This window comes from Heteronotia binoei, chromosome 3 (assembly GCF_032191835.1).
Source record: "Heteronotia binoei isolate CCM8104 ecotype False Entrance Well chromosome 3, APGP_CSIRO_Hbin_v1, whole genome shotgun sequence".
In the NCBI taxonomy this organism is placed as follows: Eukaryota; Metazoa; Chordata; class Lepidosauria; order Squamata; family Gekkonidae; genus Heteronotia; species Heteronotia binoei.
The window spans coordinates 106,473,815-106,762,172 of record NC_083225.1 but is presented as its reverse complement, the minus strand read 5'-3'; the positions used below and the strand labels follow the sequence as shown (position 1 = coordinate 106,762,172).

General features: G+C 43.7%; 2 protein-coding genes across 2 annotated transcripts; both read right to left on the bottom strand.

Annotated features, from left to right (window-relative positions):
* Positions 1-66,360: 66,360 nt before the first annotated feature.
* On the bottom strand, positions 66,361-78,275 carry ADAMTS1 (ADAM metallopeptidase with thrombospondin type 1 motif 1). The gene is made up of 9 exons (XM_060234375.1): positions 77,329-78,275; positions 74,003-74,349; positions 73,049-73,181; positions 72,078-72,245; positions 70,389-70,666; positions 69,960-70,146; positions 69,698-69,873; positions 67,770-67,945; positions 66,361-67,572 (listed from the first exon to the last, which is right to left on the bottom strand). Exons 1-9 carry the CDS (start codon positions 77,897-77,899, stop codon positions 66,831-66,833), a joined length of 2,778 nt encoding a protein of 925 aa, XP_060090358.1. The 5' UTR covers positions 77,900-78,275; the 3' UTR covers positions 66,361-66,830.
* Positions 78,276-126,814: 48,539 nt separating this feature from the next.
* Positions 126,815-254,912, bottom strand: ADAMTS5 (ADAM metallopeptidase with thrombospondin type 1 motif 5). The gene is made up of 8 exons (XM_060234374.1): positions 253,283-254,912; positions 222,680-222,812; positions 181,651-181,818; positions 159,844-160,127; positions 156,651-156,834; positions 144,679-144,854; positions 137,225-137,400; positions 126,815-128,109 (listed from the first exon to the last, which is right to left on the bottom strand). Exons 1-8 carry the CDS (start codon positions 254,333-254,335, stop codon positions 127,539-127,541), a joined length of 2,745 nt encoding a protein of 914 aa, XP_060090357.1. The 5' UTR covers positions 254,336-254,912; the 3' UTR covers positions 126,815-127,538.
* Between the last annotated feature and the right edge of the window lie 33,446 nt (positions 254,913-288,358).

Below are 288,358 nucleotides of genomic sequence, written 5' to 3'. Positions count from 1 at the left end.
TCAGATGAGATTGCCCTTTTCCAAACATTTCTGTAACAAAAATGATCCATGGTTTGATATGTGTGACAGTATGTAACATTCAGTAGGCTCACAATGCATAGAAGAAATCTAGATTTGCTCACATTCTGAATTGTTGTATAAAATGCAACACCTATCTGACAGATTAAAGCTCAGACAAGATTTGATTTAAAGTTAAGATTTTTGACTGCAACAGTCTTTTAAAAATAAAATCTGATAATTTTCACCTGTACCATAAAAGTGCTAATGTTGATAGTAATCATTATAAGTAATTGAATAGTGACATTTGAGTCTGAGTATAGAATGCCACCTAATGACCATGAGTAGCAGTGCAACTTTTAATATCTGAGTAAACCCATTTTTGAAAATCCATATTATATATGGGATGGTTGGGACTTTTTTCTGTGATGCAACTCACTGGCACTGAGTATTGGCATCTGTATTGGGGTCCTTCCAAGTCATTATACTCATGTGCCATCCTGCCCAACTCAGCCAAATAGGGATCTGAAAAGGAAAGGAGGGGGGATTGGCGGGAATTAGAGCAAAGTGAAGTTGAAGAAACAAACTAGTGCAAAAGGAAATGGAATCTTTAATAATTATACAACCCCTATGCATTTCATATGCAGCTTCATCAGGGGGATCTAATGAAATAATAAAAATAGGACATTTGTCTCTTCATCTTCATTTGTCTCAATGATTACAAGGAATCACAGCAACCTTATAAACCACTAATGCTACTTGTTTCTCATTCCTACATAGTATTCCAGTTTCCTGAGTTAGTTTCTTCAATTACAGGTCTCAGATACACTATTTTGCATCCTGTGAGATTAAATTCAAGCAGTGAATTTAGTGGCTGGCTGGAACCAACAGAAGTGGCCCCTCCTCTGATGATGCAAGTGCTTGATACACAAATCAGTCCCTGTATTGGCCTCTTACATGGAGGGTTGCCAGGTCTTCCCTGGCTACTAGTGGGGTATGGGGGCAAGGTTGCCAGATCCAGGTTGAGAAACTCCTTGGAGATTTGGGGATGGAGCCCGGGGAGGACAGAGACCTCAGTGGGGTACAATGTTATGCAGAGCATCCATTTTCTCCAGGGGCATTAATCTCTATTGTCTGGAGATGAGATGTACTTCTGGAGACTCCCTGGAGGTTGGCATCCCTACCATAAAAAGTGTCCCCTATGTAAGAAGGACTAAAGCACAAATCCTGGGTCAAAAATGGAATCTCATTTGTCTGTTTTATGCACAAATTCCAGCATGGCACAAGAAATGTTTGATAAGAGAGAGATGAAAAGGAGACAAACATAACAAGAAAGTACAGAAAATAAAACTGGGAATTCAAGACAACACTACAAGTCAGAGAGTGATTGCAGTAACATCCCAGCATATTGTAGTGTGTAGTTGGCTTACTATTTTAGTCAAATGTCCAATTCTAAATTATTCCAAATTGTGGTCCTCTCACATGGCTAACCCAGAGTAAGCCTAGAGTAAACCTAGCCAGAGGGGGTCCCGAAATAAGTCCAGAAGGTGTGGATAAATGGAGGGAATGGGGGGATAAATGGGGAGAAGAGCTGGGATTAAAAGGGAAGGAATCACTGACAGTATAAGGGTGCAATGGCGAATTAGGATACGCACCACTATTTCACAAAACTTACAATATTTTATGTTCCTGGCACGTCATGTTTGTCTAATGTATCCAATTACATAACCAATTTCATTAGAGAGATAGCACTTCAAAATTTGCAAAGCATTTATTTTGTTCTTCTTTCACCATACAGTTATTCAAGAAGCATCATCTTATATGGCAGTAGAGTTGCCAACCTCAGGGTGGGGGATGGGGAATGGACATCCCCGAAGATTACATCTGATCTCTGGATGACAGAGATTAGTTTCTCTGGAGAAAATGCCTACTTTGGAGGGGGGGCTTTATGGCATTGTAGATCCCCTTTGCAAAACACACACTCCCAAGGCTCTACTCCCAAATCTCCAGGTATTCCTCAACCCTATATAGCAGAGAGTTTACTTGTATGACAGAGTGCTCGTGAATGCTGCTGGGTATGATCTTTCATGATTCACTGCCAACTTCTTCAGATACAGCTACAATGTGAGTCCATCTGTTCTCTATATTAGAAAGTGGAGTGATTTCAGATGCAGAATGACATTAGCAGGCAATGCCATTTGGCATCTGAAATCACTCCACTTTCCAATATATAGAACAGATGGACTCACATTCTAGTTGTATCTGAAGAAGTCGGCAGTGAATTATGAAAGATCACACCCTGCCACAAATTTTGTTAGTCTTTAAAGTTATATTGGACTCTTGCTCTTTTCTACTGGTACAGACTAACATGGTTACCCATCTTGATAAATGCTGCTGTCTTCTTATTTCCAATGTGGTGGTAAGCTAGGAAGTTAAAAGCAACCATTCTAACAATTAGAAGACAATGGGAATAGAAATCTGCCTTACTTATCATACACTTCATATTCATGAATAGTCGTTGTTATTGTCAACTGTTGAAATGCCTAATAAGTGGATTTTCAGTTGAGAACATTGTACTCCCCCAAGTGTTTTCCAGCTCCTTTGTTGTAATATGTCTCATACATACCAATATAAGGGCCTTCCAGAACAACTTTCTCCAAATCTTGGGAAAAACAAAAGGAAAGAGAAATGATGAGAGAGATTGGATTTATACTCTGGCCTTCACTCAGAGTCTCAGAACAGTTCATAATCTCCTTTCCCTTCTTCTCCCCACAACAGACAGCCTGTGTGTTAGGTAAGGCTGAGATAGAGAACTGCTCTTGAGAAAACAGCTCTACTGAGAACTTGTGGCTGATCCAAGATCACGCCAGCAGCTGCATGTGAAGGAGTGAGGAATCAAACCTGTTTTTTTTTTTTCCAGCTTAGAATCCATGCACTTAACCACACCAAGCGGGCTCTCAGGAACTCTACAGCACTGTATAGTACAAAACCCTTTTATCTGATTCAAATGAATGTGACAAAGCAACTACAGAAAATGAGTCCCATCTAACAAATAAAATGAGTATCTAGAGCTGACTTTGGATATTTTTGTACTCTATACTTTAGGGTGGATCCCACAAAATATTTCTGTTGCCCAAAATCTTTCCATTGCCATAGACTCACTGCTGTCTATTTGTGCTAAGTGATTACGTATATCCTTACTCTCTTTTTTTGTGTGAGAACAAGGTGTAGCAAAAAAAAAGGTACAAGGTTTTTCTTCCAATACAATTTAAAAACAACATGAAATAAAATCATTTTGTAAACTATTTATTGTACGTTACATTTAGACTTGCTGTTTCCTTCCTTGAAGCATGCAGACTGCTATACTCAGCCTCAGTTGCCCACTATGATGGACAGGAGAAGATTACACCAATACCAATAAGAACCCCTTTTTCCTGGATCCTATAGAGTGTGCCATGGGTTATATGGCTTGATGAGAACATGGAAGTCAAATGAAACAAAAACATACATTTATTTAATGCTTTCCCATTATAATCAAATAGATGACACAGTTAACAGAGCTGGGAGGTACTTTATGCTTATTGGTTAAAATGTCTATGCTTTCAATATCTCAACAATAACAAGGCAATACTTAACACTTTACTGTTTATGTATTGGAATAGCACCCAAACCCTACTCTACCTAAATAATACACAATGGCTGCTAACAGACCAGCACTTTGAGCTGACTGTTTTCTTTGACCTAATGATTAAGCAATCCAGTGTATATAAAAGAAAAAAGAACTAATGAAAGAAATCCACTTTGCCTCACACCTCCTAAAGTTTGAAGATGTATCTTTTAGTATTAAAAGGCATGTGAGGCCTGGATCAGGAGACAAAGACCTGGATCCGGGCTTGTGACACCTTTCCTCAAGAAACTGAGGCGAGGGAGAAAAGATGACCAGAAAATTGCCTAAATAATAGCACTCTGTGGTCTTTACCATGGAGATTAGAGGAAATTCCTAGAGTACCATGTCTTTCCCAAACTCCCCTCTCCCTGGGCACCACCCTCAATATCTCCACATATTTGCCAAGGCAATGCTGGCAACCCTAGTTTCATGGTTTCATATACACATTATTTATTTTGTTAAAAATGATATTAAAGCACTATGTATTGCTGAAACACTACATAATCTTTTTCTGCTTCTTCTTAGAGATGTGAAGGCCCAGAAAAAAACCAGAAAAATTCAGGAAAAAACTTTTTTTCCTGTTTTTTTTCCTGAAGCCTTTTTTGTTTTTTTCAAAAAAAATGGAAAAATTGAAAAAAAGTAAATGAAAAAAATGATTATGGAACATTTTATTTTAACATGATGAATAAAATATTTTAAGACAAGGTGTTCAAATATTTTCCAAATCATTTCTAAAAAATATGTATGGTATCAGATTGTTCTAATTTCTGTGCACTGAGGACAAAATGTCATGCCCATTCATGCCTAGGTCATGCCCAGTCATTGAAACTTAGTCCTACACTCCCTTCTATACACTTCCTCCCTTTTCAATTATTTTTATGAGAATGAGTTTTTTATGTTTATTTAATATTGTGGAGAGAAAATATGAATAATTGTTACTTCTAGATTTTTAAAAATTGTTTTATGGAGGGTTTTTTGTCTGTTCCACATAAACTAGTAAACAGTTCAGGAGATTGTTGCTCCATTTGTCACAATTCTAAATAAATTGTAAATAAAAGTAAATTCTATTTGTAATAATTGCTTGGATACACTATATTTTTAATATGCTAGTTATGATAATTTCATGCCAAATAAAATTGTCCATAGTCATATTTTATGTTCCTAAAGTAACAGAATGACTTTCAATTTGGAAAACAAAAAAGAAGTGCTAATGTAGCATTTTTTTCAGTTTTTCTGAAAATGTACGGTTTTTTTTAAAAAAAAATTGGTAAAAACCTGAGTTTTTTTCCAAGCTTCAAAATTTCCAGAAATTTTACATCTTTACTTCTTCTACATGCTCCTGCTTTTGTGTTCAGTAAAGGTACAAGGTAAATTTATATAGATTTATTACTGATTTACCTTCTAAATATTGATTGTGATATGAAGTTTTTGTGAAGCTATTGCATTGCTTCTGGCACATGGATCCAGGGCAGTCAAGAAGGGTATACCATTTTTTAAAAACAGGGGTTTATCTTAACTTTGTTCTATATTGGTACACGTTTGTATATGTGTGTACAAATAAAAAATCACAAATGTATTTATTTATTTTATTGGGCTTTTAGCCCTCCCTCCCCTCAGCAGGCTTAAGGCGGGTTATAACATTCTTAAAACATACAAAGATTTTAAAATACAATACAATTCATAAAAGACAATTACAGTCAGTGTTCCCTCTAAGCTGAGTTAGTGTGAGTTAGTTCACTGTTTTTTAGCCTCCGGCTCACACATTTTTGTCTTAACTCAGGATGGACAGCCCCAGAGCAAACTAATTTATGTAGCAGCCAAATTGCTCACTCACAACTTTAATGACAGTAGTTCACAAAGTAGAATTTTTGCTCACAAGACTCCACAGCTTAGAGGGAGTATTGGTTACAGTACAATAAAAAGGTAAAAAATACATAAAAATAATACATAAAAATCCTTAAGAGGCTCCAGGTAAACAATTTAACAGATTAGATGAAGTTACAAATTATGTGTAGTTGCAAATTGAAACAGAACAAGGCAAGTGGGTGGGTGGGTGACGAAGCAGCTCTGGTGGTCTATAGATGCTGATAGGCAGAGTTAAGCAGAGCACAGTGGAGTAGGGGAGGTCATTGTAGATGGATTGCCGCTACCTCGACTATAGCCCTGGTGGAACATCTCCATTTTACAGGCCCTATAGAACTGCATTAGATTCTGCAGGGCTCAGATCTTACTAGGGAGGGTGTTTCACCAGGAGGGTTGTCAGCATCCAGGTGGGGCCTGGAGATCTCCCACTTTTACAAGTGATCTCCAGCTGGCAGAGATCAGCTCATCTGGAGAAAATGGCTCTTTGAAGGGTGCACTCTATGGCATTGTACCGTGCTGAGGCTCCTCCCCTCCCCAAACCCTGTCATCTTTTGGATCCATTCCCAAAGTCTCCAGGTAGTTTCCAACCCAGACCTGGCAACCCTATCCACCAGGCTGGTGCCAGAGCTGAAAAGGCTTGGATCAGAGTCATTTGGGGGACCTAGGTGGAATTGTTACCTATGGCCCATGGTGGCTCTTGACAACCCTGAGTGGAACTGCTTTAAATACATTTTCCTTTCCTTTCACACATTGCTGGATCCATCTCTAAATCTTTAAATAATCCCCTGTCCTCTCAAACCCTTGGGTTTATTGGATCCTTTTCTTTCCAGCCCTCATTCAACGCTTCCCTTTTGTTTAATGCCCAACTCTCCTTTTTGCCTTTGCTGTAGCAGCAGGGCCTTTTTCTTTTCTTTGCCCCTATGGTTGCTGAGCAGTAAACATTTGTATCAAGTACACACATTGCATTATAACTGCTTGATACTTCAAGTGCATGCGCTACATTACATCTGCTGTGGTCACAAAAATTTCTTCTACATATACAATTCTGCAGTAGATGATTGCCAAGGATTTCCTAGGGTGTGCCACACTTGGAGCACATGGGGTTTCACTGATGCATTTAGAAAGCAATGACTCTTAACTTTCCAAGCTATTCCTTAATCATGGTATCTGTGCACTTTTTAAAATATAGAAGGAAATAATTAATGTGTCTCAGCTTAACACTATCTTGGCTTATGATAAAAAGAAAGATGTTCTAATATTTGCTATCGCTGAAATCAACAGTTGCATCCTAGTTAATGTGCTGGCATCACATCAGCTAGTTGATATCTTTAATGCACATAGGATGAAGAACTGTATCTTCTTCAGTAGTTTTTTTCAAGCCTGAATTTAGTCTTCATAAGTACTGTTTTTATATCATGCTATATGGAATTCAGTAACTGATGGCAGCAGAAGATTGTAAAAATCAATGGCATAACAGAACTGGATACAATCATGGAAGGGATGGTTATCAGTAGTTATTAGCAACAACAATACAAAAAAGACCTCTGGTGGGGGAACTCTGGGGATTGGAAACCCTAGTAGCAACTACTGTCTTTTTAGTGTAGTGTAGCAGTTAGCGCTTCAGAGCAGGGTCTGAGCGACCCATGTTTGAATTCCCATATTGCTTTGGAAACTCAGTATGTGATTTCAAATCAGTCACATACTTTCAGCCTAACCTACCTCACAGGGTTGTTATGTAGATAAAAAGGTAAGGGGAATAATGTAAGTTGCTTTGGTCCCCACTGTGGAGAAACATGGAATATAAATGAAGTAAATACATAATAAATTTAGCTGAAGATGGCAGGAAGATAACAGGTAGGTTGGTGAACAGCTGAGAATGTGAGAATGAGACAAAGAAAGTGGAGAGGATATGGGGGTTGCCCAGGGGAGGGAAAAGAGAAAATAGTATGGGGATGGTAATAGTGGGGAAAGTGAGGTGCCACCCCACAAGTCTTTGAGGGCTCCTACCCATGTAAGTAGGCCTAGCATGGTGGTCAGCACCACACAGTTGGACCAGTGTTCCTTGGTAGAGGCTACTTGGGAGGATGGATCTTAACAGAGAAGCACAGATAAAAGGTAGATTGGTTGTTGCGCTGGAAACTCTTTTGATTTAATTTCAACCCATTGCTTCTGGTCCTATCTTCCAGGGCCACAGAAAACAATTCCACACCATCCTCAGAAAAAGGGAGGCTTGATGTGTGCTGGGCAGTGGCCAGTCTATTCGGGGCACCTAATTGGATGCCCATATCTGGCCAATGAGCAGACCTGGCCCTGGTTACCTGATTGGGTTTCCAGGTAACAATGGGAAAAGGGAGAGGCTCCAGGGTGAGGATATTGGGGTGGAAGTGATTAACAAGCTATCCAAACTTATCTAAAGGTGACAATAGAGGGCCAAATTGTTACCTAAGGTGACACCTGATCTAAACAAAGAACTTTGGCTCTAGGTGAAGATGTTCTTCCTCTTCTTTGCTTCTATACTGGCACCATCTTTTGTCTTTGGTTCCGTTGGACAAAAGCTTAGGCAGTCTGGCAGGATCCATGCTTAAGATAAGCTTGATTGCCTTATGCAAAAGTAACAGCTGTTGAGTATGTGAGCCTCTCGCTTCTCTGTCATGGAGTCTGGCACTGCAGGAAGATGGTTGCTGATGATGTTAGCCTACCAACATGGCTTTTGCAATTGAGGCTGAAAACTGCTTGCCCGGACAGTTCCTGGCGGCGCAACTTCTTCCACTACAACGGCCAAGATGGTGCACGCATGGAGCAACTGGAAACCCATCAGTACTTCTGATTAGCACACTTCCAGAGATATAGAGTGCTGTTGTAACATTAAGGCTGTTAGTACTCACATAAGTCTCTTATAAACTGGTAGATAAAACCCACGTTTCACAGCAGATGTATGTAAGTTGAATCTCCAGGCACCCTGGCAACCAAATGGGTGATTACGATGTCCATATATAACTGAAATTAGGGGTCTCTCACTCACAGAACTTTTTGTCCCAGTGTACATCACCTTACATTTACCAACACTGAACTTCATTTGCCTCAATGTTACGCACACATCCAATTGTGGAGATCATGCTGGAGCTCTTCACAGTCATCCTTAGTTTTCACCATTCTGAATGATTTTGTGTCATTTTGTGTCATCTGCAAACTTGGCCTCTACACTACTCACCCCTAGCTCCAGATCATTTATGAAAAAATTATATAATACCAGCCCCAATACTGATCCTTGTGTGTCCCCACTGCTTACTTCCCTCCATTGTGAGAGCAATTCATTTATTCCTACTCTTTGCTTCCTGTTATTTGACCAATTTTCAATCCATAGCAGAGCCCGTCTTATCCCATGACTGCTAAGTTTACTCAGAAATCTTTGGTGATGTACCTTGTCAAAAGCCTTTTGAAAATCCAAGTGTATAATGTCTGCATGCTTGTTCATGTTCTCAAAGAACTCCAAATGGTTGGTGATCCAGGACTTCCCATTGCAGAAACCATGCTGGCTTTCTCTCAGCAGGCTTTGTTCTTCTGTGTATATAATTTGCCTGGTACAGATGTTAGGCCAGCTGGCCTGTAATTTCCTGGTTCCCCTCTGGATCCCTTTTTAAAAATAAGTGTAATATTTGCTACTCTCTAGTCATAGAATCATAGGATCATAGAGTTGGAAGGGATCTCTAGGGTCATTTAGTCCAACCTCCTGCACAATGCAGGAAACTCACAAACACCTCCCCCTAAATTCACAGGATCTTCATCGCTGTCAGATGGTCATCTAACCTCTGTTTAAAAACCTCCATGGAAGGAGAGCCCACCACCTCCCAAGGAAGCCTGTTCCACTGAGGAATTGCTCTAACGGTCAGGAAATTCTTGCATTGGTAGGGCAATTCCCAAATGGAGTGTTGAACATACTCTTCACGCCTTAATAGATGTACTTCTAACATCCAACTTTCTTGCACATTTTTTGTCTTATAATGTCTTTAGTTTCTGTATTCTTAATAATATTTTTCGTTATTCCTAGGCATTTCATTTTCTTTTCTAATAGTTGGTTCTCATTGGCTATAATATTTATCTACATGGATAAGCCCAAGTAGAGTAGATCCTCCTTCAGATTCTAAAACCTTACTTTGAAGAACAAAGCAAGAGTCAAGTATACCTTTAAGACCAACAAAGTTTTATTCAGAATGTAAGCTTTTGTGTACTCTAAGCACACTCCATCAGACAATAGTTTTATTAGACTGCTGTTATGCTTTTTTAATGTTTTAACTGTGTAAAATGTTTAAATTTAATATTTTTATGCTAGATTTTATATGCTGTAAGCCGCCCTGAGCCACTTTGGTGGGAAGGGCGGGATATAAATCATAAATAAACTAAAAAAAAAAAAACTAAACTAAACTAATGTTGAGCCAGAAACTCTTTTGATTTAATTTCAACCCATTGCTTCTGGTCCTATCTTCCAGGGCCACAGAAAACAATTCCACACCATCCTCTATATGACAGACCTTCAAGTACTTGAAGATGGTGATCATATCACCTCTCAGTCGCCTCCTCTCCAGGCTAAACATCCCCAGATCCTTCAACCTTTCCTCATAGGACTTGGTCTCCAGACCCCTCACCATCTTCGTCACCCTCCTCTGGACCCGTTTGAGCTTGTCTATATCCTTGTTAAAATGTGGTGCCCAAAACTGAACACAATACTCCAGGTAAGGTCTTATCAGAGCAGAGTAAAGCGATACCATCACATCATCTGGACACTATACCTCTGTTGATACAGCCCAAAATTGCATTTGCCTTTTTAGCCACCGCATCAGACTGTTAACTCATGTTCAGCGTATGATCCACTAAGAACCCTAGATCCTTTTCGCACATACTACTGTTAAGACATGTCTCCCCCATCCTATAACCATGCATTGGATTTTTCCTACTTAAATGCAGAACTTTACATTTATCCTTGTTAAAATTCATTTTATTAGTTTTAACCCAATTTTCCAGCCTGTCAAGGTCATCCTGTATCCTGTTTCTGTCTTCTTCTGTGTTTGCAACCCCTCCTAATTTAGTATCATCTGCAAATTTAATAAGCATTCCCTCTATTCCTGTTGACTCATGTTCAGCATATTATCTACTAAGACCCTGAGATTCTTTCTTCACATACTACTGCTAAGACAAGTCTCCACCATCCTATAGCCATACATTGGATTTAAATGCAGAACTTTACATTTATTCCTATTAAAATTCATTTTATTGATTTTAGCCCAGTTTTCCAGCCTGTCAGGGTCATCCTGTATCTTGTTTCTGTCTTCTACTTTATTTGCAACCCCTCCCAATTTAGTATCATCAGAAAACTTAATAAGCATTCCCTCTATTCCCCCATCCAAATCATTGATAAAGATGTTGAACAAAAGAGGTCCCAGGACAGATCCTTGAGGCACTTCACTTGTCACTCCTCTCCAAGAGGATGGGGAACCATTTACAAGCACTCTTTGGGTGCGATCTGTCAACCAGTGACAGATCCACCTAACGGTAACAGGATCCAAACCACATTTTACCAGCTTGTCAACAAGGATAGTATGTGGAACCTTATCAAAAGCCTTACTGAAATCCAGATAAATGATGTCTACAGCATTCCCCTGATCCAGCAAGGTGGTCACTCTCAAAAAAAGAGATCAGGTTAGTCTGACATGACTTGTTCTTGAGAAAAACATGCTGGCACTTAGTAATCACATCCATTCTTTCTAAATGTTCCAGGACCAAGTGTCTGATGATTTGTTCTGAAACTTTTCCAGGTATAGACATCAAAATACAGGCGCCGTGTCAGTTAAACGCCAGCCAGAAGAGGACAGTCTTGCAGGCCCTATGGAACTGCGTGAGGTCCTGCAAGACGCTCACTTCCTTTGGCAGTTGATTACACCAGCAGGGGGCTGCAATCGAGAAGGCCCTGTCTCTGGTTGATTTTAATTTGCCCCTTTTCGGCACGGGAATTACTAATAGATTTTGTGATCCCGATCTGAGTACCCTCTGGGGAACATGTGGGGAGAGACAGTCCCTAAGATCTAATCAAAGTTTTACATATTTATTTTATATAACATTTTTTGGCACTTGGCTCTTTTAAATGGCTAGTATTGATTGTTGGATGGGAGCCTGGTGTTTGTTGCTGCTGAAATTATTAGATGAGAAATTATAGTTAATTATTAACCTATGACTTTGCATCATTTTCAAGCCTCCTAATTGGATGTGTCTTGGAGAAAATTATTTTGAATTCTTTTGGCAATTTTGGGAGTTTATAAACTTTTGAAAATGTTTAGGTTGGAAAATGGTGTTGTGCTATAGGGTTGACTTGTTGGATGTAACAGAATAGACTCCATCTTGTGTTTGCTTTAGTTTAGGTTGTTTAGTTAAAATGGCCACTCACCCTGGGAAGTAGGGCAAAACTCCAGGGTAGGCCTACAAATCCCAAATGCCTCTATAGCCAAAAAGTGCGCAAAAGCCAGGGGGTGGAGTCAGAAGATATAAATGCTTCAGCCAGCTTGGGATCGGAGAGTCATCCTGCAACCCACAGAGAGGCCAGGAGGCTCTTGCTGCAGATTGCCCACAGGCAGAGAGAGACCTTGGGGATCAGGGAAGCCAGTAGTTGGAAGGGATCTGCGAAGGAACCCAGAACTACCTGTAGAAGGCAGGAGGCCAGGCTGCAGGTTGGTAACGGAACCGCATCCTGAGGAAAAATAAGTATTGGGATCAGTTAAGGACAGAGGAACTGCATTTTGTCTTATTTTATTTGTGCCCGGTGGTGTTTTCCTTTCTGTGTTTGATTTAAAGTGCCTTTTTGTGTTTAAAATCCTGTAATTTGTAACTTGTAAATAGTCAATAAAATCTTTGTTCTTTGTTTAAAACCCCAATCTGGTGCTCTGTAAAAGAATAAAAGAACCCTGTGGAGGAGAGTGTTAAAGCTGCAGTACTGCAGTCTTAAACTCTGCTCATGACCTGAGTTCAATCCCCAGAAGAAGCTGGGTTTTTGAGTAGCCGGCTCGAGGTTGACTTAGTCTTCCATCCTTGCTTGCTGGGGGGGGGGGAACTGTAGATGACTGGGGAAGGCAATGGCAAACCACCCCATAAAAAGTCTGTCATGAAAACGTTGTGAAAGCAGGGGTCTGTACGCATGCGTTAACCAAGCCGGCTGTTTGCTCGTCCTCCCCTTCGGATTGGAATTTTAAACAGCTCCAAAGAATGTAAATAGCCTTTTGGCAAGACTATTTGAAGAACGAGCTTACTTATGAAGGTCTGAAGAACATAAGAATTCCTTTCTGGGGTCCCAGAGGGTAAGATAACAACTTTTACTATCAAATTAACGAGGCAATGCCCAGGTTAATTACTCAGTGGCCGCGCGTAACTCCTGAAAAAAAATCAACATGTCGAAGACGATTAAAGAATTATCTGAACAAATTACAGCTTTCCAGGCTTTAATGATGTCGTCCCAGGACCAGATAAGATCTGAAATTAAATCACTCAGAGATGTATTTTCAGAGTTGACGGCAGAGCTAAAGGACACACGGAACATCGCAATTTCGGCTAATGAACTTGCCTTATCTAACAAACAGAAAATACTCCAGCTGAACTCACAATTAACAGAGCTCTCTGACCATAATAGAAGAGTGAATTTGATCCTGGGTGGAATTTCAGAGGAAATAAATAATAAACTCCTAGAAGGAACTCTTATAGACTGGATGGGTGAGCAAGGAGTTACTCTGCAATCTCAGGATATTGAGAGAGCTCATAGACTGCAAAGGAGACAAGATGGGGGTGCCCCAAGGGAAGTCATAATTAAATTTTCAACGGAAAAGACTCAGCAGATAGTTTTCAAGACTTTGAAAAAAAGGAAAGACCTCTCTTTTAGAGGAAGGAAAGTTTGGGTGAGAGAAGACTTCTGCCAGGAAACCATTAGAAAGAGAAGGCTAATGAGACCCTTTGGGCCAAAACTATATGACAATAAGATTAAATTATCTTGGGGGTACCCCTCCTCAATAATTATTTTTAAAGATGAAAAAAGGCTGGTGGCCCGCAACCCTAAGGAAGCAAGAGGTCTCCTCACTCGCCTGGGCATCGCCACAGACGACCTGAGAGACCCGAGAGAGGAAGAAGTAGAAGAAACAGTGGAGCTTGATGTGGACCCAGGAGAAGGAGGCTCAAGTAGACAAGAGAAAAGGCCAAGAACGGACTACTAAAGGGAAGTATAAAACATTTCGAGCTAAATTTAGCTAGAAGCTAGAAGGGGAGGGCGGGGTGCGTACCCCCTGGAAGGTGGGAGACAGGATGATGGTCTCATCCAGAAAGTTGTCTGTCCCACAGGGGAAGGGAATGGGGGGTGGGTTTTCAGTTAGAAGTATAGTAAAATACCCTCAGCCATTAGGGCCCAAGTTTGTTACAAACAAAGAGAATGGATAGATCTTTAAGAGTCCTTTCACTGAATGTGAATGGTCTAACATCAAATCTTAAGAGATTCAGAGTAATTAAAATGGCTAAAGAACAAAGAATAGATCTGTTGTGCCTACAGGAAACGCACAAAAAAAATAAATGATAGAAAACCATTGATAAAAGATTTGAGGTGGCAGGTTTTAGCAGAAGCAAGAGGGTCTTCCAAAGCTAGAGGCGTGGCTACATTGATTCATAAGGATATTAAGGTGGAGAACATGGAAAAATTAGTAGATAAGGAAGGTAGATACCTGTTAGTTAAGTTTAAGCTGGAAGCCATAAAAATCACTATAGTAAATGTTTATGCACCAAATAAAAGACAAAGGAAATTCTTAAACTTGGTTTTTAAGAAGATACAACAGTTTTCAGAGGGCGAACTAATTGTAGTGGGCGATTTAAATACGGACATAACCAAGAACAATAGTATTAAGCTAAGAGATTGGGGCTTGAAGGACGCTCATGAGTTTACCAACACGAGACCCAGCCCGACACATATCTCTTGTAGATATAAAACAGCATCCTGCTTAGATTATATAATTTTGGAAAAAAATAATAATATGGTGGTTAAAGAGATCAAGACCCATCCAATTTTGATTTCTGACCATGCCCCTCTAGGTATTGAATTAGAACTAAATCTTCCCCCGACAAATAGACCTTGGAGGTATAACAACCTGGTGATGGCAAAAGAAGAGGATAGGGAATACTTAATGACACAGTTAAAATTATATTTTAAGGAAAATAGAGGAACTGTGCCAACTAATATATTATGGGACGCTGCTAAAGCGGTAATAAGGGGCCATTTGGTTAGGAAGGAAAAAGACATAAAAAGAGAATGGTATAAAAAAAGGCAAACAAAACTTAATGAATTGGAGGAGTTACAAAAAGAAATAATGGGAAAGTGTAATCCTAGTTTACAGATTAGAATTAAAGAGATTCAAAAACAGTTGGAGGCCCTAGATATGGCAACAATGTGGAAAAAGGAAATAATGGTTAGGAACGACTTCCAGAGGAATAGCATCAATACTGCAAAAAGGTTAGCTAATTATTTGAAAGTTAAAAGGGCAAAACAATCAATTAGAAGTATTAAAATTAATAATAATACAAATCAAAACTCTAAGGAAATCACTAAGGCATTTGAAGACTTCTATAAACAATTATATATGAAAAAGAATATAACGGAGGTGTGGGACGCACCTAAGTTAATCATAGAGGAGGAAGCAAAAGCCTCACTGGGTGCTGAGATTACACTCCAAGAGATAAAGGAAGTAATAAAAGCGCTCAAAAAAGGTAAATCACCAGGGCTGGATGGCTTTACTTCTGATTTTTATAAAGAAATGGTAGAAATTATAGCACCTGAATTGCAGGTAGTTTTTAACGAAGTTTTGGAAGGAAAGAAAGCCCTAGATTCATGGAAGGAAACAGAAATAATTTTGATATTAAAGCCCCAGAAAGATCCGGAAGAAGTAGGTTCGTATAGGCCCATTAGTTTACTTAATCAAGATTATAAGATCTTTGCTAAGGTTTTAGCAAATAGACTTAAGAGAGTTATCCCGTCAATCATAAAAGGGGACCAATACGGTTTTATTGAGGGTAGATCTATTGCCCATCCTATTAGAAATATCTTAAATGTACTGCACCATGCCCAAAAGAAAAAAATAGCTCTGTTAAAGTTGGATGTTTATAAAGCCTTTGATACTCTCTCACATGAATTCTTGTGGCAATTATTAAAGAGGATAGGTTTAGAGGAACGGTTCTTACACGCTATACAGGAAATATACAACGGAGGTAAGGCCAAAGTTAGAGTCAACACTGTCCACTCACAAGCGTTTCCAATTCAAGGGGGGGTAAGACAAGGCTGTCTACTATCCCCGCACATATTTATAATAGCTATAGAGCAATTAGCAGAGTGAATTAGGAATGCGGGGAGAATAAAGGGGTATAAGTCAGGTAATGAAGAAATGAAAATTAATTTATTTGCGGATGATATTATAGTAATTATGTCTAACCCAAAAGACGGAGTTAAAGAGATTAAGATAATTTTAGATGATTTTGAAAAGTGTTCAGGGCTCGGAGTGAATATGGCAAAATCAGAAATTCTATACCTTAATGTTAATAGAGAGGAAAAACAGGAAATAAATAGGATTACGAATATAGGAATGGGAGCCAAGAGACTTAAATATCTAGGGATAGTCCTGCAAAAAAATATGGACAAAATGATAAAGGAGAACTATGGTAAAATATGGAAGAAAATAGAGAGAGATATGAATAAATGGAATCATAAAATACTAGGGATATCAACTAGAATAAGATCTCTTAAAATGTTCTTGATACCAAAGTTAATGTATTTATTCCAAACGTTGCCTTTAGGTTTGAGGAAAAATCAAATTGAACAATGGAATAAAGCAATCAAAATGTGGATTTTTAACAATAAAAACTGTAGGTTTCATAAGAGAATTCTATACAACCTTAAATCAGAATTAGGCTGGAAAATCCCAGATTTAAGTAAATATTATGAGGCCTTCCAACTAAGAGCGTTACTTGATCTGAGTGAGGATAAGGTACAGAAGTGGATTAATTTTGAGAATGCGGTCAACAGTGGTATTGGAAGATTTGGAATTTTTTCCACGGTGTCGACAAAAGACCTAAAATTAGCTATAGGGCCCAGAAGAGTAGCATTAGAAACCTGGATGAAATGGTACCCACAGTGGCTAGGAAAGGTTTCAAGGTGGAGCCCCCTAGAAGCTATTGTTAAGGAGGTGCATGCTATAAAATGGTGGGAAAGGCTTAAAAACAAAGGCTATTTTAGAGTGGACGATATGTTTAGGGGTGGTAAACTAAAACCCTTACAGGAAATTACAGAAGATTTAGGGAATCAATACTGGTTAAACATAGCAGGCTTGCATAAGAGAGTTAAGAAGATCAGTGAAAAGGGAGCGCTCTGGTTAGACGCTCCAATGGAAGAGATATATAAAGTAATGGCCAAACAAAGGAAGGGTCTAGTGGGGTTACTATACAGGAAAATGATTTCAAATAAAGATAAAATAATAGTACATTTACAAAAGATTTGGAGTCATGAAGGTCAGTTAACAGAGAGGTTGGCTGGGAAAATCTTGGAAGGACTAGAAAGGATTAAAGTAATCAAATTTAAAGAACTGGAATATAAATTTTTCACAAAATGGTACAAAACTCCCGCTCAAATAGCCAATATATTCCCAGGAGTGAGTTCCAAGTGCTGGCATTGCAAACAATTTAAGGGTTGGTTTGCACATATGTGGTGGGAGTGTGAAGAGGTTAAACCCTTTTGGGGGGAAATTACTCAATTTATTAGAAAAGTTTGCAATGTACCATTAACCATTGGCTTTAATATGATGTTGTTAACCACAATAGGAAATCCGGCACTAAGTAGACCCACTCAAAACCTTGTCAAGGCAATGATACTAGCGGGGAAGGCGGTCATCGCTTTGGGGTGGAAAGATAAAAGTAAATGGTCAATAGAAATCTGGCACAGCTATTTGTTTGATTACATACAGTCTGACATCGTGGCAACAATCAATAAGGATTCCACGTGGGAAGATAAAGTCAAGGAAATCGAGACCAGATGGAACCCTTATTTAGAGTGGATCTCAGGAGAAACAAGGAAGGACATTCAGTGGAAGATCAAGACTTTGTGCCCTTGGCTGAGGGGAAAAGACTAAGAGAAGATGGGGAGGGTTGGTGGGGGGGGAAGGGTTATTTGTAATTTCAACATTCATATGTTGTAATGCCCAATTCTACTAGAGTCAATAAAATATAAAAATATTTATTTTAAAAAAAAGAAAGAAAAGAAAACGTTGTGAAAGCAACGTCACCCCAAAGTCAGAAACGACTGGTGCTTGCACAGGGGACCTTTCCTTTTCCTGCTGCTTTGACCATGGAGTCTCCCCCGCTCTGCCTACTACCAGTGCCATAAGAAGGGTCCTGCGAGGGAAAAAGCCCAAAAATGTGCAGATGCCAACCCTTCGGGAGAAACCCAAAGTTAGGGGGTTTTATCTCCAAACTCCAGGAGTCAGCCAGAGGGATCTCACTTTCCCTCAAGAAAGGCATAGGGAAGTCAGTGAGTGGTGGCAGCTACTGAAGAGTGATAGAAGCCTCCCAAGGAGGTGGGAAGGCAAAGCGGGGCTTATGACTAGGGGTGTGCATTCGGTTCAGCCGAACTGAATCAACTGCCGAATCACCCCTGATTCGGATGTATACGGAATCGCATACAACCGATTCCAATTGGGGCCCATTATGCAGGAGCTGAGTATAGCTCCCCGTATACTTCCGTATAAATATTCGAAAGTATACGGAAGTCAATGCAAAAGGTGGGAAAGGGGCTTCTGCAGCCTCAGGGGAGCTGTTTGTCTCCTTTCCCACCTCTCTCATAGCCTCCCTGGGATCAGGGAGGGGGGGAGGGGGAAGAGGAGCCCCAGCAGCCAATCCAAAGCATGCATTTGCAAAATGCATTGCAAATGCATGCTTTGAAGGGCTTTTGTGTAGCTGATCCTCCAGCCATCAGCAACAATGCTGTTCTTTTGTCTGTGTGTGAGCGAGATTGTGCTGTGCTGGCCCTTGGCCTTAGGCAGCTGCTGCTGCTCAGCCTTACCAGACTTGCTTGGAGCAAGAGAAGCCGTCTAAAAGGTAAGACAGTCTTGGGGTTCTTGTTTTTATTTTAGTTGGTAAAAGGACTTTTTAAGACTCAGAGTCCCTTTACTTGTCCAGATTTGGGTGGTGGGTACTAGCTTATTTGGGGTTAGGGGGTTCTGCTGGGGTGGTGTGGGGGTTTTGCCAATTTGCCCATATCTTATTTTAGTGAGAGGACTTTTAAAAGTGCAGTGTCCTTTTACTTTTCCTGATTTGGGTGGCTTGGATTTATTGGGGTTAGGGTGAAGGTTTTTTTTGGGGGGAGGGGTTGGCAAAGTTCCTGTATTGTTAAAAGTTAAGTTTTTTACTGTTTTAAAAGGATTCTGTGTTTGATTTGTTGCTGCTGTGTTGTGCTGCTGTTCCTTTTCTCTTCTGGTTCTGGTGCTGTTTGGCCTAATTTTCGTTGTTTAAAAGGCCACTTTTCTAACAGTTGAGTTTCTTGGCCTTCTCCTGTTGTCCCTTTTCCTGGTTCTGGTTTGGGGGGGGGCAGCTGGCACCTGGGTGAGAGATCCAGAACCAGCAGGCTTGTGCATGACCAGCTCTCCCCATGTTGTTTGGGGCAGGGCTGGAGAGCTGGCATCTGTAGATTGTGTGTTCTGTGGCAGGGAAGCTGGCACCTGGGTGAGAGACCCAGAACCAGCAGGCTTGTTGTGTTTGGCCAGCTCTCCCCGTGTTGTTTGGGGCAGGGCTGGAAAGCTATCATCTGGGTTTGCTGCAGCCAGGTCTGCAGAGCAGACCTTGAGCAGATTGTGTTTTGTTGGCAACTGGGTTTATATTGTTTCCAGGCCTGCAGGGTTCATAGAGTAGATAGAGGGATGTAGTGCATTTGGGTCCCATAGAGATTATCTGGTGTGAAGTTAGGTGTGGCTTTGGTTGCCCCAAGAATTGGACCCCCTGGTCCAATTTTTTTTTTTTTTTGCCTTGTGAGTTTTGTGTGGGACAGTGCCCTGAAGCTGCACAGCAGTTTGGGGGGCTCCCCTCAAAATCTCCTTCTCCCCAGAGCCACTTTTCCCACGACAATTACAGTGAGGCAGTGGCTCTAATTGGTTTTTTCTCACCATTGGGAGCAGTGTTACTTTTGGGGTGCCCACAGATGGGTGCAGTCTTTTTGGGCCAGGGGGGTTTCATGCTGGGGAGTCCCCTGAAGCTGCCCTGTAGTTTTGGGGCCTCTCCCTCAAACTCCTCTCTGGCCAGAGCCACTTTCCCCACAGTAATTATAGTGGAGGAAGTGGCTAATTGGGTTTTCCCCATCATTGTTGGCAATGGGCCTTTCGGGGAGCCCAAAGACAGGGACCCCCTGGCCCAATCTTTTTGGGACTTGGGGGTTTTGTAGGGGAGAGTCCCCTGCAGGTTCCCTGCAGTTTTAGGGGCTCTCCCTCAAACCCCCTGCCCCCCAGTAGCCTCTAATTATGCCCTATGTTGCCATTGGTTTCAATGGCCTATAGCGTATAATGGTGGAATAGGGGCACCCTCTTTGGGTGCCCCTGGAATGGGACCCCCTGGCCCAATTGGGAGAGCCAGTTTGGTGTAGTGGTTAAGTGTGTGGACTCTTATCTGGGAGAACCGGGTTTGATTCCCCACTCCTCCACTTGCACCTGCTGGAATGGCCTTGGGTCAGCCATAGCTCTGGCAGAGGTTGTCCTTGGAAGGGCAGCTGCTGGGAGAGCCCTCTCCAGCCCCACCCACCTCACAGGGTGTTTGTTGTGGGGGAGGAAGGTAAAGGAGATTGTGAGCCGCTCTGAGACTCTTCGGAGTGGAGGGCGGGATATAAATCCAATATCTTCTTCTTCTTCTTCTTCAATCTTTTTGGGACTTGGAGGGGTTTGTAGGGGAGAGTCCCCTGCAGGTTCTCTGCAAATTTGGGGGCTCTCCCTCAAACCCCCTCCCATCCAGGCAGCTTCAAATATATCCTATTTGCCATTGATTTCAATGGCCGATAGGGTATAATGGGGCCGTATATTCGGAAATAGCTGCGCATCTACCGTATATGCGGCTATTCCAACTACAGAATTCAGAAATATACGGGATTCTGAATTCCCCCCCCCCTCCCCGTATACTTCCAAATCCGTGTACTTCCGAATTTTTTCTTTTTTGCACATCCCTACTTATGACCCGCAAACTGGCAACTCAGTAAAGAGTTGGGGTTTTTTAAAGAATAACATTACAACTTCATTTTCCTAAAAATCAATGCTTATTCCACAAAAGGTTTACACAAAGTTCAGTTATTGCAAAAGTTTTTCAGTGTTAATTTTAACATTTATGCATTTTTTCCAATCACTATAGTATTTAACAATAACATCTTATGTCCTTTAGAGGAGAAATTGTGAATTGCAGAATTTTAAACACCTGTCCTCATTCTTGGCTTTACTCAGTTTTGTTTATAGCACCCTTCCATTTTCTTCTAGTCATGTGGGTGGGGAATTAGGAGGGGCCTCACAAGTGGAGTAGCCTAGAGCTTCTCTGCATCTAAATCCAGCCCTGGCCAAGCCTCTCTTCCTCCCCCCTCCTGGTCCTCTCAGAAAGGAAGGAAGGAAGGAAGGACCAAGAGCTTCCTTTGCCCAGTTCCCTGAATCCCATGGTAGAGATACAAAGAAAGCACCTTTAGTACCAACAGATACTAATGTTTTAAGCATGTTTTAAGGGGTTTTTTAAATTAATTTTGTTTGTCTGTGTCCTTTATTATATTTTGCTACTTAATCTTAAATAGGTATTCACATGACCTGACCCGACATGGCCCGGCCCAACCTGACATGGCCCGGCCTAACAAGGTCTCATTTATATCAGATCCAGCCCTCATTAACAAACAAGTTTGACACCCCTGCTCTAAAACCTCTCTCACACACATAAATTCTGGATTACACATAGATGAGGCTATCACAGTCACCACCTTTCTGGTCTTTTAAAATATGGAAAGAGACATGAACATTTCATACCTGTAAGGAAAAGCCCCCTACTTTTCATACACATGGACATCGTGATCACCAGTATGGTTGCCAGGGTGCTTGGAGTTTTGACTCACACACATCTGCTCTAAGAAGTGGACTTTGCCCACGGTTGCTAAGGCTTATGTGGATACTATAAGCCTCAGCTTTGTAGCAGCATTCTACATCTCTGGATGGGTGTTAGCCAGAACTACAGACGAGCTTCCAGCTGTTCCTTGTGTGACCAGTCTTGGCCGCTGCAGTGGAAGAAGCCACACCACCATGAACTGTACAGTGGAAGAAGCCACACCACCATGAACTGTACACCATGAACTGTAAACAATTTCCAGCCTGTTTCCATGAACCAAAGACTAACACCACCAGAATCCATCTTGTTTTCCTGACTCCATATCCAACAGCTGCTTCAACTTCTGCATAAGGCAATCAAGCATATCTTAGGCGTGGATCCTGCCAGACCACTCAAGGCTTTGTCCAACAGAACTCAGGACAAAGACTGGTGCCAGGAAGAAGACTAAAGAAGAGGAAGACCATCTTCAGCCAGAGCCAAGTTTCTTTGTGTAAACCAGGTGTTACCTAGGCAATGATTTGTCTCTCTATTGTCACCCTTTTAGATAAGTTTAATAGTCTTAAGCATCTCCCCACCCAGTAATCTCTCCCATTCTTCTCCCCAACTGTCATTTTGGAGCCTCCCCCTGGTCCATTTCAACCTGGAAGTTTAACCAGGTACCCCTGGACCAAGCTTGTTCATTGGTCAGTCATGGGCACCCAATTAGGTGCCACCAATTAACTTGCTATTGGCTACTGCAGAAGTCCAGCCCTTATGGTCACTGCAGAGCCTCCCCTTTTCTGAGGTCATGTACCAGCTGACCACCTGTCATCCACCCCTAAGGGCTCAAGGTAGTCTTTATAACCTGTGACACAGCTCCCCACATGTGTGGATCTAGCAGTACCCCAGTTCCGCTGTCTAGATCCATCCCCGATTCTGGCCACAGTTTTGGGTCCATTTCCCCCGTCCTCTTACGTCGCCATTGGAGCCTGCTTGAAGACTACAATCGGTAATTATCACCCTGTTTGTCTACCCAAGTGTTGTCTCTCTCTCTATTTTTCCTAGGACTGTATGTATGTTTTATGAGTGTTTTATCTTGTATGGAAGCCTATAGTTTTCTTAATAAATTTTAATTGTTTTTACTTAATTAGAGTCCCTAATATTTTAAGCATCACTCTCTGGACGTGTTAATCCTGTATACACAGGTAAAACAATCCTGAGTGAGCCAAGTGCCCACCTGACAATTCCCCAACCTTGTTTTGAGGGCATTTTGGCTTACATACCTCAGGTCCTCTCTCTCGTGCACAGATATCAGCAGACAGGGTAGTCCAACCTCTTTATTAATAGGCCCTCACTCAAACATTTCACTGAGTTACTGGGGTTGGGGGCTCATACACTGTTCCATTTAACCCTGCCATCATTTATTCATATCCTAAAACATATACAGACTGATATCTTCACTGATGAGTCCCCCCCCCCACTAAGGCCCATAGATGTAAGCAGGGCTCATGTTGTAGCAGGAGCTCCTTTACATATTAGGCCACATCCCTCTGATGTAGCCAATCCTCTAAGAGCTTACAGTAGGCTCTGCAATAAGAGCCCTGTAAGCTCTTGGAGGATTGGCTACATCAGTGGGGTGTAGCCTAATATGCAAAGGAGCTCCTGCTACAAAATGATCCCTGGATGTAAACAAACAAAGTGTTAATTTTTATTTATGGTTTGAAAACACTGAAGAAAGTAAGATAGATGTTACATCATTTCATTTCCAATTTAACTTTTGATCTGTTTCTCTATTCCAAAAATTGGGATCCTATGGGTGTTTTTACACTGACAGTTTGTGACTCTCTATCACTGCATTGGAAACTCACCTTTTACTGTTTTTCATCATTGCTGCCCGAAGAATCTACATTTGTTTCGGTAAGATGAGTTCTGGTGCTGCTGCTACAATGTTTTTTCTCAAAACTAGTTTTGATGCGGTCATTTCTCTAAAGGTGTTTCAAACTTGTATTGTAAAAGTTTTCATGCATTTTAAAAGCCTCCTCCAAAAGCCACTAAGTGGAGTAATTTGCATGAGATCTGACAGCTCTTGATATTTTTACATATCATTGCTTGCCTCATCTTGTAATTCAAATTTGTATTGTTTTTGCAGTGTTGACACGATTTCCAAGCAATCGTATACATTTAACTAAGCATTGGTATTCTGTCTGCCCTCTGATCAGAGACACCCCCCGCCTCAAATTGAAACTGTGGCAGGCAATTTGAAGACTCTAAAACTCTGGCTCAAACTGAATGTAAAAACACCCTTTGTTACAAATTGACTGTTTTCATCCAGCTGTAGGGTGTTTTTACATTTAAATGCAAAAACAATACAAATTTAAATTACAAGATGAGGCAAGCAATGATATGTAAAAATTTCAAGTGCTATCAGTTCTCATGCAAATTACTACACCTTGTGGCTTTTGGAAGAGTCTTTTAAAACGCATGAAAACTTCTACAATACAAGTTTGAAATGCCTGTAGTGAAATGACCGGATCAAAACTAGTTTCGATAAAAATGTTGTAGCAGCAGCACCGGAACTCATCTCAGCGAAACAAATGTAGATGCTTCGGGCAGCAATGATGCAAAACAGTTGTGAGAACGTTAGGTAATGTAAAAGGTGAGTTTCCAATGCGGTTATAGTCATAAACTGTCAGTGTAAAAACACCCGTAAACTCTAAGCTGATATTTGCTTCAGCTTCACTCAATCAAACATCTTCTTTTCTCTCTATACTCTCTTGCTGCCAATTCCCAACAGCTCTGTTAACTGCTGTTTTCCCTCTCCCCAATATTCCATCAGCTCTCATTGTTCACTATTAGGGAAGCTTTTCACACTTACCATTCAAAACCGAAAGGAAATAGTTATTGTGTCATCAGGGAATAATCCGGTACAGGGATGGAAGTTTCAGACAAGTGATTTTCTTCCTGGTAGGGTTCTATCTCTGAAGCGAGCCATTTCACACGCACCTGCTTTTCTCTCACTTCCAGGAATGCCAGTGGTTTTTGCTAGCCAGAACATGATCTCTGCAATTTTTCTTTTTTAGAACTTTGGTCTAAGAGCACTATAGGAGACAATGGGCCCATAGGAGCTAATGGAGTTCATTCTGTCGTATGGGCCCATAGGGTAGTGCACTCCATTGTTTCCTATGGGCCCATAAGACAGAATGGGGCAACTAGGCACTGCTGCATCTCACTGGAGCCCAGCCATCCCAGTGGTGGTGCTATTGCACTGTTTTGATATTTCGTTATTGCACTATAGCACTCTTAGACCAATATTAAAAAAAGAAATTGTGGAGATCGCACACCTGCTGGCAAAAAAAAGGGTGCAAAAACCATCAGTGCTCCTGAAAGTGCTACAGGGCATCTCACAGCCTGCCATAGCAATTCAGATCCAGGAGGAGAAATTGAAAACCACATGGAAGTAGTCTTCAATAATGACATTTCAGGCATGCCTCACTACTGGGATAGCTCCGGTATAGTCTGAAAAGGTAAAAATATTCTGGTAGCAGCCAGTTGCTATAACAGGTCTGTCTGAAATGACAGAAGAAACCCATTACTGGGCAGTAACTGGCCAGCTGTCATTCCAGAATACTTAGGCTTAGGCTGTGAAAAAGAAAAAGAGGTGAGACCTAAGCTGTTTAACACAAGTGCAAAAAGCTTTGCTGTAATCTATGTAATCTATGAAACAAAAGCTGATTTTCTTCTAAAATTCTCTCGTATTATTTTCTTCTGAAATTCCCTGGTATGATTTTCTTCTGAAATTCTCTGATATGATTTTCTTCTGAAATTCTATTGGGCTTGTCTGAAAAAGAACTTTTGAGGATTCCGTCATCTCATGCTGAATTGGTGGTGCCTTGTTTTTTCATAAGGGAACAGGCTCACGATACGGATAAATTTATTCATATCCCTCCATCTTCTAAAACTGGGAAGACTGATTCATCCCCATGGCTCTCTCAAATTGCAGCCATGTCTGTTTCAGCAACGTATCAGGAATGTTATGCATGCCATATGCTATGTTGCTATGTCATTCTGTTGCTGCTGTGAGACATAATAACCTACTCAACTCAAAAACCTTGACTTGACCTTCCCCTCATGACAGAAATGTGTGCACTGCCTGCATCCCTTTTGAAATTGGCAACACTTATTCTCTAGCTGTATTGTGGCTTCATTGGTCATTCAAGGCTAAGAATTTCAGAAGAACCAGTGTGAAGACCCCGAGGGGAAAAGATGAGGCGAAGATCACAGAAGGAAAAGTCGTGAGTCATTGCTTTATAAATGCCAGGTGCTTATTCTGCTACCATGCCAGGCTCTTAATAAATCAGGCCATATTGAAACAGTAGCTGCAGCCAAAGCTGAACCAGCTGAAACAGTACAGTTAGAGAGCATGTCTGTTCCAAAAAGAAAATTCCTGGGATGCCTACTGTTAAAAGTTTCCACAGCATCAATAGCAGACCTCAAGAAAAGGCAGACACCTGCTGAGGGGGGAAAAGGGGAGTGCTGATGCTTGACCTCAGTAAAACTGTAGGATCCTATAGTAAATGGAGGAGAGGAAAATAGCCTTAAGTTTACTTGTACTAAAAGATAAAAGAAAAGAACATGAAATCCCAGAAGCACAGGTTTTTCTATTCTTCTTGTTCATGTTCTCCAGGTTGAAGTTTTATGCATACATGTACAACACAGCAGGGACAAAACACTGATCCACAGCTTACATAGTGAGTGTCTACTTCCTGTTGACAACCCGTTTCCCCACTTCAGAAGGGCAGTGCCAATTTGCTACCTAAGAATGAGCAAGAACCAGGCCACCTTCTGAATTATTTAAGCAGTCAGTCAGCTTTTTAACAAATGCTTCCCTAGTAAGTTCTGCTTTCAAATGCCTAGTTTTGCTGTCACATAGAATGTTAGTTTGTGCTTTTTCTAATGCAGATGGCAAGCATCCATTAATATGCAAGCAGTTCCACACCACCATTAACAATGATCAGAGATCGAAAAGTGACATAAAACATCACAGCAGTATTATTTACACACCAGCAACTCTAGCAGCAACTCATGCTCTCATATGTCAATGTCAGGTAATGACCATAGTAACAAAATAGGAAATATGCCAGTTGAAATGCTGGAATACTCTTTCTGCTTCTGTAGCACTTGCTGTCCTTTTAGAACATCATAGAGATTAACATCATGACACTGGTGATGTGACTGTCCACACACAGTGCCACAGGGAAAATGTCTCTGTAGGCAACTATTCCCCTTGCAAAAGCCAACATAGTAATGGAAGACCATATGTGTTGCATATCAAAAACCCTATGTTCAAACCATGGTCATGTCTGGCCAAAAGGATGTGGGACATTTCTCTGGAGAACTGTTTCTGTTGAAGAAGCAGAGAGGGTATTACAGAGGGCTGCCAACTTTGGGTTGGGAAATTCCTGAAGATTTGGAGGTGTAGCTTGGGAGAGGCTTGGGAGAATGTGGGACGGGGACCTCAGTGCGGTACAAAACCATAGATCCCACCCACCCCCCTTAAAACAGACATTTTTTCCAGGTGAACTATCTGTGGTCTGAAGAACAATTGTAATTCTGAAGGTCTTCAGAATCCATCTGGAGGCTTGCATACTTAGTTTTATGCAAGATGGGATTGTAACAGAAAAGACTGATTCTTTGGAAGTTAATTTTGTCTTCATGTGAAATGGAACATGAAGCACAGCCTTTTTGGTATTATGCATTTAATTTAGAAAATGTATATGCCGTCTTTCCAGAGATGTGCTTGAGGACAATAGGAGAAAAACAGCATTAAAATCATTAACATTAACAAAACAAACCCACTGGGGAGATTTACACAGGAGCAGGCACAACCTATTGAAGTCTAAGCCCACAGAGATCAGAGCTATAGTCAATCTAGTCCAGCATTCCGTTTCCCACAGTGGCCAGCCAGATGCCACAGAATACCCATAACTACAAAACCAGAGGCCAAAATCTGTGGATATTGTTTTCCTCCATTGAGACAGCTGTCATTCCAAAATATGTGGTCTTGGAACATAAGTTTCCATCTAGCCATCCATGAACTTGTCTAGTCCCTTTTTCAAGCTGCACCCAACACTTCATGCTGTGGCAGTTTCACAAGTGAATTAACCACTATGTGAATAATTACTGACCTGAATCTACTGTTGATCAACTTTTGTGGACATGGGAGAAGGCAAGAATGTTTTATCAACATTTTTATAGAGGGGCATTCATTATTTTTGTCCTTTTTTTTTTTTGGTAGTTAACTTTGTTCTTTTCTCCATTAGAATAAGCAACAACTTTTTTTCCTACAACTGTTTACTCTTTTTAGCCATTCTCCAAAGAAAATCTTAATTTGATGAGTGGAGCAATGGGCACTATAGATAGAGAGATAAAGACTTGCTGAAGGTTGGCTGTTGGATAAACTAAGCTTCCTAGTCCAACTGTTTTTCCATTAGATTACACACTGGCTCTGAACGGTAATATATTATTTCTGTAATAGTATTTCAGTTGAGGTTTGTTGATTTGGATTCCCATTCTCATTGCTTCCCTGATGTTATTAATAAAGCTTATTATAAAAGGATATGAAAAACAAAGAATTCTTAAGTGCTATCTTCTTGGCTATCTTTACCATTTCCTAAACCTTCTGATGATAATGCTATCCAGGAATAGCCTTCAAGGCTATTAATAGTTATGTGAGGCCATTTCTTAAAATGGAGCCATCTATTTGGGGTTTCCTAGGTCACTTTCCTATTTAGTCCCTGTTGACCCTTGCAATTCAGAGAGTTCAGCTGTGAAGTCAAAGGTTGTCGGATCAAAGATCATCCTGAAACCTTGACCTCTCTCACAATGGTGTTCAGAACTGCCTGGTAAATTTCCTCTGGGCTTTGTTTGGCAGGCATGAGGCCAGCTTGGGAAGTAGCCTTTCTCACAGATGTTGCATATAAAAGAAGCTATTTATGAGTGGAAGTTAGACATGCAGATTGCAATTAGAATAGGTCAGAGGTTTTTTTAGCACATAACACAGGAACTGTTGTTCTTCTAAAGCAATAAATCCTGATAGCTAAACTTGAAGATATGTTTATATCCAGAGATTACATTCTTCAGTTTCACCTGGCAGTGTAATGCATCTAGTCCTCATTTGTGATATAGTGTCTGGGAAGACTCCAGCTGTGAGCTTGCTGAAGACTCTGTTTTCAGGATGACCAGCAGCCTGGTTAATATGCTAGTTACAATTTACTGCATTGTAATTAATTTCCTCACATTTATGATTCAACTATAACCAATTGTGTTACTGCTTTGTGGTTTAGGATTTGTTTTGCTTTGGTCCCAGGTTCTAGCACACCAATTTCCATACACGTCATAGCAGTGTACTCTTCCCAATCAAAGTGAATTTATGCAATATACTTTTCTGATTAGGAATTCAGTTTTGCATATAATGAACACATGAAGCTGCCTTATACTGAATAAGACCACTGGACATTGTCCAATATAGTTTTGTCTACTCAGACTGGCAGTGGCTCTCCAGGGTTTTAGGCAGAAATCTTTCATATCACCTAATACGTGATCCTTTTAACTGGAGATGCCAGAGATGGAACCTGGGACCTTCTGCATACCAAGCAGATGCTCTGCCACTGAGCCTCAGCCTCTGCCCAACTAGAAATCTTGCACAAGTGGAAACACAAGAAAACAACAGTGGCAGCCACTTGGACAAAATCAGACTTACTGTTTTCTCTCTTGCATTTCTGCTTCACAAGATATTGTGCAACCAAGTTCTGGGCACTATAATATATAGGGAACAAAGTTTTAGATGCTGCATGAGATTTTGCACAAATGGAACTGCACTATTCATTTATTTTTGTGCTTGCACATTGCTATCCTTAGTGTCTGTATTTGGATACATTTTGAGGGCAACATACACCCGACTGGCCTTTAGGATTGGGTAATACTTCATTGGAATTGATAGGTCAGTTGCATGATAATGTAGACCAGGGGTGGCTAAACTTGCTTAATGTAAGAGCTGCAAAGAATAAATATCAGATGTTTGAGAGCCACAATACATGAACAAATACCACACACACACACACACACACACACATTTTAATTAAAATTCTTAACACCAGATTCATTAGCTTAGCCAGCAGCTTCCTTCCCTTACATGTTCACTTTTCTCCATTGGCTCTTGTGCTCTCTTTCCCTGCTCTAGGTGTCCAGATGACCTCTGTGATGGAGAAGAACTTGCAAACCTGCCTATTTCCTCCTCTTTCCTCGCTTCACACACGGTGGAAGTAGTTGCCTACCTATTGGTCAACACTCAGAGGCTGCCTGAGGTCCTGATGCTATGCACACTTACTTGAGAGTAAGCCTCAACTTCTGGGAGTTGCACAATATGTGTGAAAGAGCTGCATGTCACTCCTGAACCACAGTTTGGCCACCCCTGATGTAGACAATTAATTTGTGGTGACCCAAACCTATTTTGAAATATAGACTTATATAAAACCCAGTTTCTTTTTTTATTATTGTGAGGGGTTTTGAAAGACAAGGAATAACAGTTTATGACCATATTGCATCTAAATGGATATTGGGATTGAGAAGTACATTAAAATGTTTCATAAAATGTGGTTTAAATGATTTGTTATGACATCCCTCTTTTTTTTGTAATTAAAATTTTAATAGGATGTCTGGGGAGGGCAATTTTCCTGCAAACATGCAAAGGTCAGGCAGGCGCATACATCAACTAATGGGGGATAGTCCCCATGTTGAATGAACTTTATGATTTGTGATGGTCCAACACATATTTGGGAGCGCAATATCTCATGCATTTATCTCATGTATTTATAAAACAGTGGTTTTAGGGATAGCTAATGTGTATGTAGGTATCCAAAAGTATGTGTAGCAGCACCATACATCAGCTCAACAGGGATCATCTCCATGATGTGGCTAGAGGTGGTTGAGGGCCCATTTTGAGACACAGATATATCACCATAATTAATGCTCCACCTGTACCTTTAATCAATTTATCTGCTTTTCAAGTGTGGCCCCTATCTGTAGATATCAACATTTGTGCATTGGTGCCATGGAACAGATTTTCCTGCAGACTTTGGGGACTGCTCAAGTTTGCAGAAAAATCTGAAAATGAAAAAAAAAATTGTTCTGCCCAGCCCGGGTGAGGACTGCGCGAGGGGGACCCCCCGATGCCTGCCAGCCATTCCCCCCCCCCGTCGCCGCTCCGAGAGCCTCCCACGCCTTCCCAAGCCCTGTGGCAGCCCCACCACTCACCTGGGCTGACGGAGTGCCGACAGCCGCCCGAGCAACGCCCCACAGCCAACGTGCTCGTCTCCGGGTCCGAGGAGCCTGGCCGGAGCGAGACGTCAGGGAGCAGAAGGGAGAAGCCAAGCCCAGTGCCAGGCAAAGAGGAGGAGAGTCGCCTGACCCGTGGTGGCGAGAGACGCCACACCCCAGCATGCTGCAGAGGTCTAGGACGCCCGAGGCACGCCCAGGCAGCCCAGCCCCGGCACGCCTCTCCCGGGCATCTGGGGCTTTGAAGGGGGAAGGAGCCAGGGAGGGGCGGAACACAGGAAAGGGAAGGACTGGGACGGGAGGATAAAAGGGAGGGAGGCAGGAGGTCAGGGAGGAAGCTGGCTGGTGCTTATTGAGGCTGCCTCGCGCAAGAGAGTGACAGGAGCCGCTGCACAGCCAGGAGGAGAACGGGGGCTGTGGTGAAGTAACCTGGCTCCCACCCCTGTTTCTGAGACCTCCAGGGAACGCCCACAGAGTGCCCGAGGGGAGTCGCCCGGGATAGAGGGGCGACGGCAGCACCAGGAGACCAAGAGGGGCGCCCGGGGTGCGACAAAAATACATTAGGGGTTTAAATTCCCCCCCCCCCCAAAAAAAGGTGTAGTCTGCAAATGTGCAGACAACAAACATATTTCCACCAAGTGATGGTGGTGACAGGGATAGCTCAAGTGGCCCTGGCAACAAATGTGGCATTGGGGGAACTGCAGAGAGCCAGCAGCAGAGGGCAGGAGACACACTGGGTTTGTTGACAGTTGTAGGCAGTGTTTGGAGGGGAAGCAACTGTAACCCCAGTATTGGCAGTGATGGGGGAAGAGAAGATGCAGTGGGGCAAAGCTGAGAGATGCACCAGGCCTGCTGGAGTTGTGAGTGATGGAGGGAGCCTGGGGGGCTGGGGAACAACAGTGGGCCTGGTAGCAGAAGAACCATGGATAGCCCCATGAGTATTGTGGGTCACTACTTGTTACATATGGATACTAATAACATCCATTTCTGTGGTTGCCATAAATTGGTTGCAACTTGATAGCACTTACATATGTACTAATAACAGCAAAGAGTTAACTGAGAACCAGTTTCAGCCTTTTATTTGGATCCTGGGTGAGAAGGGATTTTGTGGTTGAGTATCTTCTGTTAAGTAGAGTTAGAAACATAAGCAGGCCTACTCAAAAGCAAACCCCATCTTATCCATTGGGGCTTACTTCCAGGCAACTGCCCTTAGGATTTCAGCCATAGGACTTTGACACTGAGGACAAACTAAGACAAATTTTTAACTTAGAACAATTGGGATGTCTTCCTTTATTCTGAATTAGGTACTGTGTATTGCTGTTTATATAGATTATGCAATAGGAAGAATCTATCCTGAAATTTGTGGCTGGGACACTGAGCAGTCGTCACACAGAGGCTGTTACAGGCAGTCTCTGAAAACATGCAAGTGATGATGTGTAGACAATTATAAATATAATCAAGAAAATTTGTTCAGACCTATGAATCAGTTATTTCATAAATTAACTGTTACATAACATTTATATTTTCTTCTCTTCAGTGCTCATATGCACATTTACTTTTATTTGATCAAAAACAGATGCATCAAAATACCGCACAGTAAGAGGGAAAAGAGGGAAATTGTTAGGATACTTCTTGCTTGGCTGTAACCAGGAAGTGCTGTGTACAAGACAGACAGAGCACTTCTAAACAGAATTAAACCCTTTTAAGCCCATGGACTTCATTGAATTTAGAAGGGGGCAGAGCAGAGTTGAGTTCAGTGTCACTTTTTAGACCAACAATGTTTTATTCTGGGTATAAGCTTTTGTGTGCATGCACAGTTCAGATGGGGGTAACTCTCTTTAGGACAACATTGTAATTCTACTGCCTTAGCTTAGGCTTTAATAAAAAAAATGACTTGGACTTCCAAGCTTTTAAAACATGCACTCAAACAAATCTTAGGATAGTAACATTTATACACCATGGTTCAATAGAGAACATTATTATGAGACATTAATGTCTTCTACATTCAGAAATACCATGCCTTTTTGTTATTGAATCTGTTTCCATGACCTACTGTATGAACCACAGGAAAGTCTACTATTTAATAGTCTGGTTTATGACACCATGTGCTGAGCTTATGTTTTGACACATACACTATCTATAGAGGCAATGGTGAAATGTGCAGACTTTCATGTACTAATTTCAACCAGACATTTGGCATAATGAAGAAAAAGCTGGATTTCTTCATAAACGTTAGCTGAGTCTAACATTCAAAACCAGCATTTTAAGAATGTATCACAGGAACCTTCTAATGTCAATTTCTACTTGTCAAGATATATTGCAACAAAGGTGCCTTAAACATTTTTAAATAATTAAATTTAAATAAAGAATTCACTTTTAGGTGCCTGTCACTTTCAGCTTCATTCGGAGCTACTGTCTGTGAAAGAAAATACTCCATAACCAATATTTTGTTATTAGAAAATAAGGGAGATGCTTGTTTTTTCTTGTTTGTAATCATTGAAGGCCAAACTAGAGTTGAGAGCAAAACAGCTCCAGTCACTTAGAAATAAGTGTGAGTACATTTCCAATTTCAAAAGGGTAATGAGTGTGTAGGTGAGAAGAGATTGCAATTTACCTCACCACAGACCCTCTCCTCATTCTCATTTCTCTCAGTTGGCATACAAGAGAAAAGTTCTTGGGGGAGATGCTGGATGAGCTAAGCCATGGGGAGGGGGGGGAGGCACACCTCGTATGTACAGTTCTTTGACTTTGAAAATCAAACCTATCCTTCCTATCTTTCATTTACTGGGACAGTTTTATGCTTTGGTGTACAGAGTTATCGTTTTAGTTTGGTCCAAAATGTATCAAGGGCAGGGATGTCCGCAATTCTATTTTTTTTCTTTCCATCAATTAAAAAAACTTAGTAGAACCTATTGTTATGCTAGTGGTTTTAATTATTTGGCAATTATAAAAAGGTAAAGGTAGCCTCCGTGCAAGCACCAGTCGTTTTCGACTCTGGGGTGACATTGCTTTCACAACGTTTTCACGGCAGGCTTTTTACGGAGTGGTTTGCAATTGCCTTCCTCAGTCATCTACGCTTTCCCCCCAGCAAGCTGGGTACTCATTTTACTGACCTTGGAAGGATGGAAGGCTGAGTCAACCTGGAGCCGGCTACCTGAACCAGCTTCCGCTGGGATTGAACTCAGGTTGTGAGCAGAGAGCTTGGACTGCAGTACTGCAGCTTTACTACTCTGCGCCACGGGGCTCTTATTTGGCGATTATAACCATCTGTAAACTTTCTCTAATGCCCAATAATGATAAAATTCTTGAGGATTGTATTCTCCTACCTAATTTCAGACATATGTGAGACAACATTCCTGTCTTATAGGCAACTAAAGTTTTCATGTGTCAAGCAGGCTTAGTAAAGCAGGTAGCATGGCGGATAATCACAAGGATGAAGAACTGAGTTACATCCAGAATGTGCCAGCAGAATGACAGGGAAAAAATTCAGGTGATAGATGACTAGTTTATTAGCATACAAAGCTCCTATGTATTTTGCTGTGCAGGTTCCCTCAGGGGGGATCAGAGAATTCACCTAGTGCTGGACCTGTCCACAGCCAAATGTCTTGAGAAAGTGGTTAGGGCCAAGTGGGCTCCTGTTCAGTGCTTGTTTAATTTACTCACATTCTTTTTCCCCAGTGTATTTTTTTAAATGATTCCTTGCACTTGGGATTCCTGTGTGTGAGTGTGTATGTGTTGCTTTGCATCGCATACTGGCCATTTTGTGGTTGCACTCACCACCTTGTGCCAGAATTCCAAAGGTGCCCACAGGTTCAAAAAAGGTTAGGGACTGCCTGCCTGTCTAATATAATCCCATCAGCAGGCTGCACATTTAGAAGAAACAATGCCATTTATGTCTTGGGGAAGAGGATATCACACAGCCCTTCTGTCTGCAGTGTTATGCTGGGGTGCATTTCCCTCTGGGATATTCCAACTAGGGATGAACATGAACTGAAAAAAAGCGGTTCAGTTTCTTAGTTTATGCTGAATTCTGATCTGAACTGAACCTGAATCAAAAATTGTCTCTGATGAACTGAACCAGTTGGTAAGTTCAGGATGAGAGAAAATGCTCCCATCAGGATCATTGAGATCTCCAGCTGACATTTCCACCTGCTCACCAAGTTTGGTGAAGATTGGACTTGAGGACTTTTAGTTACAGCTCCCTCCCCCAAAGAAGGTGCTGCTTTTTAGGGAAACACCATCAAGTGTGGGATCTGGACCACAAAACAGATGGGACACACCCTGTGCAAGCTAGAGGAATCAAACTCTTAGTGGATCTCCCAAAGATGGACACCCCTCTCCTCCTCCAGAAGCAGGAAGGAGGGAACTATTAATGGCATTGTTGGATGTCACCATGTTCCTGGCTGGGCCCACCCTTTTTCCACTGACCAGATGACTACAGGGACAACTCCCCCACCCTGCCTAGGGCTGAGAGCCACTTGGCTCCCTCTGCATGTAAGTTGAGGGCAGGGAGAGCTAATCTTCCAGCCCTGCCCAGGTCCACCACTGGACCCATCCTGCTAGCAATCAGACTGTCCCTGAAGATCGGTAGTTGGCATCTTTCATAAATTAATCATGATATCATACAAGACATTGCTTGACCCAAAGGTGACCTTAAGTGCCAGTCAGAAAACCAGCCTGGGAAACTATTTGGAAGTGGCTCAAAAGGCTGATTTGCAAAACATTCCTCTCCCATCCCAAAGGTAATGCATACTTTATAACAATGGATTGCTTGGAGAAAACAATCATGTACTTTACATTAACCTAATTCATTCCCAAACCTGCTTCCCCTAGGCACATTTACTCTGTTAGCATATCCATAACATCTGAAAAGTATTTCCCATCCTGTACATTGAGGGTTGTTGATACATATTGCTTGTTCATATGCTTGCTTTGGGAGGGCTATCAAGCCCTGACTAATTCTTTGCTCTCCCTCCGGGACTCAGGAGAGCCACCAAACATTTGTTTCAGTTCCTGAGAACACATCAAACCATTTGTTCTTGGGACAAACCTGTCATAGTGCCTTAGGATACATCTCTCCCCCCCCCCCACATTCCATATAAATACATGCAATCATTCCCATTGTGTGTGTGCGTGTTTCCTCGGTGTCAACCACATACCAAGCACTGGTCAAATGCAATTTTGGGCTGTATCGACAGAAGTATAGTGTCCAGATCACGTGATGGTATTGCTTTACTCTGCTCTGGTAAGACCTCACCTGAAGTGTTGTATTCAGTTTTGGGCACTACATTTTAAGAAGGATATAGACAAGCTCGAACGGGTCCAGAAGAGGGTGACAAAGATGGTGAGGGGTCTGGAGACCAAGTCCTATGAGGAAAGGTTGAAGGATCTGGGGATGTTTAGCCTGGAGAGGAGGAGGCTGAGAGGTGATATGATCACCATCTTCAAGTACTTGAAGGGCTGTCATATAGAGGATGGTGTGGAATTGTTTTCTGTAGCCTCGGAAGGTAGCACCAGAACCAATGGGTTGAAATTAAATCAAAAGAGTTTCTGGCTCAACATTAGGAAGAACTTCCTGACGGTTAGAGCGATTCCTCAGTGGAAGAGGCTTCCTCAGGAGGTGGTGGGCTCTCCTTCCATGGAGGTTTTTAAACAGAGGCTAGATGGCTAGATGGCCATTTGACAGTGAAGAAGATCCTGTGAATTTAGGGGGAGGTATTCGTAAGTTTCCTGCATTGTGCAGGGGGTTGGGCTGGATGACCCTGGAGGCCCCTTCCAACTCTATGATTCTATGATTTTCTCTTCTGCAGACTTGAATCTTCTAGACTGGTGAATATCGCCTATCTTAAAATACTGTTTTCCTGCAACTTCCTTTTATTTCTTGGTTATCTCTTGTTTGTACATTTTACAGTATGAATTGTTTGTACGTTTTTATCTTTTAGTATTTTTCTATAAAAACTCTACTAGTTGAACATCAGCTTGGTTTATTCTGAGATTGCTTTTGGGAAGGATTTTGTTATACAAAGGTGCAGATCCTGAATTACCTACCTCTCACTCTGATAAATCTCCCCAAATCAATTTACTTATTAGGCCATTTGGGGTAATGCTCACAAGGTGGCTACAGGGAATGACCAACCCTGCCTCCCTGCTGGGGTCCAGGAGCCACTTGTACAGTCACTAGCTGTGTCACCCCAGGTCCACCATCGCTCTGCAGGCAATGTGGCTTAGGGTTGTCAAGTCCAATTTAAGAAATATCTGGGGACTTTGGGGGTGGAGCCAGGAGACTTTGGGTGTGGAGCCAGGAGACATTGGGGGTGGAGCCAAGATCAAGGCTCTGGCCATCACGTTTAAAGGGACGGCACACCTTTTCAATGCCTTTCTTCCATAGGAAATAATGGAGGATAGGGGCACCTTCTTTTGGGGCTCATAGAATTGGACCCCCTGGTCCAATCTTTTTGAAACTTGGAAGGGGGTATTTTGGGGAGAGGCACTAGATGCTATACCAAAAATTTGGTGTTTCTACCTCAAAAAACAGCCCCACCAGAGCCCCAGATACCTGCGGATCAATTCTCCATTATTTTCTATGAGAATAAATCTCCCTAGGGAATAATAGAGTTCCCAGCAGACATTTCCCTCCCCTCCCCCCGCTTTCTGATAACCCTGAAGCGGGGGGAGGGCCTCCAAACTAGGGGATCCCCTGCCCCCACCTGGGGATTGGCAACCCTAATGTGGCTGCAGGGCAGGGCCAACCCTCCTGCCCTGCCCAGGCCTGGGAGCCACTTACACAACTAGGGTTGCCAAGTCCAATTCAAGAAATATCTGGGGACTTTGGGGATGGAGCCAGGAGACTTTGTGGATGGAGCCAGGAGACATTGGGGGCAGAGCCAGGAGCAAGGGTGTGACAAGCATAATTGAACTCCAAGGGAGTTCTGGCCATCACATTTAAAGGGACAGCACACCTTTTAGAATGCCTTCCTTCCATAGAAAATAATGGATAGGGGCACCTTCTTTTGGGGCTCATAGAATTGGACCCCCTGGTCCAATCCTTTTGAAACTTGGGAGGTATTTTGGGGAGAGGCACTAGATGCTATACTGCAAATTTGGCGCCTCTACCTCAAAAAACAGCCCCCCCCCAGAGCCCCTGACACCCGCTGATCAATTCCCCATCATTCTCTATGGGAATCATTCCTGGAGTTGCATAATGGCTGTGGGGGTGGAGCTTCCCCCGCCGACCAGCTGGCTGGGGGAGGGGGGAAGCCTTTAAAACCAGGGGATCCCCCGCTGGGACCTGGGGATTGGGAAGCCTATACACAATAGGTGGCTGTGTCTCTGTGGGCCCTCCCTCCGCAGGCAAGGCAATTGCAGGTCAGAGCCAACCCTCCTGCCAGGCCCAGGAGCTAGCCACACAGCATGTGGCTGACTCCCTGGGCCTATCCTCCCTCTGCAGGCAGGTAATTACAGGGCAGGGCCAACCCTCCCACCCTGCCCAGGCTCGGGAGCCACCCACACAGCAGATGGTTTTATCTCTTGGGCCCATCCTCTCTCCACTGTCACAGTGACTAGAGGGCATGGCCAATCCTCCTGCCCTCGCCCAGGAGTCAGCTGCAGAGCAGGTGGCTGACTCTGCAAGCCCACCTTCCCTTCACAAAAAAGGTGACCACAGGGCAAGGCCAACCATCTCACCCTGCCCAGGCTTGGGAGCTACCCACTGTGCTGCTGTGTTTTTCCCAGGCCCACCTCAACTGTCACATTGATTGCAGGGCAAGGCCAACCCTGCTCCTGCCCTGCTGCCAGCAAAGCCAAAATAACAATTAGGCCAAGTAGGCACTGGCCTATGGGCCCCCATGTGTTTAGGGGCCCCGGGCTGGCTTCCCCCCACCCCGATTTCCCCCCTGCTTGCAGCTCTCCCAGCTTGCATGAGCAGCCAGCGACTCAGCTGCCCTTTGCCAGACTTGCCTGGTGTGGCTGCTGCTGCCATTGTCACCAAGTTTGCCTCTCTCTGCCTCTCCCCCATAGCTTAGTAAAAGGGGCTTTTAAGAAGGTGCCTGCAGGCTGCAGCAGGGGCTGTGGGCGGTGGGCACTCAGACTCTGAGATAATTTGCGAGGAGGCCCCAAGATTTTGACTGCCTAGGGGCCTCCACAAGGCTTAATCTGACACTGGCTGTCAGGGGCCAGGCCAGGAGTGGTGTCACTTCTGGGCCAACTCCAAATAAGAGGATGAAAGTGGTGGCTTAGAGACAAAGAAGGGGGGAAAGAAATGGAAAGACCACCACAACTCCAGAACTTGGCCTGGGATGGGAAAAGCCTTGGCCACAGTAGTCATCATCCTCTATTCTTAATGGTGGGTGAGTGAGAGTCTGACTCAAAGGCCTACCCACAGCCCAGGAACAGGGTGAGAGAACTCACATTCAGAAAAAGTGGCCCAGGCTCACACCTGCTGCTGCCCACCAACATTCTACTCCTAGAAAAAGTTGGCCAATGACTGTGCACTGTCATCTTTTTTTGCCAGTGGGGTAAGTAAAAGGGATAGCTCTAGAGGACTCTCTGGAGCCAGAGAAGAAACACTGTGTGATAATGAAGACCTGCTAACCAGTTGTCTTGTGGAGTTGGCCATGCACTGGACTCACCTTGCTCGTGGTGCAAATGCAAGGGGATGGCTGGTGGAGAATTGCTGGTGGAGGAACAGTCCCACTCCCATACCCAGCTTCCCAGACATGAGTTTTCTCAAGTCACACCCCACCCTTGGTGAAGGACCATAAGAATAGTTAGATTCAAAGACTCAGAAATATTACTGAATGCCATTTTTTATTATTCATTTTTGGCATAATAACAGTATTACTGAGCTTCTTGTTTGGGTTTTAATTAGTTAACAGCTCAATGATATTCGTAATAGCATGTTTACTATAAATTGCTTTCAGTGTTCATATCCCTTTTTAGATCTGTGGTAGTGCTGTTGTAGGGAGGAGGATTTCTTTTTCTGAAATTCACTTTTTAAAATATAGCTATTGATTCTTCACATTCTCTTTTTTCTCTTTTAGAAGAGGGATTTCACTTTCATTTTTCTTAAATTTCTCTTTCTGAACAGAATAACCCCCCCTTTTTTAACATCAGTCCTTGCAGCTACACACCACAGAGTGGTTCAGTTACATACCATAGAGTGGTGCTCTAATAAGAGGACATGAGAGTTTGTGAAGACATTGCCTTCTTAGAGCATCCACAGAGTGAAATTCTGAAATTTTACAGAACCTCCCCTCCTTCTTCAAATGTCCTTTGATTGAAAAGGAATTGATTAGGAACTGACTCCAAATTCCTAAAAAAGGAGAGGGGGAATTGTTGGGTTCCAATGAGAAAATGGGTAAAAAGAAATTAAGAGACTTTGTCCTAACAAACTCAATCTGTAGTAATCTTGTGTAGTAATCTTGTGTAGTGGTTAGAGTTTGGGACTAGAATCTGGGATACCCACATTCAAATTTCCACTCTGCTAGGTAGCCTTCAGTCAGTCACACACTCTCCATATAAGTTACCTCACAGTAGGGTTGCCAGATCATAATGTCAACCGGTTTTTGGGGCAATGCCCCTTCTTCCAGATACCAATTACCAGGCGGAGACATGTTGTTCAGAGAAAAGCAGCTTTATTTTCACTTCTGCAGAAAGTGGAGAGAAAGACAAGCAAAGGAACGCCTTTCTCTGCCAATTTGGCCAAGCCCCCGCCTTTTAAACAGTTCCCGACGTCACTTATTTCCTATCTTGCTCTGTGGCTGTTTGCCATTGGTCAAAGCTTACAGTCTACCTCGACCGACCGTCAGGTGAGGGCTTTAGCCATATAAGGTAAAAGTTACAAATATCTCCGCCCAGCAACACTTCCTCTTGCCAGAACTTGTAACTTCTTTATCTATATGCTTAGCTAGAATGGTACTCAGTTAGCACAACCGACTCCATATTGTGAACTTTACTAACCTTGTGATTCTGCATTTCAAACAAACACTAACCACTGAAGGGTGACAGATAATCACTCACAAACATCTGCAGGTGCCCTTTGATGTTTCCAGTTCTGACACCTCTTATCTATGCAGTAACAGTGCGCATGACTCAACTGAGTATACAGCTCTAAAACTAATTTTGCCCTAGAGGCTAATTATTTGTACCATATTTTACCCTACTCTTCATGCTAAATATCACAGATTTATAACAGTTTGGCTTGCTTAGTTCATGAAAAACATTTCCCCAGAAAAAAGGTTACTTATGCTGGCTAGAAAGGTATGAAGAGCAGGAAACAATAACTTGCAGCCAGCAGGGGGATTCTGAGTCCTTTCTGATGTTGCTGACATGGCGGGGGGGGGGGAACGATACTCTAGTTTTTGGGCAAAACTCTATTGTTTGTAGCCAATTTTGCCATAGAGTTTTATCCAAAAGCTAGAGCATCACTGTGCAACATCATATTGCCTTTAGGACCAGTTGGGGTGGGATTTCCCCCTGGCCAGCTGACCAGTGATGGAAAAGTGCCCCACAAAAACAGGGGTTCTGGGGTCTGGCAACTCTACCTCACAGGGTTGTTGTGGGGATTTAATGGAGGAGGGGAAAATGTTGTAAGTTGTAAGTGACTTTGGATTCCCATTGGGGAGAAAAGTGGGGTATACATGAAGGCATCAAGAAAATCCAGTAGCTTGGCAGAATTTAATATGCTTTCTCGTTCATGTTCCTAGAAAACATTAGCTATTGATTTTAAAAATAGGGTTTCCATAAGACAAGAATTAATAGCACCAAGTTCCTTAATGCTGGCATTTTTTACACATTCATTGTTTCACATTGTAATAATACGACACACTCATTGTCCTATAAAAGTGCTACAATTATTGCTGTCCCAACACACTTAAATCAACCAGAATTTAATAAAGTATATTCATTTGAACACGAAGCAAATGTCCCATGTTTTTCCTTTCCATTTGTCAATGTTTATACTTTATTTTGACATTAATAGCTGTGGTTCAGTAAACAAATTAAATATGACTCTATAGTCCTCTTTTTAACATTGTCATTTACGTAACAGAACATCACAAAGAAGCAAATAGATGGTAACAATAGAAATGTTTATTTTCTCAGTTTCAATAAAGATTTCCAAAATATGGGACAGAACAAGAAGTCCAACGTTGTCTATTATACAATCTTCATCATATGTTATAGCTAGAATTTATATTTATTGCCTCAATTTGCGTAAGTCATATTTACCCCATGTCATATTTAAATACAAGTCATATTTAACCCAAATATATAATTTGATTGTAACAGCATCATGAACTTTAGTTGCTTGTAAGTGAGCTGGATTAATTACTGTCTTTGTATATTTACCTTGGAATACCTTTGGAAGATGATAAAAGTAATGTTTGTGGCTTTGTATGAATCTCTGCAATTTATAGCTTGACTAACAGAAATTTGTTCTACTGTGTTTTCTACAGCTTTTATTGTGAGATCATCTGGGATGAATTTTGAATCTTGGAAGTTCATCATTGATGTAAATTAATTAACTTCCTCTGCTCAGCATGGTTTATTTATTTGCAGATTAGTGACAAGGATGGTTCATAACAAATTTTGAAATGGAAGGAAAATTCAACTTTAATTACAACAGTTCCCCCCCCAACCCTGGTTTGCCACAAGCCATTTTTTTATGATGTCTTTAATTACAGTTGCATTATATGGCTGCTCCTCATTATTACTGAGGTTTGCCATCACAGAGATGGTGGGTTGCAAGCTATAATCCATTTTCATGGTTAATATCAGTGGTGTTGCCTGAACAAATGGGTCATGCCCACAGGCCACAAACCTTAAATCATTTACTATACAACTGCCCTACTGAAGCTGACAGGAGTGTTCTGTAATAAATAAGTTTTAATTTTTCAGTGAGGCAAAGCTAGCAGATAGAAGGTGCTCTTTGTTAAGAAGGTTGAATATTCAAAATAGTGTTAAGTCTGAAAAGCGGTTTATTAATATCCTTTTAGGCCATATGTTTGCTTTATGATTGTTTATGCCCTGGCTTTTTAGAACAAATTTGACTTGTTTTTATTGATCTGTATTTGTTTATTTATTCCATTGGCTTGGCTTGTTTTGTTGACTTTGTTTTACTGTGTGATTTGTTTTTTGATTTTTTTTAATTTACTTGATTGATTTTACCCAGGTACCTTTCTAAATGAAGACATAAAACAACAGCATAGATTTAAATAGTTTATTTAAATGACCTGTCTACATAATAACTGATTGAAATATGCAGACTATTTAAAGAGGTGAGCTGTGCTAAGCAGCCTTAACATGACTGCCATTATTTGATCAAATCCACTCCTGCTCTGACCTTGGCCAGATTGTATTAGCTTCTTTATCTTTAAAGTAAAGTAAAGCACCAGTTGTTTTTGATTCTGGGGTGAAGTTGCTTTCACAATGTTTTCACGGCAGACTTTTTACGGGGTGGTTTGCCATTGCCTTCCCCAGTCATCTACACTTTCCCCCCAGCACGCTGGGTAGTCATTTTACTGACCTAGGAAGATGGAAGGCTGAGTCAACCGGGAGCCAGCTACCTGAACCAGCTTCTGCTGGGATCAAACTCAGGTCGTGTACAGAGGGCCATGACTGCAGTACTGTAGCTTTATCACTCTGTGCCACGGGGCTCTTATCTTTATCTTTACCTGCACATATAATGTGCTGAGAGAGGACACCCATCATCACCCTCCTCTGACATACCTTAATCCATACCCAGGTTTAGGCTCAGTACCAAAAGTGCTGATAGGGTTGCCAAGTCTAATTCAGAAAATAGCTGGGGACTTTGGGGGTGGAGCCAGGAGACTTTCACATTCCCAGAATAAATAAATAAGAACACAGCAGTGCAGTTCCCCTGAATACAGTCTTCATTTCATTGTTCCCCAGCAACTGCATGTCCTCTCTCTCTCTCTCTCTCTCTCTCATACACACACACAGAGGGAGAGAGCAGCCAAAATAAACAGTTTGCAATTCCACACTTTTGTGATCTTACTGGGGCAATTTACTCACAGGAACTGGTGAATGTAACTATCTGCTGTATATTCAAAAAGGCTGCCTGAGAACCAGGTTCCTTCAACAAGTTGAAGCATATGTTCCTTGTTGAAAAAGAACTGTTTGAATTAGTGGTTCCAAATATAGAACACTGTTTGTTGTGAAAACAGCCTCTGAAGAAACTAAAGTGAAACACCTAGAATATCCAGGATCAGTGTTAGACTGTTTTCATTGCAATCCATTGAGACCTTCTGTTGTTTATGGACCTATGTACGGTGTCCTAGTGGAGACAAGGTACCCACTTCACTGATTTGTATATCTATATTCACTGATTCATATGTGTGTGTGTTTTGAAGATTCTCAGTGGACTTGGTTTGGAACTGTTTTGTATACCTGCAGGTAGATAGATGGTCAACAGGTGTATCATTTTGTAATTTTGTGATATATGTTTGAATTTGTATAAACACTTTTATAGACACCTTGTTGTCTGTTGTAAATGTTCATTGTTGAATGTCCCTCTGATCAGGCTTCAGCTTCCCTAGCAAATGTAGCTATCTTGGAGCAGGGTGATGTTGCCAACACATTCTCTTTCTGCTCAGCAAATTTGGTGAGAAGAGGACCTTCTTATATATTGAATTAATGAAGTTCCTACTGGCTTACATTCTCACCTCCTCAAGACCTGCCTAGTCAGGTTTGTTGCTTCTGACTAGGTTGGGCTGCTGATGCTAACACTGAGCTGCCTGTTGACATGTTTCAGCTTCTTTTCCTTTCCTGTTGGCCTCAGCTGTGGTGGGAATGGTTTCTTCAGTGATTCAGTCAGAGAGGACTGCTGTCCTTGCAGGCCAGCTCATTAATTCATTATTTTTTTTTATTAAGAAGCACAGTGTGTATATCCTTTTCAGTCAGTAGGACAGAATTGCAGATGAAGTTTTAGCAATCATATATAAGAAAGAGTTCCTGTGAACTGCAGCAGCTATTCATTATGAAACAAACTACCGTATATAATTGTAAAACTATTTAAAAGCTAGTGCACATAATATATTAGGCCAGTTTCGCACTAGACCTTTAATCCTGGTTTAACCCTGTCCCCAAACTGACATTCTACACTACAATCAGAAAAACCAACTCTATGATTTTAGTGTAGAATTTTAGCTTGGGGACAGGGCTAGACCAGGATTAAAAGTCTTGTGCGAAATTGGTTTCACTGTGGTCTACAGGCCAAACTAATGTGATACAGTAGATATGTGAGGGTCTCCTAACTTGATTTATTTACTTATTTCAAATGTTTTACTTGAACACAGCTAGAGTAGGAGGAAATTTTGGATTTGATTGGAGTAGTGTCAGAAGGGAGGGGTGCTTAGCCATGATATCCATGTGGATTAGAAAACAGAAAAAAATTGTCTGCTGGGAAAGATTAAACACTTCTTCTCTTTATTCTCCAAATCACAGTCCCCTCTATGACTGCATTTTGGTTTTAAAAAAAAGATTTGTTCCAGGCCTACCTGTCTAATTTGTCCCTGGCAGAATGTATACAGTGAGGATACTTATTCTGTCCAAGTGAGTAAAACTTATGTGGTGACCCTGAACAGTCCTGTTCTTTGCTTCAGATTCTAAGAATCAATTTAATACACTGCAAAGGAACAAAGCTTAATTGAAAATGAATGCACTGGTAAACTAGGGAATGCCAAGTGTGACGAAAATGACTAAAATTTCTTACAGGCATTGGCAAAAGGGAGAGTTATATAACTGCCCTGATGCAAATGGTTGCAATTGTGAATTTTGATACCTTTTAAGGGAAAAGGGGGAGTATCAAAGGATTGTGTAAGAACCATTAAAGCACTTTTACTTGGAGCCCATCTGTCTTCATTTGCTTTGTGTATGGCATGAATTTCATGCTGTTTTGCTACATTTATAGCGATGCAAAAAAATTGATTAAATCAAGCAAATAAATTAATAAACTTGCACAAGATCATGACCTATTATATATAAATATAGATATGGCACAGGGGCTTACCAGCAGATGGAAGTATTGAATCCAGGAGGTGAGAACAGCACAAATCCAGAGATCACCTGAGTACACACTCTTGCTGCCATGACATTAACTGTAGCTGCCATTGGCCATGCACATGCCAAACTACGTCATATCCCAGTATAACCTCTTGCAAAATTATGACAAAATTAGGGCAGGACATGTGTAGAAGAGGGACAGTAACTGAGAATGGGTGATGATGGGAATGGGGAACAGTTGGCAAAAAAGGAGTGGAAAGGGCTTTCCTTACAAGAAGTTCAGGCAGGAGAGAAAGGATAGACACCATACCAAGTCTTTTGGCCAGGTGTGTTGTGTTAGAGTTGCTAGAACATCAGACCTTTCCACAGTATGCATCAGTCACATTAATGTACTCAAAAAGGACTAGATAATGGTTTGAATTCAGTTAATGACAGCTATAGAATGCCACTGGTAACCCAGTCCACAGCAACATCATTGGTTGTGGCAGAATAATGTTGCTGCAATAGGAAAATCATTCTGGTTCAGTGTGACAATGCTGCAAGAATAAGACAGTGAATATAAAATGTTGCTCAATGGCTTCAGTGAAGGAAAAGGGACTCCAGCTGATTAAAGGTGCAAGCAAAGAATGTTATATGACAAAACTTACAAGTAGAAAGGTACTGCTGAAAAGCATGACTATCGTGATCTAGCTTTAGTTGCCCCCCTCCCCCAGTCGGAATGAAGAGGCTGACACAGTGTGTTAGATAAACCAGGCCGCTTTATTGGAAACAAACTTGAGCAAACTAGAACGACAAGGAGTATGGCCTAACAGGACAAGCCCTGGGGTCAGCCCCATGACCCCACCTTGTCCTGGGAGGGCGAGCCACCCTGCCCCCAGCACAAGCCCAGTATTCTGGCTGGTGCTGAGCAGCCAGCCCCAAAGCCCGCCTCCACCTAGGCTAGCATCAATCCCTCTGGAAAGATCCGCCCTGGTGAGGCTTTGCCATGATCTGCACTCCCCACATTGAGCCATACAGCCCGTCTGCAGTTCATACAGACCACCCGCACCAACTGGTGCTGAGCCATAGGTACTCCCCTAAAAAACACTGTGGCCAATACCTTATCCTGCCTAGCGACCAAACTAACAAAACTCCTTCCAAGCTTCCTAACACTACAAAGCAGTACAAGCTAGGCAAAAAACAACTCCATATAGGCCACAGTGTTTTGTGAAGATGAAAAAAGTTCCTACCTGGTCCCTAATAAGGCTACCAGTAATCAACCTGTACTGCCAAGGGCAGGTGGGTGGGCAGAGAGCCGAGAAGCAACTGCGTGCTTCTAGGCGGGGCTGGGGCTTTTATAGCCCTGACGCCATGCCCAGAGCCAGCTCCCAGATACCCGGGACGAGCGGTAAGCCTTCCCTCCTTCTGGGCCGGCAACTGATGGTCCCCAGCCTATCACTGGCGATGCCAGCTTGGCTAGGAGGCGCCGATTTCCCAAGAGTATGCAACCTTCTTTGCTCTTTCGGGATCCTGAAAATCCTAGTTTGCATTTATTACAGAATTAGAGTTCTAGGCCTCATGATATAAGATAAAGGTTTGAAAATAGAATGGTTTATGTAGGAAATATGCAAGTACAATGCTGGGTCCTTTAAAGCCTAACTTCAACAGACTCAAAAAGGCATAACTGTGTTTAAGATTGCACTGGTTATGAAAATGGCTTTCAAACTTAAGACAAAAAATAGTCAAAGCTAAGTGAAGTCATTCAAATGATTAGATTGTCCCATGCATTAACTACATGTATAATATTCCCAACTTCATGTACCTTTGGTGTGAGTTTCATCGCTGATTAGATTTCCCACTTTCAGTGGAGTGCTGAAGGAGAGAAATGAGTTAACCTTCAAAACCAGTATTGTTCTAGGCTGAGGAATGAATAATAAAAAAAAGATATCAATACATGTCACTTGAACACTGTGAATCACTTTATCAGGGTTTCTCATGGCACATAAAACCCTATGCACATGTAGTTTGCATACAAGTAGAGACTGCATGAATATAGAGCAGAGGTGTCAGATTAATTTGTTATGAGGACCAGATCTGACATAAATGTCACTTTGTTGGGCTGGGCCAAATGTGCCATAAAATTAGGGTTGCCAATCCCTAGGTGGGGGCAGGGGGTCCCCTGGTTTGGAGGCCCTCCCCCCACTTCAGGGTCATCAGAAAGCAGGAGAGGGGGGAAATGTCTGCTGAGCATTCCATTATTCCCTATGGAAACCAATTTCCATAGGGTATAATGGAGAATTGATCCACAGGTATCTGGAGCTCTGGGGGGCCTGTTTTTTGAGGTAGAAGCACCATATTTTCAGCATAGCATTCAGGATCTTTCCTCAAAATACTCTCCAAGTTTCAAAAGGATTGGACTGGGGGGTCCAATTCTATGAGCCTCCAAAGAAGGTGCCCCTATCCTTCATTATTTCCAACAGAGGGAAGGCATTTAAAAGATGTGCAGTCCCTTTAAATTTGATGGCCAGAACTCCCTTTGGAGTTCAATAATGTTTGTCACAACCTTGCTCCTGGCTCCACCCCCAGTGTCTCATGGCTCCACCAGATATTTCTTTAATTCAACTTGGCAACCCTACATAAAATGTAATATGAGATACCAGAAATGTAAACTTTTAAAAGGTGGTTTCAGATGCTGAATGGCAATAGCAGGTGACTATAGCAGGCTTGATTGGATTAGGTGTGATATGCAGAGGGGTAGTAGGCATGGAGATACAAGCACTGGTAATCAGGCTGGAAACCTAGGTCTCATTTCCAGCCATGAGGATTCAGTCCAGGAGGACATAAGATTGACACTAGAAACCACAACATTCAATTGCTGACCTAAGAGTACAAAGGAATTTCAAGCGGAGATTAGAAAGAGAGACTGTTGAATTGCAATTGATAATGAAGCTCAAGACAATGCATTCCCCTGGACTGAACTGAGAGGTGGTTTTCCTGTCTCATTACCAATATGGGCTATTATTATTTGACATCTGAAATCAAAGATATAATGACCAATCCAAGTGTTCTAATTCCCAATCAGGGTCTTTTTGGAAGAAAATAAATCCAGACAGAAACAGATAAATTAATTAAAAAACAACAACACAACTTTTCAGAATAAACAAAAATATTTTCCCAATGTACATTGTGCTTTTCAGAACAATCCATCCATTTAGACACCCTCCCTCTCTCCCACCCACCTACCTGCCTCCCTCCCTCCGAAGAAGTGTCCTTGCACACAAAAGCTTATGCCTGGAATAAAATGTTGCTGGTCTTGAAGCTCTTTCCTCCACCTCTCTTCCTCCCCAAAAGAGGAGGAGCAGTCCTGGAGGAGAAAGTAGAAGCTGTGTATGTATGTGCACATGTGTGTGTGTGAGAGTGTCTTTGTATCTCTCCCCCATGAAGCAGAAAGCAGCCATTGAGCTCTCTGTATGCCTGTGTGTTAGAGAGAGGGATAGAGAAGGAGGGGGAGGGGATGGAGGCAAAGAACCATTGTGGGGGCTGGGGAAAAAGCAAGCTATAATGTGGCTGTAGCAGCAGCTTGGGGGGGGGGGGGCGGGGAGCAGGAGAAAGAAGTTGCTTGGTGGGTGGATTTGAGCCCTGCACAAGATGGATCTGGCCTATGGGCCACATGTTTGACATTCCTAGATAGAGGATGTTGCTTACAAATACAGTTCTGTTCTCTCTCATATGCATGATCACTATACATGCTTAGGTGGTCTGCTCTGTAAAGCATGAATCAGAAAATTTAGGTAGTATCTTCTTCTGTATGTATTCTACCGTACCAGCCATCAAAAATGGCCATGCTCTTATTTCATGGCATTTGAAAATAAGATCCATACATATGATAATATGGACTTTTAAAAGCAGAAGCACCTACCGTAGTTTTCCTACCAATGGAAGCCCACCATATATGTTTGAAGCTTTCAGGAAGATGACTAAGGTTTGGGGGGGTTTTGGGTTTTTTTAATTTTTAGATCTCTAGGTATAGTGGGTTGACTTTTATCTTCGTTGCATTTAAGATATTCAAGAGTTAGTTTGAAATAATTTGTATTGTAAGCCTCCTTGAGCTTGGGTCAGCTATGAGGTACACTTTAAATATGAAAATAAATAAACACCATAATAAAGGAAATATGGCATGAATGCTTTTCCTGCCATGAATGGAACAAAAGCAACATGCGCAGAGGAAAATATAATTTCTGAAGCAGCTCTTAGCCATACTCATTGCTTAATCCATCTTCCTTCACAGCAGAACATTCTTTTTTCCTAGCTCAACCAGACAACTTGAAATGATTTAGAAGACACAAGGCCAGCATAGCTACGTTCTTTGTATGCAAACACTGGAGTACTAGAGAGCAAAACAGGAAACTGAGCGGAGACTTCGAAAAGAAACTGTCTGGAAAAGATGGAATCAATATGCTTTTATGTCATGTATGTACACCATTCTTTGTCAAAAGAGAGTAATAATTCATCATAGGCAGAATCTTATTTGAAATGCCTTTCCCCCTTCCTTTCTAACCACAGTGGCCCTCCTCACTGCTCATTCTACAAATAATGCTGAGTAGATTTTCTGTCACTGGATATTGTCACTGTTTTTCTTTTTTATAGAAAAGATACAATGGTGAGCTTATAAAACCAATTGAATCACTAAATCAGTCAAAGCATGAACACAAGCTTAAAGTTAGTATCTAATCTGTGCACTTGCTTTTGCATTAACTTGAAGAGGGCATTCTATTTCTAAATCAAGGCTGTGCCATGTGCCAGTGTAACTTCTTTTTCCACAACAGAAGCCTTTGGTTAGACAAGGTTCTGTTCAATAGAAGTAGGGAAAAGAGACTGAAAGTAATAAAGAGGAAACAGAAGATGTAGCATATGTAGCTCATCAGGACGCTGTAGCCTTCATTAAGGCAAATAGCATCCCCTGGGACTTTGGGTCAGGAAAATGGAGCAGAAGGAAGGTTGAAGCCTCTTTTCCCTTCATGCCATGATCCCAATACAACTGGGCCCCCACATGTTTGGGAAGTGAGTTTGCATCAGGGCACTAGTCATAACTGATAATGTGACCGACATTTTAAGTCAGGCTGGGGAACTCAACATGACACATTTCAAAAATCTTAACCTGTAAATTGGCCATTATCTACCATTCTACACCATTTTGTTCATTTTTGTGGTATAGGTTTGAACTTCATTATGGCCTAATTAAAAGGAGGACAATTCACAACTCCTCACTGTCAAAATAGTTGCACAGAGGAGAAAAATAGCCACAAACTTGATAGGAAGGGATTGTATAACTTCAATCATCTCCTGGTTTTTAATTGTAGATTTTCTGTCTAAACCACCTTGATTTTTCATGTTGGAAAAGAAAGACAGGATAGAAACATTAATGAAAAATAAATAACACATATTTTGATTGCTGGTCTAGAACCCACACTGTCTGATATTGTATTAAGAGCTGTCCATTTGCAATCAAATACAAAATAAATTTTACTATCAGAGCCCATGTGTATTATTTTCTAAAGATTGTTATGGCTGCTGTCTGACTTTCTTTTGTTAGACTGATGCCTTGCTATTTGTTCAGGATGGTAAAGCAGGCACTTGAGACGAACAAAATAATTCCAGCATAACTTTTGCAAGTCAGAGCCCACTTCATTAGCTGCATAATGTGCACATCCACAAAGCCACTGAATTTATATTAAAGGCTTCAAACAACAAGGCAGGTGTGGGGAAAGATGATGTTACAAAAATAAGCCTATTTAAAACATAATCCCATCAAAAGAATAATGAATCCCCTCAGAGTGGGTGAGGCCCAGTCCCTGCTGTTGATAGACAAGTAAAGACAGATTAATGTGAAATATGATCCAGGACAGTGCAGGACAAAACATGCAAAATTTAACTCATTACAAAGTTGAAGGTGGATATACCTGGTATCAGAACCTATAGATTAAGAAATCTAAAGTGCTTATTATCAGGGTCCTTTTGCACAAACTGAATAATATACTTCCAATCCACTTTCAGGAAACGTTGCAACTGGATTTTACCATGTTAGGGTTGCCAAGTCCAATTCAAGAAATATCTGGGGACTTTGGGGGTGGAGCCAGGAGACTTTGGGGGTGGAGCCAGGAGACATTGGGGTGGAGCCAAGATCAAGGTTGTGACAAGCATAATTGAACTCCAAAGGGAGTTCTGGCCATCACATTTAAAGGGACGGCACACCTTTTCAATGCCTTCCTTCCATAGGAAATAATGAAGGATAGGGGCATCTTCTTTTGGGGCTCATAGAATTGGACCCCCTGGTCCAATCTTTTTGAAACTTGGGGGGTATTTTGGGGAGAGGCACTAGATGCTATGCTGAAAATTTGGTGTTTCTACCCCCAAAAACACCCCCCCCAGAGCCCCAGATACCCGTGGATCAATTCTCCATGATTTTCTATGGGAATAAATCTCCATAGGGAATAACAGAGTTTCCAGCAGACATTTCCCTCCCCTCCCCCCGCTTTCTGACAACTCTGGAGCGGGGGGAGGGTCTCCAAACCGGGGGATCCCCTGCCCCCACCTGGGGATTGGCAACCCTATGTGAAATGGCAAAATCCACTTCCAAACTATTGCTAAATTGCCTTGAAAATTAACAAAAGAGCATCAGTGTTGAACTTCTTGATAAATTATGTCAGCAATTTTGCCTTGGATTCTCCCCAATGAATTTTTTAAAAATGAATAATGACTTTTAGGGCCAAACTACATGATACCTTTTAAAAATAAGTGGGATCTGGATTCCTGGGACCTAACTTACTTCCACTTATACAGCAAGGGATGCCAGTCAGTTACTGGGAGTGGCAGGAACATGGGAAAGGACAGGAACATGGGTGGGAGGGGGGAGAGAGTGTCATATCGTTATGCCATTTCCAAGCTGAAACCAGAAGTGACATCATACCCCTGTAGGATTCAGCATAAACTCTATGGTTTTATCTTAAAATTTCCACTGAATTTTGAGATTCTACTTCTGACTTCGCACCATCAATGCAATGGCAGTTTCCCCCATGCCAGTCTATTGAATGGTAGTGGGTGCTCAAGGACTGCTGGTAAGTGCTCTCCCATTATAGTAGGAGACCTGGCAGCCTACACATAGGAGATATAGAGAATAGTATTTTAAAAATTTATAGTGTGCCCAATTTAACTCAGGACCACAGACTGGAGAAAGGAAGGAAGCTGAAACAATCTCAAGGGGAGAGTTATTTGACCCATTTTAGAGCGGCATGTGCACAGAATACTGGATACAGCTCCAAAGTGAGGCAAATGACTCCCACATGGGGCTGTTTCTACTTGAGAAAATGGTGTGTGGTGAGCTCAGAGCTCCAAAACAGCCCTCTGTAAGTATTTTTCTTGGAAGACAGGATTTCACTCCCTGCTTCGCTACTTAATGTTTGGTGTGAAAAAAGCAAACAGTGTTTGCTTCATCCTGTCATTGGGGCAAACTGAGAACTACACAAGTGCAATACTCAACATTTTTTAAACCCCTCTGTCCTTTTAAGGATGCATGAGGGAAGTAATATTTTTCTGTATATTGGGCAGCTCCCTTTTTGGGTTGCTTAACTCTATTTTCATTATCCACATGGGATTAGACACTTTATTCCTACAAAGTACAAGTTGGAAACGAAAACTGAACTTGACTGAGATAGCAAAATCCCAGCCATTCCCTAAAATCTCCCCCTCCCCCAGGATTCTATGCATTCTCTGGCACTTGAGCAGGGCAATTTCTTCTGTCTCCCCTTTCCTGTAGCTGCTTTCAACATTCTGTTCCTTCTGGAGGGCACATGTGTAAAAACTGAAAGTGCCACAATCCATCACCAAAACAGAATGCAGTGTCCTAAACTCCATAAAGATGTAAATGGTTACTAGTGCCTGGTATCCTGTAATTATGTGGCATCCTGAAACTAATTTCAAGTAACTTGAATCAATCCTTTTTTCTGAAAAGAATCATCTAACATCTGCTACCCCTGTCTCTAATATATTAGCTTGTAGGCACTTATTATAGTAGAGAATGTAAACTAGAAATAGAAATACTAGACCTAACATTGTTTTGTATCTGTGTATATCTTTATAAACTGAAAGGACCTATGAAGTAAATCATTAATCTTCTCAAATTCTACCTTCTAAAACATGAAAGGTTGCTTTAAAATTGTACTCGAGTGCATTTTTTATAAGTCTACCTTTTTCTATGTAGATTCTTTGCTCTACATAGTCACTAAAATCTGTTCTTTTGCACCACTCTTGCAAAGTAAAGAAGCAATAAAGCTGATGAATCTGGTCTCCTAGCCAATTATTTATCTTCAACTATGCATGATTATATGGTGACCTTTGAAACAACCCTAAGGTTAAAAAGATTAACCTCAAGATCACAAATTAAATGACTCGATGTTATAATATATGTGTGGGAAAACCAGACAGTTTGAGCCATGAGGGCAAATTTGAGTTCTCAGCAGCTGCATCCCAAGTCAAAGAAGCTTTGGTGGTATAGAACAGCATTTCCTTAACCAGTCATAAGCCTGTGAAAATGAGTCCCAGGCTTTTGCAGCTTTATTTCTTTGTGCATGCTCTTTCTTTAAAGCGGGTCACTATACCAAGTAGATTTGGACTTGTGGTATCAAAAAAAGTTGAGAACTACTGGTATAGAAAATTACTACAGTAGTTTTTATTCTCTTTATCAAGGCAGTTGTCATAAAGAGAGAACCTCTAGGGGTGCAATTGCATAAGCGGTTTGGCTCAACACAGCCACCTCTCCCTTCCAGATTAAATAGGTATGATCATAAGCACACATCTGGCTTCCATGCACCATTGGTCCTTACCTCATGCTAAAATGATTCCCATGGATTAAATAGCCATTAGCAAATTCCAGTGGCTTCCCTGGCGAAGTGCATGTTTCCAGCCATCCAATCACCTCAGTGTGCCATGGAAATGAATAAGCAGTGTGATTGTTCCACTACATTTCTAGCACATCCTTTTTCTTCAACCCCACTCTGAGTTGCTCTTCTGCACCCTCATAGAATGTGGCCAGGACTGTATGAGAACTTGTCTGCTTCTGGGCACACATAGTGGGAATTTGAAGGGGGAAAAAACACAACTCAGACGCAGGTCTGTGTTTGTGGTGCATTACCCACAGGCCCACAGTGCTATGATGCCGGGTTATGGGGTGCTTTGGGACAGACATAAATTGTCCCAAACTCAAGCAGCTTATTAAAGCCTAGATCCTGCCACGACAACCTGCCCATCTGACCACACCCAATGTCTTCCCATGGTAAAAACCATTTTTTATGACATGCCAGCCCCTTTGGTGAGCTGTCTGAAGAAGGATATTCCGAAAAGAGGATGGAAGCAGCAGTCCATTTGCAGTCATACCTGTTTTGGGAAGCAGTCATATCTATTTTGGAATTTCTTGGACCTTGTGTAGCTCTAGAAACAGAGAACATTGTACAATTTTTTGTAAAACAATTTTTTTTTAATACTACTGAGTATTGTTTAGCATAACGTTGTTTTGATACGTGCATTACTAAAAACCCTCACGGAGTGTTCTATATTTATTTGCCTATCTATACCCGTGAGCTCTCTAACTTGACATACTCATGTTGAGAGTTATGGCACAAACTGGTATATTAGCCTTTAAAGCCAAGGACAAAGATGTTATTTTGGCAGACTTAAAGGACATTCAAGATGAGTCAGAAAAAGATACTAAACAAAACTGGGGGCATCTTACTTTTTTAAAGAAGAACTTTATCAGAACTCAGTCTCGTGCTACCTTCTTAAGTAAATATTGCAAGTCAAATATGATACCTAAGGGTTTAAGGATTTTTAAACCTCCAGCCGTGTTTAAGAATGATAGCTTCAAGTCAGACTGGGCACCTATACTAAATAAATGTTCTGAGGATCTGATGCTGTCGGTTATAAAAAAGTACAACGAGGTGGGTTCCACTTTAAAACTGGACATAGATTTGGCTATTACTTCCCTAAGAGAACAATGTCCCCTAAGCACATTTGATAATAAAATAAGAGAAATGGAAAAATAACTGAATGAGTTTGAAGCCAAATTAAGATCAAATAAACTTTGGAAATACAATAGGGACTCTAGGGACTATGCTAATGGTAATATACACAGTATACATGGTGGTTTTCCTCTCCCACTCCAAAAAGAGTCTTGTGGGCTAATCCTTTCAAACCTATTCAGATACAGATACATTGGGGGAGGAAACCAGTTCCTCAGGGGAAGATAGGAATTATAGTAGCATACTCAGACCTAGACACAACAGAAGAACAATAGGGAGTCAGGAAAAGCAAGTAGGATCCAGTCATTTTTTTTTCATCACAGAGTCGACCTCCACCCCCGGGAGGCATCGGATAGAGTGATTAATTTTTCAAGTAGACTAACTTCAGAGGTAGAATGCCAAGCATTAAATAAAGACCTCTCCCTTGTATCAACTCCAATCTATTGTCAATTTCAAACTTGTGTTGATAGCCGCCCTGAGCCACTTGTGGGAAGGGCGGGATATAAATCTTAAATAAATAAAAAATAAATAAATCTGTAAAAAGTTTTTTTGGTTTTGTTACCATTGAAAAATCTGATACTAGATGGCAGTGCCTCCAGTTCTGTCAGTCTGATGCATTTAAAAGTCTTAAGTTTGGTTAAATAATTCTTGTATAAATGGTTGTTAAAAAGTTCTAAGTTAATTCAGGATCCTTAAAAGTTTGCTGTGCTACAAGCTGTAAGTTAATTCAGGATCTTTGTAAAACAGTAGTCTCATTCCAGTATACTCCTAAATCAATTGAATACACCTGTTAAGTTTCATAAACTTGACTCTTTGGATTCTTTGTCTGGCTCTTTCAAGAAAGGTCCAGAGCAAATGGGAGTGTGAGCGAGATCCATTAGAAACACAGAACACAGCCAATTGAGATAACTTAGTGAGTATACATGGGAGTACCTTGAATAAGACTCAAGAAAATATGTATCTAAAATATTGTTTAAAGTATTGTTTAATCAGTTTTTTATGACATGCCAGCCCCTTTGGTGAGCTGTCTGAAGGTGAATATTCTGAAAAGAGGATGGAAGCAGCAGTCTGTTTGCAGCCACACCTCTTTTGGGAAGCAGTCACATCTATTTTGGAATTTCTTGGACCTTGTGTAGCTCTACAAATAGAGAGAGAACATTGTTCAATTTTCTGTAAAAAAAAATTTTTTTAATACTACTGAATGTTGTTTAGTATAAAATTGTTTTGGTACATACATTAGTAAAAACCCTCACGGAGTGTTCTGTATTTATTTGCCTATGGCAAGAACCCTGAAAACTGACAATGACCCTTTAAGCTTCTATTAAAAAGACAGAACTTTTTTTCTCCAGGCTACTGGCAACTCTACCTGATTCTGACCTAAGAAACAGTTAACTATGCCTTTTCTTAGATCATTCCAAAAAAAGCCCAAGATAAATTCCACAATCTGTAAATCGCCCTAGAATTTATCACATCGCAATAATGAGTTGGGTCTGTGTAGGGGAGAAGCACTTTTGTTCGTTCCCCCCTAAACTATACCTGGGGGTTCACCAACCACCCTTTCAGTAGTGGTGGGCATTTTGGGTTCTAGTGGGTGGGAGATTAAGGAAGATGCATTTGCACAGGCTGAAATCCTACCATTTGTGGAAATTGTAGATGAGTTTCAAGTCCCACAAGAATAGACTTCTGGATGGGTAGTCAGAAAATTGTGGATAGGTAGACAGAACTGGACACAGATCTGTTTTCTTTTCCAGGTGTAGCCTTATGTTCTTTATAAATGTGCTCCATGGGACACCATGTACTCTGAGCTTCTTAGAGAAATGGCAGATTAGCAATGTAAGGTTTTTTTAATGGGCAAAAATTTGGATATTTAGACAATGCCAAATTTTATCAAACAAGTTAAAACAAGGGTGTCAAACATGCAGTTTGGGGGCAAAATTAGGCCCCCAGAGGGCTCCTAGCAGACCTCCAAGCAACCGGCTGTCATCTGCTTCCTTCTCCCTATATCTTGCTTCCTTATGCATAGCAGCTTGCTTTGCAAGACTTGCTCAATTGCACAGGAGCTACAGAGCAAAACCTCTATTTTTTCCATTGGCTGAGGCTCCTCTTGAGGAGAAGGGAAGGAAGGAGAGTTTGCTTTGCCAGGCTCTCTCAATCACACAACAGAGCTACTGAGCCAAGCCTCTCTTCCTTCTGTTGTCTGAGGCTTCTCCCCACCCCCCACCCCCCAGTCTCCTGGGGAATGAAGGAAAGAGCCAGAGCTTCCTTTGCCCAGTTCCGTGGATCCCAAGGGAGAAATACAAAGAAAGCATCTTTAAGACCAGTGAGTGCTAACATTTTAAACATACTTTATTTTTAAAAAATATATAGATTTGTGTTTGTCTGTGTTCTTTATAAAATTTATATCTCTGCTACCTAATCTTAAATAGGTACATGCATGGCCTGGCCCGACATGGCTCGGCCCAACCCAGTATGACCCGACCCAACAAGGTCTCATTTATGTCAGATATGGCCCTCATAAAAAATGAGTTTGACCCCCCTGAGTTAAAATGTATGTCTCTGATCAGAGGGCAGACGGAATATCAGTGTTTAGTTAAATGTATAGGATTGCTTGGAAATCGTGTCAACACTGCAAAAACAATACAAATTTAAATTATAAGACAAGGCAAGCAATGTAAAAATTTCAAGTACTGTCAGTTCTCATGCAAATTACTGCACCTTGTGGCTTTTGGAGGAGTCTTTTAAAACACATGAAAACTTCTACAATACAAGTTTGAAACGCCTGTAGAGAAATGACCGGATCAAAACTAGTTTTGAGAAAAACGTAGCAGCAGCGCCAGAACTCATCACACCAACACAAATGTAGATGCTTTGGGCAGCAACGATGCAAAACAGTTGTGAGAACGTTAAGTAATATAAAAGGTGAGTTTCCAGTGCTGTGATAGAGAGTCACAAACTGTCAGTGTAAAAACACCCAAAGACTATGGGTGTTTTCGCACTCACGTTTTACTGGCGCCACGACCCTCCTGACGCCGGCGAATCTGCATGGATTTCGCAACAGAAGCGCCGGCGCTCCCAGAAGCACCGGCGCTTTCCGTCGCTAAGCCAGCGCAAACGTTTTCCTGCATCTTTGCGATTTCCGTTTGCGCTGGCTTAGCGACGGAAGTAGCCGGCGCTTCTGGGAGCGCCGGAGCTTCTGGTGCGAAATTCATGCAGATTCGCCGGCGTCAGGATGGTCGTGGCGCCAGTAAAACGTGAGTGCGAAAACGGCCTAAATGTTAACTAAAAGCCAGAAAGGGGGCGAGAGTGATGCTTCTGCAAAAAAACTTCCTTTGTATTTGTTTGCCGAAGGGTTTTTAATTAATAGTATCTGAAATAGCAGGTAACAGTTTATTATCTACAACAAAAATCCTGTCATCCTCTTAAATTATGCAGCTGCATACTGATCTGGGTGGCTCTAATTTAAGCTACATCAGCATTTCCATCATAAAAACTGTTGAGGAGAAAGAGGATGGTATAGTTAGTATTTACTACTGCAGTTGGCTCAACCCAATACTGCGTCTTGAAAAACTTTAAACATCATTTTAGATTTTTAAAAAATCAAGGTAGAACCATTTTCACTTTCTAAGATAGTGATTCTTTTTTAGTTGGATGTCATTTTAATGTGTAAACAATATACTTTGGCTTAATGAAACACTAGCTTGTGTGCAAATCTTGTGTATGCTGAATGGAAGGAATGAAGAGACTGAGATGCCAGTGTGCTTCACTTCCACATGTTCAGCTGAAGGTTTATATATATAGCCCATCGTGCATTCAAGCTGGGCTTTTTTTATGGGGAATGCCCTGGAATGGAGTTCCAGAACCTCTTCATGGAAACAAAGTTCTAAAAAAAAAAGTCTGAAAGTTCATGAGGGGCACTGGGAGAGTATGACAGTCTTTGATACAACAAAGTATGTTAAAACATGGTTGCCTCAAGATCATCATTCAATGTTAGGCACCAAAAGCAAGATCTGAAAAAGTCCAGAGGAAGTTGGTGAATAGAGGTAAGTCTGTAGCATGTGAAAATAATATTGCTTCAAATAATCTCATGTGTTTCATGCAACACCTACACAGGTAAAATATTTTCAGTTTTGTTGCATCATGATTAAACTGGTCCATAGTTAGATGCATCCCTTCACTGAAGAGGCAGTTTGTAGCTCTTGCTGTTCCAGATTCACAGACTTACATCAAATGCTTGGGCATATCCAAAGGAATTTTTGACTTGTTCTCTCACAATAACAAGACCTCTTGTTCTTTATCACAAACTTTTTCTGAAAGTCAGTTTCAAAAGTAATGTCATCCTGTGTGGAGGAGCAGAGGATGCTACTGGAAAACCTCTTATGCATATGAAAGTAAGTGAACACTTTATACCCCAGCCACTTTGTGAACCTGATAAAGTTGTGTGTCAAGTGTGAAGAAATGCATTTTTGGGTAGAGGTATGACCTGAGTAAAACCTTTGTTTCACAAAGGTTTCCATTGATAGTTCATTAAAAAAAAATAGTTTGTGTATAAATGTAATCAAATGAGGAGATTAATCAATAATGCAATTGTTATGTCTTCACACAGGGTGTCCACTGCAGTGGTACCTTCATTACTACTACTATTCCAGAAGGAGGGGGAGGTAGTGGTAGCAGGGGGCTTGGGCACATGTGATTGAAGGTTAAGCTACATGGTATATTTGTTTACAAGTGTCTCTGGGTTCACTGCTTTGATCAGTCACATATCAGCTCCCAAAGGCCAAGAGAAAACATTGTTTTAAAGCCACAGAAGCTGACTTTTTTCTGAAGAAGGGCTGCATGGGAGGAGTAGGGGTTCTGTTAATTCCTCAGTCTTTGTCCTGATCCTAAAAAGGGGGAAGTTTTTTGCATAAATTTGGAGCTGTACATTGAGAAGCCTGAGCACTCACAGCTCAACACAGACTCCTCCATATAAATTCCTTCTTTGAATCTTTGGTGACTGGCTGGAAGCACTCACCTCTTGATCCCTTGCAAGGATCCGATTGAAAGGGAGACATACCACTGCATGGAAAATTCAGAGAATTAAAGAAAAACAAGATACAGTACAGTTCTGATGGTAATCTCCCAAACAAAAAAACAGCATGCATTTTTTCCAGGAATGTTTTTTGTAATGCTTAGGAAACCCAGACTTCTGATACCATTGGAAAATCACTGGGTGTGTTGTCAAGTTGCAGTCAGCTTATGACGACTCCAGCACTTTGTGTATGGGTTTGTTCAGATACAAATTTAGGGATGATCTTTTAAGATGAAATCCTGATTACGCTTATTCGAGTATATGGCCCATTAAAATCAGATGATTTCATGTAGCTGCAATGGCCCTTGGCAAAATCCAAAAAACTATACTTGTGTACTACCCTTCATTAGAACTAGCCAAAATAAGACAACACAGGCTTCCAAGTTTCCCCAAAGTCTTTATCGGTTGAAAAGCAGATTACACACAGAATGCTTACAATAAAGGCATTAGATGGCTTTTCAGTGGTAATTATTTCTAAAAATACACGTTTAGGATTAGGGAATATGGGTGACATTCCAACACCCAAGGAAACATTGGAAATATGAAAAATAATGTTAGGTCCTTCTGTAGACTGAGACTGTACAGATTAAAACGAGGGATGCAGAAAATATTAGGCATTTTTCTTGATGTTGAAACTTAAGAGTTAAGTTCCAAAATGATTTGCAATGTGACTGGACTTTTGAACTTAATAATAATGTATTGGGAAAAGCTCCTTTTCCCCTCCCATCTGGCCTACAAGGTGGTGAAGTCTTACTGCATAACATACAGTATTGTGATGATAGAATGGAAAAGGGGAAAATGTTGTAAGCTACTTCAGGCTACTCTTGGGGAGAAAAATGGGGTATAAATAGGCTTCCCAGTCCCCAGGTCCCAGCGGGGGATTTCCCATTTTTACAGGCTTCCCCCTTGCCCCCAGCTAGCTGGCCAGTGGGGGAAGCCCCGCCCCCACAGTCACCATGTAGTTTTAGAGCTCCTGCAAGTCCGTTTTTAAAATATGTGCCTTTAAGGCTGAGCAGGAAGCAGGAAACAGGAAGGGCTTCATGGGAAAGGATCAGTAACAGTTTCGTCGGAGAACGGCCTCTCCCTTTGTTTTGCTTTTGTTTTCAGATCAAGCAAAGTTCTGCAGGAACAAGACCCAGTAAGTATTTGTGTGTGAGAGAGAGGGAGGGGGCAGAGGACTCCCTGGTTTGGAGGCCCTCTCCCCACTTTAGAAAGCATGGGGGGGAGGGAAATGTCTACTGGGCACTCTATTATTCCCTATGGAGAACGATTCCCATAGGGAATAATGGGGAATTGATCCGTAGGTATTGGGGGCTCTGGGGGGGCTATTTTTTTTAGGTAGAGGCACCAAACTTTTAATATAGCATCTAGTGCCTCTCCCCAAAATACCCTCCAAGTTTCAAAACAATTGGACCAGGGGGTCCAATTCTATGAGCCCCAAAGGATGGTGCCCCTATCCTTCATTATTTCCTATGGAAGAAAGGCATTTAAAAAGGTGTGCTGTCCCTTTAAATGTGATGGGCAGAACTCCCTTGGAGTTCAATTATGCTTGTCACACCCTTGTTCCTGGCTCCACCCCCAATGTCTCCTGGCTCTGCCCCAAAGTCCCCAGATATTTCTTGAATTGGATTTGGCAACCCTAGTTATACACATAAATCTATTTAAAGTAAACACATAAATCTATTTAAAGATTGGAAAGAAAATTAAAGGTTTTAGCTGATGGTCTAATAAAAAAGATGCGTTTTAAGGAGAGAAGTGGCATCACATGCATGTCAAGAGATAAAATTCTCTGCCTAGGAAGGCAACATAAGACTCAGAAGAGAAAGAGTCCTCTGTTCAGTTGAAAGTGACTGAGCTGGCAATAAAGAGAGCAATCTTAAGCAGGTATGTTCAGAAGCAAGTCCCATTTTATTCAGTGGTGCATACTCCCAGACAGGGCTTTCCTTGTAGAAAAAGTCCAGCAGGAACTCATTTGCATATTAGAGGTCACACCTGCTGACATCATCATTGTTTCACACAGGACTTTTTATAGAATAAGCCCAGCAGTAACTCATTTGCATATTAGGCCACACACCCTGACACCAAGCCTGCTGAAACTGCGTTCCTGTGCATTCCTGCTCAAAAAAAGCCCTGCTCCCAGAAAAGTATTAATATTTCAGCCCAAAAGATAGGGTCAATGGCCAAAAAAAGCAATCAATACATATCTTTAAGAAGTTTGTGCAGGGCAAGCAATACATATCTTTAAGAAGTTTGTGCTGGGAACAGAAGGGGATGGGAAACCACTGAAGGTTTCTGAGGACAATTGTGATGTGGATGTTTCAATTTTGGGCTGAGTTGGGAGGACACATATGAGAAGGAAGTGAGAAAAGGGTTACATCAGCCATGGCAAGGGATTAGCAGGCCTAGTCAGGCTTAAACATATTGAATATCTATGGCACAGATCAACAGTAAATAAAAACAATATACTGCTCTATGACAGCTTCGAGGAATACAAGAGCTTCAATAGACAGGTAAATCTCTGACTTGGGCCCCCCAACTAATTGTCATTATGTGACACTACAGTGCTGGCTAATTGCTAATAAAGGCTTCACAAAATACAGCCTCATAAACAATGAAAGCTGAAAATGCTGAAGTGTATTACCTCAGCAGGCTTATATGAAATTGCACTTTATTTCAGGAAGGATTTTTGCATTTATACCTATCTGCGTCAAGAACCGCCATCCATAAGACTACCTAAACTGGCAGAACCAGCGCCATAACAGCTCTATCGCTGCCAGATATACTCATATATATTTAGTCTAATGAAAATCATGTATTTTAATTTAACTGACTGGTTTTTATGTTTAATTTTAATTGTTAAATTTAAAGTTTTATTATTTATGTTAATGTGTAAGTTGTTGTTAGCCGCCCTGAGCCGCCTAGGCGGGGAGGGCGGGATAGAAATAAAAGTTATTATTATTATTATTATTATTCTGGGTTGCCAAGCTGGGTTGTGTATCTTATTGGATGTGGTCCAGCTGGAACTATGCAGGGACTCATCCTGACACAAAAGATTATGCTGCTTCATATTGCAAATAAATAAAACCGTAAATTTAAAAAAATGAAGGGAAAACGTGTGCAGAGAATATTTTGGCAAACATAAAGAGCTGACCTTATACAAAGTACTACACTTTCCTTTGGGGGGGGGGGCATTATCCTCAGTTGCAAGGATGGCATCTGTAGTGGTCAGGATCAAGTATTTTTAGAGCCCAGAGCATGGCAAGGAGTTGGGCCTGCTACTATGTTCCTTGATAGTTCTTATATCTTTTTTGGCTGCTGCAGTCTATAATGCATTTGTACTTCTGGTATTTGTCCCTTCTTTATTCATTTTGAACCAGGCATATTTCCCTGGCTGATGTAAGCAAACATGGAAGATTCACTCTTTACCACAGGTTTGGGTCTAGTTTAGCTCTTAAGCCCTAGTAATTGGTCATATTCACAAGAATTCCCACACAGAAAACATACACTGTGCAGCTGTAAGTGTTTAAATTAGGCACAAGTAATTTGGTCATAAATTCTGCATGTTGTAACATTATATGCCTGCAGAAGAAATGATGCATCATTAAAAGATTAATTTAAACGCTGTGAACCTATATAGTTTCTGACAAACTGCATTTTTAAATCTTTGATTGTTCAAAAGCTGTTGGCAGAATAACAGCTAAAGAGACTGAAACTAGTTTCTAACAAGCAACTACTTAGAAGCTATTCCATTCACCAAGTAATTCATGTAACAGCTCACCACACAGCTCTGGTGACTTCCAACAGGGTAAGCTCTGGTGTGGTGGTAAGATTTACATGGAATACAGCCTTATGTAAATGACTTTCCATCCATGCAGTTGTATTTCAAGGGGACATAAATGCTTTTTGGTACCTATGAAGCTCCCACATCCAAAGCAATACCAATACAATGAGAACCTGTGCTATATGAGTCATTGAGCTTCAGTTACTCATACCAAGGTGAAATAGAGGGCTGGACTGCAATGAATTGGCCATGCTGACTGCGGCTGATGAGAGTTGTAGGCAAAAAACCTCTGGAGAGCTACCGTTGGCCACCCCTGTTCCAGATAATGGCCTGCACTGCAAAGTGTGTACACTGAGGAAGGTGGAAAACAGACTCCACCAAGTCTTGGGCTGATCCTCTGCCTGTGATCATTGTGCAACTGCTGTGTCCTTTGCAACGTTATACAACAGCTATTGCCTTCTTTTAATATACACATGAATAAAGGGGAAATAAACCACTCTGTTTCCAAAATTCATAGTGTTTATTATTTCTAATATCATATTATATTGCATAAATACTCTATCCTTGTTAAATGCCTTTTTTTTTTAAAAAAGTGATAACTTAGAAGATCACATTAGACAAGAAATATAAAAATAAATAGGTTCAATATATGCATTTATTACCAATTACAGCCCTTCACAGAAGGGAGAGAATATAAATACTTTTAAAGTATGTATCATCTATAGTTATATTTACTATATACATATGGAGAGCCATATTCTCAGAGTCTATGGACTGGCACAAACTTTTAAATACACATGTATTGGCAGATTGCTGTGGATGGACCTGCTATCCCTCAGCTTAGTCTTCCCTGTCCTACAAGTGATCTGAGCAATGTAAAAACATTAGGTGCCATGTATTAGAGACTTCCTGTTCATGATGGAATTGTATCTGAAGCAGATCACATGCAAGTGTGCTACTGTTGACCTGTATACTGTAAGCTGTATCTTAAAGAGGTCAGACCATTACCTTAATTAAAATGGCAGCACAATATGACTAAATTCCACCAAGAAACTTGATTACAATATACTCAAAAGGCAAATATATACTCCCAAGATAAAATTAATTTCACTTAAATATTTTGGAGCAATGGGGTGTTAACTGCAGATAGAAAAAAGAAAGGATCCTATCCAATTCAAGAAGAATGCAATGCGTTGTTGGAACTGTTATGATTCCAGTTCTGCAGGCTGACTGCAAAGGGGAGAAAGTCACCACAGTAAAATAAAAAAGACTTTAAAACTGCACTACATTCTGGTTATCAAGAGACTTAATAAACAACCCTTTTTGTACTTGCTTATTTACAGGCAGAGAATATGGCTTTGTGTTTATAAAAAAATTCTGTAAAATAATAGCAGCCATGAACAAATATAGTTGAAGGTTCTTTTCAAATACTGAGGGTTCAGTTGTTTGTTTTGCTCTTTGTGAGGTAGGCAAGACCTGACCAATTATTAAGCTTAGACAAAAAATGGTCATTCTCATTCCCAACTTTGAAGAAAAAATATTTTTTTCAGTACTGCAACACAACTCCAGGGGGGAAAAAAGATGAAATCACTAAAACATTGAAATGTTTGTTTAAACTTGCTTTGGCCACTGACTATGTTTTGTTTAACTTGTAACAGACTTAAAAGAGGAAATTGTAATGCCTCAGGGCTTTAGTGCTGAAGATGAAATAGCTAGCGACATTAGTTTGCTGTTTTATCAGGTTTTCAGTTGATAGAATCCTCTCTGTCCAACATTATTTGCACTGCCCCATCTCAGTAAATTCCCAGTGGAGAATTCTGCAATGAAAATTACACAATTGCTACCTTTCACCCTCCTTTTCAGTGCTTTGGTCTGAAACTTACACCATTAGCTTTCTCAACCTGTTATGGCTTAGTTGCAGTTTGTAACATTGCAAAAGTCTATTAAATGTTTAGGCTTCTTTAAGAGGTCACAGCTTTCATTTGACAATATGATACCATCAAATGAAACACATTTTAATGATCTCTTCTTGAAACCTTTCCCACATGTCTTAGAACATGGTGACCAGTCTCCTAACTGCCACCGTGGGCATGGAGTGTCTGCACACGGCCGGATGTCAATTGGCTTCAGTTCTCTTGCGCAGTCTGCTGAAGGCTGTCCACTGAGGTCTCTACATTCCACAGATCTCCTCTGCCATCCAGTTCCACATGACTTTGAACATTCTCTCCATTCTTCGATAACCCATTCAGATACAATTGTTTCTTTGATTGCATTGAAAGATTCTGTCTTTTTATTAGAAGGCTTCTCAGGCCCAGACTGTACTGGTTTCTTCACAAAGTATGTATATTTTATTTTAGGGCGTGGCAAGTCACCTACAGTAAGGACTTGTATTGTTAAAGGTTCCCTCAGTGGACTGAAACTGCGGATTCTTTCCAAAGAGGCCGATGAGCCGCTGTACCTCAAAACATTGCCTTTATGACTGATGTCTTGCTCTAATGTTGATAGTGTGTAGTCACCATTGAGAATATAGGTGCCATCAGCAGCTTTAATAGCTAGGAAGCTACCATCCTGTCTTGTGCCCCTGTGATTCCGTTGTTTAATGTCTATGTTTGTTGCCCCAGCAGGAATCACAAGAATATCATGGTAACCACGGCTGCAGGGGGAGAAAAAGCCAGAAGGTAAGCGTTCTGTATTTCCTTCTTATCTTAGGAATTGCATCAATTACAAGAATTTAGATGACATATATATTTTAAGCTCCAAGACTGCAGGTCCCTATATAATTAAAGTCAGTTTTTATTAACAGCTGATTATACCTGCTGTATAATCCTAATAAAAAAGATACTTACATACCTGGAACTAGAAAGCATGCCTGATACTTTCTTGCATGTAGAACCATTGCCTCCACAGACACCACATTTATCAAACTTCTTATTGGAGCCAATGATGCGATCACATCCAGCTTTTACACATTGCCCTTGGACACAGACTGAAGTAGTATCTGGACTACATAATGTTCCATCTATCACCTTTTAAAAAAAATCCAGGAAAGCCATAATTAGAAAATGTATATCTGTATGGATAAAAGGGCATGATGTTACTGGGCATGATGTCACAATGTTTTCAGATTTACGAGCATGTTGAACTACCTCAGTAAAAGAAACACAGAAGTGTGTTTAACTTTGAGTCCACTTGCATACCATACCATACCAAACCTTTAATGGCATAATAGATTCAGATAAAAATACACAGAATATAAAAATTTAAACATTGGAGATAAAATCAAAATAAAACCGAGCTTACAGATACATTCAAACATGGTCAGAATTAAATTTAAGGATGTCAGCCAGAAATTTTGCCACAGCCTCACTAACCACCCCCTCAGTATCACTCAATAAATAATAACAGGGTGGCAGAATAGACAAATCTGGAGAAAAAGAAAGCTTGCCAAATAAATCTTTACGGAGGTTATGGTAAAAAGAACAATCAAGCAATATATGCTGGATTGAGTCAGGGGTATTCGCTCCACAGGAGCAAAGTCTGTCGGCTAAAGGGACTCGCTGATATCTCCCTTGTAAAACTTTGGAGGGAAACGCGTTTAGTCTGGCCAACATAAATGCCCTGCGATGACTTGGAGTGGTTAGGTCTGATAGATAATTGGGCATTTTGCCACAAAAAGCATAAAGACCTAAGGAAGCTGGAGAGCAAGTATAAGGGAGAGTTGGCCGTAATTTCGTTTCCTCCAATTCCCACAGTCTCAGTTTAATACATCTGAAGATATATGACTCTTCAGAGGTAGAAAAATCATCTACCTCTAACCCCAATTGATTGAGTTTAGACAGAAGCACTGCTGTCCAGGACGAAATATATGGGTCTCTTTTCATACAATCAAGAAGGCTGTTGGGATCTGTTCTAAAATGAACAGTAAAATACTTCAACAGAGCAAAATCCAACAAGGAGTATAATTCTGTTCAGAATTGCACTGTTGAAGTATTTTACTGTAAATAGGCACAAAGTTAAGCACAAATGGGGTTTTTTGTAATTATTTTTAGAATCTAGCAAATAAACAAATGAAAATAATAAGCCATATAACATAAATGACCAGGTCATCTGGCCCAGCAACCATTGCTAGTAAACACTACCACCAACTTCTCTGGCTGAGCAATAGGAAATTTAATTTGAGTGCAAATTCATGTCATCCTACCAGTTTATAGCTGTCCCATATGTCCAAGTGGCAGTAGAAAAAAAGGTTCAGGAATGTAGGAGAGATAATTAAAAACTCATAATTACCCAGTGGTCATAGATAACAAACTATTTTTAAAAGTTATTTTTCTCATACACTGAGTGCGATGCATGCATAGAAACAGTCCAGATGGTGAGGTACACATAGAAGCGTGGGAGCCATGTTTGCAAAAGGTTGCTATATAACAGATTCTTGGATCCCTCCATCTAGAGTCTGCATATGTAGTTCCTGACTCAGACTCTAGGACCATAGGCACAGCTAGATTTAATAAAATTTAAAGGAAGTGGGATCAGAAATAGAAGCAGAATGAATATATAGTGCAAACAAAGAGTGGAATGATGTAAGCGACTCTGGATCCCACTGAAGTAAAGGCAGAAATTGTGAAGGAAATGAACAAAAGTAATATGAAAATGAATAAAATAAGTAGTCATTTGAATAAAATGTTTATTTTCATATGAGAACCGCCTTCTTTAATCATCCCCAGGAGTGGTAACATTTAGTGCCTTGAAGATTTTTATATAAGCAAGCACACACTTACCTTTGGCTGAAGAACAAAGAAATAGCCAGTGCCTTTTGCAAGGCAAATAAGCTTGCATCTGTCTTTGGGCGAGACGCCAGCAAACTTGGGTGTCCATTCCACTGCAGGTCCACTCCCAAAATGAGATTTGGAAATATCATTGTGAGTTTCACACTGTTCCTCCCTGAAGGTTTTGCCTGCACACAGGAAACACATTTATTGGGCACTAGAAACCAATTTTCTATTTTACAACATTCCATTTTAAACAGTAATTGCAACTTACCATTGCTGTCTGGGCAGTCTTCAATGTTACAAGATCTGTACTGCACCCGTTTCCCTTCACAGTATTTTCCTCCATTCTTTGGAACTGGATTGTCACACTCTCTCACGGAATACTGGACTCCACCACCACATGTCCTTGAACACTCTCCCCACTGTCCCCATGGTCCCCAACCTCCATGGACAGGCATCTACATTTTGAAAAACCAAGACAAACCTTGCATGTTAAAATATTTTGAAAATGCTTGGTTACACTGGAGGTGGGGAATGAGTTAATTGTAAATATTTAGATTTACGAACGTTAAACATGCCTAGACAGAATATCTCACATTTTCTGGATCAGAACTCTCAGCTTTTACACATACAATTATTATTCCATAAAACTATTACATATATAGCAATATTCAATGCTCAACTAAAAAAAAATACTTACATCATAATGCTTCCTGTCTACACACTTGCCATTCACACACCACTTCTCCTCTCCACAGCTGGTACCATCTGCCCAAGGAAAATGTTTGGTTTGGCATACAAGCAATCCTCCAGAGGTTCCAGTACACCACAAGGTTGTACATGTGCTGGCTGTATCAGGGCAATGTTTGGATTCCTCTCCAAAGGTGAACTGGCACTGCCTATTGGCATCATACACTGTTCCAGGTAGGTCAGAAGGGAGCTGTATAGGCTTGTGAGGTTTGTCCAGCAAACACTCACCTGAAAAAGGATGGAGGAAAACTGATAAGAAATTAGATTTCCTTTCCTTTAAACAAGATCTAACCACAGAATACATTGTTTTTGGGTCCCTAGGTCCCTTCAGATGAGTGCAGGGAGGTACTACATAAAACCAAGTATTCCCAGGACCAAAGGAGCCAAGTCCAATCAGGACTGTTGCAAGCAAGGAGAGGAAGCCTAAGACCCAGCCCCTGCACCATTTTCCCAACTGGAAATGGCCATTTCAGGTTTGCAAATAGTTGTGAAGGCAAGGTTCTCAGGCGCAGTAGCCCTGATCTGAATTTTATCCAAGAACTCTCTGTGCCTATCTGCTTGATAGGGCCCAAGTATATCTGGGAAATAAGTACTGTGTAGAATAGACAGTACAGTATGGACCAGCAGAAAACAAAAGACCTGGATTTTGGATCTGTTCACCAACAAATTTATTGAGAAGCTTGGACAAGTCCTCTCAACCTCATATCCACTTAACAAAACAACTATAACAGTCACCAACCTCAGACGTTGTTGAGAAATTACTGACACAATGTTTAAAACCTGGCTCTTTAGAAAAGGTATTAAAAGTAATGAAAACAATGTTGCATTATATTGATAACTATTTGTTACTGCTATCTATCCTCCATTTCCCTAGCCCTTTCCCATATCCCTTTACCCTAAAAGAAATGTTTATAAAGCAAAAGTAATGAAAAAAGATATATGTTTTAGGCCAGAAGAACCCCAGAGAATATATATGACTAACTTCTGGGTGTGATCCTATGCATGTTTACTATCAGTCTATTTAAGTGCTAACGCTGTGAAGTGATACAGTGTGAACATTAAAAAAAAAGTCGAAGTTTAGCATTCATTATCACCCAAATGCTTTCAGAAAGAGGGGTGTGAATGTATCACATCTATCCTATGCTTTGTACTCTGAAACTTGCATTCAAGGGTAGATTGATATAGGAGGCTCCATTTATCTATCATGGCTAACTGTAGTTTGATACAAACATAGGCCAACAAAAGTCCCTAGAAAACATTCTCCCTTTACTATGTGAATTACCTATCTGTGTGCTGGCATATATCACTGATACAATATTTAAATTTATTAAGCCATGCAGGTGGAGCCTGGTTGTCTGGTACTTCCCAGTGAATCAATTACATGCCAGAAGATGGCAGTATGGTAGGAAAGACTAATATGAACAGACGCAGCTGCCATTGTCAGATCATTCAAACAAACATTCTTCCAGCCATGCAGGAGCTGCCATGAATAAGCAGCTCCTGTGCAGTCAGGGGAGCAACTGAAAGATACCTGACAACAACTTCATGCTAGAATTTCCCATCATGAAGGGCTATGCAGAGTTATTTTTAGTACAGTGGAAAACAAAGAGTTAAATGCTTACAATGAAGTACATCTTACCATGACCATTGTCCAAAAATGTAGTAATCATGTAAGCGCTGCATGGAGACCAAGGCTGGCTTCGATCCAAATTTGAAAGCATAGATGCCATCATATGGTAATCCCTGCTTATGCCATTAATACTGGCACACTGTTTTGCATCATCATGTGGCATATTAAATACATGGCCTTTAAAACAAAGTCAGGAAGATGCCATGTCAGCTATATACATCTACTTACATCATTTATTGCACTCATTCTTAGATATTTGTATTGATGCAGGTATTACTACAGCAAAATAATAATATTCTGGAAAAATATCTTGAGATACATACTTCACTTAGCCCCAACCAAATTTTATGATAAGGTAGAAAGAGCAGCCTGATAACAGCTAAGGTTGTCAATTGCCTGGAGGGGGGGAGAGGCCCTGTGTCTTTAATAGGAGATAAATGGGATGCTACTTCCATGTCATTGAAAAGTTTCTTTTACCCATTTCCAATCTTTAAGCCTCTATTAAAGTTAGAGGGCGTTTTTTTCTCCAGGCCTGCTGTCAACTCTAGTAACAGCAGTTATCAAAATATAAACAGAACTAAAATCTAAGTTTGTATCTTGGCTTATTTACTATTTAAAGATTTTTGCCTCTGCAGCCAAAGTGCAATTTGAATTTCCAATACTTACTGAGCCCCAGTTATATCACGTCAAATAGATGAGCAGGAATTCCAAACAGCACTCCTTGGTTAGAAGAATGTATCGTAACTAAGACTACTCCCTTCTATGGGTGCACTGATTTTATTTCAATAGGATTTACAGTTATATGGTGTTGTTTAAAACTGTAGAATCTATACACACCCTCAAGAAAAACTAAGCTATGGTACCTGGGAAAATCCATGTTTGTTTAAACATTTATTTACTTATTTATTGATTAATATATATACAAGGTATGTTTTCAAAATGAACTGGCTTGCCACAGATGTCCTTTGGATCATACTCACCCAGCTCATGAGTGGCTGTAAAGGCAGCTTGCAAGCCATCATCTTCTATGACAGAGCAACTGCGGTTTGGATCACAAACTGTTCCCACGTCAGCCATCCCAAGAGTATCACATGTCTTGGCACCACAGAGATCCTAAGGGGAGGAGGAGAAAGAGTTGTTTTCATTATGTCATATCTTAACCTTGGCAGAAAAAAATATTACTTTGGCAGTGTGCCTTTCTTTATGGAAAGAGCATTAATGCTCAGTATTTGAACAGTTATAAAGACAATTCTCTCTCTCTACCTCTCTGGAAGATATACAACAATTTATACAAAGGAAATGTTTCAGAGGGTAACCAAGTTGGTCTTCAGTAGAAAGGCTTGATTTGAGTGCAGTAGCACCTTAGAGGCTAACAAGATTCGGGGGGGGGGGGGGAGGGTACAAGCTTTGACTTTCAAAAGCTCATAGACCTAAAATCTTATTGGTCCCTAAGGCGCAAAGGAATACTATTTTCTTTTTTGTGCAAATTATTACAGTCAGGCTGCATAATATTGATAGAGTAACACAACGTCCATACAAAATCTTTCTGCAGGAACCATTTTTAGTTACACATATTTTTAAATCAATTTTCTTCAGCTTCAGTTGACTATACAGTTGTGCTGCTATGGAGAGCCATGTGGAACATCTTAGGAAGACCAGTATGAATTTAGCTGTCTCTTGGCCATGAACCAAACAAGGCTCCAAAATCAAACTATCAGCAGTAGGTATGCTGAAACGCTTTTTAGTTTTCACTACAAAAAGTGACCTCACAATAAAAAACCAGTTGCATCACAGACATACCTCTCAAAGTCTGAATCTTAGCAAGAATTTCTACAGAACTGCAAATAAATATTTTTAGCACAACTGCAGCAAAAGTTAAGGGTGCATTTTCTGGAATCTGTAAAATGCAGACCTTGCTCCTTCTTGTTCCTTACCCGTCTGGTGAAAAGAATTGCAGTGTCATAGTGCTCAGCATGCCGGTCACTGGGAGGATTGTGCTGCTTTTGCCAATTGCAGAAATTTCTTAAGGTGAGGGCAGCATTTGAGGATATTTCAGGTCCTTTCTGCTCATCATAGATGACCATTATTTTCACCACCATCAGGCTGATGGAGTTCCTGATGCTAGGGTGCTTGTACAACTTGGCTGCCACAGACATGAGTGTCATGAGATAGTGTTTCAGTCCACTGCCATGAAACTCTGCCATGGACTGGTCTGCTACCAGTAAGGTTTCCACATACCGAGGGCTTGACACAAATCTTTTTTTTCTTGTACTTCCATGTCCTATACATTAAAAAAATAAAGTCTTACTAAAAGCCAATCTGGAATTTCTTTGATGTAACAGTTTTGAGCATTACCAAACAACAATATTACCAATGGCATTTAAGATATTAGTGAAGAGACAACATCATTATTAATAACAAAAGAGCATCAAATGGGAGCTCAACAACATTTTTTTGTTTTTTGCTGCTCTGTCTTCTGAAACTTCAGATGTATTTAACATATTGAAAAGTCTGCAACTCTCATATTGCTTACTCTAAATTTTTTCCACTGAAGGCATGGATCCATGTATGTCAGATATAGCCACAATGCCCTTAAAGGGGCATTGTACACAAGGAGTGGGGTATTCCATGCTGTTCTCAGAACTAGTACATCTCTATGATTCTGAAAGAAGTCATGTTTGATTAGGGAACAGGATTCCTTGGGCACAGAAGGTTCATTTGCCTGTTGATGTCAGCGAGCAGAACTCTCCCTGAACCCTGTCCAGCATGGCAAGGAAACAAGGAATTATCTTCCCTGTGTAAGTCTCTCCTTTGCTAACTCATGGAAAAGTATTGATTCTCTTCACTGGTGTCCACCTTCCTACAGCAAACAGACAGACAGAAAACAGTTATGTTTTTGAAGTAATCAGAGCACTGGGGGGGGGGGGGATTTTAGGGTCCAGGTGGGAGTGGGGTTTCCTGAAAACAAATTTTATGTATGATTTTCAAGCACCTGGTTGCATTTATGGCCCAGTTGTTCCCATGACCTCATGGCACCACCTTCTCTTCCTCAGATAGTGTGTCCCCTTGTCTTACTCCCCTGCCTTTCCTGCCACCTTTTCATTTGCTGCAGGAGTCATATTCACCAGACTTCATTCGCAGCCCTTCTTGGACTGGAACTTTCTTCTTCTTCAGTACACCTATGCCCAAGGTATGGCTATGGCTATTCTTTTCTATGAAGAATCAAACTGCACAGTAATTATCAGAATTATCAGATCAATAAATATGTTTTTTAAAACATTTCAACAGCATGTAGTTAGATATAAATTGAGTCTGAGTCACTATTGACTTTGCCAGTGCAATGTTTGTGGAAAGGTCCTAGGCAATGTTAATTAATGAAAGCAGCAACAGTTATTAATGTGTTTCTACTCAGTATTTTAAAATAATGGCTACTTATTTGGGGGTATTGTTTAAAGTTTCAGAAAACATAGAAGTGTCAGATTGCAATCATAAACAGAGTTGCACTCTTCTATTGAAGTTAGCAGGCTTAGAAAAGAGTAACACTACTTAGGATTCTCAGTGCAGCTGAAAACGGTTTCATTCACTGCTGTACATAAAGTGCACCTAGGCCCCCATCCATAATTTAAAGCCCAAGAATGCAGAGTAGTTGGGAGTAAGCAACATAAAGTCAGTAAGACTTCTGAATAACCATGCAAAGGTTCTGGTTCTTAGTTAGCATCCTATGGACATTTAGTAGGACTTGCAGTGTCCCACTAAAACCTACATGAATAGGTCTAGTAAAGGTATCTGCTACTAAATTGCTGATATATAATTTCCTTGAAAATGCATTTCAACAGAATATGCATGTCCCACTCTCATCAGTGGAACTTTCCTAGTAAACATGCATGAAGATTGTAATCCCAGTCTTAGGTCCAAGGCTCTACTGTTATAAAAAAAAGCAGATCAAATTGCATTCAAGACACCAGTTCTAAGCATGTTTGCTTAGATGCACATTCCACTGGGTTTAACAGCATCAACTCCTTGGTGTCTAGGACTGCAGCACAACTGTCATTGAACTTGCACATCCATCTTCTGAACACTGTATTGAATCAAGGCTGAAATCCAAGAGCAGGACCCTATTAAATTCAGTGAAACTTACAAATATGCATAGAATCAGACCGTCCATTCCATTAATTTTAATGAAAATGGTTTTCATTTAAGGTGTACTCCTCACATTCTTCCACATCATTCTCTCAGAGTAGATCACACTACTTTGATGTAAGAGATGTTGAGGATTTTTTTTTTAGGATCTTATCACCTGCCATCTTGATCCACTGGACATCCTTAGTGCTTTGGGGGTGGGGTTGTGGGGGGTATACTTGACTTGAACTTCAAACCACTTTTTACACCACAAGAGGTGGAAGTCATACAAGGCATTTTTCATACACAGGACTTTTCTTGAGCCCCTTCTTCATGTACTGCTGCTTTAAGGGCCCACTTGGGCTACTGTTGTGCAGATGGGCACAAGATTGCATCAGGAATCTTGAAAACTCTTTTCTGAGAGGCAATGGCTATACTTTACACAATTACTCCAGGGCAGTCCATTAAGATCTCCCCATTATAGGCAGAGTGCTGGAAATTATTTTGGAAACAGTGTTCATTGCAACCAGCATGACTTGCTTCCAAAAAAATGTATCTGCAATCAGTGTTCCCTCTAAGCTGAGTTAGTGTGAGTTAGCACACAGGTTTTTAGCCTCTGGCTCACATTTTTGTCTTAGCTTAGGTAAAATGGCCTCAGAGTAAACTAATCTATGCAGTAGCCCACAACTTGAATGCCAGTAGCTCATAAAATAGAATTTTTGCTCACAAGACTCCACAACTTAGAGGGAGAAAGCGTTGCCTACAATCAAAAACTAAAAGGTGCGTTTGGAAACTATTATCCGAACAACTGCTGCTTGCCAACTGTTAGTTTTTGGCTTTGGTTTGTTTTTAAGGGAGACACCACGATGCAAACAGGAAGCCACAAAAATTAGCTCCAATTCATTGTGTTGTGTGATTTTTTTTTTGGGGGGGGGGGAGATGGCAGCTTTTACAGTGACCAATTGCAAGAAATCAAAAAGAGCTTTCTACTTCAGACCTTACAAAAAAAAAGTTCAGCGGAGCGCATGCGCACTACGCTGCGCCCCACTGACGTTCTGAAGCTGAACTCCTTACTTGCCAGATAAGGGCAGCATAGAGGAGTCAAAACGCGCGAGGGGCTAGCGGCGGCAGGGTTCCTTACCTGAGCGCATTACGTGTTGCGGCTGCTGAACGTCTACGAACACGGGGAAGCTGCTGTCCGTCACCCCACACTTAGTGTCGCCGCCCTGGTGGGGATTCGTCTGCAGCCGGCGCCGCAAGACGTGAAGCTGGCGCCTCCCTCCTCCTTGTGGGAGCGTGACATCAACAGGCTGGATGAGGTACTCTACTCCCCGCAAATAGAAAGCGCCCCGGATCCCTCCGCAGAGGCTGAGCGCGGCAGCAGAGACAGGATCCTCGTTGACAGTCCCAGCGTAGAAACAAGTGGACAAGTCAGCGTCTCCAGGCTGCTCGGGCGCCTCCCCCGTGTGGGGGCGGCTGCCCACGTACTGCAGCGTCAAGTCCGGCGCCAAAAAGCTGCTATCGGGTTGCAGTTGCAAGCTGAAGTGCTGGCCAAAGGCGGTCAGGCGGTAGAGCCGCTCCTCGGCCGGGTGCTGCTCGGTCGAGTCCAGCCTCTCAGGCACCACCAGTTCTTCCTCGGTCAGCGGGCTGCCCCGAGCGGCCAGGCAGAGGAGCAGGGCTCTCAGCGCCAGGCGTGCTGCCGCCCCTTTCATGCTGAACTCTCCGTCCGAGAGGGAAGGCGGCACAAATACCGACTCCGCGAGGCTCGGGCTCCCGCCGCACCTCGCAGGGCAGGAGCGCTCAGCTGAGCACAGGCCTCTCAGCAGGACTGAGCTTTCGCCTGGATGGCTCGCAGTCGCAGCCTGGAGGGGAAGAGCTCGCTTGCTGAGGCGCCCCAGTGCAAATTTGCAGAGGCGAAGCACCGGCTGCCCAGGCTCCTGAGAAGCGAGCGCCTCGGCTGTTCGGCCTGAATGCGAGAGCCGGGCTAGCCCGCGCTTCCTTTTATTGTAGTCGTGCGGGGACCCACTGCCCCCCTTCTGGTAGGCGGGGACCCCCTGGACAAGCTTTGAGTGCTCGGCGAGCGTAACTCGTGGCGGCTACGGCTGCTGTATGCCTGCCTCCAGCCTTGAGAGCCGCCACACCCTCCAGCGGAGGGAAGGGAAGGGAGGGGAGGGGAGACGAGCCCGGGCGGAGAGAGAGAAAGATACCTGCTCCGGAGCTCTGCGCATAACACACATGGAGCTGCTGCTCCAACGCGCCCCAGCCAATAAAAGCAGCCGAGTCGCGCTCCATTTCTCCAGCTTCTTGCCCCCTTTCCAGCTGCTCAGGTTTTCCACGTAGGAGGTGCCTGCTGCGGTTGTTCAGAGGCTCAAGGCGAGGATTCCCAGAGGAGGAGACGGAGGGCAAAAGTTTCCTTGAATCCCTTCCCCCCGAGCAGATGTCTGTCCCTGCCAAAGCCTCTTCTTCCCGCCCCCGGCTGTTCCACGGTCTTGTTGAGGACAGTGTTTCAAAAGGGCGAGAGTGGGAAAGCGCAACCTCCTTTACACAGGATACAGCTTTTTCTTTCATTGTGGTGGGCTAAATAGTAGGCTCAAGTTACCGGGCTCCTACACTAACCTGCTGCAAGATCCTGAACTGGGCTCTTGCACAGAGCAGCAAGTCATGGGAGAGCTATTGATTTGGGTTTGGAACAAGTGAGTTTTTGTATGCTAGATATCTTATGTTCAAATGAATGCCAGTTGTCACCATTTACCATTAAAAACACCAGCATATGAGAAGAAAAATATCCTGTAGATCAGATCTGAATGTGTTCTTAGTTTACACCTTCAAAGGGGCAATTATGATTCTGAGTTTATTTGGACCCAGAATTATTTATTTTTCCTTGCTACTTGGTTTACAGACAAACAGAAGATAATGTGGAACACTAGAATCAACAAGATTATTAAAAAGTCTCTAGTTGCAGGATGGGGCATCTTCTGAACTTTACGAATGTGGCTTCATTTTAAGAACAAGCTTTTGTATAGCCTGCACCCTTTCACAATTCACATTAATACAACAATCTGTTGTGCATATGTATTTCTGGGAAGTTATATTCCTTTTAAATCACTTAAACAGGCACATTTGTGTAGGTGCTGCCAATCAGTCCCTTTTAAAATCCCAAATAAACTTTAGCGGTACAGCTAATCCACTTAATTCTTTATATGCAGCACTTTTGAGATGTGCATTATTTCAACTGTCTGTTCTGCACATTTCCTGTCTCTCCCACCTCATTTAAGATAGGCCTCTTGTAGAGAGACCCAGGGCAAAGAACAAATACGCACGTGCCTTGGATAAACAGCTCCTGTGCTTATTGGTGGGTCTCCAGTAATACTTCTGAATCCAAAGTCTCCTATTGCGTCATGTGCACAGAAGGTTAAACTTCAGAAGGCCAAATGAAAGAAACAGTAAATTAAGTTCTTTCTTGGCATTTGGCTTTTTCTCAATGACAATATTTCAGCACTGCCATCTGGTTCTGATACTTGTGCCTTAGATCTAAGGGCCATGCTAGCCCATAGCAATTTTTTTTGAAGTGTCATGCATATACATGTGGACACTTGCTATATACAAGAAGTGTTTTGAATATCTTGTATTGGTAGTTTTAGTAAAACATTGTTTCAGGCAGAGCAGCATAAAGCCGTAAGATGTCATCTTTTAAACCTGTTATTTACTTACATTTTTTTTGCACAGGTACCTTACCACTTCAGTATCTTGCTGTGTCCCAGTGTAACACTTTTCAGCATGGGCCAGAGAATTAATAATTTCCTCTCAGTTGAAGTAAACAGCAATACCAGAGGCTAAGAAAAAACAGAGTTATTTCATATATTTATGTATGTCAGAATCAAGGCTTTTTTCCTGCTGGAGCCCACAAGAGCAGAGCTCTGCCTGGGTTGGCCAGGGCTCTGGCTGGCCTGACCCACCATGCAGCAGCCAAGTGCTCCCGGGCCAGGCGGTATGGCCTAATATGCAAATGAGCTCCTGCTGGCTTTTTCTACCAAAAAAGCACTGGTCAGAATAGATTCTTAGAAGCTTTTCCAGAACAAAAGCTATAATGGAAACTATTGCAGTGCAATTTGCAAATGTATTTTTCTCTTCCCTAGAAATCAGTAAAATAGTACTACATGAAAACGAAGTCTAGGAAAAATAAAACAGCAAGCTTATTTCAAATTGGCATGGCACTTTCCTTTCACTTGAAACTATCAATAAAACAGTTTTGGTTTGGCATATATGTGTTTCATGATTTTGTTTTTTAAAAAACAGTCTCATTACAGTTTTTAAATTATCAAACTGTGTTGCCGTTACATTAATTGTTACAGTAATATTTATATTGCAATAGTCACTCCAAAGGTCATGAAAATGCCAAAATATTTTGAATGTACCCCACTTCTGTGTAAGCTTACTTTCATATCTGCCTGTCGTATCAGTTTATGTTGCTAAACCATATTGTTTTAATGCTATGTGATGTAACTTCAATACTATCACTCTCTGATGTTTAGTTTTGAAAGATACAGACCACCTTAATTTTTGTTTCCAACATGGAAATCCTAATAGTTTCTCCACCAGATGGCACTCTCCTATTAAAAATAAAGATATTTCCTCATAACTACCTGACCTGGTAATACAGGAATTGTAAGATATTTTCTGTTGGCGGCATTAACATTTTATTATTATACTCAGTATTTTATTTCTAGAACAACTAATAGTAATGTTGTCTTGTTTGGTGTCTGAGGAATCTTTTTCAGAAACTAGACATAATTCAGTAGCATTTTTCTCCTAGATGCAATTTTTGCTCTTTTAAATTAGGCAAAAATAGAGCACAGTCAGAAAGTATAATCATTTGGCATACATTAAATTTTGATTAGTTAATCACATTATTTGTGTCAGAGTAACATGACAGATGATTTTTTCATATATATATATATATAAAGAGAGAGAGAGAGAGAGAGAGTGTTACAGTGTGGCAAGTTTTCCACTGCAAAAATAGTTTATAAATTTTCTATATTTGGTAAACTAGATCTTGCTGTTGTCTTTGAACCAAGTCATTGGCTTAGAGATGGGACTGTGGCTCAGTGCCAGAATGTACTTTGTTATGCAGAAGATCCCATGTTGCATCCACAGAATCTCCAATTAAAAGGATCCATTCGTAAATGATGCAAAAAACTTCCACTTGAGCTTCTAGAGACCTGGTGCCAGTCAGAATAAACAAATCAGATCTTGACAGACAAGAGTCTGACTCAATGTAAAGCTGCTTCACATGTTCAGATGTAACAATGTATCATGGCTTAGTTTGTCATGAAAAAGCCTTGAGGTTGTACACTGAAGCAGCAAACACTGGTTTGCTCATGCTCTGCAGTTCAAGAACAAACCAATCTGCAGTCCATGCAGCCAGGTTTGTGAATGAGCCCATATAGCACCAAACCACAGAAAGAAATGTCAAAATAATGATTCAAGTGTCATTTCATTTCTTAATTTGGTAATTTGTTGTGTTGAAGCTTAACATTGCAGCTGTTTTTTAAGATGTGTAAGGAAAGATAAACGGAAATGAGTGAGAGTGAAAAGAGTTTTATCAACCAGCAGATGGCCTACTTATATCAAGTAAACTCTCATCTCGGTGAACAGCTATTTAAAAACAGTAACCTAGATTTGCCATGCATTTGAAATGTGAGTTTCTGTGTACGAGCATGGGGAGTTATTTGCTAAATACTACATAATTAATTGAATAATGAAGCAAACTGAAATGTTGTTTCTGAGCCATATGACATTACTGATAATCTCTCTCTCGGCTTGACTTTGCGAACGAAGATTTAAGAAGGGTGCAGTAGTCCACCTCTGTTGCAGGCTTGCTGGTGGCTGACAAGACCAATGCGGGACAGGCAAATCCGGCTACAGTGGCTGTAGGGGAAAGTCTGATTTGGGGTTGGTGCTGTAGCAGTGCGATTCTTCCTCAATCTCCCTTTGTCCTCAAGACCAGCTATGCGTGCGTTCTCAAAGGAAGAGACAGCCTGGTGGATGGTGTGCCTCCATGCTTTGCGATCTGAGGCTAGGTCAGACCACTGGTGATGGTTAATGCAACAGGTACCAAGGGATTTCTTCAAGGAGTCCTTGTACCTCTTCTTTGGTGCCCCTCTATTTCGATGGCCGGTGGAAAGTTCGCCATACAGAGCAATCTTGGGAAGGCGGTGGTTTTCTATCCTAGAAATATGCCTTGCCCAGCGCAGCTGCGTCTTCAACAGCAGTGCCTCGATGCTTGTAACCTCCGCCTGCTTGAAGACTTCAGTGTTGGTCACAAAGTCACTCCAGTGGATGTTGAGGATGGTTCGAAGGCAGCGCTGATGAAAGCGCTCAAGAAGTCGCAGGTGATGACGGTATAAAACCCACGATTCGGAGCTGTAGATGAGGGTTGTCATCACAACCGCTTTGTAAACATTGATCTTTGTGCCTTTTTTCAGATGCTTGTTGCTCCACACTCTTTTGTGCAGTCGGCCAAATGCACGGTTTGCCTTTGCCAGCCTGTTGTCAATCTCCTTGTCGATCTTGGCATCTGAGGAGATGATGCACCCCAGGTAGCTGAACTGCTGGACTATCTTCAGAACTGATTCACCAGCAGTGATGCAGGGAGGGTGATAATCTTCCTGGGGTGCAGGCTGGTGGAGAACTTCTGTCTTCTTCAGACTAACTTCTAGGCCGAATAGCTTGGCAGCCTCTGCAAAGCAGGACGTCATATGCTGCAGAGCTGATACCGAGTGGGAGACGAGTGCAGCATCATCAGCAAATAGTAGCTCTCGGATAAGTTTTTGCATTGTCCTGGAGTGAGCCTTTAGTCACCTCAGGTTGAACAGGCTGCCATCGGTGCGATAGCGGATGTAGACACCATCGTCATCATCTAAATCTGCTGCGGCTCTTTGAAGCATCATGCTAAAGAAGATCTTAAAGAGAGTTGGAGCGAGAACGCAGCCTTGCTTTACTGATAATACATCTGAGAAAATCTCCTTCAGTATATATCTGCCATATCTTGGATGTAGCATCATGTTCAGAAAGATGATTACATATGGAAATCTACATACAGAAACAGATTACTGTTATTTAGTTGGATTAATATATTTTTTGTAGTGTTGCTCATTGAAGATTATCAGCGACATTAATTTCTAATGTACTTCATTGTCCAAGTTGATATCACTGCTACTGTCCATAACCAACGAGTTGCTGAGGGACAACATAAAAATAATATACCGAATCCATTTAAAATACATTACTGTATCATAACAATACTAAAAATGTGATAAAATCCAGTAAAGAGAGAAATTGTCAGGAAGATTTCTTTTTAAAAAATATTCCCAGTAATACAACCATGGTAAAAATCACCAAAAGATTACAGGGATCTTATTTCTGGCATAAAATACTAAAGGTTTTCAGCATTAGGTAGATAGTATATATATATTTGCAAACTATTATAATGAATTCTTTCATTAGATTTAATTTTTTAGTGTATGCTTCACAAAATACAGTGGAAATACCAAAAATGGCCCACAGAAGCAAAATCATTCTTGTTGGCTGAAAAAAGTTTAAATGTGTTGGTTGCCTTTCTGAATGTGGTTTCACATATACAAAATTGGGCGTGAATTATAGGGATATAAATATGTACCCTGGCATGCTGAAGTCTATCTTAAGAACCATATTTAGCAGAGAGCACTGATATGGAAGGTAGGCAAAAACCTGTTGCACAAGAGATCACATATAAGAAGTCTGTTGAATAGAAGTTTTTGTACTTTTAATGGTGTGAGAGATTGTGTGAAGACTTGCAAAGCTCTTATGAAAGCAGAAGAATATTGTTGGATTTAGTTTCAATTTTCTTGCCCAACGTTCCAGTATGAAGTGTAAAACAGCTTTTCCAAGAGTCAAAGGACTTTCCTCATATGGAAACTGGCTACTTTCCTGAGAAACATTTGATCAACTATTAGTTGTTATATTTTCAATTGGAGAGGTTCCAGTTTTACTAATTGTTCTTAGAATGCCAAGGAGACAACCTGCTGCCAGCCAGCAAAATATTCTACATAGTAGGATGCTGACAAATATTACAGCCTGAAAAATTCTCTGACCCCATTTATTTTGGGGGGAGTTTTTATGTCTGGTCTGATGAAGAGCTATGCAGAACTGTAAATTTTTAACACAATAGCTCAGTGCATGAAACAGCTCTATGCATTCATTAAATACTCAGGGAGAGAGAGCAGGAGAAGACATGCTGGTTTTTCCCTCTGACTGGTTTACTGGAAGAATTGGCCATGTAGACTCTCAGTCTATGTGATCAGTGATGCTGGTGTTGTAACACCACTGTTCAGAGAGACATAGGCTGAGGTCAGACGCACATAAACTGACGAGATGGGCATGGATGAAAGCCAGATGCATGTCGGATTTTATGCGGTTGTCCAAACATCAGCATCTGGCAATGGTCGTTGGCTTGTTCATGTCCCGAACTGCCACGACTGAGACACGGACTTTTTTTGATAGTACATTAAATCCGGAATAAGAATGCTTCTGATGACTCCTGCGTGTACTTTCTATGTTTGAACGCTCCATTGTAGCCGACTCGTCGCAAGCGCACATCTGCTTCCCTGCGAGAGCCCACTCCAAATTATATCATTGTGCCAGCAATTGTTGACTAAGCCTTCCAACCTTCCGAGGTCGGTAAAATGTGTACCCAGCTTGCTGGGGGGGGGGCAGTATAGATGACTGGGGAAGGCAATGGCAAACCACCCCATGGAAACTTTGTGAAAGCAGTGTCACCCCAGAGTCGAAAACGACTGATGCTTGCACAGAGGACCTTTCCTAAATGGGCTGGGGGAGGCAGATCGCCCACCTTTGCTGTCTCCCTGCCAGGGGAGGAAGATGATCCACCTTTGCCGTCTCCCCGCCAGGCGGAGAGACAGCAAAGAGAGTTGCCATGGTCCCCCGCATTTAAACACCACAGCGGGGTATTTAAATGGGGGGGGGAGGAAGATCACCCACCTTTGCTGTCTCCCCGCTAGGCGAAGAGACAGCAAAGAGAGTTGCCGTGTTCCCCCCATTTAAACACCACGGTGGGGTGTTTAAATGGGGAGGAGGAAGATCACCCACCTTTGCTGTCTCCCCGCCAGGCAGAGAGACAGCAAAGAGAGTTGCCATGCTCCCCCCCATTCAAACACCACATTGGGGTGTTTAAGCGGAGGGGGGAGGAAGATCACCCACCTTTGCTGTCTCCCTGCCAGGTGGAGAGACAGCAAAGAGAGTTGCCATGCTCCCCCCCCCATTTAAACACCACGGTGGGGTGTTTAAATGGGGGGCGGGGAGGAAGATCACCCACCTTTGCTGTATCCCTGCCAGGCGGAGAGACAGCAAAGAGAGCTCCTGGGCTTCCCCTTCCTTTTTGGGTGTTTAAATGGGGGGGGGGAGCAGATCGCCCACCTTTTCTGGCACTTTTTTTTTTTTTTTAAAGCCAAGCACATTATCCCACATACTGCGCTTGCGAGAGTGTGGAATGCCATCTCAAAAAATGAGGTCCGGTTGAGACCTCTGATCAACCAGCGACGGGACCAACGCTGCTTAGAACTGAAGGATGGAGGGATGTCTGATCAGGAAATTCATTGTAAAAAAGCTGCGGGGTATAATAGCAACGGGTTAGGGATGAATTTAATGGTGAGTGTGACCGCGACCATAGACTTCTCCCAGCCACTTCCTCTGCACAGTTACCCCTACAGGTTACCAGAGAAATGCACAAAGGTGAGTGCCAGCACACTCCTGCTCTGCCTTCTGACAATATGTGGTGCTGTTTTGTCCATTGGGCTTTTACAATATTACTTTGGTTAGTCACCAAGAAAGATAGGATATAAATAAATAAATAGATTCATAAAAGGCATTGCATGGCTTTTGTTGGGTTTCCCAACATGTAAGACTGAGTTTCTGATAAGTATACATTTGGATCCAATTAATAATTTAATATAAAAAGCACTTGAAAATAATAAGATATGATCATAGTGTAAACATATTTCAGAAAGACCAGAGGTTCCCAAACTTATTTGGCCTAGTGCCCCCTTTTCAGAAAAAAAAATATTACTTAGCGCCCCGCTGGAAATCTACCTACAAGAAGTGGACTAAAAGATTCAGTGACATATTTGCACAGAGGGTAAACAAAGATGTTGTAAAGAAGACACTTAGAAGCTTGAAATTCTAAAAATATTTTATAAAATCAACCTTAATAATATTTGCATACACAGAATTTTTGAAATTTCTTTATAATTATTATCCTACCCTCCCTGTAATTGGCCTCAGGGCAGGTAACAGCAGTTGAAATATAATATACAATGCACCACTTCCATCATACAGAACAATGCAACAAAACCAATGAAGATAAAATATGCATGTAGCAGTAAACAGAAAAATAGGCAGTCTAAGTTCAATTCACCAATTAGTTCTGGCTTGCAAAATTTTGTGGTCAGTTAAGTCCTACAACTCAGTCTTGCTCATCCTTCACAGAGAAGGGCCATGCTCTGTTCATTCTCTTTCAAATAGATTCAGTTCCAACAAACTGGCAGCCCTGCAGTCTCCAACTTAAAAGATATACAAACAGAAAATTGAGATAACAAAAGATAATATTAAAATAAAAATAGGGTATAATGGAGAATTGATCCATGGGTATCTGGGGCTCTGGGAGGGCTGTTTTTTGAGGTTGAGGCACCAAATGTTCAGCATAGTATCCAGTGCCATTACTCAAAACAACAAGTTTTAAAACAGACGGACCAGGGGGTCCATTTCTATGAGGCCCCAAAGAAGGAGCCCCTATCCTTCATTGTTTCAAATGGAAGGAAGGCGCCCGGGGCTCTCAGCTTGCCTGCTGGCTGGTGAGATCATGCCACATGGGAAGGGGGAGTAGGTGCCTACTCTAGGTGCCTACCCTGCCTACTCCCATGTGCTGACCCTGCAGAAGACATTATTGTGTCTGGGGCATTGCAGTTGGCTGAAATCAACAGAAGCAACCACCTGGTAACCAGAGGACTGTAAGAAGTTTGAAGCTCTGCAGAAAACCTTGTGAGGAGAAAACTGCAGGTTGGAACTCTTCAGAGAAGTTTGTGCAATTGCCTCAGTGCTTCCACTGTCCTGACTTGAACTGTATTGCTGAGAGAGAAACTGCACGCAACCTTGAGAAGCTGCTAGCTGTAGCAAATATTGGCTAGGATAGGCTAGTAAGGTTTTTTTTGTTTTTGTGCTTGTCTATACACCTCTATTTTTTTATTCTGTTTTGTAAATAAACTGCATCCTTCTTATATTTTAACTGGAAGGAGTTTTGGTCCTCATTACTAGTCTAATTGGGTGAATTTGCACTAAGTAGCAGACAAAAAGAAACCCTCTATTTTTGTTAATGGGATTTTTTCTCTAAATTAGAAAATCTGGATACCTCCTAGAAATGTGATGTTTTGACACCTACCGCCCTCTTCTAATCTCCCTTTATGCTTTCACTACCCCCTTATTTTTATTCACTGCCCCCAGATTGCACCCAAGGCTACTACCGCGCCCTTGAATCGTTCCAGCACCCCCCAGGGGGCAATATCACCCACTTTGGGAAGCATTGAGATAGACCATGAAGAGTGAGGTCTATAAGAGAGACTGAGAACTCAGATAATATCAAGCACTAATCCACAGACAAATAGTATAGCTAATAGCTATAGCTACAGTGTAAGTTTCTTAAATGTAAGCTTCCCAAGGGAGAAACACATCTATTTCTTCCTATCTGCAAAAAGAATCCCCAGTCAAAGATTTGAGCCAGTATGTAAATAGATAATGAACAGCTGATTTGGACTCAACTGTTAGTGTAATGTGTGCAGGAAGGCCTTCTGAGTATCAGGGATCTAACAAAAGAAGTACAAAAGAGAGACTGGTACAGGGTTGTGGAAATGATTACAAATAAATTATAATCATAGAACTGATTACAAAAAGCTTTTGCAGTTGGATACAAAAATTATGATAAATTTTCAATCCATGCATTAAGGTTAAAATGCAGCATACCATGCATAACTAGGGTGACCATAATGTCTGAAGGCCAGCCAGGGACACTGGGGGGGGGGGGTGCGTGCGCGCGAAGCGCGCGCGCCGCCGGAAACAGGAAGTGACGTCACTTCCGGTGACGTCACTTCCGGTGATGTCATGCCACCACCGGAAACAGGAAGTGGCATCACTTCCTGTGACATCATTTCCCCCGCGTCACCTGCCGGAAACAGGAAGTGACTTCACAGCACTTCCTGTGACGTCCCCAAAAATCCCCCAAATATCACCGCCGGAAACACGCCGAAGCAGCCTGTCACTAATAACACCGGTCAAGATGCAGGACAGGAACCTGGAAGTGACCGACAGGCTGCTTCAGCGTGCCGCTGCGCCGGCCCCCTGGGCCCCACAATGATGGGACCGATGCCACAGGGACGGGCTCGAAACACTCTATAACCCCTCAAAAGAACAGCAGTCTAGCTCGCTTCCCCCGAGCCCTGCCGCCATAAGCCTCAAGGGGGCTCATTTTGCGGCATCTCCCGGCGGGAGGGTGGCACCCGCACGGGACACATATCAAATGAAAGAGGGGGCGCAGGGCTATCAGAAACAGCCGGCGGAGGGAGTCGGGAGACCACTCCACTGGGGGATCCACACCCCGAAAGTGATGAAGGTGGCGCAGATAGAGCCAACAGAGCCAACAGGACAAAATAAATAGGCTGCATTATGCAGCACAGTTGAGAAAGTGCCTTATCCCATATACTGATGAAGTAAATACAGGATCTGAGAACAAAATTGCACTAGAAGACACAAACACAAAGCTCCCTTACACTGAATCAGTGCTTGGGTCCACCAAAGTCAGTATTGTCACATAAGAGAAGCCCTGTTGGATCAGGCCAGTGGCCCCTCCAGTCCAACACTCTGCGTCACATAATAACATAAGAGAAGCCCTGTTGGATCAGGCCAGTGGCCCATCCAGTCCAACACTCTGCATCACATAACAACATAAGAGAAGCCCTGTTGGATCAGGCCAGTGGCCCATCCAGTCCAACACTCTGCATCACATAACAACATAAGAGAAGCCCTGTTGGATCAGGCCAGTGGCCCATCCAGTCCAACACTCTGCGTCACATAACAACATAAGAGAAGCCCTGTTGGATCAGGCCAGTGGCCCATCCAGTCCAACACTCTGCATCACATAACAACATAAGAGAAGCCCTGTTGGATCAGGCCAGTGGCCCATCCAGTCCAACACTCTGCGTCACATAAGAACATAAGAGAAGCCCTGTTGGATCAGGCCAGTGGCCCATCCAGTCCAACACTCTGCGTCACATAAGAACATAAGAGAAGCCCTGTTGGATCAGGCCAGTGGCCCATCCAGTCCAACACTCTGCATCACATAAGAACATAAGAGAAGCCCTGTTGGATCAGGCCAGTGGCCCATCCAGTCCAACACTCTGCGTCACATAAGAACATAAGAGAAGCCCTGTTGGATCAGGCCAGTGGCCCATCCAGTCCAACACTCTGCATCACATAACAACATAAGGAGGGAGGGAGGGAAGGAAGGAAGGAAGGGAGAAAGGGAGGAAGGGAAGAAGGGAAGAAAGGAAGAAGGGAGGGAGGGAAGGAAGGAAGGGAGGGAAGGGAGGGAGGAAGGAAGGAAGGGAGGGAAGGAAGGAAGGAAGGAAGGAAGGAAGGAAGGAAGGAAGGAAGGAAGGAAGGAAGGAAGGAAGGAAGGAAGGAAGGAAGGAAGGAAGGAAGGAGGGAAGGAAGGAAGGGGGAGGGAGGGAGGGAAGGAAGGAAGGAAGGGGGAGGGAGGGAGGGAGGGAGGGAGGGAAGGAAGGAAGGGGGGAGGGAGGGAAGGAAGGAAGGAAGAAAGGAAGGGAGGAGGGAGGGAAGGAAGGAAGGCAAGGGAGGGAAGGAAGGAAGAAAGGAAGGGAGGGAGGAGGGAGGGAAGGAAGGAAGGGAAGGGAGTGAGGGAAGGGAAGAAAGGAAGAAAGGGAGGAGGGAGGGAAGGAAGGAAGGAAGGGAAGGGAGTGAGGGAAGGAAGGAAGGAAGGAAGTAAGAAAGGAAGGAAGGAAGGGAGGAGGGAGGGAAGAAAGGAAGGCCGCCCCCCCCGCTTTCGGCCCCCTTACCTTATTCCAGGGCGGCGGATCCAGCGGCGGCGGCGGCGGGGAGTCCTCCGGCGGCGGCCTCGCGGCGAGGGAGGGAGGGAGCTGCCGGGGCTGGCCTCTGGAGGCCTCCAGGGACCAGCGCCGGGCCTCTCCGCTACCGGCGCTGGCCTCTGGAGGCCTCCAGGGACCAGCGCCGGCTGCTCCGCGGCTTCCCCGCGGCCTCCGCTGGTCCCTGGAGGCCCTCCAGAGACTCTGGAGGGCCTCCGGGGACCAGCGGAGGCCGCAGGGAAGCCTTCGCTGGCCGGCGCTGGTCCCCGAAGGCCTTCCAGAGGCTCTGGAAGGCCTTCCGGGACCAGCGCCGGGTGCCCCGCGGCTTCCCCGCCGCCTCCGCTGGTCCCTGGAGGCCCTCCAGAGACTCTGGAGGGCCTCCAGGGACCAGCGGAGGCCGCGGGGAAGCCTTCGCTGGCCGGCGCTGGTCCCCGAAGGCCTTCCAGAGCCTCTGGAAGGCCTTCCGGGACCAGCGCCGGGTGCCCCGCGGCTTCCCCGCGGCCTCCGCTGGTCCCTGGAGGCCCTCCAGAGACTCTGGAGGGCCTCCAGGGACCAGCGGAGGCCGCGGGGAAGCCATCGCTGGCCGGCGCTGGTCCCCGAAGGCCTTCCAGAGGCTCTGGAAGGCCTTCCGGGACCAGCGCCGGGTGCCCCGCGGCTTCCCCGCGGCCTCCGCTAGTCCCTGGAGGCCCTCCAGAGACTCTGGAGGGCCTCCAGGGACCAGCGGAGGCCGCGGGGAAGCCTTCGCTGGCCGGCGCTGGTCCCCGAAGGCCTTCCAGAGCCTCTGGAAGGCCTTCCGGGACCAGCGCCGGGTGCCCCGCGGCTTCCCCGCGGCCTCCGCTGGTCCCTGGAGGCCCTCCAGAGACTCTGGAGGGCCTCCAGGGACCAGCGGAGGCCGCGGGGAAGCCTTCGCTGGCCGGCGCTGGTCCCCGAAGGCCTTCCAGAGGCTCTGGAAGGCCTTCCGGGACCAGCGCCGGGTGCCCCGCGGCCTCTCCGCGGCCTCCGCTGGTCGCTGGAGGCCCTCCAGAGTCTCTGGAGGGCTTCCAGCGACCAGCGGAGGCCACGGAGAGGCCTCCACCACTGCCGCCGGGCCCCGCGCGCGGGCGGGGAAGGCGGGGAGTGAGGGTGGGAGCGTCCCTGCGCGTGCGCAGGGGCCCTGCGCAGGCGCAGGGACGCTCCCTCCCTCACTCCCCGCCTTCCCCGCCCGCGCCCGCGGCCCACCGGCTCCGGGGCTGCCTAAACCGGGACCTTTAATGGTCCCGGTATAGGCAGCCCGGGATCCGGGATTGGGTGGCCAGATCCGGGAATGTCCCGGGAGACCAGGACGGTCTGGCCACCCTATGCATAACTATCATCAATATATCTAATTTTCATCATGACCCCATCAATATATAAATGCGGAGACTAATGCTATGTATAGAAGACAGAGCTTTCTGCAAACCAGAAAACCAGATCTGAATTCTTTTTTTTTAAAGTGTATTGGGAGTTAAACTCCCTTAAGTAACAGAAGTGACTCTTGAAGCTTTAAGAAATGAATGCCCTCTCTGTGGCCATTGCAGCTGTTGCTAGGCAACCATAACAGCAATACAAACTTTCAAGCCTTGGTTTCTATCAGTAAAAGGGGGGGGGAACCCTTTCGAGGCTGTATTGGCCTTTGAAGGAGGACTTATTATGGTCAGGCCCACCAACAGCTACCATGTGACTTAACTTGGACCTAGTTGTTTGCTGCTGTTCAGCTGCAGCCACCACACAAAAGCCAGTATTATACAGTGGTTAGAGCAGGGATGTTGGACTCATTTGGCCAGATTTGACACAAATGGGACTTTGTGGGGCCAAGCCATGCATGTCATAAAATATAATGTCAGGTGGTGGAGATATAAACTTTACAAAGGATGCAAATAAACACAATTAAATATATTATTTAACTTAAAATATAAACTCTTCTGATACTTTGTTTGAAATGAAAAGGTGGAGAAATAGTGGGATTTGGCAATGCAATTTTTAAAATAAAACATCAAGAAAAAGCATAAGGATCATAACAGAAACTAAAAAAAAAAAAACTAAAGTTATAAAAAGCTCTAAGCCTAGGAAAATGTGAAATGGGTGGGCATTACAAGCTTCTCCACCTGCCCCAGGTCTACTCAGATTGGCAATGGCTCTCCAGTATAGTATCCCACTTTGGCTGTGGGTTCCTAGGTTAGTACTCACTAGGCACTGGTTCTCAGGTCCATTCAGCAGAGACAAGCTAGGTCAAAGCATTAGCCATCTATCTGCAAGGAGCTTCAACTGGCCATTAATTACAACAATGAAACTGCTTAATCTCCACTCCATTGAAATACATTGCAGCACATACAAAGCTGTCTATCTGGGTGCAGAGACCTTTATGGAAAATCTATTCTATGTTTTCTTTGCAGCTTTGAAAACCCAGAGGAGCTTCCAGCTGAAGCAGGCAAAGACAAGGGAGAAGGAGTTGGGAATGTCATCGGCAGCCTCAGAGTTTCAAAGGGTGAGGACAGGAGGGGGGGGGGAATTGCCACAGGCCTGATTGAAGCCCTGGGCAGGCCAGGTGTGGCCACAGGCTGGGAGTTTGATAGCCTTGGGTTAGAGTTTCAGACTAGGAGCTGGGAAACCTGACTTCAAATCCAAACTGTTCTATAGAATTTTATTGGGTGACCTTAAGCCAATCGCATACTCTCAGCCTAAACTAGTGAGGGTAAAATGGAGAGGAAGAGAATGCTGTAACCTGCTTCCATTGTGTAGAAAGGTGGGCTTTAACTATAGTGAATAAATAATATAGTCAAAGATAAGTGACAAAGAAGTAAAGGAAGCAGGGAAAGTGAGGAAATAGGGGATGCAGTAAAGCGGGTGTGTGTGTGTGTGTGAAGGAAATAGTGTAGGGAGAGGAATACAGGGGACAATTAGGTGCCCCCTACAAGCCATACCATGCAACTGGGCCTGTCCTGGCATCCAGTACCATGAAACAGCCAGAGGTGTGCAGAATTTTCCAGGGAGAAGCTGCCAAAGGATGGAAAGAGTGGAAAGAGAGAAAGCTGAAGATAAGGGAGCAGATAAAGCTAGCTAGCTGGGTGGGAAGGAGAGAAGAAGGAAGCGAAAGGGGAGAATGTATAGAAGCTTTCAGGGAAAGGAAAGAGCAAATAGTAGGAGAGGGGAAAATAAGGTGCCCCTCTGCAATTCCTTGCATGACTGGTTTTCCACATGTATGCCTCCCAGAAACATCTTGTGACAAGTACTTCCAGTGGCATACCTATGTTACCCAAATTGACTGTCTCTTATTTAATTGGGGAAATTAGCTTAATTGGAGACACAGTGAGACAGGATAAGTGGGAATCTCCGCCTATGTATGCCAGTATCTTTCCATTAGAAAACTCTCAAACTAGGCAGATGTTCAACTGGAAAGATTTTTTATTAAATAAAGAAATAAACAAATACAAGAGCTAACAAAGAAGAAAATCAAGGAGGAAAGAAAGTTTTTTTGGGGGGGGGGGCGGGGAGAGTAATATATTTAGCAATCTTGCAGAAGTCTTGGAAGCAGCAGATAAAACAACCAGTATTTCATGGGGGTGGGGGAGAAGAAAGCCCACAGAGCTCCACACATACAGAGCTATGAAGCTGAGTGCCTACATTTATAGGAAAATTGTTTGCTGGGGCTGAGTGACTGCCCTCAAATAAATGTTTTGGAGAGACTTTGATGGCTCTTCCTGAGTTGCACTCTAACTGTAAATATTACTTGGTGTCTCTTTGATCACAAGATGAGAAACTTATTCGGGTTGTTAATCGTTGCTAAACTGGGGAAAACAGGTCAGGAAGAGGCAAGTGCATTGAATTCAATGAGGCAATGACAGATCTCTTCTATCATTGCTGATTTGTCCCTCATATATGAATTGCAATATGAAAAAGAACCCTCTCTAATGGGCTGCCCATACTGTTTCTGAATATATACGAGTTACAACTTCAATAATTTTAAATATTTTTGGATCTGAAATAAAACAATCAAAACAACGTCCTCCCCCGCCCCCCCCCCCCCCCACTTTTTAGACTAACTTACTACTGGCAGTTGGAGGCAGGTGAATGATGCCAGTTCTAGAACATGCTGCCTGAAAGGTTGTGTTAATTTATAGGATAACAGGACCTGAACTTTAAATGCCTATCATTAATGTGAAGAGAAAGAAAGAGAGGTTTTTCATAGCTTTCATGTCAGGTACATACATTACGGTAAAGCGGTTGTTGAATTTACACCAAAATAATACCTGTACAGATTTCTCTCTCTTTCTCTCCCCCCACCCCCCGCCTTCTTGTTCTGATGTAAAAAATAATCAGGATTAAGCTTCAGTTTGTTAGCCTGTATCTACTCCAATTTAGGTTTTCTACAGCCTCCCTGGAATCAGCTGGAAGTGTGAGATAGAGTGGAGTGAACATATGAACCTGCCTTATACTGAATCAGACCTCTGGTCCATCAAAGTCAGTATTGTCTTCTCAGACTGGCAGCGGCTCTCCAGGGTCTCAAGCTGAGGTTTTTCACACCTATTTGCCTGGACCCTTTTTTGGAGATGCCAGGGATTGAACCTGGGACCTTCTGCTTCCCAAGCAGATGCTCTACCACTGAGCCACCGTCCTTCCCCAGTGTGATCTGTATATTGATGACAATGCAGTTCAGATCTCCTGATGACCTCATTCAGTGGTTTCTTGTAGATATTAAAGAATATACAACACAAGATGGAATACTGTGGGACCCAATAGGCCAAAAGTCTTCTTAATAAGGATTGGGTACAAACCGCACCCAGAGCAAAATCTGTGCAAAATTTGGGTTGGTCCGGGGTCCAGGAAGTGATGTTTGTTGAAGCACATGCTCTATGGACATTCCCTTGTTCCCAGAGGCAACATTTGAGATAGGTATGTTAACTTTGGTATCCAAAACATTTTAGCGCTTCTTATTCTAGAAGATAACCCTAATGTTTTATTTTTCCATCTTTTCATGTCTCTCTCAATTTTTTTCCATATTTTATCATAGTTATCCTTTATCATTTTATCAATATTTTTATGCAGAACTATACCTAAATATTTAAATTTCTTAACCCCCAATCCTATTTTCGTAGACCTATTTATCTCATGCCTTTCTTTTCTGTTAACATTAAAATAAATAATTTCTGATTTTGCCAAATTGACCCCTAGCCCTGAACACTTTTCAAAGTCTTCTAGGATAATCTTAATCTCTTTAACACCCTCTTTAGGGTTAGTCATAATTACAATAATATCATCTGCAAAAAGGTTAAGCTTCATCTCTTCATTACCTATTTATAGCCCTCAATTCTACCCAAATTTTTAATCCGTTCCACAAGTTGTTCCATTGCTATTATAAATAAGAGAGGAGATAGAGGACAACCCTGTCTTACTCCTCCTTGTATAGGAAATGCTTGTGTATGGTTATTATTTACTCTTACTTTTGCATTTCCTCCTTTATAGATCTCCTGAAATGCCTGTAAGAAACTTTTCCCTATTCCAGTTTTCCTCAATATTTGCCATAAAAATTCGTGAGATAGAGTATCAAAAGCTTTATAAATATCCAGTTTTAGTAACCCTATTTTTCCTTCTGACCATGATATAGGACATTGAGTATATTTCTAATGGGGTGTGTGATGTTTCTACCCTTAATAAACCCATATTGGTCCCCTTTAATGATTGTTGGAGTGACCTTCTGAAGTCTATTAGCCAATATTTTTACAAAGATCTTATAGTCTTGGTTTAATAGGCTTATTGGTCTATATGATCCTACCTCTTCCGGGTCCTTTTGAGGTTTTAGAATTAATATTATTTCTGATTCCCTCCACGTATCTGGGGCATTCTTTCCTCCCAACACTTCATTGAAAACTGCTTGCATTTCAGGTGCAATAATTTCAATCATTTCTTTATAGAATTCACCTGTAATGCCATCTAGCCCTGGTGATTTGCCTTTTTTAAAATCTTTTATTACATCCTTTATTTCCTGTACTGAAATATCGCCTTCTAATGCTTCGATCCTCTCTTTCTCCAAAGAAAGACTAATTGACTCCTGGAACACCTTTATGGGTTTTTCCTTATACAAATTTTTATAAAAATTCTCAAAGGCCTTAATAATTTCCTTAGGGCTTTGTGTTGAGTTTTTGTTAATTTTTATACTTCTAACCTTCTGTTTTGCTTTTTTAATCTTCAAATAATTCGCCAGTCTTTTCGCCATATTAATACTATTCCTCTGAAAATCATTCCTTGCCATAGTTTCCTTTTTCCATATTGTAGTTATGTCTAATGCCTCGCTCTATGGATATTCCCTGACCTTTGGGGCAGTCTGGGTGGTCTGGGAAAGGGAAATATCTTCTGGAAAACTCTGCATTGAGAGAGCAAACTCCCAGGTGACTGTGGGGGTCAAATTCTCTCCAGCCTTGAAAACACCAATTAGGGCTCTCCAAAGCTTGACAGACACTGCTGACTGCCAATTAGAGAGCTTCCATTCAGCTCTATGGGACCTGAATACTATATAAGGAGTGGGCACAGCCCCTTGTTCCTTTGTTGGGGGTTTGCAGCAAGTAGGAGAGGATCAATATTGTCTCTGTGAATTTGTTATTAATAGCATGTGGCAGGGGAGGGAAGGGGATTGCTTTGCTCTTCACTCTGCTTGCGCCACAGCACCCAGTCTTTCTGTTCACATTGACCAACGGGGCTTTGCTTGTGGGTTCCTCTGAAGAGGACCCATATATCTACACTCCCTCTCCTTTTGTTGGTCAGCTTTCTGGGCTTTGTGTGTTTGTTGGACCAGGGCTCTGTGTACCACACCTAGCCAGGGACTTAGATTGCTTCTGCTGTGGTTGGCTTATGTTACTTCTAGCTCTCTCTCCGCTGGGGTCTTTGGGTGTTTGTGGGTCAGGGCTCTTATTCCATAGCCTCACCACTCATGCGGGGTGGTGGGACATAGCTGGTGGGTGCTTTGTCTGATGGCTCACACATTTACACACCCCACTGCACCCTTCTTTTGGATCTTCTGGTTCTCTCTTTGCTGGGGACTCCCGTCTGTGGGTCAGGGCTTTGATTCAACAGCCTCTCCACTCATGCTGGGCAGTAGGGCATAAAGAACAAAATCATGATGCTCAGTGTTGAAACTGACAAGACTAATGGGACTACCAAGCAAAAGGTTAAATAATCTCAAAAGTGCTTCTGTAGAATATGAAATTATATTGGGAGGACAGCACTGGTAAACCTAGGCAGTATAATAAAAAAATAGACACATCACCTGCCAACAAAAGTCAGTATAGTCAAAGTGATGGTGTTTCCAGTAGTAATGTATGGCTGGGAGAGCTGAACCATAAGGAAGGCCAAGTGCAGAAGAATAGATGCTTTCGAGTTGTGGTGCTGGAGAAGAATCTTGAGAGTCCCTTGGACTGCAAGAAGATCCAATCAGTCAGTCCTAAGGGAAATCAACCCTGACTGTTCCCTGGAAGGTCAGATGCTGAAGATGAAGCTCAAATACTTTGGTCACCAAATGAGAAGGGAGTACTCACTGGAGAAGATCATGGCTGGATCTAGGGGAGGGCAGAGGGGTAGAGTTGCCCCAGGTGCTGTGAGGGGGGGGGGCGGCAGCAGCACCACAAGTCACATGATGCTCTCCTCTTGTACTCGCCTGCCTTTCCCAGCTCTCCTTGCAAGCTGCGCTCTTTCCCCTCCTCTCCTGATGGCTGCCTTTCTCCCCTCTCCTCTCCTGCCCAGGGTTGGATTTAGGGAGGGAACAGTTGCTCCTAGCACTGTGAAGGGTATGTGTGTATGTGGCAATACATGATGTGACATAGATTGTCAGGGGGGGGGTTCCTTTTCTGCCTGCAGCACCGCCCATTACCCATGAGGCTTGAAGCTCCCCAGCACTGTGTGCTGGCTTGGTGGTGCTGCTATATGGGAGCACAAGGAGGAACTGCCTGCCTGGCTCCACCCCCTAAGGCGTCCTCCTTTTTCGTGGGCTGCAGGGAAAGCAGCAGGCAGCCTAGGAGCAGAGTAGCACATGCTCCCCACTGCTACTGCCAATGCTGCCAGACAGAAAACCGGCCACTTTCCTCTTCCTCCCTCCTGCTCTAGCTAGGGTGCCCGTGCTGCTGCCCCCCCCCCCGCGCCATTGAGGGCAAGACAGCTGCTGTGTCCACAAAGCATATGCTGCAGAGGCTGGGCGCCGGCAGGGTGCCCTCCCTATCCTCCAAAAACAGGAGATTGTGGTGGGCCGGGTGGGCTGATATGTGCTGTCTCCACCTGTGCCCAATCTGGAGATGCAAGTATGTGGAGGGGGGGAATCACCTACTTCTTAGGGTGGCTGCCTCCATTAACTCCTGCCCCTGTAGTGTACGGCGTTCGCAGAACGCAGCCAGTTCATAATGGCCACGACAGCAGAATGACATCAGTCCACCCCAGCCGCGGAGGTAACTGAGAAATATCCAGGTGCCTCCGCGCTGGGCGCAACGATCCGCCAATCACAGCTTGTGGCGGGAAATACGGCTGGTCGGCATTGGACCGGCCAGCAGGAAGAATAGTCCGGCTACTGTATATATGCGGGATCCGGCCCGCGTGCTCGCTCTCTTCCATCTTGTACTGTACCAGGAATAAACTATGTTGCCCTACGCTCATCTCCAAGTCTGGTACTTTACAGTGGCGACGAAGGTGGGATTCTAGCCACGTCGGCTACGACGGAGATCTTGGGCAACGAACGACCGGTCACGACCGCCGCCGCCACCATGGCCAACCAGGGCGGAATCACCGGCTACCTCGAGACCTTCGACCCTGCAAATCCAGAGGGCTGGGAGTCCTACTCGGAACGGGTCGAGTTCTACCTCCGGGCCAACAAGGTCACCGACGCCGGAGCAAAGAGGGATGTTCTCCTGAGCGTCTGCGGGCCAGCCACGTTCGAGATCGCTAAGGGTCTCTCGGCGCCCGCCCGCCTGGCGGAGAAATCCTACGAGGAGATCATCAGGCTCCTCACGGGCCACTTCTTGCCGCAGCCCTCACGGGTGGCTCGCAGATTCCTGTTCCACAAAAAGGACCAGACCGCTGGAGAATCAGCCGCGGACTACTTGGCGGCCCTCCGCAAACTCGCCGGGAACTGCAACTTTCCCCAGCTGGAGGAAACCCTGGCCGACCGATTCACGTGGGGCCTCCGCGACGAAAGGCTCCAGCAGAAGCTCTTCGCCAAAGAAGAGCTCACCCTCCAGGGCGCCTTCAGCGAGGCGGTAGCGTGGGAGAGGACCGCCAGGACGTTTCCCCGGGCCAAGACCGAGACCGCCCACCATGAGGAGCTGGACCCCGAGCACCCGGACGAGGGAGAAGCCTTCCAGACGCGCCGCGCCGCAGGACCCGCCGCCCGAGCTCCACAGCGCCCCCGAGCCCACGAACGGCCGAGTCAGCGCACCAGCGAAAGGGCTAAATGCGCCAGCTGCGGCGACCCCCACGATCGGCGGGACTGCCAGTACCGGACCTGGGACTGCAGGAGCTGCGGGAAGACCGGCCACATAGCGCGGGCTTGCCGAGCCAAGCCCCACCGCCTGCGACCGACCGCACACCACGAGGCCGCAGAGTCCCACTCCACGGCCTCCACCTCACTTCAGGTATTGAACTTGCCCCTGACCACCCCCAACAAGATAACGATGGCGGTCCTCATAGACGGGGCCCCCTGCACCATGGAAGTGGACTCAGGCTCCTCCATCTCCATAATTGCGGAGGAGACCCTGAGAAGGCTACGCCCCGGCCAGGGGCTGCAGCTGCGACCAGCAAATTTCATATTGCGGGACTTCCAGCAAAACCCGGTCCAAATAGCGGGGTGGGCACGGGTGCAGGTGGAGCGGGGGTCCTTCAGAGGCCCCCTAGACATCCTGGTGGTCAAGCGGCCGCTTACCACCCTGTTGGGTCTTGCATGGTTTGGCCCCTTGGGAATCCGAATAGAGGTGGCGCGCACGGCCACAGCAGGAGGGTTCGGGGAGGTATGCGGAGAGTTCCCCGACGTATTTGATGGGTCGCTGGGTAGTTACAAGGGCCCGGCCATCTCCCTACCGCTCGACCCGACGATCAGACCGATCCGGCTCAAGGCAAGGAGGGTCCCCTTCGCCTTGAAGCCCAAGATCGAGGCAGAGTTGGACCGCCTAGTAGCCCAAGGGGTCCTGGAGCCAGTAGATTACGCCATGTGGGAGACCCCCATAGTGACCCCGGTCAAACCAAATGGGGACGTGCGGATATGTGCAGATTACAAGTGCACAATTAACAAAGCGCTCCAAGACAACCCATACCCGGTGCCAGTAGTCAGCCACGTCCTGGCAGCCCTGGCGGGGTCAAAGATTTTTGGGAAGCTGGACCTGGCACAAGCCTACCAGCAGCTCCCGGTGGACGCTAAAACGGCCGAGGCACAGACGATAGTTACCCACAGGGGGGCGTTCAGGGTTAACCGGTTGCAGTTTGGGGTCAGCGTGGCTCCGGGGATCTTCCAGAGTATAATGGATGCTCTCCTTAAAGGGATCCCCGGAGTCCAGCCGTTTTTCGACGATGTTTTAATCGCCGCCCTGGACCCTGAAGAATTCCGCAACCGCCTGCGAGAGGTGCTCCGCCGTTTTCAAGCCGCTGGACTAAAAGTTAAAAGGGAGAAGTGCATGCTGGGGGTGCCACGGGTGGAGTTCCTGGGATTCGCAGTAGACGCGGAGGGAATCCACCCGACCGAGGAAAAGACTCGAGCCATTGTTCAAGCCCCTGCCCCCACGTGTAAAGCGGAGCTACAGAGCTTCTTGGGGGTCCTCAATTTCTACCACACGTTCATACCCCACAAGGCGGCCCTTGCCGAACCCCTACACCGATTACTGGACAAAAAAGCTCCATGGGTGTGGGAGAAGAAGCAAGCCGCCGCCTTCCAGGCAGTTAAGGACGTCCTGGTCTCCAACGCGGTGCTGCACCACTTCGACGAGCGCCTCCCGGTCATCCTGGCATGCGATGCATCGCCGTACGGGGTGGGCGCTGTCTTGGGACACCAGTTACCGGATGGCCGGGAGGTCCCGGTCGCATACTACTCACGCACCCTGACTTCAGCAGAACGGAACTATGCACAAATCGACAAGGAGGCCCTGGCCATAGTAGCGGGGGTCCATAAATTCAACGATTATCTGTACGGGCGCCGGTTCACAATAGCGACGGACCATAAGCCGCTTTTGGGTCTATTGGCCCCGGACCGCCAAACTCCCCAAATCCTGTCCCAGAGGGTGTTGAGGTGGAATCAATTCCTCAACTCGTACACCTACACGCTGGTACACAGGGCGGGCAAGGCAATGGGTCACGCGGACGCTCTCAGCCGGTTGCCGCTCCCTGACACAGGCCCCGATCCAGCCCCAGCACACCAGGTTATGTCGATCGAGTCACTCCCGGAGCAGCCCCTCCACGCGGCAGAGGTGGCTAGAGCCACCGGAAAAAACAAAACCCTAGCAAGGGTGCTCGACTGGGTGGTGAGGGGGTGGCCAGAGGGGAACATGGGGGAAGAGTTCAAACCCTATAAAATGCGAAGGGAGGAACTCGCAGCCCACAAAGGGTGCCTACTATGGGGGAGCAGGGTAGTGGTCCCCCCCCTCCACAGAAACGGGTCTTGGAATCACTCCACGAAACACACCCAGGCATAGTGAGAATGAAGGCCCTGGCCAGGAGCTACGTATGGTGGCCGGGGATGGACGGGGAGATAGAGAACTGGGTCCGGAGATGCAGCACATGCCAGGAGTCGCGGCCGGACCCACCCAGCGCCCCAGCTACACGGTGGGAGACCACAAGGAAACCGTGGTCCCGGCTCCACATTGATTTTGCCGGGCCGTTCCAGGGACAGATCTTCCTAATCATTGTAGATGCATACACAAAATGGTTAGAGGTCATCCCCGTAGGGTCTACCTCGTCAGCAGCAGCCATTAGAGCTTTACGCAGGGTCCTGTGCACCCACGGTATTCCGGACACCATAGTCTCGGACAACGGGGCAGCGTTCACATCGGGGGACTTCCAGGCGTTCCTCCAGAGGTACCTCATTAGACACATCCGGTCAGCTCCCTTCCACCCGGCCACCAACAGCCAGGCCAAGCGGATGGTCCGAACAACAAAAGAGGCCCTGGGCAGAATAGTGCAAGGTGATTGGGACCACCGGCTAGCCGCGTTCCTCTTCGACAACCGGGTCATTCCAAACCCAGTCACCGGGGTCAGCCCAGCCGAGCTTCTCATGGGACGCAAGCTCACCACAAGGTTAGATCGGCTAAACCCCGACAGAGCCCCCGACGTGCGAGGGTCCCCGGAGGTCAGAGACGCGGCTAGGGGGTTCTTCGTGGGGGACCCAGTGTTCGCCCGGAACTACGCTTCAGGCCCAGAGTGGGTAGCCGGGCGGGTACTACGGGTCGTGGGTTCTCGCCACTACGAGGTATCCACCGAGGGGGGCCAGATCCTACACCGGCACATCGACCAGTTACGCCGCCAGACTCTCCCAGAGATACCCACGGAAATGAGGGAGGCAGGGTCCGAGGGGGACCCAACAACACCGGCACCACAGCCACACACACCGGCAGAGGCGAACCAACCCTCGGACCCCGACCCACAACCCACCAACGCTCAACCCCCGGGGGAAAACCCAGACGCGGAAGTGGCCCCGGCACCACAAGCAACTCCTAGGCGTTCAACACGGGAGCGCCGACCTCCCGCCTACCTCCAGGACTATGTCACTAACTAAGGGGGGAGGAGTGTAGTGTACGGCGTTCGCAGAACGCAGCCAGTTCATAATGGCCACGACAGCAGAATGACATCAGTCCACCCCAGCCGCGGAGGTAACTGAGAAATATCCAGGTGCCTCCGCGCTGGGCGCAACGATCCACCAATCACAGCTTGTGGCGGGAAATACGGCTGGTCGGCATTGGACCGGCCAGCAGGAAGAATAGTCCGGCTACTGTATATATGCGGGATCCGGCCCGCGTGCTCGCTCTCTTCCATCTTGTACTGTACCAGGAATAAACTATGTTGCCCTACGCTCGTCTCCAAGTCTGGTACTTTACAGCCCCCTCCCCCAAAGCAGCAAGAAACCAACTCCCAAGGCAGCAACCCGAAGTCAAAGAAAGCCTCAAGGGGGCTGAGAAATTGCCATGGCCATGCCCACCCCGTTTTTGCTCCAGGCTCTTGGTTCCTGGCTGGGGCTTCTTGGCTTGGCTCACGGTCTCAAGTTGTCCGGTGCGGCAAAATGAGGACTCTCTTTCACCCTGCTGGTTACAAAAATGGAAGTGGAGTAATAACTCTTCCAGGTTAGTTAATAAGGAATGTGCTTGTGCATAAGTGGTTGCTTAGGGTTGCCAACATTGGGCTAGAAATTTCCTGGAAATTTGGGGGCATAGCCTGGAGGCCAGAATTTAGGGAAGGACCTCTATGGGGTATAAGGCTATACAGTCCACCCTCCAAAGCAGCCATTCCCTCCACAGGAACTCAACTCTGTAATCTGGGGATCAGTTGAAATTTCTGGAGATCTTTATGCCCCAGAGAGAGAGAAAGAAAAAAGCTTCCTTAAGATCCAGGGATTCCCACACCCCCTTTTGGGTTATTTTGTTTGGGGTTTTTTTGCCTTCCTCTGGGCAGTGAGGGAAGGGCATAGTAGTGAATTCCCTGCATTGTGTAGGGGGTTGAACTAGATGACACTTTGGGTTCCTTCTACCTCTTATGTTTTTGTGGAAATAGTTCACTGATGTCAGTGGGAATTACTTCCAAGGAGAACCTGGAAATCTAACAGACGTGTTCTGAACATTGTTGGTCTTCTATGAATGTATTGTAAAGATTGGGTTCCAGTGATAAATAAGCTGGATGAAATGTCTTGATATCTAGAACGTATGTCTTTGGAAGGGCTTCCTTTAGTTCTTTGAACTAAATATTGGAATATTGTTATTCCTTTGTGATTGGAAAGACTGTTTTTGAACTGTCTTCTGTGAATGTCTTTTTGCTACACGCTCTTGTCTATTTGAAGTTGTATGTGCAAGCTTTGTCAGAACACCACTGACCTCTACATTATACTGTCTTGTTTACAATTGATGGTGACCTTGGTCTATGGCAACAATTGAATAAGTTGACTTAAAAAAATTAATTGTACTCTTTTTTATCCCCTGTTCTTTCCGCCAAGTAAATATATTCTACTGAAGCCAGAAATGGCTGGGATTGCAATTCAGAAGCATGATTGTGTTTAAGTATGGATGTGAAAGGTGACTCCACAAGATTATTCAAAGTGATTTATGTGTAAAACTTTTCTGTTGAGAAAGAAAATGAAGGATGGTTGTCTCACTTGGTCTCACAATTATTTTAAAAATAGTGATTTCAAGTTGGTTTCTTTGGTTTTGTGTGTGTGTGTGTGCACACCTGTAAGTCATGATGACAATTCTTCTGTTTTCAAAAATTGGTTATCAGTGTGGGAGGGGCAGCAGTTAGCCTTGCCTAGGGCAGCAGATAATCTGGCAGATATCAGGTCACCTGGAGAAAATGGCCATTTGGGAAGGTGGGTGCTATGGCATCAGACCCCACTGAAGTCCCTCCCAAATATAAGGGGGTGCCATTTTTTACTTTTGCCCCCCCCCTCAAAAATATGTTGATGTGGCCCTGGAGAAGACCCTGATGCTGGGAAAGACAGAAGGCAAAAGAAGAAGGGGATGGCAAAAGCTGAGATGGCTGGACAGAATTACCAATGTTAACTAACATGAATTTGAGCGGACTTTGGAGTTTGGTGGAAGACAGGAGGGCCTGGCATGACTTGGTCTATGGGGTCATAAAGCGTTAGTTTTGACTGTGCAACTGAACAACAACAAAAACAACATCATAATGAAATCCAATTTTAATCACAATAATGTTATATTCTTTTCTGTATACTTGTAAATTCCTAATAACATCAATAGTCAATTCCTGATACCATCAATAGTCACAATGTGAACCATGCCAAATGCTTTAAGTCCACCAAATATATTCTCAGGCACTAGTGTCAACTGATACATTCAATAACAAAAATGTGCATTAAAAAGCACCCAATAGTCAATGGTGTGCACGCAGGCACTACAAAAAGATACAAGATGCAATTGTTCTACCAACACATATAAGTACATGAATACTCCAAAATGACACTGGACTAAGAAGAAGAAATTGGATTTATATCCCGCCCTATACTCTGAATCTCAGAGTCTCAAAGCGGTCACAATTTTCTTTACCTTCCCCCCTCATAACAGACACTGTGTGAGGTGGGTGGGGCTGAGAGAGCTCTTACAGCAGCTGCCCTTTCAAGGACAAGTCCTATGAAAGCTATGGTAGACCCAAGGCCATTCCAGCAGCTGCAGGTGGAGGAGTGGGGAATCAAACCCCGTTCTCCCAGATAAGAGTCTGCACACTTAACCACTACACCAAACTAGTTCCCAGATAAGAGTCCGCACACTTAACCACTACACCAAACTGGCTCTAACAAGGTTCACAATTATTATATCTCAAATGCTAAGTAAATCCGTAGTGCCTTGAAGCAAATAGTTAAATGACTTGGGTTATAATATCCTCATTGCAATTGATAATGACATTGAGCTTGGAAACACTAGCCATCTTCCCACCAAGTTTTTTCATTAAATCATCAAAGTTCTCACTACAAACCAGCTTCCAAAACTGCTCACACATTGTGACTTATTAACTAAGTACCTTTCCTAAACATTCCAGAGCAGGGGTGGCCCAAGTGTGTGGCTCAGAAGTCACATGTGGCTTTTTCACACAGTGTGTGGTTTCAAAGCCCTCATTGCCCTGTTGGAGAAGGCATTTGTCTCTTTAAATCACTTCGCCAAGCCAGCCAGCAGCTTGGATAAGGCATTTAAAATTAAAGTTGCTTTCTTTCTACCTCTCCCTCCCTCCCCCATCTATTTGCTTCCCTCCCTCCCTTCCTTCCCTCCTCCCTCCCTTCATTCCTTCCATCTTCCCTCCCTCCCTTCCTTCCTGTCTTGCAACTCTCAAACATTTGATGTTTATTCTATGTGGCTCTTACGTTAAGCAAGTTTGGGCACCCCTGCTCCAGAGGAACACTTTGTCCATGGGGCTCTTGCAGGACATGAGGGTTGTTTTTTTTTTTTTGCAGTGCCACAACAGCAGTTGATTAAACTGCAGTGATTAGATGGCAGTGATTCGGGGGGGGGGGGGGTGTGTGTGAAATATTTCCACACCATTCCCAGTGACACCTATGTTTAGAGGGGCAAGGACACCGAACACCTATCCCTCCAGCATTCTCCAGAGGCACTTCTAGTGGGTTCACCCCAGTGTGTTGGCACTGGAGGAAAGTGTGATGGCTGGTGGGAGGTGGAAAAATCCCACTTCCTCTCAGCAGGGAGGAGTAGGAGTGGAACAGCAGGAGGCTTCACAAAGAAAATCTCAGAGTCAGGGCACAGAGTCAAAGCTGGCCAACTCTCTGGGAGGCCATACCCCCAAGTGTGACACTGCCAGGAAAAGGGAGACAGTGACCAAGGAAGCAGTCACTTGCCTCATTGGCAAGATGATTGCCATGGATAGCCAACCCTTTCCCTTCATGGAGGACATGGTCTTCCACCAGCTGCTCCACCACCTGACTTCCTGGTACCTCATCCCCTCAAGGAGGACCATGAACCAGTGAGTCTTACCTGCTATGCACCACCTCATAGTGGCACTGGTCTCCACAGTCCAAATGCTTGCTTTATGGTAGACCTCTGGAGTGTCTGGATGCATGGCTACTTCTCCCTCACTATCCACTGATAGTATCTGGAGGAATTGCGGACTGTCAGGCCCATGCTCCAGGAGGAGACAGTTCTGTCACCTGGCTACAAGATGGTTCTGCTTCACATACAGGAGATGGATACAGAACACATGATGGCAAACATCTCTTTCATAATCCAGGGTAGCCTGAGGGAGTGGTTGAGCAGCACAAACATCACCAATGGTTATATAGTCATGAACGCCGGTGCCAACATGCATGTGGCCGTGAGGGCTCAAGAGCATCTGCTGGGTGCATGTGCTCTGCCTGGTGGTGAGGGATACTTTGGGACTTGGGTTTGGGAATGTTAAGTTCACCTGGGATGCTGCCACCCTAGAGCTGAGGTCAATGCTCAAGAGCTGCCAGTGCCTGGCCAACCTCTTCTTGTATAGCATCAAGTCTTTTGTCGGAAAAGCAAGGGTAAGGAGGAATGGTTTTCTTCCATTACATTATATTTAAAGAAGTGTGTGCGCACATGAAAGGTCATATCTTGAATAAAGCTTTGTTGGTCCTAAAGGTGCCACTGGACTCTAACTTTATTACTTGCATTAATGTATTTTGATTCCACTGCATGCAGTATGCCAGTGTAACCCCCCTCACCCCCCCCCCAAAAAAAATGAACTGTGGCCATGGTTCTTTAAACAGCCCTACAAAATAGTTGTCCATTATTTATGTCTGTGGAGATGGCATTCTTACAGTCACAAGATTACAGCTAAATTAATTTGTTATGCATTGGTCAAAATAATGTTTCACTAAACTTTTGGCCAAATGTATACGCTGAAATGGTTGCTGGAAAGTAAAGGAGGGGGGAAATGTCCATCAAATACTACTGATAGATAGAAGATGCTGTGAAGTCACAGCTAACTTAGGCAATGCCTAATCAGGTTTTCAAGGCAAGAGATGTTCAGGTGTTCACCATTGCTTCCCTCTGCATTGCAATTCTGGACTTCCTTGGTGGTCTGGTCTCCCATCTAAATACTAACTAGGGCTGACCCTGCTTCACTTACGAGATCTGGTGAGATTGTGGGCCATCCACATCAGGGCAAATAGGAATTTGCTAATTATTTTCCTAATTCCTATTATTCCTATTTGCCTGCAGTCCAAGCTCTGCTCAAGACCTGAGTTCGATCCCGGTAGAAGCTGGGTTCAGGTAGCCAGCTCATGGTTGACTCAGCCTTCCATCCCTCTGAGGTCAGTAAAATGAGTACCCAGCTTGTTTGAGGGTAAAGTGTAAATGACTGGGGAAGCCAATGGCAAACCACCCTGTAAAAAGTCTGCCATGTTGTGAAAGCAATGAGTCGGAAACAACTGGTGCTTGCACAGGGGATTGCCTTTGCCTTTGTAATAATTTTCATGTTTATGCAAGATTTGTTTACAACTGGGAATTGAAAAAAGAGCATTGATAGGACTTACTTGAAGGAATCATAATTGCACTAAGTAAGGGAGGTACTTAGCATCCGCAGGCAGGATACCATAAAATGCTTCTGTTTTCTGAAGGTAAATATTTGGAAAGATTAGGACCAGGAATACAATTGCAAGGGAGGAAGACCCGTTTGTACCATGCATAGATCTGGGTTGTAGTAGGTTAATGATCAGTCGCTTTCTGTCATTCAAACAATGCCATCGAAAGGAAGGAGGGGCATCCACATGGGGAAGGGTTCTGACTCAGTGGCAGAGCATCTGCTTGGCATACAGAAGGCCTCAGATTCAGTCTGGCATTTCCAGTTAAAAGGACCAGGTACTAGAACAGGGGTGACCAAACTTGCTTAATGTAAGAGCCACATAGAATACAGTCAGATGTTTGAGAGCATCAAGACATGAAGTCAGATGTTTGAGAGTGGAAGGAAAAAAAGAAAGTAGATGAAGAGAAAGGAAGGAGGGAGAGTTGGAAAGAAAGCAAGTTTTAAATGCATTCTCCATGCTGCTGGCTGGCTTGGCTTGGAGAAATGATTTAAAGAGACAAATGCCTTCTTCAAACTGGCTGACGGGGCAGTTGGGTCTTTGAGAGCCACATCATATGTGTGAAAGAGCCACGTGGCTCCTGAGCCACAGTTTGGCCACCCCTGTACTGGGAGATGTAAAAGACCTCTTACCTGAGACAATGGAGAGCTGCTGCCAGTTTGAGAAGTAGACAATACTAACTTTGATGGACATGGTCTGATTCCTTATAAGGCAGTTTCATGTGTGTTCATTAACTATAACCTTAGTATCACAAAACAACTTTTTTTGTTGTAGAAGGCATTTTGTGGCCATTTTGCCTCAATTCACAAAGAAAACCTTGGTTTGTAAACAGAATGTAGTCTATGCTCTTTAAAATCTCTGACACCAGCTTTTATATTTACAAATAACTATATAAAAAGAACTGAAAATGTTCCCATCTCCTTTGTTCCTGTGTGACACGCAATATTTAAGATCTTAATAGAACATACTATGTATTTTTGGTTTTTAAAAATTTTGGACCTTGTCAGTGTTGCTTTCTTTTACCCAAGTGTCAAGTATATATTTACTGATGATTTCATTCTTAGCTTTATCAGATCTAATTATTTACTGAGGGGTTAACAAAGTGTTACATATCTGGGGTGTGAATTTGGGACTGAGAAGCAAAAGGATGCAGTGGATACTTAATTGATCATGGTACCCTAATGGATCCAGTTTTAGAGCTGGGACTGGGAGGCATTGTTCTGAGGTGGATTTAGTCCTGCCTTGAAGGAAAGTTTCAGATCGCTGCTCTCCCTCTTGATCTCTGGTCTAGGGTCTTCCGCAAGGTTCCATGCTTTTTGACACCTATGTAAAGCTTCTGGAAGACATCATCAGAAGATCTGGGCTTAGTTGCCACAAATATATAGATTTATTTATAAGTTATTTTTAAATTTATTATTGGATTATAAATTACCCATTCCTGCTATAGCAGGGCTCTTGGCAATGTACAACAGAGGTAAAAACATCAAATATAAATAAACAATTTAAATAACAATTATTTAATAATTATTTAATTATTAACAATTTAACAATTTAAATAACAATTATTACAATTGCAGATTGCCAACCACTTCATGAGCAAGAGAAAGAAGGGCAAGATGAATGTGGAGAGCAGAAGAGGGTGCCAACCAAGATGGTAACTGTCACTGTCCTCAACCAAAAGCCTGGCAGAACATCTCTGCCTAACAAGCCCTGTGGAATTATGACAGATCCTACAGGGCCCTGATAAGAGAACTTTAGAACATAAGAGAAGCCATGTTGGATCAGGCCCATCCAGTCCAATACTCTGTCACACAGTGGCCAAAAAACCAGAAGCCATCAGGAGGTCCATTAGTGGGGCCAGGACATTAGACGCCCTTTGACTGTTGTCCCCCCAAACACCAAGAATACAGACCCCTCTGACTCAGCCTTGGATAGCATAAATGATTTTGAAGGGGCAACCCTTCCACCTGAAATGTACTCACTAGAGATAGCTTCGGGGAGAGACATAGGTCTGTGGGATGAGCCAGTCCAATTCAGGCAGATATGGTCACTGGATTCAGCCTTTGGGAGGGTGTCCTTCAGTTCCACAGCAGCCAAAATGCTAGAGGTCAGTGGGTCCAAGGCACAGGGTCCAGGCATAATCCCATGACTGGGAGACTGGCTAAGTTTCATGGTAGGCGATGCATTGGAATGGGAAGAGGAGCTCCCAGAGGCTGGAGAAAGTGGACGCAGTTCTACCGGAGATTGTAAACTTGGTGTGTTGAACATCTGGGCCCCACCAGAGCCCTCCGACTGAGTTCTGCTAATATCCAGAGAGAGAGGCTGAATTTGCCTACCACCAGCCTCAAGCGTTGAGTGGTGAGACCCATCAGGTTGTGACCGAATGTGGGAAGAGTCAAAGAGGGTGTCGGGTCTAGTCCCACAAGGAACATTCCCTCCACTGTACACAGTGTTGATAGAGCTGCTAGATCCTTCAGGCTGGTACCTAACAGTTCCATCTGAGCTGAGCTGGTTGGGGAATAACCCAGGTGTTACCAGTCCCACAATACTGCTCCGAGGTGACACAGGCTGAGACCTGACAGGGGAAGACGGGCCTTGGTCCAGGTTGCCATGGTGACTCGGCTCCATCTTGTGGAGGCTGCCCGGCTCCCCAGCCTGAGAGGCTGCTCTGGTCCTGGGCAGCCCGTTTGTGGCGGCTGCTGGGCGGTGGTGGCAGCGGTGCGGGCTCCATCCTTTCTTCCTTTCTTCCCTGCTCTGTGTATTTGGAATGGGCTAACAAACTGAAAATTAATCCAGAGAAAATGGAAATGCTACTGGTAGGGGAAGTTTGGACCTAGGAAATGGGATATCCTGTTCTGGATGAGGTTACACTTCCTTGAAAGCGCAGGTTTGTAGCTTGGGGATGCTCCTGTGTATTTGGTCATGTACCATAATAAAGCAAATTGATTGACTGATTGACCATCACTGCCCCAGACAGAGACTTCCATCTATACCTTGTAGCTAATAGCCACTGATGGACCTCTGCTCCATATGTTTATCCAATACCCTCTTGAAGCCATCTATGCCACCATTTCCTGTGGCAGTGAACTCCATGTGTATTCGGCAGATGGTATTCACCAGAGAGTTCCACCGAGTTGGGGCTAGGACCAAAAAAGCCCTGGCTGTGGTTGAGGACAGCAGGATATCCTTGGGGCCGAGGACCACCAGCAGATTGCTATCCAAGGAATGCAGCTTTTTCTCAGGGACATAACAGAGGTGACAGCTATATCTTGCACATCCAGCTAATCTCAGAGAGGCTTTGGAGGTTGTGAACAGGCACCTGGAGGCGGTTTTGGAATGAGCTAACAAACTGAAAATTAATCCAGACAAAATGGAAATGCTACTGGTAGGGAAAGTTTGAACCTAGGATATGGGATATCCTGTTCTGGATGAGGTTACACTTCCTTGAAAAGCGCAGGTTTGTAGCTTGGGGATGCTCCTGGTTCCAGACCTCCTGTTGGATTAGTTGGCAGTGGTGGCCAGGGGTGTCTTTTACCAGCTTTGGCTGGGGAGCTAATTGTGGTTCTTCCTGGGGGAGGGACATTGCCATTGTAATACTTTGTTTTAAATGCCTTGGTAATATCTAGATTAGATTACTGCAGTGCAGTTTGACATGGGGCTGCCCTTGAAGACTGTCTAGTAGCTACAACTGGTACAGAATTCTGTGGTCACAATGTTGACTGGAGTGGATCATAGGACCAGTCTTGGACTATCTACACTTTGCTCCCAATTTGCATCCAGGCCCAATTCAAGTTTCTATTGACCTTTAAAGCCCCATATGGTTTGGGACCAGCATACCTTAACAATCTCTTTGTCCTGTATGAAGCTACCCAAACACACTAATCATCTTTGGAGACCCTCCTTTGGGTGCCCCTGACATCTGAGACTAGACAGAGGCAACCCAAGAAAGGGCCTTCTTAGCTGTAGTGTCAACACTTTGAAGTTCCCTCCCCAAGGAGATTTGTCTGTCTCCCTCTATAAGTGTTTCTTCAAGTTGGTGAAGGCCTTCCTTCCTTCCTTCCTTCCTTCCTTCCTTCCTTCCTTCCTTCCTTCCTTCCTTCCTTCCTTCCTTCCTTCCTTCCTTCCTTCCTTCCTCATACCCCCAATAACTGTTACCACTCATCTTCACTGGTTTTAGTGTTATGTGTGGTTATATGTTGTTACTGGATTATGTTGTATTTATTTTGTTTTAAATGTTATGTTTGCTACCCTGAGAATCCCATTTGAGTGGAAAGGCACCATAGAAATGTTTTAAATACGTAAATAATCTTTCCCCTACATGTTTCCAGCTTGAACCCTTCCTTCCACATTATTTTTCCACTACTGGAGTCCAAATGTGTTCTGACCATCACAAACACATTTGGAACCCTGTAGTTGGGAAAAGTACAGTTTGCATGTATGTTCTATTTGGCATAAGGAAGACGCATATATTGTTTCTACACCCTAAATTTTCCCCTTCAAAAGCAGGTTTTTTCTATTTGTTAAAAAAGCTTCTGAATTTTCTTACATAAATTTGTGTGTAATGTTAGCTATGTGCTAGAGGAATATTAACACACAAGAAATGAACGAATGCCCAAAGTATTCAGTTCAGATTTAAACACACACACACACATATTGATGTTTAACCAATGATTTCTTGCATGCATGAAGAGATTGAGGTTTGTAAAGAAAACACCCACAATTTCACCTCCTTCTTTTGAAAGGAAGAGACTAAATTTACATCTCTCTGTTTTGGAATCTGACTGTTCGTCTTGTTGGTATTTCCTTTCAAAATCTTTTCATAGCTTAGATTCCTATCAAAGGAAGCTGTATTCACAGGTATAGATAATATATGGAGATTGAAACAAGACTCTCAGCAGCTGCTCATGTCTCCTTTTCCCTCACAGTAAGTATGGCAAGAACAGGGCTGAAACTAAAAAGGCTAATACATGCTTCAAATGAAATGTTGGCTAGAAAGCAACGGGATGGGTGGTAGATCTTATTTTGCCACATAAATAGAACTGGGAGTTGGGAAAGCATTCCGTTCAGCCCACATTGCAAAGGTGTAGTCCTATTATTTCTGGACAAAATATGAAAGTGCTTTGAGCTGTGTTCATCAGGGAAATAAGAGAACTAACAGTCCTCCAAAGTTTTTGGTGCTATATGTAACAAAATAATTGTGTGGTCTGTCTCTGTAACTGTGCATAGCTGAAAGTAGTCAAACAAGACAGATTGTACTATTTAAAAGAAGGATGACGCTCAGTGTAAGTGAAACACACCCACCCACTATTATACCCAAGTTAGTTGGATTTGAGTTGCTGGATCAATGTATGAATTAAAAGTCTGTGGATTACATATTTGAGACAGCTTTCTGGAACAACCTAAATAGGGTTCACTGAAATTATCTTATAGTAAACTCAACATGTAACATAGCACAAGAGAGATCAGCTGCGATGTCACTTTCTGAAGAGGGCCCAGAGTGACATCATGGGGTCAAAAACACTTTGTGGATTCCACCAGTCTTTACAAAGTTGTGCAAAGATTAAAGTTTTGGACTAGGATCTGGAAGACCTACATTTGAATAATCAACATTCCATGGAAGTTCACTGAGTGAATCTGAGCCAGTCACACATTCTCAGCTTGTCACGTTCTGGGACCTCACAGAGCTGTTATGAAGATAAAATGGAAGAGTGAGTGATGTAAGCTGCTTTGGGTCCTCATTGGGAAGAAAGGTGGAATAGAAAGAAAACAAATAAATATGGTAACAAGATCTCTAGAGTAGTAATGATGCTGTATGTTGCTTCCAGTCAGGCACCCAGAAGTGATGCCATAGCACCTGTATTGTTATTCTCTCCCCCTTTAACTCACTGCTCCATCAAGCAAGTATAGGGGATAGAGAGTAGGAGAGAGCAACTGGTAAGATGTGGTGCTATTGCAGTAATTCACCTTTAGGTCTTCCTGCCCAGACTGATGTGTGAATCTCCTCTCTTTGTGGAAACTGCTGTCAAGTTGCAGCTGACTTAACGATGACCCAGGTTTTCAAGACAAGAAATGAACAGAGATGGTTTGCCATTGACTGACTCTGCATAACAACCTCAGACTTCCTTCATGGCTTCACATCCAATTACTAATGAGAACCAAACTTGCTTAGCTTCCAAGATCTGAAGAGATCTGGTGAGCTGGGTAATCCAGGTCAGTGCAAATCTCTTCTAGGTTGATTGAAATGTGAGTATTCCTACATGCTTAAAATATATATATTATTAAGACAAAGCATTAGATATTTACATTTATATCTCACACTTCTTTTGTTATATTCCTCAAAGTGGCATGTACAGGATTTCCAGATCACACATTCAGACAGTGAATGTGTCAAGAATTTTTCTGTTTCTTTTCTTCATCGTATGCTTTCAGAGACAAACTCTGGGACATTTCCCACAAGCAGAGTTGCCAGACCTCAGTTGGGGAATTCCTGGAAATTTTGGAAGTGGAACTTGGAGGAAATGGGATTTGGGGAGTGTAACGCTACAGAAGGCGATCCACGGGTCTGTAGCGATCGCCATGCTGTATAATAGCTTTTGCTCAAGACACAACAGGGAGGGGAGAGACTTCAGCAATGTATAATGCAATAGAGAACAACTTCCAAAGCATCCATGGGAACTGATCTCTGTTGTCTGGAGACTAGTAATAATTCTGAAAGATCTCCAGCCAGCACCTGGAGGTTGACAAGCCTACCTGCAAGTTATGTTGATGGATTATTTTGTACAAGACTAATGTGGAAATCAGCATCATATGTAGACATCCCTGACTCTAAATGATACAAATTCTTGTTTATCACTGCACTTGAGGAGGTACATTAGGTATACAATCCAGTTAAGCAAAATAATACCCAACTAGAACTAAACTCACAACCAATGTTCCCTCTAAGATAAAGAGTCTTGTGAGCAAAAATTCTACTTTGTGAGCTACTGGCATTAAAACGTGAGCTACTGGCATTGTGAGCTTCCGCATAAATTATTATGGTCTGGGGTCATCCTTCCTGAGCTAAAACAAAAATATGTGAGCTGGAGGCTAAAAATTTGTGAGCTAGTTCATGATAGCTTAGAGGGTATACTGCTCACAACCTTTTGGAACTTAACTTCTTGCCCTCATCTTCACATGCAATACAACAGTCCATCTATATTAATTTAATTAAGATTCAAGGTTGGATCCAAGCAAGCCTTTTCACTGACAGAATGACTTGTCTGTGGAATGTGAGTTATTCACTTCCTCCCAATCTACTGCACCCCCAAATGAACCCTGAAATTGCTGTTTCTTTAGGTCCCCTGTATTATAGGAGCATCATTTTAGATTATTTTGGACTGCAGTGGAAATGGGAAGTTAAAATATTGAATACTGCAGATGGAAATCCTTCCATTCATGGAAATAGTCTGTTGGATCAAAGTCATTGTGCCAACAATACAAAAGGCATACCTTTATAAAAGATGGATCTTTATAAATGTTGTTGCTTTCTTTAATAGAACTTATGGATTTTGTATTTTGCCTCAAGGTAATTTGCCTCATATATTAAAACTGAATATAAAAGTACTCTTGTAAATAGATTAGAGAGCCCCGTGGAGCAGAGTGGCAAAGCTGCAGTACTGCAGTCCTAAGCTCTGCTCATGACCTGAGTTCGATCCCGACGGAAGCTGGGTTTCAGGTAGCCGGCTCAAAGTTGACTCAGCCTTCCATCCTTCTGAGGTCGGTAAAATGAGTACCCAGCTTGCTGGGGGCAAAGTGTAGATGACTGGGGAAGGAAATGGCAAACCACCCCATAAAAAGTCTGCTGTGAAAACGCTGTGAAAGCAACGTCACCTCGGAGTTGGAAACGACTGATGCTTGCACAGGGGACTGCCTTTACCTTTTAAATAGATTAAAGCATTAACTAGTGTTGCCAGCCTTCAGGTGGTGCCTGGAGATCTCCCACTTTTACAACTGATATCCAGGTGGCAGAGATCAGTTCCCCTGAAGAAAATGGCTGCTTTGAAGAATAAACTGTATGGCATTGTACCATGCTGAGGGGCCCCTCCTCTCACCAAACACTGCCCTATCCTGGATCCACTCCCAAAGTGTCTGTGTATTTTCCAACACAGACATGGCAACACTAATTAAGACATATTTCTAAAATTGGGTGGTATGTTCCCAAGTTTTAGAAAATACAAGATTTCTTCCATACTCATATTTGCTAAATCATGAAATGTATTCTTGTGAAATTTAGTTAAATTACTTGAAGAATAACCATATTCTGAAACTTCAGGAAGCTGAGTGGAAAAGCAAACAGTCTGGGATTTCATTTAGTCCATTGTTTCTATGAGACAAATTTCAATGGGTAAAAATTATATGCATCTTCTTCCCACAGCTGTCAGTCCCCCAGTGGTTCCTAGAAAGATGTGACATTGCTTTGGGGGGTTTCCCAGAAGTAATGTCACACCATCACTAACCTCTGCCACCCGTGACCCTACTCTTTTCCATCTTCCGCTGGTTGCCAGAGTAGGCCTGGCAACCTGACTACTTCTTGCTCTTTTCTAAGTAAGAAACAGGAAGGCATAAATGTGCAGATGTAAACAGAAACCATGTCAACAGTTTACAGCAGAAAAGAAAGTGGCAAATATCATTTACAGAAGCTATTCAGGCCTATTTGACACAGTTTATTACTTAAACTGAAGCCACAAAATCAAGATTACAGTGGGTCACTTATACATAGGTCATAGTAGTTTTACAGAACAAGACATTGGCCTTTAATGTATCATGGCACAGTACAAATCTCATACAATGAAGTTCAAATAAATTTTTTGTAAACTGGCTGACACAGTAGTGTTCTCCTATGTTAATTCCATTTGATAAGGCATTTTTCCTAAATAAAAAAAGTTAGTGATACACACTTCAGTTTCCTAAGGTGTATTTATATTGTCTGATAAATGTATACAACTGTAGTGCAAGGCATTACAGAGCACATTGGCTGCAAAAATATGTAATAAAATGTTTCATATAGGAGCAGGTAATGCAAAAATCAGTTTCGGGTGGTATCAACAGCAGTGTATGGAAAATACTGGAGAACATTGCACCATAATACTTAGCACCATTGTTTTTCTTAGCTTGAGTTCAGTTCAGTTTTGCTGACTGTGTTGGCAGAATAATGGAGGAACTTATAAGAGGACATTGGACTATGTTCAGGTCCACCAAAAGGGTTCATAATCAGACATATATTCAAAGTTCCCCACTGGAAATTCAATATTCAAGCACATAGGGCCTCCTGTTCATATTGAAACTGAAGCATTTGGGGGAGAGAGGGGTTGTGCCTTTTCCATGTATGTTTTTATCAACTTGAAATGTTCCCATTTTGTCCCAGGGGATAGACATGCATTGATGGGGGTACACATAGATTTCCCCAGTGGGGCAAATAGCACCTCCAATCCAATCAGGAAAATAGCTTGGGAAAGCATAAGCCCTCTCTCCCCATGTGTTTCATTGTCCTGATCTGAATCAGATCCCCACATGACTAGACTTAATTTCTAGTGGAGAACCTTGTGGTAGACCTGGACACACTGTGAGGAAAAAATTGGTAAAATCGGTAAAAAACTTCAGATTAAAGAAGCAAAGAGAGTGAAGATGTATGACCTGGCTGGATAGTGTTGTGGGAAGGTGTGCATGTGCAGTTTGGGAAAAGATTCTACTGTAGAATGATTAACCAGTTGAAAACATTGCTGAGAGCATTAGAGAATTTCTTTTGCCAGAGATTGTAAAGAAAAATTTTTGAAGCTGCTGCACAGAACTGGCTGGTCCTGCGGGATGTGTGTCAGACCTCAAGTGCAAAATGTGAGCCAGTACCACTCCAGTGTACCAGCAGGAGGGAAAACCTGATTTCATGTCCCAGTGTGTAAGCACATAGACCCTTCTGCTTCTGTCTAGAACAGCCACAAACTACTGCAGCTCATAGACTGTATGGTGGACATAACAGAGGCCAACCATTTCTGTTTTAATTCAACACGTAGGGTTGCCAAGTCCCCTGTGGGCTCCAGCGGGGGACTTATGGTACCTATTGTACCATAGAGTTTTCCCTCCCAAATTGCTAGAGTGTCCAAGAAAAACATAGTTTCCCCGGAAATGCCTAGAGTGGCCAGTGAGCAATGTTGCCAGTGTGATGATGTCACTTCCAGGTGACATCATTGCTCTGGCAACCTAAGGGGAGGTTCCTCCTGCCGGCTCAATGTGAGTTGGTGGATTGGGAATCTCCAGGGCAGGAGAACCCCTTCCCGACCTGGGGGCTTGGCAGCTCTTCAACAAATCTTACCAGGACACCAGGATTGAATCTACTGCCCAAAGATGCTAAAAACAACAAAAAAGGGTTCTATTCTTATGCTCAGAGTAAGAAAAAGAGCAAGGACATGGTAGGCCCATTGCGAGGGCAGGAAATTGAAATTGTAACAGGTAATGAAGAGAGGGCAGAAGAGAGAGCCCAGCAGGAACTCAAGGATCTGTCCTGAGACCTGTTTTGTTCAACATCTTTAGAAATGATTTGGATGAAAGAATAGAAGGAATGCTTATTAAATTTGCCAATGATACTAAATCGGGAGGTGTTGCAAATACAGTAGAAGACAGAAACAGGATACAGGATGACCTTGACAGGCTGGAATACTTGGCTAAAACCAATAAAATGAATTTTAACAGGGATAAATGTAAAGTTCTGCATTTAGGTAGGAAAAATCCAATGCATGGTTATAGGATGGGAGAGACTTGTCTTAGCAGCAGTATGTGGGAAAAGGATCTCGGGGTCTTAGTGGATCATACACTGAACATGAGTCAACAGTGTGATGTGGTGGTTAAAAAGGCAAATGCATTTTTGGGCTGTATCAGCAGAAGTATAGTGTCCAGACCACATTAAGTGATGACATCTCTTTACTCTGCTTTGGTAAGACCTCACCTGGAGTATTGTGTTCAGTTTTGCGCACCGCATTTTAAGGATATAGACAAGCTGGAACAGGTCCAGAAGAGGGCGACGAAGACGGTGAGGCATCTGGAGGCATATGAAGGAAGGCTGAAGGAGCTGGGCATGTTTAGCCTGGAGAGGAGGTGACTGAGAGGTGATATGATCACCATCTTCAAGTACTTGAAGGGCTGTCATATAGAGGATGGTGCAGAATTGTTTTCTGTGGTCCCAGAAGGAAGCACCAGAACCAATGGGTTGAAATTAAATCAAAAGAGTTTCTGGCTCAACATTAGGAAGAACTTCCTGATCGTTAGAGCAATTCCTCAGTGGAACAGGCTTCCTTGGGAGGTGGTGGGCTCTCCTTCCTTGGAGGTTTTTAAACAGAGGCTAGATGGCCATTTGACAGCAATGAAGATTCTGTGAATTTAGGGGGAGGTATTTGTGAGATTCCTTCATTGTGCGGGGGGTTGGACTTGATGACCTTGGAGGTCCCTTCCACCTTTATGATTCTATGATTCTATGGAAATTTCAGTCTTTTTCTCTCTCAGCATCCTTGATGTCAGATTTAAAATATGTATCATATATTAGAATTTCCCCAAACACTGACATTTGGTAAGTTTAATAAGACAATTGTTCTGTCTTTTTAAAAATGAGTTTTGCTGTTTAGTGCTGTTATGTTTACAGTACAAAATATATAAAATTTTACATGGTGAATTGTACAATGCATTTTTCATTATAATATGCCCTTCCCACACAATTATAAAGTTTATTCTGGATATAGATTGATGTAGAAGACGTTATACCTGCACACAATGCATGAGATACACTTGCTTACCCATATATATATATATATATATATATATATATATATATATATATATATATATATATATATATATATATATATATATATATATATATATATATATATATATATATATTTATTTATTTATTTATAAATACAAAGGAAATAATTATATACATTTATGTATATATCTAATTATTCAGTTGTGTATAAATCTCTTCAGATGGTGGTGGGTGGAAATTGCAATGGAGTCACAGCTTATATGAAAACCATAGGTTTTTCAAAGTATGACAGGTTCAGAGGTGGTTTACCATTGCTTGCATCTGTGTAGCAACCTTGGACTTACTTGCTGATCTCTCATTCAAACACTAACCAGGACTGACCTTGCTTAGCTTCTGAGATCTGATAAGATCTGGTTAGGCTGAGCCATCCAGGTCAGGGTGTTCCACAGGTATCCACACACAATTATTCAGTATTCCAACACTTAGTGTAAACATGTAAGAATAGATTTTAAGAGAAATAATTTTCTTTTTGATGTTTCAGCTTCAATTCAGAGTTATAAATCAGGAAAATGAAAGTTAGCAATTCTACAAAACTAGCAAAAGTTTGACATTCCAGAGAGGTGTTATATTTCAGGATTTCTATATTCAAAACTGCAGTTTTAGTCTCAGTGGTCAACATAAGACTTTCTCTACTTTATATATTGTTCCCCTGACTCCAGTGTAATAGACGTAAGAATTTATTTCTGAATTACAGACAGGGCTTTCTTTGTAGAAAAGCCCAGCAGGAACTCATTTGCATATTAGGCCACACTCCCTGCTCTCACCATTGTTTCACACAGGGCCTTAGAAGCTATTTGTGAATACTAGAATGCTAAGATTTTGCAATAGGTGTAAAAGACAAATTAAAATTTGAACATGGGAGGAAAGGCTCACAACCCCCTTTCTTGACAATGCCGTGTACTGGAGAAAATACATTGATATTTTAGTCAACATAAATAAATTAGAGTCCTTTGCTTTTAAATTTCATTAATATGAGGAAAACTGAAATGCTTGTTTTGTAGAAAGTTGTCACTAAAATGATCTGTGAAGAATTCTTCACAGCATTAAGACACTGAGTTTTCCTTATATGTCCACTGGTATTTAATGCCCAATCCTGCTGCCAGTTAATCCAGTTTCTTCAGCTTTATCACAATGTATACGCATAACAGCTTTGGCACAGAGGTCTCATGTCTTGTGGCCAGTCTTTAAAAAACTTTGAACATTTAAAATGTCTGAAGCCATTAGGAGTTAGTTGGAACAAAGAGAATGGAGCAACAGGTTGACACAGAAGTGACTCAAGGGTCCTTAGTTAGAATATTTCAGAATAGAATATGGTTTGTTCTGCTTGTGGCAATCCTCAGTCTGATGTCAGATTTGCACCACTGATAATTTATTTAAATCAGGGTCCCCAGATTACTGCAGAGTAAGTGGCACAGATGGTGGAGAATTTACAAACCAACATATGAGAGCTCAGTTCCTAAATGCCTTGTTAATGTTTTATGTAGTTTCAGTATTTGGAGTTCAGTAGCAGTATCTGATCCAGAATTCCATGTTTGAAATCTGGTAGCTCTCATCTTGGAACCTCAAGAGTAATCTAGAAACATCAGAAGTATATTTATGTGTTACATTACTCTTTAAAATGTTTGCAAAGGTATACTCCTATTGAGTCCAAAATCCAAAGGCTTGCTTTTTCTGTGTATGAAGTGATTTGAGAACTGTGAATTCCAATTCCAATTCTATTCCCAGCCTCCTTGAAATCACAGCAATGAAGATGTATCATTAGGTTCTAGCCAACAATACAGTGAGATAAGACTCATCACCTAGTTGTGGTACCATTCTTAGTCTACCCAATGGCAGCTTTTCTGCCCATGGTGTTTGTCTTAACGCCACTACAAATGGCTTCAGAGTGAGCAGGCTGCAATCAGGAATACAACTTTTGCTGATGCAAATAAATCAAAGTTGTCTTAGATATTTTAATGACAGGAAACTGCCCAAGTGCTGAATAGTATGGAAAAATTTGCAATCCTAAGGACACTTTCCTAGTAGTAAACCCCACATAACAGACCAAAGTACAATTCTGAATAGCCCTGCTTAGGTTTAGGTGGGTAGCTGTGCTTAAGGTTACAATGCACATGTAGGTCAAACCACACTTAGCCCCCCACTCATTTTTAAAGAGTTTGGTAGATTGTCAGCTGTTAATATCTGTGTGAACCATAGTGGAAAGAGAGCAATTGATCCCAAGCAGCTCTACTCAAAATCCTACTCACTTATATTCAATAGGGCTTACTACTGTAACAGTGTTCCTAGGATGGCACTGACAGGCTGATACCAAATGGCCGGTTCAGGGTGGCTTGAAGCTACCCCAAAGAGAACCAGCCAGAAGTAGAGCACCCTGGAGCTTCCTGCTGGTGCTCAGAAAAGGGGTGGACCATTGGCGTGCAGGGAGTATCTGGAACGCTCTCTTGTCCCATCGGCGGCTCCCTGGGCACTCTCTGGGCGCCTCCTGGCATTCTGGACGGCCGGGGAGGTGCCTCAGAAGTGCCCCAGTGAAAAGGTACCACTTTGCAAGTGGTGCCTTTTCAAGCCGGCTCCCGGTTGGGATGGGGCTGGGGCGGGGCGGGGATGCCAGGCAGATGTGTGCATGTGGACGTGCTTTTTTGATCCACCTGCCTCCTGTCCCTGGGGCGGCTTTAAACACCCATCTGGTATCGCCCATAGTGTCCTATAGTTTCCATTCCAGCAATAACTATGCTGCCTAAAGTAGCATTGTAAGAAAGCCGCAGATGACATGACCATCCACCATAGACACAATAATGAAGTGACTTATATAAGAATACTCTTAGAAGTGTTTAAAATCTCTGATTACACCCTATAAACATAGGTAGAAGTTTTGTGGATGTATTGCAAAGTAGGTTTGTTTTAAAGAATGGGGAAAATATAGTTGAAAATATGTGTAAATATAAAGATACATACATATTTATGTATGCATGTGCTTTCCTGTATCTTTATAGATGTGACACAGCCACACTTCCATACACCCAAATATCTTTATTCATCCTAGATTTCATACTCACACGTGCATGCACCACATTCACATACACACACATTCCATAATAAAAATCAAATGAAAAACAATATAAAAGCAACCAGTGCTGTGCATTGGTAAGTTCACATAGTACTTTCCATTCATATATGGCATAAATTAAGAGAGAAAAAGAGAGAAGAACGAGAAAGAAATTATAGCAAAACATTTTAAATATAGAAGAATTTCCACAATTGGCATTCCATGTTAAATAAGAATAAATAAATTCATTACATCCATTCACATATGAATTTGTAAAAACAATAAATTATTTATTTTTCAGTGCTGTGTTGCTTTTTTACTTTTTATGCCTTTAGAATTTAATTTATATATATTTTTACATCTGTGATCATCCACTCCCCCCCCCCCCCTGGGATAAACTGTTTCCACAGGACAATAATTATCTCAGACCACGCTGAACAGATCTTGGTTGTAATCTTCAAACCACTTATTTTCAGTGTGCCTTCTTGATTACAAGGAGAACAAGCAGTTTTGGGATTACAGGTTGGCTTTATAGTATAAACAATGTCAGAAAACCAGCTTTTATTGCTAGGGCTAATGGGAATGGCTCCTCCCCCATCTAGAGATGCTCAGAATCATACTTCCAGTTGTAACTTGCACATTCAATTCAGTTAGTAGAATATTCTGATAGTTTATAAGTAACCCAGCAGAGAATTAGATGACCAGAAAGAAAATCCTTGGGACCGGCCTGTCTCAAAAATAGACAGAAATTATAAAGTACCATAATTGGTACTAATTTCACTTTAGGTGAGCGCACAAACCAATATGGCCAGAACTAGAAAAGTAACAGAAATACAAGTACTGGATGGAGGGTACAGAAAGGACCAGAACACGTAGAGACCTTCATTTTGCCTTGTGTTTGGTTCTTACCAAAGCTACCTTTGATTTGTACATCATACCAGTTCCACAACCATGCTACAATTATGAAACTACAAAATTAATATTTTTTCATGCTTTCATTTGAGTTTTAGCTAATTTACACCTGATGTGGCATTTAGACCTTCATGTATGCAATCTCTGCATTTAGCCTTGACTTCAGCTGCTTCTCCTTTTTCAGTTCTCTTTTTCTTTTACTTATCATGTTCTACCTACTACATACTCCCCTCCTCCCCGATCATGTTTTGTCAAAAGCCGTTCAGACTGTTGTGGAGGGAAACTGATCCACTGCTAACCCCATGTATTTTAAGCACCTTATCATCTCTTCACAGATAATTGGTAGAGACAAACTGAAATGAGGAAACTAAGCATATTATGCCAAATATGTGTAAAATGAAAAAAATGGCATAATTTTGGAGGCTAGTCCCACTGACTTTTTTTAACCTCAATGCTCCGATTCCCTTTTCTGTTGGGAGCCAAATAAAGGCCTTCACTTTTTCTCCACAAGAAAATGAAATTCCTTTTTTAAAAGCACATAAAATGGTGTTTGGTGTTTGGTGTTTTTTTCTTGGAATTGCTACAGAAATACAAGACAGTTGCTACTTTGCTACAGAAATACAAGACAGTTGCTACTTAATCTGTGTATACTAAACTGATAGTTCTCTCAATTCCATCAACACAGATGGAATGATCCCCTAGCAAACAGATCCAAGAACGTGATCCAAGAGCTGGGGTGTTTTCTGGTAACCAAACACTGTTAAATTAACCACATTGCTTAGGTTCAACTGAATTTGACTGTAAGCACTCAAGGTATGTCTATATGGAACTAATGGAATTCCAAGTCTTGTTACTGGAAAGTTGCCACCACAGTACAAGGGTCTTCATGGTATGACAGAAGATCAGCTGTGTGCAAACAAAATTTTTTTTGAACAATATGTTAATTTAAAAAGTTGTCCTAGTAGCAAAGCTTCTGCCTGAAGTTATACATAACTTCACTCCCTGACATTTTGTGGTTGGCTCCTGTGGCAGCCATTTTATGGTTGGTGCTACCCACTGTGACAGTTATTTTGTGGTTGTTTCTGCCTCCTGCATCAGCCATTTTTTAGTTGTGCACACCACCCTGTGTCAGAATTCCAAAGGTGCCCACAGGCTCAAAATGTTTGTTGGCCCCTGATATAGATTTCACCAACTAAAATCAAATGGAAATTCAAGAAGTTATAATTATCTGTACTTATATAGCTTCACTATATGTGTAAGGCACTGAGGAGAGGTGCAACCTATTTTAATTTATATTATAAACCCATATATAATATTTTATCTATAATACAAAAATATGATGCACGAGTTAATTTATCTAGACTTCCTGTGAGGTATTTATCAAATATTTTTCTAAAATGGAAAGTTCCTTTGTCTGTTATCTGAAGGGAAAATCCTTTTGCTCTGTGGCAGCACTAACTATGACAATGACATCTTGATGTAGCTTCAGGGCTGGCCCTTCCACTAGGCAAACTAGCCGATTGCCTAGGGTGCCAGCATTCTGGGGTGCCTTCATGATTCAATGATGTTAACAGTGTGGGGGAGGGGGCACCAGAAGTTAGCTTTTCCTAGGGTGCTAGATAGTCTAGGGCCGGCCCTGTGTGGCTTCATTTATTTGTGGGCATTAATTTTAAAAAATGCAAAATCTCCAAATTTGTTTTCTTTTGCTTTAAAGAATTACTCAACAACATGACATTGTGCATGGATGCCTCCCTCCATTCAGTCATGGAACCTTTCCTGTACATTCCATTCATTTCAAAGGAAGGATCCAATCCAAAAGAATGAATATCCATATTGGTTCCTGCTATTGAAATGGGCAGCTTGTGCACACAAGTGACTGTGTACAAATCTGAGCACCTGCAGATCTCTGGGTGTTCTGGCTGCCGAATAGCATACCAGAAGTAGAAGTATTGCCAAATACATTAGCAGTGCAGTACTAAAAAGAATTCAGTTAAATGGACATGAAAAAGGTGGAACTCTACTTATGCGTTTTTGACTTTTAGCTTCTCTGTTAAACAGTGATACATTATATGTTGTGAGATGTCTGGAGGAAGCGACAATGAAACTAACAGAGAAAAATGTGAGTAGGTTTCAGACTATTTGCCTTATTGGCCACTTAGGGCATGAGCCACTGACTCAACGACATCTTCCTCTTATCATTCCTCTCCTCTGAATGATGGGATTTTCAAGTGTGAAATTCTTTTTTACCAATCCTCTTTTCATTGGCCTCCATACCATACAGAAAAGCTGCACATACCCAAAAGTTCATGAAGGACAAGTCCTAAACTCTGTGATAATTTCTTTTCCTCTACATTGCTAACAAGAGACTAGAGTATGCCCTTTTTATTTGTTTTATTAAAGAAGCATACTGGCAGCTATTTTTTCTTCCTGCATAAGTGCCCACAAATGAAAAATTCTTGTGATAAACGCATTGATATAGAAATTCATTCTGTCAGGAAAATCCTAGAATGGAAACGTATCTCCTGTTGTCAAAAGTGTATTATTATTTTTTTTAAAGCAGCAAACTCTTAATTTTCCAGTTAAAGATCCACAGCCATGTTTTTAAAAGATGAAAGAGTCCCCCATGGCTGCAGACAAACTTTGGTCAATCACTTGTGTCATACAAAAAGACTGTTGCTCTTTTGAAAGAGGATCAAGTGATATAAAGTGACATACCAAAGGAAAAGTATTTACAAATAGTATAAAATAAGGTATTATGGTATCATGGGCAAGTATGACAAGCTGTGTTAAAGGTAGGTGAGAAAAGGGAGATGATTCTGTAACCTTTAGATAACCCACGATCACCATTTACTGGTTTCTCCTCTTAATTGCAGATACAGAGGGCTTTTGACAATGAATGCTTCAACATATTAATATCATGTTGTGACCACTCAGAGCAGTACATATCTTCATTTGGTCCAAACAGGCAGATTCTGCCCATAATTTCAGACAATATGAAAGTATACTGGTTTTAGGTTTTCTCTGTGCCTGAGTAGACCTTGTGTCAGTTTGCTGACTATGACTTCATGAGACTCTTTCTTAAGAAGTACACAACCACAGGTTAACATTTTGTAAGCAAGCACTGCTTGAATGCTGAAGGTCTCTGAGATAGAAGACATCCTTTTGCTAATTTTCCATTTCCATCTTTGCACTGGACAGTTCTTGTGTGCCAGCCTGTGTCGCACGTTCGAGAACAAGAAAGCCATGGCCCAGTCACCCACTGGGGCTGGATGAGTGATGGTATTAATTTGTTACTGCTGCTGTTGCTTGGGACAGAGTTTGTGATTTGTTCTTGTTTCTTTGGCACATAGAAACTGTAGCGGACATCCACTAGTTTAGCTGGGTCAGTAGCAAGAATCTGTACTATTAGGGTCTCCTTTGTGCCTGTATGTCCCATTGCATGCAAGAAATCATCTTTGTGACTCCAGCCACTGTAGTTCATGACAGTTCCGTTGAGGTCAATGATAGTTTCTGAAGTTGAGATCATGTACTTTCCATTAACAAGGTACTCACCATTTTTCTTTTTCAGGGCCAAATAGGCTGTGAATCTGCTCTGGTCTTTTACTTTGAACTGTCGAACTTTGATGTGTGTTGCTCCTTCAGGTATTTTCACAATATCTGTATAGCCTTTACTATAAAAGGAGAAATAACATGTTAATGAGGAACAACTGACTACCCCTTTGAAACACGCTGAAGTAAATGGAAGAATAGCACAAACTAGGGGGATGTACTTTAAATTTTTTTTTTTAATTTCATTTCATAATTTCGGAAAAGAAAAGACTATTGTTTTCACAAAATTTAGAGACTGTATATTGTTTGAGGAATTCATCTTCGGAATATTGCTTCAGTAATATTGACACCAAGAGTGTCATGGGTGCTGGGGACCCTGCAGAAGAAACCGAGCCTGCAGAGCCTGCAGAAGGAACTGTGCCCCTGCCACCTGCACCAGTGCCCCTGCCTCCTGCTGAAGAAGATCCAAGCCCCCCTGCCTCGCCCTCTCGGGTGGCTCGTGTGCGCGACCGCCTTCGTCAGGACCTCAGGGATCGGAGGAGGGCGGCACGCTCACAAGCAAGACGCTCCCTGAGCCCTGAGTGGTGAAAGGATTCTGGCCCTTCTAAGTGTGAGGATGCTTAAGTTTCGGCAGGATCCTGGCTGCTGCTCTGAGACAGCAATTAGCCCAAAGGAGCAACAGGCAGCAGAGGGCTATATAGCTGTGGGCTTTGGGAGGAGGCTTTGTGGAAGCAACTAGTCACATACCTGACATCCTAGCATCCACTCCGGCTCTTGACTTTGGCTTTTGGATTCCTGACTTTGGCTTGGACCTCTGGACCCCCTGACTTCGGCTTCTGAACCTCTGACCTGTGATACCTGGATTACGATTCTGTTTTGGCGCCTTGGACCCTTCTTGCTCACGAGTTGCCGACCTTGGACTGCCCCTGGACTTTGCCTGACTCAGCCCCAGCTCGTGACAGATTGCTTCCACCCACAACCAACACCCATTCCACAGGATGGATGCTGAAGCAAGTGGAACCACAGGACTACTGGCTGCGCTCCAAGCCCAGGTACAGCAGCTGACACAGGCAGTAGTACACTTGCAGCAACAATCTGTGGCCAGTGCTCCAGCCAAGTGCCCAGTTCCCCCACCTGACAGATTTGGGGGTGCCGTGGAAGAATTTCCTGCTTTCCTAGCACAGTGCCGGCTGTACTTCGAACTAAGAGCTCGGGACTTCCCCAACGACAAAACAAAGGTGTGTTTCATCATCAGCCTGTTAAAGGGGCAGGCGGCCAAATGGGCCACACCCTTGCTGGTTGCGTCCTCTCCCCTGCTGACTGATTACCAGGGGTTTGAGGCCCACCTGTCTGCTGCCTTCTCAAACCCAGTCCAAGCAGCCACAGCCAACCGGAAGATCAGGGCGCTGAAACAAGGCAAATCCTCAGTGGCTCAGTATGCCACCGAATTCAAGCTCCTGGCCCAAGACTTGGCGTGGAATGAGGCTGCCCAGATGGACCAGTTTACCGAGGGGCTGGCAGAGGAAGTCCTCGATGAACTGGCCAGGGTGGAGTCGCCACCCACGCTCCAAGGACTTATCACCCTCTGCCTCCGCATTGATGGCCGCCTGGAAAGTCGCCGCCAAGCCAAGACCAGAGGGCGCCAGCTCCCTGCGCCGTGCCACTTGGCTCCTCGCCCATCCCCAGTTAGTACCAGAGCCGAGGAGGAGCCTATGCAGCTTGGAGCTGCTCGACCCCGCCTGACTCCAGAAGAAAAGGCCAGACGCCGCACGCAGAATCTGTGCCTTTACTGCGGTACGGCAGGCCACTATGCCTCTGGCTGCCCTGCTAAGCGTCGGATACCCGGACACTCGTTGCCACCGCCGCCAAAAGAGCAGCCCCAGGCGTAAGTGGGCCCTCCAGCCTGGGGCGACTAGCTGGGTCCTCCGAACAGCAGACTGATACCCCGGGCCCGTTCCTGCTACCAGTCAAACTCCGTCTGCCTGATGAACGCTGGCTGTTTGTATATGCCATGCTGGACTCGGGAGCGGCCCACTGTTTTGTAGATGCTGCCTTTGTAAAGCAGCACCAGATACCAGTGCAGACAAAAGAGACTCCAACGCTGGTGGAGGCTATCGACGGGCGCCTCCTCCGTTCTGGCCCCGTCACCCAGGAGACCTGCCCCATCACCTTCCACGTCCAGCAGCACCAAGAACAGCTGCAGTTTAATGTCGCCCGCATGCCTCGCTTCCCGCTGATTCTGGGCCTTTCCTGGCTGAAGCTGCACAACCCCATCGTGGACTGGGCCCAGCAGGAACTACGTTTCCGAGACCCATGCCCCCATCTGACTCCTCCCACCACTCTAGCAGCCGGCATCCCGAGTGGTGGTCCTCAGCTCCCTCAGAAGTATGCGGACTTCGCCGATGTCTTCGAAGAGACAGGAGCGGATCAGCTTCCCCCTCACCGGCCCTATGACTGTGCCATCGACCTAGTACCTGGGGCACCACTCCCGGTGGGGCGTCTGTACCCGATGTCGGAGCCTGAGTTGGCAGCTCTGCGAGACTACCTGGACAAGAACCTGAAACGTGGATTCATCCGACCCTCAACCTCTCCCCTGTCTGCTCCAGTCCTCTTCGTGAAGAAGAAAAGTGGGGAGCTGCGGCTGTGCAATGACTACCGGGCCCTGAACAAGATCACCATCCGCGACCGGTACCCTCTACCACTGATCCCTGAACTCTTGGATCGCTTAAAGGGGGCCCAAATTTACACCAAGCTGGACCTCCGTGGAGCGTACAATTTGGTGCGCATACGGCCCGGAGACGAGTGGAAGACCGCGTTTGGGACCCGATACGGGCAGTATGAGCACCTGGTGATGCCCTTCGGATTGACCAATGCCCCCGCTGTCTTCCAGAGGTTCATGAATGACATATTCCGGGACCTGCTCGACCGCTTCGCGATCATATACCTGGATGACATCCTAATTTACTCCCGCAATCCTGCCCAGCATGCCGAGCACGTCCGCCAGGTCCTGCAGCGCCTACGAGCCCATGGCCTCTACGCCAAGCTGGAGAAGTGCGACTTCGACCTGCGCTCCGTCGAGTTCCTTGGGCACATTGTGTCACCGCAGGGGATCCTCATGGACCCGAAAAAAGTAGAAGCGGTCCTGACCTGGCAGGCTCCTCAGAATCGCAAAGACCTGCAGCGGTTCCTTGGTTTTGCCAACTACTATCGGCAATTCATCCCGGCCTACGCATCCCTGACCACACCCCTGACTCAACTACTCCGCCCCAAAGAACCCTTCCGCTGGTCCCCAGAGGCCGATAACGCCTTCTCCACCCTGAAGACTCGCTTTGCCACCGGGCCACTCCTGAGATACCCTGACTCCCAGCTTCCCTTTACGGTGGAAGCTGATGCCTCCAACGTGGCCCTGGGAGCAGTGCTGTCCCAGCGCGAGGAGCCGTCCCAGCCACTCCAGCCCTGCGCCTATTACTCGCGCCAGCTCACTGCTGCAGAGAGGAACTATACCATCTGGGAGAGGGAGTTGCTCGCGATCAAGGCGGCATTTGAGGTTTGGCGACATTACCTCGAAGGGGCTCGCCACCCTGTTCAAGTGCTCACCGATCACCGGAACTTGGAACACCTCCAGACCACCCGCCGCCTCAACCAGCGCCAGATCCGGTGGTCCCTATTCTTCTCTCGCTTCGACTTCCGGATCTCCTACATCCCCCATACCCAGAACCGGAAAGCAGACGCGCTCTCCCGGAAACCGGAATACGCCCCTGCCTCAACTGAGACCGTGCCCGCTGCTCCAATCCTGCCACCCTCAGTATTTGCAGCCACCTCCACTTCACCAGCACTCGTGGAGGACATTCGGGCTAGCCAGGCCAATGATCCCTGGGTCCAGCAACACCTCCAGGCTCTCCAAGATGACCCAACAGGCGAGTTCACGACTCGAGGCAGCCTCTTGCTACACTGCGAACGCCTCTATGTGCCGCCCGGGCCCTTGCGAGCAGAAGTGCTACGCCTGACCCACGACTCGTTACCCGCCGGGCACTTTGGACAGCATAAGACCACCCACTTGCTGACAAGGGAATTCTGGTGGCCACGAGTTCGCGCTGATGTTGCCCGTTATGTCAGCTCCTGTGACGTCTGCCGACGGGCCAAAGACATCCCAGCCAAACCCTCAGGGTTGCTACAGCCCTTGCCCACATCTTCAGGACCCTGGGAGACCATCTCGATGGACTTCATCACGGAACTTCCGCGCTCCAAGGGTCAGACTTGTATCTGGGTGGTCGTCGACCTATTTACCAAGATGGCCCACTTTGTTCCGTGCCCGAAACTTCCCACAGCTCAGGAGACGGCCCAGCTTTACCTGCAACACATCTTTCGTCTGCACGGGCTCCCAGCCCATCTGATCTCCGATCGGGGCCCTCAGTTCTCTTCTCGGTTCTGGCAAGCCCTCCATTCCAGCCTGGGTACTCGAGTGCACCTGTCCTCAGCCTACCACCCACAGACAGATGGCCAGACAGAGCGCACCATTGCCACGCTAGAGCAATATCTCCGCTGTTACACCTGTTACCAGCAGGATGACTGGACCACTCTATTGCCCCTAGCGGAGTTTGCATACAACAACGCGGTCCATTCATCCACCCAAATGACCCCGTTTGCTGCAACCTACGGGTACCACCCTCGGTTCTTCCCGGCAATCCTACCACCCACGAATGTCCCCGCCGTCGATGCCTACCTGCAAGAACTCCGCGTCAGCCAAGACTTGCTCCGAGAGCAGCTACAGCAGGCCAAGGAGGCATATAAACGGGCTGCGGACCGAAAGAGGCAAGAAGGCCCTCCAGTGCAGCCGGGGGATCAGGTGTGGCTCTCAACTCGCTACCTGCACCGGCCTGGTCGGTCTCACAAGCTGGATGCACGGTTCATTGGACCCTACCCCGTCGTAGAACAAATAAACCCCGTCGCCTTCAGGCTCCAGTTGCCACCCCACCTCCGCATTCACCCTGTGTTCCATCGCTCCCTCCTTGTTCCAGCTGTACCCCCTGACCCAGCTCGGCCTCCTTCCCCACCGCCGCCACCACCGGTGTTGGTGGATGACGAGGAAGAATACGAGGTGCGCCAGATTCTGGACTCCCGGTACCATCGTGGAGGCCTCCAGTACCTTGTGGACTGGGAGGGATATGGCCCAGAAGACCGGTCCTGGGAACCTGTGGACAATCTTCATGCCCCGGACTTGGTGCAACGATTCCACAGCGACCACCCCGACCTCCCAGGCCCCTCGACGGAGGGGGGCCCTGGGGGGGGGGATAGTGTCATGGGTGCTGGGGACCCTGCAGAAGAAACCGAGCCTGCAGAGCCTGCAGAAGGAACTGTGCCCCTGCCACCTGCACCAGTGCCCCTGCCTCCTGCTGAAGAAGATCCAAGCCCCCCTGCCTCGCCCTCTCGGGTGGCTCGTGTGCGCGACCGCCTTCGTCAGGACCTCAGGGATCGGAGGAGGGCGGCACGCTCACAAGCAAGACGCTCCCTGAGCCCTGAGTGGTGAAAGGATTCTGGCCCTTCTAAGTGTGAGGATGCTTAAGTTTCGGCAGGATCCTGGCTGCTGCTCTGAGACAGCAATTAGCCCAAAGGAGCAACAGGCAGCAGAGGGCTATATAGCTGTGGGCTTTGGGAGGAGGCTTTGTGGAAGCAACTAGTCACATACCTGACATCCTAGCATCCACTCCGGCTCTTGACTTTGGCTTTTGGATTCCTGACTTTGGCTTGGACCTCTGGACCCCCTGACTTCGGCTTCTGAACCTCTGACCTGTGATACCTGGATTACGATTCTGTTTTGGCGCCTTGGACCCTTCTTGCTCACGAGTTGCCGACCTTGGACTGCCCCTGGACTTTGCCTGACTCAGCCCCAGCTCGTGACAAAGAGTTGGCCTGGCTTTGGATGCCAAGTCTATTATCCACTGGAATTAACAGCAGTAGACCTGGCCTCTGAAATGATGTCTGTCATCTACTGGTATTAATGGGGGGTAGATCTGGTCTCTGGAGGCCAGGTCTACCATCCACTGAAAACAGTGAAATCTGAAACAATCCCAATATTCCCAATTTAAGGGAAGGTGAATTTCAGAAATATCAAAATACAAGTGGACACCTACAAGAAACCTGTGGGAATGGCTATCTCATTCCTCCAACCTTTGCGTCCCCCTACCTCCCTCCACTTCTTTGTCTCTCTTTCTCTCTCCCGCCACCTGTTCTCTTTCTCTTTCCTTCATGCCTGCCAATTCCTATTTCTTTCTGCCCCCACCCCATTACTCTTTCTCTCTCATTCGGCCCCCACTTTCTCTTTCTGCCTCTATCACTCTCCCAGCCACCCACCTGCTCCCCCCCCCAGGAATCACAACAGTTATCTCAACTATAGAGATCAGTTCCCCTTAGGGTTATAGCTGCAGGTTGAGAAATTCCTGGAGATTTGGGGGTGAAGCCTTGGAAGGGTGACTTTGGGGAGAGAAGTAACCTCAGCAGGATATAATGCCATAAGCTTCACCCTCCAAAGCAGCCATATTCTTCAGGGGAACTGATCTCTGTCACCTTGAGATGTTGTAATGTTGTGGTCTCCAGGCCTCCCTGGAGATTGGCAATACTAGTTCCCCTGGAGGAAATGGCTGCTTTGGAGAATAGGATCGATGGCATTATACCTGTCTGAGGTCTCTCCCCTCTGCAAACCCCACGTTCCTCTACCCCTTAGATCTCCAGGAATTTCCTGACCTGGAGTGGGCAATCCTATCTCCTTCCCACCCAACAACCTACCTTTTGTCTTCAGCTGTTCATCACCTCCCTCCCTGCAGTCTCTAACTAAGAAAAACATGGTCTATCTCCACAGTGGAGACAAAAGCAGCTTACATTATTCCCTCCTCTCTTCTCCACTGGCCACCGCGGGACATGCGAAGGTAAGGTTGCCAAATTCAAGTTGGGAAACTCCTGGTGGAGCTTGGAGATGAAAGGGATCTCACCTTACAAAGCATTTATTTTCTCAAAGGAAGCCTACTTGTAGCCTAGAGACAAGCTGTAATTCCAGGGAATCCTCAGATCCCATCTGGAGAATGGTGTCTCTACGTCTACTCTCTTCCTTTTTATCTGCACAGTCCTATAAAGTAGGTTAGGCTCAAAGTATGTGACTGGTCTAAAATTGCCGAGTCAGCTTCTACAGTAAGATGGGAATATGAACCTCAGCCTCCCAGACCCTGTTGTGAAACTCTAACTACTTTACCACACTGACTTTCATTCGGTAGCTGCTGTTGAACAATAGCAAGCAGCCAGCCCTAGTTGAATCATGCAAATCAGGTGGTATTAAGTACTCAGAGGCTGTTGTGAGGCCTAGAGTTGCTAGCCTCCAGGTGGGACCTAGAAATTCCCCAGAATTACAACTGAATTCCAGATGACAGAGATTTGTCCCCTGGAGAAAACATCGACTTTGGAGGGTGAACTCTATGGCATTATATCCTAGGGTTGCTAGCCTCTAGGTAGTAGCTGGTGATCTCCTGAGATTACAACTCATCTCCAGTGAGAGAGATCAGTTCACCTGAAGAAAGTGGCCACTTTGGAAGATGGATTCTATGTCATTATATCCCACGGAAGTCCCTCCCCTTCCCAAACTCTGTCTTCCTCAGCCTCCACCATAAAATCTCTAGGAATTTCCAAACTGGAGCTAGAAGTGACCTGAGTGCAAGCTTTTTTTGTAGAAAAAGTCCAGCAGGAACTTATTTGCATATTAGGCCATGCCCCCTAACATTACCATTGTTTCATATGGCTTTTTTTGTAGAAAACGCCCAGCAGGAACATATTTGCATAGTAGCCCATACACCCTATGCCAAGCCAGCCAGAACTGCGTTCCTGGTCAAAAAAACCCCTACCCCAGTGAATCCTCCTTCAAAAGCCAAAATGGGCTGGAAAGGGCCCTGTCGCCTTCCCTGCCCTTTTACTCACAAAAACCCAGCCTGGAATACTGTGGTTGCCTAGCAAAAGCTACTGAAGAAATCATTTTTTTAAAGCTAGCTCCTTTTATCATTTTAGGATTTTTAAAACTCTCCAATGTATTTTTTTTTAGATTTTACATTTTTCTGCAAACCTGAGACCTTTTCAGGTTTGTAGAAAAATCTGTCTTGCTCATTTTATAGCTCCAGTCCTCCACTGATAAAGCAAATCCTGTCAGCAGAGAACCAGTCCCATATCTTTCATTGATTTTAGAAATCCTTATCAAAAATTTAACAGGATTCATTTCATGTCTTTATACATTGCAAATGACTCTGTTTCAAGACAAAAATGCTAACAAGAGTCTACAAGTCCAGTTGCATATACAGGAAAGTTAATGAAAGAGTTATTTTAGTCTGATTAAAGGGGGAATGTTAGTGAAAAAGTGAGATAATTGTCCTATCTGAACTGGGACATATTTATATAAGCACACAGAAGAACATTTATCATTTAACAAATAAACCAATGTTTTCAAAGTCTATGTTCTTCATTAGAGGTTGCAGGATTTAACATTGGAATAGTTTTCTACCATATAAAAGCATACTAAAATCAACTGGCATGGAATATATATGTAGTACCTTTACAAAGAATATTATTAGTACTGAATTCTATTTATTATGAGACCTTTACATTTCTTAATTTGAGGGAAAAAATCCACAAAATATATTTGATGAAAATTTAAATCTACAGCACTTCAATGAGGCCTAAATTTAGGTAGTGGAGCAAATCTGAGAAAAAACTATAGTAGTATGGTGTTCAGATAACTCAAGTTGCTGTCTTGCACTATGCCAGTAAGAACCAGGCCATCCTTATGATCAGCCAACTGGTTAGAAAGCTGGTTCAGTGATTTTGTTCCTCCCCAAAAGTGGAGTACAAAAGGGAATGTATGAAATGGGTCATAAAACCTTGTACAACCCACGAATAGGGTTTGATAGCTCAGTTTTGTGGAATAGTTATCATTGATGTTGTAGAGGATAGTTTTTCATCTAGTGAATACTTACCATTATAAAGAGTTCTCATTGTTCAGTGATGAGTACCACCTCAAGGGATTGTATGGATTGTTTTTTTGGAACACTTATGCTCAAGATATACATTGTGGCTGAACACTTCAGCTGTATGCCAAGGCATTTAGAATATGTCTGTCTTTAATTCCCCTTTTAATTGTTTTTACAGAAAACTTATGGACAGCTATTATTATCAAAAACAGTTCTATTTGTAAAATCAGATTCTTACCTCTTTTTATTAAATGTTCCCATAATTTTTGTGCAACTGGAGTTGTCTCCACCACAAATCCCACATTTATCAAATTGGAGCTTTGAGCCAATAATGCCATCACATCCTGTTCGCACACATTTTCCACGGACACAGACTGAATTACTATATGGACGACATTCTGTTCCATCAGTCACCTGTGTAATGAAGTAATCATTATTGCTAAGTAACTAAGTACATTTCCATATGGATCATTTATTCAGTTATTAAGGTTGAAATAATTCTTTTCTCATTTGTGAATGAGCAACTCAAGTACACAGTTATAGTATTAGATCAGGGGTGTCAAACATACAGCTTGCAAGACAGATCCAAACCGTGTAGGGCTCCAATCAGGCTGACGAGCAGACCTCCAATTAGGTCTGTTGCTTCTTACTTTCTGTTCCTCCTTCCTGTTCCCAGCATTGGAGTTGGCTTTTGCCCTGTCTCTCTTATTTCCTACGTTGCAGAGGAGATTTTAAAAAGCCAAGCCCCCTTTCCCTCAATTGACTGAGGGCTCCTCCCCTTCCTCCTCTTCTGGGGAGGGAGGGGAAGGAAAGAGTCAGATAGAGATACTTTTTCAGAGAGAGGAAGGGAAAGAAAGTCAGAGAGAGAGAGAGAGAGAGAGAGAAGGAGTCCTTTGGCACTTGGAGAGACCCCCCTTTGCAGTTCTAACAGATGAGGGAGGGAACCTAAGAGCACAGCTTGCATTCTTTATTAGTGGAAGGGAGCAAGAGTCCAGTATCCCCTTAACTAACAAAATTTGTGGCAGGGCATGAGCGTACATGTGTTGCTGTTCACTTCTGCAGATACTTCTATCCTTATATCTTGGAGAGTGAAGTGATTTCATTTGCCAAATGACAATAGTAGGCATTGATAATGAGAGAAGAATCTTAGGTCTCAGTTCACTCCAGGAGGATGCATGCTTTGAGCTTCATTATCAGTTGCAATTCAGCAGTCTCTCTAGTCTCCCTTTGAAATTCCTTTGTAAGAGAATGCTAATCTTAGGTCAGCAACTGAATGTCCTGGAAGGTTAAAATGTCTCCCCACTGGTTTTTGAATGTTGCGGTTTCTTATAGCAGTAGAAAGTCTCCGGTAGCACCTTGAAGACTAAAACAATTGTGGTAGAGCAGGGGTGGCCCACGGTAGCTCTCCAGATGTTTTTTGCCTACAACTCCCATCAGCCCCAGCCATTGGCCATGCTGGCTGGGGCTGATGGGAGTTATAGGCAAAAAACATCTGGAGAGCTACCGTTGGCCACCCCTGTGGTAGAGCATGGGCTTTTGTGATTCACTGCTCATTTGTTCAGGCTTATTTCCATTTATTCTTTGCATCTACCTGGACTGAATCCTCCTGTATCAAACTGAGACCTAGGTTTCCTGTCTCATTACCAATGCTGATATCTTCATGCCTGCTACCCTCTGCATATTGCACCTAATCCAATCACGCCTGCTATTCCCATTCAGCATCTGAAATAATACATAGAGAGTTTATATCTCTGGTACCTCATGTTACATTTTCTGACACATGATCCAGCCCAACATTTATGTCAGATCTGGCCTTTGAAACAAATGAGTTTGATACCTCTGAATTAGATGGAAGGTGCTGGACGTCTCAGCAGGGTGGGGGCAAACCCAAAACATGGTGCCCCACTAAAAAAATGAGGGGACCCACAGGTGATCTGACACACACATCCCATTTAAACACCCCGCTGGGGTGTTTAAATGGGAAGGGGAGGCCCCAGCAGGGCTGGTCCTAGAGCTATTTGCACCCTATGCCCCTCTGCAACACCATACGAGAAGGGGTTTAAAGTTTAAATCTCCTTCTCTAGAGTTGTGCAGTAGCAGCAGCGGCCCAATCCCTCCATTCTATCCTATGTGCCCACAGGAAAGAATGGAATCCATTCTTTCCTATCCTATGGGCCCACAGGATAGAATGGAGGGATTGGGCTGCCATTGTGGAGCAATGCTAGAGAAGGGTATTTAACTTTAAACTCCTTCTCTTGCATCGCGCTGCAGAGGCAGTCCAATCCTTCCATTCTATCCTATGGGCTCAAAGGAAACAATAAGATAAAATGAAGGGGTGGGGGGAGAAGATCTTCTCCTGCTTTTGCACCCCAGGGATGCAAAGGCATGGAGAAAGCCCCCAGTGCCTGGGCACCTCTTGGGAGACTCTGAGAGGCACGTGGGGGTGGAGATCTTCTCCTTGCCTTTCATAGAATCATAGAGCTGGAAGGAACCTCCAGGTTCATCTAGTCCAACCCCCTGCACAATATAGGATACTCACAAACACCTCCCCCTAAATTCACAGGATCTTCATTGCTGTCAGATGGCCATCTAGCCTCTATTTAAAAACCTCCAAGGAAGGAGAGCCCACTACCTCCTGAGGAAGCCTGTTCACTGAGGAATCACTCTAACGGTCAGGAAGTTCTTCCTAATGTTGAACCGGAAACTCTTTTGATTTAATTTCAACCCATTGCTTCTGGTCCTACCTTCTGGGGCCACAGAAAATTCCACACCATCCTCTATATGACAGCCCTTCAAGTACTTGAAGATGGTAATCATATCACCTCTCAGCCGCCTCCTCTCCAGGCTAAACATCCCCAGCTCCTTCAACCTTTCCTCATAGGACTAACCCTCACCATTTTCATCGCCCTCCTCTGGACCCATTCCAGCTTGTCTATATCCTTCTTAAAATGTGGTGCCCAAAACTGAACACGATACTCTAGGTGAGGTCTTACCAGAGCAGAGCAAAGTGATACCATCACATCTTGTGATCTGGACACTATACTTCTGTTGATACAGCCAAAAATTGCATTTGCCTTTTTAGCCACCGCATCATACTGTTGACTCATGTTCAACGTATTATCCACTAAGTCCCTGAGATCCTTTCTTCACATACTACTGCTAAGACAAGTCTCCCCCATCCTATAGCCATGCATTGGATTTAAATGCAGAACTTTACATTTATCCCTATTAAAATTCAGTTTATTGATTTTAGCCCAGTTTTCCAGCCTGTCAAGGTCATCCTGTATCCTGTTTCTGTCTTCTACTCTATTTGCAACCCCACCCAATTTAGTATCATCTGCAAATTTAATAAGTATTCCCTCTATTCCTTCATCCAAAACATTGATAAAGATGTTGAACAAAACAGGTCCCAGGACAGATCCTTGAGGCACTCCACTTTTCTCTCCTCTCTATGAGGATGAGGAACCATTCACAAGCACTCTTTGGGTGTGATCTGTCAACGAGTTTTAGATCCACCTAACGGTAACAGGATCCAAACCACATTTTACCAACTTGTCAACAAGGATAGTATGTGGAACATTATCAAAAGCCTTACTGAAATCAAGATAAACGATGTCTATAGCATTCCCCTGATCCAGCAAGTTAGTCACTTTCTCAAAAAAGGAGATCAGGTTAATCTGACATGACTTGTTTTTGAGAAACCCATGCTGGCTCTTTGTAATCACAGCCATCCTTTCTAAATGTTCCAGGACTGACTGATGATTTGTTCTAAAACTTTTCTGGTTATAGAGGTCAAGCTGATGGGTCGGTAGTTACCTGGATCTTCTTTTTCCCCCTTCTTGAAGATGGGGACAACATTCACTCGCCTCCAATCTTCCGGCACCTCTCCTGTTCTCCAAAAATTCTCAAAAATAATAGCCAGATGCTCAGAAATTACATCCGCAAGCTCTTTTAGAACTCTTGGATGCAATTCATCTGGCCCTGAGGACTTAGTTTCATTTAAAGAAACTAGATGTTTATATACTACCCCATGCCGATTCTAGGTTGGAACTTCATACCCTCCTTATATGTTCTGTTTTTGCCATGTTGAGCACCGTTTCCCTCAGAAGAGAAGACCGAGGAAAAGTAGGAACTGAGCCATTCCGCCCTCTCTTCATTACCTGTTACAATTTCACTTTCTTGCCCTCACAATGGGCCTACCATGTCCTTGCTCTTTTTCTTACTCTGAACATAATAAAAGAACCCTTTTTTGTTGTTTTTGGCATCTTTGGCCAGCCTAAGCTCATATTGAGCTTTACCTTTCCTAACTTTTTCTCTACAAGCACTGGTGATTTGTTTATATTCATCCTTGGTTATAAGGCCTCCTTCTAATTCCTAAAGGAGTCTTTTTTATTTCTCAAGTCTTTAGTGAGCTGTTTATGGAGCCAACTCAGCTTCTTTAGGTTTTTTCCATTTTTTTCCTCAAAGGAATTATCTGTGATTGCGCTTTCAGTATTTTGCTTTTAAGAAACTCCCACCCCTCCCGAACCTCCTTCTTTCTAAGTATTTCTGACCATGGGATTTTACCCAGCATAGTTCTAAGTTTATTGAAGTTTGCCTTTCTGAAGTCCAACCTATAAGTCTGACTACGTATAGCTTTTCCCTTCCCTAAGACTGTAAATTCCAAAATTACATGGTTACTACTGCCCAGGGTACCCACTATTTCCACTTCTTCAATCAATTCTTCCTAGTTGGTGAGAATCAAATCCAAGAGAGCAGATCCCCTTGTTTCCTTCTTCACTTTCTGGAAAAGGTAATTGTCAGCAAGACAAGTCAGGAATCTATTTGACTTTTCATTTTTAGCAGAGTTGGACTTCCAACAGATGTATGGGTAACTGAAATCTCCCATGACCACTGTATCCCTTCTTTTGGAGACTTTGCAATCTGTTGTAGGAGTATCTCTTTGCACCCCAGGAATGCAAAGAGAGGGAGAAAGCTCCCACTGCCCGGGTGCCTCTTGGGAGACTCTGAGAGGCATTGGGGGAAGGGGGAAGAGATCCTCTCCTTGCCTTTGCACCCCAGGGGTGCAAAGGCAGAGAGAAAGTCCCCACCAGATGTTTAAATGAGGAGGGGAAGCCACAGGGCTGCTTTTGCCTTCACGGCAAATGTAGCTGATCTTTCTTCCCCCCCCCTTCTGCTTTGGGGGGGCGCTCAATTTGGTTCCCCCCCAGTGGCACCTGGGACAAAACACTCCCTCTTCCCTCCCACTAGATCCAACCCTGCCTCTCAGCAACTCTCGATAACTTTAATCATGGTTTCCTTCTGGGCTGCCTTTCCAGATTGGAGCTGGGAGGCTCTGTTTTACAGGGGTTTAGAACCCAGGCCTCAGATTCAGCAGGAGCTCACAGGAGCACAGCTCCCGAACTTTTCTGAGGGTTCCCCCTTTTCCTCCCCACCTACCTTGTCCATTGAATAGTAGGTGCAGCTGCATAACAATCCCTGGATTAGGAGAGCGAGCAGCCAGCCAGCCACCAGGGGCTTTGCCACGCCCTCAGCAGCCCTCATTAACTTCTAGAGAAGCCCGCACCACCCTTTCTCAACTTCTTATGTGATTTTGGGTGGTAGGTGGCTTGCTGACTTTTTGACTGGGGGGGAGGGAGCGGCCCAGGCGAGCAAGCCTGGGGCTCTCCTTTCTTGCATCAGGTTGCTTTTGGCTGCGGGGTGGTGGCATATGCTAACGAGTTATGCTAACGAGCTCCACCACCTATTTTCCTACAAAACAACCCCTGTTAGAACCTATTTGGAAAGTCGGTTTCAGAAGGTAGCGCTGGAGAATTTCTGTTCACCTCCTTAGCCTTTGACCAGTGGGGTTCTGCAAGGCTCCACCTTGACCAATATTTTTTTCAAAAATATACATGAAACCACAGGGTGAGGTCATCTAGAGATCATGGCTGGGCTGTCACTAATATGTGGATCACAATCAGCTCTATCTTCTGGCCAATCTGTGGGAGGCTGCAGAAACCCTAAATTGGTACCTGGAGACAGTTTTGGAGTAGATGCACATTAATAAACTGAAGCATAATCCCGATGAGATTGAAGTGCCACTGGTGAGCAGAAAGATTGACCCAGGATGTATTGAGTCACCCATTTTGGATGGAGTTGTACTCTCTTTGAAGAAACAGGTCTGTAGTCTTGGGGTGCTCTTGAACACACGTCTACTGCTGGATAAGCAGCTGAAATCTGTGGCTGGTAAAGCCTTTTACTAGCTTTAGCTGGTTAGCCATTTGCAGCCCTTTCTGGGCAGCAAAAGTCTGTCACTGAGGTGCATGCCCTGGTTACATCTAGATTAGATTAGATTACTGCAATGTGTTCTGTGTGGGGCTGCCTTTGAAAAGTGCTTACAAATTTCAACTGCTGCAGAATGCTACACTTGGGATGTTGACTTGAGTGGTTTGTAGGACTGGCTAACAATCTGTTTCTGGATGCAATTCCAGGCAATGGTGCTGACCTTTAAAGCCCTACCTGGCTTGGGACCAGCATACCTGAAGGACCACCACCTACTTTATGAGCTTACGTGACCTCTGTGGTCATCATCTGAGGCCTTGCTTCAGGTGCCTCTGCTACCTTCTGAGATTTGATGGGTGGCAAACTGAAGAGGGTCTCCTCAGTCAATGGCACTGAAACTCCGGAACTCTCTGGAAACTCATCTATCCCTTTCTGCTGCTGTCTTCTATTAGCAGGTGAAGACTTTGTTTTGTTTGGTGTTTTCTCAATAATACCACCTTCCTGCCTTAACTGTCATTTTAATGTATATGTATTTTATTGTATTGTATGTGTTTTTGTTTCATAGAATCATAGAGTTGGAAGGTCCCTCCAGGGTCATCTAGTCCAATCCTCTGCACAACACAGAAAACTCACAAATACCCCCCTAAGTTCATACCTCCCCCCTCCCCTAAGTTCTGCCTAAATTCACAGAATCAGGATTGCTGTCACATTGTGTGGTTTTAACAGTTTTTTAAATGTGTTTATATTATATTTGTTTTTAATCAGTTAGCCATCTTGGTGGTCCTAATGAAGACAGAAAGGTAGGGTATAAATTATGTAAATAAACAAAATCAATAAATTAGTAAACATGCTTATTGATTTACATGAAAGTGGGCTGTTGTAATTCTTCTCCATTTAATACTGTGTCATAGCATAGTGGTGACATTTTGCTAGAGACAGACAAAACTACGCCAGTAGCAAAGACCTCATCAGTCTCAGACTGCAAATTAGACTCATGATGCATTTATAACTATTACAGTTCCTCTAATTTAAAAAGGTGTGCGTGTGTGTGTTTTAGTTGGAATGGGTATTTGCTCTTGATTAAGTTTGGACACAAATATTGTCCTAAAAGTACAGCCTATGTTTTGCATGTGGCTCTTGATGAAACATAAGAAGGAAATCTTTTTCAGAGGAACAAAATGCATAGTAGTGGTAGTCAAACAATAGTTCATGGGAAGTTCAAGAAGATAAACAACATCTAATTAAAGATACAAGCCACTAGTAGGTTAGGGAACACATTTTCCCATGGAGGAAAAACTAGTACATCTTGTCTTCATCATTCCCCCTCCTACTGACATGTTAACACTAAGAATGCCCAGATGAAGGTGGCCAGAAGTCCGAAAATACTATGCCTAAAGTACTTATATAGCTGAAAAAACAAGCTGTTACCTTTTGAGAGAAAACGACGTAATAGCCAGTTCCTTTGGCTCGGCAGGTCAGTTTGCAAACATCTCCTGGAAGCACTCCAGCGTACTTGGGAACCCATTCAACAAAGGTTTTGACACCTTTTGCATCTGACTGGTAGCCATTTCTTGCTTCACATTGTTCCTGGCGGAAAGCTTTAGCTGGAAAATAATTATTCCTTCATTACTATCCACTGAAGAATATTGTCATTGTAACATACATGTAAACTGTGCCCAGAATGTGAAGAGATGTCATGTCATGAGATAGGCAATGCAAGGCTATAGGTTATAACCAGTCAAACAACAAGAATTACAAAAAAACTCCAGCCCCTCATCCAAAGATGATCCACACTGCAACCTCATGGTAACTCACCTGTGGACCTTGTGCCACTTATCAAGGCAGCTTCACTATGTTACTGAAATGATCAAGTTATTTCCCCCTCCTATTTAATATCGCCATCACATAGTTTAATTAATAGAATCCACTTTTAGGATCAAAGGCCAAGCCCATCACAAACACAGGAGCTGTTCTCAGCATTCTTGTGCCAGAAATTGCTCTCTGCCTTCATGATAGCACAAACGCTCAACTAATGGTCTGCTTACATTGAATTGCTTATGGTTGTGTGATTGCTTGTGTGATAGCAAAGTCTGTCAGAATTGCAAAGGGCTGGTCAATGAACTGCAGCTATATTATATTAATGTGAATTTTCCTTGTAAGCAGATCAGCGTTCACCTAGCTTTTCACTTCAAGCAATCTTCAGTGACACATATTACTATTCATAGTACTACAGCTGAAGCTGAACTTTAGTACTGGATATATATACACATCTATGCAATTTCACTTTGGCAGTGTTGTTATTTTGTTACTGGATAACAAAATACCAGATATGATCAAAACTATATTATCAAGAAGTCAGAATCCTTTTACTGACTCCCTCATAAATTAACAAGTGGGAACTGGCAACAACTTGTGGGAGGCATATCATTTTCCCTCCTCCACTATTTCCTTTTTCCCATCCCAGAAAGTCTCTCTTCCTGCTTCCTTATCTCTTTCCCACCCAGCAGCCAACCTATCTTTATTTGCCCCCGTACAGCTCCCCCCAGACAGCCTCTGCCTAGGAAACCTATGGCCTAGTTATGTGCTGCCAGCCACTGGCCTGGGCCCACTTGGGTGGTAGGGAGCATTCAAGGACTTGTGGGGGGCATTTCACTTTATCGTTATCCCCCTCCCCACATTATTTCTCCTTTTCCTCCATAAGACAACCCCCATATCCTGTCCTTTCTCTGGCTCATTCTCTTTCTCAACCACTCACCAATCTGCCCTTTATATGATTCCCATCTTCAGCTGTGTTTGTTATTTATTAATTCATATTGCACCTTTCTCAACAGTGGAGACCAAAGCATCTTACATTATTGTCCTCTTTTTTTAAATCATCACAACAATCCTATGAGCAGGGGTCATTTTGTAAAACAAGATGTGCCAGAATCTATTAACATAACTCATTTATGCAAATGAGTTATGCCGGCAAAGCAGCCAGTCCTGAGGGGGTATCTCTCCCCGCATGATCAGCTGTTCTACAGGCTCTGGTGTGCTGCCCAGTTGAAAGCTGAGCCTGCGGGGAGAGGTATCCCCAATCTCTCTTCACTTCCCTAACCAGCCTGCCAGGGATGGCTGGGGAAGGAAAGATCAGGGAGAGATCTCTTCATTCTATCCTATGGGTCAATTAGGACAGAATGGAGAGGACGGCCACAGGCATGATACTAGAGAAGGGGTTGTAAACTTTAAATCCCTCCTCTGGGGTCGCATTGCAGTGGTGGCCCAATCTCTCTATTCTATCCTATGGGACCATGGAGAGATCAGGCCACAGCTGAGGCGCAACCCCAGAGAAGGGGTTTAAAGTTTAAAACCCTTCTCTGGCATTGTGCCTGTGTCCCAATCTCTCCATTCTAGCCTATGGGCCCATTGGACAGAATGAAGAGATTGGGCTTAGAGCTTCTAGAGCACTTCTCTGGAGAGCTCCAGCCACAACTGAGGCCTATCTATGCAGTAGGTCAGGCTGAAAACATGTGCCTGGCCCAAAATCACACAGGTCATTTTCGCACTCACCTTAATCAGCAGTGACGACCCTCTTCACCGCGCAGGATCTGCGTGGATTTCGCACTAATTGCCGTGGAGCACCCAGAAGAGCCGGAAAGTCCCGGCGCTTTTGCGGCACAAACGGAAACTGGTTTTTGGCGGTTTCCGTTTGCGCTGCAAAAGCGCCGGGACTTTCCGGCTCTTCTGGGTGCTCCGCGGCAATTAGTGCGAAATCCGCACAGATCCTGCGCGGTGATTAGGGTCGTCGCTGCTGATTAAGGTGAGTGCGAAAACGGCCAGATCCACAGCAAGATGGAAATTTGAACCCAGCACTCCCAGACTCTGACTCTCTAACCATTACACCACACTGACTTTCATAGGATGCCTACTGTTGAACAGTAGCAAGCAGTTAGGACAAGCCGAGTTGTCATGATCTTAGACCTAGTGTGGCCTACAGGCTCTATGGAGGCTTATAGGCTCCAGGGAAGCCTGTATTATAGCTATAGGGCCTACATTTTCCAGGTTCCCTTTGGACCCTGTGATTGATTAGCAGGGGATCTGAAAAGAAAACTTGCACCAGTACAGTAGTAGTAGGTGGTGCCTGAGGAGAAGGAATAAAAGGCCTTGGCCAAAGTGGGAGGTTATTCACTCCTTAATAGGGTTGCCAAACCCCAGTTAGGAGCAGGGGATCCCTGGTTTGGAGGCCCTCTCCCCACTTCAGGATTATCAGAAAGTGTGTGAGGGGGTGCTGAATGTCTGCTATTCATTCCATTATATCCTATGGAGACTGGTTCCCATAGGGTATAGTGGGTATCTGGGACTTGGGGCTGTTTTTTGAGGTAGAGGCACCAGATTTTCAACATAGCGTATTGTGCCTCTACTCAAAACACACACCCCGGTTTCAAACAGACTGGACCAGGAGGTCTAATTCTATGAGCCCCCAAAGAAGGCGCCCCCATCCGCCATTATTTCTAATGAAGAGAAGGCATTAAAAGGAGCATGGTCCCTTTAAATGTGATGGCCAGAACTCCCTTCAAAGTTTGATCATGCTTGTCACAACCTTGCTCCTGGCTCTACCCCCAAAGTCCCCAAATATTTCCTGTGTCATACCTGGCAACCCTATTTAAGGAGCAGAGCTGTGGAAATAGGACTACCAACCCCCCGGTTTGGGCAGGGGTTCTCCCGCCTGGGAGGTTTCCAACCTGCTGGCCCACATTTGCTCTCCCAAATGGCTAGAGTGTCTGGGAAATGCCTAGAGTTTTCCCGGAAATGCCTAGAGCAGCTGTGAGCGACATCGCTGGCATGATGACGTCGTTTCCAGGTGATGTTATTGCATTGTGCATGCGGCTTTGCATGTGCATGGATGTCCCCTGCCAGATAATGCTGGGGACTTGGCAACCCTATGTGAAAAGGCCGCTACAGATGGAGAGGTCCCTCATCCAGGAAGGGGTGTAAGCTTAAAGGCAGACACGGAGAGACATCTAGGGATTACCTAGATAGGCACATCAGGGTTCTTTTATTTGTTTACTTACCTACTTTTACTGTTTTCTTTATCCTACAAAGTATTTAAATTACAGCTGTCATTATTCCTCTTTAATAAAATTGTTTGTTACTTTGCCTGGATTCTCACACCGCATTTGGTCACTTATAAGGTGGAAAGACAGGTTGCTTACCTGTAACTGTAGATCTCCAAGTGGTCATCTGTGCATTCACACTCATGGAATAGAGCACCTGCGCCAATCCCCGAATCGGTATCTATAAAGCCCAGGATTTTTTCACGCTCGGCACCAACGGGCATGCGCAGGCATCCAGGGCGCATGCTCGCTGGCTCTAGCGCAAGGATTCCGCCAGTTCCTTCCTGACCACTGGAAGCCCCTACTGGAGGGAGACTGTCAGCAGTGGGGAAGGAGGGCGGGTAGTGTGAATGCACAGATGACCACTCGAAGATCTACAGTTACAGGTAATCAACCTGTCTATATTCTTAGTGGTCTCTGTGCTTCACACTCATGGGAGATTAGCAAGCAAGACATATCTGCAGGCAGGAAGACGGTCAACCAGAAGAAACAGCTTGCAGCACCGCAGCTCCGAGACGAGTCCTCTGTTGAGCATGCATGTCCAGCACGTAGTGCTTCATAAAGACATGTGGAGAGGACCAGGTGGCAGCCTTGCAAACATCCATCAGGGAAACGCCTTTCAGGAATGCCACCGACGTCACCATCGCTCTTGTAGAGTGTCCGCGAATAGGCCCAGGTAACAGCTTCTTAGCCAACAAATAACACAGTTTAATAGTCTCAGTGAGCCATTTCGAAAGCCGCTGAGACGAGATCCTGGAACCTAACTTAGGAGCAGCATAAGAAACAAAAAGCTGCTGGTCCTTACGAAAACTCTTGGAGCGACTTAAATAAAACAATAAAGCACGCTTCACATCTAGAGCATGCAACCTACGTTCCTCATCCGAGGAAGGTGTAGGATGAAAAGTGGGCAACCAAACTTCGTAGTTGAGGTGGAACTGAGAAACCACCTTGGCGAGAAAAGAACTATCAGGAGCTAATGACACTCCAGCCTCCTGAAAAACTAGATATGGGTAGTCACAACGCATAGCCGTGAGCTCCCCTGCATGGCGTGCTGATGTGATGGCTACCAAAAAAGCAGTCTTCCAAGATAGAAGCTGTAACGAACATGTGGCCATCAGCTCAAAAGGACGTTGAGTCAGCCTGTCCAACACTAAAGTCAAATCCCACAACTGTGGGGGTGATCTCGATGGAGGATGAAGCCTAAGGAAACCCTTCAAAAACCTCTTAGAATGAGGGTGTGCAAAAACAGAGTGCCCCTCAACTGGTTCATGGAACGCAGAAATTGCTGCCAAATAAGCCTTAATGGAAGAAAAAACAAGGCCAGCATCCACCAGAGATAACAAAAACTCAAAAATTACCGACAGTTGCACCCTTTGGGGTGAAACTGAGGGATCAACTAAGAACTGCAGAAACCTCCGCCACTTCCTATCACAGGAAGCGCGAGTAGAAAGTTTCCTGCTGTTCAAGAAAACATGTTGGACTCTTCTAGAGAACTCACAGGGTCGATGAACCACTCTGTCAGCTTCAGGTGGGGCACGTTGTGATGGAGTACATGACCGTCCTGAGCTGACAGAAGGTCCAGTTCCACTGGAAATTGGTAGAAGACCCCCCTCGCCAGTTGGAGCATGATCGGGAACCAGTTCTGGCGAGGCCACCAGAGAGTCACCAGGATACAGCATGGTCTCTCTCTCTTGTGATCTTGTTGACCACCCTCGTCAGTAGTGGCAGAGGTAGGAACAGATAAAGGAACTGACCTTCCCACAGGAACAGCAGACTGTCTCCCAATGACTCTGGATCTGAGCCCCCTCTGGAGAAAAACAGAGGACACTTCCGGTTTTCAGCTGTGGCAAAGACATCCACCTGAGGATACCCCCAGAACTGAAACACGGGTTGAAGAAAGCGCCACTGTAACTCCCACTCGTGCGGGGAAGCCGCACCCCTGCTGAGGGAGTCTGCTTACAAGTTGAGGACCACTGGGAGATGTGCTACCTTCACAAAGATGTCGTGGTCCAGGCACTCTGACCACAGATCCAGCGCCAGCGCACAAAGCCGTCGAGAGACTGTCCCTCCCTGTCTGTTGATGTAACACAGGGCAGTGGTATTGTCTGTTAGCAGAGCAACAATCTTCCCCGCCACCATGAGGCGGAAAGACCAAAGAGCAAAGTGAACTGCCAGCAGTTCCAAGTAATTTATGTGGCAGTGAGTCAATTTCAAAGGCCAAGGACCCCCCACACACAGATCGTCCATGTGGGCCCCCCAACCCCATAAAGACGCATCTGTTGTGATAGTCACAGTTGGTGCAGGTAAATGGAAGGGAGCTCCCTGACAAATGTTGTCCTTTGACTTCCACCATTGCAGTGTTTGAAGTGTCACAGGTGGAATTCATTCATTCATTAGACCTTTATTGGCATTAATGTAAGAATTCAGTATAGTTTAAAACCAACAGTAACACTATAGAATATAATAAAATCTTAAAAGCCAGCAAAAGTTAAATGAAATAAACTAGCTGTGGGCTATGCATGAATAAAAGCCTCTCTGATTTGGATTGCAACCTGTAAAAAGCAAGCAACATGAGTAGTGACAAAATTGTGTTTCCCGTGGAGTAAAAAGCGGACCTTGGCACTGTCAGAAAGGCCTTGATGGCTGGAGACCAGTGCATCTAGGTATCTTGCTCGAGGACTGCTATAGAAAGAGCAGTCCAGAAGAACATGAGGGACCATTTTGATGACTCCTTGGCTACAAGGGCATCGTCTAAGATTGTGGGGGATTCTGTGGTATTTTCCGAAAAGGATGGCCGATGGTAATGCATTGAATCTAGCCAGCATGAGTGCTCTTCTTTGGTGAGGATCAGTTAAAAAGTGGAAATAGGGAGCTAGAAGCCCAGGAATCTAGGATAAACCCAGGTGACTCGGGGAGCAAGATTTCCGAGCTGCCTCAGTCAGACGTTGCAGCTAGATATCTAGTAGTCTACGTTTGATGGATTGAAATACCGCAGAAGCAGAGGGTAGATAGAATGCATCCAAGGAAATTCCTATGGATGTAATTTTCTTTTGGATCAGGGTCAACCATTTTGATGCATGATGGTCCATCAGCATCAAAAAGGTGAAAGAATTCTGATCAGAGTTAAATAAAAGGCGCAGCCAAAACTTAAAGGTCAGAAACCAGGCGCGAGTTTCCAGCAGCAACAGTCCAGTTTCCATGCAAATTGCAGCATAAGGAACACAGTCCACAGGTGGAATTACAAACCTCTTTCGAGGTGAGTCCCTTAACGGGCGAAACTGACAAAGAAGCTAAAGCTGTAGGCTTCTTATCCTCAGCTTCGCAAAGAGCAGCACGCTTGTAGTCACCGCCATCAGCCCCAGCATCCGCTGCAGCTGCTGCACCGTGCCCCACTTTCGACTCTGCAGAAGTTCAACAAGGTTGATAATGTCCATCGCTCTCTGCTGAGGCAAAAACGCGCGATGAAGGTTCGTATCCAGCAAAGCCCCTATGAACTGAACTGTCCTTGATGGAGTAAGGTGTGATTTCTCCAAATTGACCTGCAGACCCAAGGTGTCGAGAAGACGAAGAGTGATGGCAATGTGGGAGGACAAACTCTCTTTCGACTCCGTCACAAGGAGCCAGTCGTCGATGTATGGAAAGACGACTATCCCTTGAAGCCGGAGATGGGCAGCCACAATGCTTATCATCTTCATGAACACCCGAGGTGCAGTGGACAGACCGAACGGAAGAGCCTTGAACTGGAAGTGCTGAGAACCTACTGCAAACCGAAGGAAACGTCTGAACGCAGGATGGATGCTGACGTGGAAGTATGCATCCTTGAGGTCCAGCGTTGCCATCTAATCCCCTTGGTTGATGAGGGGCAGAATTGTTTGCAGAGTGGACATTCTGAACTTCTGGTACAAAATAAATTTGTTCAGATTCTGAAGATCCATGATTGGTCTGAGACCCCCGTCCCGCTTGGGAACCAGGAAGTAACGAGAGTAGAAGCCTCTCGTCCTGGCCTCCATCGGGATCCTCTCTATGGCTTGTTTCTGTAAGAGGTTGCTCACCTCCACCAGCAGAGGTGGGGAAGGGGGAGTGCTAATTACCACAGATTGGTTCAGAATCTGAGCAAAATCTATTTTGTAGCCTTCCGCTACGATGGAAAGCGCCCCTAGTGATGGACTCCCAGGCCGACAGGAATGGGCGAAGGCGGACAGACGAAGTGGAAGAGGGGACGGTGACGCATGCAGCCAGAAAGTCAAAGGCCTTGCTTTTGAGGGCGAGTGCCCTTGGACTTGCCGGTGGTCTGTGCTGAAGCATAACGGTTTCTGTTGTTCCCCCTGTATGGGGAGCTACTCTCAGGTTGAGCAGAGCGAGGTCTCCACTGCTGTTCCAGGGAGAACTTTTGGTATGGCTTCTTTGCCCATGGTTTGTGCCACTGTTTCTGTCTTGCAGCTCTGGAAGATGCCGGTACGCCCAGGTTCCTGGAAGTTTTTATATTTTTATCCATTTCCTGGAGCACATTGTCGATGGTGGAGCTGAACAGGCCTTCGCCCTCGAAGGGCAAATCTTCAACGAAGGCCCTGGTGTCCTGCTGGAGAGCCGTGGATCTGAGCCAGGAGTGGCGGCGGAGGCAGATGGCAGAAGTGATGGTCCATATGCTTTGCTGCAGCCAGTTGTTGTTTGGCTACAGCAAAGCCTTCCTTCTGCAACTTCTTTGCAGCCGACCTCTTCTCCTCACTCAGGGAAGACAGGAGGGGGGTTAGTTGTTCCCACACTGAGTATTGGTATCTAGCCAAGCACGTGGCATAGTTAGATACCTTTACTCCCAGTACCCCAGCAGAGTAGAACTTCCTCCCGACGTTATCCAGCTTCTTTCCCTCCTTGTCTGGTGGAGAGGAGTGTATCTTGCAGGCCTTCGACAAGGAGGAAACGACCACTGAATTTGGTTTTGGGTGTGTAAAGAGGAACTCAGCCCCGGACTCTTGGACACGGTCCATATGGTCCAACCTTCTCGATGACATGGGTGTAGAAGCAGGCTTCGCCCAGGGCTCCTTCACTGCCTGTAGGATGACCTTCGTCACCGGCAGGGCAACCACTGTAGACGTATCCTGCTGCATGATGTCCAACACATTATCGTCTACAACGGGTTGCGGCTGTTTCACTGGAAGCTAGAGGGAGAGTGCCATCCCCTTCACCAGGTCCCCATATGATTTCAGATCCTCTGATGGTGAGATGGCAAGATCCTCAGTCGTATGAGACACTGGTGAAGGTTCCAAAGCCTGGTCCGGATCGTCGGTACCAACCTCGGAGTCTGACGATGAAGACTCTCTGCGTAGAGAATGTTCTGAGAGCACCGGAGTTGACTCTCTGACGGGCAACTGGATTGACACTGACGACCAAGGTTAGACTTCCTTCACCACCACGCCGCGTCTGTCAGGCAGGACAGACATCGATGCTGAAGGACGCCATCTGGATTGTTGAGACAGCCTGGACATATTGGATGCCTCGGACTGCTGGTCCCAGTCTGCGAACTTGTGAGGAGGGTACCATTGGTACGGTGGGTAGGGATAAGCATAAGGAGGCCATTGGCACTGCTCCCACGGTGGAAGCAGTGGGAAGTGACGAACTACTGTAGTCAGTTCCAGCTCTCTCCGGCCGCTCGCCTGATCCATCGGTGCCGAAGGCTCCATCGACGCCTCCACCTCCACCTCCGAGACTGAGTCGTTCTCACTGCGATGGCTGGACCCTGAAGAGTGGGAGCGCTGAGTCAGGTCGATCTCTTGCTCTGATGCCGATAGGTGCAGCTGTGAATCACTGCCTCTTGACACCGAAGGGCTACAACGTGGGGACGCCAAGATCTTCCTCGATGGAGCTGTTGATGTCGAAGAATCATGCGAAGGGGTGCGGAATGGTCTCTTCTTCCGCTTCTCCTTCGATTTCACCTTCTTTGGCGCGGATGATCGGGTCCCGGAGTCATCCCGACGCCTCTTAGCCGGGATGTCCACTGACCCTTCAGAAGGCCGTTTCGTGGAATGCCCGCGCTCGACCGGCATCTCGGTCCTGATCGGCGAAGTCTCAGCCGATGTGACCGTCGGGGTCGTGGCCTCACCCATCGGTACCGATGGGCCCGATGCCATCTTTTGAGGACGAAGTGCCGAGTCGACCAAAGCCGCTGAAAGCCTCGCCGCTCGATTCTTACAAGTTTGCTTGCAGACAGTGTGTGCAAGAATCGACGCGATGTCCCTCGCCCAGACAGAGGAGACAGAGGGAATGGCCATCGGGGGGGGGGGCAATCTTCTTCCCACAGGAGTGGCACCTCTTAAAAAAAAAGTCTTTCCATAGACACCCAGGAAAAAAACCCCCACCCAGGAAAGTCTCTGAGGGGGAAAACACGGGGGGAAAACCGAGCACCGAAGGGCAAGTCCAACAAACTTTTTTTTTTTAAAACAACACTTAACTATCTAACAACTAACTAACTAACTACACTAAGAAAATAACAAACGGGCTATATACAACAGGAAAAAAGCAATCTAAGATTACTTTACCGACCGGGGACACGAAAGGAGATCCTCTCAGCGCAGCGGTCAGAAAGGAACTGGTGGTATCCTCATGCTGGTGTCAGTGAGCATGCGCACTGGGACACCTGCGCATGCCCATTGGTGGCGAGTGTGAAAAAATCCTGGGCTTTTTAGGTACTGATTCGGGGATTGGCGCAGGTGCTCTACCCCATGAGTGTGAAGCACAGAGACCACGAAGAAGATCTTGTTGGAAAAGGAGTGTAGTTGCAGCCATTAGAGAGCTTCTTAAAGCTTCTGCCTGCAACATGAATCAGGCAAATCCAGTGGTATCAAGTCACCTAGGGTTCCAACCTCTAGGTGGAATCTGAAGATCTGGAATTACAACTTTCCCAGACAACACAGATCTACCCTCCTGGTGAAAGTGACTGCTTTGGAGGGCGGACTCTCAGGTATTATATCATGGTGAGCGCCCTCCCCTCCTCAAACCCTCCCCTCCCTGGATTTCACTCCAAATTGTCCAGGAATTTCTGAACCTGGAATTGGCAACCCTAGTCAGGACTGGTCCTATGAGGACCTGGAAAGGACCCTGCCCTCTCCTCCTCCCTTTTTAGTCACAGGATTATAGATTTGGAAGGGACCTCCAGGGTCATCTAGTCCAACTCCTGCACAATGTGGAAACATCACAAATACCTCCCCACAACGCATGCATCCCCAGTGACCCCTGGTCCATGCCCAAAAGATGGCAAAATCCTCCAGGATCCCTTGCCAAACTGGCCTGGAGAAAAACTGCTGACTGACCCCAGCCTGAAAAGTTGTGGTTGCCTAGCAAAAGCCACTGAAGGTTTCTGTTTCTTAAAGCTACAGGTGCTCCTTTTATCATTTGGGGTTTTTAAAAAATCCCCAGTGTATTTTTGTTTTAGATTTCAGATTTTTCTTCAAACCTTCACCACCAAGAGTCTTGCAGTAGACAGCAAATATGTCTCTGTATACAAGACAACATGCAGAGATAAATTGCATTGCATCTTGTGGAGTCTTTGAAAATGCAAATTCATATATATGAGGTGTGGGCCCTGCGGATCCTAGACCAATTCCGCAGTGCCTGCAAGACCATCCTCTTTAGGCAGGCTTTCCTAGACTGCTGACAAAGGATGGTCCGAACTGATGATCCAACAAAGTAACTCTATAGTGATCCTTGCCATTATATAAATATGTAAATGGATAAAATAGCGCCCGGAATATCTCTGCTGCTGTTAAGGTATAAATTATATAAACTGGATTAGTCTTAAGATATGTATTTAACTATTGTATAATTTTAATGTCGTTTTTAATTATTGTATACTGTATAATGTTTTATTTGAATGTTGTTAGCCGCCCTGAGCCTGCCTAGGCGGGGAGGGTGGGATACAAATAAAATTTAATAATAATTTTTTATATATATATATATATATATATATATATATATATATATATATATATATATATATATATATATATATATATATATATATATCTCCTGTTCATCATTATGATAGTTATTTAAGCTAGTAGTATAAAAATGAGCAAACATTCCTTACAAAAGCAGCCTTCCATTTCTGGAGCTTCAGCCCATCAGCTCAGGTGTCCATTTGCATGTGAATAGACCCTCATGTTATTAACGGGATATAAAAGTTATTCAGAGCTACATCCTCCATATCACTTCTGCAGTAGAAGAAGAAATGGCATAGGCAAAGATAGCACTGTAAAAATACTACAATGGTGCACTGCCTGTTGAAGATACTGGCTTGATTTGTGGAAAACATACCATTGGCTGGACAGGACACGATGTTACATGAGCGATAGATAGCTCGTTTTCCTGTGCAATACCGTCCATTGTTTCGAGGTGCTGGGTTATTGCAGTGACGATAGGCAAACTGAACACCTCCACCACACGTCCGAGAGCATTGTCCCCATGGCCCCCAGGATCCCCAATTCCCATGGTTCGAAGCCTGAAATATACAGAATAATGGTACAGAAAACAAAAAATATGACTCAAATTCATAGCAGTTACATAGCATTATGCATTATTAGCTAACTGTTTACTTCATAACAATCTGCAGAACTGAAGAGGTAGAAAGTACTTGAGTTTCATCCAGGTTAACCCTTGTTGCTGAGAAAGACCTACATGCAGCACTTCTACGAAATGAGCAAATATAACTCTGAAAGGAAAACATAAGATTGCAGAAGAAAGCAATAGGCACACTATGGCATGCAATTTTAATTAAGCACATCCAGAAAGATGTTTCAAGAAATTGACCAGTGTCACATTCCACCAGGAGGTGGTAATGCTCCCACCCAAGAAAAACAAAAGCAGAATTTTCATATTTATATGTCTTCCTGGCCCCAATTAAAAATCCAGTTAGTCCCTTAGTAAGTTGGTATTTTTATTTTTGTCCGATTTCAATCTAAGTAAACAGTTATGAGGTATGCATATGGCAATCTAGGCTGAATAACTGAAATGCATACTGGATCAACAAATCAAGTACTTTACGTTTAGGATTAAAAAGAAGTCTATAGTAAACTTAACATTAGTTCTAACATGAATGGCTTTTTAAAGGGGCCTATCCAGCTACCAGAGCTGAATTCCTTACCCCATGTACTTTCAATCTACAAACAAAGATACAAATATGAGTATACAACAGAAAATTATATCCATGTTTACTAAGAAGTAAGTAAATTCCATTTTATTAATCTGGGCTTACTCTAAGGTAAGTGTTTTTAGGAGTACAGCCTAAGAATACTGAAAATAATAACAGAATATAAACTCTTCCATGTAACTTATTAACATTTGTTGATAGGGATTAATGACCCTGGATATGGATGGTTTACATTACTGGCATATGTGATGATTTTCTAAAACTAGCTTTTCTCTTATCAGTTCCAGCTTTTCCAGAGATATTCAGTTTGTGAATGAGCAATTACTGAATTAAACTGCATTTCTTAGCTGCTTTGAGGGCAAGAGATAGCATGATAAATGGGAGAAGAGGTATTAAATACTCTTCTGTGGTAAATGATGAACTACCAAGAAATCCAATGGCACAAAGGAAAGCCTATGAGGCAAAATTTGTAATAAACCTAATGTTCTTCTTAAAAGTCGATCACCAATGCTATTTAACAAAATTCATATTAGGCACATAGGTCTGAATTATCTCAAAATTCCACAAATTTTAACCTGCTATTCTTTGTAGTAGGAAACATGGGGATTTATAGACTGCTTCACACATTACAAAATTCCAACACAGAAAGCACTTGAAAGTAGAAATGAGCATATTACACATGTGTATACAGTAAAGTGTGATAATTCTTTATGTGTGTAAACCAATATATGGACATATATCTATGACTGTCACATATTGTGAAGAAATGCATTTTTGTTTGGAGGTTTTGAAATGAGCAAAACCTTCACTCTATGTTTTAAAAGTCTTTTTTGTCTCTGGGCAGAGAACAGACAGGGAGAAGGAAGTCAGTTAATGGTTTTCCAGGCTCACCTTAGCTACCTCTTTAAGAAATGCTAACAGGTCTAGCTAGAGACAATAGGAGGGGCCAGTCCCCCCCCCCCTCTTCCAGCAGGAAACAGGGATTTGGAAGTATTAAATACTAGAGAGCCTTCAGGAAGGAACTCCTGGAGATCTTGAGGAAAAGCTTCTTTGACCTGGCCTGACCTCATCAGCAGTGAGGAGTAGAGAGAAGATAAATCTTCTGGATGCTAAGAGGAAACCTTTTTGTGCTGAGTCCATAAGAACAGACAGAAGTCTTAATTGCGGTCTAGAGGAGGTGGCCATTACCATGTGCTGGCTTGGACAGGCGGAGGAAGCTGCAAGGTAATGGTAACTCTGTACAGATCTATAACATTCTAAGCTAAGGAGCCTGTCCTATATTTTAACATCTAATATGGCATGTCTAGAAAGGGGAACAGAATAATTGCATTTTAATCATTTTTTAATCCCTTGCTCAGTGTGGTGATGTGCTAAAATTATGCTTGTGAAAATTTTCTCCTTAATAAATACCTTATAACTTTTGTTTCTGGTAGTGGTACTCTGTACCACATAGATCTCCACTGTCCTGGACATGCTATTTTAAAAAGAGCATCAGGGGAAAGGCAGTCAGCTGGCAAGCAGCTATTCCTCCCATGGTATACAAGGCAGTAAACAGTCCTTATGGTGACCAGGCACTGGGTCGAATGTGGAATTTATAAAGTGATAAGAAATACCAATGCTGTCTGCAACCACTGAAAACCATTGCACATGATCGCTCATCTTTAAGAAACTGCTCCAATGCTCCTCTGCTCAATTTGAACAATTTAAACTGGTTCATTTTACCAAATCAGAACATGAAACGCTGCATGTTATAGCAATGTGACATTCCAGTTTCTGTAAATGGCTAACAAGTCTGGGATCCATCAACCTTGGGCCAAGAGGCTACCAGCCCTTATGCAAACAAAAGGCACTTCCAATTGTTTGGCTGTGGTCCAAGATTTCTCTCTTGCACTCATTTCAATAATGCTGTTCCAGAGTAGTCCCTTGACCCTTAGAAATGGCTCTAAGTTTATTGCAATATGGAACATGTCCAGCTTCAGCACTGTTTTGGTGATGATCAAATGATTTGGCACAGCTGTGGATCAGTTAATCAGCTAACCTATTTGTTTACTTGCTAGTGATCCTCAGATAGCATTCAACTACATTTTGTTGCAGGAAAGATCCCATAATTTTAAAAGGACTTCCTAAATGTTCTTAAAATGCCACACTCTTCAGTCAGAACAAAAACATTTAATGGCTATGTCTAGAAAGTTTTATTCATCGAAGTGAGCAGATGAGGGTTTCACCATCAAACATAAATAGGAGTGGGAAACCTTAACCCCACATCCTTCTGTCAAGTTACAATTCCATTTTAAAACAGGCAGCAGCAGGAATATACCAGGTACAATTTAACATCGTTTGATCCTTAAAGGAGCAACATACCGAATAGTATTTTTTCTTTGTTTTATCAACACATTTTCCCTGAAGGCAGATCCTTCCTTTTCCACATGGCGTCCCCTCCACAGCAGGGAGCTTTTTCGTCAAACACACCATCTGACCTTGGCGAACAACCGCACACCACAGACGAGAGCACACATCCATTCCAGGACACACTGTGTATTCAGGCCCAAATGCCAGCTTGCATTGACGAATGGCATCATATGTTTGTCCTGGAAGCTCCTCAGGCCCCAAGATCTGTTTTCGTGGTTGATCCAGTAAACAGTTACCTGAAAGGACAACCCAGTTTATAATTTCCTTCCTCTCTGTGATGCTTGCCATGCTTCCAAACTAGATAACATGTTCAAGATTTTGTTTAAAGTCTCATCACCTTCTACTTAGTTCCCAGCATTTTATTTATTTATTTATTTATTTGTAATTTTGAAATTATAACATACCTGTGGCTCTATACACCAGCTCCAACCTAATTGCAATTATATGTAATCTCTGCCTTTGCAATATCTCTCAATTACTTTAAAAGCTGCAAGAGTCTAAAACATTTGTTCTTTTTAGTTTTAAATACAAACATTACAAAACACAAAGAAAATGTTTATAGATAGATAATAAATGCCACAGAAGAAGAAAGTGGTAATGAAATCTTAATCTGTAATATAATCCCATATATTAGCATGTATAAATATACCACAACATATTTATTCTTGAATCTACTAGATTGAGTCTATTAGAAATCAACCCAATGTGCTCAGGGTAATACACATTGTTTCCCCTTCCCCTATTTTATAGGGTAGGTTAGGCTGAGGAAGCATGACTGCCCCCAAGGTCACCCAATGGACTTTACAGGTGAATGAGGATTTAGACTTGAGTCACCCCATTCACAGTCCAGCACTTACCACTATACCACATTGGTTCTGACTGTAAGTGGTTTGTATGGCTTTAGTAAACTGAGTTTTTCTATTCTCCTAACTGCAATTGTTTGAGCAGGCATTTCAGTTTATAAATTGCAGTATCACCATCACAGTAGGATACAGAATTTTCCTTTTTTGTTTCCATAGATCCAGGGAGTGGCATCTTCCATATTTATCAATGGGACCTACAGACGTTTCAAAATAAACAGTGGTTGCCATTGGAATGATGTGAGGCACACCACTGTTGAAAAGGTAAACCTTCTAAAGGAAAGCCAGAAAAAGCATGAAGACAGAGCTGTAGCCAACAGAACTATTTAAGAACAAGGAAAAAAAATTAAATCAAAACAAAACAAAATCAGCACATGAAAGGAAATATTGATGGCAAGCATTCATTTGGAAACACCTGAAAAGCATGGAGAGCCACAAGCACAAACAGTTCACATCTTTTACCAATGGAAAAGAACATAGTATTAGGCAGAATGTTGCTATCTGTCAAGTCAAGCACCTTCTCTCTTCTGTGCACCACCAAAGCAGCATAGAGTTGTTTTGGAAATGCTATTTCAGTAGGGTTTTTTTTACACATAAGTAACTTGATCTTATGCAAAGGATTATAAGTACCCTGAAAGCATTTTTTTTCTTGCTTGAACAACTGTGGTTCATGAAAAAGCTTTGTTTGGCCAAAAACAGATTACGACAACCCATCTTCCTCTGGTACCACTGCCAATCTCCATTTGATCATGGAGGAAAGCATGCAGAATACAAATTTTCCCTAACTTCAGTGCCTTGGAAAATATAATGACAATGTAATAAAAGCAAAGAATTTCTTCAGTAGAACTAACCTACAGTGATTTTTGCTTATTCTGAAGGTTTAGATTTAGCACAGATACCTTTCAGCAACATTTCTTTTTATTACTGGAAGTTTCTTGATTTTATTTATTTGTTTATTTTATTCGATTTTTAGCCCACCCTTCCCATAGAACAGGCTCAGGGTCAGAACTTGTAACTTTCTCTGCCTGTTGTTAGCCAAACTGACTCCATATTGTAACCTAACCCTAACCCAGAATATATAGCCTAAGCAATTAACACAAGTGCCTTGTAAATATTCCAAATACTCTGTGCTCACTGAAGGGTAACAGATAGGCTCTGGTCAACATCCCCAGGTGCCCTTTGAAGCCGGGCCGTTTGGCCTTCGAGATGGGAGAGCATCCTCCCTCCTGATAACAAAGCTGGGAAAGGAGACGCTTGTCTGTAACCCGTGTGAATAATCGTTTTATTATACTTTCGCTGAAGGCATAAAATGTAACCAAATGCCGGGCTCGGCATTACTGTTATCTCGTAGCTCTAGCACTGCAGTTCTCTAATAAAGATTCTATACTTTGCAACAAGTCTTGGAATCGTCTGAAGTTCGTTCCAGTTCTGACAGGTTACATCATTAAACCAATCAACAGTTAAAAAGCAATTTAAAATATATAAAATCTAAAACTACAGAGTAACAATAGGTACTAAAATGGCAAATTCTGCCTCACAGACATGGCCTATTGTCCAGGTCCAGCAGGTCTTAAAGCACTGGGATGGAATGAAGGGGGGCGGGGTCAGTAACAAGTGATGTCCACTGCCTCAGCTGAAAGCCTGGTGAAAGAGCTCTGTTTTACAGGCCCTGTGGAACTGAAGCAGATTCTGCAGGGCCCAGATCTCCAGAGGGAGCTCATTCCACCAGGCAGGGGCCGGAACCAAAAAGGCTCTGGCCCTCATCATGGCCAGATGGACGTCTCTGGGGCAGGGTATCACCAGAAGTTGTTGGGTTGCTGACTGTAAACACCTATGGGGCTCATACAGGGAAAGGTGGTCACATAGGTATGCTGTCCCCTGGCCATATAAGGCTTTAATTGTAAGTACCAACACTTTGAACCAGATCTGGTACCCAGTGGGTAGCTAGTACAGTTCATACAGCACAGGATGGATCTGTGCCTGTATAGGCAACGATGTCAACATCCATGCAGCAGCATTCTGCACCAGCTGGAGTTTCCAGAAGAGGGTCAAGGGCAGCCCCATGCAGAGAGAGTTACAATAATCTACCCTGGAAGTGACCATCGCATGGCTCACTGTGGCCAAGTCATGGGGGGCGAGATATGTGACCAACTGTCTGACCCACTTCAGATGGAAAAAGGACGATCTGGCAGTGGTGGTAACCTGAGCCTCCATAGTCAGAGAGGCATCCAGGAATACCCACAAGCTCTTCACCCTCGATGTGGGCTTTAGTGGAGCCTCATTGAAAGATGGGAGCCTGATATCTGATCCCAGTCCCCTGTAACCTAGGCACAGGACCTCCATCTTCAATGGATTCAATTTCAGCCAGCTCTATTGCAACCAACCAGCTATGGCTTGCAATGCTCTACCCAGTTCCTAAGGGGCTGAATCCAGATGGCCATCCACAAGGCAAATTAGGTCGTCACCTAGGGCACTGGCAGTCCAGAGGTGCAGTTTGCCTCCCCATAGTTGGCACTTCTGCAGGGTTAGCAGCGCTCACTTCACTCACCCAGCATGACCTAGTCAGCCTGGCCACCCAGCAGGTTTTGGAAGGCAGCCTGCAGCAGGACAGCATAGGCTTGTGGGAAGAAGGGAGCAAGAAAGCCAGGCAGGCAGTGAGCACCGTGGAAAAAAGCCAACAACCAAGCCAAGGCCAGCTGGGCTGCCAAACTCGCTCCAGTTTTTAAAAGCAAGGCTGAGCCAAGCTCTGGCGCAGTCTGCAGAGGCAAGCAAGGAGGCGCTGTCACCTACCTTTCTGCATGGAAACAGCAGCTGTGGAAGAGAAGGAAGAGGGAAAGGAAAAGAGGCCAAGACAAAGAGCCAGCCAGCCAGCCAGCGCAAGTGGGAGGTAGCTCCACCAGTGGATAGAGACTTCCTGCCTTTTGAGGGAAGCAACCGAGGCCAGTAGGCCACAGCTGAACTGGAGAAAGAGAACTGCCAAGTGACTCCCCTCCCCTGTTGGGCTATCCCTAGCTTTATTTGCCTACCGAAGGCTGGAGCTTCTGCAGGGCCAGCAGCACTCACTCAGTCACTCATAGTGAGTGACTTACTGCCCCACAAGTCAGGCAGGGGAACTGAAGAAAGAAAATCATGAGGCGGGTCTGGACGTTTCCTCTCCTCTCCTCCCAGCCATCCTCTCAGACTGCAGAAGGATTGTTTCGTCAATAAGCAGCTGCAGCAGCCAGGCACCTTCCATCAGATACCCATTGTCCTCCTTTGACTGCAAATGTGTGTAGTCCTTCTCCCAAGCCAGGACTGGCTCCAGACAATTCCTACCATATCACACCATATCATAAAGGGAGACTTTCATTCTCCCTTGCTGATGTTTTCAACAGGGCACAGTAAATAGAAGGCAAAGGCAAGGCTTCATCAACTGCTAAAGAGCATGTTCAAAACCAAACTGAGGGCTTGGGAAGACCACTGGCAGGGCTTCAGCCACCGCTAATGTGCACGCTCAATGAGTAGGTTAAGGGCGGGCGGGTGATTTTACCTGTACCTATGGCACATGGAAAAAAGAAATGAGGGCAGACCATGGCTACCGACACTGCTGGTGAGCATGCTCACGGGGCGGTATGTCAGGCAGCGAGGAGTGGGGCCTCTTCAGGCTGCCTTCAAGCTTCTTGTCGTGGAGCCATTGCATAGTGATGATTCAAGCCCTCAGTGAGGCCCCTAGTGGCAACTATTTAAGAAAGGGGGAGCTATATAGCTGCTCCACCCACCAGCACAGCCTGGGCTCCTTTACCAGCCACAGCACAGGCAGAAGTTCAACCAGGGAAGCTTGGCCTGGGAAGGCAGCAGGTCAGCCCAACTTGTGGGGTTGATGTCTGCTATGTTTTTGAAAATTGATTATCAGTGTGGGGAGGGGCGCAAGTACTTAGCCTTGCCTAGGTCTAAGTCTGGTCCTGGGTACAGCTGAATTTTGTCAGATCTCAGAAGCTAAGCACAGTCGGCCCTGTTTAGTACTAGGATGGGAGATCTCCAAGAAAGAATTTATTTATTTATTTAGAATTTATATCCCGCCCTTCCCACAAGAAGAAGAAACTAGCAAACCACCTCTGCTTCTCACTTGCCTTGAAAGCACCTTGTTGGGGTTGCCATAAGTTGGGCTGTGACCTTGATGGCACTTTACTCACTCACACACACACACACACTTTGCCTTTTAAAGTTAAAAAGCATCTATTTTCCTACTTCATCTGCTGTTGATATGATAAAGCATCATTGGAATAAGTCCCCCCCAGTTTTGTACTGTCATATGGGCTAAAAATGTAGACTATGCCCAAATAACATCTATAATACAGATAGAGCTGCAACATTCATACAATGATCTAATGGTACTGCCATACTGGGGTAGTGTTAATGCCAGCGTACTGTAGTCATTTATCTGTGCACCACCAGCAGCAAAGTCTACAGCACATGATTCTCATTAGAAACAAAAGTTAACATAGAAATATCAACAGCCATTCCCACAATGTCCTTGAAAACTGATCATACTGATAATGACCATGCAGCAAAGAACTGACACTTTGCAATGGTAGGGTTGCCAACTTCCAGGTGGAGCTTGGAGATCTCCAGGCACTAAAGTTCCCCTGGAGAAAATGACTGCTTTGAAGAGCAGATTCTGTGGCTTTCTGTGCTGAGGTTCCTTTCCAAACTCCACCTCCCACATCTCCAGTAAATTTCTCAACCCTATACAATGGCTAGAACACCATGATGATGCCACCCTATCCTGTCCTCATCAACACACTGCTCAAGCAGAAAAAACTTCCAGCATCTACACTATCAGAGGTACAAAGCCCAGGGATGATGTGGTTAATGAATATCTGAATCTCCAGGCTCAGGTTTCCTTTAGATATGGGGTTGAAAGCTTAGCAGTTTCATGAGTCTGTGGATAAGAAAGCATGGAACAGGTGTAAAGCAATCATTGTTGAAGCAATGGTAAGGGAAACAAAAACACATAAGGCTCAAACTGGCAAAGATGTTGCATGTACTCAAAGCTATACCACAACACTGTATCTTATGCATATGATGGCTTAAAACATTTGTTATACAGTTTGTGCAATTTTCAAAATGGTGGTTGTGGGGGGACTCAGTGTACTGATTACAATGCCAGCAGTGGCTTAGTATATTTGTTACACAGTCTGTAGAGTCATATAATGTGTAGTTGAGTTTTTGTACTGTTTGTGTAATAATTAGAGACTCACTACTTTGCTATATATAATACAGTTTATTAGCATATACAGTGTCATGGTACAGCTCTGAGTACATGCAACATCTTTCACAGTTGCTTTTTGCAATGGTAAGGGAGACAGCCCTGGCTGCTGAACCTTTCCCTCAGAAGACGTCCATTTCAGATCCAGTTTCTTTTTTAGAACTATAAGAAGTTTATTTAAAATATTCTTCAGCATTCATGATTAATTATTCTTCTTTGTAGTAGTCAAGTATACAAAATATCCAGAAACCTAACATTCTTTGTCAGGAAAAGAGTCAGCTCAAGATCAGAATTTCTTTCTCTAAAAACATCCTGTCCCTCTTCCTGGACAAACGCATTTAGAAACTACCACCAAGCTTCATATTGCTTTTAAGTCCCAATTAATGGGTTAAAATAGTATTTTTGGTAGCTCAGCAAGCAGCCCTCAGTATTTACTTACCACATTGTTTATTCTAACAATAAACAGAAAAATAAATCAGCTACTTTGGAAGCTGACATTTGTGTATTGCGCTGTAACATACTAGAACAAATTTGGATTAAGAAGAGTCAATAGAGGCCTAAACACAAGATGAGGACTGCTCAGAAGCAACTGGAAAGCTGAGAATAATGATGAGCTGCTGCACTTTAGGAAAATGACAGTAATTAGTAAATAGCTGATTCAGCTGTATTCGGCATTGTATACAGCCGAATCAGATTCTCTGATCTGATTAAGCTGCCGAATACAGCAGTCCCAAATACTGCCCAATCTGTTTGTCAGTTATTCAGCTCCATTATACCCATTAATGTCAATGGCAAAACACAGGGTAAAATGTAGGGGGGGTTGGGAGAGCAGGTTTGAGGGAGGGGCATCAAACTTGCAGTGTTGCTGCAGGAGCCTCTCTCCCAGAGAACCCCAAGTTTCAAAAAGATTGGACCACAGGATTCAATTTTAGGGGCACCCAAAGAGGGCACTCCCATTCCCCATTCTTTCCTATGCCAGGGGGTAAAGGTGTCAATTTCCCCATGTGTGAATATTGACATTGAAGAGGAGGGGATTTGAGCGAGAGGCACCAGATTTGCAGTGTAGCTGCAGGATCCTCTCCCGCAGAGAAACCTCAAATTTCAAATAGATTGGACCAGGGGTTCACATTATTTGGGGCCACAAAGTGGTTGCCCCATTCCTCACTGTTTCCTATGATGGAAAAAACCTTGCAAACATAGGCAGCAGTCAGATTCTCCTAGAGAATCTCTGCAGTGGAAAGTCAACTGTGGTGAGGATGCTTGTTTGCAAGGAGCATAACAGTGCTATGTACCCAGCAGAACAAGTGCCACTGTGGCAGTGACACACACAGAGGGCTTTAGTTCAAATCTGAGAATCTCTGAATTGCAAACCTAGGAGGGTGCATTCTGCAAGGACCACAGCACAGAAACAGTGCATTGAATGCACTGGTGCTAAGCAGCAGAGCCCTGTGCCAACCAAATAGTGACCAGCCCAGTGGCATAACCCTATCAACTACTGCCCAGCAGCTGAACCCTGTAGCCTTGTGGCCTGAGTATACCAAAATATAAATGGACACAAATCTGAAATCAAGATTCGCAAAGCTGAACAACCAGTTTTACTGCAACATAATTTCAGAAACAGACTGGAAATTGCTGAATTACAGTCTTTACACTCATTACAAAACTCAGGGCAATGGAACCCCTCAAAAACCCAGAATTAATTTTGGTTCAAAAGGTATTTCCCTATCCAGCAGTTCATTAACATAATTTACCAGTTCTCCAAAATGTCTGAATCTTAGGGCAAAGCCAGAAAATATGGAACACAGCTGCAGAGGAACTATTACATTTCTAGCATTTATCTTCTGCTGTACTATATATAAGAGCTAATTTATGGGGCGGAAGGTGCCATTGTAGGAGAAATTTATACCTGTTTTCTTTAAGACTAGTTGACAGTAGTTTAGGAATAGCTCTTTCCCACAGCAAACCACATTCCTCTTCTGTGATCATAATTCACAAATCCTTTCCCTTTCCTTTTTCACAGGAGTTCATTTTCTAGTATAGCTCAATAGACTTCTGTCCATATTAATTAGCCAAGAATGCAATAGCACTTTTGACAATACCAGAGAACAATAATTAATATAACCTTAAAAGTACATATATTGAATGTCTGATTTGAAAAAAAAACCCCTCTGAAATAATGGGTTCCCCCCCATCTTTATCACCACCTCTTCTATGATAATATATATTAACTTTTAGTTAATGTTCATAAAGTATCCAAGTTATTATTTCTCCAGGTTTGGACATTACCTAAGTTAAATAGATCTTGTATCTGTTCATTAAAAAATATTGATGCCGTCAGTGACAAACCCAGACTAAAACTACCCTTTAACTTATACCAAACTGCCAATATCGAATATATAATAGGAATAGCCTGAAACCCACACTTCACTACAGTATTTAACTACCAAAAATCCAGTTATAATACCGATAAAGTGAATTTTAAAATATAACAATTGCTGAAGGAATTTAAAAGGTTTAAGTGTAAAAAGTAAAGTGAGAAATATGTACAACCTTTTTTTCCCCTCAGTTGAAGGACCTCTTTGTAGACTACATTGGTGGTTCTGCCTTGAGGTGCTAGGATTCTCAGCCTGCTAAGTAAGCTCACTCAGGAGCAGACCACATAGAACTGCCCATGCGAGAAGTAGTCCTCTGTTAAGTCTATTCCTGCCACCTTCAGTGTCTGCCCCTGGGAGTTCTTGATGGTCATAGCAAGGCAGACCTTGAGAGGAACTGCAGACGCCTGAACTTGAAGGGGTTATATCTGATGATATGAATGGTATGCGTGGTATGAACACTGACTCTCCGTGAGCACAGCTGGTGAACAGTGTGGCCTTGATGACATTCCTGTGGAAGGCCTTCACTTGTGGTGGTGATATCAGGGTATACCCTGGCTGTTTGGTCTTGTAGGGTCCTCACTCCTGAAACTAGGCCTGCAGAGAAAGTCAGCTTTCTGTTGCAGCTTTCTGCATTCCCTATTTCTAGTAGGAGTTCAGAGAATTCCTCGACTATTTCAACTGTCTGGTTTTTACCTCCAAATACTGAGCTCCACAGCTGACCAATCCGGGGTGTGTGTGTGTGTGCAAGCAGGCAACAGCCTGCCAGGCACATAGCAAAGCTTTACCCCTTTGGGAAAACACATTTTACCCCTTTTCATCCTATTAGGGGTCGAATTTCTAAAAATCCATTCTTAGTGGGTGCTGACATTATGGAAGGAATGCACTCCCCAAATGTCATGTTTCTAGGTCCAGGGTGGGTGATACCTGTTGTGTTGATAGATAGATAGACAGACAGACAGATCCATATTTATTTATTTACATTATATTTATATCGCGCCCATTCCATACAGATTCAAGGTGGCTAACAGCATAAAATAGACAGTAAACAAAACAATATTAAAACAATCAGATAAATAACAATGGTGCTACTTCAGGCAGATCATATAATATTTTCTTTCTCATGCACACAGATCCAATAGATTTTCCCAAGTTTGCGACCTGGATTGCATCTGCAACCTCATGCCCGGCACAATTAGTATAATTCAGCCATTAACAACTTTATCACAAGGTAAACAAAATATTAGGGAATTGGAAATAGGCCGTGAGGCTTTTGCGAGTTTTTTTTGCAGATAAGGTCTCATCATTCCAACATGACTTGCCCGCCACACTTGATACAGTGAGTGAACTCGAGACACCAAGCATGTCTTCTGGTCCATTTTTGGATTCCTTCACTCCACTCAGTTGGGAAGAAGTCGACAGGACCCTTCTTACTGTGCGCTCTACCACCTGTGGGTTGGATCCATGCCCGTCTTGGCTGGTAAAAGTCAGCCAGGCAATGCTACCTGAACCACTACAGGTGATTATCAACAGATCCCTCTTAGAGGAGATCTTTTCTGCACCTCTGAAAGAGGCTGTGGTACGCCCCCTCTTTAAAAAGTCAACTGCAGACTCGGCCAAATTGGCGAACTATCAGCCGGTGTTGAACCTACACTTTTTGGGTAAGGTTATAGAGCGGGCTGTGGTGACTCAGTTACAATGGTTCCAGGATGGCACCTCTTACCTGGATCTATTCCAGTCTAGCTTTTGTCCAGGTCACGGGACAGAGACAGTTTTGGTTGCCCTCATGGATGACCTCCTGTGACATCTGGATTGAGGCAGCTCAGAAGTGCTGATTTGTCAGCCGCATTTGACACGGTTGACCGCTAGCTACTGTCTAGCCACCTCGCCGACGTGGGGATTCAGGGGTCTGCTTTGCAATGGCTGGCCTCTTCCCTTCAAGGTTGGGGACAAAGGATGATGATAGGAGAAGAATAGTTCCAGAGGCACCCACTCACATGTGGTGTGCTGCAAGAGGCAGTTCTGTCCCCGATGTTATTTAACATCTACATGCACCCCCTTGCCCAGCTTGTCAGGAGGTATTGGCTGGGGTGTCACCAATATGTGGATGACACCCAGCTCTATCTATTGATGAGTAGCTGATCTGGCTGCGCCCCAGACAACTTGGACCTGGCACTACAAGCTGTGACATCGTGGCTCAGGCTGAGTCGACTGAAGTTGAATCCGACAAAGATGGAGGTTCTCTATCTGAGCCACGGTGGCCCGGAAAAGGAGATCCCCTTGCCAGCTTTTGATGGGGTGCCACTAATTCTGGCCCCGAAGGTCAAGAGCCTGGGAGAGCTCCTGGAGTCCTCCTTGTCTATGGAGGCTCAGGTAGCAACCACTGTCAAGTCCACCTTTTTCCATCTGTGGTGGGTACGACAGTTGGCCCCTTTTCTGAAGCACTGCGACTTAGTAATGGTGATCCATGCTGTGGTCCCCTTGAGTATAGACTACTGTAATGCCCTCTACATGGGGCTGCCCTTGACTTTGACTTGGAGACTGCAGCTAGTGCAGAATGCTGTAGCATGGTTGTTAATGGGACTCCCAAGATGGGAGAGCATTCAACCAGTGCTGAAAGAGCTGCATTGGCTGCCTATTGTGTTCCAAGTCCGTTTCAAAATGCTGGTATTGACCTTTAAAGTCCTATATGGCTAAGGACCTGTCTATCTAAGGGACCGCCTTTCCCCATATGTTCCCCAGAGAGCACTGTGTTTGGGAACTCAAAATCTTTTGTCCATCCCCGGACTAAGGGAGGCCAGACTGGGCTCTACATGGGCCAGGGCCTTCTCAGTGGCAGCACCAATGCTATGCAATGCACTCCCTGAGGCCTATAACAACTAAGGGAGAAGGCTGCCACTTTTATGCTACTGGGCAATTCCACCAGAAGTACCACCAACAGATAAATTCTATACTCTGTATAGCACCAATACTTTGTTTAAATTGTTTTAAATTATAATTGTTTGTTCTATTGTTTTATACCTGAAAGTGAGATGTTGGTTTTATTATGATTGTTAGCCACCCTGAATCCATTTGGAATGTGTGGGATATAAATCGAAAGTAAATAAATAAATAAAATAAAACAAGTCAATATTCTATTACCGTACCAAATCAAATATTTCAATTTTACACCATCTTTAAGAAACATTTCCAAATATTGATTTTTTTTATAACATCTGTACCATTCCACCATTTTAACTAACTGCCTTGTACTCCCATTTCTTCTTTAACTCCTTATCTTATTAAAATTTTCACAGCCATCCTAGGATATTTTCCTAACCTTAAAGTTACACATTTTTACTGGTAATATTATATTTATATATATGAACAGTATTCTGGGTAAAATACTCATTTTCTGCATTGCCAGGCTACTCATTTTCTGCATTTCCAGGCAGTGGGACCCTTGGATGACCAAAGAGTAAAAGGATTACTGAAGAAGGATAGGGAAATAGCTAAGAAGCTGAATGCATTTTTTGCCACCGTCTTCACTGTAGAAGATGAGAAGTGTTTGCCCACTCCAGAACCGCTAATTATGGAAGGGATGTTGAAAGACCTGAGTTAGACTGAGGTGACGAGAGAGGAGGTCCTACAATGGATAGACAAATTAAAAACTAATAAGTCACCAGGTCTGGATGGCATACATCCAAGAGTTCTGAAAGAACTCAAATGTGAACTTGTGAATCTCCTGACAAAAATACGTAATCTTTCATTAAAATCTGCCTCCGTTCCTGAGGACTGGAAGGTAGCAAATGTCACCCCCATCTTTAAAAAGGGTTTCAAAGGAGATCCAGGAAATTACAGGCCAGTCAGTCTGACTTCAATACCTGGAAAGTTGGTATTATTATCAAGGACAGAATTATCCATTATCAAGGACAGAATGCGTAGGCACATTGATGAACACGAGTTATTGAGGAAGACTCAGCATGTGTTCTGTAAGGGAAGATCTTGCCTCACTAACCTGTAACAGTTCTTTGAGGGGGTGAACAAACATGTAGACAAAGGGAACGCAATAGATGTTGTTTACCTTGACTTCCAGATAAAGTTTTGACTTTTGATAAAGTTCCTCATCAAAGGCTCCTTAGTAAGCTCGAGAGTCATGGAGTAAAAGGACAAGTCCTCTTCTGGATCAAAAACTGGCTAATTAATAGGAAACAGAGAGTGAGTATAATGGGCAATCTTCGCAGTGGAAGACTGTAAGCAGTGGGGTGCCACAGGGCTCAGTACTGGGTCCCATGCTCTTTAACTTGTTCATTAATGATTTGGAGTTGGGAGTAAGCAGTGAAGTGGCTAAGTTTGCGGATGACACTAAATTGTTCAGGATGGTGAGAACCAAATTAAATTGTGAGGCACTCCAAAGGGATCTGTCAAGACTGGGCGAGTGGGCATCAACGTGGCAAATGAAGTTCAATGTGACCAAGTGCAAAGCAATGCACATTGGGACCAAAAATCCTAACTATAAATACAAGTTGATGAGGTGTGAACTGGTGGAGACTGACCAAGAGAAAGATCTTGGGGTCATGGTAGATAACTCACTGAAAATGTCAAGACAGTGTGCGACTGCAATAAAAAAAGACCAATGCCATGCTGGGAATTATTAGGAAGGGAATTGAAAACAAATCAGCCAGTATCATAACACCCCTGTATAAATCGATGGTGCAGCCTCATTTGGAATACTGTGTACAATTCTGGTCACCACACCTCAAAAAGGATATTATAGCATTGGAAAAAGTCCAGAAAAGGGCAACTAGAATTATTAAAGGTTTGGAACAGTTTCCCTATGAAGAAAGGTTAAAATGCTTGGCGCTCTTTAGCTTGGAGAAATGTCGACTGGGGAGTGACATGATAGAGGTTTATAAGATTATGCATGGGATGGAGAAAGTAGAGAAAGAAGTACTTTTCTCCCTTTCTCACAATACAAGAACTCATGGGCATTTAATGAAATTGCTGAGCAGTTGGGTTAGAACAGATAAAAGGAAGTACTTCTTCACCCAAAGGGTGATTAACATGTGGAATTCACTGCCACAGGAGGTGGTGGCGGCTACAAGCATAGTCAGTTTCAAGAGGGGATTGGATAAAAATATGGAGCAGAGGTCCACCAGCAGCTATTAGCCACAGCATATTGTTGGAACTGTCTGGGGCAGTGATGCTCTGTATTCTTGGTGCTTGGGGGGGCAAAGTGGAAGGGCTTCTAGCCCCACTTGTGAACCTCCTGATGGCACTTGGGGTTTTTTGGGGCCACTGTGTGACACAATGTTGGACTGGATGGGCCATTGGCCTGATCCAACACGGCTTCTCTTATGTTCTTATGAACTATGAAAGAGATAGAATACACCAAAATATTAGCTCCTTTCTTCAAATAGTTTTTGGTGATTAAATTCCACAATAGAATCCAGATCTTGTTTTAACCAAGTTTCTGGAGATATAATTGGATGCACTGTCTATAGCAGGGGTAGCTAAACAGCTTAACATAAGAGCCGTAGAGTAAACATCAGATATTTGAGAGCTGCAAAGGAAGGAAGGGTGAGTAAGAAAGTGAATAGATGGAGGTTTGTGTGAGAGAGGTGGAAAGAAAGCACCTTTAACTTTAAATAGACAAATGCCTTCTTCTTCTGCCTGGCTGATGGGGTGGTGGGGGCTTCAAGAGCCACCTAATATGTGTGAAAGAGTCGCATGTGGCTCCTGAGCCACAATTTGGCCACCACTGGTCTACAGAATGTAACAGAACTTAGCAACATCATTCTTTTGCATTAAAGACATACTTGATACCAACCATTCTGACTCCCCATAATTAACCATATAACTTGAAAAAGTCCCAAATAAATGTATCTAATTCATAACTTCCACAATGGAATGTCTTGGTCTAGTCAATATAAGTACTATGCCATCCACATATAAACAAATTTTAGAAATCAGATTCCAAAAGTCAACACCAAAACCTTTCTATTGTCTTTGACTGCATTTGCTAGTAGTTCTATGGCCAAGACAAACAAAAGGAGTGAAAGGTGACAGCTCTGACTTGTACCTCTAGAAAGGGAAAATTTATCTAATATATTACCATTAATGAGGACTCTCGTTTATAAAAATTGATATACAAGTGATATCCAAATTCCAAATCTTTGTCCTAGACCAAATCTTTCTTTGTCCTAGACCTAATTAACACAATAAAACAAGATAGTCATGCTCTAACTTATCAAATACTTTTTCTGCATCAAGAATCATGGTTTTGTCCTGAGTTATTTTCCCTTTACATATTACATTTATAACACTCCTGATATTTCCAGCAAGGCAAGAAATTCTTTAAATTTTTCCACACTGCTTCTTCAGCCACAACCAGTACATTAAGTGCATCTTATGTGCTGCACTACAGTGTAGCTGTACTGAATACACGGGGTGGAAGGATGTGAGTCAAGATGGTAGGTTTGTGTGTACTCTGAAGACCTCTGCAGATGTTCCATTTTGTTCATGCAAACTGGGATCTTGCCAGCCACATATACCAGGAGTGAGTCTTATATGAATTAGGCAATATGTGGATCTTCTTTGTGGGTTCTGGTTCTGTACCCACATGAAAAATCCATTTATTGCCCAGTTCACACAAGATGGCAAGCATACATACTTCTGTTCATGTGAATGTGGCAGCAAGTATTGGGATCATAATACACATGGTTGCCATTACATGAAGGCATAGATTTTCTTCATGGATATAAATGTAGAACCCACACAGTAATTTCATGCCTAATTCATGAGAGACACTGATTGTGCTCCTGATACACATTTCTGGGGAACCCCTGGTTTGTTAATGGAATGGAACATCTACAGATAGCTGTTGTCACTCTTCTCTTTCTCTGTATGCCTTTGGTCTCTCTTTTCTACTCTTGTACCATGATTCTCCATAAACCCTGTCAGTAATGGAATCTATCTTAACCCAGTTTGACAGCTCTGTTATGACAGCAGGTGATCTAGCTGGCATGCTAGGTCACAGTGACCTTATCTACAGGCTGGTTTGAGCCGGCTGAAGACAGGTGGAAAGGACCTGCTGAGTCAGCATGACTGTGGACTGCCAGGATTGGCTGACAGAACTATAAATGGACTGTGCTTGCAATGCACAGGTCTCTCTTCGAGAGTACACTTGCTGGCGGAGCACTTTGGTCCTGTGTCTAATGTATTTGACTGCACTAGTGAGCACGAGTTGTATATATTGTAAATACACTATTTTAGCACTAGCTGCAGGAGTTTGGCTCACTTCTTTAGTGGGGCTCATCGTTGAGCACATCACACAGCTCTCTCTGCTAACACCCGCACCGACAGGGTTATGGACCCAGGGCGGTTCCGCTGCGCGGAGGAGCACCGTGAGTGTTGAGCTGATCGAGAGTTGTGAAGGAGCCGGAGGCGAGGAACGCCGGTTGAAGGACAAAGAAGTACCAGCTATCTCATTCCGAGAGCCAGAGGGAGGACGGCAGCCAGCTGTGTGGAGGAGTCGGCATCATGGCTCAGCAGCAGCTTGCAGTGGCCGTCGAGAAGCTTAACTCAGCCAACTACGCGGTGTGGAGCCTACGAATGGAACACTACCTTAAGCGTGAGGGGCAATGGCTGTTTGTAAGTAATCCCCCTGCCGTGTTATCTCCTGCCCAGACTGTGTTGGCCGACAAGGTGCTGGCAAACATTGTGCTAGCAGTGGGAGATGACCAGTTGATATATGTGCGTGGGAAGGACACTGCCAAGGCTGCCTGGGACGCGCTCAGTGGGGTTTACGTTAGTACCACTGCAGGCTCCCTAATGGCCTTGACCAGGAAGATGTTCCGCACTTTAATGCCGGCTGGAGGGTGTGTAAGGCAGCACATCAAGAAGCTGACAGACTGCTTCGTTGAGCTTGAAGCCAGGGGCAAAACTGTAGCTCCTGATGACAGGGTTTATATTTTGCTGTCTTCATTGCCGCCTGAGTTTACACCCCTGATTACATCCCTGGAGACGGTTGATGTGGCGACTCTGACTATGGAGTACGTGTGTGCCCACCTGCTTGATTTCCAAGAGAGGATTGCAGCTGTGAGCTATCCAGGAGTGTCAGCTGGAGAGCGTGTAGCTATCGGCTCGTCTGGGAAGGCGTCCAAGAACGAGCCAGCTTGTGCTGCTGGCAGACAACCAAAGGCTGAAGTGGAGCCGACTGCACTGTCTGTGAGGCGTTGCTTTGGTTGTGGATCATCCTCGCACTTTTTGCGCGTCTGCCCAGAGAAAGGGAAGCAGCGTGGACAGAGGCAGCGAGGGCAGAGGACCACCAGCAGATGTGAGGAAGAAGCCCGGCTGGTCATTTCTGCAGGAGAGAGTACCGGGTCTGTGTGGATATTAGACTCTGGTGCAACGAGCCATCTCTGCTGCGACAAGGAGCTGCTGAGAGATGTTGACATTCCTGAGCTCAATCATGTCAGATTAGCCAACGGTTCTACCGCGGCTGTTACTTGTTCTGGCTGTGTAGAGTTTCCTGTTTTAGATTGCACATTGCAGCATGTTTTGTGTGTCCCCTCATTAAGATCAAATTTGCTAAGTGTAAGCATGTTAATTGACGATGGCTATCAGGTAAAGTTTGAAAAAACCTGTTGTAAGATCTTAGGAGGTGGGGGGAAGCTGCTTGCTACTGGGAAAAGAGATGGGAATGTGTATGTGGTTCAGAGTCATTGTGCCCAGGCTGCACAAGTGTCTAATGTGCCAGTGCATGATCAACGCATCCATCTGTTCCACAGAAGACTCGGGCACTGTGGGTTTAACGCGTTGAAAAAGACCTTACAGTTGGTGCCAAGTCTGAAGGTAAAGCCCTGCAGGTGTTACTTAGACTGCCAAGTCTGCAAAAAGACTAAGAGCAGGGCTTGTGCAGTTGCTAGGCAAAGCAACAGAGAGAGTAAGCGTGCCTTAGAACTCATTCATCTTGATGTAATTGGCCCATTGCCAAGGAGTCTGTCGGGGAGGCGGTATTGCCTAGTGGCTACCAACGACTGTACAAGGTATTCCTGGGTGTTTGCCATGGTGCACAAGTCCGAGGTATACAAGGTGTTTACTAAATGGGCAAAAGCGGTGGAAAGGGAATTGGATACGCATAGTAAAGCTATTCAGACTGACCGTGGTGGGGAATTCCTGTCTAATGAGTTTAAACGTTGGCTGGTGAACAAGGGCATTGCCCACAGATTAGCGAACCCGGCCACGCCCCAAGAGAATGGGTTAGCAGAGCAGCACGGAGCTATACTACAGACTTTAATGTATAGCATGTTGGAGGATGCCAAGTTGCCAATTTCTTATTGGGCCGAGGCCATGTATTCAGCAGTGTACTTGCACAATCGAATTTGGTGTAAAGCTGTGAATGACTTGCCTTACAGAAGGCTGTATAATAAGGTTCCAGACTTAAAGTTTTTAAGAGTCTTTGGGACGCAAGCTTGGGTTGACATCCCCTCCGAGAACAGGAGGGAGGGAGCTGGCCGGGCAGTGAGCCTAACTTTTCTGGGCTACAAGCCAGAAGCTAGGTGTTATCGCTTTTGTGATAAGAGGGCCAAGCTAACTTTCAGTAGAACTGCCAGATTTAACGAGCGCGCCAGGTGGCCTCGATTACATTCTACAGAAAGAGAACTTGTACTGCTGCCAAGTACTGATAACGGTGCTGGAGTCCTGCCAAGGGTAATTAAGCAGGAACAACAATCTCCCGGCCGAGAGCTGGCAAGCAGACAAGCAGAGCAAGGTGAGCCCAAAGTTGGCACAGAGCCTCAGGTGCAAAGTCAGGAGGTGCAGCCTCTGAGTCAAGAGGCAGAACCAGCCCAGGAGGTGGCATGCAGTGAGCTTGAAGAAGCTGAGCCTGGTGCAAGTGCAGGACCCCGGGTATCTGCTAGAGCCACAAAGGGTATCCCCCCTGCCAGGTACAAGGTGCCTTATGTTACACTGGTAGTTAAACCAGACCCACCAGGGTTCCAAGAAACGCTCAGGAAAAAGGCTGAGGCGTGGAAGGTCTGGGTGGCAGAGTGTGAGACACGGAACAGGGAGGCTGAAGCCAAACGCCAGAGGGAACTGGCTGACCAGGACAGTGGTGATGAGTTCCTGGATTGGAAACTGTAAACCTGTGAATGTGATAAGTGTGTAATACTGCTGTCTAGGAAACAATGTGAAAGCATGTGAGTGTAACAGTGCATAACATTGTGTGTGGCATACAGTTATCAAATGTGTATGTAAACTGTGTCCAATGTTGAGATTCACTGTGTTTGGGTTTACTGTGTACAATAGATTAGGATGTGTGTCAGTAATGGAATCTATCTTAACCCAGTTCGACAGCTCTGTTATGACAGCAGGTGATCTAGCTGGCATGCTAGGTCACAGTGACCTTATCTACAGGCTGGTTTGAGCTGGCTGAAGACAGGTGGAAAGGACCTGCTGAGTCAGCATGACTGTGGACTGCCAGGATTGGCTGACAGAACTATAAATGGACTGTGCTTGCAATGCACAGGTCTCTCTTCGAGAGTACACTTGCTGGCGGAGCACTTTGGTCCTGTGTCTAATGTATTTGACTGCACTAGTGAGCACGAGTTGTATATATTGTAAATACACTATTTTAGCACTAGCTGCAGGAGTTTGGCTCACTTCTTTAGTGGGGCTCATCATTGAGCACATCACACAGCTCTCTCTGCTAACACCCGCACCGACAAACCCAACATTGTGTTTCCTATTTTACAACTTTGTTTTGATTTCTTCCTTGTAACTTCTTCTTATGAAAGTTTTTGCCTCCAGTTCATACATTTCAGTGCATACAAAAATTTCTCTATATGGCAGTATTTAACTGAACTTGCACATCTACCTTTTCCCTCTATTCTCCTTCTCTTGCATGTCATCTTTTAAGGATTGTAAGCTTAAAATGTTTGCATGTGTATCCCTCCAATGGAGTGAGTAAAGCCCCCTGGGTGCCATTTTCTTTCAGGAAAACTGCATGTGGGGGTAAGGCAGGGGCCCCTCCTCATAGAATCAAGCCTTTGAGGTACTGCTAAACAGAGTTTCCTTGTTGAACTTGCAACTGGCATACAGCTGCAGGTCCCCACAGTGACGTGTGGGGGGGGGAATCACATTTAGGCCCTTAGAGATGTAAAAAAATTAACACTAGTAATTTAATTTCACCATACCGGTGTAACTGGAAGAGACTGAAAGATGAAGCAAAGTTTAGGATCCAAACCAAGGATGAGACTGTAAATAGTTTAATATTGTACCACATAGCAATATAGAAACAGTATAGGGGAAAAACCCCCTACTAAAGATGAATTATAATAGCCTAACAAAATAGCAGAATGTGTTATTAATGCATAAGAATGGAACAAACATCTGACTGCAGATAGCAGTGAAACCATCCCACACGACTGTGCTTTTTAGAACTTCTGTTTGCATAAAGTATGTTTTTCATCCATAAGTATTTCAGTTGCCATAACAACTGGATCCATTTGTTCAGTTAGGTCACTTTTATCTAAGCATTCTGGAATCTGAACTGATTGCTTAAGAGCTACAATTGCTTTCAGAACACCATGAAGACTTTTTAGAGTGTTTTGTTGTTTTTTAAGAAGTTGGTAAAGAATACTGGAATACTGTCCACTAGATAAATTAAGCTAACTATTCGTTGAATCAGAGGTCATCTGTCTGAGATATGTCTGAGATATGAAGAGTCTGTCTTCTTATCTATTTAAATTTAAAGAACAAGTCATGTTACTCAACTACAAAATATATAATTATAAACTAAAGAAAACAGTAGCATACTTCACATGGTTGTATATGAAAAAGGATCATAAAGCACTATGTTGTAAAATGCTGTGCTGTGCATGGTCATATTACATAATCTATTGCCTTTACTATGACTATTTATTACTGCTTACTACCTACTACTATTACTCACTTCTAATTACTATTATAAATGTTCATTTATTGCTATGATTGCTCATCATCTGATAGAGTTCAACTCAGTGCTAAGTGTTATAGTACAATGTAACAGTAGAGTGGGAGCCACACAAGGCAGGTTCTGTCATCAAGCAGTACCCCTCCCCTCCCCAAAAAAGTGGATGAAGTGTGAATAGGGTGACCATAATGTCTGAAGGCCAGCCAGGGACATGTTGGGGGGGGGGGAAGGTAGGGGTGCGCGGAAACAGGGCTCGGGGGAAGCGAGCTAGACTGCTGTTCTTTTGAGGGGTTATAGAGTGTTTCGAGCCCGTCCCTGTGGTTATAGAGTGTTTCGAGCCCGTCCCAGGGACCAGCGGAGGCCGCGGGGAGGCCTTCGCTGGTCGGCGCTGGTCCCGGAAGGCCTTCCAGAGGCTCTGGAAGGCCTTCCGGGACCAGCGCCGGGTGCTCCGCGGCCTCCCCGCGGCCTCCGCTGGTCCCTGGAGGCCCTCCAGAGACTCTGGAGGGCCTCCAGGGACCAGCGGAGGCCGCGGGGAGGCCTTCGCTGGTCGGCACTGGTCCCGGAAGGCCTTCCAGAGGCTCTGGAAGGCCTTCCGGGACCAGCGCCGGGTGCTCCGCGGCCTCTCCGCGGCCTCCGCTGGTCGCTGGAGGCCCTCCAGAGTCTCTGGAGGGCTTCCAGCGACCAGCGGAGGCCACGGAGAGGCCTCCACCACCACCGCCGGGCCCCGTGCGCGGGCGGGGAAGGCAACGAGTGAGGGAGGGAGCGTCCTTGCGCGTGCGCAGGGGCCCTGCGCAGGCGCAGGGACGCTCCCTCCCTCACTCGCCGCCTTCCCCGCCGGCGCCCGCGGCCCACCGCCTCCGGGGCTGGCTAAACCGGGACCTCTAAATGGTCCCGGTATAGCCAGCCCGGGAGGCGGGAATAGGGGGCCAGAACCGGGACATTCCCGGGCTCCCGGGACGGTCTGGCCACCCTAAGTGTGAAAGTAACTACAATTAACACAATAAATGCATTAGATTTCTATTTTAAAACAATTCGGTTTAGTTCAGTTTATTTGATTTCTATCCTGCTTCATTTCCTGCAAGCAGGACTTTAAGCAGCTTACAACATGTAATATACAATAATCCATAACAAATATATAAAATGCAGTTAAAATTCAATACTACTCAGCAATTTAATCTACTAGACAGCAATCCCACAGTACAGTTGGGTGGATGGCATACCATCTGTATTCTACCCATAGGAAGGAATCTTAGGAAAGGATAGAGGAGGAGGGAAAGAACTTAAAAGGTAGACTAGAGGCAGAGAAATTTCAGCATATTATCCAGTGCCAAGATTCATACATACCATGGCCATCATCCAGAAATTCTGTTATTGTTGCTGATGTGCATTTAGACCATGGTTTGGAAGCATCAATGCTTGTTAAGATGGAAGACATAAGTCGCTTATCTTCCATAGAACCAAAATTCTCCTCACAGAATTTGGAGTCATCGTGGGAAAGTCCAAGAAGGTGTCCTGTAATGAGAAATGCGTATATTTAAAGAAAAATAAATGAAACATTTTGGATTTTAAAAGTCATTATGCTAAAAAAAAAATCAATGTTTTAGATATTTGCAGCAAGCAATGACATGTTTTATTAGTCTGTAACAGTGCTCAAAGAATCCTGAACTCCATCATGCTTTACCTCCTCCATATTACACACTGTGTAACAAGACCTATAAATCAAAGCTCCCATAGATTATTCTATATGAGCCTGAACAGGGCTTTTCTTTTGTAGAAAAAGCTCACAAGGAACCTATTTGCATATTAGGCCACACCCCCTGATGTCACCAGAAGTGACGTCACCCATTCAGTAGGTTACTTTCTGCATATTAGCACAGAACTGTACTGTGCTATCAGTTGCATTTCATGGATGTGCGTTCTCACACAGCCCAATGAGAGACCTTGTTTTGCTCCCTCCCAAACATGGCCAGAGAGAGAGAGAGAGAGAGAGAGACATGTGACAGAGCGGGCAGCAGCAGGTGCAGCTTCTCCCAGGAGGGGGTGCTAATGGACGGCTCCATATCTCTCACTCTCTTTGCAAGCTCATTGGAAACTGGAGTTGGCAAAGAGGATGGTGCATGTGGTCTAGGAGCACATGGCTGCCAAGTGCCTTCCCTCTGCTGAAGACTTTTTTTGAGCCGAAGCCCTGGCCAAGCCAGCCAGAACTGTGTTCCTGTGTTCAGGCCCTGAGTCTGAATATAAATGGGTAAAAATGAAGAATAAGAGCAAATAAGATGGCTGGATCAGAGGTGCTTGGTTACTATTCATACCAGAAGACTAAAGAAAGTAAGCAAAGCAATACGTTGCAGGGAAAGCAATACCCGCTACCTAAGGCAGTAGCTAACCAGACCTGGAAACCTTCCTGACCCCAATGCCTCCTCAAGTTAATAAATTAGGATAGGAAAGCTGTCCATTGTAACATACATGCAACAACAGACTGTGACAATCAGACATACTGCATATACATGATGGCAAGTAGGTTTTGCCAAGCATCGCCAACAACAACAACAGTATATTGTTCTTGGTATAATGTTCCCAGGTGAGCTTGCCTTCTTTACCCACTCACAGCTTTCTTTGAAACACAGCTTTTACAATAACTAAAACAATCACCCATCCAAAGTAGTACTGTTTGGGGTTCAAAAGCTTAAAGTTTTAGACTGAAGCAAACACTAATACTAAAATGAATATATATTAGCAGAATTAACATATGAAAAGTTTATTAACTTTTTGAGTCCAGAACCTGTTTTCCAAGTATCTTGTACCTTTAGCCTCCGCACTATGTTATTGAATAACAATAAATATAAATATAATGTACCTTTAGCCCCCACACTATGTTCCACATCTTCACATAAAGACACCCTTGCACATAATGTACATGTTCAGAGTAAGAAAAAGAGCAAACACATGGTAGGCCCATTGCAAGCACAGGAAAGTGAAATTGTAACAGGTAATGAAGAGAGGGCAGAACTGCTCAATTCCTACTTTTCCTCAGTCTTCTCTTCTGAGGGAAACGGTGCTCAACATGGCAAAAACAACGTATAAGGAGGGTATGAAGTTTCAACCTAGGATCAGCATAGGGGTAGTACAACACCTAGTTTCTTTAAATGAAACTGCATCGAAGGGTTCTAAAAGAGCTTGTGGATGTAATATCTGAGCCTCTGGCTATTATTTTTGATAAGAGGTGCCGGAAGATTGGAGGCAGGCGAATGTTGTCCCCATCTTCAAGAAGGGGGAAAAGGAGGATCTGGGTAACCACCGACCCATAAGCTTGACGTCTATACCTGGAAAAGTTTTAGAACAAATAGTCAGTTCTGGAACATTTAGAAAGAAAGGATGTGATTACTAAGAGCCAGCATGGGTTTCTCAAGAACAAGTCATGTCAGACTAACCTGATCTCTTTTTTTGAAAAAGTGATTACCTTGCTGGATCAGGGGAATGCTGTAGACATCATTTATCTTGATTTCAGTAAGGCTTTTGATAAGATTCCACATACTATCCTTGTTGACAAGTTGGTAAAATGTGGTTTGGATCCTGTTACCGTTAAGTGGATCTGTAACTGGTTGACAGATTACACCCAAAGAGTGCTTGTGAATGGTTCCTCATCCTCTTGGAGAGGAGTGACAAGTGGAGTGTCTCAAGGATCTGTCCTGGGACCTGTTTTGTTCAACATCTTTATAAATGATTTGGATGAAGGAACAGAGGGAATGCTTATTAAATTTGCCGATGATACTAAACTGGGCAAATACAGTAGAAGACAGAAACAGGATATAGGATGACCTTGGCAGGCTGGAAAACTGGGCTAAAAACAATAAGATGAATTTTAACAGGGATAAATGTACAGTTCTGCATTTAGGTAGGAAAAATCCAATGCATGGCTATAGGATGGCGGAGACATGTCTTAGCAGTAGTATGTGAGAAAAGGATCTCGGGGCCTTAGTGGATCATACGCTGAACATGGGTCAACAGTGTGATGTGGTGGTTAAAAAGGCAAATGCAATTTTGGGCTGTATCAACAGAAGTATAGTGTCCAGACCACATTAAGTGATGACATCTCTTTACTCTGCTTTGGTAAGACCTCACCTGGAGTATTGTGTTCTGTTTGGACAGCACATTTTAAGAAGGATATAGAGAAGCCGGAAGGGGTCCAGAGAAGGTCAATGAAGATGGTGAGGCGTCTAGAGACCAAGTCCTATGAAGGAAGGCTGAAGGAGTTGGGCATGTTTAGCCTGGAGAGGAGGCGGCTGAAAGGTGATGTGATCACCATCTTCAAGTGCTTGAAGGGTTGTCATCTAGAGGATGATGTGGAATTGTTTTCTGTGGCCCCAGAAGGTAGGACCAGAACCAATGGGTTGAAATTAAATCAAAAGAGTTTCCGGCTCAACATTAGCAAGAATTTCCTAATCGTTAGAGCGGTTCCTCAGTGGAACAGGCTTCCATTGGAGGTGATGGGCTCTCCTCTTCTTGGAGGTTTTTAAACAGAGGCTAGATGTTCATCTGACAGCAGTGAAGATCCTGTGAATTTAGGGGGAGGTGTTTGTGAGTTTCCTGCATTGTGCAGGGGGTTGGACTAGATGACCCCTTTCAACTTTATGATTCTATGTGGCTGATTGCTTCAGCCTATGACATTTTGTCTCCAGCACTAATTGAACAAGGGCATTAGATAAGAAATAGAAAAGTACACCATCATCCCTTCATAAATATCCTCCTGGGAAAAGATTCAGGTGGGAGGCCACGTTGGTCTGATGCAGCAGAACAAGGTCTGAATCCAGTGTCACCTTTAAGACCAACAAAGGCCTATTTCACACTAGACCTTTGATCGTGGTCCAGTCCTGTCCCAAAACTGATTTTCTACACTAGAATCATAAACTCATAGAGTTGGTTTCTATTATTCCATGATTTAAGTATAGAATGTCAGGGCTGAACCAGGATTAAAGGTCCAGTGTGGAACTGGTTTTATCCAAGCTTGTGTGTGCATGCACAGTTCTTCAGATACAATGAAATGGAAATTACAGTCCATACATATAGATAATGGATGAGCAGTAAATTAGCAGACAGCACAATTAAGATGTTTAAGAGATTCAAGGATCAAACAAGAATAACATGGGACCATCTCCTGGGACAACCATTTTTGGGCTGGTTGGCTGTCTCCTGTGAAAGTCATTTTGTAGTTATGCCAATGACCCTGTGTCAAAATTCCAAAGGTGCCTTCAGGCTCAAAAAGGCTGGTGACCTCTGACTTTGGCATATAAAATTGTGGCACAGATTTGTACTCCAATGAAATGAATGACAGCAGTTCAAACACAGAGGGATCTCTGTAATCTTCTGCCTCTGTTGCTGCCAAAAATGTTAAAAGGCCATCCTGAAACAAAAGATGCCTTCAGGAAATATAAAGATAATGCTGACTTTGCCTGTCTTGAGTCTGATATTATCACAAGATGAGCATCAAACTCATGGCACCAGGATGTACTCAGACATTTAAAAGCATACGGCACTCAACACCTTACTGAATTCTGATGTAACTGAGCTCATATTATGCCATTTGCAAGTTCATTCTGACAAGTTTGATGATATCTTACAGAAGTGTTAGTAAAGAACATCCCTCAAGAATTTCAATGTAGTTCAAACCAGGGAGTATGGATAGTTAGAAATACAGATTGCAGAGTTTCTTATAGGGCTACCACCTTCCAGGTGGAGCCTGAAGATCTCTCAGAATTACAGCTGATCTCCAGACTACAGAGATCAGTTCCTCTGGCAAAAATGGCTGCTTTGGAAGTTGGACTGTATGGCATTATAGCCTGCTGGGGGCCCTCCCCCCCCAAACCCTAACCATCTTCAAATCTCCAGGATCTTCCTAGGGTTGGCAACCCTACATGTGAATGGGTAGAAACCCACATAGATTGGTCCAATCCATATATATCTACACTATGCTCAGATAATATACACCAAAAACGTGCACTGAGTAACTGAGGGCTAAACCAGATGTGACAGTGTCCATGGGGCCAACCCGTGGATGCTGTCACCATTTTAAAAATATTTAAAAATACCACAAGGCACTCATCCTGATCAGGTCTGCAGCACTATGGCAAGCTGAAGTACTCACTTCCGCCCCCACTACATCTTTTCAAGTGCCAAAACAACAATTTAACGAAAAAATTAACAAAATTTAAGAATAATCTTAAAAAAGCATAACATTGATGGTGATCAATGGTGATTGATGGTGATCACTGTTCCAGAACAGAAATAAAGGTATGTGTGTCTGAGAACTGCTGTAATTAGTAGACTTGGTTGCTGAGCACCTGTAGCTTTCATGTAGCTGAACAACTGTTTTTTATGGGCCTACAGCATGATCCAGTTCTGGAGAAGCATCTGCTTTGTATGCAGAAGGTCCAATCCTTGGCATCTCCATTTGAAAGGATCAAGTAAGGAGTGATGTGAAAGACTATCACCTAGCAATGTGGAGAGGTGCTACCAGGTTGAGTAGGCAATACTGAGAGTGAAAGACCAATAGTCTGATGCAATGTAAATCAGCTTCACGTGCTCCTTCATGTGTTCCACCATGAACATTAGTTATGCCCAGTAAGCAAGATGGGCTTGCTACTATAATGGTATAAGGTGACACAGCAAGGTAAGATATGCTTTGGCTCTTTTGGGAAGCTAAAATGTACATGGTGTATTTAAGGGACTGTGATGTCCACATCTGTGATGTCAACATGGAGTTCCTGACATTTCCAGGGATTGATTGGTGGTCAATCTGAAACTGTCAGGAACTGTGAAAGTAATTATGATTGCTGCTATGCTGACTTGTGAACAGGACTACAGTGTTGGTGTTCTGTCAGTTACCTAAGAAGAAATTAAGACCCATCATGCACAGCTTACTGCAGATTTCCCAAGCAGTAAGCCTTTAAGCTTGACTTTGGATTCTGTTCCTGCCTCATGCACCATTCTTTTCCCTCTGGTGTATTAATTCTGCAGAACAGATAGATAGATACACACACACACACACTTTCTAAATTGGGGTGGCACAACACTTGTGATACGATGTGGGAGGGGTGGCATCTAAAGTTTTTTTTTCCTAATTATGGAATTGCCCTATCACAGCTATGCAGTACTGTCCAGCTACCACCTTTCATTTAAATTCTTATGGTTCAGGTTTTGCAAATGCGTTTTAGTGTTACATTGTTGAATGAAGGGAAACAGAAAGGAAGGAAGGCAAAGGGGGGAAACCCACGGTTGAAACTGAACACTTTTCCAGCAACTGACAAGCAGCTAGAAAGCCCCTTTTTCCATATAGCCGACCACTAGGGGATTATCGGCTGTGTTATCAGCCACTGTGAAAAATGGGAAAGAGTCACACAATCTAATAATATGGGGGGCTGAGTGTACAGAATGCATGGCAGAACCCACTGACACTGGCATTGCAAACTGACAACTGTGTACGTGTCAGCTCAGGATTGGCCAAGGCACAGTTAAAACTGAGTTGCAAAAGGAGCCAGTCCTAGCCAAAGCCATGAGGAGCAAGCTTTCCTTTAGCGTGCGCTGGACTGCGCCAGCACACAAATTCATGTGCCAGCGCAGGGATTTTCCTCTGAGTGCAGTTGCTTGGAGGAGTTGGTGGTCCTGCCCACCTTCCGGTCTCCCTCCCTCTCCCCCTTGGCCGCCTCCCTGCTTCTGAACTGACCTGGTGACTCCGCTGTTCATCAGCCACTAAACTCAGTGGTCAGTGTCACTGGAGGGAGGTGGTGCTGGGTGTGTGTGTCTGGCTATTGGCTGTTTAAAGAGGCATCGTAGGAAAGGGAACCGCTTGGTCTGGCTGGAGCCGTGTCCTGAGTCAGGAGAGGGAGGGGTTCCCTTTCCCTCCCCTGTGTCTTTTAAAAAAAAGAACATGGCAGCAAGGCTTTTAATGGGCCGCTCATTGCCTGTGCTTCCTTCAGGGATGCAGGTGGGGCCTTAGTCCAACAGGAGGAGGGAGGAGATAGAGACCCAGCCCTTCGCCCACCCGCGCGGTTCCTTTCCCCCTCCCAAATGCTCCTCTAAATGTAGTACTGGTGGCGAGTGGCCCATGAAGAGCCTTGCCGCCACGTGCTTTTTAAAGAGACATGGGGAGGAAGGAGAATGCACTGTCGGGAGAGTGCACAGGTCCCTTTCCTCCACCCCTGATGTCCCTTTTAAAAGCACGTGGCAGCGAAGCTCTTCATGGGCTACTCACTGCCAGCGCCACCTTGGGGGGGAGGGGGAAGGCCTCAGTCCGGTGGGGAGAGGGAGAGAGAGAGGGTTCCAACGAAGCTGGGGGGGGGGGCTTCACCTTTGTGTGTATCTCTGTGTTTTGAGTGTAGGGGCTGTGTGTTTGTGTTTTGGGTGTAGGGGCTGTTTGTGCAGGGGATGTATGTGTGTTGAGTTTAGGGGCTGTGTATGTGAGTTTTGAGTGTAGGGGCTCTGTGTTGTAGAGGCTGTGTGGAGGGGATGTGTGTGTGTTTTGAGTGTAGGGGTTGTGTGTATATGTGTTTTGGGTGTAGGAGCTGTGTGTATAGGGGATGTGTGTACGTGTTTTGGGGTTCAGGGGCTGTGTGTATTTTGGGGTATAGGGGATGAGTGTGTGTTTTGGGGTGTGGGGGCTGTGTGTGTTTGGGATGTAGGGGACGTGTGTGTATGTTTGGGTGCTGGGGATGAACCTAGGGGACATAGCTTGGAGGTGGGGCTTTCCTCGGTCACTTCTCACATCTTCAGAAGCCCTCTCATCTTTTCAGAAGTGAGCAGTGACTCACAAAAGCTCATACCCTGCTACAAGTTTTGTTAGTCCTCAGGATGCTACTGGCTACTTGCTTTGAAAGAGGTATATCCGATGATGCTGTTATTCTCTAGAGACCAGGGGTGTCAAACTCATTTGTTATGAGGGCTGGATCTGTCATGAATGAGACCTTGTTGGGCTGGGCCATGTTGGGCCAGGCCATGTGCATTCCTATTTAAAATTAGGTAGCAGAAATATAAATGTTATAAAGGACACAATTAAATATATTTTAAAGAAAACTTAAAAACAAAAATGTGCTTAAAACATTAGCACTCATTGGCCTTAAAGGTGCTTTCTATGTATTTCTCCGATGGGATCCAGGGAACTGGGCAAAGGAAGCTCTGGCTCTTTCCTTCCTTCCACAGGGGACCAGGAGGGGGAGGAGCCTCAGACAATAGAAAGAAGAGAGGCTTGGCTCAGCAGCTCTGCTATGTGATTGAGAGAGCCTGGCAAAGCAGGCCCCCCCCAGGGAGGAGCCTCATCCAATGGAGAAAACAGAGGTTTTGCTCTGTAATTCCTGTGCAATTGAGCAAGCCTTGCAAAGCAAGCTGAGATGCAGAAGGCAGCAAGAGAGAGGGAGAAGGAAGCAAATGACAGCCAGTTGCTCAGGGGGCCTGATAGGAGCCCTTCTGGGGCCTGATTCTGCTGTCGGGCTGCATGTTTGACACCCCTGTTCTAGACCCTTCTGCTCACAATTTTAAAGCTAGAACCATTTTTGGCTCACAGGAAAAAAATTCTGCTCACAAGACTTTAGAGGGAACATTGGTGAGGAGCTCTCAGTTCCTGCCACCCTGGCAAATCCTGAGCTGGTGAAGAAGCAGAAAGAACAGCTTTGTATTCTCAGCGCTGCCAGAACTCCCAGAGGTAGCTCAAAGTGGCTTTTTTGCAGCAACTGCATCAGAGTGTTGGTTACTCAAGCTGACAGCGGCGGTGGCAGCTGCAGCAGTCCAGGGAACAACAGCCACCCCAACCCCTGTTGCTGCTGCCTTCATTGTCCCTGGCCTCCAGAAGCAGGTCCTTTAAAACTTTTGCCCTGTCTTCATTTTTTTATCCAGCGATCTGCGACTAGTGAAAGTCTCATATAGCTAGGCTCATACTGCTTGACAAAAATAAAAATAAAAATAAGGGGAAAATAGAGATTGTACACCAAGAAGGAGGGAAGATGTCAGAAGGTGCAGAATAGGCAGCATGACCTCAAAGGTGGAGTGACCTTTCCAAGGAGGGAAACGGGCAGGGGGGATTAAAGGGAACCTGTATGCTTTTGAATTACCTTCGGATTGGAAGTGAAGGAAGGGGAAAAATGGCACAAAGCACTCTCAGAAAACCTGGGAAAACAGTCAATGGAAATCAAACTGAGCACTGATAGGAGGAAAAACAATGTAGAAAGAAAAAAAAATCCAGACATACACAGTGAAAGCAAGGCAAAACACCCCTGCATAATAAACCTAAGTGAGGTACAGAAGTGGCTGTGCAGCCTCTACGGCAGTAGTTGGTTTGTAATAGCATGGAACTGCTACATTGCTAGCTTTCTACGCTTTCAGTTTAACACATAGTATTTGTATTAAGACACATTTCTAGCATTGTCATGGGGCGGGTTTTTTTTCAAATTCACTTTTTCAGATCTAAGAAGAAGAGATTGGATTTATACCCCACCCTTCACTACCCAGGAGTTTCAGAGCAGCAGCTTACAAATCTCCTTTCCCTTCCCCTCCCCACAACAGACATCTTGTGAGGTAGGTGGGACTGAGAGAGCTCTCCAAGAACTGCTCTTGAGAAGAATAGTCTTGAGAGAACTTGTGGCTGACCCAAGGTCACATCAGCAGGTGTATGTGGAGGAGTGGTGAATCAAATCCGGTCCTCCCAGATAAGAGTCTGTGTACTTAACCACTGACACCAAACTGACAAGTAATTGATTCCTCTTTTTTCTCTTTGAAGAAGGGTAGTACTGTAGCAGGATGATAGGAAGATTTGGAAAGACACTGCCTGCTTTTGAGAATCTAGAAAGTGAAAATTCAGAGTGAAAACTCCCCTTTCTGCCCCTCCTCCCTTTGAGTTTCTCTTTGATCAAAATGAAATTTATTAGAAACAGACTCCAAATTCCTGAGAAGTGGGTTTGGGTGTTTTTTCTTTAATGCTATATTTTAGAGAGAAATTAGGTAACTAAGAATTAACAGACTTTCTGTTAACAATGCTACATTTCACACAACTGTTGAATTCATTATAGTGTTTGAAAACCTAGTGTATGCTGGCTCACTTACTCTGGCCATGACATGGTGATCTGTACCAACCTTGTATAGAATTAAACGTCTTCAGTGTCTTTACCAATGCTACTTTTCAAGCATTTCTGCTGTTGTAGAAAAGATTAACCCCAAACAAGCCATGACACACAAAACTTCCACCTTTCCAGAGGCAAGGATTCACCACGCACAGAATTTTCAAATCTCTTTACAGCCATTATCACATGCCCTTGTTCAGGAGTAGTCCTCTGGACAGGCTTCCAGAAGCTACTGATGGAGCATTAGACCAAATGAATTAATATAGACTGTATGTCTCAGTTTACTGTAAGAATAATAAAAGGATGCCTCATGTGTCTCTCCTAGGTGGAGAGGCTTGTGATCAAAAGAAAAATGCCAACTATGCAGCTACTGATAGTAGGCATTGCATTCAAAGCTGGTCTTTTGAATGATGCTTGTTATGGTATTTGCACAAAGATGAAGCAAACTGAATGACCTGAACACTCTGATGACCTGACCCAACTGGGAGTGGGGAGAACGTTACTTTTTCTGCTTTGCAGCTAGCTACACACCAAAGAATCACACAAACACAGATGTAGCAAAACAAAACATCTAGCAGAGTTACCTCATTTGGTGTTTAAGTCAGGAGAGCAGAACTCAACTTGAGACTCAACTTGTATGTAGGAAACAGAGGACAAAGATGGTATATTTGTCTGGCAATAATAATTGCAACAGCTTTCAGCATGCCTTTCCTTAAGTAAATAACTTCTTAAAGTTACCACTGAGCCCCTCTAAGTACCCTACCCATTTATAGTTGCTATAGGAGCATATACTGTATTAGGAGACCTATTGAGGTGTCCCCACCTGTTGGCTACCAACAATTGTCTAAATGTAATCATGGAAATGTTGTCAGGTATCTTAATACATGGAATGTACTTGGTAACACTTTTTAAAAAATATTTTCTCCATATTTACTTGTAAAGCACAGAATTAGTGCAATTCAGTATCTAGAAAGGAAATTCAAATCAGGTAGAAATGTTTGGAGAAAAATATTAGTACTTGCAAAATATTATATTTTATTCTGTATTTATGAGAATATTTCAGTCACTATGTAAACTGGATCAGTGGACAGAAGCAGTGACATAACTTGCTAAGAATGCTGTCTTGTTTACTCAAGAAAGCATGGCTCACATGAAGCATCTGTTTTTCAGTGCAGTCATGCCTTTTCCCTAGTTTTCCAGCTGGAAAACCCAAGGTAGAAGGAGGTCACATTTCTTGTTCATGGTTACATGATGAGTCAGCAGTTTGCATGTGAGCAGAGTTCAGGGTCTGATCCTCTTGACTTTTATGTACTACTCACAAGATCATATATGCTGTAACTCATTTATCTGATCAGCAGAGTGCTTAATGTGCTTCTAGCAGGCTGCACAAAAGAATGCCTCTTTGTTAGGAAATGTACTGTACTAATCATTTGCACAATCATAAACACAGGCAGTATATGGTCTTCAGGATTATGATATGCAAAGTATGGTACTACCCTGCCTTCTCTGAAGTGAAGTTTGAAAAATTCAAAACCTTTCCTGAAAATTCAAAATAAATTATGCTGATAATAAGTGGCCAGATGGTTTAGATCTTTTCCTCCTGCATCAGCCTGATTCTTATATGTTTCCTGGAGGTAAGCCCAGCTTTGTTCAGTGTGTTTTCTCCTTGGTAAGTGTGCATCCTTGGGACTGTTGTTTCTCTCAACCTTTGCAGGTTTCCCCACCCACATAACAGAGAGTCCTATCCCTGTTACAGTAAATACATGTGCAAACTGTGTACATTATACACTTTTGATTTTTCTATATATGTATGTTAACTAATAAGGTTGCACTCAACATGTGATACAACCCCCTTATTTATCCAGGTCCTGGTCCCCAGTTTGCTTGTAAAGTGAACATCTGTTGGCTTTTTCTTACAAACAGATATGCATGTTCAGAGTAATATGTGAATAGGGCTTCTTTGGCTGGTCTAAACAATGAAAAGAAAGGCACACAGGGAAACTAGAAAGACAAGTCTCAGTTCCCTATGCATACTATGCAGACACAATCGTCCCCAAAGTATCAGCTCTCCATATAATTCGTCTTGGGGTAATGAGCATGGATGAGTTTGTTATTAAAGTTCAAAGTAGTTCAGCAGTATCTCTAAAAACTAGTGTCACATCACAAAAAAGAATGTCACAAAAATGAAGAATTTTTTATTACATTCAGCTACAAAGCTGTTTGCAGCAAATTTCTCCAGATTTTAACATTGAGCTGTTTCAGCACTACTTACTTTCAGTTAATGAATAAAATCAATGACTAACTTCCTGGGTCAGACAATTTCCCATCTATTCTGACTGGCAGTGGCTTTGCAGGGTTTGAGTAGAGAGAGGTCTTTCACAACAACTGTTACTTTAACTGGAGATAGTTGGGATTAAAGCCTAGGACCTTCACACAAACATATCCCTGCTATTAAACTATGCCCCCCCCCCCCGGTCTATTATCCATGTTCCTCCTTTTAAAGCAATGATGCCAAGGGTTTCATTCCTGCTGCTTTCCTGAGGGCATAGATGCTGGTATTTGGCATTCATTATTTGGCTGAAGTTCATGATATTTCAAATTCTACTTTGGAAAATGTACCTTTTCCTAAGCTAATCTTTTACAGAGATATATACATACAAAGGTCAGCACAGCTGCAGATAACCACAGCAAAATTCAAATAGAGATGCTGTTGTGTCTGAGGAACTTCCCTGGATGTCAACAGAATCTTCTGTTTTGATTTTCACACGCCTCAATTTCCATTAAGAAAGTAACTTTACAAGCTCCAGCAAAATCCTGGATTCTGTTACAACACTTTAAAAAAAACAATTTAAGAAATTAAACATTAAGATTACTGCTCTTCCTACAAGCCAACCAAAGAAAAAGGCCAGCTTTTATTTAAAAAGGCACTATTTCAAGATAAGTGAGTGGGACAATTATCGCCCACCCCAGGTAATGAAAGCATTTCTAGGTGATCCAGGGAATTTCTAGTCAAAATTTAAACTATTAACTTTTTTTACTGCTCATGTTCCTGCTTCCAAGCAACAGTTGAAGTGGTTGCCCTGTTACTCACCCCTCACCAAGAATTAATGCCGAGTGCTCATCTTTTCACTTTACCACAGGCAGCATGTTTACGAGGGCTTAGCACAAATGCTTTGTTAGCGCCAGGAGTTTAAACTGGGGATGGGGGTGAGAGCGTTACATAGAAGTAACAATGTGAATACATTAAATATTTTCTTCCCACAGATGTCAGCAGAGCAGCTGTGAGTTAATTGTAGTCTCTACGTTCTTAGAAAAACTGCAGAGCCTGATTCAGACACCTGGATATTTGCCCAAACTTTATCTCTCTCAGGGGAAGCCTAAGATGAAAGCAAGACATCCTTCACTATTGTTTCTTTTGCCCACAGAGACTCCAAAAGATTTGCTCCTGTCTAGCCTAGGGCTTGCTCTTATCTAAGCTATCCTGACAAGCCTTCAGCTAAAAAGACTCCCTATTCAAAAGCTGCACAAAAAATGTAGGTTTTGAAACATTTTCAGAGTGCAAAAAAGATCCCCTATGTCTACATGATAGCTACCCTGCTTTCTTCATACAAGTGTCTGTTATACAGAAAGGTTTTTTTGTGTACTCAAAGCAATGAATGTTAATACCAGGTTAAACATTGCATACATGTGAGAGTCAGTTGTAAAATGTGGCATGCCAAATTCTAATGCACCTGTTACATAGAGAGCTGGCTACAGCCTGTCTACAACCAGAAAGATCAAAATCTGTACCAACTGAATCAGAAAGAAGTATTTGGGAACTTCTGGTTGTTGCTCTCAGTCTTCCTACTCAGAATCAATTGGATACCTTCTTTGGAAACCACACCATTTACGTCCTAAACTGGCCTTACAGTTGCTCCTGAACTTCATACAAAATCCAGCAAAGTTTCACAGGATGATTTATGTGCTGAACAAACCTCAATTGTGAGATGAATCAAGGAGCATGATTTCCATGTCTTCCTCTTCCCACTGCAGCCCCAAATGCCCTCTGAAATCCTGTTTCTACAGAAGAGGGGATCCCAGGAATGGGATTTCATGGAGGATTTGGGGCTGCCAGAGGAGGGGAGGGAGGTATCATGCTTTGTGGGTGAAAATCCTTTGGTTCACTGACACTGGATCTAAGCCATAGTCTTAGTTACCCATTCATTTGTAGGGTATCAGCTTGACAAAGTCTCCCAAGTATATAAAGGTCATGATTAAGGGAATAGGTAATGGGATTTTTCCTTTAATAGGCACTGCTATACCAAAGTATTGATATATTGTATACATTCTTAAAGCAATGCACAGATTTATGCCACCTGTGGATATTTCAGTCAGTAGCACTGGAGATAAAACAGTAATCCTAAAATGTAAGTGGCAGTGCCACAGAATCTGCCCTTGTGCATCCATGCAAATATTGTTAGTGCAAGATGGAAAGAAGAAAAAAGAATGTACTTTTCTGCCCATGTCGATTTTACATGCACATTAGATATGGGAAATCAAACAGACAAATACAATTAAACCCGCTTAAGGGCCAAGCTACACATTATGTGTATGTGTGTGTGTTTTTAATGAGCTGTATATGAGGTGAAACTTGCTTTCCCAACAGTTACACAGCAGTGGTGGGGATCCCCAGGATCCTGAATAGGCTTAGGATAATGGCACCTGGGGAAGAGACATTCCTGTCTTTTCCCCAGTGCTGAAAACCCTAGTCCAGGGATGGCCAAACTTGCTTAATGTAAGAGCCACACAGAATAAACATCAGATGTTTGAGAGCTGTAAGGAAGGCAGGAAGGAAGGCAGGCAGACAGGAAGGAAATAGATGGGGGAGGGAGAGGTGGAAAGAAAGCAACTTTAACTTTAAATGCATTTTCCAAGCCACCAGCTGACTTGGCTTGGAGAAGTGATTTAAAGAGACAAATGCCTTTTCCAAGCCAGCCAACAGGGCGGTAGGGGCTTCAAGAGCCACACAATATGTGTGAAAGAACCACAGTTTGGCCACTCCTGCCCTAATCAAAGAGGACCCTGCCTCCTTTTTTCACAAGCAGAAACCTGGATGCATCCTACCAATTTCTATCTTATTTTGATATAAAACTATGCTTATTCACCATTTATAAGTGGGGGGGGGAATGCTGGAAGTTTCATAAATGGAACTCCTGGCATCTCTTTGGACCTAAGTCACACTGCTAAAGTTTGCTCCCTATTAGTTCTGGTGCTTTTTGGGTCCTCCTTACATAGAAGGCTTAGAATGGGATGTCAAACTCATTTGTTATGAGTGCCAGTTCTGACATAAATGAGACCTTGTCGGGCCGGGCCACGTGTGTCAAAATGTAATGCCACATAGCAGAGATATAAACTTTATAAAAGAAACAGACAAACAGAAAGATTTTTTTAAAAACTTAAAATAAAACATGCTTAAAACATTAGAACTCATTGGTCTTAAAGGTGCTTTCTTTGTATCTCTCCCATGTGATCCAGGTAACTGGGCAAAGGAAGCTCTGGCTCTTTCTTTCCTTCCCTCTCCAGGGGATTGGGGGGGGGGGGCTTGACACAATAGAAGGAAAAGAGGCTTGTCTCAGCAGCTCTGCTGTACAGTTGAGAGAGCCTGGCAAAAGGATCTGTGATGCAGAAAGAAGCAAGAGAGAGGGAGAAAAAAGCAGATGACAGCTAGTTACTTGGGGGCCTGATGGGAGCCTGGTTTGGCCCCTGGGCTGCATGTTTGACACCCCTGGTTTAGAATAAGGCATGCTACAATTCTGTGCAGTTAATCCAGTCGAAATCCATTGAAATCAATGAGCTTAGACTAGTGTAACTGCATAGAATATCTTTGCTAGTCACCTGGAAAGAAACAGATGCCGGTAGTCAAATGATACAATTTTCTTAAAATACAGTTTTACAACAAAGGAGCACCCAGGCTAGGAATGCAAAACAAAAACAAAAACAAAAGTGAAAAAATCACTGTTTACATGCCCAGATAACTAAGGGTCAACCCATATTTTTGAGGCAAGATTGCTCTCTATGTTCTTGAAATCATGTGATTTGTTTTGATCTGGAAAATTACTACCCTCTGGTTCCATAGACATAACCATTAAAATAGACTAGAATTCCAATTTTCTTCATAATCTTATACTGAAACATCTTTAAAAGGCCATCCTATCCCACTTGAAACTCAATAAGACAGAGCAGTTATAACATGCTAACACAATTTTCATTGCACATTCTTAATATGTCAACCATTTTAAAAGTTCATGAATCACTCAATGACATGTTTACATTATTAAATAATGCAGGTATAGTAAATATCTACAAAAGGAGGAACATTAACCTACACTGCAGACACAAGGAAAAGATGTGCTAGGCTTTATCCATACAGTATAGAATATAACGGTCACCATGTGCTATAACAGTTATTCACAACTGGACTGTCTTGTTTGCATGGGATAAATCCAGTTAAAATGAGTGCTGTAGCACAAAAGTAACTCAGTATCCAGTGTCATATGACTGTAACCAGAGGTGGGATTCAGCCGGTTCGCACCGGTTCTGCAGAACCGGTACCTAATGTGCTATTGGTTCTGCAGAACCAGTTGTTGGCCGGGCGCCTGCTTCCCTTCGCTTCCTCCTCTCAGTCGCTGCCAGACGTTGCTGGGGTGGCCGTGGCTCCTTCCCCCTTTTTCTTCACCTCCTTGCAGGTGCTCACATTTTTCTTGCCGTCGCAGCCGCCTTATTTGCTTCCTTTCCCTTCCACTCCACCGGCGGCAGCAGCCCCTCCGCTCCGGCAGCCATTAACCCCCGCAGGTGCTCACATTGATTTTTCTCGCCGCCGCCGCCTTCTTCGCTTCCTTAATGCTTTCCCTTCCACTCCACCAGCGCGGCGGCAGCAGCAGCCCCTCTGCTCCGGCAGCCATGAACCCCAGCTGCGCCCGTTGCAGCACGATCGTTTACCCCACAAAGAAGGTGAACAACAGCAGCCCCGCCGCATCGCGGCGTGGCTGCCGGGGAGATTCCCCCCCCCCTCCAGAGGAGAGAGCAGGCAATCTAGCGCGCTTTTGGCACGCTTGCAGGGGGTGGGGCTTCTGTGTGCCTTCTAAAAGCAGCGTGCCGTGTGCATGCATCGCCTTCGCCGTCCTCAGAGTCTGCAGCTGATTTCCAGGGAGACCGAGGCTTCGCTGCCGCGGCTTGGAGAACTTCTCCAAAGCGGACGAAGCTCTTTCCCTTCAGAAGGTTCCTTTTGGTTTTTTTTTTTTAGCTTGTTATATTTTCTTTAAAATGTTAATTGATATTAATTATTTTCTATATCACCCTGGGAAGTGCCAGTATATCATTAAAGGGCTCCATGCGAGGCTTGTAGATTTGTGTTCATAATATACTGGCACTTCCCAGGGTGATATAGAAAATAGTATTTTGGCTTCCCCAGCTCTCTCCTCACCCCGCAATCCTGACAATTTGTTAGCTGTTATTGGTGCTGTCGAGAAAAGATGACGCCCTCTCAATTCGCAGTCATGGCCCCAAACTGAATTGCAATTTCCTCCTATGGCTCAGAAATAGGGTTGCCAATCCCCAGGTAGGGGCAGGGGATCCCTTGGTTTGGAGGCCCTCCCCCCCCCCGCTTCAGGGTCATCAGAAAGCGGGGGGGGGGGAGGGAAATGTCTGCTGGGAACTGTGTTATTCCCTAGGGAGATTTATTCCCATGCAAAATAACGGATCTGTGGGTATCTGGGGCTCTGGAGGGGCTGTTTTTTGAGGTAGAGGCCCCAAATTTCAGTATAGCATCTAGTGCTTCTCCCCAAAGTACTCCCCAAGTTTCAAAAAGATTGGACCAGGGGGTCCAATTCTATGAGCCCCAAAAGAAGGTGCCCCTATCCTTCATTATTTCCTATAAAAGTAAGGCATTGAAAAGGTGTGCTGCCCCTTTAAATGTGATGGCCAGAACTCCCTTTGGAGTTCAATTATGCTTGTCACAGCCTTGATCTTGGCTCTACCCCAATGACTCCTGGCTCCACCCCCAAAGTCCCCAGATATTTCTTAAATTGGACTTGGCAACCCTACTCAGAAAGTTTTAAGTTGTCTTTTCTTTCAGTTTGATTAATTTTATGGCAGGTTAGGTTATAATGCAAAACGTAGGGCTTGGTGACCTAGATAGTTCATGCCCCCCCTCAACCCTGAGTAGGGTTGCCAAGTCCAATTCAAGAAATATCTGGGGACTTTGGGAATGGAGCCAGGAGACTTTGGGGGTGGAGCCAGGAGACATTGGGGCAGAGCCAGGAACAAGGGTGTGACAAGCTTAATTGAACTCCAAGGGAGTTCTGGCCATCACATTTAAGGAGACAGCACACCCTTTTAAATGTCTTCCTTCCATAGGAAATTATGAAGGATAGGGGCACCTTCTTTTGGGGCTCATAAAATTGGACCCCCTGGTCCAATCGTTTTGAAACTTGGGGGGTATTTGGGGTAGAGGCACTAGATGTTATACTGAAAATTTGGTGCCTCTGCCCCCCAAAACAGCCTCCCCAGAGCCCCAGATACCCGCAGATCAATTCTCCATGATTTTCTATGGGAATAAATCTTCATAGGGAATAATAGAGTTCCCAGCAGACATTTCCCTCCCCTCCCCCTGCTTTCTGACGACCCTGAAGCGGGTGGAGGGCCTCCAAACCGGGGAATCCCTTGCCCCCACCTGGGGATTGGCAACCCTAACCCTGAGCCTATAGACACCTTTGAAATTCTGATGCATAGCCACAAAATGGCAGCTACAAAATGGAGCCAGCTACAAAATGGCTGCCACAGCTTACCTTCAGTCACACAGCGAAGATCCTTGAATTCAGCCAGTCAAATACCCAGTGGCCATTCAGAAGTCTTGCTAGGCAAAAATTCTATCTGACTCCACCCACTTTATAAAAAACACTCAGTGGATGTCAGAAAAGGTGTTAGCAGACATCATTCATGGTGGCTCAGTACCAGAGCATCTGCTTGTTAAGCAGAAGGTCCTGCTGCCAGTCTGAGTAGACAAGACTGACTTTGAGGGACCAAAGGGGGTCTGGTTCAGTAGAAGGCAGCTTCAGATGTTCATATATATGATATTTTAGGGGAGGGCTGGTGGCTCAGCGGTAGAACATCTGCTTGTTAAGCAGAAGGTCCCAGGTTCAATCCCCGGCATCTCCCACTAAAAAGGTTCCAGGCACGTAGGCGTGAAAAACCTCAGCTTGAGACCCTGGAGAGCCGCTGCCAGTCTGAGCAGACAAGACTGACTTTGATGGACCCAGGAGGGTCTGATTCAGTAGAAGGCAGCTTCATATGTTCATGTTCAATCTTTTTCCTGGTTGGTGGTTTTTGGGGGGGAATTGAAGGGGGGTTCCAATAAAATGAAAATAGAAGCAAATGCAGCTAAATAAAATTCCATAGGAATGATTTGTGATGCGTTTGCTTGCATTCAGCAGCAGCAATGAACGCAAGAAGAGAACGCACGGCTGAACGCCAGTGTGGACACAGCCTAAGCCAGGTGAAGAGATAAAGTGGACAAAAAGTGAGATAATACACTTTATCTCATCACCGTGCTTAACACATCTGCCACATTGTTTGCTATAGCCGGTTTTCTCTATGGCTTAGGGAGGGTAAATGGGAATGGTGCTATACTTTTATTTCGCAAATAACATAAACATAATCTAGTTGTCTTTACCTCTTTTACTGTTCTTATTGCAGTATTTAATGCGTGAATTATTAAACTACCTTTCGGTCTATCTTTTGGTATAGTTAAAATGGTCATTAGGACATAGAACCTGTTGTTAATTTATTTGAATCCCACCACTGACTGTAACCTTAGTCTTTTGAACATGGGTAGGTGTGAGCACCTCAACCCCCATCTTTTCTGATGATTCCCAGGCTGCCTTTTCCTGACCACTGACATCACTTTGATCACACAATGCTCTCTGAAGCAATGTTCACTCTACCCAAGGGTCATTTTGTAGAAAAATAGGTGGTGGAGCTCATCCAGGAATTGTTATGCAGCTGCACCTACTATTCAATGGACAAGGTAGGTAGGTGGGGAGGAAGGGGAACCCTCAAAAAGGTTCAGGAGCTGTGCTCCTGTGAGCTCCTGCTGAATACAAGGCCTGACTACCTTACATCAATGTTGGCCTAGTCCTGGTCAATCCTAAGCAGTTTATGCCAAGATACTTTATTCAGGGCTTTTTTTTTTACCAGGAACTCACAGGAATGGAGTTCCTCCTACCTTCCAGAGTGTTCAGCTGGCTTGCAGAGCATTCTGGCAGATTGGAGAAGGCAGAAGCTTAGGGGTCTGTCTCTTGAAGTGCCTGTCCTCTCCAAGCCTGCTTTCTCAAATTGTTTAGCTTGGATGATCTGTAGTCAGCTTGTGAATGCGCTCTCTTTTTAAATGTTATGTTTAGATATCTCCTTCAGGTACCCCTTTATTTACTGAACTTCCTATTGATATTCAGACTTTGAAAACAGTTTCATATATTCAAATAACTGTTTTAGAAATATTAATTTCTCCCTTCAGGTTTCATTTTTTAATATACCCTTGGGTTTTTCACCAGTATTAGTACTTTATTATTTCCTTTCCTTTTGTACTCTCAGAAGCTCATTGATTCCAGAATCTCAAGCAGTGGAAGACACTTATTTTGTTTTTTTATTGCAAGTGCTGAAAGGACTGAGACAAATTCCGCAATCGCTAGAGTGTTCTTAGGATCCTTATCACTGAGTCAAAGAGCCAGGTTTTCTGGAGCATTGGGGGGGGGGGGGGGGCTTATGATTTTAAATGAAACATGTTTTCCCTTTTTATACTTTTGCTTTATAATTAATTTCCCACCTTTTGAAGGTATATGAAAAACCCTTCTATGGTTTTATAGCTGTCAGCTTCCTTTATTCCTCAGAGCATGTTCAGAAATTTAAACACATACAGTCCTGAGTTTTTCAGTGTTATGTTTCCTCTGTTTAAAAAAATTAGCAACATGGCAACCTCTGGTGATTGTGTGCAAACTACTTTCAAGCTAAGGTTTTTGTGGTATTTGTCTGCTAGAGTGACTAAAGTGTCATTACTCTAGAACTTCCAGCATCAATCACCAGAAACTCTATGAGGTGAGTGTGGCTGGTGATGTCAGGGGGCATGGCCTAATATTCTAAAGAGTTCCTGTCGTTATCTAAGGTTAATGGAGAGAAAAATAACTGGAATCATATGGAAGAGGTAAATTTTTTTGTAAATAAACAGAAGCTCCTTTCTTACAGCCCAGTAAATGTCAAGATGCTGTCTAAAAATAAAATACCACAAAGCATTTTGTTAAGCCACATTACTTGCAACCATGGTATGTCAGTGTGATTGCATCCAGGGAATTTGGAAATGTTTAAGATAGAAGAAACGTTCAGCTTGCTAAAAGAAATAATTAAATTATTCTCCCTTTCATTTCTGTAAGCAGAAATGATTTCTGTGAAGTTGGAAGAACAAAGAAATATTTAATTTGAGACTGGCCCTGCAAATCTGTCTTCACATGAAGTAAATGAGTTTGATATGATTAAAGAATGAAAAAAGATTAGCTGAATGATCAGACTGTTGGCCCCTGAAATCTTTGGCATTCTGCTTTTATCTAGAAAATATAATTGTTTCATACAAATAACGGACTTCACTGAGATCTTCATTAAAGATCATAAATACCAATGTTTTAAAAGTCAGCTAATTGGCTTGTAATGGATTAAAGCAGGGGTTGGAAACCTCTGTCCCGAGGGCCGTATGTGGCCCTCGAGATCACTTGGGGTGGCCCTCAGGGATTGCTGGGCCGTACCGAGACATGTGGCAGCCTCCCTGGGGCCTGGCTGGCCAGCGAGGATTGTGGGGCCCAGGCACGTTGTGCAGCAGCCTCCCCAGGGCCAGGCAGAGATCACAGGGTTCAGATGTACTGTGCGGCAGCTTCCCTGGGGCCTGGCTGGCTGGCCAGAATTGCTGCAGGGCCCGGAAAAGTTACTGTCACAGTTCAGTTTGCATTTGATTATCCCAGATAGTGTGGCCTAATATGCTGATGGGTGTGTGACCTAATATGCTAATATTAGGGGATGTGGTCTAATATGTTACTGAGTTCCTATGCATTTACCTAGGGTGGCAGGCCGAGTGTGTGTGTGTGTGTGTGTGTGTGCATGCCAGATTAGGCTCTCCCCACATGACTTCAAATATAAAAACAATTATTTGCATTAATTTTGCCGACCTGAATTGTTCTCCCTTGGTGGAGCACTGTTTTTTAAGTTGATAATTTTTTATGGCCCGAATGATGTTATTAATATCCATATGGCCCTTGGCATAAAAAAGGTTCCCCACCCCTGGATTAAAGGAAGGAGCCCCGTGGCGCAGAGTGGTAAAGCTGCAGTACTGCTCACAAACTGAGTTTGATCCCAGTGGAAGCTGGGTTCAGGAAGCTGGCTCAAGGTTGACTCAGCCTTCCAGGTTGGTAAAATGAGTACTCAGCTTGTTGGGGGAAAGTGTAGATGACTGGGGAAGGCAATGGCAAACCACCCCATAAGAAGTCTGCTGTGAAAACGTCATGATGCAATGTCACCTCAGAGTTGGAAACAACTGATTTTTGCATAGGAGACTACCTTTACCTTTTTTTTAGTGGATTAAAAGAAAAGAATGGATTAAAAGAAATGTGCATTTTTTAAAAAATGTATTGTAGCACCTGTGTCTTACTTTGGGTTGCCAAGTCAACTTACCTAGCCAACAGGGTTCTCCCAGTGTCCTTCCAAGAGACCAGATGATGGGCATTTTCAGGCCTACTTCTAGTCAGGGAGTGACACTCTGGTTATTGTGCAAAACTCGATGGTAAATTCAGCTTCAATTCAGTTTTGCCCCAAAACCAGAACATTGCCCCCAATCAAAAGCAGACCTGAAACTGGAAGTAGGCCTGGAGAGGTGAGTTGGGGATGGGATTTCCTGCCATTGGGCGACTGACAACCCTACCCTTACTCTAGAATATTCCCACTTAATTTAATGGTGATTAGTTTACACTAAGTATTCTGATGTAAATAGGATTGCCAAGTCCAACTCAGAAAATATCTAGGGAATTTGGGGGTGGAGTTAGGAGACTTTCCCATTTCCTAAAATAAATAAAAATACAGCAGTGCAGTTCCTCTAAATACAGTCTTCATTCCCTTGTCCCCTAGCAGCTACACTTCCACTAAATGAAAGTGAACTCTCTCTCTCTCTTTCTCACACACACACACGCACAGAACAGCCAAAATAAACACGGTTAGCTTGCACACACTTTTGTGATCTCACTGGGGCAATTTACGCATGGTAGTTGCTGAATGTAACCACCTGCTGTATTTCAGCCAACTTCGTCAGACTAACAGGAAAACAAAAGCAGAGCAGGGGGTGTTCCTCAAAACAAACAGTGACTCTGGTCATTTCTCTTACTTTCTCACATGCTTCAGACACCCATGTCCCATGTGGCTCTGCCTCTCACCCTGCCCAGTCAGCTTTTCTTTTGCTCTGATTTAAAGGAACACACACAGTCCAAAACACAGGCAGTTTGCAGGCTTTTTAAAAGCGTGCACTGATTTAAAGGCATACAAGGGCTGTAGGGGTGGCCAGCAGCAGAGAGGAGCCTGCAAAACTGGGAGATCCCCCGCTGGGGCCTGGGGGCTGGTAGAAGATGACGACCACTGCAGATTTATACCCCTTCTCTCTGAATCAGAGTCTCAGAGCAGCCTACAATCTCCTATATCTTCTCCCCCCACAACAGACACCTGGTGAAGTGGGTAGGGCTGAGAGCTCCCTCAGAGTAGCTGTCCCTTCAAGGACAACTCCTGTGAGAGCTATGGCTGACCCAAGGCCATTCCAGCAGCTGCAAGTGGAGGAGTGGGGAATCAAACCCGGTTCTCCCAGATAAGAGTCCGCACACTTAACCACTACACCAAACTGGCTCTCTTACATCTAGGTAAGCCTAGATGTAAAGTTTCCCATATTCTTTTAATACAAATCTTCTGGTATTTCAAATATAACTAAAACAAAACATTTAAAACCAAACCCTTATATTATGATCTTCTGATCAATGACCTACAATGGGGAAAGAGAACTAAATTTTATTTTTTAACTGTAGGAATCAGGGAAACCAAGTCTGCCTCTTCTGTGGGGAACTTCCACCCTCCACTTGCTCTGCCCACCACTAACCACCTGACTGCTAGGAGAAAAAAGTCTTGGGACAATGGGGGTGAAATTGGTATCATCCAGTGTCATGCCAGAAGTAATGTCATCATGTCATTGGGAAGGGAAGCAGTGGGATTCTGAGCAAGTAACACTATTCTCATTCCACTGAAAGCAATGAAGCATTTAGCTCTGCTTAGGATGGCACTGAGAGAGGCTGTTGACTGTCACACTTCTTTCACACTATTTCATGTTTGTTCCACAACCTAAAGGAGATCTGGTTTCATTTAAAGGAACACAACAAGGTTCAAGCAGTGGGTGGCCTTAGACATCAAGAAAGAGAATGTGTATGGAAACATTTGTTCCCATCTGGTCTTTGATGAAACCAAGCTTTCTTTGAGCCACTGCAGCTCCAGAGCATTTCATTTGCATCTTCACTAATATCGTCTCTATTTCTCCCAGGCATATGAATAGAGAAAAACTGACCACATGCAAAACAACTGCAGTGTATTGTATTCCCACACTGCTAGCTAGTTTTGAGGAAGATACTTTCCTCTCTTCATGTCTTATCCTGGTATGTCTGTTCTATTCTTCCATTATATGTTCACTTTCTGCAACATGCCAGACTGCTGGTGTTTTGTTTTTTCTCCCTTTCACCAGCCTATATGGCTCATAGCTGGGTGTGACTGATTTAACTTCTTTAATAGCAGCATGACTCTCAGCTAGGAAGCAGAAAATTAAAAAAAAAAAAAGCTGTCTATTGTCCAAGAGTGAAGTTCTACCACTGTTTCAGATATGAATATTTTCTGACTGTGTATCTTGACAAAGACACTGATGCAAAAATATGAATACTTAAATGGATACAAGCCTCAAGATATGTCTCAATACTCCCAGAGTTTACAGTAGGCCCTGTAATAAGAGCCCTGTAAACTCTTGGAGGATTGGTTATATCAGGGGTATGTGGCCTAATATGAAAAGGAATCCTCCTACAAAAAGAGCCCTGTGTACACCAAACGTTAGCAGAAAGCACTAGAAACAGAAGTATAGTGCATTTATTATATCATTATAAATTGTTCTGTGTGATGAGCGCTGCCACTATGTCATTAGCTGTTCATGAGTAGCAGCTCAATATATGGCACCTCAACCACTCCCTCCACCAGCCATGATGCAGGATGGCCAGCTTCCAGATAGTGCTCAGAATTACAACTTATCTCTGTACTATAGAGATCAGTTCCATTGGAGAAAATGGCAGCTTCAGAGGGTAGACTCTATGGCAGGGGTGGCCAAACTGTGGCTTGGGAGCCTCATATGGCTCTTCCAAACATATTGTGCGGCTGTTGAAGCCCCCACTGCCCCATCAGCCAACCTGGAGAAGGCATTTCTCTCTTTAAATCACTGCACCAAGCCAGCCAGCAGCTTAGAGAATGCCTTTAAAGTTAAAGTTGCTTTCTTTCCACCTCTATCCATTTGCCATTCTTCAAGCTCTCAACCTTCTGATGTTCATGTCTTGCGGCTCTCAAGCATCTGACATATATTCTATGGGGCTCTTATGTTAAGTAAGTTTGGCCATCCCTGCTCTATGGCATTACATTCCTGATGAGCTCACATCCCTTCCTAAACACTGCCCTTCCCAGGCTCCACCCCCAAATCGCCAGGAACTTCCTAACCTGGAGCTGGCAAACCTACTGTGATGGCATAAAGACAACTGCACAATCCACATGACCCATAATATGACTGTGGCAGCCATCATACAGAGTGATTTAAACAGTCTTCACATGGCAAAACATGTGCACCATAATGTCTTTAGGAAACAAAGTCTGCAGCTAGGGTTGCCAAGTCCCCTGCTTCCCATAGTGGGGGACTTCTGCACGTGCAACGACGTCACCCAGAAGTGACATCATCAATTTTTTCTACAAAAAAAGCCCTGGTGATGATATTGTAATACTAGATTCCATGTTATGCTCTATGGTATACCATATGGTGCCCTCCAGAGCTGCCATATCATGCGGAGGAACTGATGTCTATAGTCTACACTTTCATTTCTATGCACACTTCCTCAGATAAGTAATGGTTGAGGATATCTTGTTTCACTGTATTTGAAGAAGTGTGCATGCACATGAAGTTCGTATTGATAGTAATAATTCTCTTATTGCCATGGCCAAATCAACTATGGCCATTCACTAATATTTTGAGAACAACCAATTTGCCCATCATATGTCGGTTAGTGTCTCTGGCCTCCCATTGGCTGACTTCCCTGCCCCTCCTACTCAGGCCCAGGAATGTTGAACTGCCAGAAGCAGTCTTATCTCAGAGACAGCCATATCTCTTAGCTCTTCGCTGTCAGCTGGCCTCAGAAAGGACTGCAGAGCTCCTGCAGCCTCACAAAAGGCCCTATCAATGGCCCACACAGATGGCCTCCTAGCACACGCAGCCTCTGAAGGCTGCTGCAATAGCCAGGGAGCCTGGTGCCACCTCAGAAAGCATGGCTGTCCCACCTTTACTGTCTTTCACTCCCTCTTTCCCTCCTCCCATCAGCCTTGCCCCAGGAAGATTGCCTGAGAAGGAGACAGGGAAGCCTCACAGGGTTGTTGTTCAGATCAAAGGGGGGAGAGGAATGAGGAGAATAATGTAAGCTGCTTTGGTTCCCCCCTGCCCCTCACATACACACACTGTGAAGAAAGACTGTCCTTTTCCTTAAAGACTGTAGGGTTGCCATCTCCAGATTAGCAAATTCTAGATGGCAGAGATCAGCTCCTCTTGAGGTAAGGGGGAGTGAATGTCTTCACTTGAGTGAGTGGAAAGACAGCAAGGCTAGGGGAGGACCTCCCCCAGAGGCTTTTAGTGGTTACGTTTCCAGATTGGTGGGAAATTCCTGGAGATTATGTAATGTTGAGGAGGATATAAGTGTTAGGGCTTCAGAGTGGGATCTACCAGACCCAGGTTCTTGCTGTGGAAGCTGGCTGGGTGATTTTGGACCAGTCACAGACTTCCAGCCTAACCTGCCTCACAGGGTTGTTGTTCAGATCACACAGGGGCAGAGGAGAATGATGTAAACTGCTTTGCCCCTCCCCCCTCGCACTGTGAAGAAAGACTGTCATTTTCCGATGTAGAAGCTGCAGGGAGGGGGAAGGCAATGGAAAGCTGAAATGAGAAGGGCAGATAAAGGAAAGGGAATAGAGTTGCCAATTCCAGGTTAGGAAATTCCTGGAGATTTAAGGGTGGGACCTGGAGATGGTGAGGTTTGAGGAGGGATAGGACCTCAGACAGATACAATGCCATTTCCTCCTGGGAACTCACTGGAAATCACTCAGATTTACAGTTGCTTTCTAGATGGCAGAGATCAGCTTCCTGGGGCAGGGGGAAATCAATGCCTTACCTTGGGTGGGTGGGAAGACAGCATGGATGGCAGGCACTTGCCCAGAGCCTCTTTCTAGAGCCCACTGTATTTTTCTTCACAACGGGCGTTAATCCTAGTCTTGAATAAAACTTAGTCTTAAAAATATCATTGAACTCTAACTTTGTTCTGCTGCTTCAGACTAACTCAGCTACCCACCTGAATATATCTTGGGTCTAGTGGAAATTTTTTTATAATGGAAGAAGAATGGCTGATTTTCACTAATTTTCCCCTTCTGGTGCTGACTCCCCCCTTCATCCTTGAATAAAACTTTGTTGGTCCTAAACGTGCCACTGGACTCAAACTTTTTTTTTCCTGCTGAAGATACATTATTCTACTTTTCAACAAGGAGCCAATGTATAACTGATTGTTGCTATATGAAACTCTCACGAAAGACAGAGGTCGTTTTCGCACTCACCTTAATCAGCAGCGACGACCCTCTTCACCGCGCAGGATCTGCGCGGATTTCGCACTAATTGCCGCGGAGCACCCAGAAGAGCCAGAAAGTCCCGGCGCTTTTGCGGCGCAAATGGAAACTGGTTTTTGGTGAAGAGGGTCGTCGCTGCTGATTAAGGTGAGTGCGAAAACGACCAGAGTTTTTTGTAGCTGTATTACACACAGTGAACAAATCTGGATAGATAACATGATTTTTACAGCACACCTGTTCCAGAAAAGCAATTAGATAGACCAATCTCTTCATCCAGGAACTCTTACCTCATGAACTGCTCAGAATCACTATAATAGTAACTTTCCAAGCAACCACAAGTCTGCTTGCATTACATGACTAACGTCACAGTTCAAATCAATCCAAAGAGAAGTACAGAAGAAACTGTGGAGATGCCTTGATATCTGTAATTCACATGTAGGCCACTGAGAACTGCTGAAGTCACAGCATATACTTGCATTTGAATGCAAACTCCTCAGTCTTCCTTTACCATTTCAACCATGGGATCATACTATATCTTCATTTGTTGTCCTTTTACAAGCGACAAGATGACTTGTCCTTTTACAAGCGACAAGATGATTTCCCTGGCTTTTCCCCAATCTTTCTTAAACTTGCTTTCTTCCAGAGAGTAGGAAAAGACTGCAGTAAAGCCTAGATGGCTACTGTGTAGGTGGGTAAATCTGGATTTTCTGATCCACATGACAGTCATTTTCTCTGATCCTGTCCAAGCAGCAACCATTTCCTTCCCCTGCCATCAGTGGACTTTTATTTTTTTTAAATATCAAAACAAGAATATCATTATATCATGATGCCACTGTAACAACAGGTGTAGCAAGTTCTTTGAATTCTCAGCTTTTTCAAAAAAAGGTCTCGCCTTCCCTTGTGGAGATATGAGGGCAAAAGACATATCTTTGCAAGGGGAGGGAGTAGAGACTTACTTTAAAAATCTGGGGGACTGGGGCAGGGAAACTAGAGGGAAACTTGCCATGTGGAGTTCCTGATACTACTGTGCTTTATCAGCAGGTACACCAGCAATGGGGGAACCAGAAAATCCTGTTCCTGCACAGAAGACACTTGCTTTCTTACTAACTTGGCATCCTCAGGGAAACTGGACATGGGCAGCAAATTCAGGTCAAATGTATCGACACTGACATGGATCTTCTTTTTCTAGAATTGTCAGCTCCCTGATGAGATCAGGGGAACACCCACTTTTGCAAGTTCTTGCTTGCTGCCAGCCAGCTGGCTGGGGAGGGGGGAATTTAGGCTTGCCAATCCCCAGGTCCCAGTGGGGGTTCTACTGCTTTCACAGGCTCCTTCTTGCCCCCAGTCAGTTGGCCGACGGGGGAGAGTCTGTCCCCCACAGCTGCCATGTGACTTTTCACCTCCGGAGGCTTCAGTCTCCGATTGGAAAGGCTTCCTCTTGGGATGGTATGTCTGTGTTACTTTGAAGAAGTTGGCAGCAACTTGTGAGTAGAGATGCCAATCCCTCGCTTCAGAGTTGCTAGAAACCAGGGGGGGGGGGGCAGGAAAGAAAATGTCTGCTGGGCATTTCATTATTCCTTATGTGGAGATCGATTCTCATAGGGAATTGATCTGGAGGTATCGGGGGCTCTGGAGGGGCTATTTGTTGAGGTAGAGGCATCAAATTCCAGTATAGCATCTAGTGCCTCTCCCCAAAATACCCCCCAAGTTTCAAAACAATTGGACCAGGGGGTCAAATTCTATGAGTCCCAAAAGAAGGTGCCCCTATCCTTCATTATTTCCTATGGAAGGAAGGCATTTAAAAAGGTGTGCTATCCCTTTAAATGTGATGGCCAGAACTCCCTTTGGAGTTCAGTTATGCTTGTAACACCCTTGCTTCTGGCTCCGCCCCAATGTCTCCTGGCTCCACCCCCGAAGTCCCCAGATATTTCTTGAACTGAACAGTCCATCTAGTCCAATCCCCTGCTCAATGCAAAATCAGCCGAGAGCATCCCTGACAAGCATTTGTTCATAGATCCAAGTGGGCAGCCGTGAGGTCTGGAGCAGTTGAACAAAGCAGGAGTCAAGTTGCACCTTTAAGACCAACCAAGTTTTATTTAGAACATAAGCTTTCCTGTGCTTTCTAAGCACACTTCATCAGACAAGGGGATCAGGTATTGTGGGCTAAAATACATGCAGTTTGTTGATTAAGAGGGCAAACTGGCTGTGATCACATGGTGAAACAGTGTGGCTTGGCCATCTGGTCTGGATAGCCATAAAAGGTACTTTTGCTGCTGGTCGGAGTTCTTTGCCAACCGCCTGTTCACACGAACCCAGAGGTCTGTGAGACCAGACAGTCTCCCCCACACCTCTTCTTCTCCAGACTGAATATTCCTAAATTCATCAGTTTTTCCTCCTAGGGCTTGGTCTCCAGGCCCCTGATCATCGTCATCGCTCTCCTCTGCACCCTCTCCAGTCTGTCCACATCCTTCTTGAAGTGAGGCTTCCAAAACTGCACACAATACTCCAAGTGTGGCCTGGACAATGCAGTGTACAGTGGGACTATGACATATTGCAATTTGGATGTTTTGCCTCTGTTGATAAACCCCAAGATCACATTAGCCTTTTTTGTCACTGCATCACCCTGGCTGCTCCCATTTAACTTACAATCAAGTCCATCCATACTCCAGGATCTTGCTCACAAACACAGCTACTCAGAAGTGTACCCCCCATCCAATGTGTGTGTTTTTTGTTACTCGGATATGGAACACAGAACTTATCCTTATTAAATTGCTTCTTGTTCACATCTGCCCACTTTTCCAGTGTTTTATCTTAAGAACATAAGAGAAGCCATGTTAGATCAGGCCAATGGCCCATCCAGTCCAACACTGTGTGTCACACAGCGGCCAAATATATACACACACACACACACACTGTGGCTAATAGCCACTGATGGACCTCTGCTCCATATTTTTATCTAACCTCCTCTTGAAGGTGGCTATGCTTGTGGCCACCACCACCTCCTGTGGCAGTGAATTCCACATGTTAATCACCCTTTGGGTGAAGAAGTATGTCCTTTTATCCGTTTTAACCTTTCTGCTCAGCAATTTCATCAAATGCCCACAAGTTCTTGTATTGTGAGAAAGGGAGAAAAGTATTTTTCTCTACTTTCTCCATCCCATGCATTATCTTGTAAACTTCTATCATGTGACCCCGCAGTCGACGTTTCTCCAAGCTAAAGAGCCCTAAGCGTTTCAACCTTTCTTCATAGGGAAAGTGTTCCAGCCCTTTAATCATTCTAGTTGCCCTTCTCTGGACTTTCTCCAATGCTATAATATCCTTTTTGAGGTGCGGCGACCAGAACTGCACACAGTACTCCAAATGAGACCGCACCATCGATTTATACAGGGGCATTATGATACTGGCTGATTTGTTTTCAATTCCCTTCCTAATAATTCCCAGCATGGCGTTGGCCTTTTTTATTGCAAACGCACACTGTCTTGACATTTTCAGTGAATTATCTACCACGACCCCAAGATCTTTCTCATGGTCAGTCTCTGCCAGTTCACACCCCATCAACTTTTATTTGTAGCTGGGATTCTTGGCCCCAATGTGCATTACTTTGCACTTGGCCACATTGAACCGCATCTGCCACGTTGACGCCCACTCACCCAGCCTCAACAGATCCCTTTGGAGTTCCTCACAATTCTCTCTGGTTCTCACCACCCTGAACAATTTTGTGTCATCCGCAAACTTTGCCACTTCACTGCTCACTCTCAACTCTAAATCATTTATGAACAAGTTAAAGAGCATGGGACCCAGTACCGAGCCCTGCGGCACCCCACTACTTACCGTCCTCCACTGCAAAGACTGCCCATTTATACTCATTCTCTGCTTCCTATTACTCAGCCAGTTTTTGATCCACAAGTGGACCTGTCCTTTTACTCCATGACTCTCAAGCTTTCCAAGGAGCCTTTGATGAGGAACTTTATCAAAAGCTTTCTGGAAGTCAAGGTAAACAACATCTATCGGGTCTCCTTTGTCCACATGTTTGTTCACCCCCTCAAAGAAATGTAGCAGGTTAGTGAGGCATGATCTTCCCCTACAGAACCCATGCTGAGTCTTCCTCAATAACTCGTGTTCATCAATGTGCCTACTCATTCTGTCCTTGATAATGGTTTCTACCAACTTCCCCGGTATTGAAGTCAGACTGACTGGCCTGTAATTTCCTGGATCTCCTCTGGAACCCTGTTTAAAGATGGGGGTGACATTTGCTACCTTCCAGTCCTCAGGAACGGAGGCAGATTTCAGTGAAAGATTACAGATTTTTGTTAGAAGATCCACAAGTTCAACTTTGAGTTCTTTCAGAACTTTCGGATGTATGCCATCCGGACCCGGTGACTTATTAGTTTTTAATTTGTCTATTAGTTGTAGGACCTCCTCTTTTGTCACCTCAATCTGACTCAGGTCTTTCAACACCCCTTCCAACATTAGTGGTTCAGGGGTGGGCAAAAAGTTCTCATCTTCCACAGTGAAGACGGAGGCAAAAAATGCAGTCAGCTTCTCAGCCATTTCCCTATCCTCCTTCAGTAATCCTTTTACCCCATGGTCATCCAAGGGCCCCACTGCCTCCCTGGCTGGTTTCCTACTTCTAATATATTTGAAGAAAATTTTATTGTTGGTCTTTATGTTTTTTGCAATATGCTCCTCATAGTCCCTTTTTGCCTGCCTGATCACAGTCTTGCATTTGATTTGCCACAGCCTGTGTTCCCTTTCATTAATCTCACTTGGACTGGTTTTCCACCGTTTAAAGGAGTCTTTCTTACTTTTAACAGCTTCCATTACTTTGTTTGTTAACCATGCAGGCCTTTTCTTATACCTGTTTGTGCCTTTCCTAACTTGTGGTATGTATTTTATCTGAGCTTCTTGGATTATAGTTTTAAATAGTGTCCAAGCTTCCCCAAGGGTTTTGACCGTATTTACCTTTCCTTTCAGTTTCCTCTTCACATACCTCCTCATCTCAGAGAATTTACCCCTTTTAAAGTTAAACGTGGTTGTGGCGGTCTTTTTGGGCAACTCCCTATTTATACAAACGGTGAAATCAATAACATTATGGTCACTGCTCCCAAGCGGCGCGATCACTTTTACATCTCTCACCAAGTCTTGGGCATTACTTAGGACCAAATCCAGGATCGCCCCACCCCTAGTAGGTTCTGAGACCATCTGCTCCATAGCACAGTCATTGCGAGCATCAAGAAACTCAATCTCTTTCTCTCGACCAGAACACATATTGACCCAATCAATCTGCGGGTAGTTAAAATCACCTATTACGACACAGTTTTTACGTTTAGCCGCTATCTTTAAGCCTTCCATCATATTATAATCGTCCTCTCTCTTTTGATTTGGTGGGCGATAACAAACTCCCATAGTTAAATTTCCTTTTGGGCCCTCTATTTCAACCCAAAGCATTTCTAAAAGGGAATCTAATTCTCTGACCTCAGTCTTACTGGACCGTATATCCTCTCTGACATACAGAGCCACCCCACCTCCAACCCTTCCCTCCCTATCCTTCCAAAATAACTTATATCCAGGAATCACCGTGTCCCACTGATTCTCCTCATTCCACCAAGTTTCTGAAATTCCCACAATGTCTATGTGGGAATCTTATTGAATTCAGTAGCTATCTTCTGGTGTGTTTGCTGCTTCTCCCAATTTGGTGTTATTTGCAAATTTAACCCTCATCCAGATCTCTGATAAAAATACTGAAAAGTACAGGGCTCAGAGCTGAGCCCTGTGGTACCTCACCAGACACCTCCCTTCATTCAGATGAAAGCCATTCACCTAACTATCCTAGACTCCAGCCCACAGTCCTCTAGTTTACCCATCAGAACATCAAGGGAAACCCTGTCAAAAGCTTTACAAAAACCCAGGTAAACAACATCAACAGCATTCCCTTCATCCAGTAAGCTTGTCACTTGATCAAAGAAGGAAATGAAGTTTGTCTGGCAGGACCTGTTGGAGACAAATCCATAATGACTTTCCCAGGATCACCAAGTTGTCCTTTAGATGCTCACACATTGATCCCTTTACAATCTGATCCAATATCTTCCCTGGGCAGAGCTCAGACTGACTGGCCTGTTGTTTCCTGGGTCATCCCTCATCGCTTTTTTGAAGATTGAGATAACATCTGCCCTCCTCCAGTCTTGTGGCATGTCTTCTGTCCTCCAAGAGGTCTGGAAGATAACAGATAAAGGCTCTGCAAGCTCTCTAGAAAATTCTTCTAGCACTCAGGTGCATGATATCTGTCCCACGTGATTTGTACTCATTCAATATAGCCACATGCTTCTCAACTACATCTCTGTCCATGTGGACCAGCAGCCCAGATGCTGTGTCTTGCCTTCTACATCTCTAGATGAACCTGTGGTCTTCTTCAGGAAAAACACTGAGGCAAAATAGGCATTAAGCCTTTCTGCTTTCTCTCTGTCCTCTGTCAGAGTTTCTCCATTTTCTGTCAACAGTAAGCCCAATGCCTCTTTTATCTTATATTTGCTCCTCACATATCTGAAGAGGATTTTCTTGTTGCAGTGAGCCTCCCTGACCAGCTTTAGCTCACTGTGAGCTTTGCCCCCTCTGATGGCTGACCTACAGTGCCTAGCAACTCCCCCCTCCCTTCCAGAGCCAAACCAACAACGCTAGGGGGAAAGTCTCCTAGAGAGACAGGAAGTTCTTTTGTTCTCTGCATGTGAGTTAGGAGGAAGGGTTTTCAGTTCTCAGCTGCAGCTCGAAGGAAGAGGTTGCCAGTGTGGGGGCTCCTGCCTGTGCATGCGGCCTATTCAAGAGGAAAAGGCCCCCAGGCAGTAAGACCAAGTAAGTCATCCAAAAAGGCAGGGCGTGTTTAGACCAGGGACAGTAGGACGCGTTTAAAACCACATTTTGTTTGTCATGCTGTTTGCTGTACGGGTGCTGTGCTGTGCTAACTTGTTAAATGCAACTGTTTTTGTTTTGTTTTTCTTTCCCTTTCTTTTTCTCTGGTAAATAAATATTTTTTTCTGTTTTGAATGCTGGCAGTCAATCTCTGTACCACATAGATCCCCGACCGCTCAGACCACGCTGTGTTGAGAAGGGGGCCCTGGGGAAGGGGGAAGGCATGCAGTTGGATAAGGTGCCAATCCTCCAGGGGTGCCCCAAAGAAGTGCTGAGGTCTCTGTGAAACCCAAGTGCAGGGTGGCAGAGGACCTTGAGGCTGGGCCTCATAGCTGGAGAGGGGGATTGGGAGTCCTGTTCCTCTCAATCTGAACCCCTAGACTGAGCAGGTGGTGGCAGTGAGCCCAAGGGGCAGGAGGAGGAATAGCTCCCTCCAGGAGTTGGCGACTCCATAGGGAGCTGACGGGACCGGGTCTGAAGGCAGAATTGGGCCGGTTCCGTCACACTTGGCGGCAGCAGTGGGATAAGAACAAACAGAGAACTTGATTGGCCAGGCATTTTTGTTTTTTGATACGTGCAAGCACCCAAAGGAAGCAACAGAGGTTTTGTTTTATTTTCGGGTCAACTGGAATAGGGAAAGTTTAGTTAGTTAGGATGGAGCGTGCTAAGAGACTGGAAATCCTGAAGATGACAGAGCCACAGCTCCAGGAAGAGTGCGCAAAGCAAAAGCTGGAGTGTGACAACATGACTGTAGTAGATATGAAAGACGTCCTGTTGGAGCATCTTAAGCATGCAGGGGCACCTGCAAAGGTGCCCCCTACCCAGTCAGAAGAAACTTTGCGGCTACAGTTGGAACTGGAGAGAATGCGTATCGAGGCGGACCGAGACCACAGACAGGAGGAAAGAGAGAGGGATGAAAGACGAGCTGCGATCCGCAGACAGGAGGAAAGAGAGAGGGAGGAAAGACAAGCAGAGAGGGAGCTGAGACAAGCTGAGATCCGCAGACGGGAGCAGGAAGAGCAACGTCGCCATGAGCTTGAGGTACTACGTCTGGAAGCTGAACAAAGCAAAAAGATCAAAGTCACCCCCAAAGACTTTGCAGTGTACAAAGAGGGAGAAGACCCCTCCATATACCTCTCCAACTTTGAGAAGGCAGCCAAACAGTGGGGGATTGCAGAGGAAGAGTATATGTCTTACCTCTGTAGCATCCTGACTGGAGAACTTTCAGCCATCTATCACAGCATGCCTATGGAAGATGGGGGGATAACTTTTGCAGCCTATAAAGCCACTGTATTTAAAAGGTTTAAACTGGGGCCAGACCACTTCCGAAAGCAGTTCAGGGGTTTAGCCCCACAAGAATGTAAATCCTATTCTGAATTTGGTGTAAAACTAGGTTATCTGGGGAAGAGATGGGTAGAGGAAGAAAAGGCCCAGGATTTTAAGGCTTTGTTTCAGTTGTTGATTTTAGACCAGTTCTACTTAAGACTTCCCAAAGAGTTGAAATGCCTGGTAAAAGACAGGAAACCTAAAACCATTACAGAGGCCTCAGAACTGGCAGACGAGCTGGTGCAGAACCGAGAGGGGTTGGATTGGATCCCTTCCCAGTTGGGAAGGGGACAAAAGGGGTCCCCAATGGGTGGGAAGGAACACCCGGCACCAAAAGGGGAAGGGAAACCTGCCCAGGAAGAGGGTAGGAAATCCCCTGATTTGACTAATCAGGATCGGCCCCAGATTCGAACGTGCTACAGCTGTGGCCAGGCTGGACACCTATGCCTGCCCAGAGCTGCAAGCTGAAACCCCCAAACCCACAACAAAAGCACCAGTCACTCCAAAGGTGAAGGAGGAGTATGTGGCCGTGGTAAGCCATGAATGTCTTTTCACCAGAATGGAGCCTGCAGAGGCCTGGAGTGATTTTGTTGAACCAATAAGGCTTAAGGACCGGTTGGTTTTGGGATATGCTGACACTGGCTCTTCAGTCACCCTTGTGAAGGCAGATCTGGTGTCAGAAGCTGACATTGTCCCTGATATGGCATTCAGAATCAAGGGGGTTCTGGGACCACCCGCCACGATTCCTGTGGCCCGGATGCCAGTGGAATGGCGAGGATCAGCAGGTCTTATGGAGGTTGGGGTAATGAAGGAACAGACAGTTCCAGTGTTGTTGGGCCGGGATTTGTTGGTTGGCCAGTACTCTATAAATGCTGTAACCCGCAGCCAAACCCTCAGAGGAAAGTGGGGGGAGGAAGGCAACTTTAGGGACGCCACCTCACCACCAGCCAGGGAGGGGGAAATAGCCCAGGTTACTGAGGACGAAGAGAGGGCAGTCACCCAGGAGGGGGAGGAACAGCCTGTCTCAAGCCCTGGAGTAGGGTGTTCCCAAGGGGAAAAGGGGTGTAGCTTTCCCCAAGTGCAGCAAGAGGCTGTAGATGTTCCTAGCGAGGAAGGGAACCTGTCTAGCGTAAAGGATGTGCATGCTGAAGAGACCGAGGTGGAGGGTGGAGATTTCACAGAAGGTTCTGAGAGCAGCAAGGCTAATGTGGGCTCAGAGGAGCACATAGCTGAAGGCTTGGGGGAACGGGAGCGGTTCCAGAAGGGGGTCCTGAGCGGCCTTAGGTTGGAACCGGTTCACCAAGTAGCTGTGGATCAGGAAGTGGGATCGTCCGAGACTCTCTCGGAACAGGTTGTCTTGAGGCAGGGCAGACAGGAGTCCTGGGAAGCTGTGGGACCTTCTAGGCAAGAGGGGGGTCAGTTTGGTAGTGCTGAAAAACCAACCGAGGGGACTGAAAACCCAAGCCAAACCCTCAGGGAAAGGTGGGGGGAGGAAGGCAACTTTAGGGAAGCCACCTCACCACCAACCAGGGAGGGGGAGGACCAGCCTGTCTCAAGCCCTGCAGGAGGGTGTGCCCAATGGGAAGAGGGATGCCCATTTCCGCAAGGGCAGCAGAATGCTGTGGAGCCTTCCAGGCAGGAAGGAGCTCAGTTGGCTGACACTGAAAAACCAACTGAGGGGGCGGAGAACCCATATCAAACTTTGGCTGAGTGTCCTGGAAACAGTGGGACTAGGGGTGGCTTGAAGGAACAGATGATAGGAAGTCTGGGGGAGCCAGAAATGTTCCTGTCTGAGGTTCAAAGTGACCCTAGGCTGGAACCACTGTGTGAGGTGGCAAGGGACCAGAAAGTGGAGTTCGCAGAAGCTGAGACAGGGGATAGGGTGATGGATTTCCTGCCACTTCATACTGGTGGACGGAAAGTGGAATGGGAGGGACCCCATATGATTGTGGATGACCTGGACGATGCTACTTATGTGGTGGCTATGGAGAAGACAGGAAAGGCAGTTAAAGTGGTACAGGTGAATATACCACAGCCATTCTCTGCGAGGTCCATGGTGTTGCATGTAAGTAGGAAGGAAGGAAACAAAAAGAAGCTGGGACAGCAATTGTTTGGAGCCCCAGAGGTGGTTTTCTGGGAGGTCAGAGTGGACAGGGGGAACATTCCACCAATGAGGGATAAAGAAGCAACTGTGTGGAAACTGGGCAGTTTCCAACCTCGTATGTGGGGCCAGGAATTTCCTCCTTTGATGGGCCACTCACCCCAGCAACAGCAGCAACGGAGGGAGAGCACCAAACTCCAGAGGTGGTCCTGGGAGATGGAGGAGTACATCTTAAAGACTGGACATTCCTTCCGAATGCAGCAATGCGACTTTTCGTCCAGAAAGGACATGGACACCTAGGGTGTTGGACTTTGTGTATTGTTGGGAAAATTCCTAATCGTGGTGTATGTTCTGTTTGGGTTAATGGGTTTCTCCTTGTTTGGTTGGATTCTGCTACGGGGTCACCTCTGTAGGAGGCAACCCCTCCGGCTCAGAATTTAAGGAGGGGGACGTGTGGAGAAACGCCATTTTAGTCAATGTTGGAGCTTCATTGGGAGGGAAAACATGAAACTGCGAAGCAGGCTTGGGCCTAGCCTTCCCCTCACTCCCCCCTCCCTTCCAGAGCCAAACAAACAACGCTAGGGGGAAAGTCTCCTAGAGAGACAGGAAGTTCTTTTGTTCTCTGCATGTGAGTTAGGAGGAAGGGTTTTCAGTTCTCAGCTGCAGCTCGAAGGAAGAGGTTGCCAGTGTGGGGGCTCCTGCCTGTGCATGCGGCCTATTCAAGAGGAAAAGGCCCCCAGGCAGTAAGACCAAGTAAGTCATCCAAAAAGGCAGGACGCGTTTAAAACCACATTTTGTTTGTCATGCTGTTTGCTGTACAGGTGCTGTGCTGTGCTAACTTGTTAAATGCAACTGTTTTTGTTTTGTTTTTCTTTCCCTTTCTTTTTCTCTGGTAAATAAATATTTTTTTCTGTTTTGAATGCTGGCAGTCAATCTCTGTACCACATAGATCCCCGACCACTCAGACCACGCTGTGTTGAGAAGGGGGCCCTGGGGAAGGGGGAAGGCATGCAGTTGGATAAGGTGCCAATCCTCCAGGGGTGCCCCAAAGAAGTGCTGAGGTCTCTGTGAAACCCAAGTGCAGGGTGACAGAGGACCTTGAGGCTGGGCCTCATAGCTGGAGAGGGGGATTGGGAGTCCTGTTCCTCTCAATCTGAACCCCTAGACTGAGCAGGTGGTGGCAGTGAGCCCAACGGGCAGGAGGAGGAATAGCTCCCTCCAGGAGTTGGCGACTCCATAGGGAGCTGACGGGACCGGGTCTGAAGGCAGAATTGGGCCGGTTCTGTCACATCTCCCTTAGCACATCACGGAGTTCTCTGTTTACCCACAATGGCTTCTTGAATTCCCTACTATGTTTCCTTCTTCTTGGAATAGCAATGGCTTGAGTCATTCAATGCCCTGTATCTTACCACACCTCTATACAAAGTTTAAAGTTTTCCTCCAGCCAGTGGAAGAGCCACATAATTTTAGGAAAGATCCTTAGGCAGGAGAAATTTCCTCCACATAAAGATAGGATACTTTCCAGCACTACAAAACTAGCATAAATTGCTTTTAAAAAACAATTATATGAATACAATAAAGATAAATCTTGCAGTGCCAGCTGTGCCATTCCAAGAGGAAGTCAAGAAACAGAATAAAAACGGTGACAATCTAGATAAGAGGAGAGAAATTTTGGAAAATGTTCTCAATGATTCTACTCTTGCAGTGATAACTGAGAGGAAAGGCTCTGGCCCTGTCTCTTCAAAATTGTGCATGCCATGACAGATTACTCCACAAGGAGAAGATATAAGCCATATATCTCGGCTTTAGCTCTACCAGGTTCCTAATGTTCTATGAAAGTTAAGAATGCATATGCATATGTGTACCTTCACAGGGACTAGGAAGATTTTTAATTTTTTTTTTAATTTGGTGAGATACAGCCATTGCATTGAGAGCATGCAAACTGCCCAGGCACACCTATGCAAGCTTTCTGCCACATATATACCACACGTTTATTCTAATATCAAAACAGTTCCACATAATTCAGGACATTAGAAGTGTTCAACATTACCTGTCTGTTTTTTAAATTCCTGCAAAATCTGATACAGATAGTAACTACAATTCCTATTAAACCAATCAAACTCTCTAAGTGACCGTATAAAAAAAGACATCCACACAATAAGCTGTGTTTCAACATGGTGCTCATATCTACTTCCATGGGAATAACATTGCTAATGTCATGTCATAATCAGCTTATGAAAGAGTATAACTTAAGTAATTTTTTACCACTTTAAGGGAAATGCAAATTACTTCGTGGCATGACTATATTTTCTCCTGTGTCAAAATGGCTATTTCTTTTACTATAACAACAGAAAGTTGATACATGGCCTTTTTTGTGACAAATAAAAAGCAAAATAAAATAGTAAAATATTGCAGATGACTGCTCCTACTAGGTTTCTTTTGCAGTTATCTGAACCCCACTGTTATATACATCTACCCTGTGCTGAGTGGTAAACAATTGCCTTCATCAGAATTTGTGAACGCCCAGTTGTTTTGCATATGTTCTTTCCCATTCAGAGGAATGAGAAAGTACAATATAAATGCAGTAGACATGTGTGTGTGTATACTTCTGTGCAGCAAAGTGTTAGATCTTGCAGTTATGTTTAAACCTCCATAGATGGCAAGGACTTTCTTGAAAGGGACATGTATGGACAATAGCAGCCCTCGGATTTCTACTCCAGCTATTGCTTACAATTGACACTGTCAAAAAAGAAACGCCTACAGTGCACTTCCACTTGCTTTATGATCCTTATTAGTTAACCCTAAAGTGAATATGTACACAGTTTTAATCCCCAAGTGTATATCTAAACCAGGGGAAAATCTGGAATTACTTGTAAAGTATTTTGGTTACTAATGCAGCTGTTACAAGTGTTGTATTTGGCAAGGGAACAAAAAAGGCACTGCATACCAATTTCGTGAGCCACTGTAAAAGCTGCATGGAGGCCGTCATCTTCAATCACCGCACAGCTGCGCTCAGGGGAGCATATGGTTCCAACGTCAGCCATTCCCAGAGTATCACATGAATGATGCCCACATAAATCCTGCCGTGGAAGGAAAGGGGGAGAAAAAGCATTCATGTACAACTTTACACCCACAGGCAATGAAAGCCTCCAGTCACACACTCTTTGCAAACAGCAAGATCCAGATGATAATCTTCGTGAGGAGGGCGATGACAAAAGCAACAATAGTTAAGTATTTGAAGCCTTCATCTGAGGAGCAAGAAGCCCAAAGTGACAACTGCTAAAATCAACAGGATACTATTTCCATTTATTATTGTAGAGTTGGACCAGCTTTCAAATTAACTCCTATCCTTCATAACTATTTAATGTTTAGGAACCCTGACTTCAAAGTGTGAGGCAAACTTTCCTAATAAGGTGTAGATGCATACTGGCAGGGAAGTCTGGTGAAAGGGTCTGTTTCTATGCATGCCTTTTTGGACCAGAGGTAGCATACAAGTCTTCCTCCAAATCAGATCAACATGGACATCTGTGAAGGGAATGCTTCCAGGGGTACGGTTCTTATGTCTAAGAACTTTTTAAACATCCCAAGATCTGTCTTCAAGCATGCTGGTAATGTGTTCCCTGCATTTTCTTTTTAGTTAAGCTGCTTGATCTGGGAGACTCCTATTTTGGTATTATTATAATTTGAACCTTAGGGTTCAATATTTGGTCTCCTTATATGATCCATCTTCTGAAATCTGAGCCTCTGACTTCACCATAGAATAACATTTGTTAATACAAGAAGACTTGCAGAGAATGCTTTTCTCCCGCCCTCCTTTTTCTTTTCCCTGAAAGCCCTGTTTCCTGTTTCTTTCCCACTAACCAGCCTACCTTTATGTGTTCCCCCATCTTTAGCTTTGCCTCCTCTCCTCTCCCTGGCAACCTCTCCCTGGGAAAACTCTGGCCAAGCTGTATGGCTAGGGCTGTCAACCTCCAGGTGGCACCTGGGGATCTCCTGCTATTACAGTTGATCTCTGGATGACCGAGACCAGTTTCCCTGGAGAAAATGGCCACTTTGGAGAGTAGACCTTATGACATTATACCCTGTTGAAGTCCCTCCCCTCCATAAACCCTACCTTCCCCTAAAATCTCCAGATATTTCCCAACCCAGAGCTGGCAAACCTATATGTGGGGTAGACTAAGAATGGCATGGGGAATCAGGAGGTCTGACCTCAGACAGTTCCCAAATAAGTGACCTTATAAGCAACAGAACAATTATATATTGCTGATAATCAAAACTAGTTTGCAATAGTGATTTGCTGAACTGTTTGTTATCAAGATAGAAAATGATCATCTATATTTAAGTTCCTGTTGTCAAGCGCTTCTAACAGTATGTGATGTAGTGAATGATCCTAAAAAGGTCTACAGAGAAGTAAATGCTTTCTCCCCCCAAAAGTGTTCTTAGACTGCAGCCATAATCTATGAAAAGAGATTGAGTTGACTGGGCAGGTGTTTATTATATGATAAGACAAATACTCCTCAAATTAAAGGAAAGTCATCTGCTAAGATTTTCATTTGTAGACAATGAATTATGGATTGATTGATTTTAAACCTCTGAATGTTGCCTCTTTGTTCAATTAGGCCTGTCAAAGCACAGAACAATTAAAAGAGATTATAAATCAACTTTAAAAATACATAAGTAAAATTGACTATTAAAAACAAACAAAAAGAAAGGTCAATAAAGATACGGCAGATTATTTATTAATTAGACTTCTATGGTACCCTTCCCTGCAAGCAGGGCTCTGGGCAGCTTGCATCAGAATAAAATATAGTGATCTAAGTAGAATTAAGTTAAATCAGCATTAAAATACAATACAGCTCAATATAAAAACGAATCCAAGATGGCAACTAAATTTGAATGGAAAATGAAGTTCCCCAGAGCCTCTAATGGGTAGATAAGGGGGGGGGGGGAGAGACCCGAGAGCAGCAGGCTTCTTGCTGTCCTGCCACAGTCTTCAACCAAAGGCCTAGCAGAACATCTTTGCCTTACCAGCCCCGTGGAAAAATAGTAAAGGTCTATATGTTCTCCATCAGAGAGTTCCATCAGGCAGGGGGCAGGACCAGAAAGGCCCTGGCCCTGGTCAAGGACAGATAGATCTCTCTTGGGCTGGAGACCACCAGGAGATTTTTAGTACCTGAGCGTAACACTCTGTTGAGGGCATATTGAGAGAGGTGGTCCTGAAGGTATGCAGGTCCATGATCATAGAGGGCCTTAAAGATGAAAAGAAAAGGAAAGCTCCCCTGTGCAAGCAGCAGTCGTTTTTGACTCTGAGGTGACGTTGCTTTCACAAAGTTTTCACAACAGACTTTTTACGGGGTGCCTTCCCCTGTCTTTTACACTTTCCCCCCAGCAAGCTCAAAAACAACATCTTTAATTTGAAGAAATAGACAAGTCTTCCCAATGATCCCACAATGAGTGAGACAGAACAATCTCCTTGGGGGGAAATTCCGCAATTTTGATGCCATGGCCAAGAAGGTACCATCTATCTGGCTGATCGTAATGGCTGATCTATAGGATTATGGGTATTACCTCTTCCATATAGCATATTTATCTGTAAATACATGAGCATTACAATAATGAGATTACATGGGTTCTGATTAAATTTACAGAAGCTATGTAAAGCTGCCTGCTATGTGCTGACAACTAGCAGAAGGTTTAGGGGGTGGTAACATGTAAATAGGCATTGTCTCAATACCATAACAACACTTCTGGCTTGAACCTGAACTTAGTTTCTTTCAGGAGAATTCTAGTGCACTGTGCACTAGTGAAAATGTCATCTCTGGGTTCACACTACAAGTGGCATCATGATGTCCTCACAATACCTATTTTTCTCCCATTTCCCCTCTGCTGCTGTACTGAGTGGTGACAAGCAACCAGGGCTGCTAGGCAGAAGGTCTCCCACTAGAGTGCCAAGTCTCCCCTGGCCACCAGTGAGGAGTCAGAGGGACTACCTACATATCACAGCGGACCTAACATCTACATATGTATGTCATGAGGGTATTTTCCATGCATAAAAGTCAACCATATATGTAGAACATTCTGGGTTATTTAAGTGACTGAGAGAGCCTCTGCGTTTGTATGTATAGCAAAGCTGTTCAATTGACTTGGAATGGTAGATGTAGAAGAACACTGATCAAAAGCAGTATCTGTGAAACAAATGCAGATATTTTTAGGAGTAATTCTGATTATGCCAATTCTATACCTTGTCAAATATTTAACCAACACTGCAATCCTAACCAGAGTTACACCCATCTATGTCCAATGCCTTTTCAGAAATGTTGTTTTTGTAAGAAACGAGCCAGAAAATCTATCAGCATGAGACCTTTTCCTCTAAATCCCAGATTTCCCTGTTTCATTCAAACATTCATTTTTTTAAATTTCCAACTTCCATGAAAATTGTACACATAAACTCATGATATTATTAATATCCTGCAGAGACTCTTAGTCATGTGTATTTAACCTCCAACTCATAAAATTTTGACAAAATTAGAACAAGGACTTATTCGGATAGTTCTTCAAATCCTACAGTTTTATATATGTGTGTGTTTCCATTCGTCTATATATGTTCTACCCAGTTACATGAAATGAAGCAGTCAGCAACATTACCTGTGTTAGGAAGTAAGCCCTTCTAGTAGCTAAATCACTACATGAACAATGTTTTTCTTAGTTTACCAGCTTGCACCATTTAAACAAAGTTAATACCATTTTCATAGGTAAAGTTGGTAATTAATATACTAATATAAGGCAAAAATATGTTATTGCATGAAAGCAGAAATATCTGCTTGGTAAATGTATATGTTTGGGGGGACAGTAGTATGAGAATAAATCATTTATGGTATTTGAATGCCTGCAGAGGCAGTTAGCAATTAGACAATGAGCCAATATAAGGCAAAGAACTTTCCATTGCAGCAGTTCTGGAGAAATCCTTCAAAGGGCTGCCATTGGAGGACCCTTCCCTTTATTTATTTGCAACTACCAATATCCTCACAGAGATCTGAAAATGAGAGCCCAAACATCATACAAAAAAGGTAAAGGTAGTCCCCTGTGCAAGCACCAGTCGTTTTCAACTCTAGGGTGACGTTGCTTTTCACAACATTTTCACGGCAGACTTTTTTACGGGGTGGATTGCCATTACCTTCCCCAGTCATCTACACTTTCCCCCTAGCAAGCTGGGTACTAATTTTACCGACCTTGGAAGGATGGAAGGCTGAGTCAACCTGGAGCCGGCTACCTGAACCCAGCTTCCGCTGGAATCAAACTCAGGTCATGAGCAGAGGGCTCCAACTGCAGTACTGAAGCTTTACCACTCTGCGCCATGGGGTTCTGCTCCATAGCACAGTCATTGAGAGCATCAAGAAACTCAATCTCTTTATCTTGACCAGAACACATATTGACCCACTCAATCTGCGGGTAGTTAAAATCACCTATTACGACACAGTTTTTATGTTTAGCCGCTATCTTTAAGCCTTCCATCATATTATAATCGTCCTCTCTCTTTTGATTTGGTGGGCGATAACAAACTCCCATAGTTAAATTTCCTTTTGGGCCCTCTATTTCAACCCAAAGCATTTCTAAAAGGGAATCTAATTCTCTGACCTCAGTCTTACTGGACCGTATATCCTCTCTGACATACAGAGCCACCCCACCTCCAACCCTTCCCTCCCTATCCTTCCAAAATAACTTATATCCAGGAATCACTGTGTCCCACTGATTCTCCCCATTCCACCAAGTTTCTGAAATTCCCCCAATGTCTATGTTTTCTCCCAACACTAAACATTCCAATTCACCAATTTTAATTCGGACACTTCTAGCATTTGCATACAAACATTATAATTTCCCAGGCAAGCTAGGCCCGCCACCTTCCTCCTGCTGCCTCGAGACTCTGGCAGAGAGTCCATACTGTTTGTCACCATCACAGTGGTTACCCGGTAGAAAAATAGCAGCCAACCCTTCATCTCTTTGAGACGAGTCCTCCCGAACCAGAGACATTTCATCTCCTGTCGGCTTTCCCCCAAGATTTAGTTTAAAAACTGCTCTGCCACCTTTTTGATTTTAAGCGCCAGCAGCCTGGTTCCATCCGGGGACAAGTGGAGACCGTCTCTTTTGTACAGCTCCCGCTTGTTCCAGAAAGCATCCCAGTGCCTAACAAACGTAAACCCTTCCTCCTTACACCATCGTCTCATCCACACATTGAGACTTCTAATTTGTGCCTGTCTCTCCTGCCCTGCACGTGGAACAGCTACCTTGGAGGTCCTGGCCTTAAGTCAGGGTGGTGAGAACCAGAGAGGATTGTGAGGCACTCCAAAGGGATCTGTTGAGGCTGGGTAAGTGGGCGTCAACGTGGCAGATGAGGTTCAATGTGGCCAAGTGCAAAGTAATGCACATTGGGGCCAAGAATCCCAGCTACAAATACAAGTTGATGGGGTGTGAACTGGCAGAGACTGACCAAGAGAGAGATCTTGGGGTCGTGGTAGATAACTCACTAAAAATGTCAAGATAGTGTGCGATTCCAATAAAAAAAGGCCAACGCCATGCTGGGAATTATTAGGAAGGGAACTGAAAACAAATCAGCCAGTATCATAATGACCCTGTGTAAATCGATGGTAATAATAATAATAATAATAATAATAATAATAATAATAAATTTTATTTATATCCCGCCCTCCCCGCCTAGGCAGGCTCAGGGTGGCTAACAACAGTTCAATAAAATTATACAATATACAATATAAGGTGATTTAAAACAACATTTAAATTATACATTAATTTAAAACAACAATCTAAAAACCAGTTCCAACTGTCTGGGTCGTTCCATAGTTTAAACGGCGGTGATCTTCCTGATGTTATTCTGTACACTTATATTATGGCAGGGGTCACTAGATAAATCGTTGGTGGATTAAATAGCCATCCTATCAACGTCTACAAAAGCCTGCTTGAAAAGAATGGTCTTGCAGGCCCTGCGGAATTGGTCCAAATTCCGCAGGGCCCGTACTTCCTCCGGAAGTTGATTCCAAAGGCACGGGGCTATAACAGAGAAGGCCCGTGCCCGTGTACTCTGTAATTTTGCCTCCTTTGGCCCAGGGATAGTCAGCATGTTCTTCCCTGCTGACCTCAGTGCTCTTTGGGGCTCATATGGGGAGAGACAGTCCCTCAGGTAGGCAGGTCCCCGGCCATATAGGGCTTTAAAGGTAATAACCAGCACTTTGTATCGGACCCGGTATGTAACTGGCAGCCAGTGCAGTTCACGCAGCCCCGGCTGTATATGCTCCCATTTCGGGAGTCCTAATAACAGCCTGGCCGCTGCGTTCTGCACTAGCTGCAGCTTCCGGGTTCGACACAAAGGCAGCCCCATGTAGAGGGCACTGCAATAATCTAGTCTTGAGGTGACCGTCGCATGGATCACTGTTGCCAGGTCCCGGCGCTCCAGGAAAGGAGCCAGCTGCCTTGCCCGCTTCAGGTGGAAAAATGCCGACTTGGCAGTGGCCGCTACCTGGGCCTCCATTGATAGTGAAGGCTCCAGTAGGACTCCCAGGCTCTTGACCCGGCTCGCCGCTTTCAGCGGCGCACCGTCGAAAACCAGGAGAGGTATTTCCCTTCCCAGAGCGCCACGCCCCATGCAAAGGACCTCTGTCTTCGTCGGGTTCAGCTTCAACCCACTCAGCCTAAGCCAAGTTGCCACGGCCTGCAGTGCCCGGTCTAAATTCACTGGGACGCAGTCAGGCCGGCCATCCACTAGCAGATAGAGCTGGGTGTCATCCGCATATTGATGACAACCCAGTCCAAAACTCCGGGCAATCTGGGCAAGGGGGCGCATGTAGATGTTAAATAACATCGGGGAGAGAACTGCTCCCTGAGGCACCCCACAATCTAGTGTGCGCCTCCGGGAAAGCTCACACCCGATTGCCACCCTTTGTCCCCGACCTTTGAGGATTGCCCCCTGACCCCTATGTCGGCGAGGCGGCGGGTCAGTAGCCGATGGTCGACCGTGTCGAATGCTGCCGACAGGTCTAACAACATCAGCACCGCCACGCCACCTCGATCCAGTTGCCGCTGGAGGTCATCTGCCAAGGCGACCAGCACTGTCTCCGTCCCGTGGCCCGGGCGAAAGCCGGACTGGCAAGGGTCTAGGATGGAAGCGTCATCCAGAAAACCCTGTAGTTGCAGCGCCACTGCCCTCTCAATAATTTTACCTAAAAACGGTAAATTAGAAACCGGTCGGTAATTTGCCAATTCGGCCGGATCTGCTGTACATTTTTTCAGGAGGGGGCGGACCAAAGCCTCTTTCAGAGGTGATGGAAAACGCCCCTCCAAGAGGGATCTATTTATTATGTCCCGTAAAGGACATCTAAGCTCCCTCTGGCAAGCTTTAATCAACCAGGAGGGGCAAGGGTCCAAATCGCAAGTTGTTGGGCGCGCAACAGAGAAAATTCCGTTGACTTCCTCCAGGCTGAGCGGGTCAAACCGAACCAACTCCAAACCCGAAGACAGGCGCGGAGCCTCAAGTTCCCATACTGCATCCAATGTGATAGGCAGGTCTTGGCAGAGCGACGTGATTTTATCTGCAAAATATTTCGCAAAAGCCTCACAGCCTATCTCTAATTCCCTAACATTTGGTTTGCCTTGAGGCAATGTAGTAAGGTCTCCAATTATTCTAAATAATTGTGCCGAGCGCGAATTTGCAGATGCAATCTTGGCTGCAAAGTAATCTTTCTTTGCAGCCCTGACTGCCATCTCATAAGACTTCATAAACGTTCTATAAGATGTTCTCGTTGCTTCGTCCCGAGTATGCCGCCACTGCCTCTCTAGTTGTCTGAGCCCCTGTTTCAGCTGGCGTAGCTCCAGGGTATACCATGGAGCCAGCCTCCTGCGAGGGCGCAGAGGACGTCGAGGTGCGATCTCGTCGATGGCCCTGGTTAGCCGGCCTTGCCAGGCCTCCACCAGGTCATCGAGGGAATCGCCAGGGGGCCAGGGATCCCCCAGTGCCATTTGGAACCGTTCCGGGTCCATCAGGCTCCGGGGGCGAGCCAAAATAGGCTCTCCGCCCATACAGGGTTGGGGTGGCCTTGAGGGCTAGGTGATCCGACCATGGTACCACTTCTACCATGATATCGTGCGGTCTCATTTGGAGTATGGTGCGGTCTCATTTGGAGTACTGTGTGCAATTCTGGTCACCGCACCTCAAAAAGGATATTATTGCATTGGAAAAAGTACAGAAAAGGGCAACTAGGATGATTAAAGGTTTTGAACACTTTCCCCATGAAGAAAGTTTAAAACGCTTGGGGCTCTTTAGCTTGGAGAAACGTCAACTGCGGGTGACATGATAGAGGTTTACAAAATAATGCATGGGATGGAGAAAGAGAAAAAAGTACTTTTCTCCCTTTCTCACAATACAAGAACTCATGGGCATTCGATGAAAATGCTGAGCAGTCAGGTTAAAATGGATAAAAGGAAGTACTTCTTCACCCAAAGGGTGATTAACATGTGGAATTCACTGCCACAGGAGGTGGTGGCGGCTACAAGCATGGACAGCTTCAAGAGGGGGTTAGATAAAAATATGGAGCAGTGGTCCATCAGTGGCTATTAGCCACAGTGTGTGTGTGTGTGTGTATAAAATTTTGGGGCCACTGTGTGACACAGTGTTGGACTGGATGGGCCATTGGCCTGATCCAACATGGCTTGTCTTATGTTCTTAACACGGCTACCTACTTGTATATATCTGATTTTATGTTCTGACTGGTCAGCACTCTCATCTCTGGGAGGGAGGAGCAACCGTCTTTAGATGTGAGTTAACAACAAACAATACCTGTGGTTTCCCAGTTCAGACATCACACCAAACTTTCCTGGGAGTAAGCCCTCTGGAATAGATCATAGAATAGACCATAATCAGTATAAACTGCAATTTGCAAATCTGCTTCAAACCATGATTTTCGATTCTGGTTTGCAGTGGCTTGCAAATCATGATTTGGGTGTTTGTAAATCCTACCTGACCATTGTTAGGCTTCTTTTAACAATTTATTGGACTTTACTGAATTGTTTATTGCCTCTGGTCCTAAGGAGATAGGTGTAACTTGAAACCAGCACCAATTGAAGCAGCTCTGAATATCTTGTCTCTTTTTAAACACTTAGTTTAATTTTTAAACACTCAGCCTGAGGAAAAGTTCTAGTGTGTTTAAGCGCAAACACTGTTGTGTCATTTGGTTGGTCCTTATAAAAGGTACTGTTGTCACTGTGTTCTGTTAAAATGCGAATTAGGTTCTGGTTCTTAAGATTTTGCTTTTGGAGCAGTGTAGCTTTCAAACAATTTCTTCCATAACCATGCACATTTTTGGCATGATATCCTAACTGATAAACAGTATTTTCATTACACAAACTGAGTGTTGTGCAGTGGTTTGATCATCAGATTAGGATATGAGAGTCACAGGTTCAAATCCCCACTCAGCCATGGAAGCTTGCTGGATGATCTTGGGCCAGTCACACACTCTCAGCCCAACCTATCTCATAGGGTTATTGTGAGGATAAAATGGAAAAGTGAATTATGTAAGCCAGTTTGGGTCCCCATTAGGGAGAAAGGCAGGATATAATGAAATAAATATAAATAAATAAAATTTCTCTAACCTTTAATGATGAAAAGAAAATATGATCCCAGTGAACAGTATTATAGCCATTGTTAGGGTTTCCAGCCTCCAGGTGGGGCCTGGAGATCTCCCACTTTTATAACTGATCTCCAGCTGGCAAAGATTAGTTCCCCTGGAGAAAATGGATGTTTTGGAGGGTGGACGCTATGGCATTGTACCATACTGAAGCCCCTCCCCAAACCCCACCCTCTCCCATATCCACCCCAAAGTCTCCAGGTATTTTCCAACACAGACCTGGGAACCCTAGTTCAGACACATTTTATATTTGCAGACTATTTCAGGTAGAAATTATCCTATGCTATCATTATCCACTGACATATTTTAACCAGATGTTATTTTATATAAATGTTAGTGGAGCAAGTCTTGAACTGAAAATGGCAGCAAAATCCAATTCCTTTAATATAACAAGAGTCAGTGTTATATAAAATACAAAAAAGCTACGCAGCTAAATTGAGTAATATGTATAATTGCAGAGTGTCCTAACAAGTAATGGTATTTTGCATGGGGTGTGTGTTATGTTGTTTTTAAAAAGAAATAGCCAGTGCCAAAGAAAGCATATGAAATTATTATTCATAGGAGGAAGATAATCCAAAACTTGCTGTTCAGTTTCAGTATCCCTTACCATGTAATAGTTAACTGAACACTGAACACTGCATTCATCTAATAGTGTGGAAAGGGCAAAGCAGTGACCTTTGACTTAAATCTGTGCTTTTAAAAGAGCCAGGCATGTGAACATTATCACTGAATATACCACCCAGCTGTCAAGATTTGCCTGCCTGTATCCTTTGTGAGAAATGTCTCTTTCAGTTTTCACATGACTTGGGGAAGGGTGAGAGAAAAGGACAGAACTGGATGTTGTCCAAAATATTTTCTGTGTTCTGTCTCCTAGAACTTTTGTTCTAACTGAACTCAGGTGATGACTGAAAAAAGGGTTTGGTGGATTTTACAGGGAACTCATTGAACAGGCATAAGCCAAGAGAATTGCTTTGGTTGAGACAGCTGGAACCTACTTCCATCATGTGTTTGTGTTGTGACAGACAGTCTGGAGAAGACTGAGTCAATAAGCAGTGTCAAACACTGCAAATAACCAATTTCCAGTTATCACCAAATTAGTCATCAAGACAGGAGCCTGATGCTGAACAAATTGGTTAATGTCAGTGGACTTAACACTCAGGATGCCTTTTCTATGAATGGCTTAAAAATCTTGCCATGGACCTTTGTCAAAACCCACAAGCGTTTACAATGCATCTTGCTTTGAACCAACTTCGTTTTCTTTCTGCAGGCAACCTTTATTCTTTGAAATATTTTTACTAGGATCAATATTATTAAAATTGTGGAGCTAGCAGGATAAGTTGTTTGCTGTAAAGAAGTATGAACTGTAGTGGGAAGGGAAACTTATTGACAAAAAACAAGATTGTGGGAAACAATGTTTCCTCTAATTTTTCTCTCTGCTGGGGGCTATATGTGCCCCCTTGCCCAGCTGATGAGGAGTTTCAGGCTTGGGTGTCATCAGTATGCCAACAACACCCAAATGTATGTTATTGAATGACCAGCCAGCCACCACCCCACAAAATCTGGCTGAGGGATCAGAGGCCATGGTGGGATGGTTAAAAAAGAGCAGGCTGAGACAGAATCCGTCAAAGACAGAGGTTCTGTGGCTGGAGAGACGGGGGGTGGGGGTGGGGCTACAGGATTGGAGTTCAGGCTCCCAACTCTTGACAGGGCACCACTGATACTGGCACCATCCATCAAGAACTTGGGCATGACTTTGGATGTCTCCTTATTGATGGAGACCCAAGTTACATATGTTGCCAGGCTGGCGTTTTTCCACCTCCACTAAGCTCTGCAACTGGTTCCTTTCTTGTCATGCCCTGACCTAGCCAGGGTAATCCATGCAACAGTCACCCCTGGATTAGACTACTGTAACTCACTCTATGCTGGTCTACACTTGAGACTGACCCAGAAACTCAAGCTGGTCCAAAATGCAATGGCTCAAGTCCTGATGGGAACATCATGGATGACACATATTTAACCAGTGCTGCACAACTGTACTGGCTTCCAGTGGAATACCAAGTCAGGTTCAAGGTGGTGGTATTGACCTTTAAGGCCTTGAGTGGTCTGTGATCAACGTATCTGTGGAACCATCTCCTCCAGTATAATAACATCTTGCTGGTGATCCCTGGCTTTAGGAATGTCTGGCTGTCCTTGATCAGGGCCAGGGCTTTTTTTAGTCCTGGCCCTGACTTGGTAGAACTCTTTGCCAAGTAACATCAAGGCCCTGCAGGATCTTATGCAATTGTGCAGGGCCTGCAAGGCATAGATGTTCCACCAAGGTTTTGGTTGAGTGGAGCAGTTCACATGCTGAGTAGAACATAACTGCTGTAATCTTAAAATGGGCAATGGGCAGTGCAAGACCCTGTGTGGTCCAGACTGCTACTGAGCAGGGCCACCTGTGTTAATGAGCAGCTAGCTACTCATACAGCTTGGAGAGAACACTGGTGGGAAGTGGGAACCCCTTTTTCCTTTGCTCACTTATGCCCTTGGAATCTTTCAGGTCACAGAGCTGTGTCTTTTCATACTGTCTGAAGCATTTACTTGGTCTCTAATTAGGGTGAACCAGGACTAGACATACATGTTTTTTCGGGGGGGGGGGGATGGATTAAAAATGACACCCCCTTATGGGCCATTATATCTTATGGTCCCATAGAATACAATGGACTCCATACCCAATTTGGCACCCCCCCCCCCGCCCCTCCCTAGATCCGGCCCTGGGGTGAACTATAAATCTAAAGCCCTGACCTGGGTAGCTCGATTAGGGTTGCCAAGTCCAATTCAAGAAATATCTGGGGACTTTGGGGGTGGAGCCAGGAGACTTTGGGGATGGAGCCAAGATCAAGGCTGTGACAAGCATAAAGGGAGTTCTGGCCATCACATTTAAAGGGACGGCACACCTTTTCAATTCCTTCCTTCCACAGGAAATAATGAAGAATAGGGGCACCTTCTTTTGGGGCTCATAAAAGTGGAACCCCTGGTCCAATCTTTTTGAAACTTGGGGGGTATTTTGGGGAGAGGCACTAGGTGCTATATTAAAAATTTGGTGCCTCTACCCCAAAAACAGCCCTCCCAGAGCCCCAGATACCCGCGGATCAATTCTCCATGATTTTCTATGGGAATAAATCTCCATAGGAAATAATACAGTTCCCAGAAGACATTTCCCTCCATTCCCCCCGCTTTCTGACAACCCTGAAGCGGGGGGAGGGCCTCCAAACCGGGGGATCCCCTGTCCCCACCTGGGGATTGGCAACCCTAAGCCCGATCTCATCCTATCTTGGAAGCTAAGCAGGGTCTGCCCTGGCTAGTATTTGGAAGGGAGACTTCCGAGGAATATAAGGGTTGTGATGCAGAAGTAGGCAATGGTAAACCACATCTCTTGATTCAAAAACCTTACTGGGTTGCCGTAAGTCAGCTGTGACTTGATAGCACTTTCCACCACCATAAATCTAAAAGAAAAATATGATCAATAGATCTTTAAATGTAATAAAATAAACACACTTATAACTTCACCAAATCTTTGAGTCAAATAATGCGTGGCCCATATCACTGGAAGAAAATTATATATATATATATATATATATATATATATATATATATATATATATATATATATATATATATATATATGGTTACAGACTACCTGTGTCTTGGAACTACCATGATCACCTACCATGATTTTTGACCATAAAAAAAGCTGTAGATGGAAGGGCTAACTCACATTTGGGGCATGACACTGGGCAAGAACGTTAATTTTTTTACTCCTGTACTATATTCTGAATCAAACATACACACACACACACACAAACTGGTATAGTTCAAGACACCTTGGTCATTAGAACAGCCTAAAATTGGTACATATTTATATCTAGTGTGCAAATCCTGGGACAGGAAGTGTTAATGCAGACCAGCATTCTGGCACAGAGGAAATCAAACCAGAATGTTGTGCTGTGGAAGTTGCATTTTTCTTTGTCAGCAGGATTTGCTGAAGAAGCCAGGGAATTAGGCTTATTTCTAGGCATGCAGGAAACAAAAGTGAATTCAGCAGTTTGTACAATTAAGGAAAATTTAAAGCAAAATTTATATTATCAGGGAATCATAGACTAAGCTGATTGAAGACCAAAGTTAGTTCCTCGGAACGCTAGAGAAGCAGAACCTTGACTATGCTGGAATAAATCACACAAATGAAAGTTACTGAAGATTATGTTCAGCAGTTGCCATGTGACTCCTCAACTTTTGAATCTACTTCTGAACGCATCTATGGATAAAAGATAATTTTATTTGTCATCATAGTTTCTGTATCATTAGCCACTCAAAGCTGGATATACCAATCACATTCTGGGCCTGAACTACCACTGAGCTGGGTCCAAGCCCACGCTTTAATTCAAGTAGTGTGGTCCCAGGAAGGAATGCCAGTCATCTCCTGTGTGCAGATAGCTGAGAGCTAGCTAAGCCCCCATGGAGCTTCTGCACCCTATTCACTGTGCTCTCCTATTCTCACCTAATAGCTCTTTGGCCTTGGCCAGAGAACTGACTTACCTTCTGCACACACCATCAACAGCACCATACTCTCTCTTCTCATCAAGACACTGTATTCTTTCTTTAGATCTCTCCTTACTCATTTATTTGTTATATTTTTAGTCACCACTCACCCAAAGGGTCTCATGGTGACTTACTACATTAAAACCATATAAATAAAAACAACACATAACTAGATAATATAAACACTAAAATGTTAACTATTAAAATATGTAACTATTAAAATAAAACAGGTGAAATTAACTATTAAAATATATATAAAATACTACCCTTGCCACTAACAAAAACAACCTAAACGTGTGGATTACATGTTTGGGTGTAGTGCAGTGAGCCAGTTTGGTGTAGTGGTTAAGTACATGGATTAATTGTCAATACTTGGTCGCTTATTGTTTTTCTAAATACTGTTCCATGTTTTTGGATTTATATCCCGCCCTCCACTCCAAAGAGTCTCAGAGCGGCTCACAATCTCCTTTACCTTCCTCCCCCACAACAGACACCCTGTGAGGTGGGTGGGGCTGGAGAGGGCTCTCACAGCAGCTGCCCTTTCAAGGACAACCTCTGCCAGGGCTATGGCTGACCCAAGGCCATGCTAGCAGGTGCAATTGGAGGAGTGGGGAATCAAACCCGGTTCTCCCAGATAAGAGTCCGCATACTTAACCACTACACCAAACTGGCTCTCACCAAACATGTTAATTCTGTAACTATTTATTTTTCAATACAACTGTTGAACTGGGGGGGTGGGGGGAAAGACTGATTCCAGTGGGACAAGGCAGTCTTAAAGGTATGCTGGCCCAAAGCAATAGTGGGCTTTAAAAGGCAGTACCAGCATCTTGTGTTGGGCCTGGAAGAAAATTTCACAGAATGTCCAAAACAGAAATATTCAGGAAGACATAATATAAATGCATTAGTAGGGTTGCCAAGTCCAATTCAAGAAATATCTGGGGACTTTGGAGGTGGAGCCAGGAGACTTTGGAGGTGGAGCCATGAGCAAAGTTGGAACAAGTACAATTGAACTCCAAAAGGAGTTCTGGCCATCACATTGAAAGGGACTGAACACCTTTTCAATGCCTTCCCTCCATTGGAAATAATGAAGGATAGGGGCACCTTTTGGGAGCTCATAGAATTCCCCCCCCCCAGTCCAATCCTTTTGAAACTTGGAGGGTGTTTTGAGGAAAGTGATCAGATGCTATACAGCAAATATGGTGCCTTTACCTCAAAGAACAAGCCGCCCCCCCCCCCGAGACCTGCAGATCAATTTCCCATTATTCCCTATGGGAATCATTCTCCATAGGCAATAATAGAGTACCTAGTAGTCATTTCCCTCCCCCCTTCCCGCTTTCTAAAGTGGGGGGAGGGCCTCCAAACCGGGGAATCCCCTGCCCCCACCTGGGGATTACACAACAAAAAATACAAGCTAGTGACCAATTAACTAAGAAATATATAGAAACTAGTCCAGATGTCCAAAACATGTACATTCAAGTCCCAAAGTAGTGTGGTGACAAGCCAATCGTTTAAGTACTTGTTTCTTTCCCGTCTTCATCGGACCTGGAACCAATACTGATTCAATTATATAGATTCTTTACATAATTTTTTAAAAAGGGGACGCAGAGCGTCTCCAACAGCAATTTCAAATCGGCTACAGCTCAGTATGAGGCACAAGAAGCCTCATACTGAGCTGTAGCCGATGTGACATTGCTGTTGCAGACGCTCTGCATCCCCTTTTTAAAAAATTATGTAAAGAATCTATATAATTGAATCAATATTGGTCCCAGGTCCGATGAAGACTGGAAAGAAACAAGTACTTAATCGATTGGCTTGTCACCACACTACTTTGGGACTTGAATGTACATGTTTTGGACATCTGGACTGGTTTCTATATATTTCTTAGTAAATTGTCACTAGCTTGTATTTTTTGTTGTGTTATTCATTATAGTGACCTCTCTCAGATTGTATTCTACCCCATCTGGGGATTGGCAACCCTCCCTCTCTCTCTCACACACACACACACACTTACTGGGTCTGGTTACTTGCTCTGAAAATGAAAGTAAAACAAACGGAAGCTGTTGCTGACCCTTCCCCATGAAGTGCTTCCTGTTTCCTGCTTCCTGCTCAACTTTAAAGGCACACAAACAACAGAAAAACACACACACATTTTAAAATGGGATCTGTTTGCAGGTTTCTAAACCTGCCAGAGCTCTAGAGGTACATGGTGGCTGTGGGAGTGGGGCTTCCCCCCACCAGCCATCTGGCTGGGGGCGGGGGGAAGCCTGTAAAACCAGGGGACCCCCCCGATGGGACCTGGGGATTGGGAAACCTATGCATTAGTACTCTTGTATATTGGAATACCTCAGGAGAAGACACTTTAACAAGGACATAGGACTGTAGTTAACTGCAATGCTTATTATATGTATCAACTTGCCTTTATTGGATTGTCTTCTACCTTTGTAACCCACTTTCTGCATTATGCCTTAAACAGGTTTGTTTGTATTGTTTTCCAGTTTTGTATTTGTAGTTGTATTGCATTGTTTTTGGGATGCCAATCTGCATATTAGATTATTAATGATACAATAATAATAATTTTAAAAGTACATGGACTACAATCTGGGAGAACTGGGTTTGATTACCCACTCCTCCACGTGTATCTGCTGAGTGACCTTGGGTCAGTCACAGTTCTTGAAAAAGCTGCTATCTCAAGAGCAGTCCTCAAGAGCTCTCTCAGTCCCACCTACCTTCACAGGGTGTCTGTTGTGAGAAGAGGAAGGGAAAGGATACTGTAAACTACTCTGAGACTCCAAGCGAAGGACAGGATATAAATTCAATTTCTTCTTCTTCTTTTCTTCTTTCATTCCAAATGCCAACCTAAACAATTTGGCCTTGCATGCTCTGAGAAGTCTGGCAGGCACAGGTGTCATTGGAGATTGCATTCCACAGGGTAGGGGTCACAACTGAGAAGGCCCTTCCCTTGATGACAGCTAACTGAGCCACCCTGGAGCCGGGTAGAGGCCCTTAATGGATTACTGAAGGGAGCTTGGGGAGTTGTCCCTTCAGTAGGCAATCCCAAAGGTATGAGGGTCTGAGATCATTAAGGCTTTAAATATTCATACCAACACCTTGAATTGCATCCAGATACTAACTGGTAGCCAGGTGCAGCTGCTGCAAAATTGGAGTAATATGAGGAGATCATGATGTTCAAGTCAGTGACCTAGCAGCTGCATTCTGGACAACCTGCAGTCGCCAAAGCATTTTCAGTGAATTACAGTCTAATCTAGAAGTGACCATTCCATGGGTCAATATGGCAAGGTCTGACTCACACAAATAAGGGACCAGGTGGCAGGCCTGGTATAGGTAAACAACAACAACCACCGTTCTACCACGGATACTTGTTTATCCAATGATAGCACAGAATCCGACCACACCCCAAGGCTCTTTACAGAGTCTACAGCTGTCAGCTGGACACCATCTAGTCTTGGAAGTGACACTCCAGATAGAATCTCAATCTTTGTCAGCCACATGACCTCCGTCTCGGACAAATTCAACTTCAGTCAACTCCCCCTCAACCATTGGACTACTGAATCCAGGTACTAGGATCACGGCTGGCGCATCGGAGTAGGCAATGTAGGCAGCTGTCTGGGATGCCACCTGGCCTACGGGGGACCATCCCCGCATGCCACCGGTGTCTTGTCACCCCTTCTGCCCACCTGAGACCCAGGCAGACTAAAGGAGTAGCTTGGCCTCACTTGAAAGACAGCCTCAGAGCGAGGCAGAGGTGCTGCCTCTTTCACCCACCTGAGACCAGGCTGATGAAAGAGGCAGCATCATAGAGACCTGCCTCCCTACCATTTAAATACTCCCACCAATCAGCTGATCAGCAGGGGTCTTTAAATGGGAGGGGGAGGCAGATCAGCTGCTTCTGCCACTTCTCTGCCTAGCAGGGAGGTGGCAGAAGCAGCCCCACCTCCTCCCATTTAAAGATCCCCAAAACCCCAGTGCTACCCCTGACTAGAATAGTGCTCAGAGCCCTGGCGCCAGCTGCTTATCCAGCAGGAGGAAAAACTGAGTGTCATCAGCATATTGATGGCACCCAACTCCAAACCCCCTAATGATCTGAGCCCAGAACCCATTAGCGGAAAGAGTGGGATAAAAGTAAATTTTTAAAAAAAATCTTAGCCAGAGAGTGCATATATATGTTAAACAGCATTGGAGGGAAGATTGATCCCTGTGGGACCACACAGTTCAGGTCTTGTCAGAAGACCTTCCCTCCCCCATATAGGGTTCCCAGCCCCCAGGTCCCAGTGGTTTTTCCCCACACTGGGGGGCTTTGACCCATGGCTGGCTAGCTGGCCAGTGGGGGAAACTGCAACCCCCCAACGGGGATGTCACTGCATGATGCTCTGGTATTTGGGCAAACTCTATGGCAAAAAACCCAATTTCACTCAAATACCAGAGTGTCCCTGTATGACATCCCAATGCAATTATGTCACTTCCAGGAGATGACATTATGCTGGGGACACTGGAATGCCCCTCAAATCCCCCCTGCTGGATGGGACCTGGCAATCCTACTCCAATAAAAACTACTGATTACATCCCCGGAAGAATGAAGAGAACCAGCTAAGGGCAGTGCCCCTCACCCTGAGGGAGGCAAGGCAATTCATCAGGACCAAATAATCAATTGTATCAAAGGCTGCTGATAGATCTAGATGAATCAACAGTGCTGGCATGCAACCAAAGCAACCAAAGCAACCAGTGCAGTCTTGGCACCAAAGCCAGGACTGAAGCCTGTTTGAAAAGGGTTGAGGCCAGATGTGTCATCTGTGAAGACCTGGAGCTGCTAGGCCACTGCTTGCTAAATTAACTTCTCCAGGAAAGGTAGATTAGAGAGTGGGGGGTGATTGCCCCATTTCTTTTTATCTAAGGAAGGTTTATATAGCAAAGACCTAACAACTGCCTCTTTAAGGGAGCTGGAGAAACAGAGAGACAAATTAACAATCTGTCTCAAAGTACCATTTACCACTTCATGGCCTGATTTTACCAGCCAAGAGCGACAAGGATCCAAGGAGCAGGAGGGACAAAGATCCAAGGAGCTTGACAGCTTTCAGGATCTGTCAACATCCACAAGGATGAGCAAGCCAAAACAGTACAAAAAAGAATCAGATGGTACAAGTGGAGCCCCCATTCCACTACTGTTAACAAGTTTGGAAGCCTATTCTAGGCAGAGCTTTCTCTTTTATAAAAAAAAAGTCACAAATGAATCACAGCTGAGGGCCTAATTAGTATCAGTTTTAGGGCACACCAAAAGGGTGGTCAAATGTCAACCAATCTGAATAACTGAGCCGGTTGTGAACTACAGGATAATGGAGGTGACAAAATAATCTGTTTTCACTGCCTTCACTGCCACTTTATAGGTCTTCAATTGGTTCTACAGTGTCTTCTCATAGCTTTGTCCCAAATTTGTGCTTCTGAAATGTCCTGTACTTTGTTCCTAAGGTTGCCAACTGCTTAAAGGAGAGAAAAGTCTGTCCCTTTAATATATATATTTAATGGCATGCTATTTACAAGGTATTCCTATGGTTAAACAGGTAGCAAAAAAAATCCCAACACCATAAGAAACTAAGAATGAATTGCTATTATTATGTGTTAAATACAGCAAGAATTCATAAACATCACTTAGACTTCATCCTTAAAGTCCATTTTCAAATTCATAAAGCATATGCAAAATGCATTCAATAATGTCAAAAAAATCATGCACAGGATTCCTGTAGTTTTCCTATAATTGAAATGGCATGTAGTCTGAAACTCTCCTCAGTCCTTAAATTTTGAGGTGTCTTGTGCTGTAGAAAAATACTCAAAACAATCTTCAAAATCTTCAAACATCCAATACCAAGTGTACAAATGCTCAATGAGATGCAATGAAATCCCACATCTTTCCAATGGCTTAAAGCTTCCAGCAGATAAATTCTCTTTTCCATATATACAAAATTTCTAAAGTAGCATTCCAACATAAATATATACTTGTGTTTCTTGTTCCTGCTTATGGAGCCGCTAGCATAAAATAAAAGTGTTTCACAGAGCTGCTTCCTCAAAGATGGAACATAGGACTGCCATCATTAATTCTACTTCACATCTCACACTGATTAGACACAGCACCCATAACACACACATGACCAAAATCTCACAGATTTTGAAGATTTTTTGAGAATTTTCTACAGTACAAGACACCTCAAAATTTAAGTACTGAGGAGAGTTTTGGATGACTTGCCATTTCAGTCATAGGAATATATGATTTTTTTAATATTATTAAATGTATTTTGTGTACAGGTATCCTTTATGAATTTGAATATATACTTTAAAGATTATGTATGATTGATGTTTATGAATTCTTGCTGTATTTAAAAATCACATAATAATAAAAGTTCATTCCTAGTAAATCTCGTCATGGTTCGGGGATCATTTTTGCTACTGTATTCTGTGATTCTCTTCTTGTGTATTTATGGTTAAACAGATGCCAGTGGTGGCAAAAGGCGCCTTTCACCATCTTCAGCTTGTGAACCAGATGTAGCCCTTCCTGGGAGGGAAAGATCTTCTCATTGTGGTGCATGACCTGATAACATCTAGATTAGATTACTGCAAAGCACTCTACATGGGACTGCTCTTGAAGATTTTCTGGAAGCTACAGCTAGTACAGAATGTTACCCCCAGGGTGCAGCCAGACGTACCATTAGTGGCGACACAGTTCCGTCTCGCTGACGGATTAAATGTGTTCGTTCAGACATCCATATCTGGCAATCGAGCCAGGGTCATTCCAACTTGCTGCAGATCAGTGCCGCATTAATTTGACAGCGCAGAAAGTCCAGCCCTTTTTCAAAACAGCCGCACAAAATCGGCTTTTTCCTGTTTGGACAGCTCACGCGCGATACTGCCCCTTGGAATGTTTACCACCCCTCCCACCTTTTTTTTTTTTTAAAAAAGCCCCAGCAGACATGCGCATTGCCAGATCATCCGGGAATCTGAGGTGACGCTTCTGCTTCTCCAATCAACAGAGGATTGGGGGGGGGGGGAACGTTATCCCACTCTTCAGAACAGGAAAAAAATCTTTTTTTTTTTTCCAATGTGGAGGATTTCCAAATATCATTGTCACTTCCAATTTCTAGGAAATTAATTCCTGGCAGTTCCCTGGTTTGAATCTGCAATGTTAATTCTGGAAATTTTCCTCCTTCCCCCCTGCCTCTGAAGCATTGTTTGATTTCCCACCTCCAAACAGTTGGCCGCATGTTCAATGGACCCCCCCCCCCCCAGAAATCAACATCTGATCACGCATGCTCCAAAAAAGAGCATGATAGTTTTGGATGTATGATCGCTCAACAACAGAATGAGTCGCATTCTTGGATGCTAGTCTGAACAGCCCTGCATCAAATCAATATTCAGCGGTTCAAATTTGAGTGCTATACACCCGCTTTTAATGTGAGGTGTGGCTGCACCCCCAGAATGGGTCATAAGGACCATATCAGACCAGTCTCATTCCATTCACACTGGCTCCTAAACTTGCTTCTGGATCAATTCAAGATGCTGGTATTGACCTTTAAAGCCCTGTATGGCTTGGAGCCAGCATACATGAAGGATTGTCTTCACCCATATGAACCTACCCATCCACTCTGGTCATCTTCAGAAGCCCGTGCTATCTGAGGACAGATAAGTGAAAAACGAAGAAAGGGTTTTCTCAGTCATGGAGCCAGTGCTTTGGAACTACCTTTCCAAGGAGGTTCATCGGTTTCCCTCTATTATTTTTCTGCCAGTGGGCCAAGATTTCTTATTTTCTTTGACATACCCCCAGTTATATTTATTGGCCCTTCTCCCTGGTTGTGTTGTTTTCGTATGTCCATTTATTTTCATCAAATTGCTCAAATATTTTTCATATACTTTATTTTTATGTTTTAAATGTTTTATGTGTTTTGATGTTAACTGCTTTCAGGACCCTATTTGTATGAAAAGAAGCACTTTAAATTAACAAATAAAATTCACCTTCATGTCATGAAAAAGCTTCAGCTGACCATTGCACACATTAAGCCTCTGTTAAAAGGAACAGGACAAGCATGCTGGCAACTCTAATTTTGCCTACACCTTCACTCGCCTGTGCATCCCCCTCCCCTCCTACATTTCATACATTTTTAAGTGGTAACATTTCTATATTTTGTATAACATATAGATCCCAAGTAATGGTCAGCAGCAGTACTAGAGGTACTAACATAAGTTTCTTAGTTCATTTTTAGTCATGTCATATGATCTTTCAGTACTGCCTTGATTGGGCTTCCATAGGGTTGCCAAGTCCAATTCAAGAAATATCTGAGGACTTTGGGGGTGGAGCCAGGAGCAAGGGTGTGACAACCATAATTGAACTTCAAGGGAGTTCTGGCCATCACATTTAAAGGGACCACACATCTTTTAAATCCCTTCTCTCCATAGGAAATAATGAAGGATAGGAGCACCTTCTTTTGGGGCTCACAGAATTAGACCGCCTGGTCCAATCTTTTTGAAACTTGGGGGGTATTTCTGGGGGAGGTACTGGATGCTATTCTATAAATCTGGTGCCCCAACCTCAAAAAGCAGCCCCCACAGAGCCCCATACACACGCGGATCAATTTTCCATTATTTCCTATGAGAATGTCTCCATAGGGAATAATAGAGTTCCCTCCCCGTTTTCTCTCTCACACTCACACATACGCTTAACTGTCTCTGGTGCAAGTGGGCAGCTGTGTTGGTCTGAAGCAGTAGAACAAAGCAGGAGTCTCTGGTGCCTCCACAACCAGGTCTGGAAAGTACAGGGGCTACGCTGCTCTTTTACACACACACTCACTCATCTGAAAGGAAAGCAAAAAAACAGAGGGGCTGCACTCTCAGGAGGTTTGTTGCTAACCCTTCTCCATGAAGTACTTCCTGCTCCAATTTAAAGGCACACACATTTTAAAACTGGACCTGTTTGCAGGTCCTGCCCAAGATCTAGAAGTACAGGGTGGCTGTGGGGGGGAGCTTCCCCTGCCGGCCAGCTGGCTGGGGAAAACCTGTAAAACCAGGAATCCCCAGCTGGGACCTGGGGATTGGGAAGCCTAAGGGGAAGGGAAGGGGCAAAGAGAAGCTGCTGCGATGGTGCTGAGTGGGAGGGGAAGTGGCGAGGAGAAGCTGCTGCGATGGGGCTGGGTGGGAGGGCAAGTGAAGGGGCGAGGAGAAGCTGCTGCGATGCGGTTGGGTGGGAGGGGAAGGGAAGGGGTGAGGAGAAGCTGCTGCGATCAGGGCTGGGTGGGAGGGGAAGAGAAGGGGCGAGGAGAAACTGCTGCGATGGGGCTGGGTGGGAAGGGGCGAGGAGAAGCTGCTGCGATGAGGCTGGGTGGGAGGGGAAGGGAAGGGGCGAGGAGAAGCTGCTGCGATGGGGCTGGGTGGGAGGGGAAGGGAAGGGGTGAGGAGAAGCTGCTGCGATCAGGGCTGGGTGGGAGGGGAAGAGAAGGGGCGAGGAGAAACTGCTGCGATGGGGCTGGGTGGGAAGGGGCGAGGAGAAGCTGCTGCGATGAGGCTGGGTGGGAGGGGAAGGGAAGGGGCGAGGAGAAGCTGCTGCGATGGGGCTGGGTGGGAGGGGAAGGGAAGGGGTGAGGAGAAGCTGCTGCGATTGGGGCTGGATGGAAAGGGAAGGGGTGAGGAGAAGCTGCTGTGATGGGGCTGGGTGGGAAGGGAAGGGCCGCCATTTTCCCCCCGCTTCCGGATTTTTGGTGAGCGGGGGAGGAGGCTCCAAATTGTGGGGTCCCCCGCCCGGGGTGGGGGATTGGGAAGCCTAGGCTTCTATGAAAGATCCTTATCTTTCCTAAATTCAGATTTATATCCCGTCCTTCCCTGACAGGCTCAGGGCAGCTAAATAGTGGAATGCTAAGCATGTTTTCACATATAAGAGCCAAGGAACATAGTGGGGCTTATTTTCTACTAAGATTGCTCAGGATTTTAACCTAAGGCTTCAATCCTAAAGACACTTAGTAGAGAGTAAGTATTCAGTGGGTCTAACTTCTGGGTAAAAATGGCATAGGCTGCTTTGAAGAAGAAGAATTTCAGATTTATACCCCACCCTTCTCCCTGAATCAGAGACTCAGAGCGGCTTACAATCTCCTATATCTTCTCCCCTCACAACAGACACCCTGTGAGGTGGGTGGGGCTGAGAGGGCTCTCACAGCAGCTGCCCTTTCAAGGACAACCTCTGCCAGAGCTATGGCTGACCCAAGGCCATTCTAGCAGGTGGAAGTGGAGGAGTGGGGAATCAAACCCGGTTCTCCCAGATAAGAGTCCACACACTTAACCACTACACCAAACTGGCTTCCTGAACTAATGTAATAGTTAGAGCAGGGATGTCAAACATACAGCCCATGGTATACCATCAACACATTAAAAATGTGAGGTAAGATCCTCAACTTATACAGTACAGCTCAAGTATAATGGTTCACCTTTTTCAATTATTCATTTTAATGAAAGAACGGGCCAGGCTTACTATCTGAAATTATTCAACTTGATTGCAGAATCTTATCAGGTCCCTTATCAGTAACTGGCTGTCATCTGCTTCCTTCTTCCTCTCTCTTGCTTCCTTCTGCATCACAGCTTGCTTTGCCAGGCTTGCTCAATTGCACAGGAACTACAGAGCAAAATCTCTATTTTCTCCATTGGCTGAGACACCTCCCTTGGGGAGGATAGGGGGAGGGATAGTTTGCTTTGCCAGGCTCTCTCAATCACACAGCACAGCTGAGCCAAGCCTCTCCTCCTTCAATTGGCTGAGGCTCCTCCCCCTCCTGGTCCCATGGGGAAGAAGAAAAAGAGCCAGAGCTTTGTTTGCCCAGTTCCCTGGATCCCATGGGAGAAATACAAAGAAAGAACCTTTAAGACCAACAAGTGCTGATATATTAATCATGTTTTATTTTAAGTTGTTAAAAAAACCCTTTAATTGTGTTTGTTTGTATCCTTTAAAACGCCTATTTATCAGATTTATATCCTGCCCTCCCCCGACAGGCTCAGGGCGGTGACCTCTCTGCTACCTAATCTTAAACAGGTACGTACATGGCCCGGCCCGACAAAGTCTCATTTATGTCAGATCAGGCCCTCGTAACAAATGAGTTTGACACCCCAGCTTTAGAGTCTGACTATAATGAAAAACTGACAATTTTGAAAGCATGTCATGCTCCACAAAGGCTCTGCTTTCTTTAAGCATACTGACAGTGGTTGTTGAATGTGATATGACTTAGATATAAGTATAATTCTATACTATTAATAAAATCAGCATGACAATCTTAAGATTAAACAAAGTTAAACCTACACATAAAGAACTACTTGCATATTCTGATTTGTTAGTGTGATAGATGCTCCTCTAGACTACTGAAATTCAAGGTAACCTTGAGTAATAAACAGGATGGAAAATGTACCTCATGGATTTGATCTGTGACCGAAAAACAAGCAGGTTGGAAGGCATCTTGGTGTACAAAAATTTAACAGAGCAGCATTTGGAGCCCATCAAAACATGCAGCTATGGCTTAGCGTCTCATTGCTAAGCAACATACTTCATACATTCAAAACAGAGTTGTAAAAGCTGAACACTCATGCCAATTGCTGCTACTTCTCAGTTTGCTGGAAAAACAAAGACGGAATGAAAAATGGTAGGCTTGAAAAAGACCTGTGCCCTGTGAGATGTTTTCTCCTCTGACATTTTTACCTTTTAACTCCTTTTCATGTTTACAGTCTGTGTCTGTGAACAGCGACTCATTCAGCTTGAAATGCCATCAGATCCACATTTTTTTAATTCTCAAGACACTTCCTTTCATTACATGGATTTTTTTTTCTAATTAAGGTATATATGTTTCTGGTATACCATCAACACATTAAAAATGTGAGGTAAGATCCTCAACTTATACAGTACAGCTCAACTGTAATGGTTCACTTTTTTCAATTATTCATTTTAATGAAAGAATGGGCCAGGGTTACTATCTGAAACTATTCAACTTAATTGCAGAATCTTATTAGTATTTGAAGGATGTATCTGGAACAGGGCTAATTTATGCATTCAATCTGACAAGCAAGTAAGGCTCAGTTCAGAAACTGTGCAAAACTGTGGTTTATTAATTCATGAAACCAGGACTCAGCTCATACATCGGGGTTCCTAATGTGGCACCCATTGGCTCCACAGCACCTGCTAGCACCTTTCCTAGGGCTTAAGTGATTTTTATAAAGTGGTTGGAACTACTCTGGGCAGGGCTTCTGATCAGCTGTGCCGATTAAAATAATGTTATTTCAGCAGCAGCTGCCACTATAACATTTACTTTATTTATTCTCAGCCTATTTCCCAATGTATTTTTTAAAGTACTTCTCCTTTTAAGGTGTGTGATTGGTTCCACCTGCCATTTTATGGCCGCCTTCCACTACAGCCATTTAATGATTGTCCCATCATCCTATGTCAGAATTTCACAGACACCCACAAGCTATAAAAGGTTGGTGACTCCTGTCATACATGATCACTCCAATCTAGGTTTGTCTTGCCCATTACTAGTTTCATTGTGTTTTCTCTGAACATGGAAGGACGTTTTCAGGGAACAAGTCAGGGAGGCAAGGTACTCCTAATAATAACTAAGTGCTGTACTGTCAAGTCACAATCTGCTTATGGCAACCCTGCAAGGAGTTTTGAAGATAAGAGATGATTAGAGTTGGTTTGCAATTGCCTTCCTCTGTGTAGCAACACCTGTCTTCCTTAGTGGTCTTCCTTCCAAGTACTAACTCCTGCCCACCCATCCTTAGCTTCAAGGCTCTGATGAGGCCACCAGGCCATTCAGGCTGCTGAAGGTGTCTATACATCATACAAAGCCATACTTCAGATTCTGTGCTTATTAAATAGGGTTGCCAGCCTCCAGGCCTGATCTCTCACTTTTACAACTTATCACAGCTGGCAGAGATCAGCTTCCCTGAAGAAAATGGGTGATTTGGACTTTATGGCACTTACTATGCTGAGGACCCTTCCCTCCCCAAATCCCACCCTCTCCTGGCTCCACCCCCAAAGTCTCCAGGTATTTTCCAACACAGACCTAGCAACCCTATTAATAAATTAACTTCATATCCTAGTTTAATGATCCTAATTAACCATAGTTAGTGGTGCAATTGTACAAAACATGTTAACCATTCAGTCATGTCCTTTCTGCTGCTGCTTGAGGATGATTTAATGTACAGCAAAGTTGAAATGTAACCCACATTTATCATGCTATTATGTAGTTTTCAAAATGACCTGGTGGAAAAACTCAGTAAAGTGAATTGAGTATCAAACCACCAACGGTTATTATGAAATGATGGAAGAACTTTCTGAAAGCTCGTCTGTTTTTACACTGAAATATAGCACCACGGAGTTTTTATGTTCAATGTTCTTGTACTGTTTTTGTTTATAATGATGTATTTGTTTTAGATGCCATTTGACCTATTAGCCGCCCTGAATCTGTTCAGAGAGGGTGGGATACAAATAAGAAGTAATAAAGCACCAGTGATTTCTGACTCTGGGGTGACATCACATCACAATGTTTTCATGGCAGACTTTTTACAGGGTGCTTTGCCATTGCCTTCCCCAGTCATCTACATTTTACCCCCAGCAAGCTGGGTACTCAATTTTACCAACCTCAGATGGATGAAAGGCTGAGTCAACCTTGAGCCAGCTACCTGAACCCAGCTTCTGCTGGGATCAAACTCAGGTCGTGAGCAGAGTTTGGACTGCAGTACTGCGCCACATGGCATATCAACTCCATATCAAGAGAGGAGCAAAATATTTTGCTCCTTTCTGTATTTTGTTTTGTCATGTTAAAAAAATCAAAGAATGTGTTACACTGACACAGCATCAAAAACACATTCTCCATCTTCTTTCCCATGCTTGTTCTGCTGTATCAGTGCACAAGAGAACTTGGGCCATAAAATAATATTATTCTACTGTTAATTTTTTTGCACAATCTGGTCTCATGATATACAGCAATAAAATGTTCCTCTGTAGCCAAAGCACTGAGGGGCCATACTGCTGAATTCATTTTCATCACCATGATGCGAAACACACAGTTTGATGTCTCTCTGTATGTCTGATGCCTTGAAAAGAAAAAGATGGACACTTGAACAAACTGCTTTAAGAAGGTGCAAAACCTCATTTTGGAGAGATGTTCTCAAAGGAGCCTAGATAAATACATGTGATTTTGTTTTGGTTGAGAAAAATCTGGGTTGGACTTTAAGAGCCTGTTGGCTTCTTCCTGTCCTCTGAGGAGTTTATGATTGAAAATGAGTTATTTTAAACAGCTACAGAAAAAAACAGTGCACAAGTGCAGCATGACAGGAACAGCATAATATTTCAAGTATTCAGAGCTATAAAACCAGACTCCAATTGTTTTCCCCTTATCCCTCCACAGGAGTAACTCATTTAAAAAAACCATTCAAAACCTCTCTCCCCCCCCCCACCCCGGCAGTATCTTGTCATGTAGAAGGGGAAGGGAACTCTAATGGAAAGTTATTTGCTCTTCAGAATTTAAGAAGGAGAAGGAGATCATACAAAGGGCATCTGTGATGAAAATTCTTATTTACATCAGTGGTGCCAAATGTCTGCCAGTTCCACAATACTGTAAATGATTAGCCAATGATGTTACATTGCATTCAGAACTCATTCAAAAACCTCTATGGAGAATGATTCCTAGTTTGGCTTTTGCTGCTAAACATGTTCCAAACTCCAGCACATTAAAAGACCAATTTCCGTCCTGTGAAGATTGAAGCACTGCAACCCCACCCACCATCTAACCCAGTGCACCACTCTTCTGCGGCACTGCTTACATGTGGTTTGCATTTACAGTCCCCTCCCTTGAGCCACACATGTTGTGCCTCTCCAGTTTTACTGCTACTTTCTTTTCATGCTGAAAATGCCATGTTAAATTATCAGCAACCAAAGAGGAAAGATGCAAGTTCCCTATAGTCTACATCACCCCTCAACTAACCTCAACAGGCCAGATATGGGTTTTAGTTGCCTTGTGTCTGACTCCTGGAAAACACCAAAATCACTGGAAGGCCTCTGACAGGTGGGTTTACTGAATATTCTATCATTCCTTACTTAATTACTGAAGAAGCTTCCTTGCACATGAAAGCTTACGCTCAGAATTAAACTTTGCTTGTCTTAAAGACAACACTGAACTTTGTTCTGTTGCTTCAGACCAACCCGGCTACTCACCTGAATCTATCTTAATTGCTTGATGACATTTACTGGTATCAACTGAGGGCTATGTAATTGGAGAAAGATAATGCATCACCGTTCATTTAAAATGGCAGAAGATGTAAAAACTTTCCAAGAGATGGTTTCCCAAGGAAATTAAAGGAAAGAATTATCTTCTAGTATGAATTCTGTAATGGTAGTTTAGGACAAAAACCATTGCCACATGAAATATTTAGGATAAAATTATCAAGATGAAGGTAATATGAGAATATGAATGCCAACAGAGCTCTTTGAAAGACGTATGCTACACATGTGAAGCAGGACTTACCTTTTTTTTTACCAGATGCCAAAAAAAAAAAAAAACAAAAGAAGAGAAATAGGGTAGCTTTCAGTTCACTTGGGTGACTTTTTGGTGGGGAAAATTAATTTGATGTTTAGAAACTTAAGTCTTAACGGCAGTTGCCAGAGAAAATACTGTTGCTATTGGCTGTGTTCACAAACACCTGTTTAACTTCCCGACACTATTCCAACATTAACTATTTCACTTCTGCACCATAGACATGCACAGTTCCAATGTGAACAACTACTCTTTTGGGGCGACATTTGACTCAAACATATCAATATGTGAAATATCTTGTGAATACCTATGAATGCAGTTAAGTTGCATCTCCCATGAAGCGAGCACAAGAGGATGCTGTACTTCAAAAAGTCACTCTACCTACTTATTCTGAATGTCAGAACTGCCCCTTTTCTGCCAATTCACAATGGATTCTTGGAACTATTGTTGGATCTTCAAGTAGTAATTAAATCTGATGAACACACCACTGTGACATTTATAATGGTGTAAATATTTTCATCAATATGTCCAAGAATACTAGTGTAGACACAAAAGAGGTTGTAAACCAGGAACAAAAGACAACCAGATGATTATAGATCCCAATGAATAATCAAGTCCCAAACCCCTGCTGTGAACCAGAATGAAGCTGAAGAAGGAGAACACAGCAACAGTTATTCCACAAGGATGGGACATGAATGGGATCCCTGAGTCACAGCTTCCCCCCAAACCTACCTCACGGGTGAAGAGGATGGCAGCATCATAGTGTTCCTCATGATCGTCATCCAGCTGGTTGTGTTGGTGCTGCCACTTACAGAAGTTCTTGAGTGTAGTGGCTGCATTCTTATTTACCTCAAGCCCTTTCTCTTTGTCACCCAGCACCACCATCTTCACCACAGTCAGGCGGATATGGTTCTCAATGCTGGCATGGCCATAGAGCCGGGAGGCAATGGTGGCTAAAGTCAGCAGGTAATGATGGAGACCTTTGCCATACTTCTTAGCCATTGAGTCATCAGCCACCAAGAGTAGTTCCACCTGCCTGGCCCTTGAAATGGAGCGTTTGTTCCTGCTCCTAGAACGCACTTTCTGGGAGAAGGTGGAGGGGAGCGCTGCCCTGATGGTGAAATCCATCTCCAGCATCTCTTGTCCCTTGACCAGTCTTTTTTGATTTAGAAGCCGGGGCCTAGAAGAGCCACGAGTTTCGCAGCTGGGACGAGAAGGCAATGTTTCGAAGCTGAAATGATCCCTGAAGAAGAGGTGTAACACCTGGGTGGACTCATCCCCATAGATCTTCTCCCTAGCGGGCTCTTCCCCCCTCTTACTCCAGAGCATAGGCTTCATTGTGTAGCGGGCGTGTTTGACCGCAAAGTAGCCATCCAGCCCGCCGCAAAGGTTGAAGAGGGCCAAGGACTGGGAGTTCCCATCCACCGTGCCCCGGTAGTAGCAGTGGCCCTTGCCTTGGAGCAGCTGCTCGGCAGACCCGAGGAGCGCGTCCTTTTCTAGATCGAGGAGAAACCGCTTCCCCTCCAAGTAAAGAATGTAGCCCACCTTGCCGCCCCCGAAGTAGGTCCGGTCTACGCTCTCCACAAGACCGCTGGCTCGGTGTTCGCGATCCCAGCGCTGGCGGAGGAACGGGTGTACGAGTCCTGCGATTGCTGCCGCTTTGGAGAGCTGCAAAGCTTTATCATAGGCAGGTGCTGAAGTTGCTGGGGAAACTCCAGAGGCGGCAACGGCAGCAGCAGAGTGCAAGCTCACAGCCAGCAGCGAGCAAACAAACTTCAGCAGCATGGTGGGCACTGCAGCCGGTTAATCGATCGCCGTGTAGGCGATCGACTCGGGAGAAGAGTGGGGTGCGCCACCTGAAAGCTAACAAACGCTGTTGCTGTGTTTGCAGAACGAGTCAGGAGTGCAGAAGCAGAAGAGAAGCGCCGCGTTACCGGGAGGCATCAGAGAAGTTGGCGTACTTTGCACTTCTGTCTTGCAGTAGCAGAGTCATCCGACGGCGAGAAATCTGCTCAGCCCGGACGAGCGGCTTCCTTCGCCCTCGTTCTATTCGTATTGTTTTGTTTGGAGAGAGAAGGAGGAAGAACAGGAACCGTAAGCCCTTACTCGTAGGTATCGCTTTTGGGGGAACTAATGTCCCTCTGTGAGTTTATGTATGTTTGGTGGTGTTATCCCCAGTCTGCCGATGTGAACAAGAGGAGAAGAGAGAGAGCAGTGAAGATGAGAGGAGGTGGAACAATGAATTTATACCGGAATGCCATCCTGCAATGGCAATTTCAACAATTCGTCATTGCAGGCTGCCTCTTAAAGGGAGAGCTTCAAAACCACCACTCCCACACTTCCTTCTCGTTTAATCAGATGGCGAAGGAGGGGAATTAAAAAACAGGAGGGGGAGAGCGAGAGAGAAATGGTGGGGGTTTCAAGGAGGTGAGAAAGACCGAGGAAACAGGAGGACGAAGGAACTGGGAGGAAACGTTTCGGAGGGGGGGGGGGCACAACATTTACTTTGAATCATTTAAAGCCACAGTGTCCTTTGGAAGGCACTGAAATTTCCCAACCAGTCAGGTTTGCTCAAAGCAACCTTGTTTTCTCCGCTTTGTGTCCTGGCCAGCTTTGCCTCTGTTTCCTATTATGAAATGAAGTTTTGTTGGAATTGCGTTTAAGTTAGGTAGGTGACTCAACTTTAGGAAGACATGAAAAAATGCTGGTGGTTTGTGAAACTTTTTCTCTTTGCAGATGTACATTTAAAAGACACATGCAAAACACTGAGGTTGTGCAAACAACAGATCAGTCTTGTGAAGAAGGGTTATCAAGGCAGCACCCTTGAGGCAAAGGGCAAACAGGTCTGCAGTGTCTTTGGAGTCTAAGCTGAATTAGTGTGAACTAACTCACAGATTTTTAGCCTCCAGCTCACACATTTTTCTCTTAGCTCAGGAAGGATGACCCCAGAGCACATTAATTTATGCAGTAGCTCACAAAGTAGAATGTTTGCTCACAAGACTCTGCAGCTTAGAGGGAACATTGGTGGAGCCTCTCTCTCTCTTGGCTAACCACATCCCTGAAAGCAAGAGGCACACCACCTCCCTCTTTCTGCCTTTGTCTGCATGGCATGGATTCTCACTGCGCTGAAAGCTCTCATTATCCTTTCATTATCCCAAGCCAACTGTCACTTAGACTGTAAGGTCCACTTCATAATTTCCTCCTACACCCACAGTGAGAGCCAAAAGGCTGGAAAAGTTAACTCTTCCTGTTGCCTTGTAAAGAACTTCAAATAAATCTCTGGTCAGTCTAACCTCTGCTCTAGTCCTTGTTATCCAGCAGGACAACCTATAAACAGTCACATGAAAATCTCTCTTAACTCCCCCTCTGAACAGAACCACAGCCACCAAAAAGGAAAAAAGGCCTAATCAATCTTGCTGAAGGTTAAATAAGGTACTGCAGAGGACAAGTTCTGCAGGAAGAAGTGAGTCTTATTCTTGTAGCTGTGACTCTTGGGGTGTTTTTACACTGACAGTTTGTGACTCTCTATCACCGCATTGGAAACTCACCTTTTACATTACCTAACGTTTTCACAACTGTTTTGCATCGTTGCTGCCCGAAGCATCTACATTTGTTTCGGTGAGATGCGTTTTGGAGCTGCTGCTGCAACGTTTTTCTCAACACTAGTTTTGATCTGGTCTTTTCTCTCCAGGCGTTTCAAACTTGTATTGTAGAAGTTTTCATGTGTTTTAAAAGACTCCTCCAAAAGCCACAAGGTGCAGTAATTTGCATGAGAACTGACAGCACTTGAAATTTTTACATATCATTGCTTGCCTCATCTAGTAATTTAAATTTGTATTGTTTTTGCAGTGCTGACACGATTTCCAAGCAATCGTATACATTTAACTAAGCACTGGTATTCTGGCTGCCCTCTGATCAGAGACCCCCCCCCCCCACACAATTGAAACGCTTAAATGTAAAAGGAAAATAATTAAAGCGGAACAGTGGCAGGCGACTTGAAGACTCTAAAACTCTGGATGTAAAAACACCCTTGGTTCTCTGCAGAAAAATGATCCAAATAACAGGAACCTGGCTTCTGAGCAGAGAAGACTGTTGTTGGGGGAATATTAGCATTTATAAGTACAGGTCCTCCTAAAATGTATATATACAGTATGTCACAGAAGTGAGTACGCCCACTCACATTTTGTAAATATTTAAGTATATCTTTTCATGTGACAACACTGAAGAAATGACACTTGGCTACAATGTAAAGTAGTGAGTCTACAGCTTGTATTAACAATGTAAATGTGCTGTCCCCTCAAAATTATGCAACACACAGCCATTAATGTCTAAACTGCTGGCAACAAAAGTGAGTACACCCCTAAGTGATAATGTCTAAATGGGGCCCAAGTAGCCATTTTCCCTCCCTGGCATCATGTGACTCGTTAGTGGTACAAGGTATCAGGTGTGAAGGGGGAGCAGGTTATCGCTCTCACTCCCTCATACTGGTCACTGGAAGTTCCACATGGCACCTCATGGCAATGAACTTTCTGAGGATCTGAAAAAAACAAATCGTTGCTCTACATAAAGATGGCCTAGGCTATAAGAAGATTGCCAAGACCCTGAAACTGAGCTGCAGCATGGTGGCCAAGACCATACTGTGGTTTAACAGGACAGACTCAGAACAGGCCTCACCATGGTCGACCAAAGAAGTTGAGTGCCTGTGCTCAGCGTCATATCCAGAGACTGGCTTTGGGAAATAGACGTATGAGTGCTGCCAGCAGTGCTACAGAGGTTGAAGGTGTGTGTGGGGGGGTCAACCTGTCAGTGCTCAGACCATACGCCGCACGCTGCATCAAATTGGTCTGCAAGACTGTCATCCCAAAAGGAAGCCTCTTCTAAAGATGATGCGCAAGAAAGCCTGCAAACGGTTTGCTGCAGACAAGCAGACTAAGGATATGGATTTCTGGAACCATGTCCTGTGGTCCGATGAGACCAAGATAAACTTATTTGGTTCAGATGGTGTCAAGCGTGTGTGGTGGCAACCAGGTGAGGAGTACAAAGACAAGTGTGTCTTAGCTACAGTCAAGCATGGTGGTGGGAATGTCATGGTCTGGGGCTGCATGAGTGCTGCCGGCACTGGGGAGCTACAGTTCATTGAGGGAACCATGAATGCCAACATGTACTGTGACATACTGAAGCAGAGCATGATCCCCTCCTTTCTGAGACTGGGCTGAAGGGCAGTATTCCAACATGATAATGACCTCAAACACACCTCCAAAATGACCACTGCCTTGCTAAAGAAGTTGAGGGTGAAGGTGATGGACTGGCCAAGCATGTCTTCAGACCTAAACCCTATTGAGCATCTGTGGGGCATCCTGAAACGGAAGGTGAAGGCGCGCAAGGTCTCTAACATCCACCAGCTATGTAACGTCATGGAGGAGTAGAAGAGAACTCCAGTGGCAACCTGTGAAGCTCTGGTGAACTCTATGTCCAAGAGGGTTAAGGCAGTGCTGGAAAATAATGGTGGCCACACAAAATATTGACACTTTGGGCCCCATTTGGACATTATCACTTAGGGGTGTACTCACTTTTGTTGCCAGCAGTTTAGACATTAATGGCTGTGTATTGCTTAATTTTGAGGGGACAGCACATTTACACTGTTATACAAGCTGTAGAATCACTACTTTACATTGTAGCCAAGTGTCATTTCTTCAGTGTTGTCACATGAAAAGATATACTTAAATATTTACAAAATGTGAGTGGGTGTACTCACTTTTGTGACGTACTGTACATACCTAACTTAAATCAATTCCAGGTATTTTTGTTCTCCTGTTCATAAAAGGTTTCTGCTTATCAGTGTTTAATGGAATTTAGGTGCTTTATAATTAATGAACCGTGGAAATGTGTTGGAAACTTGATAAAAATGCATCTTTTGGCTGTTTTTAAAGGGGTTTTTTTGGGTTTTTTTGCTTTTCAGGGTACCTAGAGTGATGCTGTGTCCTCTTGCACCTTAATAAAGATGCCTCTTTCCCACATTAAACTGTTGCACACTTGCGTCTCTTCAAAATTAATATGTTAAATGGAGTAGAACTCTGAATCAACAATTTCATCTTCACCAAATCAAATTAACTGACATCTAGGCATACAGTATATCCAGATATTGCTATCAATATTGAGTTCTATTAACACATAGATACATGAAGTTCTGATTTTCAGTCATTCCATGTTTTTCATAAAGAAATGGTCAATTAACTTATCCGTTAAGTGCAATTCTATGCTAGTCAACTTAGAAATCTACTCTGTTTTATCCAATGGGGGTTACTCCCAGGTAAGTGCATCATGAAAAGCAGGTATCTTCTGCAGAATATATATAAACTCTCAAGGAGAGGAAATTACTGCAAGATAATTAATATAATGCAATAATATTTTCTTAAATTTGTCTGCCCAATTCTATCTCAGAGGAAAATAGCTGGAGGTATGTTGAGAACCAGTGTTAGTGGGAATTTTCTCTCAAAAGACAGCAATTCTCATGTAATAATGAACACTGCAGCCTCATAGTATGTGATATACAACCCTTGCCTCCCTGTAACTAGTTTAGTTGTTTTGGCACCCAAGGGGGATCCTAGAAGATGTAGTACTGTGAGGACCTGTGACAGAAATCTAAGAATGTTCAGGTCCCAAGATTCTAAGGAAAATGGTTCCTGAAATTACATACATTTTTACCAAGGATATATAGATATTTATGAACCACCATAGAAGCTGGGTTACCATTTCTGTATGGCTGCATCATTGAATATTGCAATAATTCATAACTGGATTTTCCTGTGTGACCAGTTGTGATAGCTGGATTATAATTCAAACTCAGTATTCAGTGATACGTGAATGCATCCTACTTTGGCTACATACTTTGCCATCAGAAGCACACTTCATGAATTGTTATCAGCTCTAAGATACATTTTATTATTATTTTTTAAAAATAATCAACTTTTACAATACAAGTGAGGCAATAAGATAATACTTCACAGTTGTTCCCCACCCTGTAGTTTGGAAAATACAGAATTCAAAAAGTGCTTATGACTACATTTTCCATCTAAAGATCAGATTAGGTCAAAACGTAACAGTGTGATATAAAATTTTTGGATGTCTCAGGAAGAATGTTGTGTGACTTGGAAGACTACATTCTAAACTTTGGCTTGTCCTGCGGAAGGACTTTTTGTTGTAATAAACCAATCCAATCTTGATCTGTAAATATGTTAAGAATTTATAAGACCAAAGACAAAAACTACCATTCCTATGCACTATACGCAATAAAATAACTCAATATAAAAACATACACAATTCATTGGCATCATAAAGATTGCACATACCAATTTTCATACATCAAATAACAATGAGTTTAATTGATTCCAGTCTCATTCCACATCAATTTCAATCATAAGAAAAGAACAGTTACATTTATTTTATAGTGCACAATAAAGTGATCCTTAACAAAGTTCATGTAAGTGTGAAGATGTCCAGAAGTCCACTAAGTCTAGATGAATACTCTGGAAAGTTATTCTTTCTTTTGAATAATATCTTCTTCCAATGAACTGCACTTAACAATGTACTTCAGAAATTATTTTACTGGATATCAAATGAGAAAATACCAGTACAGAAATTATTTTCACTGCTATCTTTTTGTTCTCATTCATGTCACTAATTTTTTATCTTTTATCAATGTTCTGGACTTATTCAAGACTAGAACTAGGTGCATTTATAAGCCATTATTTTGGAAAACTTATGTATTTTAAAACCCAGTTGACCATATAAAAGATACTGTTACACTTGTATTTTCATTCCCGGAGACCCAATTGGCTATTTACTTATTCATTATTACAATTACTGCTATCCCTTAACAATCAGACTATGTTAAACTTCTTTTATCAGCCACCACCAAAGAGGAGTCATAATAGAACATTGAATGCCAGTGGGCAATTAACCAAAGGTTAGCCTTGTTGGGAGGTGATCAGCTTCTTATTAATGCTCTGTTTTTGGGAAATATGTTTAGATCTTCTGCAACTTTTTGAGCACCTAATGCATATCTACATTTTTTTTTAATTTTCTTCTTTCTGATTGCATTGTTTCTATCTCTATGAACCACCCATTTGATCACACAACTTAGAAGCAATTAAGATTACATCATATATCCTGATGGGGGTGTGTGGGGGGGTGAGTTCCCTCCGGGTGTCCTGCCCCCCCCAGGGAAAGTGCACGCGTAATACATCGCCTCTCCTTTCCCGGTGTAGTGAACGCTGCGTGGTCACTGTCTGGCTATGCCTGGCAGATGGTGACTGCAATGACCTCTCCTACATTATTGCATCTGTGGCAACACCTTCTCGCTGGTCCCCCCTGTTTTCACAGAGTTTGCCACGTCATGGTGCAACCGTATGTCCGGCGGTATAACCGGATGGGCAAGCTGGGCTCACCAACCTCGCCAGCCAAGAGAAGGAAAACTCTAACATCAAGCCCGGGCAGACAGAGCTTGTTAATGTAACATCTACCACCTGGAGGACTTGCTGCCGGCGTCCCAGCTTACTGGCCATGGCAGATGACCCCATGGTGAAAGGGTGGAGCCAGTATTGCGCACACTGCGCTTCACCTAAAAATTCCTCTGCGCAGGCCTGAAGGGCATATCCACATCCACAACCCACAACATACCAAGTCCTGCAGCGATAGGCAAGGGGCGAAACGGCAGGTGGAAAATGCCACTGGAAGCCGCAGTCCCGATCCTGCATGTAGGCGGTTCAGGGTATTGGTCGCCTGACGCTGACCCGGAGACGAAAGCATTTTTCGGCAGCACCCTGAATGACCCAGCAGCCTTATTTAGGGACAGCACTGCTTGCTCCGTATAGAGAGGGGCCTAGAAAAGGTGGCCTAAATAAAGTTCGTCTCCTCCCCCCCCCCCCAGTTGGCTAGCCGTGGTCAATGGGCCTTTCTGGGATTGGCTTCATGGTCAGGAACTCCATTGCCTCCAAACTCGAAACTTGCCAACAGGTCACTCAGATCGCATCATGTCCATGCGCCTCCCACTTCAAAACAAGCAGCATGCAACACTCTTCAGTGTGTATGCCCCAACCCTTCAAGCAGATCCTGCAGAAAAGAACAAGTTCTATGCTGATCTACACAACCTCGTACGGAAGACCCCTACAGAGGACAAGGTGATCATCCTTGGCGACTTCAATGCCAGAGTAGGTAAAGACTTGGAAGCCTGGAAAGGAGTACTTGGCAAACACGGCATTGGCAACTGTAATGATAACGGGCGCCTCCTGCTAGAATTCTGCACGGAGCATCAGCTCACCATCACCAACACTATCTTCCTGCAGAAGAACAGTCTGAAGACAACCTGGATGCACCCACGGTCCAAGCATTGGCACCTTATTGACTACATTCTGGTGCGCCAGAGAGACCTTCGAGATGTCTTACACACCTGAGTAATGCCCAGTGGAGAATGTCATACAGATCATCATCTTGTACGCTGCAATCTCCGTCTTCACTTTAAATCTACACCCAGGAGAGGCGGTATCCCCCGGAGGAAGTTTCAGGTTGGCAGCCTTCAGTCAGCCGAAGTTAAAGCTGCCTTCCAGGCAAAACTCCAGACAAGAATTGAGGACCCCAGTTGCCTCACAGATCCTTCTCCAGAAGCACTCTGGGAACACCTAAAAACTACCATCCTGTTGACCTCTGAAGAAGTCCTCGGGTTCTCCACAAGGAAGAACAAGGACTGGTTTGACGAGAACAATCAAGAGATCCAAGAATTACTGGCGAAAAAGAGATCTGCCTACCAAGCACATCTTGCTCAGCCCTCCTGTCCCGGGAAAAAAGCAACCTTTCGCGCTGTATGTAGAAACCTCCAGCGCAAGCTTCGAGACATTCAGAACGAGTGGTGGACCAAGCTTGCAGAGAGAACCCAGCTGTGTGCAGACACTGGTGATTTAAGAGGGTTCTACGAAGCCCTGAAGGCAGTATATGGTCCATCATATCAGGCTCAGAGTCCCTTGCGTAGTGCAGACGGCCAAGTGCTCCTCACAGACAAGGCATCCATACTGAACCGGTGGTCGGAGTATTTTCAGGTTCTCTTCAGTGCCAATCGCGTAGTTCAAGATTCAGCAATCCACCTCACCCCACTTCAACCAGTGAAAACAGAGTTGGATGAGATCCCCACCCTAGAAGAGACTGTTAAAGCCATCAAGCAAGTGAAAAGTGGGAAGGCAGCGGGAGTTGATGGAATCTCACCAGAGATCTGGAAGCATGGGGGCATAGTACTACATAGCACACTTCACAAAGTACTTGTCACCTGCTGGGAACAAGGCAAACTACCACAGGACTTTCGTGATGCAATCATCATTACTCTACATAAGAACAAAGGGGAAAAGTCAGATTGCTCCAACTACCGGGGGATAACCCTGCTCTCCATCGCAGGCAAAATCCTTGCTAGAATACTCCTGAACAGACTGGTGCCCACCATTGCATAAGAACTCCTCCCAGAGAGCCAGTGTGGCTTCAGAGCTAACAGGAGCACCACCGACATGGTATTTGTTCTCAGGCAGCTCCAAGAGAAATGCAGGGAACAGAACAAGGGTCTATATGTGACTTTTGTCGACCTTACCAAAGCTTTCGATACCGTTAGCAGGAACGGCCTGTGGCAAATCTTGGAACGTCTAGGATGTCCCCCAAGGTTCCTCAGTATGGTCATCCAGCTACATGAAGACCAGCGAGGCCAAGTTAGACACTGCAACGATCTCTCAGAGCCCTTCCCAATAGGCACAGGTCTAAAGCAAGGCTGTGTTCTCGCACCAACTCTCTTTACGATCTTCTTTAGCATGATGCTTCAAAGAGCCGCAGTAGATGTAGAGGATGAAGATGGTGTCTACATCTGCTATCGCACCGATGGCAGCCTGTTCAACCTGAGGCGACTAAAGGCCCACTCCAAGACAATGGAAAAATTTATCCGAGAGCTACTGTTTGCTGATGATGCTGCACTTGTCTCCCACTCGGTATCAGCTCTGCAGCATATGACGTCCTGCTTTGCAGAGGCTGCCAAGCTATTCGGCCTAGAAGTTAGTCTGAAGAAGACAGAAGTTCTCCACCAGCCTGCACCCCAGGAAGATTATCACCCTCATTGCATCACTGTGGGTGAATCAGGTTTGAAGACAGTCCAGCAGTTCAGCTACCTGGGGTGCATCATCTCCTCAGACGCCAAGATCGACAAGGAGATTGACAATAGACTGGCAAAGGCAAACCGTGCATTTGGCCGACTGCATAAAAGGGTGTGGAGCAATAAGCATCTGAAAAAAGGCACAAAGATCAATGTTTACAAAGCGGTTATGATGACAACCCTCATCTACGGCTCCGAATCGTGGGTTTTATACCGTCATCACCTGCAACTCCTTGAGCGCTTTCATTAGCGCTGCCTTCGCACCATCCTCAACATCCACTGGAGTGACTTTGTGACTAACACTGAAGTCCTCAAGCGGGCGGAGGTTACAAGCATCGAGGCATTGCTGTTGAAGACGCAGCTGCGCTGGGCAGGGCATATCTCCAGGATGGAAAACCACCGCCTTCCCAAGATTGCCCTGTATGGCAAACTTTCCACCGGCCATCGAAATAGAGGGGCACCAAAGAAGAGGTACAAGGACTCCTTGATGAAATCCCTTGGTACCTGTTGCATTAACCATCACCAGTGGTCTGACCTAGCCTCAGATCGCAAAGCATGGAGGCACACCATCCACCAGGCTGTCTCTTCCTTTGAGAACGCACGCATAGCTGGTCTTGAGGACAAAAGGAGACTGAGGAAGAATCGTACTGCTACAGCACCAACCCTAAATCAGACTTTTCCCTGCAGCCACTGTGGTCGGACCTGCCTGTCCCGCATTGGTCTTGTCAGCCACCAGCGAGCCTGCAGCAGACGTGGACTGCTGCACCTTTCTTAAATCTTCGTTCGCGAAGTCAAGCCGAGAGAGAGATATATCCTGATAGATGATATTCAAATAATTTAGAAGCATATAACAATAATAAAGATTTCCCTCCTCATATAATTGTTTTATGAGAACATGTTTTCCAAATGATTCCTATGGGAAAATATCTCTGAAAAATGTTAGGTCATTTTTGAAGATCTAAATAGGTTTTCATTTCAGACGGAAGGTTTCCTATGAGTATTATTCCACAGCAATAATGTTAAGAAAAAAGGTGTACAAAAAACTTAGCTCAAGGCACTTACCAATGCTGTATTCTACAACCAAAACAGCAGAATTTAGATTTGATTGCTCTTGTCTGTATGTAAATAGCTGACCAGAATAACTCATTGTAAAACTTGTCCTATGTATTCCACTCAAGCTGCAGAAAAGCTAAAGATTTTTTTTTAAGCCGAAGTTTTAGGTACATTTTGCTTTGCTCAAGTTGCTATGGTTTTGCAAAGCATTGTTTGGCTGAATGTGCAGAAGAGCTGATGTCTTGCATGCTTTGTTTTGATATGTCAGTGCATATACTACTTGCATTGAATTAGAGGTAATTAATTACTTTAGATCTTTTCAAACAAGCATAGGAGAAGGGAACAGAATTAGGCAGGTAAGTCTCCCCCAGTCTATACATTCATTGAAATGTATGCATATATACTCATGTATAGGACTCAATAGGGATGGACCATGCCCTTGTGTAGACTCTGTAGGCTTGCCAATCCCCAGGTCCCAGTGGGGGATCCCCTGGTTTTGCAGGCACCTTCCCACCCCCAGTCAGCTGGCCAGCCCGCCCCCACAGCCATCATGTGCCATTGCACCTCAGAAGGCTTAGAAGACTTGGGAAGGGCTTGCTTTTTGAAAGATGTGTGTACCTTTAAATCTCCAGAGTTAGGCTGAATGGGTGCTGGGAAAGCCTGCAAAGCATCGTGGCTGTTGTGAGAAAGTAAAGGGAAGCAGCCAAGCCCCTTCAGAAGTTGTCTGCAAAGTAAAATAGGGAGAACCTCTGGTTTCTCTGTGTTAGTCTGAAGAACTTGGTTGAGTATACAGCATTCAACAACTCCCATGGTGAGTAAATTGCCCCAGTGAGACCACACAAGCGTGTGCTTCCAAACTGTTTATTTTGACTGCTCTGTGTGTGTGTGTGTTTGAGAGAGAGAGAGAGAGAGAGAGAATGGAAGTGGAAGTGCAGTCAGCTGCTGGGAGGATGAGGGGATGAAGACCGTATTCAGGGAAACTTCACTGCTGTACTTTTATTTATTTATTTTAGGGAATGGGAAAGTTAGACTTGGCAGCCCTAAGACTCTGCATCTCACTACCCTTCTATGGTAGCCAAGAGTACACACTTAGAAATTCTGAAAAGGGTTTATTATTTAGGAAACCTTGTTGAAGGAACACAATCAGAAGAAAAGAAAAATATAGAAAGGCAAATGATTCTGTACAGGTAGTGCAGTAGATCAGCCTTAAGCCACAATATATTTCTCAGGGAGCTGGCAAAATACTACAACTGAACTTAGTTCTGCTAACCAGGGCTTTTTTGTAGAAAAAGCCCAGCAGGAACTAATTTGCATATTAGGCCACACCCCCTGACACCAAGCCAATCATTCCTGTGCATTCCTGTTCAAAAAAAGCCTTGCTGCTAACTAAACAAATATTGAGTTATAATTAACTAATGGATAACTTTTGCTTCATTTGAAATGGGTTTTGCTTTCTCTCTCTGTATGAAGCACTGCAGCTTTATGAAAAGCAAAGTCTTGCTTTTCTTTATGATCAGTGACATCTTCCTCATGGAGAACAGTGCAGGAATTAAAGGAAACGCCTTTGGCTTAGGGCTTATGTTTTTGGAAAGTGGTATGTGTTCATTTGTGTGTATGTGTGAGAGACAGAGAGAAAGTGGGAGAGAAACATATAATCTGTCAAAGGCTTCAACAGCCTGAAAATCTGCATCAATTGCCCCTAAAGACTCAAGGAACAAGGCATATGGGATGAAGTTAATGTTGAGAAAGGCACAAAGGATTTGGTTTTAGTGTTGTATTACCCAGGAAGACACATTCTATCAAATGGTGCATGCTTAAAAAAAAAAAAAAAAAAAGCAAAAAGCTTGGTAAAGTCCAGGCAACTTGTGTATCTGGTTTGCTTCAGAGGTCTGTAACCAAAGAATATAATGTGACAATAATACAAACTGGTTTAATTGACCTTGACAAAGAAGACAGTAAAAATCCACAAGGCTCAATACATTTTTTATTTGCATTAAGTCACTTTATAGAAGCCTTGTGTCTCACACTTTTCTAGCTTGAATGTAATTGCTGAACTCACATAAATCACTGAACAAAATATATGGGTAATTTTTGACCACTGAACTTAATATGAAATGTGTTTAAAACACATGTTGGGTGGAGGCAGCTGTCTACAGGAAGTATCAGATGCTTATAGACCCTTACCATTTCTTCTGTAAACCACAGCAAGAATATCAAGGGAAAGGTAAAATGTTACAGTTCTTTATTTTTGAAAAGCCACTTGTTGGTCTCTCTCCCTATATATATATATATATTTAAAGCAAAGATATATGCATGATGTATTTTCCAGATGTTGCTTTAGAAATTGTAGAGGCTGAAATCTAGAGTATTTTTTTCTTGCTTTAGAAATAGCATTTAATTAATCTCACTTCTCCCACAGAACAACAGTCCCATCAATGGTTAACAGCACATCTGTAGCAAGAAAAGACAGATGGAACAAGATCCAAGTGCATGTCAGATGTACCCCTTTGGGCTACAGTTCCTTTAAAGGAGTTTCAAGGCTCAGAATGGGCAGTTTCTTTCTATGTTGCTCTCTCAGGCCAATGATTCATCTTAATAAATTAGGATTCAAAATGCACTGAATGCCAAATATGCTAGTTATAATCAATTTCATGCTTCCCCTCAATCATTTGGAAGGTTTGGTTGTCTATCACAATGGAACAGCTGAGATTATATGTAGATATTAGTCTATAGCCTATTGGGAACTAGACTGAAATATTTCTGTTTACCTTAAGGGAATCCATCTTTGTTAGCTGTCTCTGGTCTGCTCCAAGCCTGAGGGACTGTTTTATAAATACCATTTCAGACTCTTTATTTTATGCTGCTTTATGCCATGGCAAGTTTTTACTGGCCTGGCTTTATGGACTTGACTTGTTTTATTGGCTTGTTGGTATTGTTTAATTGTTTTCTTATGAGCTTCCTTGAACAGATTCTGTTAAAACAATTTTATTTGGTAACATATGGTAACAAATTATATTTCTTGCATCATTTAATAACTTCTTTTATCTATCCCATATATTACTTTCTACCCACCCCTCTCTCCGTTACTTGACCCCCGCCGGTGTTATTTACTTAAAGTACTAATGTTTAAAGGTACCCTTAACTAATAATAAAAAAAATATTCTTCTTTTTTCTAAGACTTAATCATTATCAAAAATTGTCCAATGTCATTTTATTTTCCACTCTTTTTCTACATATCTTCTGAACTTTTTCCATTGCATCTTAAAAACTTCTAAATCATAGTCTCTTAAAATTCTTGTTAATTTGTCCATTTTACTCCATGTCATAACTTTTACAATCCAATCCCATTTCTCTGGTATTTTTTCTTGCTTCCACAACTGCGCATATAATGTCCTAGCAGCTGAAAGCAAGTACCAAATTATAGTTCTATCTTCTTTTGGAAATTTTCCCATTTGTATTATATATCCTTTCAAATCAGTCTCTTCATCCTCAGGTACTCCTCTCAGACGTATCTGGGTTTCCATCAATTTGCAGTCATGAATTGCCACCTTTTCTTGCATTTTTAACAAGGTGGAATCATGTACTTTCACTCTCTCTTCCACCTCTTGCACTTTCTTTGAGTGCAAATGACTCTGAGACTACCACAGTCTCATTTCTGAGATCTTCTATATCTTTCCTTAGCTCTTCAATGTCTTTTCTAATTTCTTTTTTAGAGGCAGTTATCATGTCTCTCACCCCTTTCATCATCCTGGCTTCCATTGCTTCTAATTGCTCTTGCATTTTCTCCATTGAGGCAGTCCTTGCACGGGTTAACATGCTCTGACATTTTAAAAAAACACCAAAATTTTTGACCTCTCCAAAATAAATTTAAACTATCAGGTTTGATAGAGTAAGGCTTGCCCTTTTCAATAAGCCTAATTTCGCCGTCCTCAGAGCCTCCTGAGCTCAGATATTAATTTTTAAAGCTTTTATTTCTTCCAAAATGGTGGTTGCGACTTTCTGCTTCCCTTAAAAAAAATTTCCTTCAAAAAGCTTCTAAAATAATTATCAGCGATAATGTCCAATAGTATTTACCTTATAATTGTCACCTCTTTCAGCTTCACCAATTTTTAATGTCCCAAACACTTTAAAAAATTGTTTAAATTTTGACCTCCTAGCAATGGCTGCCGATGTTTTTCTATGATATTATAGTCCTAGAGTAGGCTAGCTGCTTCAATGATTTCCCTTTTCCATCCGACACTTCCTGCTTTTCTTGCCACCAAATCCCATTTTCACTGGTAAAAAGATCTCGCGATGTTTGACGTATTTCCTGTGTTGACTGTGAGAGCTGCCAATCTGTGACAATGGGGCTTTTTTACCAAAACCACAAGTAGACAAAACAATAAATTCCTTTCCACTTTTTAGCACTGTCCTTTAAATTTACAAAGTTCAAATTTCGCCCCTTCTCCCCTTCTTCTTCCAAGCTTTCTGAATCGCTATTTCCTACCTTCTGGTTTTATTTTGTTTAACTTTAAATAGTCCCGGAATGAAGATAGTCATCAGTATTTTTTTCTGCAGTTATCCAGATCCAACATCGGTCTTGTATAGCTTTAGATGTTTAGCAGTCTCAAAGAGGGTTAGGATCCTGTCGAGCTTATGTCAAATAAATGACTCTGGAAACTTCTGCAGATGATGACTATGCAACTTGTTTCCGGAGACCCCTCAAAGGAGCCCCCCCCCCGGGACTCCCTTTTAGCCAAGGTAAATCTCCTCAGAGTTTCCTGTGCATATCTTGGACTGATCTCTGACTGAGAAAAGTAGGCAGTAGGCATTAAATTGCCCTCCACTACCCCGAACAGAAGCCCCAGCCTGCTCCCCTTCTGAGAAGCAATTCAGCTCGGCATTTTCCAACCCTGGAAGTCCTTTGAACAGATTCTGGATAGATGACATACAAGTTTTCTGAATAAATAATTTTTTGTCTAATGGAAACTGATGCTGATGTATTCATTTCAGCAGCTGGTCATATGAATTAGTGGAACAAATGGTGAATTTGCATAGCTTATCATGGATATGCTGATGTCAACTAGTTCTTTTTGGTAATATCTGTAAAATATATATTCCAGTATGGTGCAATTGGTAAGAATTTAGAATGCGAATTCAACAAACTTTTTTTTTACTGTTACAGTTAAACTAACTATGATATTTTATACAACTAGACTAAGTGTATAAACTTATACTAAGCCTTAGAAGTGGACTCATGAAATCTAAATTTCTGACTGATGCTGGCTGATATGTGGTGCTTTCAGCTGTGTATAATGGGATAGATACCTGACTGCTCTAAAAAGATACCAGTTACATTCATAATTTGCCCCCAAACAGAGGCTTAAAGAATCAGTTTCCTGTTACATAAAAGCAATATCAAGACAATGAATGATTTCTAATTTTTTGCTCCAGCCTTTGTCATCTCCCTCAAAGTCTGGCACAGGCATCATGTAAACAGAATGGCAGCAAAGAAATGAAATAACCCAGGGGACTTTGCGTGTGCTCAGTTTCTCAGTTAAACCGGCTTCTACCCTTGCAAAGCAGCAATGTATACTTATTTACCATCAGTGCTTTTTTTCCCTGTGGGAACATGATGGAACAGAATTCTGGAATTTCTTCACAGAAACAAAATTTTTTTTAAAAAATGTTTACAAGTATATGAGGGTCACACGTGTCCTTGAGAGTTCTGACACCTCTTTTTCCAGAAAAAAAGGCCCTGCTTACCATGCTAGAGATTTGTAACACACAGGTTCAAATCAGGCCTTAATCTTGAACATATTGAACATATGAAGCTGCCTTATACTGAATCAGAGCCTGGGTCCATCAAAGTCAGTATTGTCTTCTCAGACTGGCAGCGGCTCTCCAGGTCTCAAGCTGAGGTTTTTCACACCTATTTGCCTGAACCCTTTTTTGGAGATGCCAGGGATTGAACCTGGGACCTTCTGCTTCCCAAGCAGATGCTCTACCACTGAGCCACCGTCCCATCCCCATACATCCCCTTGCTATTGCATACACACACCCCAATCTTTTCGGGACTCCATCCCTATTCCCCCTACCATACTTTATGACTGAAATCCTGACTCCTATTATCCACTAAGCCATCCTTGCTTATAAAACCATGCTCTAACCACACTATTTTCAGAAATCCTTTTCTTCCAATGTTGTAATCTTGGCATTTAAATTTTCTTGACCATGTGCTAGGATACTTTGAAGCTTATTTTAGAACTTGAGAAGAAACATCAAGCTAGTGGAAAATAACATAGGAGGCTGCTTTGTTTGTTTGGTGGTTTTGTTTTGTTTTTACTATAAGTCATAATCTGTTCAAAATTGTCTATTCTGACGAGCAGCGGCTATCCAAAGTCTTTAAGGTCTTCAGGAGCCCTGCTAACTTAGGTTCTTTAATATAAAAAATAAAATGGACTCCCAGAATGCAGATTTTTACCACTGAATTATGCCATTTACCCAATTAGCCATATCTGCCTTTGGCTTAAATTTCTAGCAATTTATTCTAGTAGAGCAAGGCATACAATAACCTCTGCAAAAATATAAAGTTCTGGCTTCCCTCCAGTTTCCGTACCTGGTAATAACATGGCCTAAAGGAGGTGGCATACCATTCCAGAAGACATTCTACATGAAGAAGTTCACGAACAAAGTTAGTGAAATTTAGAGTCTGCATCTGTGTCTCATCACAGCTGTAAACTTCATTTTCAGAATATTGCTCTGTCCAAGGCAAACGACCTAATCATTTATACAGTATCATTGTAGCTAGCCAATTTTTACTGAGAAATACTCTTTATCCATAATATTTGCCTAGAATAATAATGTGATGAGAAGGTACATGCAGTCTGTTTTATTATTTCAGCATTTCAAGCAATTTTAACCTGGACAAAGTTTCACAGTATGATACGGCTACAAAAAACAAAATACATCATGCAATGACATTCTGACTATGTCCCTTCTGTGAGTCCCCAGACTGGTAAAACAAGGTTCTCTCAACCTTTTTGTTAGGATTGCATCCACTGTTTCTATTCTAATGGCCAGAACAGAGGAAGCATTGTGGAATTGTGGAATTATTATAGTTTATTTCCTCCATTGTTCTATGCAGTTCATTTTCTCATCTAAACTGAAACCCCCAGCTTAAAGAGAGAGAGAGAAACTGTATACTTCTATCACCAATAAATTATCATTGAAAAATAATATAGCACAATGGAAGTGCTTACTTTTTAAAAATTTTAAAATAAACTATTATTGATGAGAAACAATACATACATATATCAGACAATAAGGAGTTTAGTACTATAGTACTAAAATAGGATGGTAGAACGTAAATAATTTTCATTTGAAACACAAACAACCAAGTATTCCTGCCCCACCCAAGAAAAATATTGTTTCAAAGATCAACAAAGTGAGATTATAAACTACCATAAGACTTTGAACTTAATAAATTGCATTGATGACTTCCAAATGAGAAGAATATTGATTCGTAGAGGCAAGGTAATCTAAATATGGGAGCCATACCGTTAAAAAGGAAGATTCATAGAATTCAGAGCTTTGTTGCTTAGCTAAATCTGTTATCTTGTCGAGCACACACATTTCTTGGAGTTTAATATGCCAGTTTAAAATAGATAGGCACTTAGGAGATTTCCATTTGGATGCAATTTCTAATCTCACAGCAGCACAAAAAAATTCTAGTAACTTAAAGTTATAAATGTTTGGTATCTGAAATGACCATAAATTCAAAACCATGTTCTCAAAATGCATTGGAAAATATATAGAGAGAATATGTAAAATTGTTCTGTGTATTATCTTCCAAAAGGCAAAAACCTCAGGGCATTGCCACCAGCAATGGAGTTGATTTCCTAATATATTGCAGCCTTTCCAGCATATTTTTGAAAGGGAATTGGAGACATGGCACAGTCTATTAGGCGTAAGATACCACCTAGACAATGTTTTGAATAGCTGAGTTCTGATTTTAATATCTGGTTATTTGTAAGAATATGACTTCCATATCTTTTGCCATTGAGGTAAGGGAATGACCGTTCCTAGTTCTTTTTGCCAGTGTTTTGTATAGTTAGGTAGGTCCTGTGAGATAATAGAATTTTATAAACAATTGAAACAGATTTTTTGTTGGCTAAGTAAGGCTTAAAAATTAGTGTTTCAAATGGAGTTAAGTGTACTTTTAGCATCTGAGTAAGTTCAGGACCAGATAGCAAATGCTGCAGTTGCAGATATTGGAACCACTGTATCTGAACCTTAGCTTTTTTTTCAAGACTTTGTTTAGTCATTAAAATACCTTTAGGGGTGATATCTATCAGCCTATTAAGATGTTGGCCAGTCCATAATTTAAATTGTCCATTGTCAAGTGCAGGTTGGAACCATTCCTGATTAATGAACGTAGCCACAGGTGATATTTCTGGAGTGAGTTTTTTCCTGTTTCTATCCCATATGTTAAGAGCACTGGCTAGAAATGGGTTTGAAGCTAAGAGGTTATGCCTGGTTGCAGGTAAATTCCAAATGGTTTCCTGTAAAGATCTATGAGGAAAAAAAAACTTGTTCTATGGGAGTTCAGTCTGGAGCATTGTTCATGTTAAGCATTCTAAGGAGGCTGGCTAAATGCACAGCGTAATGATAAAACAATAGATTGGGAAAGCCAGAGCCACCCTTGGACGTGGGTCTTGAGAGTCTTTGAAAGTGTATTCTTGATTGTTTGAAGTTCCATAAAAATTGCAACAGCAACTTTTGGGCTTCGTGGAGAAGGTGTTTTGGGGTTTCAATAGGAACGGCTCTGAACAGAAAAACTTATAGCGGTAATATAAAGGCTCTGGTCAGGTCAATACGTTGTTGCCAAGTCCATTTGAGTTTCTTGCAGTTTTTAAGCTTCAATTTGACAGTGGACTGTGTCCTATTAAAATTATAAGTCATTAGTTCATTTAAGTCCAGAGGGATGACTAATCCTAAATGTTTCTGAGTTTTGCTCGCCCAATTATATTGAAATTTATTCTTGATGGCTTTTTTTGTTTCTGGTTGAAGAGATATATAATAGAGTTCAGATTTTTGGTGGTTTAAATTTAGTCCAGAGACTAATCCAAATTCTGCTGTGCTTCTAGGAAGTGCTTACTTTCAAAGTGCATTACTGTGCAAGACATTTAATTTGATTTTAAAAGTTTTATTGATTTAAACTACAAAAGAAAGAAGCATTGCAGAAAATACATAAAAAAGAGGGGGAAAGGAGGAAAAGGGGCCTTGACAGAATGGGGGAAAATAGAAACAGAAACCAGTACAAACGTATCAGTTATAATTTCACCTCCCAATAAAATGCTCAAATCATTCTACCTACAAATATAAAAATTTCCTTAAATGTTACCTTCCTTTCTTCCCTTACCAGAAAAAAAGGAATGAATTCTTTTAATAAACTAGTAAAGCAATGTAAATCTAAACACTTCTTCTTAAACACAAATTAAATAAAGCCAGTTAAGAAAAAAAGATTTTTCTTTCAAAACTGTCTCAACACCAATTTTATCTAATTTAACTTAAGCCTATTATAAGCACAGATTAGATTGTTGATTTAGCAAAATCCTTATTATAAAAGCACATAAAAATCATTTCTTGATCCTTAGCAAATTACATAAAATACAACTGAATAATTTGTCTATCTCAGTCTAACCCATTTCTCCTAATAACATATTAAAAACATGTCTGTCAAATTACCAGATCTACCAAATTCCACAGCAATTATGCTATCTGCCTTTTCAACCTTTAATCCTACTCTTATATCATTATAAACAATTTCACTAAATAGGCATACTGTAAATTCATCTACTATATAGAGAAATATGTTATCTGCATTCATTAACATTACTTCTTCAAAATCTCCCTTATTCTTTTAGAATCTAACCTCTGTTCATTATTAATGGTTACATGTTTATTTATTCACGAGGAAAAACAAACAAACAAACCCAGATTCCAGAGTCCTTCTTCCCAAAGATTAAAAACTTTAAGTTCCTTTGATTTCTGCACCCATATTGCATCCGAGGCAACCCATTTAACCACAGTCTGTCTTTTGATATCACATTTCACTTCTTAGTCAGAGTTCCTTGTCCAGCCATTCCCCAATGCAGGAAAAAAAATTTCAAAATCCTTTTTCCGAAAGGCTTTTCGAATCCTGATTTGTTGATTGGAGTGCAGCTTTTCTCTTCTCAACATGGCCTGCCCCCTCAACCACAGGAGGAAAAATTCATCGCCATTTTTCCCTCTCAGCCTAATTTTGCTGCATCTTGATTTCCAGTCTAGTTTTGAAAATGCGTCACAAGAGACCATCTTACTTTTCCTTTGTTTATTTCGAAGAGTATCACTTTCCCTTTCCAATTTCACAGCCATCAATACAGTCTCTTTAACAGTCGACCCCTGTAGGTTTACAGTTTCATTAGCTGTCATCATAAAACAATTCATTTGGTCTTTAAGGAACTGCATAAGTGAGATAAGATCTTCTTTCAGAGAAATGAGATTTGAACAAATATCTTTTCCATGTGACATTTCGTTTAGCGGTGCCATTTCTGACCTCAAAACTCAGTCTCTTAAATCAGATTGTAAATTCGTTTCAAGCTCCTGTTAATCCCCATTCCACAACAGCTCCAACTGAAGTTTTAGAAACCATTCTTTCAAATACAGTCAGGCGATAGAGACAGAACTCTCTACAATATATCTCCTTTGTGTTCAGATCGTATTGCAACTTCTTAATAATCTCTTTGATATATGTATGTCCAATTATAATCCAGGTCAATTTTAGTGATTATATTCAATCCAGTTTAAATAATTAAGACTGCTCATAGCATTTTGAGGCTGCTTCTAAATCATTTGAGCTGGTCCTTTGTTGTTATGCAGAGTGACCCATCAGGGAGTAGAATTAAAAAAAACACCTACTTGTTAAGTAGAGTCATCGCTTTAGGAGTAGAAAAATGCTGCTTCAAAGGAGAAAGTGAAAGCAAAAAAGCGGTCAGGTATTCTTCTTTTTCTGCTGATATGCCAGATTTCATGGCCGTGGAGCTTCAGGAGAGAGCACAGGGGGCAGCTGCTGCTGGACACCCCCCCCCCCAGTAAAAGTCCCATGCTGAAGAAAAAGCTTCTCCAGGATTTTTCTTTGGGGGCATCACTTCTGTGACACCCCTCTAACAGCCAGACTCAGAGTTCCCACAGAGAGATGATCTGCAAGCAACTCTGAAGCCAAGATGACGGATCCCAGAAGTCACTGTGCAAGACATTTAAGAAGAACTAAGGAACCATAAATAGTTTTGCAGTTTCCTGCAAGAGATAGCACTACAAATTATAGCAAACATATTTATTTCAGATACTTTCTAGCATCCCTTTTCTCACATAGCTCCTGGCAGCCTAGAAATGTTAAAATGTTGAAACCCCAAAAATGCATATAAATATATTGCATTTCCAGTACAGAGGTAGATGTTTATATACAAATGCTAGAAGTGTCTGAGGTAAAATTGGGGAGTTGGAATGCTTAGTGTTGGGGGAAAATATAGACATTGTGGGTATTTCAGAAACTTGGTGGAATGAGGAGAATCAGTGGAACATGGTGATTCCTGAATATAAATTATAACGGAGGAATAGGGAGGGAAGGGTTGGGGTGGGGGGCTTTGTATGTCAGAGAGGGCATACAGTCCAGTAAGACTGAGAAGGTAAGAGAATTAGGCTGATTCCGCACTCACCTTGCTCTGGAGCAGGCTTCCATTTCTGTGTGGAGCAAGCTGGCAATTTTACACCAGTTGCTCTGCGCCACCATTTTGCACAGAGCAAACCCACGACTTGCTGCACCGCAGTGTAAACCTGTAAAAACCTGTAAAAAAATCGTGGGTTTGCCCCACATAAAATGGTGCCGCAGAACAACTTGGGCAAAATTACCAGCTTGCTCCGCACGGTAATGGAAACCTGCCCCGGAGCAACGTGAGCGCAGAATCAGCCTTAGATTCCCTTCTAGAAATGCTTTGGGTCAAAATAGTGGGCCCAAAAGGAAGCTTAACAATAGGAGATTGCTATCGCCCAGCAGATCAAAAGACAGTGGATGTTTATAAAATGATGAAAGAGTTAAAGAGAGCGGCTAAACATAAAACTGTGTCATAATAAGTGATTTTAACTACCCACAGATTGATTGCGTCAATATATGTTCTGGTCAGGAGAAAGAGATTTTGTTTCTAGACACTCTCAATGACTGTGTTATGGAGCAGATGATCACAGAACCTACCAGGGGTGGAGCAATCCTGGATTTGGTCGTAAGTAATGCCCAAGACCTGGTGAGAGATGTAAACTTGGGAGCAGTGACCCTAACATTATTGATTTCACCATTTGCATAAATAGGGAGTTGCCCCAAAAGACCAGCACAACCACTTTAAAAGGGGTAAATTCTCTTCGATGAGGAGGCATGTGAAGAGGAAACTGAAAGGAAAGGTAAATAGGGGCAAACCCCTTGAAGAAGCTTGGAGGCTATTTAAAACTACAATCCTAGAAGCTCAGAAATCAGGAAAGGCACAAATAGGTATTTAAAAAGCCTGCATGGTTAACAAACAAAGTAATGGCAGCTGTAAAAGGTAAGAAGGATTCCTTTAAGCAGTGGAAAGCTAGTCCAAGAGAGGTTAATAAAATGGAACACAGGCTGTGGCAAATAAAATACAAGTCTGTGATCAGGCAGGCAAAAAGGGACTATGAGGAGCATATTGCAAAAAATATAAAGACAAACAATAAAAATTTATTCAAATACATTAGAAGCAGGAATCCAGCCAGGAAGGCAGTGGGGCCTGTGGATGACCAAGGGGTAAAAAGGATTACTGAAGGAGGATAAGGAAATGGCTGAGAAGCTGAATGCATTTTTTACCTCTGTCTTCACTGTGGAAGATGAGAAGTGTTTGCCTATTCTAGAATTGCTGATTTTGGGAGGGGTGTTGAAAGACCTGAGTCAAATTGAGGTGACAAGAGAGGAGGTCCTACAACTGATAGACAAATTAAAAACTGATAAGTCACCAGGCCCAGATGGCATACATCCAAGAGTTCTGAAAGAACTCAAAGGTGAAACTGTGGTTCTCCTGATAAAAATATGTAATCTTTCATTGAAATCTACCTCCGTTCCTGAAAACTGGAAGGTAGCAAATGTCACCCCATCTTTAAAAAGGGTTCCAGAGGAGATCCAGGAAATTACAGGCCAGTCAGTCTGACTTCAATACTAGGAAAGTTGATGGAAACCATTATCAAAGAGAATGAGTAGGCACATTGATGAACAAAAGTTATTGAGGAAGACTCAGCATGGGTTTTGTACGGGAAGATCTTGTCTCACTAACTTGTTAGAGTTCTTTGAGGGGGTGAACAAACATGTGGACAAAGGGGGCCCAATAGATGTTGTTTACTTTGACTTTTAGCAAGCTTTTGATAAAGTTCCTCATCAAAGGTTCCTTAGTAAGCTTGAGAGTCATGGGGTAAAAGGACAAGTCCTCTTGTGGATCAAAAACTGGCTAATTAATAGGAAACAGAGAGTGAGTAGTGAGCAGTAGGGCTCAGTACTGGGTCCTATGCTTTTTAACTTGTTCATTAATGATTCGGAGTTGGGAGTAAGCAGTGAAGTGGCTAAGTTTGCAGATGACACTAAATTGTTCAGGGTGGTGAGAACCAAATTGCATTGTGAGGCACCCCAAAGGGATCTGTCAAGACTGGACAAGTGGGCATCAACGTGGCAAATGAAGTTCAGTGTGACCAAGTGCAAAGCAATGCACATTGGGGCCAAAAATCCTAACTATAAATACAAGCTGATGGGATGTGAACTGGTGGAGAGTGACCAAGAGAGAGATCTTGGGGTCATGGTAGATAACTCACTGAAAATGTCGAGACAGTGTGCGACTGCAATAAAAAAGACCAGTGCCATGCTGGGAATTATTAAGAAGGGAATTGAAAACAATTCAGCCAGTATAATAATGCCCCTGTATAAATCGATGGTGTGGTCTCATTTGGAATACTGTGTACAATTCTGGTCATCGCACCTCAAAAAAGATATTATAGCATTGGAAAAAGTCCAGAAAAGGGCAACTAGAATGATTAAAGGGTTGGAACACTTTCCCTATGAAGAAAGGTTAAAACACTTGGGGCTCTTTAGCTTGGAGAAACGTCGACTGCAGGGTGACATGATAGAGGTTTACAAGATTATGCATGGGATAGAGAAGGTAGCGAAAGAAGTACTTTTCTCCCTTTCTCACAATACAAGAACTCGTGGGCATTTGATGAAATTGCTGAGCAGAGGTTAAAACGGATAAAAGGAGTACTTCTTCACCAAAGGTTGATTAACACATGGAATTCACTGCCACAGGAGGTGGCGGTGGCTACAAGCATAGCCAGTTTCAAGAGGGGATTGGATAAACATATGGAACAGAGGTCCATCAGTGGCTGTTAGCCACAGCTTATTGTTGGAACTCTCTGTCTGGGTCAGAGGGTCAGTATTCTGGTTCTTGGGGGACACAGTGGGAGGGCTTCTAGTGTCCTGACCCCAGTGGTGGACCTGCTGATGGCACTTAGTTTTTTTGGCCACTGTGTGACACAGTGTTGGACTGCGTGGGCCGTTGGCAGTTAATCACCCTTTAGGTGAAGAAGTACTTCCTTTTATCAGTCATAACTCAACTGCTCAGCAATTTCATTGAATGTGCACGAGTTCTTGTATTGTGAGAAAGGGAGAAAAATACTTCTTTCTCTACCTTTTCTATCCCATGCATAATCTTGTAAACCTCTATCCTGTCACTCCTCAGTCGACGCTTCTCCAAGCTAAAAAGCTCCCAGCGTTTTTACCTTTCTTCATAGGGAAAGTGTTCCAACCCTTTAATCACTCTAGTTGCCCTTTTCTGGATTTGCTATATTTTTTTTGAGGTGCGGTGACCAGAATTGTATACATTATTCCAAATGAGGCCGCACTGTTGATTTATACAGTGGCATTATGGTACTGGCTGATTTGTTTTCAATTCCCTTCCTAATAATTCCCAGCATGTACACTTTTTTTTTTTGGCAGGCAGATACATTTGCTAAGTGCCCTCTGGATGCCCTGCTCCTCGGTAGCACCCCTCACCACCAATCAGCTGGTTTGTGGGTTGACTCACTGGCAGCAGGGGAGACCGTAGCCTTGTTTTTCACCGATGTCAGTGGCAGCAAAAAGGGCTGTAGCCCAGCAATGCTGGCAATGTGGCAGCATCATTTCTGGTGTGCACTGGAAGTGAAATAATCATTTAGGCAAAAATGGACTATGTACCATAGAGCAGGGGTGGCCAATGGTAGCTCTTCAGATGTTTGCTGCCTACAACTCCCATCAGCCCCAGCTATTGGCCTTGCTGGCTGGGGCTGATGGGAGTTGTAGGCAAAAAACACCTGGAGAGCTACCGTTGGGCACCTCTGCCATAGAGTTTTTGTCCGAATACCAGAGTGTCACAGGCAGGGTCGGCTGGCCCACTAGGCAAACTAGGAGGTTGCCTAGGGTGCCGGGAGGCAGGGGGCAGCAAGTTGGGCTCTCCCCCCCTGGTGCCCCAGCCAGGCAACTGCCTAGTTTACCTTCCTCCCTCCCCCCCAAGCTGCCGCAGCCGCCACTAGTGCCCTTCGGCCTGCCCTCACCTTCTCCGGCTCCCCGCCAGCCCCTCCAGCCTACTGATGCCCCCCGCGCCTCCGCCGCTCTGCTCACTCGCTCGCTGCCCCTCCACCGCTTGACACGACTAAAACTAAGGCCTGCCAGCTCCTGGCAGCCTGCGCCTGTGTGTTTTGTTAAGAGACACTTAACAAAACGTGCAGGCTGCCAGCTGATTGGCCAGAGGGGGCAGGGGCAGGCCGGAGAGGGCTAGCAGCAGTCGGGGGGGGGAGGAAGTAAACAGGAAAGGGAGGAAAGGGGGAGAAGGAGGAGGCGGGTGGCCGCTGTGCCTCAGCGGGGCACCAGGGGGGTGGGGTGGGATGGAGTGTGGCCGCAGGGGGGGCAGCCTGCCTAGGATGCCAGGCACCCACCGGCCGGCGCTGGTCACAGGCTCCAGTAGGCCAAGCCTACTACTCTAAGCAGGAGGACAACTACCAGGTGACAACCTGTGGACTGCAGTTGGGGCACAGAAACGTATGGGAACAGACAGTCTTTCAGATATATGAGCACTACACCATAAAAGGCTTTAAAGCAAAACCTTGAACTCAGAAAAATTGGAAATTTGTGTGGCAGTTTTAAGATAGGCAAGATTGGCTAACCCATTGGCTAATTCCTGTCAATCATTGAACTGTCACATTCTGAAAAAGCTGTGGTTTCCCATTGTCTTCAAATGCAGGCCAGCATCTTGTGCTTTACCATAACGTTACAAATGCATGGAACTGCATGGTCAGATTGACAAAGCCTGAGAAAGCAGAGAGTTTGCAAATGACAGAAGGCATTCTGGGCCACTATACCAACACACTTTTCAAACAGCAAGGCTGGGTTCATGATCATCTCAAGCTCTTAACAATACACAAAGAGAAGAATTCAGTCCCTTGCCTTCCTTCCTCCAACAGCTGTAGGTATTTTTATGCCTTATGCACATATAGAAAAAAAGGAAGTAGATGCCTCACTTAAGGTATTCCTGCTCTTTCTCTTTTTTTCCTTTGAAATATCATATTTGAAGCATGAGTTATACTGAGACATAGGCAAGATTCCAAAAGAAAGAAAATAGATTCAGTTGGGGGGTAAAAACCACAGAAAGATGGCAGTCTAATGATCCATATTACATATGAAAGCACTGTGAGAACTCACCATGTCTTTGCCCTGGTAAAACCCAGTGAGGCCTGACATTGTTTTCTAAGTGTGTTTCTACTTCAGCAGGTAAAATGGCATTGTGCACGCATGTTTGGTGGGGATGGGGGATTTTTGTTTAGTATAAATGTCTGAAATCTCTTTAATTTGCCAGTATGAGACATTTTAGACTTTGCTGGATTGCAAAGCAATCAGGATAAAGCTTTACCTCAGGGTTTATACAGTAGTTAGAGTTATAAACATTTACCAGAAACATGTTTCCAAAAAGAAACTCAAGCGCTTGGCACTCAGTCAAGTGGAGTTCTTTAGGATCCACCCCCACTGACTAGGGGAATTCTAAAATGGTGGTTTTGAAAAGAAATTTCCAGAACTATCCACATCTGAGGCAATTCACAGAACACTGCTTAGAAGCATAGAATCAACACCTTTCCAACACTCATCAACTCAAACAAAAGTAATATTTCAGCATGTTATTTTTTACAAAATAATCAGGACTCTTTTTCAAAGGTCTCACTGAGCTGTAGGCAGTGATACACAGATGTCACACAGAACATCTCTCTAATTTTTATTATACTTCTCATTTCAGCATCATCACAGCAAACCTTTCAGGTAGGCGAGACTGAGACAAATCACTGACTCAGGATTACCCAGTGAACTTCAAGGCTGAGTAGGTATTTAAGCCTAAATTTCTCCTGTCCTACTCTGGTACTCTAACAACTACACCACACTGATTGTCATCAAGAATCAGTGGCTCTCATCAACAACAAAACAAGATGTCAACTTTGCTCTCATATAGATCCCAGCTGCATCACTGGAGGAAGCAGTATCAGCCATACGCTTAGGTTCATACTGATCATTCACGTGCTATTGCCATTTACCTGCTATTGTCATTTTGCATCTGAAATCATTCCACTCTCCAATATATAAGGACAGATGGACTCATATTCTATCTGAAGAAGTGAGCAGTGACTTATGAATGCTCATACCCTGTCACAAATTTGGTTTGTCTTTAAGATGATACTGGACTCTTGCTCTTTTCTACTGCTACAGACAGACTAACATGGCTTTTGTCTTGATCTGGTTTACCAGTTGCTGTCTTTTGTACATCAGGAGGGGAGGGAGACAAGTCTGGCAGCCTCATGTTGTCTGCAGGCTCTTAGGGGGAGAGACTGGATGCAGCTGAGGCCAGCTGGCAGCTTGAGGGGTGGGGCTTGGATGTCTCCTTTGGCTACTTATACACCACACTGCAGCCAGCTCACCCTCAGTTCTTCCTCAATGGCTTGCCCACCCTCCCTCTTTTTTTCTGTGCTTCAAGTGTTACAGGTTGTTTGTGGCACACAGGGCTTTTTTGTAGCAAGAACTCCTTTGCATATTAGGTCACACCCCTATGATGTAGCCAATCCCCTTGAAGTTTACAGTAGGCCCTGTACTGAGAGCCCTGTAAGCTCTTGGAAGATTGGCTAGATCAGGGGTGTGTGGCCTAATATGCTACAAAAAAAGCCCTGGTGGTGCATTGCATTCTTCTTGTTATTCTTGTCACAACTTGAGCATTTGGGGGCACTGGGATAAATCCTTTGTGGGGAGAGGCCATGCTTGCATGCCTGCTTCTCCTGGTTTGGGCCCTAAAGGGGTTTTGAGGGTGGGGCCACTCAGCTGCATGTCAAGCTCAGAGGCTGCTGGCTGGCTTCCACCACCAGGTGGCAAGAGGACCATGCAGTGGCTGGTGGCCACATGGATCCTGGGTCTTACTACTCCATGGTTTTATCTCCTAACAAGTGGGTTGGTGGTGTTGGATCAGGCAGTAGACAGGTTGCTTGATATTGGATCCAAACCCATGCTGTACCAATGCTCCTTCAGCTGTATTCAATAAAAAACTGTGGTCATGTTTCATCAAAGACTTAGTCTCTCAGAGTTTCCTTCTACTGCATAGCCCCTTATCATCTCTAAGCCTGCAAATCATCTGCTGCTAGTCTCTGTTCAGGACAAGTTGGGTAGATAATAAAAGAAATGAGAACATTAAATCATATGTGGGACAAGATAGCATATTTGTTTGTCCTTTAGGAAATACTTGAAATAAATGTATTTTGCCTGTCCAAGCTCAAACTTCCAGATACTGAATCCTTAGACTAACCTTACAGAGGTGCACCAAATTCTTCTAGTCGAGGGGTGGCCAAACTGCAGCTTGGGAGCCACATGTGGCTCTTTCACACATATTGTGTGGCTCTCAAAGCCCCCACTGCCCTGTTGGCTGTCTTGGAGAAGGCATTTCTCTCTTCAAATCCCTTCTCCAAGCCAAGCCAGCTGACAGCTTGGATAATGCATTTAAAGTTGTTTTTCAATCCTGCCTCCCTCCCCTCTTCTATTTTCCTTCCTTCCTTCCTCCCTCCCTCCCTCCCTCAAACATCTGACATTCATGTCTTGCCGCTCTCAAATATCTGATGTTTATTCTGTGGCTCTTATGTAAAGCAAGTTTGGCCGCCCCTGTTCTAGTCCCTTTGAAAAGTAAATAGTTTCTTAGTCTAATGCAGGGTCCCACTCCCAAGGTTCTTCAGAGTAAGTTAATGCTTCCAAAGCTTTCATTTATGAAGTTTCTCAATTTTCCCCTCTAATTTATATCCCAATCAGTGTTCCCTTTAAGCTGAGTTAGTGTGAGCCAGCTCAGTTTTTTTAGCCTCTGGCTCACACATTTTTGTCTTAGCTCAGGAAAAATGGCCCCAGAGCAAGATAACTGATGCAGTAGCTCACAAATTTAATACCAGTAACACACAAAGTAGAAATTTTGCTCACAAGACTCCACAGCTTAGAGGGAATATTGATCCCAATCTTCATCTCATCTCAACTAGTGTGAACCCTTTTGCAATGGAAAAGTCTGGCACAGAGGAGAATTTTGAGGCTAGATGTTTTACAATTAACATATTCTTGGCAGGGCAAGACATTCACAATAATCTTTGTAGAAAACATTACTACTTAAACATTGCTGGGTAATTTGTCTAGAGTCCTCAACGGGTACAATATGCTGCTTAGATGAGGTGGAGCCCTTATAGCTCAGAATTCAAAAAGCTGCTGGGTTCTAACATTCTTGGAAATGTCTAATTTTAATTATACACATATTTGCTGTGCCAGATAGCAGGTGGAATGACTCCCAGTTTGTGAAGGAATATCTTATATAACATCTGCTCAGTTAGTCTGTTTTAAGGAGTATCTCTTAAGGCTATCTACATGGGAATACAATAATTCTCAATAAATTCCAATAAACTAGGAATCATAGAATCATAGAGTTGGACCTCCAGGGTCATCTAGTCCAACCCCATGCACAATGCAGGAAACTCACAAATATCTACCCCAATGTTATCTAATTCATCATTTCTGCAGGTTGCAACTTGAAAATACACGTTTCAGTTTTGCTTCAGTCATGCACAAACTGAGCTGTTTACTTGAATGTCATTATTCTTTCCTTGCACTGATTTTTTTTTGCAAATTGGTTTAGAAGGGTATAACCTAATTTTATTTATTTATTTATTTACACAAGAGAAGTCATGTTGGATTGGGCCAATGGCTCATCCAGTCCAACATTATGTGTCACACTGTGGCCAAAACCCAGGTGCCATTTGGAGGTCCACCACTGGTGCCAGAACATAAGAACATAAGAGAAGCCATGTTAGATCAGGCCAATGGCCCATCCAGTCCAACATTCTGTGTCACACAGCGGCCAAATATATATATACACACACACACACACACACACACACACACTGTGGCTAATAGCCACTGATGGACCTCTGCTCCATATTTTTATCTAACCCCTTCTTGAAGGTGGCTATGCTTGTGGACGCCACCACCTCCTGTGGCAGTGAATTCCACATGTTAATCACCCTTTGGGTGAAGAAGTACTTCCTTTTATCCGTTTTAACCTGTCTGCTCAGCAATTTCATCGAATGCCCACGAGTTCTTGTATTGTGAGAAAGGGAGAAAAGTACTTCTTTCTCTACTTTCTCCATCCCATGCATTATCTTGTAAACTTCTATCATGTCACCCCTCAGTCGACGTTTCTCCAAGCTAAAGAGCCCTAAGCGTTTCAACCTTTCTTCATAGGGAAGGTGTTCCAGCCCTTTAATCATTTTAGTTGCCCTTTTCTGAACATTCTCCAATGCTATAATATCCTTTTTGAGGTGCGGCGACCAGAACTGCACACAGTACTCCAAATGAGACCGCACCATCGATTTATACAGAGGCATTATGATACTGGCTGATTTGTTTTCAATTCCCTTCCTAATAATTCCCAGCATGGCGTTGGCCTTTTTTATTGCAAACGCACACTGTCTTGACATTTTCAGTGAATTATCTACCATGACCCCAAGATCTCTCTCTTGGTCTGTCTCTGCCAGTTCACACCCCATCAACTTGTATTTGTAGCTGGGATTCTTGGCCCCAATGTGCATTACTTTGCACTTGGCCACAGTGAACCGCATCTGCCACGTTGACGCCCACTCACCCAGCCTCAACAGATCCCTTTGGAGTTCCTCACAATCCTCTCTGGTTCTCACCACCCTGAACAATTTAGTGTCATCCGCAAATTTGGCCACTTCACTGCTCACTCCCAACTCTAAATCATTTATGAACAAGTTAAAGAGGATGGGACCCAGTACCGAGCCCTGCGGCACCCCACTGCTTACCGTCCTCCACTGCGAAGACTGCCCATTTATACTCACTCTCTGCTTCCTATTACTCAGCCAGTTTTTGATCCACAAGAGGACCTGTCCTTTTACTCCAGAACTCCAGAAGCCCTCCCACTGTTGCCTCCCAAGCACCAAGAATACAGAGCAGCACTGCCCCACACATAGTGTTCCATCTATACCTTATAGCTAATAGCCACTGATGGACCTCTGCTCCACATATTTATCTAATCCAGTCTTGCAGCTGCATATACTTGTAGTCGCCACCACTTCCTGTGGCAGATTTCCATGTGCTAATTACTCTTTGGGTGAAGAAGTACTTCCTTTTATCTGGTCTAAACTCTCTACTCATTAATTCAATGAGTACCAATGATGACTTCTCAATGAGGACTTATTTCTTTCCTTCTCTGTCCCATTTATAATTTTGTAAACTTGTCATATCACCCTCAGTCACTGTTTCTGCAAACTAAACAGCCCTAACTTCTGTAACTTTTCTTCATAAGAAGTGTTCCATCCCCTTAATCATTTTAATTTCCCTGTTCTGCACTTTTTCCAATGTTATAATATATTTTTGAGGTGCTGTGTCCAGAACTGTACACAGTGTTCCAAATGAAACTACACCATCGATTTATACATGGGCACTGTGATACTGGACGATTAGTTTTCAGTTCCCTCCCTAATAATCCCCAGAACAGCATATGCCTTTTTAATTGCTGTATCACAGAAGGTTAATATTTTCAGTGATCTCTTTCCTGGTCAGTCTTGGTCAGTTTGGACCCCACCAATGTGTGTTTCTACTTAGGATTTTTTGCTCCAGTACTTTGCACTTGCCCATTTAGGTTGAACTGTATTTGCCACAGTGATACCCACTCACCCATCCTCAACAGATCCCCCTGAAGCGCCTCACAATATGTCCTGGTTCTCACCACCCTGAAAAGTTAGTGTCATTCACAAACTTAGCTACTTCGCTGCCTTTCTTATTGAGACTCAAGGCAGGTTATGCAGTGTCTCTCGGCTTGACTTCGCGAACGAAGATTTAAGAAAGGTGCAGTAGTCCACGTCTGCTGCAGGCTCGCTGGTGGCTGACAAGACCAATGCGGGACAGGCAGGTCCGGCCACAGTGGCTGCAGGGAAAAGTCTGATTTGGGGTTGGTGCTGTAGCAGTACGATTCTTCCTCAATCTCCTTTTGTCCTCAAAACCAGCTATGCGTGCGTTCTGCAGTGTAAACAAATGCAAACAACAGGATGAAACATCTGATGAACAATGCAACAGGATTAGGATTGCAGGACTCTGAAACAATCCTTTTATTAGAGTGTCTTCCTGATTATATCACTTCTTTAGGGTTTGTAGAATCTTTCGGGATCAAGTGCCATGTTCTACTGGAGAAAGTTTTCCTTCCAGACGTTTCATTCTCAGCTGCGGAGAACATCCTCAGTGGCGTTGCAGCCGGAGCAGGCGCTCAGACATTCTTGGCTGCTGTGCATTGAGTGGGGCCAGGGCTGCTGGAGAGCTGCTATTTCTAGGCTGGAGGGGGTGTGATGAAAGGGCAATTGGTTTGTGGATGAGCCCATTGTTTGGTGGGGCTTCCTGGAAGGGTAGTGATAAGGAAACTGGCTGTTGAATGTGACCATTATTCTGTGTTAATTGCTGGGAGGGTTGGAAGGGGTTTGAAGATAAGGAAGATGGTTGTTGACTGTGCTGATTGTTCTGTGGAATTTGCTAGTTGTTCTGAGACTTTCTGCAATTTATAGTTTGTAGGGTGTTTTGCAGAGCTGGGTACCAAGATTGGTGGATGAAAATGCCTTCTTCCTTTCTGTTAAAATTGTGCTGGTGTTTGTAAATCTCAATAGCTTCTCTATTCAGGCGGGTATGATAATGTGAGACCGTAGAAAAGCCTTCAGTTCTTTCAAAGTGGATGACGTGGTCTCCTTCTTGAAGGAGACCACGTCATCCACTTTGAAAGAACTGAAGTCCTTTCTTCGGTCCTTCTTGAAGGAGACCACGTCATCCACTTTAAAAGAACTGAAGTCCTTTCCCTGCGGGATCTAGGGCAATTCCGCAGGGCCTGTAAGACAGCCCTCTTCCGGCAGGCCTATAACATTAA

What these genes read in the sequence shown, in the direction of transcription:
- ADAMTS1 (XM_060234375.1), bottom strand. Translation starts at nt 77,899, where the DNA reads ATGAAAGGGGCGGCAGCACGCCTGGCGCTGAGAGCCCTGCTCCTCTGC. An exon ending in TACAGCCACTCATGAGCTGG is followed by an intron (nt 72,246 to 73,048) that starts GTGAGTATGATC and finishes TTTGTTTTAAAG; the next exon opens with GCCATGTATTTAATATGCCA. An exon ending in TCTTTGTTCTTCAGCCAAAG is followed by an intron (nt 67,946 to 69,697) that starts GTAAGTGTGTGC and finishes TTTTTTTAAAAG; the next exon opens with GTGATAGATGGAACATTATG.
- ADAMTS5 (XM_060234374.1), bottom strand. Translation starts at nt 254,335, where the DNA reads ATGCTGCTGAAGTTTGTTTGCTCGCTGCTGGCTGTGAGCTTGCACTCT. An exon ending in ATTTCTGGATGATGGCCATG is followed by an intron (nt 160,128 to 181,650) that starts GTATGTATGAAT and finishes TTGTCCTTTCAG; the next exon opens with GTAACTGTTTACTGGATCAA. An exon ending in ACGTCGTTTTCTCTCAAAAG is followed by an intron (nt 137,401 to 144,678) that starts GTAACAGCTTGT and finishes TTCATTACACAG; the next exon opens with GTGACTGATGGAACAGAATG.